The sequence below is a fragment of the Photinus pyralis genome, unplaced genomic scaffold, assembly GCF_008802855.1.
Source record: "Photinus pyralis isolate 1611_PpyrPB1 unplaced genomic scaffold, Ppyr1.3 Ppyr1.4_LG6, whole genome shotgun sequence".
In the NCBI taxonomy this organism is placed as follows: domain Eukaryota; kingdom Metazoa; phylum Arthropoda; class Insecta; order Coleoptera; family Lampyridae; genus Photinus; species Photinus pyralis.
This window is the reverse complement of record NW_022170663.1, coordinates 42,604-316,992: the sequence shown is the minus strand read 5'-3', so window position 1 is coordinate 316,992 and position 274,389 is coordinate 42,604. Positions and strand designations below refer to the sequence as shown.

The 274,389-nt window shown below is 35.9% G+C and overlaps 28 protein-coding genes, 2 long non-coding RNA genes and 4 other non-coding genes across 61 annotated transcripts; 17 read left to right on the top strand and 17 right to left on the bottom strand.

Annotated features, from left to right (window-relative positions):
- Positions 1-10,997: 10,997 nt before the first annotated feature.
- On the top strand, positions 10,998-16,830 carry LOC116175085 (farnesyl pyrophosphate synthase-like). Its single transcript, XM_031493159.1, has 3 exons — positions 10,998-11,015; positions 15,352-15,801; positions 15,852-16,830. Exons 2-3 carry the CDS (start codon positions 15,445-15,447, stop codon positions 16,191-16,193), a joined length of 699 nt encoding a protein of 232 aa, XP_031349019.1. The 5' UTR covers positions 10,998-11,015; positions 15,352-15,444; the 3' UTR covers positions 16,194-16,830.
- Positions 16,831-19,869: 3,039 nt separating this feature from the next.
- LOC116174369 lies at positions 19,870-20,496 on the top strand. The gene is made up of 3 exons (XM_031492282.1): positions 19,870-20,042; positions 20,143-20,277; positions 20,333-20,496. Exons 1-3 carry the CDS (start codon positions 19,895-19,897, stop codon positions 20,443-20,445), a joined length of 396 nt encoding a protein of 131 aa, XP_031348142.1. The 5' UTR covers positions 19,870-19,894; the 3' UTR covers positions 20,446-20,496.
- A 1,055-nt stretch (positions 20,497-21,551) lies between these two features.
- Positions 21,552-29,418, bottom strand: LOC116175203 (farnesyl diphosphate synthase 2-like). Of its 2 annotated transcripts, none has more exons than XM_031493337.1 (5): positions 29,345-29,418; positions 29,186-29,293; positions 26,034-26,325; positions 25,550-25,984; positions 21,552-22,157 (listed from the first exon to the last, which is right to left on the bottom strand). In XM_031493337.1, the coding sequence occupies exons 1-5, from the start codon at positions 29,401-29,403 to the stop codon at positions 21,822-21,824; spliced, it is 1,230 nt and encodes a 409-aa protein (XP_031349197.1). In that variant the 5' UTR covers positions 29,404-29,418; the 3' UTR covers positions 21,552-21,821. The 2 variants fall into 2 exon arrangements, with proteins under 2 accessions (XP_031349197.1, XP_031349199.1); XM_031493339.1 differs by lacking the exon at positions 21,552-22,157 and adding an exon at positions 24,114-24,251.
- A 4,629-nt stretch (positions 29,419-34,047) lies between these two features.
- Positions 34,048-37,922, top strand: LOC116173444. The gene is made up of 3 exons (XM_031490933.1): positions 34,048-34,676; positions 36,297-36,388; positions 37,467-37,922. Exons 1-3 carry the CDS (start codon positions 34,436-34,438, stop codon positions 37,920-37,922), a joined length of 789 nt encoding a protein of 262 aa, XP_031346793.1. The 5' UTR covers positions 34,048-34,435.
- Positions 37,923-49,556: 11,634 nt separating this feature from the next.
- Positions 49,557-57,019, top strand: LOC116174916 (farnesyl pyrophosphate synthase-like). 5 transcript variants are annotated; one of them, XM_031492944.1, is made up of 6 exons: positions 49,697-49,824; positions 53,593-53,715; positions 53,774-53,923; positions 54,664-54,943; positions 54,993-55,442; positions 55,495-57,019. In XM_031492944.1, exons 3-6 carry the CDS (start codon positions 53,784-53,786, stop codon positions 55,840-55,842), a joined length of 1,218 nt encoding a protein of 405 aa, XP_031348804.1. In that variant the 5' UTR covers positions 49,697-49,824; positions 53,593-53,715; positions 53,774-53,783; the 3' UTR covers positions 55,843-57,019. The 5 variants fall into 5 exon arrangements, with proteins under 5 accessions (XP_031348807.1, XP_031348804.1, XP_031348805.1 ...); XM_031492945.1 differs by lacking the exon at positions 49,697-49,824 and adding an exon at positions 52,383-52,838; XM_031492946.1 differs by lacking the exon at positions 49,697-49,824 and adding an exon at positions 53,107-53,154.
- Positions 57,020-59,735: 2,716 nt separating this feature from the next.
- Positions 59,736-61,412, bottom strand: LOC116173824 (arrestin homolog). Its single transcript, XM_031491534.1, has one exon. The coding sequence runs from the start codon at positions 61,316-61,318 to the stop codon at positions 60,134-60,136; it is 1,185 nt and encodes a 394-aa protein (XP_031347394.1). The 5' UTR covers positions 61,319-61,412; the 3' UTR covers positions 59,736-60,133.
- Positions 61,413-63,707: 2,295 nt separating this feature from the next.
- LOC116173825 (CCR4-NOT transcription complex subunit 2) lies at positions 63,708-68,311 on the top strand. Its single transcript, XM_031491535.1, has 4 exons — positions 63,708-64,120; positions 64,173-64,838; positions 67,781-67,888; positions 67,947-68,311. Exons 1-4 carry the CDS (start codon positions 63,972-63,974, stop codon positions 68,161-68,163), a joined length of 1,140 nt encoding a protein of 379 aa, XP_031347395.1. The 5' UTR covers positions 63,708-63,971; the 3' UTR covers positions 68,164-68,311.
- Positions 68,312-72,723: 4,412 nt separating this feature from the next.
- Positions 72,724-93,726, top strand: LOC116174458 (cAMP-dependent protein kinase type II regulatory subunit). Of its 2 annotated transcripts, none has more exons than XM_031492381.1 (4): positions 72,724-73,407; positions 85,099-85,378; positions 90,054-90,574; positions 91,329-93,726. In XM_031492381.1, the coding sequence occupies exons 1-4, from the start codon at positions 73,188-73,190 to the stop codon at positions 91,457-91,459; spliced, it is 1,152 nt and encodes a 383-aa protein (XP_031348241.1). In that variant the 5' UTR covers positions 72,724-73,187; the 3' UTR covers positions 91,460-93,726. The 2 variants fall into 2 exon arrangements, with proteins under 2 accessions (XP_031348241.1, XP_031348242.1); XM_031492382.1 differs by lacking the exon at positions 72,724-73,407 and adding an exon at positions 79,815-80,198.
- Positions 93,727-97,307: 3,581 nt separating this feature from the next.
- On the bottom strand, positions 97,308-98,665 carry LOC116174464 (cyclin-Q). 2 transcript variants are annotated; one of them, XM_031492394.1, is made up of 3 exons: positions 98,311-98,665; positions 98,029-98,260; positions 97,308-97,942 (listed from the first exon to the last, which is right to left on the bottom strand). In XM_031492394.1, exons 2-3 carry the CDS (start codon positions 98,248-98,250, stop codon positions 97,403-97,405), a joined length of 762 nt encoding a protein of 253 aa, XP_031348254.1. In that variant the 5' UTR covers positions 98,251-98,260; positions 98,311-98,665; the 3' UTR covers positions 97,308-97,402. The 2 variants fall into 2 exon arrangements, with proteins under 2 accessions (XP_031348254.1, XP_031348252.1); XM_031492392.1 differs by having other exon boundaries at positions 98,029-98,263; positions 98,311-98,664.
- A 1,499-nt stretch (positions 98,666-100,164) lies between these two features.
- Positions 100,165-100,530, top strand: LOC116173442 (dynein light chain Tctex-type-like). Its single transcript, XM_031490926.1, has one exon. It carries the CDS (start codon positions 100,165-100,167, stop codon positions 100,528-100,530), a length of 366 nt encoding a protein of 121 aa, XP_031346786.1.
- A 1,135-nt stretch (positions 100,531-101,665) lies between these two features.
- On the bottom strand, positions 101,666-103,193 carry LOC116174463 (F-actin-capping protein subunit alpha). The gene has a single exon (XM_031492391.1). It carries the CDS (start codon positions 103,092-103,094, stop codon positions 102,201-102,203), a length of 894 nt encoding a protein of 297 aa, XP_031348251.1. The 5' UTR covers positions 103,095-103,193; the 3' UTR covers positions 101,666-102,200.
- A 1,914-nt stretch (positions 103,194-105,107) lies between these two features.
- Positions 105,108-114,225, bottom strand: LOC116174455. Of its 6 annotated transcripts, none has more exons than XM_031492374.1 (11): positions 113,882-114,225; positions 113,488-113,811; positions 113,218-113,354; positions 111,700-111,843; positions 111,521-111,644; positions 111,419-111,442; positions 110,616-110,716; positions 106,857-107,039; positions 106,649-106,811; positions 106,526-106,599; positions 105,108-106,478 (listed from the first exon to the last, which is right to left on the bottom strand). In XM_031492374.1, the coding sequence occupies exons 1-11, from the start codon at positions 114,090-114,092 to the stop codon at positions 105,585-105,587; spliced, it is 2,379 nt and encodes a 792-aa protein (XP_031348234.1). In that variant the 5' UTR covers positions 114,093-114,225; the 3' UTR covers positions 105,108-105,584. The 6 variants fall into 6 exon arrangements, with proteins under 6 accessions (XP_031348234.1, XP_031348236.1, XP_031348235.1 ...); XM_031492376.1 differs by lacking the exon at positions 110,616-110,716 and adding an exon at positions 107,296-107,378; XM_031492375.1 differs by having other exon boundaries at positions 111,419-111,439.
- A 600-nt stretch (positions 114,226-114,825) lies between these two features.
- LOC116174466 (glutathione S-transferase 1-like) lies at positions 114,826-115,897 on the top strand. Its single transcript, XM_031492399.1, has 4 exons — positions 114,826-115,044; positions 115,221-115,421; positions 115,473-115,640; positions 115,689-115,897. Exons 1-4 carry the CDS (start codon positions 114,904-114,906, stop codon positions 115,833-115,835), a joined length of 657 nt encoding a protein of 218 aa, XP_031348259.1. The 5' UTR covers positions 114,826-114,903; the 3' UTR covers positions 115,836-115,897.
- Positions 115,898-116,158: 261 nt separating this feature from the next.
- LOC116174461 (cyclin-dependent kinase 20-like) lies at positions 116,159-119,328 on the top strand. 3 transcript variants are annotated; one of them, XM_031492387.1, is made up of 5 exons: positions 116,159-116,628; positions 116,676-116,864; positions 116,912-117,151; positions 117,204-117,431; positions 119,184-119,328. In XM_031492387.1, exons 1-5 carry the CDS (start codon positions 116,443-116,445, stop codon positions 119,295-119,297), a joined length of 957 nt encoding a protein of 318 aa, XP_031348247.1. In that variant the 5' UTR covers positions 116,159-116,442; the 3' UTR covers positions 119,298-119,328. The 3 variants fall into 3 exon arrangements, with proteins under 3 accessions (XP_031348247.1, XP_031348248.1, XP_031348249.1); XM_031492388.1 differs by lacking the exon at positions 119,184-119,328 and adding an exon at positions 117,730-119,090; XM_031492389.1 differs by lacking the exon at positions 119,184-119,328 and adding an exon at positions 117,589-119,090.
- LOC116174460 lies at positions 119,039-127,047 on the bottom strand. Of its 2 annotated transcripts, XM_031492385.1 has the most exons (5): positions 126,846-127,047; positions 126,663-126,792; positions 120,181-120,387; positions 119,894-120,130; positions 119,039-119,844 (listed from the first exon to the last, which is right to left on the bottom strand). In XM_031492385.1, the coding sequence occupies exons 1-5, from the start codon at positions 126,883-126,885 to the stop codon at positions 119,400-119,402; spliced, it is 1,059 nt and encodes a 352-aa protein (XP_031348245.1). In that variant the 5' UTR covers positions 126,886-127,047; the 3' UTR covers positions 119,039-119,399. The 2 variants fall into 2 exon arrangements, with proteins under 2 accessions (XP_031348245.1, XP_031348246.1); XM_031492386.1 differs by lacking the exons at positions 126,663-126,792; positions 126,846-127,047 and adding an exon at positions 121,535-121,569.
- Positions 127,048-131,264: 4,217 nt separating this feature from the next.
- On the top strand, positions 131,265-136,155 carry LOC116174456 (BTB/POZ domain-containing protein KCTD3). Its single transcript, XM_031492380.1, has 12 exons — positions 131,265-132,113; positions 132,164-132,477; positions 132,526-132,669; positions 132,718-132,864; positions 132,914-133,007; positions 133,056-133,246; positions 133,793-133,996; positions 134,044-134,160; positions 135,117-135,256; positions 135,302-135,585; positions 135,635-135,816; positions 135,865-136,155. The coding sequence occupies exons 1-12, from the start codon at positions 132,052-132,054 to the stop codon at positions 136,062-136,064; spliced, it is 2,079 nt and encodes a 692-aa protein (XP_031348240.1). The 5' UTR covers positions 131,265-132,051; the 3' UTR covers positions 136,065-136,155.
- On the bottom strand, positions 136,143-140,632 carry LOC116174462 (CAAX prenyl protease 2). The gene is made up of 7 exons (XM_031492390.1): positions 140,497-140,632; positions 140,169-140,274; positions 138,347-138,485; positions 138,131-138,298; positions 137,639-137,707; positions 137,438-137,584; positions 136,143-136,407 (listed from the first exon to the last, which is right to left on the bottom strand). The coding sequence occupies exons 1-7, from the start codon at positions 140,607-140,609 to the stop codon at positions 136,211-136,213; spliced, it is 939 nt and encodes a 312-aa protein (XP_031348250.1). The 5' UTR covers positions 140,610-140,632; the 3' UTR covers positions 136,143-136,210.
- Positions 140,633-140,725: 93 nt separating this feature from the next.
- Positions 140,726-154,960, top strand: LOC116174453 (F-box only protein 11). Its single transcript, XM_031492372.1, has 9 exons — positions 140,726-140,858; positions 144,541-144,858; positions 144,906-145,056; positions 145,357-145,567; positions 145,615-145,789; positions 145,840-146,064; positions 147,876-148,120; positions 148,247-149,502; positions 153,214-154,960. The coding sequence occupies exons 1-9, from the start codon at positions 140,762-140,764 to the stop codon at positions 153,341-153,343; spliced, it is 2,808 nt and encodes a 935-aa protein (XP_031348232.1). The 5' UTR covers positions 140,726-140,761; the 3' UTR covers positions 153,344-154,960.
- Positions 154,961-155,366: 406 nt separating this feature from the next.
- LOC116174454 (probable 2-oxoglutarate dehydrogenase E1 component DHKTD1 homolog, mitochondrial) lies at positions 155,367-164,486 on the bottom strand. The gene is made up of 17 exons (XM_031492373.1): positions 164,218-164,486; positions 164,037-164,160; positions 163,813-163,981; positions 159,567-159,786; positions 159,359-159,520; positions 159,130-159,311; positions 158,861-159,082; positions 158,607-158,764; positions 158,422-158,557; positions 158,242-158,373; positions 158,074-158,194; positions 156,867-157,163; positions 156,616-156,818; positions 156,450-156,570; positions 156,210-156,398; positions 155,543-155,628; positions 155,367-155,492 (listed from the first exon to the last, which is right to left on the bottom strand). Exons 1-17 carry the CDS (start codon positions 164,348-164,350, stop codon positions 155,388-155,390), a joined length of 2,760 nt encoding a protein of 919 aa, XP_031348233.1. The 5' UTR covers positions 164,351-164,486; the 3' UTR covers positions 155,367-155,387.
- Positions 164,487-164,585: 99 nt separating this feature from the next.
- LOC116174459 (poly(U)-specific endoribonuclease homolog) lies at positions 164,586-169,629 on the bottom strand. Its single transcript, XM_031492383.1, has 5 exons — positions 169,163-169,629; positions 167,477-167,891; positions 167,233-167,429; positions 166,948-167,180; positions 164,586-164,921 (listed from the first exon to the last, which is right to left on the bottom strand). The coding sequence occupies exons 1-5, from the start codon at positions 169,230-169,232 to the stop codon at positions 164,688-164,690; spliced, it is 1,149 nt and encodes a 382-aa protein (XP_031348243.1). The 5' UTR covers positions 169,233-169,629; the 3' UTR covers positions 164,586-164,687.
- LOC116174465 (chymotrypsin-2-like) lies at positions 169,610-178,492 on the top strand. 4 transcript variants are annotated; one of them, XM_031492397.1, is made up of 4 exons: positions 169,610-169,725; positions 177,506-177,658; positions 177,703-177,871; positions 177,917-178,492. In XM_031492397.1, the coding sequence occupies exons 2-4, from the start codon at positions 177,619-177,621 to the stop codon at positions 178,467-178,469; spliced, it is 762 nt and encodes a 253-aa protein (XP_031348257.1). In that variant the 5' UTR covers positions 169,610-169,725; positions 177,506-177,618; the 3' UTR covers positions 178,470-178,492. The 4 variants fall into 4 exon arrangements, with proteins under 4 accessions (XP_031348257.1, XP_031348258.1, XP_031348255.1 ...); XM_031492398.1 differs by lacking the exon at positions 169,610-169,725 and adding an exon at positions 173,260-173,341; XM_031492395.1 differs by lacking the exon at positions 169,610-169,725 and adding an exon at positions 173,281-173,341 and having other exon boundaries at positions 177,391-177,658.
- LOC116174467 lies at positions 172,550-173,908 on the bottom strand. 2 transcript variants are annotated; one of them, XR_004146136.1, is made up of 4 exons: positions 173,668-173,908; positions 173,387-173,605; positions 173,211-173,318; positions 172,550-173,155 (listed from the first exon to the last, which is right to left on the bottom strand). It is a non-coding gene; the product is annotated as an uncharacterized LOC116174467 (long non-coding RNA). The 2 variants fall into 2 exon arrangements; XR_004146135.1 differs by having other exon boundaries at positions 173,387-173,555; positions 173,668-173,901.
- Positions 175,880-176,041, bottom strand: LOC116175224. The gene has a single exon (XR_004146273.1). It is a non-coding gene; the product is annotated as a U1 spliceosomal RNA (small nuclear RNA).
- A 587-nt stretch (positions 178,493-179,079) lies between the features above and the next one.
- On the bottom strand, positions 179,080-179,201 carry LOC116175227. The gene has a single exon (XR_004146276.1). It is a non-coding gene; the product is annotated as a U5 spliceosomal RNA (small nuclear RNA).
- Positions 179,202-179,755: 554 nt separating this feature from the next.
- LOC116175223 lies at positions 179,756-179,917 on the top strand. The gene has a single exon (XR_004146272.1). It is a non-coding gene; the product is annotated as a U1 spliceosomal RNA (small nuclear RNA).
- Positions 179,918-181,033: 1,116 nt separating this feature from the next.
- Positions 181,034-181,152, top strand: LOC116175228. The gene has a single exon (XR_004146277.1). It is a non-coding gene; the product is annotated as a U5 spliceosomal RNA (small nuclear RNA).
- A 1,060-nt stretch (positions 181,153-182,212) lies between these two features.
- LOC116175202 (uncharacterized protein K02A2.6-like) lies at positions 182,213-186,525 on the bottom strand. Its single transcript, XM_031493336.1, has 2 exons — positions 183,055-186,525; positions 182,213-183,003 (listed from the first exon to the last, which is right to left on the bottom strand). Exons 1-2 carry the CDS (start codon positions 186,437-186,439, stop codon positions 182,213-182,215), a joined length of 4,176 nt encoding a protein of 1,391 aa, XP_031349196.1. The 5' UTR covers positions 186,440-186,525.
- Positions 186,526-188,094: 1,569 nt separating this feature from the next.
- On the bottom strand, positions 188,095-190,914 carry LOC116173997. Its single transcript, XR_004146006.1, has 2 exons — positions 190,449-190,914; positions 188,095-188,715 (listed from the first exon to the last, which is right to left on the bottom strand). It is a non-coding gene; the product is annotated as an uncharacterized LOC116173997 (long non-coding RNA).
- Positions 190,915-198,578: 7,664 nt separating this feature from the next.
- LOC116173787 (acylphosphatase-2-like) lies at positions 198,579-199,716 on the bottom strand. Of its 2 annotated transcripts, none has more exons than XM_031491476.1 (5): positions 199,231-199,716; positions 199,050-199,169; positions 198,985-199,001; positions 198,815-198,924; positions 198,579-198,768 (listed from the first exon to the last, which is right to left on the bottom strand). In XM_031491476.1, exons 1-5 carry the CDS (start codon positions 199,256-199,258, stop codon positions 198,654-198,656), a joined length of 390 nt encoding a protein of 129 aa, XP_031347336.1. In that variant the 5' UTR covers positions 199,259-199,716; the 3' UTR covers positions 198,579-198,653. The 2 variants fall into 2 exon arrangements, with proteins under 2 accessions (XP_031347336.1, XP_031347337.1); XM_031491477.1 differs by having other exon boundaries at positions 199,050-199,233; positions 199,340-199,705.
- A 482-nt stretch (positions 199,717-200,198) lies between these two features.
- On the top strand, positions 200,199-230,950 carry LOC116173786 (cell growth regulator with RING finger domain protein 1-like). 2 transcript variants are annotated; one of them, XM_031491474.1, is made up of 6 exons: positions 200,199-200,466; positions 200,550-200,710; positions 226,150-226,321; positions 229,357-229,501; positions 229,552-229,871; positions 230,508-230,950. In XM_031491474.1, the coding sequence occupies exons 1-6, from the start codon at positions 200,363-200,365 to the stop codon at positions 230,713-230,715; spliced, it is 1,110 nt and encodes a 369-aa protein (XP_031347334.1). In that variant the 5' UTR covers positions 200,199-200,362; the 3' UTR covers positions 230,716-230,950. The 2 variants fall into 2 exon arrangements, with proteins under 2 accessions (XP_031347334.1, XP_031347335.1); XM_031491475.1 differs by having other exon boundaries at positions 200,200-200,466; positions 200,559-200,710.
- Positions 230,951-231,890: 940 nt separating this feature from the next.
- LOC116173982 (conserved oligomeric Golgi complex subunit 1) lies at positions 231,891-236,460 on the top strand. Of its 4 annotated transcripts, XM_031491734.1 has the most exons (14): positions 231,891-232,113; positions 232,166-232,327; positions 232,483-232,622; positions 232,676-232,812; positions 232,864-233,065; positions 233,114-233,255; positions 234,123-234,295; positions 234,345-234,614; positions 234,665-234,893; positions 234,944-235,238; positions 235,409-235,837; positions 235,886-236,086; positions 236,140-236,162; positions 236,274-236,378. In XM_031491734.1, the coding sequence occupies exons 1-13, from the start codon at positions 231,971-231,973 to the stop codon at positions 236,140-236,142; spliced, it is 2,526 nt and encodes an 841-aa protein (XP_031347594.1). In that variant the 5' UTR covers positions 231,891-231,970; the 3' UTR covers positions 236,143-236,162; positions 236,274-236,378. The 4 variants fall into 4 exon arrangements, with proteins under 4 accessions (XP_031347594.1, XP_031347593.1, XP_031347595.1 ...); XM_031491733.1 differs by lacking the exon at positions 236,140-236,162 and having other exon boundaries at positions 236,274-236,458; XM_031491735.1 differs by lacking the exons at positions 231,891-232,113; positions 236,140-236,162 and having other exon boundaries at positions 232,179-232,319; positions 236,274-236,459.
- A 1,761-nt stretch (positions 236,461-238,221) lies between these two features.
- LOC116174281 (probable 39S ribosomal protein L45, mitochondrial) lies at positions 238,222-239,450 on the bottom strand. The gene is made up of 3 exons (XM_031492171.1): positions 239,318-239,450; positions 238,604-239,272; positions 238,222-238,552 (listed from the first exon to the last, which is right to left on the bottom strand). The coding sequence occupies exons 1-3, from the start codon at positions 239,360-239,362 to the stop codon at positions 238,280-238,282; spliced, it is 987 nt and encodes a 328-aa protein (XP_031348031.1). The 5' UTR covers positions 239,363-239,450; the 3' UTR covers positions 238,222-238,279.
- A 2,625-nt stretch (positions 239,451-242,075) lies between these two features.
- LOC116174278 (UTP--glucose-1-phosphate uridylyltransferase) lies at positions 242,076-251,830 on the top strand. Of its 4 annotated transcripts, none has more exons than XM_031492167.1 (5): positions 242,076-242,205; positions 249,580-250,434; positions 250,490-250,628; positions 251,101-251,510; positions 251,560-251,830. In XM_031492167.1, exons 1-5 carry the CDS (start codon positions 242,176-242,178, stop codon positions 251,665-251,667), a joined length of 1,542 nt encoding a protein of 513 aa, XP_031348027.1. In that variant the 5' UTR covers positions 242,076-242,175; the 3' UTR covers positions 251,668-251,830. The 4 variants fall into 4 exon arrangements, with proteins under 4 accessions (XP_031348027.1, XP_031348025.1, XP_031348028.1 ...); XM_031492165.1 differs by lacking the exon at positions 242,076-242,205 and adding an exon at positions 243,349-243,537; XM_031492168.1 differs by lacking the exon at positions 242,076-242,205 and adding an exon at positions 246,060-246,214.
- Positions 251,831-255,985: 4,155 nt separating this feature from the next.
- On the bottom strand, positions 255,986-258,220 carry LOC116174279 (aldo-keto reductase family 1 member B1-like). The gene is made up of 5 exons (XM_031492169.1): positions 258,061-258,220; positions 257,637-257,921; positions 256,739-256,930; positions 256,325-256,680; positions 255,986-256,269 (listed from the first exon to the last, which is right to left on the bottom strand). Exons 1-5 carry the CDS (start codon positions 258,130-258,132, stop codon positions 256,227-256,229), a joined length of 948 nt encoding a protein of 315 aa, XP_031348029.1. The 5' UTR covers positions 258,133-258,220; the 3' UTR covers positions 255,986-256,226.
- Positions 258,221-274,389: the final 16,169 nt, after the last annotated feature.

Sequence of the window (274,389 nt, the reverse complement as noted above, 5' to 3'; positions counted from 1 at the left end):
ATGGGTATTGATTTAGGTTTTTGCTTGCGTTGAAATTAAATAGCAAACAGTTTTGCATGTAACGCAGATTAAATGCTAGCATTTCCTATTATTTATAACGTTATTAAATTAGAAATGAGGATGTGCGTGGAAACATAAACTTTCGCCCGGGGGAGCGTTCATAATTCTTTTCAAAAGTATCGATTTTAATTTCAAAATCCGTTGTGCACGATATTCACGTTATTAATTGTTACATGTCCAAGTTGTCACCGAAACCACGAGTTCCTAGGTGTCATGGTGAAATGGTTACCCCTTTCCACCCCTTCGTCAAGATCAACAATTCAACAACCACTAACTAATTAGGTCAATACAATGGAACATAACGAGAATTCCCTCACCCCTAATACCAGTTGCAATGTACCATAAAAATTGAAGGAGGCATTTTAGGTGACCGGTGCCACCTAAAAATAGTTTTCTTCTGTACCTGGGGCATTTCTCTCCTTTTCAGTCGAATTATTTGCTTGATGTTGGCGTATTGGGGAAATGTTCCTTGTTACCCTTGCGACAAATTAGCGACACCTTGGTTTACCAACTGAAAATGATTCTGCGCCAAAACACCCGCGTCAAAACAAAATCACCCGCACTTGAGGGGCTGCGGGAAACCCTAATCATAACTATAGTAATCTATCAAAATAAACAATATTCCTTTGGCACTAAATACAATACGAAAAAGCCTCTTAAATTTGTTATTATCGCGCTTGTTATAAAACTTCATTACGGACAGGTCTGTAACTAATGAAGAGCGTTAAAAAACTTTAATCTCCTCAAGATTTCTCAATATCAAATGTAAAATCCCGCCATTAGGGAAACTTAAAAAACTCGAGGTTATCTTAAACTTTAATCGGTACTCAAGCATTTTATCAAGAAATATCGAAAATATTCCTTTGGCCACAACACGGAAGGATTTTTTACATTAAAAAACACTAAGTAAAATATTTTTTGTGAGGTGTTTCGACGAGGGTTATGGATAGCCCCTCAACAATTTTAAAAATTCCTGAATCAAGTATTGTGGTGAATCTAATTTTAAGTGCTAAAGGAGTATTTTAGACTCCTTCTGGTTGGAATTTTTGAGTTAGATTGGAATTTCAAATAGTACCTCAAGATTCAGAAAATTTCTCTAATAAGATTTTGGTTGGAAACCAACTATACATTGGAATTCTGCTTACAGTTCTCTTTCTCACTCTCTTCTCAATCTGGAGAATCTAATTTAACAATTTACAAAACAATGTCAACATTATTAATTTTATTATCTATTTATTTATTGTTCTTCTCATGTTCTGGGCACTCAACAGGCTGTGACCCGCATAATGCTTTTTCGAGGTGCCCCTGCAGAAGGTAGTTGTTCTATACTACTCCGGTATTTACCTTACGAATTAGGAAAACTGCAGAAAAACCTAATTTGGAGTAGCCGGCAGAATGCTCGAAACTGATCTAAAGAAATTCCTATCTCTGTCACAGATGAAGAATTCACCTCAACGCAGGTTCGAACACCCGACCTCCCGGCTATGTAGCCCAACGTTCTACCATTGAGCCACACAGGCGGTATTATCTGTCCGTTTGTGTCGTCACGTGTTGTATATGTACCGAGATGAAGAAAATCGAATGCCGGGCTGTTCCTTACAAAACACGGAAAACCTCCAAAAATTATTCTTGAAGATATGTTGGCTGTATACGGGGATGATTTCCCTTCTAATTCAACTATTTCCGAGTGATCAATATTGACCCGTTAGGGTGCCCTGTTAACGTTATCACTTCAGATGTAGTTGAAAAACAGTCTTTGATACTGGAGGATGCACAACTAAAGAAGCCACAATTAACAGATTCACTAAGAGTTTCAGAAACCACCGTTAGGTATGGATAAAAACATTTTTTGGCAGAGCACCTATTTATTACATTCCTTTCCGAACTTCTTTATTAAATAATAGAGCTTCGCTCTGCCAAGTTGACGTAGAAAAAATCGTATTACCTCGCGAAATCTGGAAGACAATATTTGGTATTAATTAAACCATGTAAATGTAAAACAAATCACAAGTTTCCAGACTTTGCATACTCTCGTTTAACTAAAATGCACGCAAAGGATAAATGTGATTTTTTTTGTTAAAAAGGACCTTCAAGACGCCTCTCGCAACGAAAACGCGACGCGAAACAAAGACGGCGGTAAGTATTAGAAAAATGTTGTCATAGTCCTTTCGTTTATAGTTTCAATATCGCGATATTACCTGCCATAAAAAGCAGAAGTTAGAAATGGCCAGAGCTTCCGAGACTTCTGGAACAGGTAAACCGTAAAATGTCAAAATGGTGATGGAAATCGGGTGGTATGACATTCCGTTAAAAGCATTTCCGGATCAGCGACCGATTTTAACGTTGTGAATGGAACAGCCCGTCGATATGACTGCTATTCAATTTCCTCAAATATAAATTTTGTTATGTCATGTAGAAATTGATAGGCTGTTGCTTGATATACAGGTGTGCACTATGTAATAAAAATTAATATTTATTGGTATATGGCGCCTTGGAAAATCTAATTGCGTTTTAGTTTTCCGAGGCGGCATCAATTTTCACGTTAGCTTTCTCGGTTCGCTTGAAGACAATAAACGATAATAGCGTTTAACAACTAAGGCAATTTTGGTGAAATGTAAACCAGGAAATAGCACTTTGCAAGTATTTAACTATAAAACGCGATAAGATCAGGCTAACATGGCAGAATGATCCTGTTATTATGCGGAATCTTAAACCTTGTAACACAAAGCGTGCACTTTAATGTATTTACTGGCGAATTTGCTGAAATAACTATTTAATTGTCTCAGGGCATAAATTCGGCAGATTTTACACGCACGTGTAAGCGAAATTTGAGCAAACGCGAGGGATTCTTAAAGCGTCTAACCGCATTACTTACATGGATTCTGAAAGTTAAAATCTGTTGTATTCCCCAACATGGCTTTACAATTCACGACACATTATGGAATTGCAGAGTTCGAAGTAGTCGGAAGGAAGTTATACCTCACAATAACATTTGTCAGGTTCTGGAATGGAATTATCCTGCTCCCAGAGAACGGCGACAAATTCGATTATGTGGGTCTAAAGTGCTTAACCCTTAGAACATCTTCCTAAAATACAATTGCTACATTCTCATTCTCCGCGTTTTCTTAATTTTTTCGTTAAATCATAATTTAAAAATCTTTAAAGGAAAAATGGAACGCCCCTCGCGATGATTAACTGTGCCAAGACATGATAACTGTACATCTGAAATTGATGGCGATGTAGTTTTCAGGTCATCACCGTGTTCGTAAATATTAAAGCAGCTTTGTCACGGACGTTTTTCTATATATTTATAAGATGACTTCCTTTTGGTTCCTTTCAGCCAGTGCACCATTCTTTTCTGAGCGCATTATTCTAAAGGGGAATTGTGGCTAACAAACGAAAAAGTGCAATTCATTTAAATCGGGACTCACGAAATTACCTCTTGCATTTTCTTTCATAATTGATTAACAGTGGCAGGGCAGATTACAAACTAATTTTGGGAAATAAACTTTCATAGCAAAAACGAACAGAAATTTACAATGGCTGGAATTCAATGAGATCAGTTTACGGAACTATAACTTCTGAACTTAGTTGGGAAACTATGAGCTTATATGAAATACTGGCGATTGCAGAAATTGTGATACAATGTGCAGTGGACGATAAAGGGTACACTTTAACCATACCATCTTGTGCATACAGTGGCATGTTTCAAATCTGACTGACGTTATGAAACGTCTTATTTTTCGGGTTACGACGTGCATTCACAAAGAATCAAGCCTTGTAGGTGTTCGAAAAGTAAAAGTTTACCTTACATAGATGCAAAAAAATATATAGTAATTATTTTCAATTAAAGAATTAATTCTCCTTTTCTCCGATTAGTCTGTTTTACATTACCATTTAAAAAAAATTAAAATTGTCCTGCAGGAAAACTTCACACTGCCCTGAGATTGAATTGAATTAATAGTTTAAATGCAATTAGACTTAAAGGGCGTTAGTCTTTGTGTTTTCCTATAATCGCTTCGCCAATTTAAAGAAAATAGTGTATTTGACGCTAAGCCTAATGATGGGGAGGTAACCCCCCGAAATCGATAGCTAAAGAAAAATATAAAAACACTTCAGCCTTGTTCTCTTTTTTATACTCAATACTGATAGACTGATATGGAGACATACATCTTTTGGAAACTCTGCTACAATTATCGGTGGTGTAAAAGTTGAGCTAGACTGCATTTTCGGGTCACCTCCAGGATGATATTCCAATGAAGTGAAAGCCCCTCCTCCGCGATGCTTACGATCTTCGATACTACCACCTGCATCCATGAAAATTGTAGACGATGATCGTCTCAAGCAATGACCTGTGAATGCAGCTGGATCTTCCCAAACCCAAATAAGGAGCAATTAGTTTTGGTATATCTCCAATTTTGTTACTACACACGGATTGTTTTGTGCATTAGGAGTTCCGATAGTTTAAACACAGTCGACCTTCCACCGTGGGTGACCAAACAGCGGCGTATTTTAGATAAATATTCAATAAATATGGACAAGAAACCAATTTCGAAAGAAAATTCAACTTTTGAACTAGTAGCCCAATCTTGGAACTGTTTGAAATTATGAATTCTACAGGCGACATTCTATAAGAAATGTGTTTTACGGGTCGATCTGAGACAATTTTTTTTCGGGGCTCAAAAAAAGGCAGTGTATAACCTTCCTTTTTTACCAAAAATCCACTACACCAAAATTTCTCGGGAAAACACTTTTTCTTATTAATTTGGGTGCGTAGAATCCAAATCAATTCGTACTTTTTCGATCAGACTTCTCAATCAAAAGTTATAGACAAGAAAAAAATTCAAAGGGCTGTAACTTTTGAACTAGTAGCCCAATCTTGGAACTGTTTGAAATTATGGATTCTACAGGCCACATTCTATAAGAAAAATTTTTCCTGGGTCGATCTGAGACAATTTTTGTTTTGGGGCTCAAAAAAAGGCAGTGTATAACCTTCCTTTTTTACCAAAAATCGATTACACCAAAATTTCTCGGGAAAACACTTTTTCTTATTCATTTTGGTGCGTAGAATCCAAATCAATTCGTACTTTTTCGATTAGACTTCTTAATCAAAGGTTATAGACTACAAACCAATGCCGAAAAAAAATTCAAAGGGCTCTAACTTTTGAAATAGTGGCCCAATCTTGGAACTGTTTGAAATTATGGATTCTACAGGCGACATTCTATAAGAAAATTTTTTTTTCGGGTTGCTCTGAGACAATTTTTGTTTCGGGGCTCGAAAAAAGGCCTGCTTATAACCTTCCTTTTTTACCAAAAATCGACTACACCAAAATTTCTCGGGAAAACACTTTTTCATATTAATTTGGGTGCGTAGAATCCAAATCAATTCGTACTTTTTCGATTAGACTTCTTAATCAAAGGTTATAGACTACAAACCAATGCCGAAAAAAAATTCAAAGGGCTCTAACTTTTGAAATAGTGGTCCAATCTTGGAACTGTTTGAAATTATGGATTCTACAGGCCAAAAAGCAGTACTTTTAAGTTATTCAAATATTTGAGAACAATTTAGCATGTGCACGACGCTTTGAAAACTGGTACACGTATTCTTAAGGATATAACTGGTATAAGAAAGGTCCTGGTAGGTACCTCCTATATAATAATATAATAATAATAATAATACGCTTTTACTCCCCTTAAATTTGTATATAACAATAGATATATAAAAAAAGCTAACCCCATACAAAGTACAACTTGATTTTTTAAGTAGTATTAAGACTTTTATCTAGTATACTATTTTAAATTTTTAATGTATTTGAGTGACAAGTATTCGAATACTTTTTATAGTATTCGAATACATTTGAAAGTATTCGAATACGATTGTTTTCTGGCAGGTGAAATTCCCCGCATGCTTTAAAATTAGCAAGGTAATCCCAATTTTTAAGAAGGGCAGTAAGGACCTGGTCAGCAACTACCGACCAATATCCATTGTTCCTATTTTTGGGAAGGTTATCGAAATTTTAATCAAAAATCGTTTAGTTACGTTCTTAAGTAAAAACCATGTGCTGAATGAAACTCAGTTTGGCTTCAGGACAGGTTTATCAACCACACAAGCTGTGAGTAGTCTTGTTGATGGCGTAGTCGAGGCTTTTGAAAATCGTCATTATTCGTGTGCCCTCTTATATGACTTAACGAAAGCCTTTGACTGCGTTACACCCTCAATACTCCTAGAAAAACTGCATCATTATGGTATACGGGGAATACCATTGAAATTATTGGATTCGTACTTAAGAGGCAGTTCTCAATGTGTTAGCTTTAATAACAAATCTTCAAGTCTAAAGGAAATAACACTTGGCGTTCCACAAGGATCGGTCTTGGGGCCCACCTTATTTTTGATATACGTGAATGATCTACCTAACGCAATCAGCATTGGTAAATGCATTCAATTCGCAGACGATACAACGATCTTGTGCAGTTCCCCTGTCATAAATACTCTAACCGATTATATTGCCAACGTGAACACCCAACTACAGCAATGGTTGGAATGTAATAAACTTAAACATAATTCAGATAAAACCCTAAATATACATTTTACCACAACCAAGTCCATTGCTAGGAGAACGTCTGCAAAATTACTGGGAATAACACTTGATAATGAATTATCTTGGGAGGCCCATGTAGATCAACTCTGTACAGTTCTAGCATCGAATACGTATTTGCTAATTAGACTGAGACAATCCTTAAATCATGATGTCCTACGATCAAGCTACTTCGCGTTTGTACATTCTAGAATTAGCTATGGTATAACTATCTGGGGCAGATCCCCTCATTCCTTGCGCGTCTTCAGAATGCAAAAGAAAGCTATTAGGATCATCGCTTTCCGTGGTTTTAGGGATCCTTGCAGGGATATATTTAAAAAACTTAAAATTATGCCACTACCATGCTGTACAGTGAATTTTTTTTAAATGCGAACATAGGAGTTTGCATGCAATGTAATTTCTCTATGTTCGATTTTTAAAAAAACACATCAATCTATTGAGTAGTTCAAATGAGTAGTAGATACAATTGACAGCTGTCACATTTTTAAAAATACCGCCGTCCAATTTAATTACGAAATCGGTTAGGTTATTGCTTAGAATGTCAAGGAGGACACTTCGAACATTTATTGTAATTGTTTTCGTTATTTATTTTCTTATTTTCTTCATTTATGTATTGAATAGATCAAATTAGTAGAATACCAGGTGCACATGACCTACAAATAATTGAAGGTTGGTTCACAATGAGTTGTGGTGTCAGTGCGTGGCCTGTGAGGTCAAGTTATCGTAAATTTAAGAAAAATGTGTCCTAAAGTTGCTATGGCCTCACATGGCTTCTTTAAAAAAATCTTACCGAGTGCTCTTCATCATAAAGACTGTAGAGTTGCTGTTCATAGTCACACAAGTTGCGCGTTTTACTGGTGGGAATGTGAACCGCGCACACCTCATAGATTGATGTGTTTTTTTAAAAATCGAACATAGAGAAATTACATTGCATGCAAACTCCTATGTTCGCATTTAAAAAAAACTCACTGTATATTTACCAAACGTTAATCCATATTCATAAATTAGTAAATTCAAACAAGAATGTGTCAGACACGAGCAATCACGGTTATGCCACTCGTCACTGTAAGTTACTTTTACCCGTAAAACGTAGACTATGCGTATCAACAAAAAACTCATTGAATGTTGCACTTTACAACAAAGTCGATAATAAATTAAAATCTCTGCCACTAAATTTGTTTAAAATACAAATCAAAACATTTTTATTAAAGAACTGTTTTTACAGTATTGATGAGTACATGGCTGCCCCTACATGCACAGACATGATTTTTTTGTGTTAGTACCTATTGTGAATGTGACGTAACCAAACAATTTTTAAATTGAATGCGTTAAAAAAAAGTTATTATTATGGTCGGTGTTTCTTGTGAGAGCTCAGGTCTAGCCTGGTTAACTAATCGCACGGATTAAAATCAAGTAACGATTAGTGTCTGTGTCTGGTGAAGTTATGTAGGGTCATTAAAAAAAAAAAAAAAAATCACACACGTACATTGGACATCTAGGGATAATGTAATTCGTACTTACCAACATACCTATTGATGGGCACAATAGCCAACGCTATCAGGAAAGAGGAAAACAAAACAAAACAAAATCATTATAATAATTCCTGTAATTTTATTAAATGGAGTTTATTGTGTAAGTGTTTCTTTGGCTTTGCGTTTGGGTTGAATACGAGTGGGTTGTGATAACGTGGTGTGCTTCGGTGAAGAAGGAGTTATGTGTTTTTTAATTGTGCTAGGGCGTGTAACTTTATTGGGTGGACATGTCTTTGTAGTACATGTTGCGTTACTTGTATTTATGATGTTTCTTTGTTCTTGAGGTTGTATTTGTGAAGTTGCTTGGGTTTTTGGTGGAGATATTTTAGTATGTTGTGAGCCTGTAGTTCTGTTAAGGTTTTTGCGTTGCGGTTGAATACGAGTGGGTTGTGAAAATGTGGTGTGTTTCTGTGAAGAAGGAGTGATGTGTTTTTTAACTGTGCTAGGGCGTGTAATTTTATTGGGTGGACCTGTCTTTGTAGTGCATGTTGCGTTAGTTGTATTTATGGTGTTTCTTTGTTTTTGAGGTTGTATTTGAGAGGTTGCTTGGGTTTTTGCTGGAGATATTTTAGTATGTTGTGAGCCTGTAGTTCTGTTAAGGTTTTTGCGTTTCGGTTGAATACGAGTGGGTTGTGAAAATGTGGTGTGTTTCTGTGAAGAAGGAGTTTTGTGTTTTTTTAAATGTGCTAGGGCGTGTAACTTTATTGGATGGACCTGTCTTTGTAGTGCATGTTGCGTTACTTGTATTTATGGTGTTTCTTTGTTCTTGAAGTTGTATTTCTGTTGTTGCATGGGTTATTGGTGGAGACATTACAGTATTTTGTGAGCCTGTGTTAACGTTGTTGCGTTTGGGTTGAGTACGAGTGGGTTGTGTTTGTGATAACGTGGTGTGTTTCTGAGAAGAAAGAGTATTGTGTTTTTCAGCTGTGCTAGGTCGTGTGGGTGAGGGCGTCTTTGTAGTGCGTGTTGCGTTACTTGTATTTATTGCGTTTGTTTGTTCAGGAAGTTGTGTTTGTGTGGTTGGTTGAGTTAAGTTTGGAAATATTACAGTATGTTGTGTGTCATGTTGTGAGTCTAAAGTGCTGTTTAGGCTTTTGCGTTTGGGTTGAATACTAATGGGTTGTGATAATGTGGTTTGCTTCAGAGGTGAATCTCTGATTGTAGTATATGTTGTATCATTTGTTGTACTTGTTTGTTCGGTAAGTTGTATTTGTGTGCTTGTTTGGGTTAGAGGTGGAGATATTACAGTATGTTGTGTACCGTGTTGTGAGCGAGTACTGTTGTTTACATGTATACGTTGTGGATCATTTCTGTATGTAGTATCTTGTGTTATGTTTAGAAATTTACGAACAATATGGCATGTGTTGATAATGATTGCTTTTTGTAAATGTTTGTATGTGTTTTTGTCTAAACCTAATAGTTGTAAATTGTGGTGTATTGTCTTTGGTATAACTCCAGTAGCACTAAGAATAATGGGAACTATAACAGTAGATTTCATTCTCCATTGCGTCTTAAGCTCGATAGCTATATCGGTGTATTTGCGGTGTTTTTCTGCATGTGTTTTAGTTAAGTTGTTAGTGTTGGGGATGGCAATGTCTATAATACAAATGGATTTTTGTGTTTTATCTATAAGTGTAATGTCTGGTCTATTATTGTGGATAGTTTTGTCTGTGAGTAGTGTCCTGTCCCAATATAATTTGTGTGTGTTGTTTTCGAGTATGATCTGTGGCGTGTATTTGTAGTATGGTGTCGTATCTGTTATGAGATTGTGTTTAAGTGCTAATTTTTGATGTATGATTTTAGCTACCTGATCGTGTCGATGTTTGTATTCAGTTTGTGCAAGTCGTGTGCATGCCGATATTATATGTTGGATTGTTTCTGATGTTTGTGAACAGAGTCGACAAGAATCATTTGTCACTGTTTTATCTTTATGTATGTGTTTTTTATAGTTGCGTGTGTTAATGACCTGGTCTTGTATTGCTAACATGAACCCCTCAGTCTCCGGGAAGACATCACATTCAGACAACCAACTGTGCGTTGCTATAGAGTCAACACAATCCTGGCCAACCTCTTGTGGAAATCGTCCATGTAAAGGCTTTTGGTTCCATGTCTGTATGTTATTTGTGATGTATGTAAGTTTGGATGTGGGTGGGAGTACATTAGTTTCGTGTAGGTTAAGTGGTGTGTAAGATTTGTCTGCATATGTTACTGTTTTGTGTAAGACTGAAGTATCTGATTTGTTATAAAAGTATTGTCGTAAATTGTGTATTTGTGTTTGGTGTAATAGTTTTATATCTGTAAGTCCTCTACCTCCTTCCGAACGAGGAAGGTAAAGTCGTATAGTGGAGGAGTGAGGGTGATGTATATGGTGTTTTGTTAATAGTGTACGTGTGTTTCTCTGTATTTGTTCTAAATCTGTATTTGTCCAACGTATAATCCCGAAAGAGTATGTAAGCACTGGTATGGCATAAGTGTTAATAGCTTTGATTGTATTTCTACCGTGTAATTTTGTTTTAAGTATACTGCGTACTCTTTGTAGGTATTGTGTGATAAGTGTTTGTTTTATACTCGTATGTTTAATATGTGTATTTTGCTGAAAACCAAGATACTTATAAGTTTCATTCTCGTCCATGGAATTTATTAAATTACCCTGTTCTAGCTCATAATCTAAAAGTTGTCTTTTACCAGCTGTGATGTGTTGTGTTTTACATTTATCAATTCCAAAGTCCATTTGTATGTCACGTGAGAATGTTTCGGTAATGTGTAGAAGGTGATTAAGTTTTATGCTTGTGGAAGAGTATAATTTAAGATCGTCCATGTAAAACAGGTGTGTAATGTTGTGATGTATTTCGTGGTTGTGTTTAATATTGTACCCAAAGTTAGTAGTGTTTAACAAATATGAAAGTGGATTAAGAGCAAGACAAAACCAAAGCGGACTTAAAGAATCGCCTTGAAAAATGCCTCTTTTAATTTGTATTGGGTCAGTAATAAGTTTTGTGTCGTTTAGTGTAAGTGTTAACGTAGTGTTCCAACATGACATTATGTAATTGAGGAATTGTGTAATATTGTTGCTGACTTTGTATATTGAGAGTACTTGTTGTAACCAAGAGTGTGGTACTGAATCGAATGCTTTTTTGTAATCAATGTATGCAGTGTGTATGTTTCGTTTGTTATGTCTGGATTGTTCAAGTATTACAGAGTCTATAATGAGTTGCTCTTTACAGCCTCTGGAACACTTGGTACACCCTTTTTGTTCTTCGTATAAAATGTTGTTATCAGTACAGTGTTGGTATATTTTGTTTGTAATGCATGATGTAAGGATTTTGTATATTGTAGGAAGGCATGTAATTGGTCTATATTTAGATGGGTCTTGTGTATTGTTGTCTTTTGGGAGCATGTAAGTGATACCTTGTGTAAAGAATGCAGGAGTGCGATCTGGTGAATTAAGAAGTTCAGTAAATTGTTGCGCAAGGTAAGAGTGAGTGTAGGTAAAATATTTCCACCAAAAGTTGTGAATGTTATCAATGCCTGGACTTTTCCAGTTATGTAAGTGATTAATAGTTTGAATGATGTCTGTTGTAGTGATGTTTGTGTTATTCATAGGAGTAATGTATTCAGTGCGTGTGGTTTCTGTGGTAATCCACGGGGCGTGTGGATTGTGTTTAATGTCTTTGGTCCATAAGTCAAACCAGTATTGCTGAAGTGAGTGTAGAGATGGTGGAATGAGTGCTGTTTTGTGTTAGTGATCTGTAAAATAGTTTTTCGTTATGTTTAAATTGTGTGTTATGGCGCTTTCTGTCTGCAGTTTCCCTATAGCGTTTTAAACGGTTTGTGTATATTGATAGTTTTTGTGTGAGTGTATCTCTATGTTTGTTATAGTTTGTATTTTGTTCTCGTATGGTGTGATTGTTTAGTTTTGTAGTTATGTGTTGTACTTGTCGTGTTAATTTTGAAGAACGAGTTCCTTGTATGTATTGTGTAATTCGACCCAAGTCACGTCTGATGTCATCGATGCGATTAATCAGGCGTTTTTCCCAAGCCGGGGGTGAGCGCTTTTTTGTTGTGTGGTGTTCTTTGTTTGTTGTTATTCTTGAACCGTTACATCTAGAAACTGCAACCGCACCGCAATACACAACAAAGTGTAGTTGATGTAAGCTTGTGTTATCGTTAATGTAATTTGGTAAAATGTGATCATTTAGTGTTTTTGAGAGTGTGCGTAATTTTGTAGTGTGACTTTGTTTAGGTATTCGTGCTCTTTGTGTTGGGTCAGTGTTTGAGAATTCTAACAATGCATTGTCAAATTCTTTTTGAAGGGATGTGAGTGTTTGGTTTATGTGATTATTTGTATCTATCGATTGCTGGGGTGTCGCAAATATCTGTATTTCAGAGTTGTTTAGAACGGGTGTATTATCTTGTACGATGAGTGTGTTGTTTGTGTTGAGTAGTGCTTCAATTTCGTGCCTGATTTGTTCCTGTGTGTCTAATGTAAGGAGTGTATTTTTAATGATAACTCTACGTTGGTCTGCAATGCGTTGTTCTGTTAAGTGTGCTAAATGTGGGTATTGTGTAATGAACGCGTGATATAGTTTACCTCTGTATGCTGTCCTGTCCGTTTCCATCTTCGTGATCTCCAGATACGTACCGAAAATGAAGCGATTCATCCCTTCGTCCCATTTCATACGTCTTTTGGAGGTATCCTTTGCGCTGGTCCCATCCACAAGCGGTTGAGAAGCAGGCACAAAGGTCTCTTCATGGCGGTTATTATTATTATTATTATTATTATTATTATTCCGTTTTTTACGCACTTATTGAGCTAGTGCATGCAGACTCATCGATTAGGCAAACCCAAAAAGTGGATGCAACCGTCCATAAGTCTCATAAGCGAGCCGAAGTCTTTTAGACCTTAGGAAAACAGGTTTTAATTATGAATGAGGAATTGACAGTATCTGTGTTGATAAAGGCTTGACCGAATGATGACACCGATATCTCAGTGTTGCATTGTACCCTTTGTGTTATTATGGGTAAACTTTTTGTTATTGTTGATAAACAGTGCATTGCATCATTGTTTTTGTACATTGACATTTACATTTATTCAAACCTTCTCTTTCTTATTTCTTTGGCCGAAAAGGTGTTTAAAAAAAAGGATATTTTATCTACGTATTGTACTCATGAAAAGAAGCAAAAAGGTCTTAATAAACATAGGCCCACAAATGAACTGTTTCAGAGATAAGCGTAGATTTTGTATTATTGCCTTCATTAAATTACATTATTTAAAAAAAAGCATTTTGACATTGTAGGTATCACCGAAACCTGGTTAATAATTCTTCAGGTTACCCTAAATTAGAATGGATCTCACGTGAAAATGAGGAGGTCACGTGGCGCTGTTTCATAAAAACAATTTTGAATTCGTTACAATAAGTGAGGATTTAATCATAAGTGATGTTTGTGAGAAGGTATGCTAACTGAATCCTGAGTATAATAACAGGCTACAGCAATACATTTCATCTAAAATATACGAGTACCTTATAATTCATCAAATTGAACTCATTCTTGTGGAGTTTTTTTTTAATTAAAATTAATTGATAACTATTTTTTCTAATCCCAATATCAGTGAGTTCATCAAATATAAAATACATGCAATACAAACGGCTTTTTCCCATAGATGGTTTCCTTTAGGAATATACAATCCAAATTTTCCTATAATTTTTTAACTCACACTCACAGATCGTGGTCCTGCCACAAGAGCGAGGACACGGTTACTACGCCAAGCGCTCACACTTCGCCCTGTCAACAGCTCCGGTGAGTCCGAACGAGACAACATCCCAAATTGAGACAGAGACAAAGGGGACAGCGATTGGAACAAACGCACCCCCAATCGCCCACATAGCCAGCCAATGGGTGAGATTTGCAAGAAATATCTTCCCTACCCAGCCTGGGTCACACCCACCCAGACTTCCGTAGACAGCAAATGAGATTTGATCGACTTATGAAACCTACTCAGAACACACGAGCCGAAATTGATGAAGAAAGTTCCAGCAAATGTGTTAATTTAAAAAAAGACGGAGATCTGGGATTCCCATATGTCCATTACGGCGCGCTGATAAGATTCTGGGAAATTGAAGAAATCCAAACCTAACACGCAGTCCTATCGCAGGAACAGGACCACAGCTTTACCGTAAAGCTGCGGCTGAAAGATGAAGAAAAAGCAACCGTTCGCCATACCATACATACCTTTAGTGGTGCCAAATAAAAGTTTTGAATAAAATGGGAGGGGGGTGCGTGAACACACATTCTAACCTTCATTGTACCTATTGTAACAAACGGTCTCATCGAAATAGGTTGATTTGCACAAACCGGGGGGAATTTTCTCTACCAACTACAAAATGAATGGTCTGGCCCAGACATATCTATTAACGTATCCTTATTATGACGTTATTTTGTCCTAGTTATAATTAAAATGTGTTTGTTATCTTAGCTAAGCGATTTTAACACAATTCCTTTGCACCTTTATGCCTTATTCAGATCGATCTTTCGCAGTTGTTTTCCAGGATGTCGTCACAGATCATGCAAGTATCAACTATTATTAGTGATATGTAAAAACTTTTTAAGCTTTTTAAATGGCCAGCGTTTTCATATAAAACAATACTCTTATAGAAACGTTCATACCAAATTTCATGGTAATCTCATCATTGGAAAGAGACTTTAGTACCACTAATAATGTTTAATATATGCCGCCATCTTGGAAAACGGCGTCCATATTACATTTTTAAGTGGCGAGCATTTATTTATAAAACAGTATCTTTAAGGGACCATTCAAACCACATTTCATGCTTGTATCATCTGAAAGATACTTGCCATTATCTGCCCACTAGTATGCATTCCTGTTAATTTAAATTTTTCTGTACATGAAAATTTCGTTACACCGTTCAATAAGCAGTGTCAAATAGAATGCACGCAACTCATATATTGGGGAACTAATTGAATATTTCTCAAAAAAAACAGGCCCCATTTCTTACGGATACGTTCATACACTAAAACACATAAAATTACATACTTTGGTGAACTACTAATAATACGGGCAATAACGAATACCAATATCTAAACCTCATAATTTCAAGTATAAGTATCCAATCGCAACTAAAAATGATTATGTTAATTTTTAGCTAAATGGATTTTATTTGATCATCGACGATATTCAGGACGGTTCACTACAAAGAAGAGGATCGCCTTGTTGGTACCTACTTGAAGGTATTGGAATGAATGCCATACTCGATGGATTCACGTTACAGAATTTCATCTTTCAAGTATTAAAAAAGTTTTTTTCACATCACAAGTGCTACGTTCAGGCAATGGAAGTATTTCACTTGGCATCTGTTATGAGTGTGTTAGGTCAAACGTTGGACACCGAACGCCCTACACAAAAAAATGGAATATGTGATCTAAACTTCTTTTCTTCGAGTAGATACAACGCAATTGCGAAGTATAAAACTAGCTATTACACAGTCCTGCTGCCAGTTATGTTAGCTATGCATTTAGCAGACAAAGTTGATTTAAACGTTATTAAATCCGATTTGGCCGTTTTGAATGAACTGGGTTTCTTCTTTCAAGTCCAAGTATGTGCGATCGTTCCCTTTTGTTTAAATATTTACCTTTTCTTTTGTAGAACGATTTCTTGGACTGTTTTGATGATTCTTCGATCACTGGTAAATTAGGAACGGACATAGAGGAAGCGAAGTGTACGTGGTTAATGGTTACAGCGTTAAAACGAGCTAATGCGTCACAAAGAAAGGTACTGGAAGAAAATTATGGAAAAAAGGATAAGGATAGTGTAGTAAAAGTTCGGAAAATGTACGAAGAGTTGAAGATCCCTGACGCTTATTACCAATTAGAAAATTACAGTTTAAATTTATTTAGACGACGTACACATGAAGCGATCCTGTCAGATATCTTATTTGAAAAACTTACTAAACTCTTCTGTAAGAAGCTAACTGATTATGGAGTATAACGTTAATACTCCCTAAAATGTGTTCGTTCATTTGTAACAATTGTTTATTTAAGAACTATTTATTTTTAAATAACTAGATTTTTAAACCATGTTTAAGAAAGTAATGTTTATAAATTATACATTTTTATTTCAAAAAATACTACAAACTATGGGAATAAGGAAATAACTTAAAATGTGGAATTTATTAGCTACTGTTCGAGAACGAAACGAATCCAATGCAAATCTTAGGACAGCGTCCTTTCTAAGCTAATCGCAGACCCGATTGTTCATTATCTAGACTTCGTCTAGACGACACCGATGAAGCTCGCCAGTTTCCTATCTTGGTAAAATCCCACACGCTCTAAATGCGGGCGTTTATGGCTAATAAACTGACTCAAGCCTACTATCTGTACGAGGATATTTTAAGAAACAATAGTTATTTATTATACAAGACGATAAATGGATATTTTCACCATTGAGTGAATTAACTTTCACGAGATGGTTAGTTTCCCTTTATCGCCGTGTATAATACAAAACTTTATTTTTACAGAATAGGACAAAATTAAGTAGATATACATGCAGTGCGAATAATAAAACTTTTAGCATGACATAAGTGAAAATAAAAAAATTGACAATTATTATTTTAGTTAATTTTATAGCAGAAGCCATATAAATCATTGTAAAGCTTCTGACAATTCTGAATTTAATTTAGGGACGTCAAAAATAGTAAGCTTAAGTTTTTCCGTCATGATCGTTTCTATGTTTGTTATATCAGTTATATGTTCTGGACGTCAGTTTATATCGTGTTTTTGAAATAAGAATGACAGATGTCATTAGAATGCACAATCATTTGTTTCACTTTATCTACCCTTACGGTTAAAGTGATCACTTTATCTATCCTGTCTATTAATATCCTATTTGGATTTGAATCTTTTTTTGACTGCATGCAGATATATGGCCATTCTTTAAGACTGTGAAATACTTATTGATGTATCCACATATTGTTTCAGAATTATGTAAGTATATCTAAGTACAGAAGATGACAGAAACATCCTCACAGAGCGAAATCCTTACAAACGAGTTGGTCGATGAATTATATTATTCTCGCTATAGGAGACAACGTCGCCACGTCATACTTGACTGAAAAAAGACAGTGAGCATTTGAAGGAAACAACATGAGTTATTGAAAGAGATAATATGGTAGAAACATAGACAGAACATAAACGAATCACCAATACGTTTTGTTTTTGTGTATGAATTGCAAGGCCGTGTGGCGTACTCGAGTGAAAGCTCAATTCCGATACTTAGGGTTCCCGATTCCAGGTTCGGGCATGGATGTTTGTAAATGTATAGTGGGTTGGGTTGGTAGATCAGCCTTGGGTGAAATCCCGCACACTTAAAAATAAAAGCGATAAATAAAATAAACAAAATAATGAGCGGTCTCCCCCCTCACCAGCACATACGCCGCCACCATTGCAGGCATTTAAGGTACCATCCCCTAACCGACCGGCACCGCCACCACCGAAAGAGACGAAAAGACGGAAGATGAATGTACACCGGTATGGAAACCACCACGACCATCCATACGTCATATTCGTACTTAAATATCGCCGCTTCTACATCTTCCACTGTCGCCGCCACGCCGCGACAGCAATAAGCTACCCAGAAGATAATCCAGTCATCGATGTCGATGAGATACGAAACTTCATTAAGTTACCTTGCAAACCCCGTGAAGGCACCGGCATCAAAACCAAATTGGGCGATTTTACCAGCAACCTCGTAGTGACCTACCGCAGTCCACGCAACAACCTCGTCCCGCAAGACCTCAACGACATTGTGGTACTTGTAGACCACACCGTCCTTGCAGGAGACTTAAACGCGAAACAGCCCAGGTGGGGCTCCGCGACGATCAATACCTCCGGACGATCATTGAAGGATCGGATACGATGTCATGGCTCCCGACCACCCACCGGTGGGACCTGAGGCTCTAACCAGACATCCTCGACGTTACATCATAATGACTCTCCACACAAATCCGTGCGTCACAGTACCCCCGAGTATCAGGAAGATCACGAATAGGAAAAAATTTAATGAAAATCTCCAGCGAAATATCTCATTCGGAAATCCGGACATCCGCATCCCGGCCGACCTAGAGGAAAGGGTACATCTACTGTCGACCAAGCTACAACAGACCTTAGCCGCGGTAACCAAGTCAGTCCCGGCCACGAAGGCGACCAGCTCGCTCAGTATCTCAAGAAAGAAATCAGAGAGAAAAGGAGACTTGTTCGGAGATGGCAACTCAGCCGAGATCCGGACATCAGGATTCGGCAGACAGGTCAACGCCAAGCAAGCCGCCCTCAAAATCGCCATCCAGGACTATAACAACGTGTCCTGAAACGAGCACGTTGAGGGAACCATGACCCGATGCGAAAACGTTTGCCAAATCGTCTCCATAAAACCGCCGGCTTATTTTCTGAGAGGGCCCAATGGCAACTGCTACGACTCAAGGGAGAAGGGAGAACTCTTCGCGAGAACTTCACCACTTCCGAGAAACACAATTGACAAGTCGAAGAAGAACTCCAGACACTCCTCGCTGCTCCGGCGGAAAATAATCTTACATTCGCCATTCTTTAACAAACACCTCGTAACCAGGAACTGACGGCATAACCTACCGAACGCTGTAGAACATTTCTCGCCCAAAACCCAACTATATCAGGAGAGTGTTTAACCTTGCAATAGTGGTAGGACACTTCCCAACTATATCGAAGAAGGCTCTCGCAGAACCCCATAGCTGCAGACCCATATCCCTCCTACCAGCTCTGGGGAAGATTTTCGAAAAGGCTAATGATATTTACGTCACATGTTATGCCAAGCATTATAAATTACCAATTACGCCTTGGTCCAATAAATTTCACCAACACTGGCTAATTTCTACTATAAATGACCTTGGTTTATTCTCTATTCTGTCGGGTTTACCTATATGTATTAACAATGCGGAAAACATCTCACTCATGTTTATCGACAAATAATTAAAAGCAATCACGATAAAAGAGATAAGCAAGCACATATTTTATCCATTTGAAGTACTGACATCCAGCAATTGTTTCCATACACAAGACTATCAAAAGATAAGTAATTGTATATTGTTTATAAGTAATTGATACAGGATATTTTCCAGTTAACTACAAAATCAAACACGACGGTCATATTGGAACATGTAATTGATATTCTCCTAACATTGCCACCCCATGAACATAATATATTAGTTACAAGTGCTAATCGTTGATACTTTACCATTTCCAATTAAAAAATACCGCAAACAACTTAGGTCGAGGATGTAGCTATTGGTCGACCATTTGTATATATCTGCTAGAAGCTGGAAAAACAATTTCGTTGTAAAAAAGGAAACATTCGCTGTTTTCTTTGCCGAAAACATGCCTAATATGTCCTTGACCAACAACACTTTTTAGTCTCTTTAGAGCCTGCATTGTATAATTGTGTAGCAATAATTTCGTGAATTTCTTTGGCATCACGTATTATTTCTACAAATTTGGTCCACAGTGCAGTTTTCACTCATGCAGAAGGAACCAGGATAACACAAATATTGGGAAATATAGGCTTATTTTTCACCTGAGTGCTTTGATTACAACAGTGATTTCACAACTTATTTTTTTTAACGATATCTTAGCCATGTAAGAGCTCCTTTCAATTATATCTAATCTATGCAACTCCTGAAAACATATAAAATTGATGTCGGTTCTATAATAAACAATCGAATTGCGCTTTTCCGTATCGCAATGTATTTCAAGGTTTTGTTTGTAGTGGCTACCGTCTGCGTTGCTGCTTACTCTCAAGAGATAGGAGAACAAGGTAAAAGTAGCTGTACTAGTGAACACATATTCATTTATTCAAAGATGGATGTATGAATCAGTCTAAATTGATAGGATCTTGTATGTAACTCTTATTTTAGAGCCCGTGAATGAGTGCCATAGCTGTATCAGTAAAATACCAGGAGACGAATGTCACGCGGGAGGGAGAGGAATTGAAATGAAATCATGTGGAGTAGGAACCATTCGTTGTGTGACAATTACCGGCGGTATAAATGGTAAGTACCTAATCACTTTTATTGATTTGAAGAAAACTATTGCTTTCCATTTAAGGTACAATGGGTATGGTAAGAGCATGTTCACCATATGAAGACTGTAGCACCTTCTCTGGATTTAGTGTTTGCATAGTTTGCAATTGGGATGGCTGTAATGAACATAGATTATAAGTTTGAAGATGTGCTCTGCTTTAAGGTTTAAATACATTTCGTTTTACATAATTGTTATTCGAAATTACCCAGTGATGGCTCATTTGCCTTGTGTTTCCACTGTTCTTTCACCTAATTTTTAGACACGTGTAGTCGTAAATTTTTATGGGACGACGATTCGTTTCACTATCTACCACAATATCTTATCTAATCTCAACAAAATTCAATAGGCCTAGCCTAGGGTATTAAACTAGCTTGACATTTAAAAAAAAATTATCAAAGTCCTCGTATGGGATCGAAGGGACTTCCGCACATTTTTGTGTGACAGATCAGTATTCTATTAGCCAGTTTTGACTCCACCATCAATAAGATTCCATATTCAAAGATTCAAGAAAATCCGAAAAAAATGGTACCTATCTATTCAATGAAATGCGAAGTCAAAATAACTTAAAAACCATAAATGGTAGATACGACATGTGGGTATCAAAAGACCTGAAATTTTACGTAGAATCCAAAAATGCAATAAAAAAATAGAGGTTGCCGAAGTTACTATCTACTTACGGTATTTCCGGAAGTGTGGCCATTAAAAAAATATTTTACATCTATTTGGCCTTCGGAGTAACTGCTAAGTACAAATCTTCAAAAACCTACCTATTTCACTATAAATATGTGTGGTATTATTAATACCACCGGTAGGCAGCTCAGTAAGAAAAGAATAAATTTTTAATGATTCTTACCTTGCGAACTTTTCTTCATTTCCCCTTATAATCTGAAAATTAAAACCTGAAACAAATACACATATACTTAAATCTCGTTGGAAGGATCACAGCAACTAAAAAAAGTGTTGAGGTGCACGACTGAAAATTTACATAGATATCCAGGACCCATGGCTACGTATAGATCAAAGTATGTGCAAAGTATCAGAAGTTAAAATAGAAGGAGTATATGACAAAATCGGGTGCGAAGTGCTTATGAAAAAATCAGAAGTTAACGGTTTTGGAGATAGTTGATTGTTAACGACACTCGGTCAAAAGTTGGTGTAATATCAGTGTAAAAGGGCACATTTAACAGAAAAACCATCATATCATTTTAAAGGAGCTTGGTTATATAGAAGAACACAAGGTGTATCATTAAAAAAAAGTTATTTATTCCAAATGATTATGAAAATTTAGCTATGGGCAAGCACTTTTATTTGAAATATTAGTTTACTGGTTAAATCTGCAGATCCAATATTCCATACCTTTAGGGACTGTATACTATATAATAGTACATATGTTTACCTGTCTACATCGATCCTATATGGTTTTTCAAACACATACACGTACACTATGTGAAAGCAATGAATGGTTTTATTACGTTGATGAAAAAAACAACTTCAATTGAATATGTGATGGAACTTATGAAGTCTTTTTGCCAATACTATTCAATATCTTGTAGAATACTTCACGCGTTGCGTTAATTGGCACTTCTTCAATATATGTACGTATACGTGTTTTAAATTCATCTTCGTACACTTTATATTGCTTACGCAGTTGAAGAGTTTCATACAGATTACGAACGGCTTTGACACTTTCAGGATTTTTTTTACCATAATGTTCTTCTAAAATATGTCTTTGTGATGAGGATGACCGTTCCATGGCATCTACAATTAGCCAAGTACATTTGCCCCCTTCAATATCTGACCCCTTCTTGCCCGTTATGGTTGGATCTTCAAAACAATCAAAATAGTCGTTCTAGAAATAAGAGATACTATTAACACGAATAAAAATAACAAAGATAAGTAACTGCAAGAGTATAAGAATTAAAAGTCATGTGCATTCGATTGTATTGTTAGCAATATTACGGTTTAGGGCAATTTTCCGAAAACTAAATTACTTTTTGCGAGTTGGATAGATCAATTTCGTGACCACGATCGTTTCAACTATCCTTAATTTAATATCAAATATACACGGCAAAAGTTTTTATAAAAATTAATCTTTTATCTAATCAGATTTTCTTCCTTAAAATCTTCATGGAAAAACTATATTTTCAGCAGTACGGTTAACGCTTCCGTAGCCCAAAAAATCGCGTTTAACTATCCCTAAGTCCCCATCTTGTGAATTCATTAAGGCCCCTTTCAAAATGACGTCTACTTTCTTTAAAAACCAATAGGACTCGCTTTACGTCTAATCTTTACCTCTAAAAATCTCTGAAACTTAAACTATTAATTGGTTTTGTAATGTGTAGTAGCTAGGGGTGTGAAAACAGTGGAGGAAGGAGGCGCAAGTGCATTTGCAAGGCAGACAACCGCTTATTTCTAGAAATCCAAGATAAAAAAAACCAGGATTTCTCAAACTGTGGTGTAGCGGGTGTCGTTAACTTGGTGAGAAGGCGCACTAATCTGTAATAAAAATAAGTAGATAAAAAACCCTGTGTTCTGTATTGTAAAGTTCATTGCTCTATTTAGCGTTTAAAGAATCAACAGCAGAAGATCCTATTTCATAAAGATAGAACGTAGCAGAAAGTCTGGATTGCAAGGCTCCTCTGAAGTGAATTCATTTCTCTAAACGGAGTATGTAAAACTGCGTAACCTTTTCCGAAATATAGCAATTTGAAGTAGAAAGAGAATAATGAAATTGTCTCATTCTACTATATTTAGGTATAAGTTTTTTTTATATCTCCTGGAGTTTTTGAGATATTTCGTTCAAACTTTTTTCTGCAATCTTCCAGTAATACGTCATGTAGGTATACAGGGTCATTCTTGACGAGGGTCAGTTAGAAAGATATGGAAAACCTTAGAAAATGAAGATAAACTGATAAGTTCTTTAAGGGTTTTGGTACATGATGAATTGAACTAAAATATTTTCAAGATGGCGCCACTTCCGGTATTTTTTCTACATTTTCGGATTCTACGTCAAATTTGGAGTACAACGACACGCATAGTTGACCCTTTGCTCCAAGGGCTTCGTCGATATTCAAGTTTTAATGTCAAAAATTGAATTTGCAGGGGTAATTTTAAAAATTTATTATTCGAAAACGGTGAGAGATATTGCAACACAGTTTTCACTGATTTATTAAAGAAAGATCAAATTTTCATGGTATGCGTACCAGCCTAAGAAAGTGAGACTACGTCACTTTTTCAAAGCTCTCAACTTTTAAACTTTTAAATATCCATAACTCCATTTTTTCAAATGACACCCCCCATTTTGTTCTTCGCCCTTGTTTTCCTTTTTCTCAGACCTTTAATTTGATACAAAATGTCAAAAGCTCCTTCAAACGGTTTCCGAGATATTCCATGTTTTAGTTACTTCTTGTGGCAAATTGATAAAAAAATTAAGTCGCTTGATGTTATTCTTTTGTTTTTATTATGATAATGTTTAAACGTCAAATTTTTGCTGCTTGAACTTATACTTCTCGTCAATAATGGCTCGTTTGGGTTACACTAATGAAGATTTTTTAAATTTAATATTAATACACGGTGAATATAATCGAATAGCGGCCAGGACTTGCCGTCTTTTTTCCGAAAGATACCCTGACAAGGCGCAACCCACAGAGGCTATAATTCGCAAATTAATACAAAATTTCAGGAATAACGGTACGTTTCAAACAAAAATACAAAAAAAGGAAGCCTGTGGTAGACCCTGAAGAACAAGAAATAACTGTAAGATACGCCAGTACAGAGAATTCTTTGTGCACTCGTGTCTGATATGTCAATTTCTCTTTGGATATCATTAAGCGATGCAGTTGGATTTGCAGCAAAATACGGCAGTACAGCTGTTATTTCTTGTCCTTTAGAGTCTACCGCAGGCTTCCTTTTTTGTATTTTTGTTTGTAACATACCGTTATTCCTGCAAATTTGACGTTTAAACATTATCATAATAAAAACAAAAGAATTACATCAAGCGAATTAATTTTTTATTAATTTGCTACAAGAAGTAACTAAAACATGGAATATCTCGGAAACCGTTTGAAGCAGCTTTTGACATTTTGTATCAAATTAAAGGTCTAGGAAAAAAAACAAGGGTGAAGAACAAAATGGGGGTGCCATTTGAAAAAATGGAGTTATGGATATTTAAATGTTTAAAAGTTGAGAGCTTTGAAAAAGTGGCGTAGTCTCACTTTCTTAGAGTGTTACGCAAACCATAAGAAAATTCGATCTTTCTTTAATAAATCAGTGAAAACTGTGTTGCAATATCTCTCACCGTTTTCGAATAATAAATTTTTAAAATTACCCCTGCAAATTCAATTTTTGACATAAAAACTTGAATATCGGCGAAACCCTTGGAGCAAAGGGTCAACTATGGGGTATCGTTGTACTCCAAATTTGACGTAGAATCCGAAAATGTAGAAAAAAATAGGGGGTCCCTATTTAAAATAACAAAGTTGATGGCTACTTCCGGTATTTCCGGAAGTGGCGCCATCTTGAAAATATTTTAGTTCAATTCATCATGTGCCAAAACCCTTAAAGGACTTATCAGCTTAGTTTCATTTTCAAAGGTTTTCCATATCTTTCTAACTGACGCTCGTCAAGAATGACCCTGTATACAGTGATATTCATGTAGAAGTAGACAGGGATTTCCTATAGGAATTTCCTACGTCTACTTTTAAATGATCAAAAGTCTTCTGAAGGACGCCAACTAACCAAAATAACTACCTACAACAAATGAAGATCTGTCTGTCATATTAATTAATTTGAATATTATCGCTTTGACTTCCGTATTCTAATTTACGTTCGTGTGCGATGTATTCAACTAAAGAATAAGTTGATACTTCCAATTGGTATAGTGCCGGTAAACGTCAAAGGAGCTTAAGAGATTTATTTTCTGTGAAGCCAAAGCAACAATATACAAATTAATAATTAATATGACAGCCAGATCTTTATTTGTTTGAAGAAGTTATTTTCGTTGCATAAAATTAGGCGTCCTTCAGAAAACTTTTTACTATTTGAATTTCCTATGTCTACTTCTACATGAATATCACTGTATAAAATCATTATGGTGCGACATTTTATTTCCCTACTCAACTGCATTTGAACAATGACTATTACTACTAAATTCAATGTCTGCGTTTAGTCCGCACGATCTGTATGCAAACGCTCTTGCGTCAACATTTCCAAAAACGTACCTAATAAACAACATGAACATACCTGCACTTGAATGTAATGTCCCATTTCTCCGAGAATTTTACTACCTTTATTGTATAGTAGTTCATCATTTCTTCCAGTTAGATGCAGAGCAAATGTTATGGGAGCTTGGCACGGGGTGGCGGTCTTGTATTTCATGATTGTGGTGTATGTCCTGTTATTCAGTAAATTAACTACCCTGTTTCCTGTATAAATTTCATCGATTATCTGCCCAAGTATGGTCTCTTTTTGTAACTTTTTAAATGATTCAAGTATTTGAACATAATGATTATGGTTGTGGAAGTACTTTTTCAGAATTGTACAAATTGCACTTGCAAGCCAGGTTGCATCGTTTATTGCTGTACTGCCTACGTCCTCTAATAAATACCAACAGGGCATCCCACGACGAGTTTTCGACGAATCTATCATATCATCCGTAAGGACAAAGGAGGTGTGCAACTATAACAAACGTTAAATTAATATGTGAGCTTCAGATTGATCTGCTCACCATCTGTAAGCACCAACTCATGATATTAGCCAAACGAACGTTGTGTTCGGTGAGGTTGTGCTCGTGTTCTATTGATTTATAGAGAAGTAAAGTAGATAGACCAACAAGTTTCTTTCCGTGCGTTAAGTTATGTGTAAGCAGCTGACGTATTCGATCCATGACTATTGTGTCGTCGCACAGTGGACTTTTCGTGAGGTCTTCAGCCAAATAGGGATATACAGAAACAAAATCGTTACGTTCACTTTCGGAGAACCAATGCGCAGTTGCATTGCTTGCATTTGTTGAAATTATTCTGCAAATTATGGTGCAAAATGTATCGTGCTATAGATCTAAAATCGAAAACGAGATAGCCAAGGACGTTAATTAGGTCATTTAAACATATCAAATATTATAAGATTATATGTTTGTGCTTCCTTTGAGCTGCTCTGAGTGTCACATGGACAGTATCCGAAGAGTGCATTCAAGAAAAACAATGAAAAGAAGGAAAAAGGTAAATTGAGGATGGGAACTTGGAACGTCAGAAAAGCTTGAAAATCTACAACAAGAAATGATTAAAAACAGACTGGATTTGATTCGAGTAAGTGAAACAAGATGGAAGGGACCGGGACAGGAAAATTGTGACGATGCAAAGTTCTTTTGTATCAGTGGTAAAAAAATAGAAAAACGGACTGGGACTTATTAATTGTCAGCAAAGAACTTTCTAGGTGTGCGTAACCAAAGTAATTAATGGTTGTGAAGGTTCTAAAGCTTAACGCTGTACGATAGAATATTGTTAGCGATTCACGTCTACATGTCAACACATACTTGAGTATGAGGGAGTAGAAGAGGTCTACGCAAGGATAAAAAATTTAATCGAGGGTGGAAGAGGTGGTTGTTGTAAAATCGTAATGGACGACTGGAATGCATCAGTCGTGGGAAATGGAAGAGATAAGAATGTGGTTGGCATGTATGGACTAGGAAAGAGAAATCGTATCGTAAGAAATATGGGAGACACGGCGCCTTCCGGCAAGACAATTCGTAATTTGGCCAAAAATTTCATTGAATACGGGTCTAAGCTACTCGCCAACGTTCCATTCGACAGCATCCGCGACGCTCCAATGAAATTTGTTGAAGCGGTTAAAGAGACTGTTGCCGAAAATCCAAGTTTGCCGTATCGCCGTCGTTCTCAGGAACTGAACTACCACCTTACGAAGAAGTATGAAGGAAGATCTCCATCTTTTTCCATACAAAATGCAACCTACCCAAAGATTGTTGCAAATGGATAAGCCACGTCGGTCGTCTTGAATATGGAATTCGATCGCAAGAATGATCGATGATTTTTGGGGCGGATTTTTGATGAAGGGCGAAGCTAATTATATACCTTTTGGTGGGGTTAATAAACAAAACTGTAGAAGTTGGGGAACAGAGAATCCAGACGTCAATCACGAAACACCATTGCACGACGAAAGAGTTCAATAAAGACGCGCATTGGAATGGCAAAAGAAGCATTTGTCAGGAAAAGTAGAAAATACTGTGGCACTTGCACATGAATATAAGGAAAATAATAGCGAAGTGTTTTGTATAGAGTGTTATGCTGTACGAATGTGAAACGTGGACCATTTAAAAGAAATGATTGAAGCTATGGAATGTGTATGTGACGAAGAATGCTAGGAATAAGGTGGTCTGACAGGATTAGGGACGAACATGTCCTAGAAAGAATAGAAAAAGAACGATCTTTGTATAAAACACTTTTTCGGACAAGAATTTGGCTTAGGCATGGGCTAAGAAGAGGGAGTAGTTTGCTGATCGGAGGAGGTGTGGAGGGTATAGAGAAAAGACGAAGAAGTAAGACAAATGACGGTGGTAGACGATATGAAAGAGGGGAGAGGATAGACGATTATGAAAAGAAAATGGATAGAAAAGAGGGGAGACGGCAAGTGGATAGCAGAAAACTCTACTATTACTCTATTAATCCCTATCCTTTACAACACTGCATAGTGAAAACAATTATTTATTTACAATAATATAAATATATTATTTTATTGCAATGTTTGGTACTGATTGGCTATAATTATTTTAAATTGTAAAAAAACATTTAAATAACTCCCCATGCAGAGATTTTAAACTAATTTTCAGTGGAAATAAGACGATATTGTTTTGAATCAGTTACTATGCATTCTTTTGAATTGCGATAGAAATTTTAAAACGCATGTAAACGCTGGGATCTTATACCTACCTGTCTGCGGCGTACCATCAATTTGTTTCCCGTGTGTCCTGTTAATTTTATAAACCCGTAGATATGACGGATAAATCGGGAATACACAAAATAAATTGAAAGATTGTCATCACCAAGTATATATTGGGCAAACAAAAAGTCATTTAAAATTCAAACTAGATTTATACTTACACTTTTAGTTTTCAGTTAATGATGACAGCTTGGTTGTCGAAACGTGTATCTACGTTTTATTGTGATTTCTTAGTGTTTTTTTTTTATTTAAGCTTTATTAGGTTTAATTTGACATAATTCAAGTATATCTATAATATTTTCCAAAAAGAGGATAGTCTCAATTTGGCGAGTACCTACAACTCTTTTTTTTTGGTTAATTTTACTATCATAAAATAAATTAGTTGATTAAACCGTATTTATCAGAGCTACTCGCTGTACAGGAAATAAGTTACGTCTCAGTTCAGATATGTTACTTGCTAATTGCTACACTATAGGTAGAAATTCGCGATGCCTTTCCACCAGGGCGCGTTTATTTTGAAGACGCTATCGAAGTGCTGAAGGTCTGAAAAATCGGTTTTTTTTTGCTAATATATCTCGTTTCCATTATAAAACAAGTTATTATTGTTGGTTTTGGAAGACTTTGAAATTCCAGTCAACGGAGTCTAAAGAAACAGACGTTGGAAGAAAACTCAATCGAAAATTAAATGAAATACAGGGCGTTCTATTTAAAATAAGAAAGGTGCTATCCACATCAGGTAAAATCGGAAGTGAAACAATCATGATAATATTTTATTTCGATAGATCATGAGAAAAAAATATTCATTTTCTCGCGCACAATAATTAACATTAAAATATGGATTACTCCTTATATAAGTATTAAACGTATAAAGGAAAAGGCTCGACAGCTAGACAATGTCGCAGGTGAAAATGCAAAGTACATACTCACCCATTTGTTACAGACGATGCGTTGCTAACTTGATTGCCACCTCTCAAAATGAAACCGAGGGTATTATTTATTGCAAATTTATTTTTCAGGACTGTGGCATGCAATTTTCTATAAAACATCGTTAAATGGAACATATCAATTATTATTACCACTACAGACAGTCGACGTAGGTACCTATGTAATGTACAGATGAGAAAGTGCATAAATACGAAGGTCATTTTTATTGCATTTTTGGACTTTTGCCTTGTTGCCACGTTCGCGCAAGTCATGCGTCAAAATTGGCATCGTTGAAAAGTAACTAGGAGCCAAATTCAGAGTCCTTCCTAATTTCAAACTCACACTTAGATCCTACTAATTTCAACCTAACCTCTGACATTGGTATTCGGAAACAAATTAGACTGAATGAGTGACTAAACTCTTACTAACTAGTGAGTAAGAGATGAGTGCGATGTAAGTCAGCTTTGGACTACCCTTAAGTGTCACTAATTTAAAATAACCTGGTTATGTCAAATGTGTTTCCTGTGTTTGTTAGAATATTTTATTGCAAAGTAGTTTTTAAGTGTGTTGTTATAGACATTATCTTAGTAAGTAATGAAGGACACGGACACACTTTTTTTCGTTGTGACACGGACACAGCATCGGTCTTCTTACATTCGACGATGTTAATATACCGGGTCACAATTTCTTTTAAGAAATTCACTGATTTCGCAATCCTTGCAACCATCGGAGGTATTGGAAATAATAACCGTACAATGCCATATGTAAAACACAAATAACCGTTATTCATACGGCATCACTTGCTCCACTCGCTTGCGAGCTTGCTCGTGTCGTAGCATGCGTGTAATACCATCACGGGCGATGTGCGATAAATTTAGATTCGAATTAACAACACCCTTGCGCACTGTTAAGTAAGTACCGTATCGACAGTATCCGCGACTTTTCCTGAATCTACCGATTGCAGTCAAGTACGGGACAATCATCACTTGATGCGACACCAATTGTCTTCTTTTCTGCTCGACTAACCAGTAACTTCAAACCCATACAAAACATAAGCATTTCCAAAGCTAAAAATCTTCTCATCTCCGGTCATAAATGGTTTTTTATTGGCGTTCATAGTTATGACGATAAGAACAAAATTAATAAACCCCAATAACAGAAACTAATAAGAATAATAACAACTTTAGGAACAAGAAAGACTAACAAAGACTATGAGATTTGCGAAAACGTCAGAAATAAGTTTAAATTAAATATCTGTTTATGCTGAAGTTAGCGTTTCCAGAGCGGTTTCTTAGTTACTTGGTAAAATTTTCACTACCAATCGTTCCCCTAACAATATTTTTGACAGATTCCATACTAAAACCCCACTCAAATTAGTAGCTCATTACAGATGTTCTCTGAATACCAAAAGTGAGAATGAGCAGGATTCGCACTAACTTGAGTTAGAAATTAGAAATGAGTGACTAACTAGTTGAGTGTGAGTTTGAAATTAGGAAGGACTCTGAATTCGGCTCTAGGAGAAGTGCAAACCGCATCACTCTCAAATCTCGTATAAGCGCATTATCTATCTAGCTAGTCTCAAAATGGTATGGCACTTATATGGAAAATATCTCAGAAGTAATAAGGTACGAGAATAGGGGAACAAATTGGGTGGATTGAGATATCAATGGGCTGGATACGGTCTACACAGTAGCATTCATACCTTCGACAAGACAACCTTCGAAGCGATAAGCACGGCGCCATTATGTAGGGGTGCCAAAGCATATATAGCTTATAACGGAAAAAGCTTATATAGACTCTTCTGGAAGTCTCCGAGCGATTGGCAGACTCTGGGGTCCATCTCCAAACACTTCTCTGTGGCTGTACGTTGCATTGACGTATTTATTTAAGCGTATGATTTGTGAAGGAGTAATTGTCTGGTGACCTAGAACCAGACTTGCAACCGCCAATGCACTTTTCCTAGGTGCCCCGAGGGCAGCCTTACAACTGCGAACAAAGAAATAGTTGGAATGGAATTATAAGCCTTAGCTACATTATATGAAAATGATCTATTGACGTTTGATGGTCAGGAAGTGTTAATAGGCCTCTGTGTCTAAGGTTTCAATAAATTATGAAGACTGCTTCGATAACGTAACCGTTCAGCTAAATATGGCGGTATTTGGGTAGTGATGACTTTATGGTCCAGCACTGCAACATGCAGGCCTCTTCGAAGGTTCATGTTGAGCCAGCGGAGCTTAGCTTAAGCGTAGCTTAAAATCCATGGCAACGATTATTGAGACAATGGTTGCCATGGATTTTAAGCTATACGCTTAAGCTAAGCGTCGCTTAAATTTGTCGGTGCAAACGGCCATCAGTATTAGAGTCTGTCACATAAGTTTTTGTCTGTATGGATAACAAGTTCCTGCTAGAATACAACTTCCTCAACGTGGAATACGCTTTACGTATATAGGAATTAATATGCCCTTTAAAGCTTAAATCGGAGTCTAGTAACAGCCCTAGATTCTTGGCTTCATTCACAAGAGGAAGAAGTGTACCATTCATACAAATTTTAATGTGGTATTTTGAACGAGTCTTTGCTAGCTGGCGACCAAATAACATTACACTGATTTGGATGGATTAATACTCAGATTATGTGCCGATGCAGTTTCAGATAAGGTATTCAAGTCTGCATTAATTTGATTTACGGCTGTATTAGTTTGATTTTTTGTAAAAGAGCAATAAATCTGAGTATCGTCAGCATATGGGTGGACTTTGCAATAACGTAATCCATTACAAATGCTGCTGGAATAGATAGGTACTATAAAGTAGGGAACCCAGAATACACCCTTGAGGAACGCCACGCAAAAATACGTTCCACATTAGAGGTTTTGTTGTTGACAACAACGCGTTGTTGTCTATCTGACAAATAAGAATTAATCAGCTGGCTTGCCGACGCTTCGCAGCATCCCAACTTGATATATCAATTTTCAAAGCAACGGAAGGCACAGGTACGGGCCTCTCCTTAAAAGAACTGAACTTCCAAATCACCCAACCACTAGGCAAATTCTCAACCGTATTTCAAACGGAATTGGTAGGAATAATCTTCAGTGCTTGTAAAATTCTCGGTGAAAATAATGACAACAACAAAATAAGGATATTCAGTGATAGACGAGCTGCCTTTCAAGCACTTGGCAACTGAAAAATCACCTGAATGGTGGTGTTTAATGTCACCATGTACTAGGGCAAGTATCATCCAGTAGGCCCCTTGAACTCGTGTTTGTCAAAGGGCATGATGGAGTGAAAGGTACTGAAAAAGCTGACAAACTAACCAGAATTGCCTCAAAGCAACCGTTTTGTGACCTAGATCCGACTCTCCCATTTACATACTGGAACCAGATCATCATAGGACCAATTTGCGGATTGGCGCGATTTTGTAGCGGGTTATCAACCTGCGTTTACTCTTAGACCACTGTAAATTAAACGAGCACATCATGCAACACATTGGCTTGAGCGTGACACTCTCCTGTGGAGGATGCTATACAGGCAAGTAGACGGCTCAACATATTCTTTGTAAGTGGCCCGCACTCGTCCAAATGTGGGAATCCATGTGGACGAGACATATCTATTGGTGAAGTCTCCCCATTAATCATCTAACGAGAAAGAAAACATCGATAAATATAGCATGCTACTGCTTTTAAAATTAAAACGCCCTGTATCTGCACAAGAGTTGTGCACAATTTATACTTGTTTAAACTTAGTACAAAGTTATTTTATAATAAGGTAAAGAAAAATGCATGGGTAGTTGGTTTCCAAATTTCCCGATTTTACTCTTATATCGCTGTCGATATGTCATTCGCCATGAAAAATTTCAGAACAAATCCTGTTGCTTTGTGGATCGGAGTACAAATCCACGTTCTAGATCGATCCATGGATATTGGATCTGAGTCTAGATCCTTTTTAGATGACGATCTTGTATCTGGATATAGATTAGGTATATTACAATCGATCTTTCACTCGTAGATCCAAAGATCAATTTTAATTTATATATAAATGTTTTTTTGCGATATTTAACATTGGCGGAGTAAATACTGGATTACATAGCTGAAGAAATGAGACCCCATCCCTGTTGAAAAGCCAGCCTTTGTTCGATTAGTAGAAGGACTATCCGGGAAAAAACCTTGCGACCCGAAAACTCTAAAGGTGCGTATACATCTGCCGAACCGAGCATGTAATGTAACGTGTAAGGCTACGGCTACATTAGCGACGTTTCAGAGCAGATCAGAGCAGATCCGACCAGATCAGACCAGATAAGTGGCTACAGTTGTCCCTTCAGACAGCGACAGACAAGTTTTCACCAGACACATACGTGTACGTTCCGACGGTCTGTATGAATCAAACGTGTTTGATATTTTCTCAGACTACGACCGTAAATTGACTTGTGAGACAATGGATAAATCACTTTTAATCGACCTCATCAGAGGAAATCCACCTCTTTGGGATCAACGGGATAAAAGATAGAGATATGAAAAGTCTTTTATCAAAAGACACTGGAGAAAAAATGGGCGTTTCAGGTACAGGCCCGTAGCCAGAATAAAGTAGCAGGGGTGGCGGGTATTTTTCTAGGTGGGACTAAGAAGTTTTTGATAAAGACATCCCCTGTAATTTTTGTAAAAGAACCGTAATTTCCAGTGGGGGCAAGACCCCTTGGAGCCTGTTCAGGTATGTTAAAGGGTAAATTATTTATTTAGTTACATTTCATTATTAAGCGCCAGAGCAAAGCGATGCAAGCTTTATAGGGGAGTTCTCTGTCTCTGGCCCTGCCAAACGCTTGAACCTATTCGGTTTCAATGGCCTTAGTTAGCAAACGCCATTTAGCACATAAAATACCAAAAATTCATTGTGAACTTCTTCGACCTTACCAAATAATAATAACCACGTGTTTACTCGTTGGGTGGGTATCTACATATCCGCTACAAATGGAGCCACTACATCGGACGTGCTGATCTGATCTGACCTTGTCTGGTCTGGTCTGGTCTGATCGGGTCTGATCTGATCTGAACCGCTGACAATGGAGCCTTAGACTAATGCAACAAATTCGGACAATTGGGACGGCGCCGCGAGCACGAAGCGAACAGGTTCGCAGTGTGCTCGCTCGCTCCGTCAAAAGTCGGTTTTTGTGACGAGCACAAAGGGATTCGCGTGCTCGATTGGGACGTGTTTTTAGTTTAACCTTCCTGTTCTTGACGTGCTCGCGAGCATTTAGTCTTGTTTAAAATGGCGCAGTGGTCAGATGAAAGTTCATTGTTATTGATAGAGATTTATAAAAATTATGAAGTGCTGTGGAATCCAAGGAATGAAAACTATTATAACAAAAATTTAAAAGTGGATGCCTGGAAAGAAATAGCGGCCGCAGTTGAACAGCCGGAAGAAGCATGTAAAGCAAAAATCATTAGTTTACTTGCTTCATACAGAAGGGAGAAGGCCAGAGAAAAAAAATCGAAAGGGACAGGATCAGGTAAGATACATTATGAAATAAACAAGATAAATGCAGAGATGCTGAAAAACCTAGGGGCGCGAGGGACAGAAATGCTAACAAAAATCTTCAACAAGGCATGGACTACGGGAAAAGTACCAGAAGACTGGAAGTTGGGAATAATAATACCGTTATTCAAGAAGGGCGACAGTAGAGACTGCAGTAATTATAGGGGCATTACAATACTAAGTGTGGTATCAAAGGTATATGAACACATAATGGAGGCAAGACTAAGAATCCAAATAGAAGAGCAGCTGGCAGACACTCAGAGTGGCTTCAGGAAAGGAAGGAGCGTACAGGATCATATCTTCAGCATCAAACAAATGATAGAGAAAAGCAAAATGCAAAATTCTGAAATTTACATGGCCTTTCTGGACCTTGAAAAAGCATTCGATAGAGTACCGCGAAGCGTAATATGGAAAAGTCTAACGCAAAGGAAGGTGAGTGCAAAGTTAATAGAAGGAATAAAGGGGTTATACGAAAATAACAAAAGTTATGTGAGGAAGAATAATAGACAATCGACAACATTTGAAATAAGCGAAGGTTTAAGGCAAGGAGGGGTCCTGAGCCCAATACTGTTTCTACTAATAATGGACCATATCATCAAAGCAACAGCAACCAGAACCAAAAAGGTGCATATCGGTACCAACAAGCTAATACCCGTGAACGTGTCAGAATGTGCCTTTGCGGACGACGTAATGATTTGTGCAGCAAAGGAGAAGGACCTGCAAGATAACCTACGGATATGGGAAGAAGAATTAACAAAGAGAAACATGATAATAAACACGAATAAAACAAAAGTAATGGTGATAAGTAAGGAGAACAAGAACATTAACATAGTAATAAATCAAAACAAGATAGAACAAGTCGAAGCATTCAAGTATTTAGGGGTATTGATAGACAGAGAGGGAAATATGGAAATGGAAATTAACGAGAGAATTGGTAAGGCAACAAGATTATACCACAGCCTAAACACGGCGTTTATAGGCAGAAAGGAAATTAGTACAAAAACAAAAATGACAGTATACAAAACGGTATTTAGACCAATCCTAACATACGGAAGTGAGAGCTGGGTGCTGACGAATACTATGAAAAGGCCACCGACATGAAATACTTAAGAAGAGTTAAAGGAATCACCAGAATGGACAGAATAAGAAATGAGGCGGTGCGAGAAGAACTGGAAATTGAGTCAATTATTGACATGACAGAGAAACAAAAACTGAAGTGGTTTGGGCATATATGCAGAATGGACAACGACAGACAAGTTAAAAGGATATGGGAATCAGGCGTGCAAAAGAAAAGAACAAGAGGACGACCCAAAAAAACGTGGAACGATGAAGTGGCCGCAATACTGAAAAGAAAAGGAAGAACGTGGGCAGAAGCGAGAAAACTGGCAAGAGATAAGAAACAATGGACAAAATTTGTACACGAAATTGAAATGTAAATTAAAATTATGTACCTTACACCTTAGGGTAAAAGGTTTCTTTGATTATATATATATATAAACAAATTCTAGTAGTCCAATATTCAGTTCGAAAAATGTACATTATTTTACTACAAAATAAAAACAAAACTAAACATAATTATAATATCTATTTGTAGGTGTGGATAACGTATACAATAGTCGATGGTTCGCTTACGAAGCTTTACGATTCTTGGAAGACAGAGATAAGCCAAGAAAAAGTATGGACACGGTGAGTACCTACAGTTATTAAACCATGATTTAAGCGTATGCATTTTGCCATGGAACAGCCCCCTCATTCACGCAATAATCGGCAATTTCATCTCTTATCTTCTGAACATAAGCATGAGATCGTCGGGGAATATTTTGAAAGGGTTGCATTGATGTCATAGCTTCATCATTCCTCCAGGACCCCATGGTAACTACCCCATCTTCTTCGTAATCAATAGAACAACGTGGTGTATACAGATTTGGCGAATTGTTTCTTAAGTAATTGTGCAAAAGGACAGTAGTCATCACGACCACTTCGGGTTCCACAAGCATAGGTTTTCGTAAAACCCTAAATACTGCGCTTAATATACCAAACGCATTCTCAACAATTCGCCGAGCTCTGCTTAAGCGATAGTTAAAGATACGTTTAGTACTTCCTTTGGCATGGTCCCCCGGATATGGTTTCATAATGTGTTCATTTAATGCAAATGCACTATCAGCAGCGAAATAATACGGTACTTTCGTTTCACGTCCAGGAAGCTGGTCAGGTGGAGGCAATCCTAAAGTACCGTTTGTCATCATATTATATAATTTTGTGTTTTTGAAAACACCTCCGTCTGAAATCCTTCCTTGACATCCGATGTCCGTAAAAATAAAGTTATAATTTCCATCAACCACTGCCAATAGTACTATACTAAATTGAGACTTATAATTAAAGTAATCGCTGCCAGAATTAATTGGAGCTTTGAGGAGAATATGCTTCCCATCAAGAGCACCTAAACAATGAGGCATGTTCCATACTTCTTCAAACACGTTACTTGCCTCTTTCCAAGCTTCAGGTGTAGTAGGTACCTGAAAGTAGAACGATTCATATGCCGTCATTTGATTTCGATTTTAGTATAGTAAAGTAAAACTAATTACTTCGCAGGTTATGTGCTAAATAATTTTATTTGGAGCTGGTAGAACCAGCTAATTTAGTTGCACGTCATGGAATAACATTCAGTACAATTATATTGCGTTATTTCTTTCAAAATGCATTAAAAGTGTAATCAGTGTAATTAATTGAAAACCCCTATACTTATTTGATACCATTCCTTTAGGAATCGCAACAAGAAGAACGTGGTAGTGGCAAAGAGGATGAATTACAAACCGAATCGGAGATCGAAGTCGAAAAAACTCCAACCAGTGCCCCAAAACGGAGAATAAAAACATCTCGCGAAGAACATTCTTCGCTGATGGTTGATGCAGTGGCTGTCTTAAAAACTGCAGCTTCTAAGCTAACTTCATCTTGTCCAGAAAATGACGAAGTCAAAGCTTTTTTAAGTTTTGTAATGGCAAAAATGAATTCCTATTCATTCGAAACGAGGAAAGGAGTTGAACATTCTATTCTTGATACAATTATGAAGGCTGATAGAGGATTTTACGAATTTCCTGCGCACATGAGGCAGTATGGGCAGCAACGCAGTCATATCATTCAACTGCATCAACAAGTGCCAACGAAAGCTTACAGTCGTCTTCTCACTCGCAGTATCAACCATCCACCTACACAGAGTTAGTAGTTGTTCCGCCACAAGTAACACCTCAATTCCCAAACATATCTTTAACAGAAAGGCTCGCTTCCCGACAAGCAATGTCCTCTCCTTCGTCACTCCTCTCCAATTATACACCATCCCCTCAACATTCAGATCGCGATGATTTTAATGATTATGTTTAAAAGTACGCACGCTATTTTTGTTTATACATTTTTCAGTTGTTCTTTTCAATAATATTACTAAATAAAGTTTGTTTTTACCTTAATATATTCCTTTAGTTCATGTACAAGTGCTCTACATACTTCTGAAACAATTCGCCCAATAGATTGTTTTGATATTCTAAATAGAAATTGGAGGCTTGTATACGAATCTCCGGTCGCTAGGTATCGTAAAGTTACTGCTAACCTAAAAATACAATTTGCTCGATCACATCTTCCAAAATATGTATACTAGTACTTATTAACTTTATTTATGTACTTAAATCGACCACTTACCTATCTTGAACAGAGATAGGGCTACGAAAATGTGTTTCCTGCTTGGCGATATTTGGACCTATTTTTTGTAAAAGGTTTTCAAAATCACTTGGTGTCATCCTAGTGAAGTTTTTGTATTGTCCGCTAATGTGCTGAATCTTCATATCAAGCAGTAATTCAGATCCTGTTCGTTTTTTGAATAATTCGGTTTTCCACCATCGTCTGTCTCGTCTTGTTTTTCTTTTACGCATCTCTTCCATAATAATAACTATGGATCCGCTTGCTAACAACAATGCTATCGCTTCTTCATTGGAGGACATGGCACAATAAATAAACAATTTCTGCACAACCACTGAAAAACAATTCGCCTGCAATGGTCAAGTTTGAATGGAGCGACCTACGAATATGTTCGCGCTCGTACTGTTTAAATCAAACGAGCATTACATTACACGTTACATTACATGCTCGGTTCGGCAGATGTATACGCACCTAAAACATAAATTGGAAGAACGAAATTCCGCAGTAGTTGATAATGTAAGGGAAGAATTAAATAAAGCCAAATACGTCTGTACAACAGCAGATGTTTGGAGTAGTGATAACAAAAGTTATCTTGGTATGACTGCCCATTATATTATATTGACCATAGTACTTTCGAACGTAAATCTTTTGTATTGAGATTCATAAAATTTCAGGGACCGTAACAGACAATGCAATTTTAGTAAAGCGTCGTATTTACCTCCTTTTTGAGTATTGACCAATACAAAAGCAATGAACTGACAGGGCTACATAATCAAAATGACGTAGATGTTGAACCATTACCAGACTTTGATATTGACGCCTCGTACGTGCTTTTGCCGCAACATTTTAAATGTTACTCATATATACCCTTAGTCTTATTACTGTGGATGCGCTAGCTGCCGTAGAAAATGCGAAACACTTGGTATAGATATTTTACAAAACGAAAAATCGTGTCATTTAGGAACTGTTTTACAAACACTTTTTAAAATTAAAGCATTACTGGAAACTATGACAAATTTAAAATTCTATTTAAGATTACAGGAATGTTTACTAAATGACCGTTTAAGACGTTTGTAATATAATGAACATAAAAAATGTTGCTAGTCGATCATACTTTTTGGCCACAATTTCAAACCCAAAATTTAAATTAAAATGGTTGGATATTACTCCTTTTAAAAATGAGGTAGATTTCTGCAAAAATGGATTAAATAGTGCAATAGAAGAGCTAAGAACGCCAGAAGATGAACGTGAAATCGAAAGACACGCAAATTCTGGGGATGAAATTTCTTCTGATGACGATTTGTTTGATTTTTTTAAAAATAAGTAGTACCCACACAGAAATCGCAACTGCTGTACAGTGCAATGAATATTTTAAAGATTCAGATAATACATATTATCAATTAAATAAGTACCTACCCCGCTGTAAAATAATGTTTTTTAAATATAATTGTGTGCTGTCCTCTTTCTGCACCCATAGAAAGCATATTTAGTGTAGGCGGACAAATTCTAACTTCTCATAGAAATAGATTAAGCGATGAAATGTTTGAAACGCTATTGATTTTAAAAGAGAACAAAACGAGAACACATGTTCAGACTTAAGAATGCATTAAAGTAAATTTGACTTTTAGGCATGTATATAGTTAATTGTAATTATAACTAGTGTTAAATAATAATAATAATAATAATAATAACTTTTATTATGTTTAAGTAACCGAAAAAAGTTACATACAATCGTCAAAATAAAAAATAATTACACAAAAATCTAAACCGAGATCTAAACTAATACATAAATTTAAATTTTTTCGGCGAATTTGAAATTAAAATATTCATTTTGGGAATAGAACGCCTTTGACAACAAAAATTGTTTAATGTTGTTGCTAAAAACCTTTTCATTAAGCAACTTAATAGTATCGGGTAGATGATTATAAAATTTTATTGCAATATATTCTGCACCTTTTTTCGATATACTTAATCTTAAAAGGGGTAAACGATAATCCTCCTTGCTACGTGTATCGTGAGCATGAATCTGATGTTGTTGCCTATACTTAGCGAGATTTGCCTTAGCATAACACAAGCAGGTAAAAATAAACAGACAAGGCAATGTAAGGATCTTTAAATCTATAAATGCCTGTCTGCAATCATCTCTATAGCCCAGACTTGAAATTACTCTTAGTGCCTTGCGCTGAAGTCTAAAAAGATCTCCACTGGAAGAAGAGCTTCCCCATACTATAATACCATAGGTCAATAAAGAATGGCACAAAGCGAAGTAAGCGCGTCTTAAGACATTTGCTGAGACATTATCTGCTAATCGACGTAGGACAAATAAGTTACAGCTAAATTTTGCTTGAACATGTTCAACATGCATACTAAAACTCAATTTGCTGTCAATACAGAGTCCCAGGAACTTGACATAGCGTGGTGTTAAAAGATTATGTGTTCTCAGGGAGAGAATTAAGTGTTGTGTTTTTGAAATATTGATTTTTAATTCATTTGCAATGCACCACTTATTTGCAAGATCCACTAAATACTCGGATTCACCGTTTAATTGCTGAACAGATTTACCCTGTTTAAAAAGAGTGATGTCGTCTGCATACAAAATGCAGTCATTATATAATGAAACATAAGCGGGGAAGTCATTCACATAAATTAGAAATAATAGGGGCCCAAGAATACTTCCTTGAGGAACCCCTCTTTGAATGGGTAATTTGTGTGACAGCGCATTATTAAAACGTACACACTGCGATCGACCAGACAAGTAAGAATTAATGAGCGACACACTTATTTTATCAAAATTATATACATGTTTTAATTTATTAAGAAGAATTTTGTGCGAGACGCAATCAAAAGCGGAAGATAAGTCCAGAAAGGTGGCTACGAGGTAATCGGAATTTTCAAAACATTCTAAGGTTTTATTCATAAAGGTCAAGATCGCATCAGTGGTGCTTCTTCCAGTTCTAAAACCGAATTGATTATAGTAGAAAATATTATTGTTTTCGAAATGAGTTACTATTTGTTTAAATATAGCCTTTTCAAATATTTTCGAAAATACAGGTAAGATAGATACTGGTCTATAGTTAACAACGTCATTAACATCTCCTTTTTTATGAATCGGCACTACAGCTGCTATTTTTAATAAATCCGGGAACACCCCTGCCTCAAAGGAGTAATTTATAAGTTTCACAAGTGGTAGGGTGTACAAACTCACGTTAGACTTGATAAGATCAGCACTTAACCCAAAGATATCTTTTGAATTACTGTTTTTTATAGAAGTTATGAGATTTCTTACTTCACTAGGAGATACTAAATTAAAACTAAACCTTAGATCTGCAGGAACCTTAGCCGAACAAATAGCAATAGGATCTACATTGTTACAAGGGATATCTTTTACAATATTTACAGAGTGGTTTTCAAAATGCACATTAAAATCATTAGCAGATAAACTAGAGCAGACACGTTTTTGTGAATACCTGTGGAAATTTACAATATTCCACATTGTTCCAATCGGATTAGATGATGTTTTAATTGCATCGTTATTGGCCGCGATTTTTGCATTCTTGATTGCTTTTTTATACGCAGAGTACAATCTACGTTTTACAACTAATAAGTTTATTGTACCATATTTACGATGTAACTCGTGAATCAATTGGTAGTTATTCCTCATGGTTCGAAGTTCGCCGGTAAACCATTTAACACAAGTGTTACTTTTAGTTTTTGTAAGATTTACTGTTTTTTCAGGAAATGCGATTTTAAAAGCATCATAAACATTGTTAAAAAATAAATCGAATTTCGTGTTTATGTCTAGTTTCGTATCATTCAAATAATTAAAAGTACAGTTGGTTAGCATATTAAACAGTGCGAGGCGCCCTTTACTGGTAATAGGCCGAAATTGTAGACATCGCGAACTAAGTGACACTGCTTCAGGTAAAACTGTGATGCTTTGGCCCAAATGATCAGATAAGTTAGTGTCTATGGTACTAGTAATGAAATTGTCAATAGAAAAATTGATAAATATATTATCAATGCAGTTGTGTTTTCTTGTGGCACCTTGAATAGTCTTCACGTAACCAAAAGAAGAGAGTAGATTGCATAGTTTAGTTGCCTGAGCATTGCAAGTGTTAAAATAAACATTAAAATCACCACAAAGAATTACATCCTTAAAATCACTTAACTGTACTAAAACACCTTCCAGATTTTCTAAAAACTTACTAAAGTCACCAGAAGGTGATCTGTAGACTACTGTGACCACGAGATTATAGTCTCTGCACAAAACAGCAGTTACTTCACAATGCACTTCTATTGCCATGTTATTAACTTCGACAACTGGATCGCACGTAAGTGATTTTGTTAAAATCAAAACACCACCATGGATTTTAAGTGATCTACTAAATGCAGACGACATTTTCCAGTCACCAAGACTTAACCCGTTTGTTAATTCACGTCCTGATAGCCAATGTTCACTGATGCCAACTATTTGAATGTCATTATCTTGCAGAAACGCTTCCAACAAATTAAACTTGTTGCGCAAACACTGAATATTTAAGTGAAGCAATTTTATTCTTTTAACTTGACTTTTTGTGCACTCCAAAAAAAACGATTCACACAAACGCCCATAGGCCAAGTAGTTGGTGACAAAAGTTTCTCCTGTAGCTCGGGTGGAATTGACACCTTAAAAGAAGAATATAGATCCGGATGTTTAGATTTTAATTGCTCAATTATAACATCAGGTATCTGCTTAGTGATTAAGTGATTTTTAAGGGTATCTATGTTGGTATCCGGGTGTAATCTTGCAACATGATAATTTAACCGTTTGACAACACCTTTTAGAGAATCTCCACTGGCAGAAGAACCAGTAGTTAAAGGAGTTGCACGACGCCGTCTCTGTTTTTGAGTTTGCCATTCTTGACCATCTTCACCGGGGGAAGGATTGTCTGACGCGATATCATTATTTATATGAATAATTTTATTCAATGACTCGATTTGAACTTTATCGTTAACCTTTGACAGATTTGACGGAATTTCCGTAGTATTTTTCAAACTATCATTTCGCACTTGTTCCTTATTCGAGATGGTGTCCTTCACTTTCGATTTACTTTTAGTGACATTAGAGTAACTTCTGACGTTATTACCGGTATCTTGACTGATGTTCTTGCTACATAGTGATTCAAGAGCTGATAGAATGAACTTATTTTGCTCTTTGATAGCATGTAATTCCGCTTTTAACGGCAGAACAACTTCTTTAGTTAAATGTTGCATGGCAGAATTAACTGCTTTGGATATTAAACAATTTAATTGAAGCTCAGTTATACATACTTTAGGAGTAACATCCATGTTGACTTCCGACTTACTAGGAGCACCGTCGCAGATTTTGCACAACCACGAGTGGATTAAACCATCGCGTTGTAGTACAGTGTAACTTTCAACAGTTAGATCCACACATTCGATATGAAAAAGACCACCACAATTACCATTGCATGCAATGGAATCATCATAACGACTTATATTTTTACCGCATACGCACACCGGCATGTTACTCACACACCGACTAGGTACAACATATACAATACAATATTTAATAACATTTTCTGTACATCTAATGCATATTTATTTGAGTTTATGTTTTGCCATTTAATGGTTCAGATTGCTAATATCTAAATCTAATTATTAATATTTTAAAACTAATGTTAACAATACAAAAAAACGATATCACTATAATAATATTAAAATACTAAAAAAAATTTATTGTAATACCGAAAAATACCTACAAAAATTGCCGCACTTTCCTGACAGTATTTAGAATAATGAACACCAAAACACAAATCCACCCATGTACCTAAATCAGATTTACCTATGAAGGATCTATAAAGGATCTAGATCATTTTGGGAGGATCTTGATCTAGATCCTTTTTTACGTATGAATCTTTGACCTGGATCTAGATTCTACATCATGATTTTTAAATGTATCTGGATCTGTATCTAGATCCAGAATTAAAGGATGTTACCCAACCCTAACTAAAAAAAACATTTTCTCTTAGACACCCTTGTTATCTTAGAGAACCATAAATAATTATACATTTTTCCATGTAGAATAATTAATAATAAAAAAATATGGATTACTCCTGGCATTAAGTACGAGTATTACACGTAAATAAAAAGGCTAAATAGCTAGAGCATGCGACAGGTGAAAATGAAAAGTACTCACCCATCTGTAACAGACGATACGTTGCTCACTTGATTGCCACCTCTCAAAATGAAACCGAGGGTATTATTTATTGCAAATTTATTTATCAGGAGTATGGAATACAATTTTCTATGAAACATCGTGAAATGGAGCATAGTAATACTACTACTAGAGATAGTCGTAGGTCGTAGGTAACTATACAGACGAGATGCTTTAGTACAAGCGGATAAATACGAGGGTCATTTGATTATGTCCCACAAAACGGGATTGATAAACACTGTCCATACGATATATCATTCTATTATTAGTTCCAGTCAAAAATTGTTCAGAAAGTTTCACATTAACAATTTTCGACCAATGAAATGCGTTATCTTGGTTATCGAGGCATTCTCAGAAATGTTTTCTTGCATATGGTTAACCTAGAACGGATTATAGCGGATTTTTTGGCATACGAAGAGAATAGTGTTTTTACACCAAGACTGTGTCGGTACCTACCAAATTTAGTGTAACAAAATAATTATACAGGGTGTATCATTAATATTGCGAAAAAATTCAGGGTGAGATTCCTTGCATAAAAATAAGAATAAAAGTTCATATAAACATGTAACAAAAATGCATATCGCACATTTCACTATTTGCGTAATTCATTTTGAAAAAGAAACCTAACAACTGTCAAATCGCTGTAAAGTAACGACTTTCATATAAAAAGTCAATGGCACTCTCGATAGAATGATCCGACAAGTGATGATGCAGAGGAAACAAAAAAGTTTTATTTTCAATTGCATAATATTCAACGCCCTGTATCTCAGAAACGAGGCATTTTTGGAAACATGTTTATATGAACTTTTATTCTTAGTTTTATGCAAGGAATCTTGAATCCTGAATTTTTTCGCAATATTAATGATACACCCTGTATATTAATTGAGTTTTAACATAACATGTATGTTTAACTACGGTTGCTAAGAAAAAGAATTTTCTTGGCGGACAATTTCAATCAAATTATCAAATCTGTAATGTCATCCAAAGGCTATCTTTTAAAGATAGAACAATATGGTGCGTATGAAGTTTTCTTACCGAATACGACATCCGGTTGATTTATTCTACAAATTTTTAGGGCTTTTTGAAAAAAAAGTATCGCTTATATATTCACTTTGGCTGTTCGGTCGGTCAGTCGATCTGTCGATTGGTCGGTGGCGAAGCTCTTCCTCTAACGGCATGTTTCCATTATTCTTCACTTGACTCAGAGGCTGCAGAGATTCGGCCCTGTGATATATCAGAAACGTCAAACGTTATTTTGCGTTATTTAGTATGGGCAAGTTTTTTACAGATAAAAATAACATACAGTGGTCTTACCTAACACACTGTGATGAGTGCTACCCACGGACTAACCAAAAAAACAAAATTACAAAGTATAAACAAGTTGTAAATCAGCATACTATGCATGATGAAAGCGCATTTTTGGTAATAATACAGATTAGTATTTTATTGGCAAAGTATAAAATTATCGATCTCATGAGTAATCTAACTCATAATAGACTAGAACCTGGATATCTACACTATAGCAGAAATCTTTTAGTGAAAATTGGAAGTCTCTAGCTATTGTAATTGCTGAGATCTCAGCCGGACAGCCAGCCAGTCAGCCAGACAGCCACGATAACGAATATAATAGCGTAGGTATTTTTTTCAAAAATGCACTAAATAACCAAAACCATTGTGTGCGATTCGAACATACTACATTAAAAAATATGAACACACTTATACATCCCATCCTTAAACACCACAATATTATCAACATGCCTCACCCCAGTTTATACGGCATGTTAAAGATGATAGAGATATACACCTTTTAAATTTCGTTTTAGAAACATAGACTCAATAATTTTATTTCCCAAGGATACCTGCCCAAACATTGATTTTCTGCAAACATTGGGTGTGATCTTCTCGAAACAAGTGTGGATTTTCGTTATCCCAGTACCTGGAATAGTATGCCGTCACTTCACTTGCTTAAGGTTTATAATTTCCTCGATATTTTTTCTTTAATCGGTAGTTACCTATTGTTTCTTATTTGACTTCTTCCATTTCTGGCTCCGCTTCTGTGTTAATCTTTGGCTCCGATCTTAATTTACCAAGGGACCTAATGACCTTTTTAGCGCATTTTTGCAAATTTATTTGTAAAAAGTAGCTTTTAATCTCATTTTGGCTGGCTGGCTGGCTGGCTGGCTGGCAGCAAATGTGGGCGCGTAGAAGAACTCTTGTAGAAAGGCAACGGGTGTACGTGTATCTACAGGGCCGTGAAATTTGTCAACCTTAGGGACATGGCTACATGATGTGGGGTTGGCGACATCTGGGCGTCATCCTCGAGCGTAGTATACTAACGTGAAGGTTTTTCAGTTTTTTCCTATCTTCTACTACAGTTTTGGTCCGATTCTTTTGAAATTGGTGTCGTCGGAAAGATGTTGTAAACGCGCACAACTCCTGCGTGGCGGAATTTTGTTTTTTGTCATAGGGGCGAAATTAACGACCTTTTGCGAGGCGTGCGCGCGCGTCTTCGAGATGTAGTCAACTTCGGGCGCCTTTTACTTTCCGTTGCGAACTCACGCGGTTTAACGTTTCGTAAATCTCGAATCGCTGTCTCTCTTTCTCGTGTCGCCAATAGAAGTGAATTGCGAGTGAACGGGACGTCGGAAGTGGGTACCGTAAAAGAGAATGTGGTAGCCCGCGACACGATCTCACTGATGGTGGAGTCAAATCTTCAAACACGAATTGCGGGTAAACGGGACGTCGGAAGGGGGTACCGTCAAAGGGAATGTGGTAGCCCCCGACACGATCTTCCTGATGGTGGAGTCAAATCTTCAAACGCGAATTGCGGGTGAACGGAACGTCGGAAGTGGGTACCGTCAAAGGGAATGTGGTAGCCCCCGACAGGATCTTACTGATGGTGGAGTCAAATCTTTAAAAGCGAATTGCGGGTGCACGCGGAAAGTGGGAAGCGGTTAGCTACTAGCCTTCGACAAGATCTGTTATTGATGGTTGAGTCGAAAGTGGCTAATAGAATACTGATCTGCCACACAAAAATGCGCTGAAGTCCCTTCGATCTCAAACGAGGACTTTGATAATTTTTTACTTTTTTCACACGCTGTTTTGTCTTTACCTACTTCTATTCTCTTTCATTTAATATAGTCTGCAATTGTTCCTGTACTGTGTGCTCTACTTCTGTGTATAGTTTTTCGGTATCTAGTGGTTCGATTAAGTTAGCGGACATTACTTTACAAATTTTATCATTGACATTAAATAAAAATATAAGCAAAAAATTGTGTATATTTGAGTAAATACCTACCTATTGTAATTCGTTTTAGCAACTGTGGTTGAATTTTAAAGTACGGCAGATTGGGTTTGTTTACAAATGTTGTTTGACCCTGAATTTATTTGCAATTATCTTATCAAACGCGCCGCTTAGAAAATTCCACTTAATTATTTCCGTTGGTTAGAATTTAGTAAACACGATATTATTGTTAATTGCTCTTTGCACGTACCCGATATAAGTTTTTCTTTATCATTTCTGCATTTCAAGATTTATATCGAAACTAAGAGCAGGACGTGTACGCGTTTAAATACAAGAAACCTAGATGCGATCGCATAAAACGGAAACAAATTCAGTCCCCATCGTACAAAAGAAACAAGTTGTAAATCAGCATATGCATGATTAAAGCGCCTTTTTGGTCATGCAGGTCAGTATTTTACTAGCGAAGTTTAAAATTATCGATCTCACGAGTAATTTTGGCTGCGTTAAATAATTAATTTTATTTAATTTCAATTGACGGTACGTCTTCATTTTGTAAAACAAATCACAAAGTAAATAATAAGTTTTTATACTGGTAGCGCTATCTAACGGTAAAATTATAGCACCTCCGAAACCCATATTGAAATTATTTTCTTCAATTATCGATCTCACAAGTAATCTAACTCAAAATAGACTAGTGCCTGCACATCTACACTATAGCAGAAAGCTTTTAGTGAAAATTTGAAGTCTCTAGCTATTGTAGTTGTGGAGATCTAACGCGGACAGCCGGCCTGCCAGCAATAACGAATATAATAGCGTATTTTTTTCAAAAATGCGCTAAAAATACTTACACTAGTGAGGTCACTTAGTGACAAGATATTTACCGACCTGATAAAAGCACCAAATTTGGCATGAAGCTTCCTGAAAGTACCCTTTTAAAGGTCTTTTCACGGCCCACAAAACTCGAGTGAGGAAAAAGTTGTGGAAACATTCAAGTTTCTGAGATAAATGGCAAAATCTCCATTTTCAGGAGTTCAAAAATCGTTCCCACTGATCCCTCGAAGGGGCAACCCTTCGGAAATTGTTTGTTAGGGTCTCGGGAAGCTTCATGCAAAATTTGGTGCTTGTATCCGGCTGGTAAATGTAATATGTAATATAAAATGTTACATTAAGCGACCTCACTACACGGGTTTTGGCGAAGAACAAATCACAGAATGATTGATCTTTGGGACGAAGATACAAAATTGCCTCCATTCTTAATGGTACTTACTCTAATGAACGTAAGCGAGAACGGTTATAATTTCCCACATATCTCGAGGGTGGAGTATAACAGGAGGGTCCCAAGATTGGAAACTTCTCGAAGAGTCACGTCAAACTATCATTTTTGACGTTATTGAAGTATCTCCTAAATATGTTTTTTTTGTTATTATTTTGCTAGGCATTTAAAAACAGATACGCAAAAAGTTATATCTTGCGGTAGGTAATAACTTTCCATGCAAATTGGTTTGGCGTGCATGCATTTGTATAGTGGTGTCGGTGGATTGATTGTGTATCGTACAGTGCTCCCGGATTATCTAATCAGGTTTGATTGTGGGTACCTTTCAGTCCATTTAGCGAGGTATCAGTGCAATTAAATGCAAAACCAAGCAGACTGTAGCAATATTATCTTTGTGTACCATAACCACGTAGCAGGAACCCGAAACAATAAATTTGCATAGTCTACCTCTAGTTGTTCAGTTATTTTCGTCTCTCGTACCAATTTTGTGGATATATATTCTCCAATATTACTACTACTACTTATTGATATCAAGTTTGATTAATACAACCACCGTGTAATGTTATTTTAGCAATTGCATATCTAAACATGCGTTTATGTATAACAAGACTGTCTCAATTATCTACACGAGTAAACTTGAATATTTTACAAACAACGCTACGAAGCCAACAGCGCACACACTATTGGTCTTCAACTCATGGGTAAGTTAATTTTTAGGTTTCTGGATCCTGAAGTAAGTTACATATTTAAAGATGCTTCAAAATGGCCGCCATTAGATTTGATTGTTCACCAGCTTTTAAAAAGTAATTCAATTACCCAAGTCATATACCATGATATACTACCTTGGTATACCCAATATGCTGTTGCCAAAAGACGTAAACATCGGTTTTTGTTGGGGAAAAGGCTAATCCGCATAGTATGGTCCATATATGAATCCTCACTATTTCTGTTTAGAGAATCCCACAAACGTGGTATACGTATAGTAGTTGTCCATCATAAAATAAGCTGGTATGTTTTTTATACGATTTATGATGTTCGTGTTGGCCATTATAGATAAAAATGCTTACAAAGGGTAAGCGGATTGTTTGGACGAAACAATCATCTTGAGAAAATCACCCTTTAGGGATCGAACATCATGGAGGTTTTAATCTAGCTTATTGGGCAGATTTTTAAGAACAAAGTTTAGCCAAGATTTTTGGCAGCAAAATCTAAGGAGTCTATTCTCAATGTCATCTTCCATACGAATTGAGAAGGTTTTATTTTGATATCTTTTGCAGATGTGCTTTATTAATTATGCATCCTTTATAGATTAACAGCGCACTTTGATACTTACCAAGAGGCATTTTTCGATAATCGTGCTCATAATAGCCGCCAAAGAGTATTTACAGCTGCGTAGTATCGTACAGATTGAAACAACACAATTCATAATTGTGAGAGATCGGAATTCCTTTCGTGCAATTGCATTCACAATGCATGAAAGTCGCTTCTCAACGTCACATATTTTTCCAACGACACCCATAATTTTGACACCCAAATATCAAAATTCATATGGTTGTTGAAAATCCATACAATTTCACAATACAGATGATCGGAGAATGCGCTAAAAATAATGTCTCTAATTAAGGGAAGCAAGACTTTTTGAACGCATGTACCACTTAGTATTTACACTATCATCCCCTTCAAATTTTTAGGGATTGTGGTCGCACTCTACACCATATGGACTTTTTTTGCTTCGACACCTGCAATAACGATGGAACACCCTGTATGTGCAAATTAGGCAATAAATTTTTGAAGTAAGATATTCTCTCTGGTTCCCCTCGAACTTGAGGGGTGCAAGTTTTTCCAAAATTCGCTTTTAACTGCTCGAAAATGGGACTCCAATCCGCCAAATTGACTTGACAACACGATTTTCCCTAAGGATCACTAATGATTGAGATATTTTCTAAATTTAGTTAGGTACTTCAGGCAAAGAGTATTATTATAGTTACTCTTTGCTTCAGGTTTTAAAACGCTATCTATAGGCCGCCGACACAAACAAAGCAATCATTGAAAAAATTTACCTGCTCACAGGATTTTGTTTCTCATGTTAGGCTATCAACCAATTGTGTGACACCATTTTGCAGCTCCGAAAGACATGGGCTAATTTTAGGGCCCACAAAAAAAAATTGGAAATTCTTGGAATGTTTACACTCTAAACGTGTTGCGTAATGCGCCATTAATATGAACGCATCATGTTCAGGGGTAAAAGCCATTCTCGATTCTAACAAAAAACTGGGGTTATATATAATCCTTATAAAGTGTGTTCTTTTATGTAGCTCTAAAAAGAACTATTTGGTGTAAAATGCAAGGTTTGTGGTATAGAGACAAGAAAATAAAAACACACGTAAAAAAACCGACGCCAATGGATTGTAATTTGTAGTTACTGTGATTAGAAGGTGATTAGATGTATATCACTGACCTCTCTTTAAAATAGATCAGTATTCAGTGGTGATTAATGTATTGGGGAAAACCGTGACCGGAAACATTAAATTTTAAACGCGAAATTCAAACTATATGCAGTTATTTTAAATCACCCGGTATTAAGGTACTTGATGTCATGCCTTCGCGAACCTTCCCGAGGTGAGTTTAGACCACTTTATTGACCCGTTTTAGCGCATTTTTTAAGAATTAAAAAAAATGTGCTATTGTTTGCGTTTTGTCCGCCCGTCCCTCCATCCGTCCGGACCCACTTCTGCCGTTTTGAACTACTTCTAGGGGAATGGTCCTAGAGTCCTGGAATTTTTGCAGTAGGTGAAGATGTGCCAGTCGGCCATCAAATTTCGCTGTCTAAAAGGCCCCCCCCCCCCACGAATTATTTCCTGAGATGCTGTTTTTGAAAGTAAAACGTGCATAACTTTTAGATACGACAACCAATTGGTCTCAGATTTTTATACGCATGCCTTTAGTGGTTGGAACTTTGGTTAAACTTTAGAAAAAGGGGGTACAAACTATAACTTTCCCGTGCGACTCTTTTTCAAGATCAGTGAGCGACGGGGCCTGAGGGGGCAGGGGGGGAGTGGAACTAGTTATATCCTTCATGGTACTCTAATGAAAGGTCTTAACGAAAGGAAATAATTTCTACCAACCATAGCCCTCCTCCTCGACCTCTTATCGTGATCGGGTATATTCCCTTATGCCTCAAGAACGGATTGTCGGAAGAGGGTACTCACAAAGGGCGATTGAGACGTCTGCTAGAAATATATCCATTGGTGATGTCAAAACAAAAGTTATTACGTTTAAAAAATGCGCTTTATTTGCACAAGAGTTGTGCACAATTTATACAAATATTTCTTTCCTGTGCCAATTCAGCTAACAGCATTACATCAAACCACTTTTCATTGCTTTTATGTTTATGACGCTCGGCCTGAGGATGACCACAATAGATCGAAATCGATAGCCTAAGAAGACAATTAAAAAAACGTGTCAAAACAACGTTTTATTACATACTTCATTAACCCACACGTTTCACATTTAACGAGAGATGGAACACTACATCCAATGGAAAATTATAGTCCTTGAAGGATAAGCGTGCAATTAAACATATTTCTTATTCAATTTACTAAAACAATACACAGTCGTGGTTAGATTGTTTTGTTCGTTTTTTTAATGTATGCTTTCAAGATAAGTTAACAATTCATACTTCGCAAAACCATTGGAAACAGCAATTTGTTTGATGGTGCGTAATTTTTTAATTTAATGTTAATGTGAGATAGAGAATTAATTAACATTTATGGTTAAGTAAAGCATGTTTTCTTGAATATACTACCAAAGATCATACTACAGATCTTAGAATATACTTAGCTATAGTGCGCTATACAGTGAGTTTTTTTTAAATGCGAACATAGGAGTTTACATGCAATGTAATTTCCCTATGTTCGATTTTTAAAAAAACACATCAATCTATGAGGTGTGCGCGGTTCACCTTCCCAAATCGCGCAACTTGTGTGACTATGAACAGCAACTCTAATAGTCTTTATGATGAAGAGCACTCGGTAAGATTTTTTTTAAATAAGCCGTGTGAGGCCACAGCAACTTTAGGATACATTTTTCTGAAACTTACGATAACTTGACCTCACACACTATCTATTCAATACATAAATGATGAAAATAAGAAAATAAATACCGAAAACAATTACAATAAATGTTCGAAGTGTCCTCCTTGACATTCTAAGCAATAACCTAACCGATTTCGTAATTAAATTGGACGACGGTATTTTTAAAAATGTGACAGCTGTCAATTGTATCTACTACTCATTTGAACTACTCAATAGATTGATGTGTTTTTTTTAAATCGAACATAGGGAAATTACATTGCATGCAAACTCCTATGTTCGCATTTAAAAAAAATTCACTGTATATAGGTACCTATTATACTACTACCAGCATAAATGTCAACGTTAATTGACCAAACTGTAATGCACTCATTTTAGCAATTACATATCCAAACATGTGTTTTGTATAACAAGACGGTGTAAATTACTTACAAGGGTAAACTTGAATCTTTTGCAATCAACGCTACGAAACCAACAGCCATACACACTATTTCTGTTCAAGTAAGTTAATTTTAGGTTCTTCCTATTACTAGAAGTGCGTAAGTTACATGTTTAATAGGTGATTCAAAATGGGCGCCGGATTCAAATTGCTCAACAACTGGTTAAAGACATGTATACAAGGCGGTTCATATTCGTGGCCTACCATTGGGAGCTCCGCAATGATGAGAGATGAAGTGTGGGTTAAACGGGGGCAAAGTTGCCTCCTTTTGTGAGTAAAAAAACACACTTAACATTTTTGAAAAATCTTTAAAAATAACTGAGATATCACCGATAAACTGAAAAAGACAAATTTCTTTTTCATTTTCCCTAGCTTAAACGGTCGGATATGGACGGTTCCAATCTATGGGCACTTTCGGAGAATCTGAATCTGCTATGAGATTTTCTATACCACGCTAGATGCAGAAGCTACAGGTGGACGCCATATTGGATTTTTACCGAATGCCACCAGGCGGTTTTAATCAGAGATTTAGGGTTAAATTTCGTCGGAAAAAGTATCAAACTCGAATACTGACAATAATCAATTGATGTTTCGCTATCATTAGCTGGAAAGCAAGTTCTAAACCTTTATTCGATTAAATATTGACGTAGGTCCTTATTTGACTTTCAAAGCCATTCTAATTATTTCGTCGAGATATCGATCAATTCTTGCAGGTCGCGATTGTAAAAATGATTTCCCATTTTGTTGTTTAGTTTACCTGCTACACGAAGCTTCATTTTTTTTCATCTCCACTCCTCTTTATCCATAGTCGTTCTTTTCATATCCGCATCTTCGCTCATCTTCTTCCTCTCTTCCTCGTAGCCCCCACGCCTCCTTCGATCATGCTCTTCAGCAAAATATTCCCTCTTAGCACATGACCAAGCCACATTCTTTTCCTTCTCAATTTTGATGTTTATTCGTATGCTAGTAGTAAATACAAATATTCTTCTAATAAAACTCCTCTTTTGCAGTAGTTTTTCAAGCCAATTTGACTCCAAATTACACGAAACATCCATAGACGAGTGTATGCCTTGTTTTGTCGACTTAACTAAAACATTGACGACAATGCGGACGAATGAAATATCTGATGCCATGGAACGATATGCCAAAACCTTGATCTACAACGTGCCGAGAGGAAAAAAGATTCGTGTCAGGGCAACTGTTACCGCTTACAAACTCTTGGAATCTGCAGAAAGACTCACGCCAGAAAATTTACGATTGGCACATATAATAGGATGGTGCATTGAAATGGTACTTAAATATCAAAACAAATTTATGTCAAGTTCATAGTTTGTTTTAGATGAATGCCGCAATATTAATAGAAGATGACATTATGGATGCATCTTTAATGCGAAGAGGAGCGCCTTGTTGGTATTTGGTTGAAGGTATTGGTATGCGCGCTTTGACTGATGCTAGTTTGATTGAAAATTCGGTGTACGATATTTTAAAAACACATTTTTCGAACCAAAAATGTTACATACATTTAGTTGAATTATTCCGCCTTGTAATGTATTTCACTGGTCTTGGGCAAGCTTTGGATACCTTACGGCCTGCAACTAAAAATGGAAGGTGCGATCTAGATTTTTACTCCGAAGATAAATACAAAAATATTGTCAAATATAAAACTCATTACTATACCTGCGAGTTTCCGGTTAGAGTAGCTTTGTATTTAACCGGTAAACTTAATCACGAGGAGTTTAAACCCCACTTCGACGTTTTGTTTGAGATGAGCTATTTTTTTCAACTACAAGTATGATCTGATCAAGTTGTAGGTAATTCGTTTAACAATTTCCAATTTTCAGAACGATTTTTTAGATTGTTTTGGAAATTCTGGCATTACGGGAAAGGAAGGGACAGATATACAGGAAGGGAAGTGTACCTGGCTGATAATGACAGCTGTGCGCAGAGCCAACGCATCTCAAAGACGTGCTTTATCCGAAAACTATGGAAAACGAAACACGGAAAGCGTTCGCATAGTTCGCAATTTATATGAAGAGTTGATGATTCCAAAAACATACTTTGCATTGGAAGATAATGTTTCCAATTTGATATACAAACGGACACGTGAGGTTTCGAACGCTTTGCCAGACTTCCTCATATATAAAATGAAGGACATGATGTGCAAAAAAGTTTCGAATTATACTGATTAAATTATCCAGTTCCTATATCATGGCAAAGAGGTGCCGGTTCGATATGCGGTCCCCCTTATTCGAGAAGGGGAGAGATCGACGCGACACGTGGCGGAGAAATATGTAACTAACCTAAACGGGATAAATAATAAGCATTATGGCTGAATGTACGTTAAATTCGTCCTCTTTAAAAAAAAATAAGAGCAAGAATTATTGTTGTGTGCCTCAGTGTTTCACTGGATATGATACGATACATACAAAACACAATTTAACCCCGTTTACACCGCCCATTTTGTTTTGTGGTAGCGCCATCTGTTATCACTTCCCTTCTCGAATAGTATCTGATTCGATACGCGGTATGGCGACCTGCTTCAGAGCAATTGGTTCGACATACAGTCTACCTCAGAGTTATCTAGTTCACGTAGTATCTATAGTTCAATAAGCGGTTAGCGGTGAAGTATAATAATTATTTATTTATTTATAGTCATATCTCGACCGATTCAAAAAATTCAGCGTCAAGTTGGCAATGGAGGTTTAATTATGAAAATACGGCTTAATTAGACATTTGAATTTTTAACTCAATTCACAACTCGAAATAAATTAGTTCACGATAAACACTATCACCGCCAACTATAATGACGCTGAATTTTTTTAGTAGCTCTTTATAATAATAGGTAAGTAAGAGTTTAAAACTACGATCAAATTACTAATATATTGAAAACAGTAACAAACTTGTCAGCTGCATGTCTTCGTAAAAGTTTCCATACCCATTTCATTACATGATTTCTTTTGATATTTCTAAACCGGTGTTTGTGTTAGGTAGTCTGGAAATGGAGTAGACCTCATATCGAACCGGTACCGGCAAAGAATATTTAACCATGGGTACATTTAGATAATTACTATAAGTACTGCCTATTATGAGTATCATCAAATGATGGAATGATTGACTTTATAGTACGGTCTGTCTGACTGGAAGTCGAAATTGAAACCCATGGCAACTAATATCGCAATGTATAATTATTGCCATAGGATTATATGACCGTGCTGTCATTAACTTAATAGGAATAATTGGTTTAATGTGATGTGTGAGACAATTTAATTGTAACGTATGTATGTTTGATATTATTTTATGTTCATTATTATGTGATATTGTTCATGTTATTATGATTGTTACAAAATAGACACAATCTTTTATGGACGAGATTATTGAGAATGACGACAACGCTTCAGCTATCTCGGTAGACAATTACAAATGACTTCGGTAAGTGAATATACATAGCGATCAAAAATGAGTAACCGTCGCGTCGAGTCACCTTTGGAATTTTTGTTTATATGCGAAATCGAAAAGCGACTCGACAGTCACTCATTTTTGATCGCCCGATACGGGTAGATATGGAAAATAATTATTTCGGGTCTGACTTATAGTAATAAGCTAGAAAGAAACTCAATAAACATTACATGAGTGTGAAGTGAGATAGAAAACTGAACAACATAAAAGCGCTGATGGCATACATGCGTCTTTTGAGTAGTATCAATGACACGTTTAATTGATACTGTCAATGTCAACATTGGTAACGTTATGTCTCTCTTACACTCATACAAGGCTTATTGGGTTTCTTTCTAGTTTATTATAAGTCGCACCCGCAATAATTTTTTTTCCATACCTGTATATGGTTTTTAGATGTGCAACCAACAGTATTTAACTCTTTGGACGGAGAGCACCTTTGGCCTTGTGTCTCTCCAAAGTTGATCCTTCGTGCCATGGAATTTCATTTCCCATCGTTACATGTGTAATTCCACATACCGGTTGGGGTCCTATAAAATGCATCTGTCGATCTGCTCTGGCTAGTTTCATTACCCTTAATGACTGTAGGCCCACGTTATTATTTTCCGCAAGCTGATGCAGATTTCCAATGTACTACGGCACTAAACCAGAACTTCATGTTTCCTTGAGGCTTTTAATGCCGCCTGGATTTGTTCCTGTTCTCAAGATTACTCCCTATCAACGTTTGAGCGCAGATTTCCATTATCTGTTACGGAATCATCCGTATAGTAAGACGGATCCCCAACCAGTTTTGGGGTTCCATTGCGCTCTCAACCCCTGTTGGTAAAATTATACTATAAGGACTTTTGTGGAATACATTTGCTTTATTCTGTAAGGAATCATTTCTATAACGTTTATTTTAGACAGCTCATTGAGAATGGCGCAATGTCCTTCTCTAGAGAGTCCCACTGAGTTTATCTTTTGTTGAAGTGAAAGGCAATATTCCCATTGAATAAGGGCGGGCTTCTTGACCTAGCCCCATGCGCTGCGAACGGTCCGACCCTTTTTAGTATTTTAAGAGTTCAATACTTTTGTAGTAAAATCAGTTCATCGACAGCATTGTCAAAGGATACTTGTATCTGCGTTTTTACATTTAAATTGTTAATTACTTATTTTGTACCTGTTTAATTTAATAACGAATAACATCTTTTATTCATTTTATTTATTTATTCGCGGCATGTACAACCACAATGTGTTCGTTGACATCAGCATGGATATTTCTGTTGTTTAAAATGCAGGAGGTCTACTTGCAGACTGTCATGTGGATTTCCTTGCGCCTGAGCGATTCCTCCACTGTGTATTTCAAGCATCTTTTCTATTCATGTAAAAGGCCTAGGTTTACTTCTCTCCACGCATACCTCAGGGCAATAGCCGCCCTGAAAACTGCCCATAGTTTAGCTTTAGAGGACAATTTGTTCAACTCCCCTTTGTAGAAGTACTGGAAAAATTCCGTCTAATCCCCGAAGATCTAAATAGGTGAACAGTTTTAACTTTAACCATCCACATTTGTTCGGCGGTCATTCCCGAAACTTTCGATATCCACAGGACTTTTGCCTTCAAAGGACAGTCCCTAAGAATTTTTCACCCGGAACACCTCATCCAATCGGTTTACTTCGTGTTTCTGTCCTCTTTTCGGCTATCTATTTCTGATTTAATCGAATCTTTTATACCCCGCCTGATCAGAGAGAGATATCTCATCCAACACACGCCGGTTTATAATCATGTCATAGGCATGGTGCCTAATGCTATACCATTGACTACACGTGGTGGGTATCTCTTCATTATCCGAATATTGCTCAAATAAATTTTGGTGAGGTGAATAGATTGTCTTGTCTTGTACTTATGTTATGATGCTACCTTTCATAAGATCTATTACATTCATATGTAGACGTATCCCATAATCCCACACACGTATGTCTATGACCAGGTAGAATCCAAAACAATTCGTACTTTTTCGATCAGACTTCTCAATCAAAAGTTATAGACTAGAAACCAATATCGAAAAAAATTCAAAGGGCTGTAACTTTTGAACTAGTAGCCCAACCTTGGAACTGTTTGAAATTATGGATTCTACAGGCCGCATTCTATAAGAAAATTTTTTTCCGGGTCGATCTGAGACAATTTTTTTTTGGGGCTCAAAAAAAGGCAGTGTTATAACCTTCCTTTTTTACCAAAAATAGACTGCACCAAAATTTCTCGGGAAAACAGTTTTTCTTATTAATTTTGGTGCGTAGAATCCAAAACAATTCGTACTTTTTCGATCAGACTTCTCAATCAAAAGTTATAGACTATATAGAAACCAATTTCGAAAAAAAATTCAAAGGGCTGTAACTTTTGAACTAGTAGCCCAATCTTGGAACTGTTTGCAATTATGGATTCTACAGGCCACATTCTATAAGAAAATTTTTTTTCCGGGTCGATCTGAGACAATTTTTTTTGGGGGGCTCAAAAAAAGGCAGTGTATAACCTTCCTTTTTTACCGAAAATCGACTGCACCAAAATTTCTCGGGAAAACACTTTTTGTTATTAATTTTGGTGGGTAGAATGACAGGTCCCTTAGTTGTGAATTATTACACACGCAAATGCAAAGTGCAATTCTGAAGGAAGAATTTTATTCTTTATTTAAACTTAGTACAATTTCAGTAGATACTATTAATGGTGATAATATAAGCACATGTAATCACACTTGGTAACTATGCAACAGTGAAGTTATAATGGTTACACATATTTTTAAATAGAACCAAAGCACTACATACTTAATGTAAATAAAAGGTGCGTCTGGTATGGAGCCTTACAGTTAAGCTACTTCCATATATTTTAATGCAGATAGGTACCTACATACAAGGAATTCACTTAGGGCTATTTCTAAAAACTATTCATATTTTGTATGTACTGTAGGTAAACAAAAAATAGAACTAAGCCACTAATAACTTTGTACCTACGTGCTTTTTGATTGATAACGTAATATACATAAATAATTCGATGATTTTAATCCGATTGATTATTGCCCATGCGGGGGTAGTTTTCAATATAGTCGTCGTCATCGGCGAAACTGTTCTTGTACTCGATTTCGATTGATTTTAGTTTCTTCAAAGATCTCGCCTTTTCTTCTTCAATTGTCCCAGGTGCAGGGTTAATGAGCTTTAAAGGTACATCGGTTACCAACTCCCCTCCAAGGGTACCGCAGTTTAATTTCACTCTCAAGGAATACGAAATTATAATGCCGATGGCATCTGCAGCACATTTTCCCTCGGGAACCAGAGTGGAACTGGCGAGGTTCATTTCCTCATCTTTAAGGTAACCATCTAAAGCGATACCTCGACAATCTTTATTGCTGGAAGCCAAAGGAGTTAGGTTGAAAGTTTTTTTAAATGAAGCGCCTGGAGTTATGGGACATCCTTCGCGTGTTTCCAATTCTGCGACGTACTTGGAAAATTGACCATTTACCATTGTTATTTCGCAGTGTTGTACTATGTAGACCTTAATATTTCGCACAGATTTTCTCGAGTTATTCGTTACCAAAACGTTAGCCGCAATTTTTTCTCCATGGAAATATATCTCTTTGCCTAACGTAACTTCCAAATTAATCTTTCCGCTTGAGAAAGTAAAGCCTTTTGATACAATGGAGCTTGGTTGGCGATTAGAATGAACATCAGAAGTCGATTGACTCTTCTTAATTGCTAATATAACGGTGCTCCGCTTATGTCCCACATCATCTTCGTTGTCGGCAACGTATATTTTAAGTGCATACTCTACACCTAACGGCTTTCCTTCTTCTTTAACGCCCTTCTGAAGTATTACGGATGAAGGTGCCATTTCGGGAAAGTGGAATGTGAAGGGGTAAGCGTTAGGTGCCAGTTTCTTGATAAGTTTTTCTTGAACAGCGGTGAGTTGGTGTTTTTCATTTTTCTTTGGCACAATCTGACCCGCTGCGATTACCATTTCCTTGCTGAACTTAACTCCCATAACCTCATCTTCCTCTCGGCCATAGCGGTACGTAGTGACCACTTGGCCGTAGATCTTCCTTCCTTTAAGATAATCATTTTCGACCACGATAACTCCATCAATCGGGTCGATGTAATCTAAATGGTCTACGAATTCTCTTTTTCCCAGGTAAATTGTAACCTTACCATTCGGTGTTGACTTTTTATATACTCTAACAGCAACAACCATGAGGTTTGATGAACGCACGCACTCGCACTTGTTTCGTCTAAGTTTACTGCTGCTTTGAGGTGTTTCCACCAGAATTGTGAAGGCCTGCGTTCGACAGACGAATTTAAAGGGTTTTTAAGGTTTCGAAAAGTACAATTGGATTTGGCAAATTAGATTAAATTATAAGTTTTCTTAATATAGAACGGATTATGAATCATTGCGACGGAAATTGTATCGATTTTCTCTGTCACAAAACAATGTTGCACAACTACGCATTAAATAACAAAATGTACCTACATATGTTCAATAACTGCGTTTAAAAAATCCAACTTTGGTTAAAATTGGGGCCTTATCCATTCTAAAACCTTCAAACGTAACGTTTAAACAGTCTGGTTGAAAAATAAAACCATAGAATGAAATTGGTAGCGATTTCAAACAACCAGTACTGATAAATGTGGATTACTTCGAATAAATTATTATCGCAAACATATTGCCTAATAAAAGGTACCATTTTTCATGCACAACAGTCGATTTTTCAAGAGTTACAGGTTACAATACGTAGGTATAGAAATAATTACCATTTTCACTAGTTTCTGAAAAATATCACAAAGTTTTATTTTATTTTACAGATTCATTTACAATTACAGTTTGTAGGTTCTAGAAAAATCCTAGAACACGTCAGTTAGTATTTTCACATGCACGTTTTTTTTTGTATTCACAATTTTGTAGACATGGTATCTCAAGTAGGAAGTATCTATAACGTATTTATTATTTTTTAGCGCATTTTTTTAAGAATCCGTCCGTCCGTCCGTCTGTAGAAATTAAATTTGTCTCAATAAAAGGTACTACCGCCCTACTATCTGACTCCTTATCAAAAGAAGAGGGAAGGGGAGTGGAACTAGTTTTATGATTTATCCTTCATTGTACTCTTATAAAAGGAATTAATTTCTACAAAGTCCTCCTCCTCGATCCCTCATATCGTAATCGGATACATTCCCTTATATCTCAAGAACGGATTGTGGGAAGAGAGTACTCACACAGGGCGAATGGGATGTCTTGAAGAAATATGTCCATTGCTGAGGTCAAACTTTAAGAAAGACCTCGAAAACGGTTTGTCGGAGGAAAGTACTCTTAAAGGCAAAAAGGCCTGCGTTCGACAGTCTTTAAGGACACGTCGTCCCTTTTCTGTGAAATCAAGAACTGACTACTATTCTCTGTGAATTATCAATAGGTAATAAAAGGACTAACCATCAGAGAAGAAGAAATGTAAAATTGCCTTGTTCCGATGTTAAATAAATTTTACTAAATTACTGGAAATCGGTACCTACTGAGTTGATTTACTTAATTCGTTGCCTTATTACCACCAACCACGTTACGGGCACAACAGTATAGGTAACACAATGTAGGAGTAGGTATACGATCCACTACCACACCGCCTGAACCTACTTTTACACAAATTCTAAAGTGGTGCAAAACGTCCGACATTCGGCATTGAAGTTAAATGGCTGTGCTTGTAGTTTTCCCCAGATTGCCAATTGTACGTAAGTATAGGGTAAGTTGAGATTGCAGTTCCGGATGGGGGCCCTAAAGATCACTACAATATGTGCTTGTAGCTTGTAGGCTCCCACAGATTTCCATTTTCAACAGAATGGTGTGTTTAAATGTACCTTGGTCTTCGCGGTAGGTAAATTGCATCATCGCGGGTGAAAATGTGTTCCTGTACTCCTTGCTACCACCCGGGCGACTTTCTGGAAGAGCATCGAAAGTTCATCCGTGGCCTTAACTACAGTTATCATCATCAATATATATTAGTTCGTTTGTATTTGGTAGCTTATAGCTGTGGCACCTGAGCAAAAATCTTTCTTATTTATTGAGATATATTTGTTTAATTTTAACCAATGATGCTTCTAGTAAAAGCATACATATCGCATACTGTAAAAATCATTTTTGGGAAGTACTGTGCGATCAAAAATGAGTTGCTGTCGAGTCACCTTTGAAACTTTTGTTTTACATGGGAAATCGTATTTAATTTGAACTTCCAAAGGCAACTCGACAGCAACTCATTTTTGATCGCCCGTTACCTACTTATCAATTCATAGAAAAGGCACTAAAGTTACTCGCCTTAGGGCGAAAACCTGTTTACTTGTTATTTTTTCTGATGTCAGGCCCAATCTTGGTTAGGCACCCGATCCGAAACCACAGATTTTGTGCGGAAACATTTATCACAGATTTTTAAATCTGTGCTTTTAATATCAGTCATGTGGCGCAATCTCTATACATAAATGGTAACAATTGACAGCGTCCTCTGTATTCCCCACTATCAACTGTGTATATGTAGAACGTTACCATTAATGGAAATCTGTAATAGTGATCAGTTTTTGACAGTTATATTGGTAATGGCTGAAAAGAGTTGTACAATAACATCCTATACAAATATTTTTTTATATAATTTTGTCTATCAACATTTTTTCAGGTTTCAAATATAATATTTCCTTCATAATTTTTATTGAATGCGATCAGTTTCTTATTTTACAAACGTGCATGTAACCAATAGTGTACTTAACGTAATTTGTGTCTTTTGTGCAAACAATTCAACATATAACATTTGGACATAAAATACAGTTAAAAATAGTTTCGTTATGCTAACCATTGATGGTTATAAGATTAGATAGTAATGGCCAATTTGAACTTTACTCGAAACATCGGGGGCAGTAGCCTCGCTCGCTCAAATGTCGGTTTTGGTGGTAGTTCGATGTCTGGTCATGTAACGCCAGTTTTTGGTCAAAGAGCACCTTCGGACCGAAGAGGGATGCCCGGGCTAGGGTTAGTTGGCTATCAGTCGACGGATTCATGTGTTTATACGTAATTATTTTAGTGGCAGCAACCAAATTGGTAGCATGAGTGCGTTGGGTGGTTACAACTCCCTGCAGTCAGTATTTGGATCCGGAGATACAAATACTCCTCCTTTATTGGACCTCAGTGAATTTCCCTCACTAACAAACAGAAACGCCACCGACAATGTTCCTCAACCAAACCCAATGCCGGGTGCAAAGCCGTACGTAGGGATGGTGAAGCAACCAACGACTGAATCAAATGAATTTACCATGTCATCAGAAGATTTCCCTGCTTTACCGGGCACGCACCATCGAGAGGGACCGTCGCCCGGTGGAGGTCACCAGTCTGACAAAAACAGTAGCAGCAGCGCAAGTGATAGCGGCACGGACACCAGGACGTCGGAAAAGAGTAGTACGAAGCAGGGCATCCAAACGTATCCGGATGGTAGAGTGACGAATATACCGGCTAGTATGGTTAACGATCAGTTCGGTATCGTTGGATTACTAACATTTATCAGGGCAGCCGAAACAGATCCGAACTTAGTTTCGTTGGCGTTAGGACAAGACTTAACCGCCTTAGGTCTGAATCTCAACTCCCCAGACAATCTTTATCCTACCTTTGGAGGACCGTGGGCGGAACAACCTTGTAGGCCACAGGATATCGATTTTCATGTTCCTCCTGAGTATCTTGTAAATAGTGCTATCAGGTAAGGAATCATTTTCGGCATGGTTTTAGATATTTGTCATTTGACACTCTTACTCCTATACAATGAGATCAAGTGTTTATTTTTCATAAATGTGATATACGGGGTGATCAAGAAAATTAAGATAGAATTTAAATCTGTGTAACAGCTTTAACTCGAGCTTTAAACAACCTTCCCTATCACCTTAAAAAACCTTTAAAAAATTATATATACAAGGTGTTGACCAGTACTATCTATTTTATTCTAATATTTCAGAGTAGGTCATATACTTACTATATTAATAGCAATTATTTATGATTGCCCTCGTGATTGCCTTATCAAAAATTTGAAAGTTATTTGCAAAAATGATCTTTTTTATTGGGGCACTAAGTGCATATGGGTAGTTCGTATTATCAGTAGTGAAATGTTTATAAATATTGGTAGAGGAACTGTGGAGTTTCCATGTATTTATAAATATATAGGATGTCCCATTTTAAAACATTACATTTCTATCTATATCTAAAAGCATACATATATAGAGATCTGGGGTAGATATAATAAATTTTACTCAAAATTTTATAAACAGAATGACAAATATGCATTACGCGCAAAGACAAAGCGTCGGATTGCAATTTTAATTTTATCATTTTGTAATTTAATGTTATTTATTTTGCAATACCTATTTTTTAAATGAATCCGGAAAACAATAATAACCATTTTTCAAAATTTTTTCTTTTTCACAAAATTATGTGTAAATTAAACGTAAGAAAAAGGCGAAAAATTAATCTATATACACATACAGGGTCCTGCAACAGTGTCGGTTTTACCTAGCTCATATCTGGTAAAAAATATTTAAAAAACCTTTAGTGCAAATGTCAACTATAGATCTCATCCACAGAAATTATTTTTGAATGTATAGGGTATCCCAATAAATAACTGATTTTTTAAATAGAACATCCTGTATATTTTTGCATGTTTCAATACCATTTGTTAACCTCTCCATGGAAACCTATTCACTTTTAGGTTTTTTGTCAACGTTACCATCAATATTAATTTTTTGTGAGTAGTTCCCTATAAACAAGTCTCACTTTAATGAATCGTAACCAGCTTGATTGTGAAGTTAAGAAATACATTAATCGGTAATGGTAATCTGAGTAAAGGGTAACACTTTGATAATGAGAAAGTTGGGTTTAGTGATACAGGGTGTTCACAAGGAAACAGTAAAATTTCCAAATTTCAAAGTGCCATAACTATTTTTGTTCAAATGGAACTCTCACTCGTTTATTTTTCAGGGTATTCATATTCAATGTTTTTCACAAAAGTACCTACCTATTAATTAATTACATGTTTATACACCAGAGGAGTAGGCTGTGATAATAAAAAAAACAACAGAATGCCAGAAAGTGTCAGTGGCGGTGTAAAAAAATCTGACATGCCTATATTTGCTTACTTTTTTTTACGGGACTGCAATCACACCATACGATAAATTTTGTGACGTATTTATTTGGAGATAACTAAAAGTCTCGAGTTGATAATATATTTGCTTATCTCAGGATTTGAGTAGCATTTTTGCATGCAAATATGATTATCTCAAAATACCATATGGCTTTGATGCTTATCATTTATCAGTAGTTATTGGATTACATTATTTATTGTATGAAGTTGCCTTAATAAAATTCACTTAAATATTTCAATGAATTTTTTGATTGTCTACTACATATCGGGCAAATAACGTTGACATCCACGTAATTTAATTTTTTTTTAGATTCTTTAACTCTCAAATTATTCTTGACTAGGAGACCCTGCGAACTTCGTATGGCCTATCAATCAATGTTCCGCCGCTGGATGCAGGACCGTAGCCAGAATGAAGTAGCAGGGGTGGCCGGTATTTTCCTAGGGGGGCTTAATAAGTTTTTGTTAAAGACTTTCCTTGTAATTTTTATAAAGGAACCATCAACCGTAATTTCCAGTGGGTAAGATTTTCAATTATTTGCCAATTTGTTCGATGAAATGGCAAAACTCATTGACTTGATGCACAGGAACTAGATTTTGTGCTCTTCTTGTCATACTTCTATTTTGGTTAAGGTTAAGTTGGTAGAGCAAAATTGAAAGTGCATTTCCTTATTGCACAATAAACAACTTATGTGCTCTTTTCGTTAATTTTAGCACAATTTCGTTGAGAGCGCAGCCGTTTGCACCGACAAATTTAAGCGCAGCTTAAAATCCATGGCAGCGATTATTGAGACAATGGTTGTCATGGATTTTTAGCTACACTTAAGCAAAGCTCCGCTTAAATTTGTCCGTGCAAACGGCCATAACTTGTTTATATAAATGTCATCATCTTTTACACCTTCTACACATACAAGCCACAGAAATATATACACAAACTAGAACGCCAATGGGTAAGGATGCGCGAGAACAAAATGACACAATTTACTCTGTGTGAATCAGATGTTGGTGCCCTTCTGAGCTTGCGCATTGTGTGAGCTTACAGATCCAGTCACTGAACTGTGTTTATTTTAGTGGATCCGGTCTTATTCTTAACGCAATTAACGGTTGTTTTGTCTGCAGCAATAATGTCATCAAATTATTCCATAATGTCCATGTAAAAGAATATCCAAAATTTACTTCGTTATCTGACTTTCCTCAATATGTAGATACTTCCAAATATTTTAGCGGCGGCTGCGCGGTGTCTTACTGCGCAAACTCGGTGGTGCACCTGCGCGAATTCAGTTTGTGTCAGTTTATTTTCATGGCATTAGCGTTCCATATTTTTAGTTCAGTGGTACAAGCTAGTGCGCAACCTTGGGATAGGGATCTCCATCAAATTTGAAATAAATTTTTACATGATCTCATTGTATGAAAAAAGATGTAGAAACCTTCCATTTTATTCAATCATTATTATCAACGTTATAAACTTCTTTACACTGTGCTATCAAGAATAATAATTTTTTTAATTGTTTCAGAGATAAACTTGCAGGAGTGAAGTTCACCCGATATAAAGACGATCTTTTATTTTTTATGTTTTATAACAATTGCGGTGATGTCTTTCAAGTTTTAGCTGCAGTAGAATTGTAAGTACGACCATCTTTTTCTGCTGAATTTTTTTGTACAACGCCAATCTTGTCGCAGGTACAATAGAGAGTGGCGGTATCATACAGAAGAGAAAGTGTGGATAACGCAGGTACCTGGCATGGTTCTTCTTGAAAAAACATCAACGTACGAAAGGGGGACGTATTATTTTTTCGATGTGCATAATTGGAGGAAAGTGGCGAAGGAATTTCACTTAGATTATAGTAAATTGGAAGGCCGGCCTGTCATACAGCAGTCCATGCACAATGCCACGTAAAATATGGCCCGAGATCGTACAATATCACAAACGGACGTTGTATGTACATGTACCATAATGTTCCATACTACAACTTTTTGGTTGTTCCTGTGAAGGAATACTGTTTATCACGTATGATTTTAAGTATTAATAAAGTGGAGATAATTTACATGTAGTTTTCCTTCTTCCCTAGAAAGGATGTGTGCATAGCTATCAGCTTTAAGCAAACTGGCTCAGGTTTCGAATGCACTCTAGCACAAAGCCGAAGTTCAGTTTTTGCGTCCCACAGCTATCTGTTTCTGTTAGCAATTGACCGATACAGCATTTTTGGCAGATGCTTCTATGTATGAAAGCCGATACCGATAAAATATCGGCCATTTTTTTAGTTAATTTTATTTTTTGAAGTGGGCGGGGTTTCAGGCAAGACTACTCTACCAACCCAAGGCACTATACATTTACAAATATCTATGCCAGAACCCGGATTCGAACCAGCTACCTTTGATACCACATTCGAGCTTCACTCAGGCAGGCTAAAATTTAATGAAAAAAAAACATTGAATGCGCACTTGATGTAGCCACATTGTAATATTTTGGAGTAGTATTTCGTTTAAGTTGCGTAAAATTGTGAGACATTGTCATATGTTGTCCATGTTCAGTATTTGTTTGGCGGCACATGTTTTCACTGCCATAAGTTTTTAATTTGTAGTCCTTCTTCTGTTATGTCTCAAAACGCTTGATCTCTTCGTCTACAATTTTGATTTGTTTGTTCGGCATCCTCTGAGTTTGTTTTTTTTTCCAATTCCTTCATAGCAATGTTTGATTGCGTGAGCACGACATTAGGGGCTTTTTAATCCTTTATGCAACCTCTCCATATATTCCAACCCCCATCCCTCTCATTTGTTAAGGAACCATCGTTGAATATGAGGTTTTTATTCAATCTTACAGCTAATTATAACAATAAATTTATAGCAGTTTTAAAATGAATTAATTTATAACAGTAATTATTATTTATCACTTACAATGTGCTTATATAGTAAACGACAATTGTTCTTTTCGTTCGTTCGTTCGTTTCATGGCGCATCGATGTCTATCGGGATTTCTGGAATGTTCGCTACACTGCCCCCCCCCCCTCTTAAAACACTTGTGTCAATCAACACGGACGACGGTAGTAGCTGAGACACAGTTCCAGACAGCTCTAGTACTACGCGAACTTGGCGGTACTTGCACGACGACCCCCTCGTGCATCTTCCATTCTTGAAGAAAAAACAATCCACTATCTTACGAATGGGTTGAGGGATTCCTCTGGAGATAAAGCAACTGACTAATATTTCCACGACGATGCCGGTGCCCTGGAATACCACCTCTCCAACATATTGCGCACGACGCGTCAGTCCAATCAAGACCATATCCAATTTTCGCGATTTCCAGCTTTATAACGCCATGAATTAGTGTAGCTGATGCCGTTTTAAGTGCTGTAGCAAGTAGCGCATTCCAAAAATCTTCGTAACTATAGACTTATCACAAGACCGGTCTTTTGTTACCAGATAATAAATCCTCCCTGCTCCCGTGGGAAATTACACACTTTACCCACCTCGGGACGTTGCACGTAGATTTCTCTTAAGCGCCCAAACCGTAATTTGAATTTTATCATTGAATAAGTAATCATAGTTACTTATTCAATGATTTTATACGGTAATACCCCCGATGGACATCTTGACGGCCTTGGCTTATGGCTTTGCAGTGAGTCAAAGCGTACCTACTCCACTGGTGCTTCAAACAAATCTTTAGATTCCTCATGGACAACATCAAAATCGTGCCCTTTGCGTTCCAGAGTAATGCGCTGATGTGCAGAGTGTCCGGGGGTACCTACTTCAAATCTGCTAAAAGAACAGTTGTAGCTTCTTGATTTGGTACAGCACATAATGCTTCTGTCCTTTGCTGAAATAGTGGCCATGACCACCACGATATATTTACTTCCAGCAACTGTCTCTGGCAAAGGGCCTGCGATATCAATGACTATTCCTTCAAATGGACTACCCACGTACAATGTATTGGTGCCTTCTTTTTTTCAAATTGCACTATTAAAAGCTGGCATTCTGCTACAGATAATTGCAATGGTGCACTAGGCTCAAAAAGTTCGACCAGTTATCGATGAATGTAGCTAAGAATTAAAACCTCCGCCCTATATCCACCACATAGTAAGTAAAAATCAAACCATTTCTTTTCCGAGTGAATGTAATAAAATTCCAACCGTTTTTTGGGATCTGGAGGAGCATCACAATGTTCATACTCCAAAGCGAAGTCGGCACACATTGGACATTGGTTTGTTATTACCTAATGCAGGCTAAACTAAATTTCAAAGTACCTAGGTGAACATTTTTTAGAGGGCACTTGCTTACAGGCTTATTTCATGAATCTAATAAAAACGTAACCATAAAATAGAAAAAAAGGTAGCCATAGTCGATTCCACGGTAACTTTGAGAGCTATACGCCCTCGTATTCTTTTTTCTGAGTTTCGGGTTGTTATGCAAACGAACCCCTCTAAGTTGCGTTGTACACAGTTACGACCACCTGTGATTGCCAACGATTCACCCGCTCTCACAAGCTGTGTGAGGCGTTTACGACAGACCCCCCGCGATTGGGGTGCTGCGATTCCCTCCCCCTGCGATTAGGTGGGAGTATTCGATAGCTCCTCTGCGATTAGATGAAGCTTCAACTTTGTGCATCCGCACGATTTTTTTCCCGGGAAACATCGGACTACCCGGTGAGTTAGTTGTCAAGTTGGTATATATGTAGCACGTTGCCACAAACCGAATGTGAGAAGTAAGAAAATATGTAAGTAAGAAATTGAAATTTTTCTTAATTAAATAATTACAACTTTTTTTGTATTTTGTGGCAACGGTACCATTTAAGATGCTGAGGAAAAATAATTATAGGGATGATTCAGTTCTGCTGTAAAAAAATTAATTATCCACCTTACAAAGTATTAGTATTGTAAAGCATCCCATACTAGCGGGATATGAATGTACATCGCGTAAACCGCTCTAGTCATATTTTAGTTGTCACTCCTGGGTATGATAAAAGTTGTACCTATGTATGAATCAGAATTCTATTCTTTAATTTTCGATAACAACAAACAAATATTAACAACTGCTTTTAATGTTCATGGTCTATGAGTTATAATTATGATCATAAAACTGTTTTCATTCGTACGAATGCATTATGGGTACACACGTGTTGTATTGGTGGCCTATATGCAAGGCAAAGAAAAATAAATTATTGTCAGGATATAGACACTCTTTTTATTTGCCTTATTGTACAACAGGGCTTTGATTTCAAAACAAATCACCGATTACAAAATTTTTTCAGATTTTTTGCAGTTTTTGAGTGCGATTCACATTTTCTATTGCCAGAGCGTTGGATTCCATCCTGCAAATTTAAGCAGTCATTCTTATTTTGCAAAATTGAGTAAGTAGATCATCTGCAATGTGTAACCTTTACATTTACATAATTAACTGGCGACTCGATGATGACTTTTTTTCGCATTAAAGTTAGGTTTATGCAACTTTATGACAAAGTGTTTCATTTGTTGAACTGTTCTCCTATTTCTCGGGAGCCAGCAAAAGATTAACTTTGAATCTAAGAAGACATCGAATTGCCTGTAGTTCTCTGAGTTTCATATGTTTATTTTGCAATTTCAGGATGCGTTTTAATACATTTATTTGCAATATATTCCGCTATATCTTTTTAGGTTGGTATCGGCAAAATTTCACGTGAAATTGAAATAGAATTGCAGCATATGTGTAAAGCACATCTGTCACTTCAAAAATTTCCGTAAAGTTATTTCACTTTCGACTCCCATCAAATAACTTTCAGCATGTGGGGTGGATCTACAGTTAGAATTTTGTTAACAGTCTTATTAAATATCAAAGTCGGGATGTGCTTGCGCATAAACGGAAACTTATTCGATACTATTTCTTCTTTTCGCCCACCCTCTACATGTTAGAATCAATTAAATAAAAAAACAGGTAAAATAGTTTATTTCGCCCCAAGCCGAGTAACTTGGCGCATTTTCCTGGCATTGATCAGTACGTCCCAAAAAGCCATACCTATGTGAGCTATGTTTTTCTTTACTAGAAGCATCTATGGTTAAAATTTCAAAGAAATGTCCCCATAAATAAGGAAGCTTTCTACGAGGGTCCGAGTGTTATAACATCTCAAACGCTCAGTTGGATGATATAGTATGAGCTGTATAAAAAATAAGCTAACAAAAAATAACTTGTGACGGCCCTTCTGCGCTTCCGCATAAATCAGTAGGAATCAAAGGCTTTTGTGTATTCCTGTGTATTTCTGCGTTGATAATTTTTGTGTTCGTATGTAAATCTACTACATAGTCTGATGTAGGTAATTATAAGACGTGTCACATAGATGTGTAATAAATAATTTGTGACAAGTAAACACGTAGTAATTACGTGTAATGATATTTTTTGCCGCAATTGAAAAAATGTGTAGTTTGAATTTTAAACTTTTGCACGTGAGTTGTGGCAACAGTGTAAAATGTCACGAAATTAGTTGAAAAAATTTCCGACAGGTACGGCATTGCAGCCAGCCAGCTTCGATTTCTGGTAACTGTATTGCCGGGCCGATCATTAATCATTGATTATCTCGCGGCAATTAACTAAATTATAACACAGTAGCAACCGAAAATGCAGTGAACAATAATTTTATACGCCTTAATAGTAATTCGTAGACATTAGTCGTTCTGTTTGATGTGTTTGTTCATATAAGAAGAATTAAATCTCCATTTTAATTTGCACCTGGACGTGTTTCGAGCATGAGAGTGTAGTGAGACAGTTGACAGTGTACTTTATATGACAACTAAAATTTGAGTGATGTTTCGTTTTATATACCTAAAGGCCAGTACTGATTTTTAACTAGAATTTTAAGAACTTGGCTGTGCATCCATCTCTCGCTGTTTGCAGCAGTCTGTTTTACTAAACCCACCTAGGAAGAGTTCTAAACTTTGCTTCTGCCGTATAATAAACATGAGCCGACCTGTGCAACGTATACAAGTACCCGAAGATCTAAGAGAAGTACTACTAGAGTTTACAATAAACTATCTGTTAGAGCAACCGGGCGACGTTATTAACTTTGCTGCCGATTACTTTTGTCGATTAAGAGACAATCGAACTGGAATTGTATTCGAAGGTGTAATCGGTGCAACGGATGCCTCGTCTCCTGATGAATCTATATCTAGGGAAGAAGGTAATTATGCAATTATTAACATGCGTACATCAAGATTTAGCCTAGTTACACTTTAAAGGCAAAACAGCTTTCAAAATCTTACGAGACCATTAATTCAATTTATTGTGTCATTGTAAAGATGGACTTTTATGGTCATTGCTAATGGTTATTGGTAGTTTATTTTACGCACACTGATAAGGGAATAAATGGGTCAAAATAATATAACTTCATTAAAGTCGGTTAAACTTTTTAATTAATATTCATGCGTAGGTTTTTTGTGTAACTACGATGATTCTGTTAAAAGTTTTGGCATAATTTCACTTACTGGCATTAATATCGTCGAGTTATGTAAGATATTTTTACTTATTCGTGGTTTTTGGCATCAAATTGTGGAAGGCTAATTTGTATTCTTACGTTTGTAATAATTACAAGGCAACATTATAATAACTCGTTATCTCGTACTCGTTATCAATAAACCATTTGGTACACTACGTAAACCTCGACGTAAACTTAATAGTGCAGACTTATGTAATCGTAAATAAAATGTGGAGAGTTATAAACCACAAGGTTAAAGTTCACTTGGGTCACTAATTATGGTCAATTACTGTGATGTGTGGTTAGAGGACTCGCATCTCTTATTTCAATTGAAAAGTGAGAGTCAATTCTTTTCCTTCGATTAAATTAATCTGCTACAAATATGATAAAATTGTTGTTATTATTGTTGTTATCGGGTAACAATAGATTTATGCATTTCCTCTGATTATGTAAGGTCTAGGATAAAAATATTCATATGGTAGTCCTCATTCGTAATACCTACATAACGCGAGATCTAATGTGAACCATAGGTAGTATCTTAAAATTAGAATATGAGGAAATTTTCCCATGCGTTTGATATGAACAGGTGATTGTCGACAGAGTATAAATATATGGGTAGGTAATTTCCATTGTATGAGGTATTTTATAAAACCCAACCTCCTCACGATTTTCATTATATATCACTTTGATATCGATGTTAACACTCCCCTTGAGCTCGCCTTGAGACTTCCCCTAAAGACAATTCAATTTGCTTGTATAGCAAACAAAAAGCTTCTAGAGGAATCTTTAATCAGCAAATAGAAAGAATGAGTCACACTATGGCTCCTTGATAATGATCTAGAATCATTTAGTGTATAGACTCCTGCCCCGTCTTTTTTCTTGTTTACAGTTAGCAACAAATTGTGTTATGTATAAACTGTGAGTCATATGTACTGTAAAGGTAGTTACACACCTACAGGTTCACCTCTCATTTCTACCAGGTGACTTGTCAAGTGGACCTGGGAGTATGGATGAGTAAAGTGTCAGTTTTCGTAACTGCCAAGTGACCTGACACTTGCTGTGAAAGTCGACAGGTCACAGGTGCACCTCACCCTTAGACTTGTAGGCGGCGTGTATGAATATCTGGGTTGATCTGCCAGTCGATCGTTTAAATGGGCCCCTCTGTACCACAGTACCACACCGCTGTGCATGTCTAACGAATTTTGTATAAGTTTTCTTTTAAAAGAAGATTTAGAAGAAAACCTTGAACCTACAAACAACCTAATATCCATCGCCTTTTTGGAAACAAAAATTTGTTTTACCAAAGAATTGAACCCTAGACTTCGCACTAGACCATTGGGCCACATATTACATCGTAACCGATCGTAACTAAACTGAGTTCGGATTCTAAAATAGTTGGGGGACGGGTCAATTATGACGTTACTTTTCACATGCACAGTGAAAGGTACGTAAGGGCCCATTTAGGTTAAAATATCTCTCAGTTGTTCATGCTAGATTGCTCCGGTCTCCACGTCCGTTTAACCAGCTTTCGTGTTTTTGAGCGTTTTTTTTTGTGTTTATTACTTCAGTTCGTATATTTTGTGTTTGTAGTAATTGTTATTAGTAATTATTACTATATAAACCATACAGTAATTTATAAATAATGGCATTAAAAAAACAAACAAGAGGTTAAACAAGTAAACTCCCACTAGTACGTGGGTATTGTCATTGCAACCCACTCACATAGGCAGACGAACAGACTACATTTAAAGTTGATACGTTCATAGTCTGAGCGTGCAATAAATAAGGTTATTAACTCGGTTTTTAACGTCTTTTGGGTAAAAATATTTTTGTTGCTAAAAATACACATGAATCACTTCTTGGGAATCAAGCAATCGAGTTTATTCTTTTTCCCAAGAAATTGGATGCATTTTTGAGTAAAAATATTTTTGTCTTTTTTCCAAGAAAATTGATGCATAAATAACGATTTTGACATCTTTTGGCTAAGAATATTTTGGGCACCAGAAATGCATTCATTTCTTGGGCATCAAAGAATAGATTTTGACCGATTTTGGGCAACAATGTGATGGATGCCAAAGTTAATTTTTGATAGGTTGCACATCTGGTACTGATAAGCTTTCATATAGGGAAAACCCGAAGTCAATACGAGGTCTACGGACTGAGCTATAGCCCAGAACGATGGACAGACGGAACAATGCGGACATAAGCGCTCCACTTTTGTGGGTTGCGCTAAAAAGAGTTGAAAATAATTGTCTCTTTTTGAATATGTGTTAAAACGACTTCCCATTATTCTTTTCGGTAGAAATTCAATGAACAGTTTTAGTCGTTACTTCAGACAATATGATTGGGGATGAAGTGGGGATCCAATTATGTGACTTTTTAAACTGGTTCCTTTTGAATTAACGTCAATCGAGCGTCACCAACGAGATCACCAAGTATATCTCCAGTATGTAATCCGTTTTTAAAAGAAAAAAAATCAAATAGACGGTTATTCTCCCCATCAGTGACCACAATAAGGGTCAAAATACAACCAAAATATTTTCTGGAATTTTCTGATCACCAATCTGCACCCATTTATTTACGATCTTTGTACTCGCATTCTGGTATTGTCATTCACGTACGTTTTTGATTCTGCAACGTCCTGACACTCCTGACTACTACAGATAAATAATTGTTATAAATTGTGTTTTTAAATTGCTCGAATTTATAAAAATAACTTGCGTAGCATTTCTTAATCATTGCCTTCATGTGTACCTGTGTGAAAAAGTACTGTAAGCGGACTAAAAATTTTGTTGTGTCATGTAATACCCGAGGTAATACCACACACTTTTTGGTAGACAAATCACTGATATATATTTTGTAGTCTGCTATCGATCTATACATTTTGTTATACAGAAGGTAATTGCTAAAGCGCCGACTTTTTGTAACTCATCGTTCACTCATCCCGATCTGTATCTTCAAGGCTTTTGCAGTTGCTTTCTTTGTACTCAGATTCCGTTGATGGGTCAATGATAATATCCATAAGTCAAAGAATTAAAGATTGTTTCTTTTTTAGCTGCAGCAAGAGGTTCTACAACGAGCAATGAAAGCAACTGTTACTGCCTGTAGGTATATGGAACGACTATAACAACATCAAGTTCAACATGTAATAAACAAATTAATAAAAAAATTGAAAAACAAAAACATTTAATTTTCACCGGACCTTGAAAATCGGCTTGACCTTGCTATTACAAAAGGTTATCCTCGATCGAGTCCTCGAATTATCTTGTTTCTACGATTGGATAGAACACTTTTCTGCAATAGAGACTACTCGGTTTATTATTCAATATTACAATATTACCTTCACTATAGTTTAATATCTTTTATAGAAAAATGCATGGTTATAAACAGGTAGGTATGTTAAGAGGACTGAACTAGGCAATTATTCAAAAACATCTGACTCGAAAACATTTTGTTTGGAAATTACTCTACTGAAATAGCCACTGTCCAAGAAATTGGTTGTGTTTGTTGCTAGTCCTAATTGCACTCGTATAAGGGGCAATTTCAGAAACTAGTTGATTTTTCGTTATATTATGGTAGAAATATGGTTTTTTGGACTCGCAGTTAGATTTTCGATTTGTTAAAATGTTGGTTTTTAAAGTATCTTTAGTATAATACTGTGCGCACACATGGGGAATTCGGCGAGAGCCTAATACATAGTAGTTTGCTGTGTGTATAGTTGATTTGGCGACATGCTCGATGTTTAGCGAATCGACAATATGCATGAAACGGATATCCGGTATTCGGCCTTATATTTGGCCGAATAGTAACACTATATCCGGCCGGACACTAAAACGAGGACTAGAATTTCCTCAATATGAAGGAAGAGTGGCCTCGATCAACTTCCGAAAATTGCAAATTTATTACACAAATCACCTGACATAATTCTTGGACACGAAAAGGAAAATTTGTCATGAAAATCCGGGGCGTACAATGGATTTCAATAAACACAATTGATTGACAATGACAAACATTTATTCCGAAACATATGAAACAAAATCCCTACAAAAAAGAAAAGGTTACAACGCTTGTTGGACATAATACCCCGCACTCAGACGGTGGATAATTTAAAAAAATGTGTTAAATTACTTAAGTTTTTTTAAATACAAATAATGCAGGTCGTACAAAATTTGCGATATGGCTGAACTGGCCCAAACGCCCACAGCTTCTGAATTTCACTTGTTCTTGATAACACTGAACTTGACAACATCTGCTTTGATGTTTCGTTTCGATACAAAAAAATACATAGAAGATAAATTGTGGACTAAATTTCTTACAAAAAAAGTTCGCGGAGCATATTTCGATCTTCCAGCGTTTTGTAATAAGAAACATTTAAATATGGTGTATGTTTTTACACAATGCATGATTTGCGTGGGTTCGCGGCGTCTGCAGTCAATATGTGCTTTTCATCCATTCATATTCGCGTTTAGCCATTGTTCGCACATTATTCTTAAACGCTGTAAAGATGACACGATATACAAAAGGTGCGTTCGATTTTCCGTTTCAGAAGTAAGTAGAGTAGAGAAAATTAATAATTGTACAATAAACGAACGACGTGAAACGGTTGGGGTTCAGAGCATTCTTACTCTGAGGGATGGAGCGTCAACAAAACCTCTAAATGTTGTACATTTTAGCTGGTCAACTCTTTTGTAATAATAAACCAGTTGCCAAATTCTTGACAGAGCAGCTTCCTAGTTCAAAGCAAATATTTAAAAAAAAAAACGTTTTTGACAGTTTTACATCTTTTATGTCTAATATACACTGCCAAATCATATTAATTTGTGTCCTGTTTTATTATTTATTAAATACTTTAATTGTTCAAATTCCAACAGGAAAATTTTTGTTGTTACAGAATTCAATGTAATTTGGATGTTATATCTTAAACGATTATTACGATAAATTTTTTATTGGTACATAATTGAAAATTGGTTTGTTTTGGATTCCTTCTATTTTGTGCATCTTTTTCCTCGTCTTTTTCTTAACACAGCACTCGACGGGCCGATGAGTACTTGGGTGACCGCTTGGCAACGCCTCTCTTTTATTTTTAATTTTTGCTGTTTGTCCATTGTTTTTATTTATTTTTTTGATTTTAATTTTAGAAGGCCACATATAAGTAATAATTGTAATTCCTAATTAAAATTGATTTAGTGTTGGCGAACAAAATTTTAGTTTTTTAACTAACATTTTTTTCTCTTTTTTTTTGCAATAAAACGTGGCCCAATTTTTGCAAGTTGTACATAGACAAATAAGGTCTTTCGAATACCTTGATAAAATTTTAGGTTGCTTTTTGAAAAAAAATGTTCGATGCTGTTGCGGCGCTCCAAAAAAAGTACATCCAATTTTCCAATCGTTTCCAAAGTCTTCCCAGCTTTCAGGACCATTAGAGAGAACATTGGTACAAGCCAAATCTGTTATACTCCACACAAACTGATATGCAATTCAATAAATATCAATTTTATTGCCATTTTTCAATATGCAGGATAGCGAAACGATGACAGACTTGGCTGCTTTTATAACACTTAGTTGTAATTCTTGAATCATTGGTCCACTCCATGATTAATGAACTGTTCAATCAACAACATGCAACAGGCGACCTCATCCAAGTATGTACGCGTAGTGTCGCGCGAAAATAAATTGACGAACCAAGTGACTCGCCTCCTTCGACTTTTGTTAATTTTCCGCTACAAAAGGGGAAGTGCTGGTAGCGTGGAGCGAAGGAGCAGTTCATGCACCCCGTATCTATTTTACACCATGGTGGTACCGTCTCATTGGCAAATAGGTACGCCGAAATGGTTTCGCGTCAAAACAGCAGGGCCAAAGTAGCACAGCCTAGCTTGATTTTAAGCATGATGCAAGTTAGAAAGCACTAATAATGAAACACACTAGTGAGTATCTCAAGATTGGAAGATACGTACCACTCGCGAAATATTTGAATTAAATAGAACAGTGTCGTCAATAAATCACGAGATATGCGATGCGCTTTAATGACTTCTCTTTATTACTTGCACTAGAATAGAAGTGTATCATTAAAGAGATATATGGATGTGTTTAACGGAGAAAGTTCAAATGTAATTTACCTCTATCTCGTGATACGATAAACAAGCAGCAGAAGTAGGCGGTGTAGTATCCAAATTTCGTCCCTAATACCTCGGAAAATACTGAAATGTGAATATGCGCTCGATTTTACAATTCAGTGCGCAGTAAAGACCAAAGGGATCCACACTCACTTGGACTAACGCCGCTCATTTTTTAATTAACGAACACAATATGCACAGCATATTAATAAAATCGGGTAGAGAGATTCGTAAAGGAGCCGTATTGACATTTACTTTTGACTTTTATGCAAAATTTGACGTGGTAAATGGTGATCCTGTGTTACGTATAGAAGAAATTTATGTGAAGAATTAGCAGCATTCTTAAATCATCTCGTTTAATATTTGAAATGAACGATTATCCAGGTAATTATGAATCGATCTTTATTTTTATCGGGCACATAATTGAGTTATTTTAGAAAACATGTTAACTACTTTATGTGTATATGTATCCAAAAATTACTTCGCCTTGCACGCAAGTCAAATATACCGTACTCCTGTAATGTATGACAGCTTTTAATCGAGCTTTTAATGTTCTTTATCTCTGATCCACATATCAAGGTCCGCAAAAAGCCACGGAACGGTGTATTATCTCAGTTGTCATTCATTCTTTCAAATTGGACCGAGTGGCCAATACCAGCGGCCAACATTTCCGAATATACCCGAAGCAAAAATAGACCTTGCCAGACAATTTTACTATCACGATTAAATTTTCGTGAATGTATTACAATGACTCCCAAACAAAATACTTTGGTCTCTTACTTGCAACATATTTGGAGAGCACGTTTGTTTCTATCTTCTACATCGTTCTTTAACATACTTACATGGTATGGTACCCTGTTAAAATCGATTAGGTCTTTCAGTAGACGTGTGATACAATAAAACTTGTATTTCAGTAAAAAAAAAAATGGGGGGTCATTGTTTACCCCAATGCAATACCTTCCTTACTAACGTGCGGTGCCGCATACTACCCTTCAAAAACTGCATGCCACACGGTAGTAAGGGATTGCATTGGGGTAAAAATCCACTTTTTTTACGGAAATACACGTTTTGAATCTGAATCAAACAAAATCTCGATTATGTCGGCGGGTCTGTCTGTACTCATATTTCCGGCTGAACCGAGGGCTGAACACTGTATATTGTGGACATTGTTTCTTTTAAAATATCAATAGGAACGTCATACCTCCTACTTAAAGCACCCTGTATATAAAGTTTTCAATGCAAAAACGTGGCCGAAAATTTTTCCGGAACATAAAAACATTCAAATACACCTGCAACTTTTATCATTTTACAACATCATCGATTGAAATAAAAGCAATAATTAGAGTTTTTATCTAATAATGGCCTAAATTCACTTTAAACACAAAAACGAATTGTCCCTAAAATAATTACGCAAACTAAAATTATGCGTGGTAGCAAGTAATTGCGTAGATAAGCTAACCATCTCGCTAACTATCATGGGGAAAATTGTTAGTTAAAGTATCATTTCCAAACCAATATAATTCGTTCCCGTCTCGTTGAATAGCATTTGCGTCAACTCAATTTTACATTACTGTCATTGTTGACAAAAAAAAGAATATCCAGAATTACCTCCGAAATGACCATTGATTGTACGACGAATCCCAAACAAAGCGGATTTGAGCTTTAATCAATCACTATTACTGGCGGGATTTTCGGAATTATTTTTTTCATGAGGGTGAAAAGGTTTGCGTAATTAGTTTTAATTTTTCATATTGTAGCGCAAAATCATTTGTCGTACATCTTGTAAAACCCTACGAGACAGTACCTAAATTCCGAATTGGAAGTGTATTATTGTTTTATCTTTTATGTACAATGCACATTTATAAAATTTAAGTTGGCCATATCCACTTAACTTTTCGAGTTATGCCTCCTCTTCACATTGGCCAATGTGTGTGCCAATGATATGGCACATATATTGGCCCAGAAATTTGTGAAGTTATCCACACGTTGGAGATTTTCAGTTCGCTTCGGTTCAAGGTCAATGAGTGGCCATCATTAACACGCTAAAATGGAAATCGAGGTGTTAACGGCCGCCGCGGTTTATTAACGAAAAGCGAGTTCGTGATTTTGAACTTTCTGTCCGTCCGTACATCTGTGTACATGGTAACTCACGGACAGTTTCGAATTTCCCAATTCTGTTTTCAATAGAGAATGGAAATTACAACATACAAGTGTGTACGATGATTTAAAAAAAATGTGGAAAAGGGCGTAGTCTTTTATAAAGTCTCAAACAATATTATCTTTGCTCGAACTCGAGTCTGCTCTACATACTTTAGACGTTATAGTATGGCAGCTACGATATTTTTAATAAGTCTATATTAAGAATCTTGTTAACACATTCTCCGGCCATAATAAGAAGGCGTGACGATTTATAACCGTCCGTCCGGATGTCTGAGGACTGGTAGATAATGCGATAATTACATTTTTCAAGATAGGAATTCGGATTCTTTGTATTCAGTTGCTTATAAACTAGGATTGGGAAAAGTAATTGATAAATTACGATTATTACAAATGTCATTAATATAAATGTGAATGTGTGTCTTTCTAGTACTTAGTACCAATTTCTTACTGGAATGGTAGACTGGCTGCAGGAATAACTATTTTTAATACACAAATTGCTTAGTTCCTCCTAAACCCAGAGAAATTACTTCTTAATTTTTCAATTAGCATATTTACGTCAAACACCTCTATTTGGGTGGTATCAAATGACGCATGTAGGAGTTACAGAAGTGAGCAGTATATCAATAGTATCATTAATTAAAAAAAAATCGATAATAAATTTCTAACGCGCAGCCCTTCAATCAAGGAAAATCAAAGTATTTGAGGTCTCATGTACCGGGTGGCCAAATAAGAATGGCCGTCGAAAAACGGCAACGAGTACATTTCTTTGTAATGATGCAATTAATTATGCAAATGTTGAAGCATTTAGTGCCACAAGCAATTTTTACTTTTCGTTAAGCACTGTACAAATTCATGTTCATCCATCTAATATTTTGGGTGGTTAAAGGTATATAACCGATTATCACTTATAATTGCACAAGAGGTTTGTATTTTACCGAGTAAATTTGGGTTGTTTAGGTAATGAAAATCTGTTGCCTAGCAATTAGACGAGAAAAACTGTCAACTAATAAAAATGCGACACCGAAGGTGGAGCATTTTTAGGTTGACAGTTTTTCGAGTACAATTGCTAAAAGGAAACAGATTTGAATTGCCACAACCCAAATTTACTCGGTTTAAATACAAACCTCGAGTGTAATTCGGCAGGACAATTTAACGAACAAGAAATTCACCAACTAATCAATTATTGACAGACGTCAAACTAGTCATATGGGAAAGGATAATGCGATAATTGGTTCGAAAATGAATAAGTGAAAAAACCACTAGTGCATTTGTCGCTGGAAAAGTTGCAGGTAACTTTTGCCGCTGTCAAAGTGACAATTTCACTGCGGCTTATGCGATTTTTTATACATGAGTTGAATTGTCTCTGTAATTGGAAGATAATTTTGCAAGATGAGCAGATGTAGCCTGCGGAGTCGCGCTAGTTTATGTATAAAAGCATTTTATTTCCCTCAGCACTTTACTTCACAAGATAGGAAAAAAAGTAAAACAAAAAAGAATGGGTTATATTCAGGATTATCAGGATTAAAACTCATCTATCTTTGATACCTCTTTAGTAGATAAAATCCGGAGAAAATTTTATATTTAATCATGACAGTTGTCCCCCTACTGGTCATTTTACACACTCGAAAATTATTTCCAGCAATTTCTCCTGGCCACTTTTATTACATAATTTCTTACCCGAAAACTCTATGTCTACTAGTTTGTGAGGTGGTAGAAGGACATTCTTATTTGGCCACCCGGTACAGTGGGTCCTATTTTGGTTGAGACTGCAGTGTATCTCGGCTGTTTTTAAAAATAGAGGCTTGCGGTGTTTGGCGACTCTGTGCCACTTTTTTGTGAAACTTTTAATATCACAAACAGAATCAGTCTAGCTACGTTTCTTTCCGAGAAAAGTTGGACTTTTTGAGATGCTATCATGCCTTACAACCCATTTAAGATGGACAAAAGGTGAATGTCTATTTTAGATATTTTTACGTAAATCCAGTGGCGTAGTAAAAAAAATTTTGGACCACCGTTTGTGATATTTGACCTAAAGATGGTATTTGTTAAATGAAACACCCTGTATATTTTAACGTCATTTTTTGCATTCTTTTTCCTAATTATATTGATGTAAGTATCACAACCTATGTTTTTTTTCTAGTTTGACCATGATAGACATTTCTTGGACACACTGTATAAGTAAATACTGTACTAGCAGTCTCGGCGAAATTCGCTTTTGGGAAATTCCGTTTTTTCCCGTACCCCGTTCCCATGGGAACTTCGGGCAGTTCTGTCTGAGTCCAGTGTAACGCTTTCAAAGAAACCTACATTTTAAATGTCAAGTCTCTTTCCAACTGCAAAACAAAATCCTGTTTTCTCCCATTCCCGTGGCAATTTTTGAAAATGTTTTACTAACTCAGAAACTTTCGCGGTCCAACAATTCCCCAAAGTTTATCGCAATCGGATGAACGGTTTAGACAGACATAAGTTACCGACAAACATTCTTTTTTCTTTATCAAACTGTACTTTGTATACAGGTGCAATTCATAGAATATGCGTTTATTGGTAATTATTATTATTATCACAATACGTGATTGACAGTTAGAAATCGCGAATACCTATTGAAGGTGTAATCGAGGTGTAATACCTGTCACTTCTTAATTTGACGGTTGGTGAGATTGAAAACATTTGATTTAACGCTTGTTGTCTCTTACTTTCGGGTCGGAGACCGACAAAAAAGGCAGTTTTTACCTTCCCTAAAAGTCAATCTTTTCGTTTACAGCCTGTATCCCAGAAGCATACGTAACTAGATTGAGTGTGTTTGTGGTATTAAGTTTCACAAAAAAGTGGCAGAGGATCGCGAAAAGCGCAAGTCTCTATCTTTAAAAACAGCTGAGATACACGTCTCAACCAAAATAGGGGACACTGTACAGTCAGGGTCAAAAGTAATTCCCCTCAAATATCACAATTATACCGCTGGTGATAGAAATCAATTTCTCAGCAATTGAGTTCAACTTGAAATGAAGCTGATGATAATTTACCGGTTTTGGTCTTCTGGCCTTCGGAGAAAATACGTTTTAGTAAAGAATAGCTAAGCACAACACTTAAAATTGCATTAGATTATTCATGAAAGTATTTATTTCAGAACCACCCGTCGGACGCTTCACAGGCCGTCGTAAATCGGTGTTTGCGGAGACGTACGATCCCGAAGAAGACGAAGACGACTGTGCCAAGGTGGTGTTTCCTAAATCGGATGAACAGCGGCAGCGACTGGCGGACGCCGTGCGCAACATTTTATTATTTCGCTCGTTAGACAAAGAACAAATGCAGGATGTTTTGGATGCAATGTTCGAAAGAAGAGTTACTGCTGATGAGCTAGTCATAAAGCAAGGAGACGACGGTGATAACTTTTACGTCATTGAAAGGTACGCCCATAGCTGTAGAGTGTCCGATCGGTATGGAAAATCCTGTACTGTCTACTAACATTGATTTTACCAGGCAGTGATTTAAACGAGGGTTTAAATAAGAGCTCTTCAGAACTGTCATTTGTTGTTTTTATGAAAAATCAAAGCACACTGTCCTTGAGACCAAATCCAAAGTATAACACAGAAACGTCCCATCGTGATATTGGATTTTATATACTTTTCAGACACTACTTACATAGTGCAACACTATTGCCAATTACATAATTGCATGAAAGCAGCGTGTAGGGATAAAGAAGCGCAGCATCCATATAAATAAATTTAAATTTCCAATATCAGCTTCCTCAAAATTTTATTGAGAATCTGATAGGTAATAAATAACACCGAATTGTGGTTAAGTTTGATAGACTATAGTGAGGTATGGACGAGGGTATGGAGTATCTAAAAAAATCTAATCCAACCATTTACTACCTAAGCTATTTTGGTTTAGAAATGCGTTTTTTTGGACAATTTATACTTGTTTTTTCAAATAGCAACGCATTAGTTTTATTAAATTATTCGAAAGACTTTCTTTTTCTGTAATAGTATCATTTATTGCCATAAATGGTAAAAAAACATATAGGCATGGTCAAGTATAAACAACAATTTAACAAACAAAAAAATAGATACGTACTTTACAGGAAAAAACAACATTCGAAATAAGTTAGCTATGCGGTACAGTAGAGTACAACAGTACAAAAGGTTGTCAGTTTGTTAAAAATTGTATGTTGGATAACATGGTTACGAAAGACAATGATAGCGTTATAGGTAAATGGGTAAAGATAGTAAAGGAGGAGGTTACTTCATAAGAGCCCATACTGCACTTGCGCTTTATAGCAGAGTCAATTATTGTATGGAAACTTAATGCAGATTGATAGAAAACTACAAATAGGCCTTCTTTAATGTAGTGTACCTTAATTCTGACTACCTCACTACATAGTGGAAAGGTTGTTGATCACGTTCCGTTTAAATAGATTATTCAACATTAATTAATAGTGACGTATTTTATTAACAAGGTAGATTGGGGTTAAGGATACAAACTTCATTGATGATTAAATATTGTGTAGATTAAAGTGATCATTATTCATTATTTTTTAATTTAGCAAAAAAATTGAACCTTGATTGTTGCCCACTTACCCATAGAAAACTATATAAAACAGTGATTACTATCTTTATGTGTAAACACGCGGTATTGAATACTAATAGGCTCGCTTTGTAAGTGGTGGCAATAAGTGTGTTTCTTTTAATGACTTGTAACAAGTTTTTTCACCCCAATACTTAACATACTTTCTAATTTTTATGGTACGATATTGTTAACATTAGGTTCTCTGGGTTTATTACCAATAAAATTCTCATGTAGTACTTGATTTATGGTTTTAGTATAAATAATCTTGTGTGGTAAGAATCTTGTGTGTTTCTGTGTCGGTATCGTCATCTATGGTATCGTGCACTGTGGTAATTTGAATATAAAAGTAACAACACATTAGAAATTAGGGAAGCAATTTTCTAGTAAAGATTATGATTGCGGAATTTGCCAATTTAGTCATGGAAACAGGTAATCATGTTTGAAATTGGATAATCACCTGCGCGAAATTAGCCCCCCAATTTTAGGAAACAAAATATTTCGTTCTTCAAATGGTTGCGCATTGACGATTGCATTTCATTTGCGCGTGATCAGTTCCAAAATTACAAAAAAAGTTAAAATGGGGGGGGGGGACAAATTCTTAATTTCTCCCAAAATTTTGCATTAGTATTTGCACAATCTAGTGCACTGTATAAAACGAGAGATGATCTCATTGTCAAGGTACAAACCGTTGGTGGGGTGGGAGTGTTAGGGGAACGGGTGGTTTTTCACTCATGGCGACTGCTTCAACTCATTTCACTTCAGAAGATTTAACATGGAAAAGTATAAAAGTATGAAAAATGTAGGGAGTATCGGACTTTACTTTGTTGTGGGAGTTACATTCGGTCGCTGTCGCAAACACCAACCGTAAAGGATCACTAGAAAAAGTCAAATTTAAAAACTGGGGGAAGGAAACAATATGGAATTTTATATTCGGAATAACTGGAAAACGGCGGGGGCGCATACAAAGGTATTCGAAGCTTGATCTAAACAGACAGTATATTAAATTCTGTTTTCAAAAATATAGCACACCAGGGATGATATTAAAAAAAAATTCAAAAAACATTAGAAAAAAATTGTAAAAAAAGGTTCAAATGATTCAAAAAAAGTTTTTTGCAGATCGTTGCTCCCCATATTAACTGAGAGGGTTTGTAATGACACCAATCAAAAGATTTTTCTCATCTAATGATATACAAATTAGTTCATTTTCAGTTGTATTTCTCACTATTTTATCAAAAATTCGCCAATAAATCCATTTAATGGAAATCAAATATCGCGTACTATACTGCATTCATTATAAGAAGGTAGTAGATGGCGCTGTGCCTGAAGACAAGCACACACAGGAAAAATATAAAACTGCACCAAATTATTGTAAAGTAGAAATATCCAATACTGCAAATAGAAATAAATCTTTGACATTAACAACTAATGACACTTCATGAGTTTAGTTGACAATAAAAACTAACAGCTTGCAAAATTCGCCATTCATTTTATGTTTCAGCGTAATACTGACTTGTGTTTTAACTAGGCATGGGAATTTTTTTTGATATATCGATAGTTATCGATAAGTATCGATATATTGATAACCATCGATATTTCGATAATTATCGGCATATCGATAAGTAAAATATATCGATAGGTAAGTACCCGATACTTATCGATAGGTGAAAATGGTTATCGCTCATCCCTAGTTTTAACCAATCACACTGAAGGTCAAAGCTTCCCTATGCTTTTTACCGCTACCTTCTTAAAATGAATACAGTATAGACTAACTATTTCCACTGTAAATACTTTTTCCTCAATGAACTGCATTTTACAAAGAAACTTTTGTAAGAAACACGTTTCCGATAACTTAATAAATAAAGTACAGGCTTTTATATGAAAATCAAAAAATGCAACTTTTGCCCATAACTGAAAAAACAAACGACCTTCGGCCAGTTTGGTTTTTAACATCGAGTTTATCTTTAAAAAAATGCATCAAGACTGTAACATCAATTTATTTTTTTCTATCACCTATAGTTTAAGAGTTACGGCATACTAAGGACCAAATTTGACCACTCCTCTAGGCAGATTGACAGACAACTACATTTCATGTCTTATTCGTCATAAATTTATGATTCGTAATTTTTATGTATATGAGAGGTTCCTTTATATCGATTACAGCTTTTTAGCGCATTTCCACAAAAATAAAAAAAAATGCGCTATTGTGGCCACTTTGTCCGTCCGTCCGTCCGCTCGTTTTGCGACGCTACTAGTTCTTTATCTTAAGAGCTATTGTTCTACTTTTTTCGCTATTTGGTTCCTTATGGTGTCGAGTCTTGTACCAAGGAAGGAATTTTTTCTGTACCGCTTACAAAAAAAGTTATTGTAAAAAAAAACAAAAAACCGTTTTTTTACATGTTCCATAATTTTACACTTTTGCCGTTTATTAACGATCCTAGAGATCGTTTATAATGTTGCATTGCTATCTGTCGTCTGCCTGTTGGTCTGTCCGTCTGTTCCTTTGTCTGTCTGTCCATCTATCTGTCCGTGTGAACGATAACTTTGTTTAGAAATGTTCGATCCCTTTTACATCTCCGTTAGTTATGAACTGAATTGCATGAAATTCAATATGGGCATAACTTTAGCCATATAATACGCAATGCCAAAAGTTGAATCGAATCGATTCAAAATTCACAGTGCCCTTTTCGCATCTCGACCATTTATAAGCCGAATTGCAAACTTGTTTACTTATAAAAGTATTTGAATGAAATTTGATACATAGGCACTTGGAATAAAGGAAAATCAAACGCCAATTTCAAATTTTGGTTTTGCGCATGCGCAGTGCCAACTTTTTTATTTATGGAAGAATTTAAACGAAATTTGATACATAGGCACTTGGAATAAAGGAAAATCTAACGCCAGTTTCAAAATTTGGTTTTGCGCATGCGCAGTGTCAACTTTTTTATTTATGGAAGCATTTAAGTGCAATTTGATTCTTTGGCGCTTGGAACAAAGGAAAATCTAACATTAGTTTCAAAATTTAGGTTTGCGCATGCGCAGTTCCAACTTTCTTATTTAGAAAAGCATTGAAATGAAATTCTTCTCAAACTGAAATTGAAGTAGCACGTCAACAATGGATTGCCCATGTGCAACGCTATCTTTCATATTTGTGGCCGGATTTTTACGATTTTATAGAAGTTGCATCTTACAAATGGGAAATGAATGCAAGTGGAAATGCGCTTTATGTAAATCGTTTACGATTACTTTTTGACTTGTTAATTTTAGATGGTAGTCAATGTTCGAATTTGTTTAAGCTTTTTGCTCAGAGTGATTTTTTCTGGGTGTATCTAATTAAGTGCTTGCCAGCATATATGTTTGCTCGGGCTATAGTAAGAAATTGGTTTTGTAAATAGATGATTCATTTGTAGAACCATAAAACTATTAATAGATACTACCGATATAGGGACATTAAAATTCATATGCCATGTTAAGTAGATACAATTGCATTGTTTCAATGTTATAATTTGTTTGCAGCGGAATTTATCACGCATTGGTGGGCGATTCCGGACAGGAACCTAAACACATTCACACGTACGAAAATAGTGGAAGTTTTGGAGAACTAGCTTTACTCTACAATATGCCGAGGGCGGCGACAATAAAGGCCGCCTCCGAAGGTTCATTATGGGCTATGGACCGTCAAACATTTAGACGCATTTTACTTAAGTCGGCTTTTAAGAAAAGGAAGATGTACGAAGCGTTGATAGACGGAGTGCCGATGCTGAAGACGTTGCAATCGTACGAGAGAATGAACCTTGCCGATGCTTTAGTTCCTAGGACTTACAGCGCCAACGAACGAATTATAAAACAGGGCGACGCCGCTGATGGAATGTATTTCATCGAAACTGGAACGGTGATTATTAAGGCGTATAATGATCAAGGTGAAGAGGTAGAAATTAACAGAATTGGTAAAGGGGGATACTTTGGAGAGCTCGCTTTAGTGACGCACAGACCAAGAGCTGCTTCGGCTTATGCTTCTGACGATCTGAAACTCGCATGTAAGTTTCTTTTTTAATGTATTTTTTTGATTTAGTAATCATCTCAGTTAAAGGTTTCACAGTGGTAATCTTTCTCAGTATAATTTACACATTTCATTTGCATAGTCGCACACTGTTACAATATAAAATTAAGTTTGTCATGGTTCCATTCAAAAATAGGTAAGAATTGTTATGGTCATGATTTTATTTATTTAAATGAGTAAATAGTGTATTTCCTCTTGATGTATTTCATGTTTATGTTTATAAGGCGCAATAAAACAACATGATGCAACCCGAAAATAAAAGCGACCCCCTACCAAGGTTAAACCTCAAAAGTTTAAGCTTTTGGTTTAGCATTATAGGCGTTGAAACCATGAATTTCATCAGATGAAACAATAAATGCAGTCCTCTTCAACATCGCGAGAATTCATTTTTTTTTAATGTACTAATCGGGTAATAAATGGACAAGGTTTCTGTTATGGGAAACGAGAAACTGTGAGAATGTTTTTGTAACGAATGTAAGAGACTCATAAACCACAGAATTGTATTTGACAATTTACTGTATTTAGAATTTTCAAATTAATATGATCCTTTGTATGGTTGTCCATCCTTTTGTCCGCCACCCGTTCATCTGTATCTTGTTAAGTATTTTTCATTGTGTATTTCGAATACAGTTTTTGATGTGTGTATTTAAATTACATACTAATTTTATGACTGTAGTTCTAATTTAAGTTTGGAATAAATTTTTGAGATCTAACGTGTTGGTTTGTTGCAGTTCTTGATGTGGAAGCCTTTGAGCGTCTTCTCGGACCATGCATGCAACTTATGAAAAGAAACATTAACGATTACGAAGAACAAATGCTCAAGATATTCGGCTCAAAGCAAAACATGAAGGATATTCGATGAATACAACTGTGCCATTGAAGAAACAAATCCCCATTGCATTAATTTTGAAATACCGCATGTGTCCACCAGCAACATCCTACTGCGGGGGTAAAGAATTTACTAGTCATTGTATATAATATATTATGAACCTGCGTGAATATCCTTGTGTCCTTATATCTGTAGAAGTATCGCTAAGCATAATAAGTGGATGCCGCAGGACAGCATCTTGTACTTACTATCTTAATTTTTACTTCTACCATTTATATGTTGAATGGGATTGTTAAACTTTTCCCTCTGCCTTTCATGTCTTAATCAATTAAATAAAAATAAAGTGATAGCTTTACTCTCTCAATATAAATAAAGGCATAAAAAGTTGTACTCTATTTTTGCGCCTTAATATTTATCTAATGGTATGAATTAAGTTAACCAAACACTCGGAGCTAGTGCAATCTCTTTATTTACATATATTTATATATTATATCGAGTGTTTCAATAAGAATTCTTTTGAAATGAGAATAAATATATAAGAGTACCTACTTAAGGCTGAAAATTCAATATTTATTACTTAATAATATTCAAAGTACAATTAGTTCCAAGCTTTTGCACAGTATTACGTTAAGATCGTACAAACTATACCTTATGTACAAATAAGTTATTGTAATCGGGAAATGGGAATAGAAACATGGACGTTATATAATTTGCACACTCGCACAGAATCAGGTTAGGTAACCAAAGCAATTCATATCATTTTAATATAGCCGGTCACAGGTTAAGGTGGAACATTTTAGAAATTAGTGTATGTAAACTATTCCTAATAAACTATTTTGTTGTAGTTAAGTGAAACCTGAAAAATTTAAGCATCTGAACTACGCTCAAGAACAACTTATAAATGATCTGTAATGATTGAAGTGGCTATTATTTCTCAGTAATATGGATCTGTTGCTTCTATACGGGTTTACCAAAGCTTATCTTAGTTACATGCATTTAATTCAATTTCTTCATAAAAAGTAAGAACCTAGTTATGAAAGTAACAACTAAATACTATACCAAAGAGTGCTAACTATAAAGAGATTTATGTTCGCTTCTTATGAAACCAATCACTAGAGTATGTGTAACCAACGAGCTAAAAGATTACAGATTTATACAGTGGATTTTGTTTTTTAACAATGTTTTAAAAAAACAAAATGTGCTGCATAAATCTGGAATTTCGGTACTAACACAAGGAAACAGTGGACTGACACTAAAACCCTACTGGTTGGCTTTATAAAAAGCGTTATACTTGGTAGTATTTGCCATTATGTTTTTGACACATTGTACCCAAAGATTTGGACTGCACCACGATGTAAATCACAATTTATTTGTTACTTTCGTAAATTGCTACTTCCAGCATGTTAGTACATACCTAATGTTGATTTGTTTGACAAGTACAATTACTTTGGTGCTATTGAACTATCAAGTCTCAATGCTTGCAGGTCAAGTGTTCCGTCTTGGAGTCGTTAAACTGCACAACTAATGTAATAAAAACGATTAATATTTGTTGTTTTAAATCACTATTGAATTGATGCTTAAATTCTTCGAAATTTGAATAATGTTTAACTGTTAGCTCTAGTTGAATGTATTATGTAGTATTTATGGGAAATTACTGTCTGCGAGGAGATATAGTGTCTGTCAGGTTGTATTATATGTTGTCTGTCATGTTGAGTGTTAGTTCATAATTGATTTCGGTAGTCGATCATTTCTTAAAAATTCTTGTTTAAAATAGCTAATATAAAGTAGTGCGTGATAGTAGTATCGGACTTTGTTTTGTTCGAGGCAGCACCTATGAAAAATTATTTTATTACTGCATAAACATTTAGCGAGGACATAAAAAATTACACTGCCAGAAGATAGTGATATATTTTAGAATGAATATTAATAGAACGAAGTTGATAAATGAACTGAAATTAATTTGGCATAGATGCCTGCTTAGAGAAAACAAAAATTAATTGGTGCAACCTTAACCTAAACCAAATCGGAAGAAGGCGAGTAAGTTGTATTGCTGTTTTAAACATATATGATATATTTATGAATCCCTTTGCACAAGTTTGCTTTTATGTGTATTTATTATACCAAAAATTAGAATCTCGTTTTTTTTTGTTAATTTTAAATGTATTGTTGCCATTTCACATGCCATATTGTTATAATATGAACACATGGGTCCCATCTCAAAAATTTCTGAGATTCCTTAGTTGTATGTAAACGCTTCCACGATGATGACTAAATGAGCTTATTAAAATACTTCACTCGTTTTTATTATTAACCTGTATTCCCGCATGCATTCGCAAAATGCTATACAATATACAGTGATAAAACAGGGATGTACTGTATTGTTTTTCCCAATGTCTACCTGTAAATGACAAAAGTCGTTCCGAAGGGCGCCTAATTTTATGCAACCAAAATACCTTCTTAAAACAAAGTTGTGGCTGTAATTTATTTTTATTTTCGTTTGTGTGCGATGTATTCAACTGAAGAAAAAAGTTGATATTGTCAAGTGGTATAATGTCGGTAACAGTTTAAGGAGCGTAAGAGATTTATTTTCTGTGAAGTCAAAGTAACAGTTAACAAGCGATTTGACAGCAACTCATTTTTCATCACAAACTATTCAAATTAATTGATATGACAGCCAGATCTTTATTTATTTTAAGAAGTTATTTTGGATGCGTAAAATTAGGCGCTCTTCAGGAGGATTTTCTTTTAAAAGTAGACATAGGCAAACAATACATGTACCTATGTATAAAGATTAATGTTAGTTTTTCTAATTTGGAAATATGCCCTAGATTAACACTAGAAACACATCAATAGATGGGCAAACTCTTTTTCACTGCACACATTTATATGCTGATATCATTTGGCCGGCGCCATTACTCACCATGCACGCGGCCTGTAAATGATTTTGATTAGGTAGTAAAACTTGTGCTCCACTCATCAGTTTGTACAATGCGCAATGTTTAAATATGACTACGGGAAGGAAAACCAACTCAACCAAAACTTGAAATCAGAAAGTGGTAGGTATGTGGTATTTAGATTTTTGTATTATTATACCAACTTCAAAAACAGTAAAGAATAGAACATAAATCGAAGTGACAAAGTACTCTCACACTTTCAATTCGTATTAGTTTATAATAATGTAAGACCCCTTTACTTCTCCTTTAAATACTTTGATAGTTTGATTATTTATTTTTTTCACTACTAGCGTCTGATGACATGATTATTAACCTTTTTTCCACTTGTAAAGTAGGCTTTCTCGGCATTTGTTCCAAGTGGTTAATAATTTTTTATTATTAACTAGTAGTCAATAATGAGAACTGTCACGCTGTCACTTTTAGAAAACACAACCCGAAATTTCGCTCAATGAACGTTTAGACAAGTTCTCTAAAACGAATAATTGCCACCATTCGCAATTTCCAGAGAAATTACATACCTAAAATTATCACATTTTGAAAAAATTCGAACGAAATTACTCTTTGAAAAATCTCAATGACAGAACAAAATACGGCCTGTTTGACTTGTACTTCCACGTACTTGATTGACATGTTAAATTAAGAAACAAACAATTCTGTCCAACCGTTAACTCTCTTATCAATATAATATGTTAATTTAGAGGATTTCAAGTGCTAGTAGTGAAAAAAATAGTATATATACCACGGTAGAGAAGTCTATTATTGCCTTCGCACCTTACACCCCTCGGCGCAAGCGCCTCGAGATGTAATCTTGGTGCTCAGGCAATAATAGTGGACTTCTCTACCTTGATATATAATGTACTATTATTTTGTCTTTATATCTCGGTGGCCACTCTCCACTACTCCAAATCTACTGAACGTTTTAACATTCACATTGTCTCGTTTAAATTCCCGGTACATCAAAATACAAGTGTTAGTATACAGGGTCTCTCAAATTTAAAGGTTCGCCCTATAATAGCAGCATTGAATTTATAACTATTATAAATTCAATGATAGCAGATGCATTACCTGAAAATAATTCTTAGTCAGTTTTTCACGAACTTTCTAGAGATAATTAGGTTACGGTTGGATGAATGAAGCTGATTTTTTTACATACTAATGATAGGTACTGCCAATAACCACAAGTTTTTTTTAAATTTTTTCTCTAAATATAAGACATCTTATAATAGTAGGATAATAAGATAATCTTTTTTTAGACTAGATGCCTAAAATTAGGCGAGATTTTGTCATTTAAAAGTAGACATAGGGAAAAACAATACATTTAATGTCTACTTCTCAATAATTCTTAAAGAATATCACATTACATTATACGCTTCTAGGCTGTGTTGATTTGAAGCTCCTGTGATAGATGTCATTGTTAATAGATGTTCCACCGCTTGCTCTTAAATGTGTAGTTTTATCTAACATAGTTTTTTAAATGTGGTATGGGATTGTATGCGATATTGTTACAACCTTCAGATATGTATACCTAGAACTATATACTTATTTTTATTTTAAGGGAGTAAGTGACATCCAACATGCTCTCATGTTCTGTCTATCACACGTCTTAAAATAATCATTTGTATACCCTATGTGAAATATATGATTGAAATAAAAAATCTAGAAACCCTTCATCCATGAAATCGTGTAAACTGCTCAAATTAGGTAGAACTCAGCCAGTCATAACTCATAAACATAGTGTTTATTTTACAAGTACAGATTAGATTAAAAGAGATGACCTTATCAGTGCTGTTGAACTTGCACATGTTAAAATCGAGAGTTTAAAATTTAACCTTGACATTAAATAATAATTGGTTTAGTTTTTAATAGGAAGGGGCGCCAAACTTATCTATTGCAATTGACCTGTAAGAATCTTTCGGCTGACCGGGTGCGAATTACACGTTTAGAACTTTTAAAAGAAAATAGAATTCTAGACTTTTTATTTTTTTACGAAGAAAAAGTAACTAGTGTATGCTGAGCGCTCGTATCCTTCAAATTTAACTGATTTGACTAAACTCTACTAGTTCTAGACTGAAAACAGAATTACAAAATTAGCTTTTGTGGTCGCGCGAGTTACTGTACAGAAAGGCAAATACACAAAACCACGTTAGTATGCTCAGCCTACTCAGTATACTATTAAATCAATAGCTAAGTATAACAGAAAAGGCTCAAAAGAGACATGACAATCCAAACGAGTTACTCTTCGTTATATTCATTTTATGTTTATCATTTGATTTTGTAATATTTGTGATACAATGTATAACAAGAGGCATTATTTGAAATAAAGGTATGTTGATATGTATATGCAAAATTCTACTGTACATGTTTGTGACTGAACTCTGATTTTGATGAAACTTTTTTTGTGTGTCTGTGTGTACTCGGATGGTTTAAAAACACAATCGGGCCTGATCAGATTATTTGATTTTGCCTTTAATTTTGAGTGGACGGGGTTTCAGCCAGGGCTGCTCTACCAACCCAACCCACTATACATTTACAAATATCCATGCCCGAACCCGGATTCGAATCAGAGACCCTTAGCACCATAGTTCAGCTTTAACTTATTTTCTATGAAAATACCCTTTTATGCACTCTGAAAAATGAAGAAAATGGAAACGTTTTGGCTATGGTGCACTAATATACAAGGTGTCCCATAAGTCACATTTTTGTTATCTAAAAAATGCGATGTTGTTTTGTTTACAGATTTGGATTCGATAGATAATACACAATTTTGGTAATTTAATCGTGTACGTTACAACTAAGAAAGTCATCAGCAATAGTTAGTTTGAAACAGATTGTATGTATATCATATGTGACCTTACTGTATCCGGAGTAAAGGGGTTGCACTGTACTTGTTCCGGCGATGGAACCCTCAAGGAAAGTGATAAATGAAATCAAAGTTTGAAAAAATTGTTTATTATCAATTAAAAATTATCAAAATCATTTAAAATACTGAGAACTTCTATTTAGTACAGTCAAAGAACAATACTCATGCATTTTCGGGTTCTTTATTGTACACCTCCATTATTTTTTCCATAATTTCCCAATGTTTATCCTTCTGCAGATCCTTTGCAAACATTGTGTACCACGCTTCATCCTCATTATCTTCAATGAGTGGCAGACGTACTCCATAACATTGTAACGCTAATGAAATACACGCTATCGCGATATGCTGTGGCGCGTAGTCTAAAATTGTGGAGTCATGGTGGTAGTCTTGTAAGAATGAAGCAGCAGTCCGCGCTATTGGGATGCAATTCCACTTATCTTTTCCGATCCAGCCTTCCATTGAACGCAAATAGTGCAGCATGTATTTATGAGGATGTACAATAGAAACTTCAAATTTCAAGATTCTCATTATTAATAGTTCAGCTTGAACAATAGCATCCCTCATATTCCAGTACTCATCACCAATCTCCAAAGGGCTGCTTCCCCGATGGAGAGTGTTATGTGCTACGTTTATGATATCGCGAATTTTGAGGGCGTCATCTTTTACTTTTCCGGCCAAATACAATGTTGAGGCGGCAATTAGCTAAAAAAATGTACGTAACTTTACATTAACAAAATTTACCTAAAATGCTCATCAAAATACAATAGAAAAAGGAAAATGATACATACATAGCAATCATAATTAGTGGGATCAACTTCTTTGAAGAACCTATGCATGAGAATTGTCGCACTGGCAATAGTTAAAGGTTGAGCGTGCAATTTTATTCCACATTCAAAGATAAAGCGAGCGGGAGTAAATCCTGCAGCAAAATCTAGTTGACGATAATCAAGGCTTTGTACTCTGCGAGTTTTCTCTCTTTGCAATTCCATGACATCAATAACATCTTTCATTTTGTAGAATCTACTGAGAGAAAATTAAGGAGGTTAGATTAAACAATTGATGAAACTTACTTGATTGAAGTCTACAAAGCAAAAACGTACAAATTAAAATTAATGAAAGGGAAGTGGTGTGTTCTACTTTTCAATGTGCAGATCTTATGGTGCAGATGAATCTGGTTTGAGATTATTTAAACACACGCGCTACAGTGACGCAATCAATCCCTTATCTATGCACACACAAATTTAAACTCGCTTATCGAATGGGGTACAAGTTTCAAATAAACAAAAGGCAGCCGCAACAAGCACAACCAGACACCATTTAACGTATTAAACTTGTAAGGCCGTTTCGAGAGGCCTTCGCCTTGGTTGGAGTGGTTTAGTGACGTCACTGTACCAGTAGGGCGCGTGTCACATTCACGAGCACGACTTCCTCGAATGTTTAATCAACATCCAATTTAATTTACCGGTAGCCGATTCGGGTACTAGTTTAACTATTTAAAGGTTACTCCATTACTTTCTCTAAATACTCAAAAAAAGTAGGTTCCGCACAAATAACACCTCACCTTTACTTTTAAGACGCTAAAAAACCAATTAAACACTGAAAAAGTTTATGAGGGTGTGAGTTGTGTATTTTAGAATCTACCTATATTACACGAATAATGCATGTGTTTATATTGACAAGTATAATATATGTAATTTATAATAATTCATAACATTACATACTTAGTCTCGTTATTAGGTACAGGCATAACAATTGCTTTCGCACTATTTAGGTCTTGTACCTTCGTCTCTCAAGGGTTTGACCAGTAGGAAATTTAAGTGAGAAATGTTTAATATTCTCTTTACATCACAAAGTTAAGATTTTGTTTTACTTATACCTTTTTATTTTTATTTTTCTCGTGTGATTTTACGTCTCCCTATTTAATATTTGTTAATTATAATAATTATTTATTTTTATGTTACTATGATGTCTTGGTTTTGTTTTTAGCTGAAAAAGTGTTACTTTTATTTTATACGTCACTCCACTTATTTATGTGCATGGTGCATATGGAAGAGCAGCTTTTGCTGAATTTGTACCATGGGATTCCATGTTATTATTGAAATAAATTTATATATATATAATTATTATTATTATTAAAGAAGGCATGCCGAAATTTATCTTACGAAATATACATGACAGTAATCAACTATAAATTAAAATATTGTAATAATTAGAATTAACTTGATAATATTTAATAAAGACATTATTATTATTATTATTTTGATATGAACACGACCCATATAATAGGCAGGTGTTCGACATTTTCTTTATTTAAACTGAAATCGAGAGATTTTGTTATTAAAAAACGATCAGAAATATTGATATTTATTACGTCCGCTGTAAGCACTTTAAAATCAAGGGTCAGCGCGAAGCAAGAAAACGTGCCTGTGCGCTAAATTACTCCGCGTGACGTCAGTAGCCAGAAACATTTGCCGCCGTGCTGGCAAAGTATACGAATTAGGAATTCACGTAAATATTGGGACCGATTTATTTATTGTCTGCACAATGCTGCAAAGTTATCAAAAAACTGATTCGCGTAATTTACCCCATGTGAATGTGGAAATGGAGTGTTTGCCTAATAACGCAAATTTAAATGAACGTCAGAGCAGGGGTGTTAAAGTAGACATATATAAACACCCTGTATAATTTAATTCCATTAGGGGTTATCAATTCTATAGGTTGGCAGTTACTAATTATCATTTATAGTTTGACAATCGACAACTACTAACCTTTGATTATACTTAACATAATTATTATTTTTAAAAACCAGAAGTCTTTACGGCGTGTAGCTGTGAGTAAAAATTTACTTGTGGAACCATATCACATCTTCGGCTCAAGTACTTGACGTGGAGTTACTTAAGAACAATAAGTTGTGCATCATCATCATGGCCGAGAAGGAACAGAAAATAAACATCGAACAAGATCTCCAAGAAGAAGGTCAATTTGTGGTGGACGATGTTAGTAAAATTATTAAAGAGGCAATCGAAACTGTAATTGGAGGTAACGGCTATAATCAAGCTAAAGTAAACAATTGGACCACCGCCGTTGTAGAAGCGTGCACGTCGGAGTTAACGAAATTATTAAAACCGTATAAGTACATTGTTACATGTACAATTATGCAAAAGAATGGAGCAGGTTTGCATACTGCTAGTTCGTGTTATTGGGATAATAATACTGACGGCAGTTGCACAGTTCGTTGGGAAAATAAAACTATGTTTTGCATTGTATCTGTTTATGGTTTAGCTATATAAGTAGGAGCGTAATTAATAATATATACTACTTTAGGTATAGGAACAATTCCATAAGTATAAATTATTAACTTCTGTGGTATATTTAGATGTACAGCTTTATTGCACTGTTGCTGGTTAAACGTTCAATAAATCAAGTAAGCATCAAAATTGTACATTTTTTCAGAAATGGTTAATTCGTTTTGATCATCATAAACAAGGGTAGGTACTTAAATTTCTGTCACTGACAGTTGTTTAGTCAGGTACCCTTGGTCACCAGACACCCTTCTCCAGTCACTAAGTTAGTCCTTCAGAGTTTTAAGGTCCATCATGTCTCGACCCACTCTGACCAAACAAATCTATCTAGTCATGGCTATGACCACAGCTGTTACCTATTGCAGGGAATGGCGAAAATGTCGTTACCTGTAATACGCTGTGTAGTTCTATGAGGAATTAATTTTTGAATAATGTATTTACGGTTTAAATATATTTCCTCAAAGTTCAAGAACTAAGTCTTAAGGATTTATCAAAATTCCTGCTCCCCATTTCATCCTACAAAAAAAATAAAAACATCCTCGGATAGACAATTACAATATTCATCAGATGCTAGCTACCTACTACAAAAATCCTTCCTTTGACTATCATCTCACTTCAACCACGAAAGGGTGAAAAAATATTACTCTATAAAACATTGGCAATAAATCACGAACTTCGCCGTGTATTATTCCTATTAAAAAAGGGCTTAGGCGCACTTTTTTGATGTCATCTAATGCCAATTTTAATTATCCATCCGAGGGTGTTTTTATTTTTCCTGTAGGATGAAATGGGGAGCAGGAATTGGCGAAAATGTATTTTCCCATGTTATTTCCCTATGAATACATACGGACAAAGCATAATAGAATAAATTTTTTTAGTCATCTCAGCTCAAATCAAACCATGGTGAACGATCAAGGTTTATGCGCTCACGGCTCTTTTGTTCCAGATCTAAAAGTAACCGTGTTAACGCATTCACCTTCCTTTTATGCTAATAAAAAATTGTTTGCCGTTTAATTTGTTCTATTATTTAGATTTTAGAGAGTTGCTTTGCTACCTTTATTTGTATAGTCAGATCTCTGCACTAGAGCTACTGCACTCAAAATCAAAAGTATTTAATTTGCTTTTTATTTAAAAAATAACCCATACAACGGTCCAATTTAACAAGATATAAATTATTTCATTTTCTGGGCAGCAATTCATATAATTTTCTAATCCATTTAAAAATATCGAAACTATTAGCATAAGTAATAACAAATGCAGTGATAATGGTAAATAAAAATTACAAAATAATTAGGAATAATTCTTACTGTATATAACATAAGCCAAATAACTAGAAAAGCAACGGGAAATTGTGCCTTTGTATTGCACACTCCGTTCTCAGGGATAGACTGTTCAAACATCGAAATAGACTTAAACACAGTGAAATCATGGGCAAAAAGCGCTTTTGTAGAAAAACTAAAGGAAATAACATGTCATAGTCCAAGTAACTGATCGGCACAATTGAGAAACTACGTTCTTTCGTGAAATAATTATGCTAAATGGCTATCCCTGCACTGTCTAAAACTCAACAAAACCGGGCCATATGTACAAAACCTTTCAAGCGATAACAAGGCGCACAGTGTTTGATAGACAGCCAGTAAGTTTATACATTTCACTTATCATTGAGTTTTCAACTCCTTTCCAATACTATATGAAACAATTTTATTCCAATCGATTTTCGTACGCGTAACCGGTAACAATCGACGTAACGCTTTAAAAGTCGTGTCCGACATTGTTTGGTAGTTCTCCGATATTGCAGTTTGATATAAATTTTCGGATTCTTCGATTAACTGCACAATTTCTCTGGCAGTTTGAACTTCATTTGTTACTGGGATGGATTCTTTTACTTCCTTCGAACTGACAAGTTGTACGTTGCCCTCTTCGTAATAGTGCACCTGGACTTTTAATACTCCACGTACTTCCGCTGTTGAACTGCCATTTAAAGTGACGAACCATTGAGAGCGCCATCGGCCATTCCAAAAGTTTTTTGGTTGAAACTGATGATCTTCTATACATGCAGTGACGGTAATAACTCCACCTGGTTGACTGCGCCCGTACACGCTGCTAACGCCGTCCTTATAATGGTTTCTAGCATACTGCATAAATTCTGCATCTATTGCTGCTCTCCAGGGTTCGGCCGAAGCATCAGGTGTGTACGATTGGTAATCCGAAGCATCCTTTCTTAAGTGGTCGTACTTAAAGGATTGCTTACTTCTAGGATCATAAAATCTATTACTTCCTAGATCGTTGTATTCGGTAATAAGCACCAAAGTATCGGCATTTTCTATTTTTACAGGTGTTAATTGGTCCTTATTATATTGAGCGAATGCCCCACTTGCGCCCTCCTTAAGAAGGTCATCGTTGTTTAGTAATTTACGGACATCGTTAAAAACCTCATTAAACTCTCCCGGCGGTGAATGAAGAATAAAATCTGATACTATTCTTACTTTTTCTTGATCAGTTATTATTTCTTCCCCATCAGACGCCATTATTAGGTTGGGTTGGTTTGTCATTTTTTGATGATGTTACATCCCTGTGTGAGTCACAAACGTAAAAGTTACTAGATTTAAATTTTTAGCTCTGCCTCTTCCCACAATTTATACAGTATAATAAACAAATCCAATTTAACAAAGCAATTAACAAAAAATTGTATTTTGAAATGTCAACTACACAACAAATTTGTTAATATTTTTAAAACGAGTAACATGAATATTCACCTCGGAATAGTTCTTGGTCTAAGATTTTCACATTCGAACAGGGGCGTACCGAGGGATTTTGAAAACGAGAGTAAAACGATAACTTCATGTTGCATTCAGGATGAAATAACGGGTTGAAACCTTTGATTATGTATAATATATATAGTCGGTGTCGGAGTACACAAGCAAAAATAAATACTAGAAATGGATTTAAAACATTACGGCATTCCGCCCAACACAACTTATTTGATATATGATTTCAGTATCAAAAAATATATCAATTTCCCTGTATGTATGAATGTTTGTACCTTTCGTTCTTACCATCCTTGTACATACAAAGAATTGGAGACGATTTTTAGTTCTTTTTCTGTTCCATAATGTTGGTAATCCAACTTACATAACCAATTAACCAAAATAAAATAATAAATTAAAATGCCTCTTCCCTTCACTGGAGAAAGCTATTTCGATTATCCAGATGGTACAGAAATAGGTAAAAAATTATGGATTACCATTAAAAATGCAGGACTAGTTTCTGCCTGTGTTGCCACAATAGACGTTCTGCTCTATTCCCATCCGAAAGGGTATGCAGCAACTTTAGGCAGAATCGCTTCCGTTTGCGCGCCTATAATAGGCATCAGTACAACCTTCGTGGTATTTACGAACAGTGCAGCAAATTTCCGTAAAAAAGATGATCATATAAATTGGATGATTGGAGGATGTGCAGCCGGTATTGTATGCGGAGCATGGAAAAGAAGCGGGATGGTAGGGTTCTGCACATCACTTTTGTTTGCAACAGCAGGGTATGTGAAAAAGGATGCACTTATGAACAACTTTGCACTTTTTGAGAGAGAAAGTAAAATACAGAATGGTGGAATCTGGTCGCCTCATAGAGATTGGACGTTAACTGCTCATCGACCAGGTAACTGGACAACTGGTAAATAATGCAAGATTGTAAGATAGTTTGTATAGCTGTACGATCGCCAAATATAAAATTCACATGTTTGTTGTACTTCTCTGGAAGGTTAATAAAAATATTCTAGTTGATCGTGTAATAAATTTTGTTTGTTACATATAGGTACTACTGGTTACTCGTGCATTGCAAGGGAAGTGAACCCATTTCAAGGTGGAATAAAGCTTTATAAGGTATTGGTTTCGGGTTTTGAATACTTTTAAAACACAGAACTTTATGCAACCAAAAAAACTTCTTGAAGCAAATAAAGATCTGGCTGTCATATTAATTATTATTAATTATATTGTTGCTTTAGCTTCACAGAAAATAAATCTCTTAAGCTCCTTTAACCGTTATCGGCACTTTGGAAATATCAACTTTATCTTTAGTTGAATATATCGCACACGAACCGAAGTTAGAATAGGGAAGTTAAAGCGATAATATGCAAATTAATGAATATGACAGGCAGATCCTCATTTGTTGTAGGTAGTAACTTTGGTTGCATAAAATTAGACGTCTTCCAGGAGCCTTTTTATCATGTAAAAGTAAGTAGACATGAAATTCCTATATATCAGTATAACCATTGATTAAACACTTTATTTAAACAATGGTTACGCTTATATTGTTCTGTTACAAATGTACAAATCATCAACGCATATGGATTGTACAGGGCGAGTCACCGATTAGGCAGAGTAACTTAATACCTTCAAGGTAAGATTTTTTCGAAAGAGCGCTTTTGTATTATATGGATATGAATATTTTCCACATTAAACAATGGCATAACCAACTGAACAAGCTGCAAAGCATGACAAGATTGCACTGCTATTTTCATTTTACCTGTCCTATTTGTTAAACTTGCTTAAGGGGATAAAGAATTTACAATGATTTACAGTATTTATTAGAAGTACACCTAAAAGGAAATAAAATCAACGCAACAAGTGACATGATCTTATAGGCATATTTACTCATTTTGTGCTGTTTATTAAAACACTGAATTTATCAAGGCTTTTAAGTAGGTAGTTGCATATTATATTTACTGAAAACACAAAACAACTCCGAAACATGCAACAACTATTGGCAAGTACAATAAAAAGTATCAGTTATTTAATAAATTCTTATCATTAGGAGGTGCAACAATAAAATTAGTAGGAGTGTGGTCTATCCATGCTTTTATCAATAAATTTCCAAATATTATGTTTTCTAGATAGGAACATTTGAACAAAAAGCGCACTGTTAAATTTATGCTTCTACTTAGGTCCTTAATTGTTGTTTAAAATGAATGTTGCATTATAGTACAAATACCCTGATAAAGGAACAGTAGTTATGGATAAATATCATCACTATAAATGTTTAATCATTCAGTTGGCACAATCTTTTTCTTGTTCTCCTTTAGTATCATTTCGAACTTCATCATGTTGACCTAAGGAGTTTGATACGTCAGAGGCAAGATTATTATTTCTGGACATATTTACGTCCGAATTGTCATCACCTTGATCATTAAAAGGATCAACGGAATGTTCTAAGTTATCATTGTTGTCAATATCGTTAACAATTTCCAGTCTTCGAGCTCCATCTGTAATAATTTCGTCAATAATATCTCCAATATTCTGAACTGATTCATGTGATATGAACACTCTGTCTTCATCATCGTTCATGTCTATCTCATCCTCAAATATAATAATCTCCTCTATTTCATCATCAAAAGAGTTGGCATCGGTGCCATCCTCAACTTCCTCAATGTCACTATTTTCTTCTTCAGATCCTTCATCATTCAAATCCATTTTCTGAACATCATCCTCATCTACTTTATTCTCTACATCACTTTGATCTTTTTCCACTTTCGAAACATACTGTATATCATCATCTACCACTTTTCTAACTTCATCTTCGAGTTGGCTCATATCGATTTGTTCGTTGATATCTATCGTACCGTCTTCATCTTGCTTCGTATCATTGCCTACACTTTCAATTAAACTATCGTAAATGTCTTCAGTAGTTTTGCTAAGTTGATCTTTGAGTGCTGTTACAATTGGGCTTTCATCATCTTGTATTGTATTTACTATGTCTACACTCTCCACATTTTTAATTAGGCCATCATTTAGCACGCTTTCGACTGCATTGTTTATATCACTGCTAATTATATCATTAAGTTGTGTTAATAAAGGAGCTTCTGTGATTTCATCTCCCTTCTTTGCACCATCATCCTGATTGGTACTTTTTTCAATTTCGTCAACAATATCACTTGCTTCTTCCTAAAAATTGTACCATCAATTTTGAAATACTGTTAACATTTAATTACATCTGATATGTCTCCTGCAGCAGCAGTGGTATACTTTGATTCATCAACAACATCCTCTACTACATGCGCTTCCTCTGTAATTGGGAAAGTGCCAGTTACTTTCGTGACAAAACTATTACGTACCATTCTCTGGAGCATCTAGACTAATCACGGACAGTGTCATTTTGCTGGCCAAAATTACAGGCGGATCTGCAGACGAACTTAACGAATTTGTTTCTTCTTCAACTGTGGAATCGGCTACCAACAGTTGCGATTGTGCTGGTAAAATGCCCCCTAGGAAAATTTCCTAAAAAAATGTCATGAGCGCGATTTAAAAATCTTGTAGCTCTACTTGTGGCGGTTCTGTTGGTTCTGGAGGCGCTTGCGACTTTGGAATCACGGGAGATTCACATCTGTCCCACTTTTGCCCTCCCTCACAACTCGCCGTCATTTCCATGCCCAATATTTTTACGGAGGGCTGTTCGTGATCAGGCGGTTGCTTGGCGCAGCCATTCGCCAACTCTCCATCTTCCTTCTACAAAATCATTCGCGCAATTAATCCTCGCATTTTAGTAATCATTAAAAAACAGCAACTACAAAAACGAACACTTAAGTACATAATGTACATTATTAATAAACAAAAAAACGTGTGCGTAATGCGCATAAGTAAATGAAGGCAAATTTGATAAGCGACTAAGCAAAAGCAACGCAAATTGTGCCGGAAGCTGGGGGATTTGAGGTCGTTACTATTAAGATTTTGCTATTTGCAAAATTGTCAACACTATCGATACCTGACTAGCAACTTCGTGAGCTTTTCTTCTGGCTTCCAACTCTTGGTCTACCTCATCCAACAAGGCCGTCATTGCATTTACGACTAAGAATAAAGAATACAAGTGGAGATATTGACATTATATCATCAGAATGTTTTAAACAAATATATTAATAAAATTATGACCTCTAAAGTTTCTTAGCGATGATATACTCTTTTATAGTATACTGAATTCCAAATTAAAATAAAATAGATGACATACTTCAATCTACAATTTCGTTAGTGTATAACTTTTCTGAATTTATTAATGTCCTTAATTTCAATAATAGTATATTATACATCAAGGTAAGCACCAAAATTACAAGCAAAATGTGAAGACAATAATAGCCTCTTCTGTGAAATATATTGTGTTTTTTAACGCAATGGCACAAAAATAAACCATTTGGAGTTGTTTATCTAAGCGTTGTATTAATTTTATATATGGATCACTATCTACACAACACTCTGTAATGTAATGGAACCGTGATAAGGGTTTCTTTTACCATAGTTTAAATAGAAATTTGAACTTTGTGGAAAGCGTTAATATACTACAAAATGAAAAGACCTCCATAGTCCATATATCAATGGGTAACTCACATCTTTGTAACATCTTTATACGCAAAACCAACTCAAGAAAGGAATCAAATATCACTTTCACACCATCCCCTCTATATGTTACGTTCAAAGTAATTAATGCGGCGATTATTTATAATAACCGGTTGATTATGTAATTATTATTATGTGAATGTAGGAAACTACGGTCCATAGGTAGGATATTTTTTTCTGCATGTTCAATGACTACTTTGATTTTAGTATGATTTTGGTGGTATGAGTTTTTGTTTTTGTAAAAAATGTTTTTTTCTACAACTGTCAAAAAAACCTGTCATTTTCTGACGAATTTCGAAGCGCGAAGTACTAGATTTTTAAACGGTTAATTAATAAGTAAGGTTGCCCTTGACAACGTGCGCGAAATCGTCAACAGTGAAAATAGTATATTAAGATACAAGTGTATAATCAAGTCTTTAAAGCACGCGCAAGGAGTTTAAGGGCACGACGCAAAGCGGAGTGCCTTTAACGTTGCAAGTGCTTTAAAGACCAATTATACACGTGTATCTTATAGTATTTTTTATTATACCTGCGGTATAATTTAAAAATAGGAAATTCAATGAAATCATATTGACGTTATACTCGAATACATGTCTAATTAAGTGGGCTGGGTGTTCGTAATTTCACGATTGCCATGGAAATGTTACTTGACGTTTGCTTATAAAAATCATCGTCTTTGTACGATTTCCGTTGAAAAAGATAATACACCGTCCATTAAATCGCTGGTTGTAAAATCTAAACAAAGTTGGTAGGTGTAAAATCTCAATCCAGTAAACCTTATTATCAAGCATGTGAAAAGTTGTTTCATGGATGAATAGGAAGTTACTTACGAATAAAGTCTTAAATGCATCGATAATGCTGGCATATATGAAGGAAATGTCAAAGGTATTTAAATCTTCTAACTTTTGGTGCATTCATTCAAAACTTCACTTATTGCTGGGACTAAAAAGTGGAACAGATTTGGAAGCATAGGTACCCTAAATTACGCGCGTTTGTAAAAGCTTCAACCAAAGGATAGGTACAAGCCAAAGAAATGTTCTGCATTTACAGAAAGCGACTTAGGAAGATTTTTTATTTCACCCAGATGGCAGTTTCAAAAGTCACACTTGAAGTATCGTTACTTAGCAACTTTAAAGCACGTGTGTTTTAAAGGCCTTTTTTCGCACGCATTTGAGTGTTTAAAACGGAGATTGTGATTCAGGTATAATAAAAAAGTATTTCGCGCACGTGACAAAGTTGAACTTAAACAGCAAATTTAATTAACAATCGGTTCAGTTGTAGAAAAAATATGGTATATAACGCTAGCGCGAAGTTACTTCGCGCATTTGACTGATATTTTAACTCGGCTTCGCCTCGTCAAAATACCTTCAGTCTCAATGCGCAAAATTGAACTTCACGCTCTTGTTATATAAATAACTATTTTCTACAACTGTCAAAAATCCCTGTCATTTTCTGACGGATTTCGAAACGCGAAGTACTAGATTTTTAATCGGTTAATTAATAAGCAAGGTTGCTCTTGACAACGTGCGCGAAATCGTCAACAGTGAAAAAAAGTATTTCGCGCACGGGACAAAGTTGAACTTAAACAGCAATTTAATTAATAATCGGTTCAGTTGTAGAAAAAATATTGTCTATAACGCTAGCGCGAAGTTATTTCGCGCATTTGACTGATATTTTAACTCGGCTTCGCCTCGTCAAAATACCTTCAGTCTCAATGCGCGAAATTGAACTTCGCGCTCTTGTTATATAAATAACTATTTTATAATATGTACCGCAAATTGAAAAAACCGACCACAGTTACAGTTACCCGTTCCATAAATCGATTTTCAATTATGTAACGGATAGACGGATTGGGTGTTAAGGCGTTTGTGTTAAACTCCTCAAATCTGTTAGTGAAACTTTTATTATTTATTTATTTATTATATTTATATTATTATTATTATTATATATGATGCTAAAGACAGCTTACTGCAATGTTGCTATGAAGTGTGGGACATTTTCACATTTTTTAAAATAACTGCCAACTGTTTAAAGACCATGAAAGATGGCCACATTAATTTACGACTCACATGCCAACAAAATCAATACCTTGGTTCGAGATCGACATCTGACCACCACAGAGAGTCTCAAATTTGTTGTCTTTGAAACACAAGTGAAGGTAAGACAAATTCATAAGTAGGATCAGCGCATTCTATAAATGCTTTCCAAATTTAACCTATGGTAGTTATAATTGTTCCAGTTTTTAATAACAAGAAATTTTCTGGCGTCTTCAAATTGACCACACAACATATTATCCCAAGTGTAGTAAAACAACAAACAATTAATTCTCTATTCCAACTTGGAATTCAGTCACATATGCTCTGTGACTTAATGCTTGAACCCAATTTGAAAAGCTAGCAAAAATCCTCAATTTGAAGCAGTTAACTTACATCAGACAATTATGGCATAAATTTACGGGGACCATTTGTATATCTATACAGTGTACCAAAAGTATTGCATTAAACGATAAAGCAAACAAAGACGATAATTTACAGCTGCAATACTGTCCGTACACTCTGTAGGTGTTATTATGTAAGTTAATATGACTACGAATTTTAAACTAACAGAAAGGAAAGCGTATAGTGCAGCCAAGACAGACAAATAAAGCAAAAGCTATGCTGAGCTGCTAGTGCGGGCAGGAGGGTGCGAATGGCACACCTGTGACCTAAGTGGTACTTGCGCCATCTGGACTACGATGCGCTCCATCGCTAATTCAGTTTCACGAAGGCGTCGCCGTAAGTGATCCAATTCTTCATCTCCTACAGACATACAGACTCAAATGTTTTTGATTTTAAATTCTTTAACGCTGAGTATGTTGTTGTATGTCCCTCCTGCACCACTCTAGGCAGTGACTAGTGTTATTTGTTGTGTGTTATATAAGAGAATTACATAACAGATAGGATTAGTTATGTTGCAATATCGAAATAATGCTGATATCTCAAGAAGGGAAAGTATTTGGTTGCTATCAACCTTTCCATTTCCTTTTTCAGCATGAAACTCAAAGTTCAGGCATGGATTAGGTGGGGTGGATTGGAAGATCAACCCTCTATTGAAACCCCATCCTCTTTAACACTTACTGTTTTTGTACCATGATAAAAGATATCAACATTTTTCATTATGCTATTGTTATTATCATTTCGCACGTTAATTATTTCCTAAATTTTGATAGTGACAATAAGGATCCTTAAAAATATCTGTCTATAGTAAGACCAAGTAATAAAAACAACGAGAGATCTAAGTTCCAACTTACAATTAACTACTTAACGCCAAGTGCTGCAAGAATAAACGGTTTAGCTCTGGGTGGTTTTATACTTCTAGTTTCTTCAATACTTAATTAAAACCAATATGTTAGTGCATAATATGTAAGGCATCGATTAAGAAGGGTATATGTTATTACAGAAGAAATCAAACTATTGTGGGGAGGGTTAATATAACATTCTCATTAATTAATGTTAACTTACTTGCATCTCTTTCTCTCCAGCCTACTTTGAAGCAGCAGAAACAACAAATGATATAGCAACAACTGCATTATTGTAAATAATATGGCAAAAATGTGTACTTACTTAAAGGTCCTTGCGGAGGTTTGCTTTTTTGTAATTCGAACACCTCCTTTTTGAATGTCAGCGATGGCTCTACAGGGGGATATAGAGGCGCACCAGGACCTTCGGGTTTCTTTTTAAACAGTAACTAGAATATATGTAGAATGTTAAGTGACGATTTATATAAGTACATTTAGACAAACCTTCATTAAAGTGTAGGAGAAAAATATGACTATACCGACTGTATAGATAGGCATTATGACTCCCATTGAATTGGATCCCTTTGGAGAATGGACCATGTGACCAGCTCCGCCCATTGGAGGACGAATTCCAGGAACTGGACCAGGCTGAAGCGTAATAAAAACATGTCTACCAAATTATTAATTTCAGTCAATATTAGTTTTATTCTTTGTAGGAGATGGCGGAAGTGCTCGAGGAGAAATTATAAAGATTCTAAATTTCAATTTTGAGTTAGCAGGTGTTTTGAGGGTGACCGCATACACCAGACAGCATTATTTATTTGGCGCCCAACGTGGAACCACAGCATTATTATTTGGCGCCCAACGTGGGGCCACGGGAATATCTAAAAAAATTAATTTTTGAAAAAATTAACAGAACAGAAAGTGCTTTGAGAGATTTTTTATTATGCTATTTAAAGTGAATGTTTAATTCGGATTAGCAAGTGCAATTTTCGAAGGAGTTAGTCGGAGAGTTGTTTTTATCGCTTATGTGAAGCATTTCTCATTACCAGATAAAGGAAATTTTTTCATCATCAAAGTGCCAATATTACATCTGAAATTACAATGAACCCAGTGTCTTCTAATTCGAGATGCATGTGCAATAATTAAAGTAAAGAAGTGGAATTTCAAAGCAATATGGTGTTTTGTGTGCTTGTGCATCAGTGCAATCGATCAGATATTTTGGATTATTAAAACGGTAAGTTAATTAAGATTTCTTTAATTAATTGTTTCAATCGATTGCTTATTGCATGGTATTTGTTTCATATGTAGATGTCTATGTTGTATTTAATCAAGCCTAAATTACGACCTACATCAGAGTTCTCCTGCTACTTTTCTGTTGGTACCCAGGGTTATGTTAGATGTTTACATAAAAATTTGTTGGAATTGTGGAGTTGATGAGTTTCATCAAATTTAATTATTGAGATTTTTCGTAGTAGCAGATGCTGGATGTGTCAATAAGGTTTTTACTTGAACCCGAGCTTGAACCATTGTACACAGCAAGTAAGTAGCCATCCTGAAGAACTACTAAAAATTGAAGCTAAAGTGTCCTACAATTACGATTCTTGACAACCTTCCGTGTAAATAAAATACAATTTTATTTTATCGAAGATAAATATACATTCACATGCAGTTAATATTGGCCACTTTCCAGAATTTGTATATCCTATCATCTTTAAACTTGAAAATCGTATATGCAAAAATAATTATTTGGCCAAATACCTTCACTTAATCCTAATCAGATGACCTAGTGTAAATATTTTTCATACTGAATCTACAAATAATTCACTATGATTTATAAATATTACAAGGAGATATTAAAAGAAATTACTGACTTTGCCAAAAATGTGCTAAACACAATAAACCTGCAGCCATAAGAGACAAAGTTCACCCACCGAAAGTTTAAAATCTTGGTTTTATTTACATTTCATACCACAACATAAACCTGGCTTTACAAGCGTTTACCCTTCTGGTGATACTTACCCTTCCATCAACAAACTTGGGTTGTCCAGGTTTCACTACTGGTGGTTGATAAGGTTGCACAATGGCACTGCCACGTTCACGGAGAGCAGGATGTAACATTTCGGGTCTTAAATGTGACGGGCGTTCTTGTTTCACATCTGCCAGAAAAATTGAACATTATTATCAAAATTTCAGTACAATTAATTTAGAGCAAAATAAACAATGTTAATTGCTCAAACAGACACACCCTAAAATGGTTATCGCAAACCAAATAATAAACAAGTTTCTTACAGACTGGAGATAAATTAATAGCGATTCTGTGCGGTATTCCTAATTTTGAAGGAGAGAGTCCAAATTGATATTTTAAACAAAAGGAACTGTTAAATGATCGTATTTCGTCGACGATTTGTTTAAACGAGCGGCCGAGTCGTACTTGTTCCTGTAGCACAGCCGAAATATCTATTCCGCACTTATTGTAGATTTCAGTGCGACACTGTTTTATTACATCTTGAGCTTTGACAGGCTTCTCTTCTAAATGTTCAATGATAGTGTTACACAGCTCCGTCATAATCTTAATAGTGTTTACGTCAATATCGGAAATAACATCACAGCAGCCTATACAGTGAAATAAAGGTGTTAAACGAAATCCAAAGGGCTATAATAACAATGTTGTACTGTAACTTACCTTTATCCAAGTGATTTGGTTTCATGCGTTGATTTGTAGGCCCCACCAACATTGGGTAGAACACTTTGGGCCAAAGAACTGCGAAACACCCGACAACAATCACTAGCACGAATAGTGTCTTTCGGGGGCCCAAATCTTGTTCCGGCATTTTCGTTGGATTCGTTTGATAACGTATCTGCTGATGTTTTGCGTTATCACTTCGGTCGCTCATCGATACCCGATAGAACGTCGTTTATTGCATGAAGACTAAAATTGTGCAAGGCAAGGAGCATACCTCCAAAAGTCAAAAATATACTTTTGATGACGGATCACGACCAAAATATTCGTAAACATCATCCTAAAGGAGATTTCAAGGTCGTTCGACAGAAATCCGCCAGTGGCGTATCAACCATCAAAATCAGAGTGTCGGGGATGTTGGTTGGTTTTTGGGTTCAATTAAATTTTACTTTGCAAAATAAATGATATAGTACAGGCGTTTCGATTATAAGGTTTTTATTAAATTTCTGTCGATGAAAAAGTAAGTGCGTTAAAATAGAAATTCTTCTGATTAACACACCATATATATCAAAACAATAGTTACCATTCTCTAGATAAATTAATTTTTTTTTATTTGATGTGGAAACCTACCTATGTCCTCAAAATCCCTAGTTGAAGAAATCACACCGCCTTTTTTTCGACAATATTCACACTGGACTTGGCGCCACGATAATGATGGCCCTCATACATATTATGTTCTGTATCACTAAACAATTAACTTAGCTGGAGGGTAAAGTATCAACGTTTGTCACACTCACACATCTGCTATGTCGAATTCGAAATAAGTACACACCAAAATAAAGGACGACAGAACTTACGGGCCTTACTGTATGGCACATAACACACACTTTCACGGCAGCTACAATGTAAGTATAACCACAGACTAATTCCATCAACGGTGCAGGTATCGTATCTACTGTGACCAGTGACAGGTTGTGTAAATAACCTACAAAACTTTTGATTGTTGTGTGTTGACGTATTGAAATATGGTCTTAACTTTGTATCATTTTCCACCGTCTGCTCCGTCAAGAGGTGCGTTACTTGCTGCTCACGCTGTCGGTGTCAACGTTGACGTACAAGTTCTCAATCTCTTTAAAAAGGAGCAGCTTAAAAGTGACTTTGTTAAGGTAGGCCTTCTGGTTTGTTTCTTGATCTAGCTAGAGTCTGCTTCAAGCACGCAGAGTGGCTATCCCCTGTTGCTTACTCTGTTATAAAGTCATTTTCTGTCATAATTGATATCATTTAGTGAATCGCTTTCACTTACCTTTCGGAACGCATTATATATTTGTGAACCTGTTAGTAGATAAACCCACAACATACAGTCCCGACATTAGTGGATGGGGAGTTTGTGGTATGGGAAAGCAGTGCTATAGCGGCCTACTTAGTGAATCAGTATGGAAAGGATGACACCTTATACCCAAAAGACTTGATGAAGAAGGCCCTTGTAGATCAAAGACTACAATTCAATTGTACAATGCTGTATCCTCGCGTGAGAGCCATTTGTGTACGTTTACAACAACCGTTCTAGGTAGCTTGAACATGCTTTATCTTGTAGTTTCCTATCTTATATCAAGACGAGATTGAAATGCATGATGAACAGAAAGCACCTGTTGATGAAGCATTAGGTTTCTTAGACGTATATTTAGATGGAAACGACTTTGTATGTGGAGATAAGTTGACAATAGCCGATTGTTTATTAGTGGCTTCAGTTGCCACTATCGCTGTAAGTTTCCTCCATCTGTTTAAGGAAAATTGTATTTTGAATTTTTAGGCAATCGGATGGGATCTTACATCGTATGCTAATGTTTATTCGTGGGTTTCGCGATGTGCATTAGAAATCCCAAATTATGTGGAAGTTAATCAAAAAGGTGCAGATGAATTTGGAAAAGCAGTGAAAACTAAAATGGAATCAGGATAATATTTGTATACATTTGCATTGTACTTATTGCTGCTTTCAAGTAAATTTGTATTTTTGTAATAGGTAGCATTTTCTTTTGTTATATATAGAGTTCATTCGTAGAAACACACGCATAGTTAATTACATTTTAAAAATGATTTCATCATATTAGTTCTGCTATAAACAGAACTGAAACGAACACACTTATTAAATATCAAAAATACAATTTTTTTGGTTCTGTAAAATAAAAATAAGATTTAACCTATAGTATCATATGGTACTCAAATTGAAAGCCTTCTGCTTCTAGTGAACTTGGCTTTAATATTTGCAATTTTAGAATTGAATGTCGAACACAGACCGGCAAAGATTGTAGGCCGCCAGTCGCCAAGCCGCTACTAGAGTGGGCAGTGCCCTCTGTGGAAGTGAATGCTGCACACTACAAAAATGTAGCCTATGGTTAATGGAAAAATATGAAATTATACAAATTACCACAGTATCTAGAGCTAGATTGTGACATGAGACCCCTTACAGATTTAATTTTGGATCCGCCACTGAACTTTAGGTTGTAACTTGTAACCATGGTAACCTAACCTAACAAACACGAAATATTTTCAAATTTTATTCACAAATGAACAAATATCGAGTTTTGGGAAGAATAGGAGAGGGTGCTCACGGATACGTGATGAAAGGAATTAATAAGGTGACAGGCGTAGAAGTGGCACTCAAAAAATTGATTATACGAAATTTGGACGAGGGAATCCCGACAAACATAATGCGCGAGATAGCCAGCTTACGGGTCCTCAATTCTGTTTATGTTAGGCATTCTCGTTACCGCTATAATTTGCTTATGACCAATTTTAGATTGTTAAACTACTAGAAATTATTCCTCACGGAATGGGGTTTGTGTTAGTTATGGAATACTTACCGACGAGCCTTTACGAAGTGTTGCATAATTGTAACAAACCGCTCAACGAATCGCAAATTAAGCTCTACTTAAAAATGCTTTTATTGGGCATCTGTTATATGCATCAAAATCATATTATGCACAGAGTATGTAATTTTTTTGTTATTTAAATGATGCAGTGTACGCTTTTCAGGATTTGAAACCGGCAAACTTACTGATCGCTCATAGCGGAATGCTGAAAATTGCAGATTTCGGTTTAGCAAGGATATACTTGGAAAATGAACCAATTCGTCAGTATTCCCATCAGGTCGCTACACGTTGGTATAGAGCGCCTGAATTATTGTATGGTTCTCACAATTACACTAATTCAATAGATATGTGGTCGTATGGATGCATTATGGTTGAATTATACAATAAAACACCTTTATTTCCGGTGATTATAGTGAGACTGCGACATCCATGTAAATACACTATTGTTGTTTTAGGGGGAGACTGATATTGAACAGTTGGCAATAGTGTTACATACTTTGGGAACGCCCACCTTGGAGAATTGGCCAGATTTACATTCTCTACCGGATTATAATAAAATAACATTTTCTCGTAGTCCTGGACTTGATTGGAAAGATATTGTACCTGGCGTTCTGGATTCGACATTAGCTTTGATCAAAAGATGTTTACAGTATAATCATGTGACTCGTATTAGCGCGAGTGAGGTTTGTAGTCACCGCTTTTTATAGTGATTGGGTATCTCCTCAATATTAATCCCCATTAACTGTCACATACCAATGCAGCACTTGCTGTATAAAAAATTACTACAAATTTTAATAGTATAAGTATGTAACAAGGGATCTGCATTTATTCTTTCTTCAGTTAAGGATGAAATCTCTGCTCTGATTTCAAAATGATTCCAAAAGTTAACTGGATCCCATTTAAATTTGAAATTGACAAAGCGACGCGTGATCAAACATCTTAGTAACAGCCCTTCAAAAATTTAACAGGCTTCCGTTACAGTCTAAAAGCAGGACCCCCGTACGTTAGTTGTAAAGAATAAGAATGCTATGACCTGAAGTACGGTAGGGAAGGAACGCAAAATAAAATACTGAAATGGCCAAAAGTTTGTTTAGTAATTACTGCTATTATAAAGATTGCGAAAGCTTGGAAATGTATAGTCAAAATATAATTGAATATAATTTGATATGGTACTTCACCAAGTAAAAATAGACTGGTAAAAAAAGAACTTCCCAAGTAAAAACCAGCCAACAAATTAATATTTAAATTGTATAGCAAAATGAATTGTTTGTAAATTGTAATGTTATATCAATGCATCACAATAAAATTATAACAACATTAACGTTCGACATACTCATACATGATATAGCATCTGTACGGTAGGCTTCGACAGATGACATATTTACACCGACTTAGCAAAAGGTTGACTTATTCAGTCATTTCATGTCAAGGGTCAACTAAACAAATCGATTAGCAATATCAGCAAGGTGGCTCTTTTCTAAGCCACATAAAAACAAATACACAAATATATCTCTGGCATATGTTAGGTGTCTTATTTGCATTTGTACCTTCAGCGCACAGGTCGAGATTAGGTTACAGTGTTTAATTAATGAAACATGCGAGACAAAATATTAGTATAGATTAATTACTTCAATGCCAAGTGCAATTATTCGACAATATTGACTTTTGATTAATAAATCCAGAAAAAGGTAGTGAGCACAGTCATTTTTAAAATTATCGAGTTTAAGCAATGGAGAAACAGTAAAGGCACATACACAAAGTTGGTTCAGTTTAGGTTAGTGGGAGCAGTCAGCAAATGATTAAAACCCTCTTTGGGCCAATTCAGCATTAACAACAATATATGTAAAAATTAGTGAATCGCAACTCATCGCACAAACATTGTAAGTTGAAGAGTTTTTGCTAACAGAATTCCAACCCTTGAATACATATAACTTGCCTTTCACCCGGGGTATCGGAGCCTACAGTTGAGATTCGAGATCAGTCCCAGCATTAGATGTCATAACTAAAGTGGTTACAGTTATTTACCATCCCTGTGACTGTCTCTTCACGGAGAAACGTGTTAGTTTATTTGCAATATCTTTAACGTTGCAGGAATTGCGTGATAGTCGAACTGTTATCTTCCTCTTCTAAAATCGCAAGTAGAACAGGTTTTTGCATACACTATTTTCCAATGATATAGGTAACGTATACCTGTAATGAATCCCGTTTTGGCTTAAATTGATCTCCACTTTGCACAACTCGAAAAATATTCGGTATATTAAAAGATGTGACATTGAAGAAGAAACAATAATCTTTTTGGAGTTTTTATTTAACAATAATAATGATTGGTTATTTTCTTTTTTTTGTAAATAGTGATTACTAAAGTTCAAAAAAATATGAAAATAACCCATTTTATTTTAACATTGTGTATCTGTATAACAAAATACCTATTCTAGGCATTGACCAATGAGTATTTCTATACAAATCCCTTGGAGTGTTCCATCGATGAGATGCCTAAGCCCGAAAGTATAAACCAGGGTTGCTTGTCCGCGTTTCAAGATTGCATCTAGTTGTATAAGTGTGGCAAGAGCAAATCTAATACTGTGTTAGTTAGGTTCATATTGTAATATACCTAAATTGTATATTGCACAATTAACAGTGCGCCTCTTTAACTACCCTCGTTTCCCTAGTCTCTCCTTAAAAATCGCAACAAACGAATTTTTGTATCCGTAACTGTAAAATGCGAGGAAAGGGAAATGGTGCATTAGCCAAAACGATAGGTATTGTAGGAAATTTGCGAATATCCTCATGTAATGAAATTGTAAACTAAATATGTACGCCTGCAGGCCATAGAAAATGAAGTATTGAAACAAGTTTAATGGTACCGTAGGAATTTCTAGATTATTGTTACTGACTGAGCTAAGAAGATTGGCAAGATACGTTTTAAATGCAGTCGGTTCAAGAAATGGTTGCATGGCCCACATTCCATTGACCAAGGCATCGGCTAACCGTTGATAGTTGGCATTTTTAGTTTTTACATTATCTATGAAAATGTTGTTAACCAATCCTTCACATATTTCTCTCGTTTCCTCTAGTGTACCCTTACAGATGTTATATCTAAAAGTGTAATAACACTAATTAGGCACGTAGTCATATCGAAACGTACTTATCGTCTGCGCCCATGATGTAACCGATAACTCTCCATAGATGAATGAAGCTCTCCAATTCTTCTCTGGTCGCATTGTGAATTCCAACCTTTTCCGGCGTTAAGATTGCGAATCCCATGAAACCAAACTGCGTTATACCCATGTCTCTTTGTAAAATTCGCTGCCCACCTGCCACACAGTGTCGTCTACTGGCAGAGCAGTGCATCATCTTAACTTTATTAATTGAGTCCCACAACCTAAATTCAAAATATGCATAGTATTTGGGAAGTGGGATTATCATACTTACTTTGATCCCGGTTTAAAGTCATTATCGTACCATACACACATGTGGTAAACCGTTGCCAAATATCGTTTGTAAGCTGTTAAAGGGGTACTGGACATATTTGTGAATGTTAGAATTTTTAAAATTGTAGGCGTTGATATAACGGTGAGCAGTCCAAAAAGTTTTGCGACAAACATTGCGAGTACATGCTTGTGGTAGAATTCCTGTCCTCTGTAAATAAATAAACTAATTAGTGTTGTTTATGTAATATACTATAATACGCGGTGGAATTGGTAGTGCAATATTTGTTTTGTGTAACACGTTGTGCCATTTTGTGATGTAATAGGTAATAGAAAATAAATGATTAAGTACCTACTAAATAGAAGTTGAATTCTTTTCATACAATAGTGGCGGTGGCGGCTTGCCTTTTCTTAGTGACACCATCTAGTTGGCTTTAAAAAGTTTACGGTTTTAAATAAAAAGTATAGACAAGAGTTAGGGAAAAATAAATTCAATATAATAAACATAAGCATTTCCAATGCTAAAAGCAAGCCGTCACCTGCATTTTTTGATTCGGCATTAGTGTTGTTTTTACTCGAGGTGCCAAAATTTCATTTAAATATTTTAACAAATAAAAAAATTGGATTGTGCAATCACAAAAGTTTGGTTGCGCATGCGCAAATTCTCATCTGCATAGTTTCTTGAGGTTTAAGGAATATTTACTATCACAGAAAATCGGACATTCATATGTTCTTTGTAACAGGATTTATAAAAGAAACCCTTTTTTTGGAGGTTTCTAGAAAAAATAACGGAACGTTCTCGAGGGCCTATCGTATTTCAAGGAAAGAGTGGCTTCATTCCTTAGCCGTTGACTAATCGTTTTAGTTTTCATGGCCCCTGCTGGCGCCCCGATGTCAGGGATACGCGCTACGATACCTAGTAAGAGGCGAAATTAACTGATTCGTTACGTTTGTATTCTCATTGTAATGTTATAAGTAAAATTGAAGTTGTTTTGTTAAACGTATTCCATAAAGGAACCACATAATTCCCTATACTGTACGGTAATCTGTGATATTAGTAGGCAATGAAACGTGTACTTACTACTTGGGCATCATTTTCGAAAGGGGTCATCGGAAAACAAAAGTTCCTCGAAGTAACTAACACCTGTTGATTAGAAATTTAACAAAACTACTTGTATAATTCAATGACTTTTGTTAAAGATGTACAACAGTCGACGCATATCGGATAGGTAATTCGAATGGTGAGTTTTTTAAAATCAAGATTAAGAATTCATTAAAATTTGCGCAATTATTAAAAGATACGATATTCAGTTACAAAACTACTATACAAATTGGTTGATTGTGGCATGAATAGGTACCTTAATATTGTTTCAAGCATTGTGTGTTAATTTCCAAGCAATTTAGAATCTTGAATCTTGCGTATGAGAAAATCGAAAATGTGACGAAATTACCTATTGGGGAACCTACTTTTATTTCCATTTAATCGTACTACACACGAAATCAAACTGGTTTTAAAGGAATGCTGGTTCCTTGGCTTTATGCATTTATGTGAATAAAGTGGCTACATTCGGCATTATTGACTAGTTTAGTTACGTAACGTTACGCAAGACATACACGCTTATAATGCAACTTCTTCCTTCCTTGGAATCATTCACCGCAGAAGGTCGCCATTTCTTCACATCTTATCTGCGGCATCTTTCTCATTGTATAGTGTTTGTATTTTCAACGAGTTTTGAAAACTTCTAATTAATAATAATTTTCTTATTTATTTATTTATTATCCCTCTCTTGTTCTGGGCCCTCAATAGGCTTGCGCCCAATTACAGGGTGACCCGCATAATGCTTTTTAGAGGTGCCTCTGCAGAAGGTCTTAAGTTGTTCTATGCTACTCCGGTATTTACCTCACTAACTAGGAAAACTGCAGGAAAACCTAATTCGGAGTAGCCGGCAGAATGCTCGAAACTGGTCTAAGGTAATTTCCATCTCTGGCACAGATGACAAATTCACCTCAACCCAGGTTCGAACACTCGACCTCCGGATTTATAACTCAACGCTCTACCATTGAGCCATAATGCCGGGCTTATTGTACGACACCCAGTCCGTTTGCAGGTAGAGACAGTGCTTACCCAAAAGTGACAACATCAATAAATTCTTTAATATACAGGGTGATTCCTATAGTACCTGCCACCGTTTGGGAGCGTGTAGGTGGTGCGTAGGGGAGTATTTTGATACATATAGGACACTTGGGGTCGGAAATCTAAAATAAGGGTGCCAGAGCCAAATTTACCTTCTGGAATTTCGCGCCTGTAGGTAGGCAACCCAACCGGCCGGCGGTGCACACGGAGCGATCTCGGGCGGCGATGTGTGGCTGACACTTGATCAGAATTTTGTTTAAACGGCGCGTATCAAGTGAATAAACACTATGGCACGTTTTACTAACACGGAATACGCGGACATGCACTTCATGTACGGATTGGCAAATGGTAACGCACGAGCTGCACGACGAGCGTACGCTGAGCGGTATCCAAACCGTCAGTTACCCTGCAGACAGGTCTTTCAAGAAGTTCACTTCCGACTGTGCGAGACAGGGCAATTGCAGGTAAGCTGACGGAGGCTTAACTTTACACACAGATTCGTGATGCACATCGATACTTGGGTCATTTAAGCACCCATTTCGAAAAGTTTGTTTGTTTACACCGACCTCCTCCTATTTCGCAGCCCACTAGCGCCCGTGATCGCGATCGCCCGTTGGTAAATGCCTTAGAGGAGGATGTGTTGGAACGTTTCGAGGCAAACCCGCGTACTAGCACTCGACTTGTAGCAGATCAGGTGGGTTGTAGTCAACACACAGTGTGGAACATCGCCAACAACAACAACTTACACCCCTATAAGTTTAAGAAAGTGCAAGAGTTACGGCCGGGTGACCATGAAAGGAGGCTGGAATTCTGCAACTTAGTCGTCCAGGAGGAAGAAGCTAATCCGAACTTTCTGAGGAGCGTGCTAGTTACTGACGAGAAAGGATTCTCAAGAGAGGGGACCTTCAATCCTCGTAACAGCCACTACTGGGCGGAGCACAATCCTCATGAAACGTTTACGCGAGGATACCAGGACAAGTTTTCTTTAAACGTTTGGGCTGGCATCCTGGGGGACAACCTACTGGGGCCTTACATCCTCCCTCCGCGTCTAAATGCCCATAATTACCTGATTTTCCTGCGCGAGGTGCTACCAGAACTTTTAATGGATGTTCCAGTGAACTTGTACTGGGACCACTGGTTCCAGCACGATGGGTGCCCTGCTCACTACGGGCGGCAGGTGAGGGAACACTTGGACCAAACCTATCCGGACAGATGGATCGGCCGTGGAGGTGCGGTGGAGTGGCCTGCCCGCTCGCCCGACATCACCCCATTAGATTTTTACTTGTGGGGTGTGATGGAAGCGCACGTCTACGAGACTCCCGTCGAATCCGAAGAGGACTTAATTGCGCGCGTCGTCATGGCCGGAGAGGCTGTTCGCCAGGACATAGGAGTCTTCACGCGAGTTCGAGGGGAGTGGTTGGCTAGATGTAGGAAGTGCATTGAGAACAACGGTGGCCACGTTGAACACTTGTAAACGTTATTGCTTTTGACTGTCGTTTTCCCTCCTTCCCTCCCATGTCGCTTCCTCGCGCTAACTCGCTCTGCATCGCTCCGCGCGAAACGTCGGTCGGTTGGGTTGCCTACATACAGGCGTGAAATTCCAGAAGATAAATTTGGTTCTGGCGCCCTTATTTTGGATTTCCGACCCCAAGTGTCCTATATGAAAAGACTTCCCCTAGGCACCCCCTATACGCTCCCAAACGGTGGCAGGTACTATAGGAATCACCCTGTATACGGGACACAGTGACCCTCATGATAAACGAGGGTATGCATCAAGAGCCTTGAAACGTCGGTAGCCTTTCGACCCTGGAAACTTACGGCCAATACCGTAATTCCAATTTGATAGAGAAGGTCTTCCAACGACGAAACAGCCAACAGGTATCCTTCTATGAGATAAGAAGCCTTGAAACGCGAACCTACTCAACCTCGAGTAATATACTGCCACTCAATAAATTAGATAATCCAACACGGTAAGCGTCAATGTCATGTCAACACCGGCTTTAGAAATGCGACGGAAGTATTATACTACTTAAGTGAAATTCTGTCCATTCTTCTAGTTTTCAGGGACACAGAATTTAATTTCGCGTGTTTAAAAACTTCCACTATTGTTACTATTTAACGTAGTTTCTAAACAGTAAAGAATCCCTTCAACACGTATTTGGCATTAGCATGAAGTTTTTCTGCAAAAAAATGCACTCTCTCGATCAATAGTGTCGTACCATCAATCCCTGTGCTAATTTTACAGGTAGTTTACTTAACTGCGCTGGTGGCCCATGACGAATTTATCTTCTCAAACTGTAATAACGATGTGTTAGTCGCTTTTGAGTGATTCATCTACTCATTCTTAGAGGGGGCGCGGCCCCCCTTGTGTAAAAAATGAGGGGGCGAGTCGCCCCTCTGACCTATACTTTCGACGTCGCTGCGTGCCATTGTCTCTTTTTTTAAAGTTTTGCTCATGTTTATAGATCTTAGATTTTATTTTAATGGTACAAGGCAACATATAATCAATAATCGCAATTCCCAGTTAAAATTAATTCAGTTTTGCAGAAAACCAGGTGTCAAATTCTTGACAGAATAGCTTCCTAGCTGAAACCAGAAATTGCCAACATATGTACGTACATACAGACGGAAAAAATAAGAAAGGTGCATTTTTTACGCATGCATTTTGTTTGCTTTTATTAGAGGGACCTACCATCCAATTTTCGTTAAAATTGCTCCATAAATAAGAAAGTTGGATGTTGCACATGCGCAACTCGATTTTTTGCGCATGCATTTTGTTTTCTTTTATTAGGAGGACCTACCATCCAAATTTCGTTTTAATTGTTCCATAAATAAGAAAATTGCATTTCTGCGCATGCGCAACACGATTTTTGCGCATGAATTTTGTTTGCTTTTATTAAAGGGACTTACCATAGAAATTTCGTTTAAATTGCTTCAGAAACAAGATCGTTGCGTTTTGCACATATGCAACACAATTTTTTGACTTTGACAATTTTTTTCTCCGTTTTTTGATAATATAACCCGGCCCAATTTTTTGTAGGTTGTACACAGGAAAATAAGGTCTTCCAAATAACAGAATAAAAATTTTAGGTTGCTATTTGGAAAAAAAAGTTCGATGCCGTTACGGCGCTCCAAAATTTTTTTTCAAAAATCCGCCCCGTTATTTTTCTGTTCGGTATGCCTAAAACATATATACAAAATTTCAACAAAATCCGTCGAGCCGTTTTCTCAGAAAATTGCCAACAAACGTACGTACGTACGTACGTACATACAGACGGAAAAAATTTTATTCTTTAAAAGTTGCTTAAAATGGTCTAAAACGTCGACATTTGATGAAATTTTGAAATGTTCAAAAAACGGCTATCGCAATAGCTACCTAGCACATGCTAGGAAGCTAAAAATTGTAACTTTAAACTTTGACATATTTTTACGCTGATTTTTTTAATAAAAGCTAGCGTAATGTGTAGGATGTAGTTATACATACAAAAAGAAAGTCTTACGAATAATTTAGTAAAAATTGCTATTTAAAAAAAAAGTTCAATGCCCTTGCGTACGTACCATACAGACTGAAAACAATTTTATTTTTTAAAAATTGCTTAAAATGAAATAAAACATCGACATTTGAAGACAACATAAACATGTGCAAAAAACGGTGATCGCAAATTCGCAATAGCAAAATTTATACCACTCGGGAGTGGTGTCTACTATAATATCAGCTACTAGGGTACAACCTAGGTCCTAGACCCTGTCAAGTTAAAGAACTCGGAACTTTTTTAAATTTACAGAATCTTGTCGATGACGTTGTGACACACAATAGGTGCTTTAAATTGTGTTGGGGACAATGTTGAATGGCTACTTACCACTACGGATAAACTAATTTTTATCTTCCGGAGATGTGGGGATGACGATGTTTACTAATATCTCAAAGGAGATCAAACTCGGCACAATCCTGTGGGTCGTATACCATATTTTTTTGTTATAGCGATTAAATATTCATGCATTTTTAGTTTAGTTTAGAGGAATAGGTACTTTTTTCAAATAAGATAAACATGCCCAAATGTAGGTATCCATCGATACGTATATTAGAAAAATCATTTCATTTTCATTTCCCATTATTATAAAGTTCTAAATATTCACTTGTACCGATCGCGTGTTTAAAATACTTATTACAGTATTCAAATAGAAACTGTTCCAAATTAAAATTGGCTACCTACGCGAGTATGATAATATGTACCTATTTTTCTAGGTGCACACCCATAGTTATCTGACAAAAATTGGCAAACACTTAGCGCTTATTTATTTATATAATACTCTCATTCATTCATAAATACTTAGTACCTACATGTACTCACTTTTTAAATTTTTCCTCATCATAAAACGGAGGCAAAGTTTGGCGATCTTCAAATTCTTGATAAGAATCATCACAAATTGAAGTACAGTCTTCCTGTATCAATTTAATTGTTTCTTGCGTAGATAAATCATCTAAAAATTAAAATTTAACCTTTAGCTAAATTTCAGGTATAGCTGTTAGGTACCTCTCAATTTTTTACAGTGATCTTGATGCACCGTTTGCATTATTCAAAATAAGTAAGAATAAGTACGATTGAATACCTATCACACAAGCATGTTACTTTATTCGCGTTTGTTTGTCTACTACATATAAACTGAATGATTTCTTTCTCGATGTAATTTCTTGTGAAAGTGTAAGTGTGCCACTTTCGGCTCTCTTGGGTAGGAAAGGTCTGATACATTCTAAGTTTAATTGTATTTATACTAAACAAAACAAAATACAAAAACGTGAAACATCTAACTATTTTGCTCTATTTACGCCAACGTGCGCGATCGCAGTTGAGCTTTGCCAAGAAATTTATTTATTGCAAATAGGTAGGTAGGTACCGAGCGTAATTATAGCAATTTCTAATCTTTATTTAATTTGAATTGCCTATTCTTTAATATGAATATTTGTATGCCAAGGCGTCTCTGTTGTTCTCTTCGTAATTTCTTCAGGGTCATTTCTACTTACAAATTGCCGATGTTTTTGGCATCTCCTATCAATTAAAGCGGATCTATGGGGCGATGTTAAGGTTAAGTTATTCAAATTTACTTTCGGGTTACTCAAATGCTGCCGATTTGTAATATATTACAAGGATGATGATTACGTAGACTACTCCGAGAGAAATATTGAATAATATCTAAACCGTTCAATGCGTGCATCCTAACGGAAATTCTTGTTATTTTTAATTAACGAAATATTAAGGGCAATCGATTGTAATGCAACTATGCTTGCAAACGGCCTAGGTATTTTCTTAAAAACTGAAGTAGGTATTACGGCAGCAGAGCAAAGCGATGGAAGCTTTGTAGGCGAGTCGATGGTGTTCGTCTGTCTGTACGTCCGTGAACACGATAACTGTCAAACGCTTGAGTCGATTCGGTTCAATCTTTGTACCAAGCCTATTGAAATTTGAAAGTGGGCCAAATCTAATGACCCCGTAGGGTGACACTGAGGTCATGCTCTGCCGGATTTTTAGATCAGCTTTAGGAGTTTATTTATTGCGTAGTAGGTATAACTTTAGAAAATGAGCATATGCGACAATTATATTATTCCTAGTCCATTATCAGTCTAGTGAAAGTTTTTCATTTGTATCTTTTGAGTAGGTACAAAACAGCAGTGATCCAAAACGCCCAATACGCGGCATCAACTGCCCGCAACTACACCTTTTAACTAAATCACTTTCATTTCATACAAAACAAAGTAATCAGTTGGTTCCGGATAGTATCAAATAAAACGATTGATCTGCTTCTGTGATTATGATGGAAATATGCATGCACTACTTCACGCCACATAAATCATTTGTTTACTTGCGTATTTGTTAACGACAGAAAGTAGTTATTTTTAAACTATGCTAGTTTGTTAAATTAAAGATTGCATCAATTTTTGCCACCCCATCACTGATCCTATTGGAAATACGGAATTTTGCAAAGCATTTCACCGAGTCGACTGATGGACTTCCCCTAAGGCTCAAACCTTGGGCATTATTATTATTATAGTGTTTATCAATGATATCCTAGATGCAGGATGCTACTACATACTGATGTATGCAGATGAAATATTACGATCTATCCACCTATTGATTCCATCAAGGATTGCAACGGTCGCAACAAAATATTCACCAATCCAATGGCCTACTCTAGTCTCTAGTGTGACAGCATCAATGTCACATATCACTGTGGCCAAACTTTGTGTTCATCCTTCACCGTGGCAAATAATGGCCAATCTGGCTGGCTGTATATAAGAATTTTCAATACCAAACGTTACAGTGAATAAGTATATTTTTCATTTTGTAATTTGAATTTAAACAAATTATAGCACGCTTTTCGGTTTTTCGGGGTAAGGGACGTGAGGAGACGCGCGAGGCAGGCAAGATGAACGTGACGTGCGCATTACAGTCTATGCCTATGCTATGTTAATGTTACCCTGTGTCCTTTTTCATTTAAAATTGGCGCTTTGCCTAAGCATAACGTTCCCAATTTTTCTTGTCATAAATCGATCCAAATTAAGTTTTGGATATACGAATACATTACTCGTAGCCAATACACGACATTACACTGTTTACCACATAATACATAACACTAACAGGTCTTAATATACGTATAGACCAAGCAGAAACGGTAAGTTTTATACAACGAGTAATAACCTAAAAAATCATCATTGGCAACCAATGTGGAGGTAACATGTTCAAACCTATACATTTGTGAAAGATCACATGTTCTATGTATACGGAACGGCTTTCGAACGGAAACATGATATCTAGACGGAAGTGCAGGAGTTCGGAAAAAAGAACAACTACTGGAAGCGTTTGCATATGAACATTTTCAGATCAAATTACTGCAAACGCGGAAAACAGCGTGCGGACAAAAACAATGAAACGGAACAAAATTATAATTTTTTGTTATGATTACTAATTTTTAATTTGACCAAAATATGGGTACCTCCAAGTATTTCAAGAAAACAAAACGATGCGAAAGAAAATTGGTGAAAGTATAAACTATTATCTACAAGTAGGTTCAACAACATACCATTTAAGTTTGTATTCCAAATAATAAATAAGAATTGGTGTTAACTCACCGTTTAGTTTCGATTTCATATCAAATGAATCGAAAATGTGTGTCCTACCTATGGTCTATATACTAATTGGAGTAAATTTGAAGTGCGTTGACTTTTGAAGTCACTTATTAGCCAACTATTTGTTTCGTGCTGTTTGAATAATACCGAAATATGAACATGGACTTTTATGAATTAATTACAAAAAAAGTACCCAAATGTAATCATGTTTATACTTATGTGAAAGAATATAGGTACGTTTAAGTGTACGGCGAGATATTTTGATCTATCTGTAGTACAATAATAATAATAATAAAGTTTATTTGAGCTTTATGAATAAAACAAAACAAAAATACAACAACAAAAAAGGAAAAGTAGCTCAAAAAAGGAATGAATTCGGCAATGCCGTTTTTCAATTCACCCTTTAAAAACCAAAAAGAGAAAAAAAAATCGCCTCACAAAACTAAATAGGTATTATTGCTTAGATAAAGTTCTTTGGTCGATTTTGCAAATTGTATATAGGTAATTCATGTTAAGTTTCTCCAACATACGTATAAGCACGTATGCGGTATGAGAGAAAACAAAAAACTGGAAGGTTGAATCTGTGCTAACAAAATTGGCAATAAATAACATAATTTATTGTGGCCGCTGTCGGAAATTAAAAAATCTAAGCTTCTTTTTACCATCTTGCAGGCACAACTGGCAAAAGGAAAAACGACGGTGGTCCTAAAGAGTGGTACAAAATGAGAAACCGCGCTTCACTCATTCAGGGCCGCCGTTAGCCTCGACGGGCCCCGGGAATATTTTTGGATCGGGCCCTTATAATTGAAATTTTTGTTGTCCATATCACCCTCTTATCTTAAACTAGACATTTTCAATCTTGACTACTTAGATTTGAAAGGAGAACATTTGAATAATTTTCATACAGACACAGTAATTTTCATAATTTATTACGAATTCTTAGAATTCAAATAACAAAATTACAATTTAACTCTGCGGATTTTCTTATTAGCAAAAGTGAATATCAGTCGCTCTAAATTAATTTCTCTAGCAACCGAGATTGATCTAATGATATTGACCCATAGTCGATCTCAAACGGTTTTTTACCTAGCGAGCCTTCTGCTACTGTGCCGTAATTAGGAACTCTCTCATATAGATTTCTGTTAAAAAATACAATTAAAAATCAGGTTTCAAAATCTCTTTTGGCCGGGCCCCCAGAATATGACCGGGCCCCGGGGCATTTGCCCCGGATAACCCCCCTTATCGGCGGCCCTGCACTCATTCACAATTTCTTGCATTATTCGGAACGAGAGGACTACAGGAACTTTTTGTTCGAACATACATTGTCGCTTTCAATTGTTTCATAGTGAAATCAGGTTTCATCACTTTCAATGCCACCACCACGATTTTCTGTAGCGCTCCTACCACGAGCTAGGTGACTATATTGCGATCACCGTTTTTTGGACATGTTAAAATTTTATCAAATGTCGAGGTTCTAGATCATTTTATGCAACTGTTAAAGAATAACATTTTTTCCGTCTGTATGTATGTACGTACCTCCGTAACTACGTGCGTACATACGTTCAAACGCTAACTTGAATTTGAGAGTTTCAAAGTAATATTTGCACCTTTTTACACAACCGTAAACTGGTAGATGAATAGTTATTTATTATACAAGATGATATTTTAACCATTAAGTGAAATATATTCATTCGCGAGTGGCGCAGGCACGAGTGAATTAATTTTCAAGAGATGGTTAGTTTCTTTTTATCGTCGTGTATAATACAAAACTTTATTTTATAGCAGAAGCCATTGGAAAGCTTCTGACAATTCTGAATTTAATTTAGAGACGTCAAAAATAGCAAGCTTAGGTTGTCTCGTCGCGATCGTTGCTATAGAAACAGAATAGTCATATGTTCTGGACGTCATTTTACATCGTGCATTTGAAGTAAGAATGACATATGTCATTAGAATGCACACTCATCTGTTTCACTTTATCTACCCTTACGGTTAAAGTGATCACTTACTTTATCACTCATTCAAACCATTAAAATGTCATTTTAACATATGTTTTAATTTTTTTTTTTTTAAAACTCAATTCTAGGGCCTTCTAGACTTCTTTTTTTCCACTATGTATAATGCTATCTAAATACAAAATATAAGTATCTGTATATCTAGATACACTGAAACAAAGGTATCTATTATAGTTACAATTTTTTAATCTATTTATTTCTAAGTAAATACTCAAATAAAAGTATCTGTAGCAACAATGTAATTATTGCGGCGATCGGAACACCTTTACATTCACCACTCACGAGACCCTGGGATCGTCCCAAAAACTGAAAATACGCCCCTGCCTACACCCTGTATAATTTAAGAATTTCACCGCCTCCGCCTCTGAAATGTACGGTTAAGTGACCTAATTTTTTAATGCAGTGATTTAAAAATAGAAAATAACAAAAACAAAATAATAATCAATGCAATAGAAATCAAATAAATGTACATTAAAATGCTGCAGTAATCAAAAGGTCAGTTCCAACAGGAGACAATTAGTTCGGAGCTATTTGGATTAATTAAGAAAAATGGAATTTAAAAGTTATTGAATTGAAAAGAAAAGTGGCTGTTGTTAACATTAAATAATGGCCACATTTAATCAGAGTCATTCTGGAGACATCCTTCACCTGAACGTTGGAGGCAAAAGGCACATTACCACTCTTCTGATTTTTATTCTTTCTAAGTTGTTTATTTTAGGTTCTCCACCTCCATTCAAACACTCACCTGGATTCCCGATACCTTTTTTACCGCATTACTGAATGGTAGAATTCCAACGTTACGTGACGAAAAAGGTGCTGTATTTATTGATCGAGATCCGAAACTATTTTCTGTGATTTTAAATTATTTACGCACAAGAGAAATAGAATTAAAAGACATCGAAATTAAGACTCTAAGACATGAAGCGGAGTATTATGGCATCGCACCTCTAGTAAAAAGATTGGTACTATGTGAGGAAATGTCAGAATCTACTTGCGGCGATGTGTTATTTTACGGTTATCTTCCACCACCTTGTATGTTCGACTTCTTCTTCTAGACCTCCAACTCTATTGTTTTTTTAGGTATTCCGTTGCAGGATTTGGGAACTTCGGGTAGTGGGGTTACCGGTTCTAGTAGTAGTGTCTCCAACGAGGGTCAGTATCCTCTACTCCAAAGTGCTAGTGGTCAAGTTATTAATGGTAACTTTGTGCAGAATAGATCTATAGGTATTTATCTATTTTCTCAAATGCCATTGAGTAGTTGTGTTCTTTAAGGTCATTCCAGAAACTCTTCACTGGAACTGCGCATGGGATTATCAGGAATATGTAACCGAAGCACTCAAGATTTGAGATGTCTTACTGCCAGAGGCCCACCCGTATCTGGGCATTCAAGAACTGCTTCGTTAGATCGCAGGCATCCTAGTATGAGTATAGGGATGGTTGTGCCATAATTACTTGATAATTGTTAAAGGTTTGGCTTATATGGATCCGCTACCCGTGCAAATCATTAAAGCTCATCACAATTGGATTGCTGTTGCCTACGCACACTTTGTTGTTTGTTATAGGTAGTTTTGCTTACTTACTATTCATTTGTAACTTGTAGAATTTTTTAGACTGAAAGATTCGAGTGGATGGCAACAAGTTTTTACAAGTCCTTATATCGACGACTGTATTGAACGAATTGCTATTAATGCCAAAATAGGTTCTACAGGTACAGGCGAGGCATCTAAGATGGTTGCTATATCGTACGGTACATTGGTGAGACTGTGGGGAATCTCAGAAGAGGGAACTAAAACAAATATAGGTATTACATTTTTAAAATATGTATAATTATACAGGGTGGTGGACAGTAAGTAGGAACATGGGGATTTAACATGAGAAATTAGTTTTATGCAAAATCCTGCTCTCCTGTACATTTTACAGGAAAAACTGTAGAGTTCAAAGTTGTTCAGAATTAAAAGATGTATGCATAACTGTTTTTACATGTTAAGCTTTTTGTATACCCGCAAACTTAAAAATAAGTTTCAACATTTCTGTTATTAGTAGCAATAGCCGTTGTTTTATGAATTGCCATTAATAACAGAAATGTTGAACTTTATTTTTAAATTTGCGGGTATACCAAAATCTCAATAAAACATGTAAAAACAGTTTTGTATGCATCTTTTAATTCTGAACAACTTTGAACTCTACAGTTTTTTCTGTAAAATGTACAGGAGGGCAGGATTTTGCATAAAACTAATTTCCCATGTTAAATCCCTATGTTCCTGTCTCGGTTTCTACTTACCATGCACCACCCTGTATACAGAATCATGCCCCGTGTTTAAAAAATTTTTGATTTACGAATTTTTAGGAATATTTAATTTACATGTAAAGGTGGAGTATCTGTTCTTCATCGGAAGTCAGTTAGTGGCTATATCACCTTCTGGTAAACTCGGAGTGTGGCACGCAATGACACAGCATTGGCAAACGCAAGATGTTGTACCGATAAGTTCGTTTGATACTGCCGGCTCATTTCTGTTGCTCGGCTGTAATAATGGATGCATTTGTTACATAGGTATGCATTCTGGTTACTGATTCAAATATGCAAGTTGTCTTCTTCAGACATGCAAAAGTTTCCCCTGCGCATGAAGGATAATGATTTATTAGTCACTGAACTATATCGAGATATCAATAATGAAGCAATAACAGCAATTTCTGTGTATTTAACTCCAAAAACAAGTAAGTATCGTAACATTTGAGCAAAGGAGTAAGTATATTAACCAATGAGGGAACTAGAAGTGGTCATGGGGAGAAAGTGGAGTGCTGGAGTGGAGATACAGTACCTCGCATGTTTACCTCAATGTTAACTAAATCTATTTATTTTAAATAAGACTCAAAATTGATTTGCTAATGTTTAATGTCCATTGTCCACCTGGTTCAAAAAAAGGACCAAAAGCGTTCACAGATTTGTCCATTAAACATGTACCAGAGACTGTAATTTCTTTATTTTGTAGCAGACGTTAAATTGACATTTTTGAATGAGTAGGGTAAATTACTCTTTAACAGTGATCACTTTAATGGCAATGGTAAATAGAAAAAATGATTGCTCATTGTCATTCTTATTAAAAATGAGACACAGAGCATGAAGTAAAATGAAGTTCAAAAAATCAGAACAGAGAACAATATTGTTTCAATGGAGACGACAGGAGGGGACCTAAGCATGCCATTTCCACATTTAAATTAAATTCATAATTTTCAGAAGCTTTATAATATGTATTTATATGGCTTCTGCTATAAAATAAAGTTTTGTATTATACACGACGATAAAGCGATGTTTTAACCATCTCATGAAAGTTAATTAACTTGTTGTTATGCCACTCCTGAATTAACATCTTTCACTAGGTGGTTAAAACATTTCTTTATTGTCTTGTATAAAAATAACTGTTAGACCCGCTTTTGAGCCACTAAAGTTGAAAGCAGTTCTTTTAGTAATCAGAAAACGTTGGTGCCAGGAGTGCAAAAAATTAATTATTCTTTGAAAATGAAAAAAAAAGCCTAATAATGAAGGCTGTTAATACAAAACAGAACTGGTTGATAATTATTTAAACGCAATAATTTTATTTTAATTCCTCCATTACCTTGTGAACTATGAACTTTTTCAAAACACAAAATTATTCCTACTATTTTTTAAATAGATTTATGCGGTAATTGGCTGGAAATTGCTTATGGAACAAGATCTGGATCCGTTCACGTAATTGTACAACACCCTGAAACTGTAGGCCACGGTCCACAATTGCTTCAAACGTTCAATGTACATCAAAGTCCAGTCACAAAAGTAAGTACATTTTATTGTATACACTACACTTCCAACATTTCGCAGGTAACACTATCTGAAAAGTATCTGGTCTCAGTTTGTTGTGATTACAATCACGTGCGTAGTTGGCGAGTAACTCGTTTTCGTGGTATGATCTCGACGCAGCCCGGATCTACACCGGAAGCATCGTTTAAGATAATTGCATTGGAAGCTGTAGAACCTCGAATAAGTCACGCGGCTGCTAATGTGTGTGGACCGTTCGGTGAACAAAATGACGAGCAGGTTTTCATACAGAAAGTTGTTCCCGAGACTGATCAGTTATATGTAAGGCTTGCGAGTAACGGAAAGAGGTCAAGTATTCTTAAACAAATATGCGATTAAATATAAAGTCTACTATAGGGTCTGTATTATAAAATCAGTTGACAGTACGACAGTAAGCGCTTTTTGTGTACACGAATGTGAAGGCTCCAATCGAATGGGCTCGAGACCACGTCGATTCATATTTACTGGACATTCGTATGGCGCTATACAGATGTGGGATCTTACCACAGCTCTTGATCTCATTAATAAGACTGATACAGGTGCGTTTGTGAAAGTATTCCTCCCAATATTGTAGGGAATTATTTCAGTTGACAAAGAGAATGGCGGTCCGTCTCCAGAAGAGTTGCTTCATTTGTTAGATCAATGCGATTTAAGCAATAGTCTATGTTCAACGCCTTGTATGTCTCCATCGCCGTCACTTGCAGCAGCTGTCAGATTGAAATCTAGCAATTTGGCATTTTTAAATCAATGGCAAGATTCGGCAGATCATTCTTCCAATACAAATTAGTATTCATTTTATATAACTGATTTTAGATTGTACGGCTTACTACAAGGTTTATTTTGTTATTTATTGTTGTAATAAAAAGTATTTCCTCTAAGCGATTATCATTTTACAAATAAGCACAATATTGGTTTATTTCATAGATGCTAGGCCTAAACCTCTACACTTATCATTTTCCGTGACCACAATTGATCAATTGTTTGGTGTTTGCTTCCTTTGTAGAAGATTGAAAGGTATTGTTCTGTTAATGCTGCACATGACGCTGCAGTAATACTGATACTCCCGTCCGAACAAATGATTTGAATAAAGCTGAAAGGCCTCTTCTTTGGTGTCAAACTGAGGGCCAATTCTACCATGCAAAATTTGAGATTAGAGCAACTGGTCATTGTTACTGTATCTTAATCTATATAAATGCAAAATATATTTAAAAACTAATACTATAATCAACAATAATAATCAAATGTCCATGTGGACCCCTCTTGTATTATTGGGTCATGGGCCCATGCCTGTAGGGTGAGGTGCAGAGGCACTTATACCTTCTCACTTTCCAGTAACATTTATAAAAGGCAAATTACGCATAGTGCGAGGCACATACTTGAGCACCCCCTATAAATATGCTATCTACTGTTTCTAGTGGTGGGGAATGAATGTTTTCCAGAATTGTACTTAGTTGTAAAATTGAGGTAAAGATTTATGATGAGACTTGTTCAATTTCGAGTAACCATTGATAACATAATTTTGTTCTCCTCAAGTGATATAAGAATCATACTGAAAGTTTTATTAATTTCAGAGTTATAACGAGTAAGGGGACTGCCCATAGATGGCATAACGTACAACGAGATGGCATGATTAAGCATGAAAACCAGGCTGGCATCATGATTTTATTAATCTTGGACACATCACGAAATCAATGTAGTGGTGTTCCAATTACATAGAGAACCATGCCCAGACATTCTATTAAAGTATGCAGATAATCGTGCAAACTATAGATACTCGCTGTTATAGATCTTTTATTAATAATTTGGCAACTATGTTATGAGGTATCTACATAACACGATATTACAATGATAACATGTTCACAACCACAAAATATGTACATGATATGATTGCCAGAGATATAGTCAGTAATAATTTGTTAACAATTAGTAAAATAGAAATTGGCTTCTCAACAGAGTAACAACAATAGATTTTTTACATTGAGCATGTGAAGTCAATGTACTATTGACTAACCTAATGTTTTTGTATACCTACCCTATTTCAGAGTAGGTATATATCTTTGTAGTTATAATACCAAGAGGGCTCTGTTAATGTATATAATAAACAAATCCACAACACTAATCCTGTAATAAAGACTGAAAACATTAACAATCTAAAATAACCTTTGTATGTGAGTAACTCCTGAATATCGGGAACTCCCATGTGATTACAAAACGCATGTGCAATGAATGTCGATGCGAAGTGTCCAGTGCGCCATAGTAAAAATGCAGAGTACATTCCAAAAATTGTTGTGTATGTAAAATGAAAACCTGAGAACATTTAACTATTAAACATAAATGCAGTATTATGTCATTGACACTTACACGATGCTAAGAATGCTGTTTTAAAATCTAGTCCTTTACGTATTCGTTCGATCATGTGATGAAAATGAGCTAAAATTTGATAAGTAAATTTAGACACAGAATTACAGCAAGTAACTTTCATTTACCTGAGACCGAAATGTAAGAATTTTCTTTTCAGTTGTCGTTTTTGTTAAAAACAATCGACGTTGCTACTTTACCTACTGCGCATCTGTCAGGAATGTTATAGTCACATAACATCAGCTGCTGCCAATAGTGAGTCAAACGACTTGATTTCAAAACTAAACGGCAATGAGTCAAAATAATTGATACTTCTAAGGTTTTTGAATTTAAACATATTTCCTAGGTATTCAGTCTCAGATAAAACGTTGTACGTATGGCGCAACCTTAGGGTGCCATTTACAGACCTTGGAAATTCCAAAAAATCCTTCTCGTGATCAGTTTGTAAATGCCACCATAACATTACTTGGTTCTAACCTTACATTGCGTACTTACCTACACCGAAAAACAACGGACAAATAAATATTGCAGTGGAGGGTGAAAAACTTTGAAGCAATAAAGGTAACATACACGATCTAAATGTAAATTCCTCTGACAAAGGTGCTACCACATGATTTCTAAGCCAAATTAGATTTTGCATACTGTCAACCCAATACATTGGTTCTAAAAATACGGTTTGTAGGATCAAATGTGATGTTATGTTATACTCACTTAAGTAACTTTTTAAACTACCGTTGACGAGTTGCATAAATAAAGGCCCCAGAAACAGAACCATAGTTAAAAACCATGGGATTAAAAAGGCTTCCGAAAGACCGTGAATCTTTAATCCCATTATTTCCCATATGCTCGACTAAAAAAAGTATAGAAAAATTAGTAACTTTGAATGTGTTAGTTTTTATCGTTAAAATCATACAGATCATTTATCAACATGATAATTAAACATGTTAAAATCTTTCTTTTATAGCAGATGTTAAATTGACATTTTAATAGGCTTTTTAACCGTAAGGGTAAATAAAGTGATCACTTTAACGGTAAAGGGTAGATCAAGTGAAACAAATCACATTGTACATAGCAATGACATCTGTCATTCTTGTTAAAAATGGGACGCGGAGCGCGATATAAAATTAACAGAATGTCCATGGAAATGACGGGAGAACCTAAGTTTGCTATTTTGGACGACAATAAAGGGGTAAACACCCTCTCACCTGTCTCGTGAATGTTAATTCATATGTTCAAAACTTGATAACCAGGAAATGATTGAATTTGAGTACAAAAGTATAAAATTAAAAGAATATATATCGAATAATATACACGGTGTTCCATTAAAAAATGCAATATTGATGTGCCACACCTTTATGACCAACCCTGCATAATTAAAATTATTGAAGAACCCCAAAACTATTGTAAAAACTTTTTTCATAACTTGCATATTATCCCCTATAATCGACTGTTTCCAGACTTATCAGCGACCTTGTATAAATTATCGTCCATCAGAAAATCTACATACTTGCCAAAACAATCAAAACAAACTCAGCAATAATAAGTGGTCAATTACAAGCCCTTACAACCAGATTGCAATGTTTAATTGCTCTACATAACAATAACCAAAAAGGCCACTGCATGTCTATGGGCATGTAGAAGGGATTTTGATTGTACATGGTGCTTGAACCCTCGACTGGTATAGGGGATTTACACTACAGTGGATAAGGCTAATAATACTGTGCATACAGGTGCACCACTTGTGTGGTGGCCTGCGCAGGGCAACCTACAGGAAGCTGCTAGGAAAGGCACAGAGACTCGCCTGTCTGAGAGTCACTGGAGCCATGAAAACCACGCCAACTTTGACCACGGAGGAACGTGCTCAAGTCATCCACAAAGGAATGCCCAAGGGATTAAATTTCTTTGGGATGCGGAAGTGAGTCAGTAACTTACACACAAATACACCTGCTTTCTACGACAGGCCTGCAGAGGGTGGAAATGAACCAACAATATCTTACCTAATTGCTTCTTAAAATAATTTTACGGTTTTATTCAGTTTCATCAATAAAATTTATTTGTCATTTAAAATGTCATCTTTTTAAATTTTTATGACATTTTTGCGAGATTTTTAAGTCATAATTGCATTCTTTATTTTGCATTTTCGCTAATTTTTAACGTCATTAAAATCCTAGCCCTAGCTTATAATTATATACAAGACATAAAGATAATAAAGCCATGTATAGCGAATTTCCACGCTGATCTGGCTCATGAAATAATTGAAAAAAAATTGCATGCAAGTCTCTTACACACGAACTTATAAAATAAGTTCGTGCTCTTACAGCAATTAATCAGCTAAATTTGAACTGCGCATGCCTAGCGCAATTTCTCTTGCTAGTTTGCTACTTGAGCAATTTTTATTGCTGCATGTCAAGGGGATTTACTCATTTTTCACCACGTATTTATAATTTCAACTATTGAAAATCATCACATTTCTTGCATATAAATATAATCCACACTTCTGATAGTTATAAATTCAATTGCTACTTATACATACCCTTTCCAAAATCCTTTTATTAATCGAGGCGTATAAGAAGACCGGGGATACAAACATCATAATAAAAACGCTAACAAATCTCTTCTTTATAGTAGAGGGATGATTTCTGAAAAAGAAAATGCATAAGTAACGTACATTGATTAAAAGTACACTATTAATATAAAATGAAATGCGACCGCAACTTTCTGCTTTAACAGTGTATGATAGCAGACAATCGGTATTTACGGGGTGCGGAGAAAGGGGGCGGTGTTGCCGCAAGAATCCCGTAGTTCTGTTGCCCCCTGTAAGTGTGAAATATTGAATTAATTTTATGTTTAAAAGTCGTTACCTGTCGTATTTCGCATCCCAAACGTATAAACTCGAAATATAGACGACGGATAATAAGAAACATGTTGTTACTGATAGAAAACAGCCAAAGATCGCCTTGAATTCAAGCTCCATGCTGACATTTTCGTGGTCACGTGACTATGTCTAGGTCATCCTCATTGGTCACCGAACTCCTCTATCAAGAACCGTGAAAATGGCTGCCTGTGCCAGTGGTAGTGTTTCCTTTGTTTAGCAGTCGATTTTTTATAATTTGTGTGGTGGAAAAGATGCCGAGCGCCTCATTTACGGCCTCCAGGTCGTATGTAAGGAGATCTCGAAGAAAAGGCGCAAACAGAATCCCCACACCTTCTAGAACAACGTCTGGTAAGTCGAACTGATCATGCTAAAAAGTTATACCGTGCCTCGGCCCGAATAAATAATCACCTCTTTAATGTATTCTCACCCACAATTTCCCTTTCGTTTCAAGAAATTTTACGGGGAAACGACAATTTTATTTTACTAGTTGAAAAAATCCTCGAATTTGCTATATTCAATTGGTTAAAAGTCGCACAAAAATAATAAAAATAAGACAGCCCACATAAGAGATAAATATACACAAATAACCTAAATTACTTGCTGACAGATTTAAATTGTTAGAAAAGTATATTGGATGTACCTAAAGTCTAATGTTAATGAAAATTTTTAGAAAATGAAAGTGTAAAATTGCAATTGCCATTCGAAAGTTTCACTTTTAATTAAGTCCGGAATTACTAAAACTGGAGTACTTGATTGTTCAAATATGCCATTTAACATCACAGTGAGAATTTTGTTTTGCAAATGTGTTCATACTGGGGTAACGAAACATCACTTACGCACCTATTCGCCTAATTACCAGGGAATACAATACTTTTAACCTACGTTCAAAGTGTGTCGAATTTATGATGTGCACTGTACTATTCGATATTCAATTCGCGTCACCACTTACACTCATAACAGCCCAAACTGTAAATCCTGTGTCATTAGGGAAAGATGGTTGTACTCGTGATACTTGACCATCAATAATGGTTGTTGGTGTGTTATCTTCCTATATTAGGTATTAAGTTTAGCGATCTATCTAATCTTATTTTGAACTGTTGTTCAATTAATTTGTTTTAATAATAGAATGTTGGTCCCTTAAGCAGATATGCAGATCTGTTTACGAAATTAGATAACATTGTAAACAACTAATTGATGTGCTTGTGAAAGTAGACTCAGAGTTTGAGCTGCAAAATTCACGATACCATCCATCCATTGCCATTTGTATTGGGATTCAGTTTTGTGAGTGTTTAGATGATCACTATTTGCCTTACTTGAACAGCTGTGTTGCCAGTACAAATGTTTAGAGAACAGCTGTTCTCTTTTGACATCTGTGGTGAATGAAGGACCACTCACGTGCGCATGCGTAGAATACAAGGTGAAGTGCGCGTAAAGATGCGCATGCAGAAATACGTAACGATAAACCATATAACAAATGCAGTAATGAAGAAGGAAAACATGGTAGGTAGGTCCAGGTAAGAAAATTACAGTGATACTCAGTTCTGCCAATTATTTAATGCATTTGAATGTGATATCTACACATAGCGTCTGGTATATTGCTTGTTAGGATTCCACTCGTCAAAGTTCCATTTGACATGATCTTTACTATTTCGATAGTTTAGTCTGGATCTGTAGAAATATCTTCATCAAGGTACATTTGGCAGGTACTACATGTGACTGTAGGAACAATCCCCGTCTATTATGACTACATATTTACCATCTTTACTATGTATCATATTATATTCATTTGTTCGTCTATGTGTATGAGTTTGATTCAGGATTTAAGCGAGGGTTTAAGACAAAAAAGATCTATCTAAATCACATTGCATTGGTGATGTCAAAACATTATTTCGTTTTCGCTTTATCTGCACAAGAGTTGTGCACAATTTAAACTTGTTTTGTTATGGTTGCCATTATCTTTATTCGATTATTTGAGAGTTTATACCTGAAGACGAGGTCATGTTGTCCTTGACAATAATACACTCGGCGTAACAGAGATAATCACAACCATAAAAAAATAGGTTAGCACTATATTGAAGGGAAAAAATAAATGCAGAGTGTAGCTAAATATCAAAACCATCACATAAGTGGAACCATGGAACCACGATAATCGTCTGCCATTATTATTTCAATGCGTACTACAAGTAATGTCCAGTTTCATGAGTAGGTATCGTATGAAATGATGCAATTCCCCAGTTCTAGGAGGAAGACAATGATTTTGATTACAAACCGCCTTCAACTAAATTGAAGACTGTTACATTGACATCAACATAGTACTGCAAACAGTAGGACAAGGTAGGTACCTACAGCCATAAAGAAATAACAACACATTATGGTTTACAAATCTACTTTTGTTTATGTATTGGTTATTTTTAAACAAAAGCGGTCGTTACCCCACACCATCAGAGGAAGAAAATGATGCATCTAAAATAAACCCCTAAAGAGCATCTAAAAAAGCGGCAGAGCACCTTGGTGTGACCCTACGGGGTCGTTGGATTTGACCCATTTTCAATTAATAGGCTTATTACTTGTATATAGAGCAACTGTGCAAAGTTTGAACCAAATCGGTCCAAGCGTTAGACAGTTATCGTGTTCACGGACAGAGCTGGGTAAAGCACTCTGAGAAAGTGCTTCAAGCACCAAGCACTCGCAAACAGTACTTGCAAGTTCCAAGCACTAAGCCCTTTGGATTTAAAAAGTGCTTGCAATTACCAATTACTCTTAAAAAGTAATTTACAATGACAAAGCACCAAGCCTTTTACAACAAGCCTTCCAAGCACTGTGCTTGTACACAAAAGGCTTGCAAGCACTTTAGTGCTTGCAAGCACTTTATTGCTCGAAAGCACTTTAGGACTTGAAAACAATGTCTGGCTTATTGAAAGTGCTTTCAAAGCACTCTGGGGTTTAAAAGCACTTTGGGGATCGATACAGCAGATTAGGCTGAAGGTTGTCCGCTCAAAATAAAAGCGATATAAACATTTCCCCTCTTAGAATGAAGGTAATACAAATACAAACATATTTACCTATTTGAGAAAAAAAACTGGTCAAAGTCCTCGTTTAAATTGAAGGGCCTTCAGCGCATTTTTGGGTGGCAGATCAGTATTCTATTAAAACACCGAGCACAAGAACAAGCAGTGACCGAATGACAATGAACTGCAGTCTAACAAAATGAGAACTGATATGACTTAAAATGATAAATCAGCGATCTAATAAACGCAATAGCAGGTACGCGCCGCAGGCGATTAGAGTTGCACCTACCCCACTCCGTACTGGGCGAGAAGAAAAATATGACGGATTTGAGTGCTTGCAAGCCCTAAAACCCGCAAAGTGCTTGCAAGCACTTCGAAAGTGCTTGCAAGCACTTCGAAAGTGCTTTCAAGCACTCTGGTAGTGCTTTCAAGCACTTCAAAATGTCAACCAATCACTTCGATTACCAAAGCACTTTTAAAAAGTAATTGCAAGCACCAAGCCCTAAGCCCTTGTTTTAAAAGTAGTTCAAGCACTGTGCTTGCAAGCACTCAAAGTAATTGTAGTAATTCGCAAGCACTTTTCATGCAAGCACTACCCAGGTCTGTTCACGGACACCATCGACTCCCCTATAAAGCTTGCATCGTTTTGCTCTGCCACTTAATAATTGGAACATCATGGACTTACTGCTCCTTATCCTTACCTATGATCTCTTTCTGGCAGGTGATGCATGTTTCAATGGTTTCTCAAAACTCCAGCATCTTTCTTCTCCACTGCAGAAAATGATAGGGCTTTCCTTTTATGGTTGTATCAGACAGACATTGGCTGCTTACTTTTCACCAGAACAGACAACGCCTGAGTTCTCTTTGTACAACAATCATTCATTAAACAATGGTACAACCAGTATGCAATTACACATGGGCTAGTCTAATAAAAACCACAAAGTTTATTTGAATATATATATATAGTGGATATATCCTGTAAGTTGTGCAAAATTAATGACGAATCTGTGTTAACGTTTCAGCTGAACCATGTGAACCTTCCTGTCCAGTTCCCAATCAAAACATTCCAGCTCTATCAACAGCCGCCCCTGGTTCCGGGGGCACTTCGGCAGCTGCTCCTGGAACCAGTGGAGGTGCTGTACCAACACATCATTCCCCGTACGATTTAAGAAGGAAATCGCCTTCCCATCACGAGTGTGGTGCAGGTCCGAGCACTAGTGCGGCTACCGCTGGTTCGCCAACTTCACCCGCTGCACCCACGACATCGGCACAAGGTTACACATCAGCTATGTTACCAGCTCGTAAACGTCCCCGAAGAACTTGCTCGGTTTCTTACGAAAGTAATATTAAAAATATACAATTATCGTTTATTACATAGTGTTTGTAGCTTGCACTAATACAGCAGCTCATTACTTACAATATGAATTACCTGATGAGGTTTTACTCACTATCTTTAATTATCTGCTGGAACAAGACCTTTGTCGTGTTAGCCAAGTGTGTAAACGATTCCAGTCGATCGCCAATGACACCGAAATTTGGTATGTAGAAAATCACTGCTTTTGTATTGCTTTTTGAATTTTTTGTTTCCATTTTACAATTTCTTTATAATAGGTTACATTTTCTGTGTTTAATATTTAAATTAACCAAATAAACTTATTTCAACCTCACATCCCTGCAATTATTACTTTTATTTGCGATTATGTCTTTTAGTGTTTGCTTAATTGTTGTTTTCTTCTATCCACAATTTTAAAATACTAAAACGATTTTTAATGATTTGAGAAAACAACAAAACCAATTCATCGAAGATCAAGTCATGATTATTTTAATACTGCTTTTAGGAAACGTTTATATCAAAGCGTCTACGAGTATGACTTGCCCCTATTTAATCCAGCACCGCGGACTTTCGAATTTGTCAGCCCGGAAGAATCGGATTTGCCAAATCCGTGGAAGGAATCGTTTCGGCAACTTTATCGTGGTATTCATGTCCGGCCCGGGTATCAAGATATGCAATTTCGTGGTCGCAATTTGTGTTATTTCAACACTGTTCAGGTAAAGCTCCCTCGTCGTTTCTTTTTACTATAAGTTTACCACCATAGAGTGCTTTGGATTACGCAGACGAGCGTAGTGGTAGCAATAATATAACTGGTACTACTTCCAACACTTGTAGTGGTGATACATCTGATAGTAGCAGTCAGGGGGCTTTAATTTTTCTTCACGCCGGCACTTATAGAGGGGAATTTCTTGTTATCGACTCTGATGTTGCCATTATGGGTAAAATTGTTAATTGTAATTAATTAAAAATGTTTACCTATTCTCCTTAGGAGCTGCTCCTGGCAACGTAGCAGAATCGGTAATCTTAGAACGAGAGTCCGAATCTACTGTGATGTTTGTTGAGGGTGCAAAGCAGGCGTATGCCGGTCACTTAACTCTTAAGTTTTCTCCCGATGTTACGTCGACAGTACCGCATCACAAACATTACTGCCTTGAGGTTGGAGAAAATTGTAGTCCTACGATTGACCATTGTATTATACGTAGTACCTCTGTAGGTAAGTGGGCGAATTTATTCATTTTCTGTCAGATTTTCGTCGTAACACTTTACTTACTTAAATATCTTCGTAATGTATGTAAAACACCCTCATTGATTAATACATATACAGAGGAAATAAAAAAATTTAGATTCTCAGGATGTTCACGAGCGGCTTACACTTATCATGTCGATGGGATGCTTTTGGTTAAATTGCAAGGAGTTACTTTAGTAGTAGCTGTTTTGCCAATGTGTGTAATTTTGTTATTTTCTAGTTCTGCAAGATTATCAGACGCTGGTCTAACCGTGAGGACGGAAAACTTGTAGAAAATAATTCCCCCCTTTCTTCTCAAGTTGTGTTTCACCACTGTTAGATTCTTCCTTTTGCTCATCACACATCAAGGATGATATTAAAAAAGTTCACATTTTTGAATTTCTTTAATTTCTTTAAAAACTTCTAATGTTTTTGAATTGAATCCATTAAAAAAGTGAGATTAGGTCCGATACATTTTTATCTGACCTCGTATACTTCTTTTGAAAACGGCAGATTAGGCATCAATCATTACAAAAAACATTTTTGATAATTTATTTAAAATAGAAGTTATAGGCTTTCATAAAAAAATCGAGAACTGCAACTTTTGCCCATATAACAAAAAAAAACAATTTCGAGGGTAAATACACAAGAGCTTGATTTTTAATCGGATAATTTTATTTTTACACGAAAGTTTTGTTGCAATGGAAAAAAACTATGCTTTTGATCGAGACTTTTTTCTAGGAGGCAACAAAATTTGCGTGAATTAAAAATAAAATTATCCTGATTTAAAACCAAGATGGAGTGTATTTTAGGGAGATTAATACAAGACAGTAAATCGCACAGCCACTATATTTTACGAATTCCTGCAAGAATTTTTATCGCTGATAAAAAGCTACCTAGCTTTTAATCACTTAAAAAATCGTCTGATTGGTTAGAATTTGAACAACCACCGAGCTGATTGGTCGAATATTAATGGGGTGTATTAATCAACAGTAATAACCTAAGTGCATAAAAATAGCGGATTAAATTTTGGGTGGAAAATTGACGAGAAGTATTTCTTCTTAGCAAAACAATTTGACGAAAAACGACAAAATTTAATCAGGCTATTTTTAAGCATTCGGGATATTCGGCATGATTGTTTCCTGAATAAATATTCACAGCAGTTTCAAGATTTACAAAAGAATTTGCACAAAAAGTCAAAACTGGACTGTGAGCGAGAGATAATTCGAAACTACCACATTAGGTAGACTTGTTTGAAGTGACCGTTTCATATCTTTGATATTTGAAACTAATAAAATCAGAAGCGATAAAATTTTGACAATAAATAATGGATTTCCAATATACCTACAAACGTAATGATTATTGTTTGACCATACAAATCAAGTACATTTTTTTTAGTTGTTCATTAGAGGTATAGTTGTCTTATTTTGGCCTCTTCAGTTCCATATTTGGTTATCATGAACTTGAACTCATGGAGAATGTTATTATGTCTTTGATGGAACCAGTTCAGTGGGTCTTGTAGGACCATTGCAATTTTCTTCTTTTGTTCAATGTGTTTATGCGATGGCTTATTTGAGAGCTTGATCTATTATGCAGCTTGCAAAAGGGGAGACTATCTAAAACGCCAGTGTTTTTAGACCGCGAAAACGACTGACACTGCAGTACTGTGCTCATTTCGCAGTCACATAGACTCAATGCAGTCTCACAGCATAACGCCGACATAGTAAACCCCCCCCCCCCCTTTGTTTATGAAGTTATAACATAATGAAAAATCTAATCTGTACAAAATATACTTACAGTTGGAGCCGCCGTTTGCGTAAGTGGTGTCGGAGCAAATCCCCTAATTCGCCATTGCGATATTAGTGACTGTGAAAATGTCGGCTTATATGTAACGGATTACGCTCAAGGGACTTACGAGGATAACGAAATAAGTCGCAACGCACTCGCCGGTATTTGGGTAAAAAATTATGCCAATCCCATCATGAGAAGAAATCACATTCATCATGGACGAGATGTAGGCATATTTACCTTTGACAATGGTTTGGTAAGTTTCTGTTGCGATATTATTTTCTGTGACGTGTATTCTGACAAGTTACAAGGTGGGCCATTTTTGTCACATCTAACGGAGTAATTTTTACATTGTGTTTAACTTATAATAATTAATTTGTAGGGCTATTTTGAAGCAAACGATATTCACAACAACAGAATTGCTGGGTTTGAAGTGAAAGCGGGAGCAAATCCGACAGTAGTGCACTGTGAAATTCATCATGGACAAACTGGTGGTATTTATGTTCACGAAAATGGTCTCGGGCAATTTATCGACAATAAAATACATTCGAATAATTTCGCGGGTGTCTGGATCACGTCTAATAGTAATCCGACGATTAGACGGAATGAGATATATAACGGTCATCAAGGTGGTGTGTATATATTTGGTGAAGGGAGGGGTTTAATAGAACATAATAATATATACGGTAATGCTCTTGCGGGTATTCAAATTCGGACCAATAGTGATCCTATTGTTCGACATAATAAAATACATCACGGACAGCACGGCGGAATATATGTGCACGAAAAGGGGCAAGGACTCATTGAGGAGAATGAAGTGTACGCGAACACCTTGGCAGGAGTGTGGATAACTACGGGGAGTACCCCTGTGTTGCGGCGGAATCGCATTCATTCAGGCAAGCAAGTGGGAGTGTATTTTTACGATAACGGTCATGGTAAATTGGAAGACAATGATATTTTCAATCACTTGTATTCGGGTGTCCAAATTCGAACAGGTAGCAATCCTGTGATACGGGGAAACAAGATATGGGGCGGGCAAAACGGTGGTGTATTAGTGTATAATGGGGGTTTGGGATTATTGGAACAAAATGAAATATTTGATAATGCAATGGCAGGTGTTTGGATTAAAACGGATTCGAATCCAACTTTAAAGCGTAACAAAATTTTTGACGGTCGTGATGGTGGCATCTGCATTTTTAACGGAGGTAAAGGTATTTTGGAGGAAAACGATATATTCCGAAACGCTCAAGCTGGTGTTCTAATTTCTACACAAAGTCATCCGATCTTACGGAGAAACCGAATTTTTGACGGAATGGCTGCGGGTGTGGAAATTACCAACAATGCTACGGCGACATTAGAATTTAATCAAATCTTTAATAATCGGTTTGGTGGTCTGTGTCTCGCTAGTGGTGTACAACCGATCGTGCGGGGGAATAAGATTTTCAATAACCAGGATGCCGTGGAGAAAGCAGTTGCTAATGGACAGTGTTTATATAAAATATCTAGCTACACATCATTTCCCATGCACGATTTCTATAGATGTCAAACATGCAATACAACAGATCGTAATGCAATATGTGTGAACTGCATCAAGACCTGTCACGCAGGACACGATGTGGAATTTATTAGGCACGACAGGTAAGAAATGCTATTTCACCCAACTAAGTGAGTATGATTTAGAAACTGGGCCAGTTGTACCACGGTAGTTCAACCTCAGTTCAGTTGCTTGAGCCAATGAACAAATTTGATTGAGTTAAAATTTTAAAATTCTCCAATCTTGTGTCTTAATTAAAATTATGTCAGTCAACTGACTTGATGTTGCACTACATTTTGCAATTAACTCTTAATTATCACTATTGTTATTTATGTGACATTTGTTCACATATGTTATTTGGTCATACATGAACATGAAAGTTGGATAACTAAGAATACTTTAGTTGCCAATTCAAGAGTGTTTTCTCAATGTCCTACATTTACATGATTTAAGAGGTCTTGGTCATGTAACCCTGGTCTGTCAGGGCTTTGAGCATTTATTGCTATAAAACGTGTTATCCGCTACACATACACAGGGTGTGATCAAAATATGAACGAAATTAAAGGCACTAAACATGATATTTTTATTTCGTCATCTGCAAATTTAAATTTTTTTAGAGCATTGAGCCCTGAATGTAATATAAAATGATATTGATACTCATATCACAGCAGGGGGTTTGAGTGGAAATGTATACAGAGTAGGTACCCCAAAGGTATGGAATAATGGGTCTAGTCTGTAGGTTTAACCAGAAATCGTTAAAGCACATGGTACTCCTTGTTGTGGTATGGTCTATAGTATAGGCTAATTCAATTCAGTTTAGAGAGAGACAGGCTATTAGGTGGATGAGATACTTGACGAATAGATAAATTTAATTGCCAATCTGTGTAGCTCAGATGAGTATGTTTTTAGCTCTAACTTTGGCTACAAGGGTTGTGGGTTCGAATCCCAGATAAAGCATGACTGTGATTGTAGTGGGGTGAGTGGGACAGTAAATATGAATTAGCCAGCACTCCGTCCACTATAAAATAAGGTCAATGATAGCGGCCAGAGGTGTAATGTGTTGAATTCCATTCCAGATAAAGTATATATTTTATACACTGTGTCCAAGATAAGGCCCAGCTAGCAATTTAGGTGTCTGCAACCTGAGGCAAAAGAAATTCGACCAAAGTAGGTGGAAATTATGTAATGTTTATGTTGAATAGGTGAAAGTAAGTATGTTACCTATTAGGCACTGGTGACATATTGGTGAAATAAACTCTTATTAGGATGCAACAAACTATCGTAGTGGTAAATGGTCATCTAATAGGTGAGGTACGTTAAAATTACCAATTAAGGAGTGGCATATACCTAACTTTGTATCACCTAATAGGAGCAGTAGGTAGAAGGACCTTATTTGTGCCAATTTGTAACGTAACTAAAGGGACGCTTGTTACCTAATTGGTAATATATTCGTTCCATGACTTATTAGGTAACTTTGTTCACGTCATAAATATAATCTAATAGGACATATAGGCCAAAGTCAACAAAATGACTAAATAGGAATAGAAGAAAATTTCATAGACACCTAATAAGAGAATACAGTTACTTACATTTCGACCAATAGGTTGAAATGACTTGAATATTTCACCATTAAGTTTTTTCGACCTATTGGTCGAAACGACAGATCACCTATTTAGTAGCATTTCACCAAAATAAATATATTTCACTCGAGTAAAATAATGGCGCGAAAGTGCCGGTCTGTTTCAACTATAATCTGTTCACCCAACAGATGCAGTTAAGCAACTCCCAATAAATTTGGGCCAATGTAATAACAGACCCGTTTCACAGTCACAAAATTATAAAAACCGGGAAATTTAAAATCGCATGTCACATTGTACGACGAAGTTATTAAGTGTTTTGTTTTGAATATTGATCTTTGAACACACAGCAGTACATAGTTTCAAATTGTTTATTAAGTTTAGAAAGATTATTTTGTTCGTATAAATGAAATTAACGGCAAATTGAGGCAAGACAAATACAAAACGCAGTGACAGGTTTGAGGTTAAGGATGTCAATTCAGATGCGACAATTGTAATTGGAAGCAAATAGTTGCGTGTGTTAAAGGTTTTGAAAATTCGGCCAATTAAAAATGTTCATTTAAATTTGCCGGGATTTTTTCGGAGGAGCTTTACTGCATCTGTTGGGTGAAGAGATAATAGTAGGTATCAATGTCGACCTAAACAATAGGTAATAGGTTGTGAATCCCTGGTAGTAGGTTACAATCATAAGTTGTGTTGCTAACAGGTGTATTAATCTACCAAAAGAAGTTACATGTGCTCCTAATAGGTGTCGATTTAGTGAACGTAGGTGCAGTTTGGTGTTCGACTTACACTTAATAGGTTGGTTTAGTTAGTTAGGTCGAATTCCCAACATACTGAGTTACGATTACACGTATTAAGTATACGGTATACTTAAACAGACCACCAATAAGTATATAATACGGTATTTACATGAATTTGTTACAATTAGGTGTATAAAAATTGGTAATATTGTACACCAATTAGGTAATAGGTATCAAAAGTAGCTTGTTCTTCACCAACTTGAGGTCGAAAATATAGGTGCAAATTAGGGTATTCTACTTATTAGATTAATATAACGAGAAGGCAGACATATTTATTGGCTAGCGTAGATGGCCGAAATATCATCATACATGTTTTTTAGCATTAATGAATAAATATGTGTTATACAATTAAAATATAATTATATTTAGGTATTATTAATGATTGTATGTTTGAATAAAATACTTAAACTGCCAAAAATGTACAACTATTAAATGAAAAACGAATAATTATTTTTTTATTATTTTTATAATAGTTATTTTAGAGGGGCTTTGTGTTTTTTGAAGGCAGAAGATATATGTTTGTCATAGAAAATGCATTCGCACGAAATATTTCTACACAGAAATCATGAAATTAAACATATTCAATATTTTACATATAATAGGTAATTTGTCTGACATGACGCCAGCCATAAAGTTCATAACAGTATTCTTATTTACTGTAGGTACTATTCTTTAAAAAGAGAGGACAATAATGAAGTATGGTTATAAGTTCAAAACGACATGTAGAAAATAAGTAATCCGCCAAGTCGATTCGACGTAGACAATTACCTAATAAGGTGTCTAGACACCTAACACCTATTAGTTAAATCACACCCTATCACACTTATTTCTCACATCGAATCGACGTGTCAAAAAACACCACTTAAGTCGATTCGACGTCGAATTTATGTTATACTGCACTTATTGAAATTGGTGTCGTTACTTATTTGAAGTCGAATCGACGTCGAATGATACCTCAATTGCTCGCTGGGGGATTCTTATCATAGGGATCAAATTAGACAATGTAAACGATGAAGAGAACCCCTACCTTTTTTATTTCTGGACATATAAATAAATGAAATGTACAGTTACATTAAACAACCCAGTTTTATGCGGTAACTATAAATGAGTCTGTAGACCTGATTAATTGAGTCACAGGGGAGTGAATATTATCTGTTCTAGTTAAAATAAATTCATTATTAAGCCTAATATAAATAAATTTGCTGGGTCTATGTAGGCAAATTTCTCCCAAAGGAGTATTAATTTCAAATCTGATCTTTTTTCTTTAGAAATTTTAATGTAATTCTTTTGAAAATTCATTATCCAACTTTCTGCAGCATGCGAATGTGTTTAAGAAAACAGCCTATTTTAATTGTGAATCACTATCATATTGCTCCACATTATAAATACATTATTAAGGATAACATATTATCTAACTGACCACTTTGTATTATAGGTTCTTTTGTGATTGTGGCGCGGGAACTTTAACAAATCAGTGCCAGTTGCAAGGTGAACCGACTCAGGATACAGACACTTTATACGATTCTGCAGCTCCTATGGAATCTCATACTTTAATGGTTAATTAAGTGGTATTCGTCACACTTTTCGTTAAATAGGACATTATTAATTGTAAAGTGATACAAATGTGCGCAGTGTTTTTAAATTTCAAACTTAATTAGTATCTAGTGTAGCGCTTATGCACACGTTTAAAAAAATCGCGACTGATATTGAACATTTTTTTTTTGTAGTTGTTAGAGACAATCATTGCAGGCTTCCACATTTGTCTTGGTTTAGTGTAAAAATGATTCAAATAACGTACTTTGCATTTTGAATACCATCCCTGGTAATTTTGCGCTTGTGAACTTATTTTTACGATTTTATGTAAGTAAATGTAACATGTACCGACAAGAACTAATGAAAAAACCTGAACCCAGTAGTCTTCTCATTTAATAATTATTTTTGAGTGTTGCTTTGAAACTTCATTAAAAGAACAAAAATTTGTTCTTTAGATATCTCAAAATTATTGAACGCTGAACACTGGGGGATGTTTATCTTTTCAATGTAGTCCATTTTTTATGATCGTTTTCAATTGTTTTCTGAGAAGCTTTATTGTCAGTGATACACTCATAATCGTAACATGCGATTCAAATAGTGAATTTTAGGAATAAGTAAACGGTTTTATTATAGCTAAAGCGTTTTTGTATAATAAATCGCCAACCCAGCCAAGTACGACACATAAAATGTATAGTAAATACTAGATAAGTATTTTTAATTGTTTTTAATTAATACACGGTTAAAAACCCCTATTGATTGTAATCCATTTAAGCTTATTTTTATTAAATGTAGATTAGTTATTTATTATTTTTTAAAAGACTCGTTCATTAATGTAACTTTCCAAATATTTATAATTTGTTGAAATTTATTGTTAGATTTTACCCACTTTTCTTTTGCTCAATTTGTTTCCCTTCGTTATAAAATTATTGTTGGAAAGTTACACAGGTTGACGGAAAAGGGTTACATATGTTTCAAAAATAGTTCCTAATAATGTCTGTTCTCTGTGTGTTATGTTCAAATGAACACTTTGTTTGCATATGTTTTTTTGGGTGGGTTTAAAAGGTGAAGTTGTGCATGGTGGGTATCGGACGGCCATGCAGATGAGCAATTTTAATTTGTAAGAAACCTGTAAAAAATATCATTGTTCGCTTTGAATATGGCCACTGATACACACTTGCATACCTACTTGTTAGAAATTTTATCATGCTCCTACCAATGTGATCGACTAAATTTGTTGGTTACTCACCACTGCCGAATAATACATATATGGCATATGTAAACATCATACAAATTTTAATTCGCAATTACACCTCACAAGATGAATGATGTCTGTCGTTTAATTTTTACGTTACGACATTTTAGAGCTTTAAAAATAGTAATTGTAAATAAGTAGGATATTGAGAGTTAATTGTGTGATACTGTCACTAATGTTAAGAATTTTATGGGTGTGTAGAATGCAATATTTTAATCGGTCAGTATTTTATTTCACGAGCTACTTTTGTTTTCGTATCGTATAGCATTTGCATTGCGTACTAAGGTATTATATATACATATATGAAACACTAATTTTAATGTCACGTCTTTATAATTTATTCCGACACACTTAAGGTGCCATGTACCCGTAAGAACTACTTGTATGGCTATAAAAACATAATTCTTGCCTCACTGTAAACGTTAATGTTAATGTTCAAATTAGTTTGGAAGGATCGTTTAATTTTGTGATTAAAATTTTAATGTAACTGGTCACTGAACGGCTAGGCATCTAGAATAAGGTTACTATTTATTTGTAATTGATTCATTGGTGAGAATTTGAGAGCCTAATCAGTTTTAAGTGCTTCTTTGATTCGAATATGACTGTAATCCATGTATATCATATTGTAACATATGTCTTTCTACGATTATACTAATTCTAAATCTAGGTACCATAGGTTAAGTTACATATAACAATTGGTCAGGCTTGTAGATCAATCTGACTTCATTAGTAGCATTAGCACATTGTATTGTACTGTGTACATTATTATACAAAAATATATGGATAAAATGAAAGGCGACAAGTTTATGCTAGAGATTTATTTGTTACATTTCAAATGGTCGGGTAATAACATGTTGTACTTGCTCTTGGTGCCACTTTCCAACACCAACTGCGGGTGTAGGTAAAGTGTCACGACCACAATACTTCAACTGAAATAACATTATTAGTTTATGCCTTTTTTTTGTGATTATAACTTTACCTTTTTGCCGATTAAGTAGTCGAACCTTGGTTTCAAAAAACTCCATGCGCCCATGTTTCTGGGTTCTTCTTGACTCCATATGTAATCTGTAACAAGCATTTATAAATTCATACTCCAGTTGAACATTGAAATTCATTTGAGTCTACATTTCAATCGACCACGGTAGGATTTATATCTCTTAAACAAATGGGTCAATTAAAACATAATACGGTTATACAATGCGTAAAATTTAACTCCGAATGTAATTAAAAATGTTGTTTAGAAATAAAAGTTATAGAAGACATTCAATTTTCATACTTTGATTTTTCATCAGCATCCAATGCTTGTAACAAAAATCAAAGCAAGCTGATCGTATAAAAGTTGAAAGTCTACCATATCTGTCAAGCTGATATGTCTAAGATGTGATTGAGTTTTACACGATTTACTGATTTTAAAATTGTCTCGTGCTGATGAAAAAATTAAAGTAGGCTGATTTGTATGAAAATTCATTTTTGTTATATTTGCAAAAATAAACATGCTTTACTCTTGACGAATTTTTAGAATTCGGAATTTTGGTCATATACACCTTATGTGTATTCAATCCGTGGACACACTGTACATGAAAAAAAAGAGAAAACATTGAAAAAGGTTTGTCTCAAATGGGATAGCAATGAATGTATAGACAAACCTGTTGCATTTGGAAATTTCTTGATCTCTTCTTGCAGTTGATAAGTGGGAAACGGGCAAAAGCTTTCAATTCGTATTAAAACCACATTCTTTTTTCCCATTTTGTTTTGTTGCTCCTTTAGAGAATAGTAATGTTTACCGGAACAGAAAATAATTTTGTCCACCGCCAAATGCTCTGATATTGTTTCTCCTAGGGCCAGAAAAGTATATATCACAAGTCAGTATTCACTAATGCCTATACCTATTACTGGTCGGAAAGTTGTGCCATAAGTCATATCATCGATACTGGAGGTGGCAGCTGGAAGTCTTAACAGAGTTTTTGGCGCAATTATAATAAGGGGTTTTCGATAGTTGCGGACCATCTAAAATGACTATTTGTAAGGTTGTTATGCTACCAAGCATTGTACCTGTCTGCGTAACAAATGAAAATACTGTGCCGGTGTGCTAGGTTGACAAATTTCTATGTTGACATTATCGCCATCAATTTCATTTTCTTTCGAATCCGATAACTGTAGAAACCTCTCTATCCTGGATGAACTGTGCTCTGGACCGGCTCCATCATATCCATGAGGTAAAAGTATAACAATTCCTGTGCTCCATAACCATTTTGCTGGAATTTTCCGATTAATATTTAAACATAGACAAACCGCATAAGTACCTTCTCCGCTTGCGATTAGAGTATCGAAAATTATCTGTGCCCCATTGAAGAAGTCGCCAAACTGCGCCTCCCAGATAATTAAATTTTTTGGATTTTCCACACTCATACCGTATTCAAAACCTAAAACGGCCTCTTCAGATAAAATACTGTTGGCCACCTCCAAAAATCCAGTTTGTTGCGAATGTATTTTGTTTAATGGGATGTGAATGTTGTTCGTCTCTTGGTCGACGAGCATAATGTGGCGATGAGAAAATGTTCCTCTTCCTACATCTTGGCCACTTATTCTGACATTGTATCCTATGAACAAAAAAATTGTGTGAATTGCTTATTAGCATTATTAATTAATAAGTAATAGATAATCAGATTGTTTTTTAAAAAATATGTGATCATAGTGCTCAGCGATCAGGAAATTAGATAGCGAATAGTATTCAAAGGTGTTTTGAAAATAGTTATTTAATTTTCATTGCGCCATGATCTATTGCTGTGGCATGCAGGATGTCCCGACTGCTATTTCCGATACTTAAACCGAAATTACGTTTTAACAACAGGTATTTTTCTTCACTACGGGGTGGCTTGCTCTCATCTTCGTCATTTTTTCAGCTAGAGAAATAGCGCCCCCAATACTTTACACGACACTACACTAGACTACAACCTAAGAAGAATAGGCCGGAACCAGTACACAAAATATTGCAAGAAAATATTAAAATATCTATAAAGACTACTGCCCTAAATCCAAGCTCAGCCAGGCCGGATCGACAACCACCGGGTGGAACAAAAAACAAGAAAAGGTAAAATGGGAAGTCTGATTGTCTGTGTATTGATGTGTTTGACACCGTTAACCTTTTGTTTGAAATCGTTGACTTTTTTTGTTGTGAATTTGTGCTAAATGTTTGTGTATGCTCTGATTACATGGTCTTGGCCCAAAGTTGCATTTATAAATTTTGATCATTCTTTTCAACATGTGGAAATTATCGAATTGTTTGATGTATGTATGGACTTATATTGTTTGTAAGCTAATACGTTTCGCCTTGAAGAGATGGTCTCGGGGTGGAAAATAACTGTAACCACATTAATTATGACAACTAATGCCCGGATTGTTATTGGCAAGATTCTGCCTGACAAAAACTCTTTGGTTTAGAATCTCTATGCGAGATATGAATTGCGATTTACTGACAAAAAATAGTTTGAGTAACATAATACTCCTTACCTTCGTACAATAAAGAACCAAAAGCTAGCGCTTCTGCAGTGGCCCAATCAATATTCGATCGTTGCGTTATCTTCGAGAGTCTTGATTTGATGTAGGTTTTTTGAAGATGTGGATGTATTTTCTTAAATACCGAGTCAAATACTATACAACAATGTAATTCATACTTACAAAATCAGCAGGATACTCCACCGACTTTTGTCCGATCATGCTTAACAAATCACTGTGAACACCTGTATCCCATGTCGTTATGATATCTTGTGCTTGATTGTAGTCATTCCATTGATCTTTGAAGCAGGGATCCTACAATAATAACTTAGTGATCATTAATCAAATTGGTTTCACCATTACATCGGCTTCGTAAGTTTCCGCGCTTGAGAGTTCATTTGACAACCACGAGTAATGCTGATTGGTTATCTCGTCGACCATGTCCTTTGTCAAAACTCCTTCGTTTATTAAATACTCCGAATATTGATCAGGAACAGTTCTATTAAACAATTACGATAATGTTCCTCAAATTTGAACGCAAAAATTACCTCCTAGAGCGAATAATTTTATATAGCTGAGGGTTGGTAAATGTGGGATCGTCCATTTCGTTATGTCCCCATTGTCGATAACAATTCATATCCACAAAAACATCTTTTCTAAACTTTCTTTGATATTCCATTGCAATTCTTGTCGCTTTAAGGACAGCCTAAAGAAAATAGCGTGTTCACCATTCTACTATAGGTCGAAGAGCTTATAGAGTAAACTTTTGATTTAGGTTTGCACCATGTGTATATGAAATTACCTCAGGATAGTCTCCATTCACATGTAAAATTGGTGCTGATAACATCTTGGCTAAGTCAGTGCAATACCTCGTGGAACGTCCTGTATCTGAAGGAGTAGTAAACCCTACTTGATTATTAACTATAAGGTGAATGGAGCCACCTACTTCGAAATGCGGGACATTACTTAATTGAAGACACTCTTGATTTATACCCTGCCCTGCAAAAGCGGCATCTCCATGAACCTAAATGAATAATGGTAAAATATGATTTAACAGCGAAAAGTCTGTACTTGTATGTTCAGGATTTTGTCACTCCATCTTCTGGAAGGTGAGTAATGGCCATCTTGAACGCTCATTTGTTTCGCTCTAGTTTTACCCATCGATACTGGATTGACAACCTCCAAATGTGAAGGATTGTATAACATAGTAACATGCAACGCTGTATTCTTAATGTTCAAGTTGGTGGATGATACTAAAGTAGAGCTACAGTACTTGATCATTGATATGAGCCTCACTTACTGCAGTGGCTAAGCACATCTCCAGTAGCCTTAAACTTAGCCGGAAAATCAGGCAAACCTTTCAATTTGGCAAACATCTTTACGGGTTTAAAATCGAGCATCCCAGTCAACAGATTTAAACGACCTCGATGGGGCATTCCTATCACAACTTGTTCCAAGGAATCTACAAACCTCACTTTCAAACCAAACCCGGCCCGATTAAAACTTACCTTGTGCGGAAATTTGAAAGACCTCGTTGAAAAATGCCATCATACTTTCGGCACCTTCACCTCCATACCTTTTTAGTCCGGGAAATTTATTTGCCAAAAATTTATCGAACGTTTGAGATTTGATGAGATGGCACGCTAATTCCAGTCTTTCATTATTATTCAAAACCTCATGATTAAGTTCTTCGATCCTGGTAGAAAACCATTCGATTTCCTCTTCAGTCTGTGCAGTTCAAGATATAAGACTACTTGCATTTATCACCAGGTATAAGCAGTCAAAAAAGTGCCAGAAACGTACTCAATTAGCATGGTCTATAATCTGTCTTCATTTTTCATGTTGCAAAAATGCTTTCAGCGACGTTTTTTACATTGGGCTATTATGAACAGCACGCGGAAAAGTGATGTAAGATATACCTACAGAATTGTATCATAATACCATTTCCTATTCCTTGACCTTCGAATGCGTTACAATAATTAATTTTGATTTGAAATTTACGGGTTTGAGAAGCTAATTGTTTTGTTTCTGTCTGTCAAAAGTAACACATCTAAATAATAGGAATATTTTTTGGTAACGTTGATCGATAAGCGATACTTGAACTATGGAAGAGTTGAATGGCAATTATGTAGACGTGGTGTTAGCAATCGAAATGGCGCGAGGAATGCCCATCCTGGAGCATCCACTAAAAATTGTGGTCAACTTTAATGGTCGACCATTAGAAACAGATTTGTTTATTTCGAAACAAAATTTAGCTTTCAATACCGAGCTTGCATGGGAAGTCGAGAAAAAGGTACTGAGAAAGATGCGAACGAACAATATACCGCTCAAAGTGGAGCTTCAAATGGTTGACGATCATGGTTGCAAAGATCGGGTAGGACTGATCTTACTAAGTGCACGCAGTGCAAATATCATTACGCGAGGTTTCCGGTCCGAAATTCCGTTTAAGTGGTGGAAACTTGTAGGAGTACCAGCCAAGCTCCAACGTTGTCAGCCTGAATTGCACATGTCATTAACAATCCGCGATTTGGATTTTAAGGAAGATTCTTCCTATTCATGTGTGTGGCAGGAATCCGACAAGCGCCCTTTCGATTCGAATCTACATGGGTGCACAGAACATATGTTTGATAACTCCCATAAAAATGAAGATAATCAACGAGTTGCTGATACTGTGGTGTATTTAAGAGGAGATTCAGAACTTCCCTATTTGTCCATACCGCGCGAATCCAATGAGCACCCCTGTTTAGATCCGCATAACTCCACAGAAGATATTTTCACCTACTTACATGTTGGCGATGCTAACCAAGGAGAACAAATAAATGCGGACACTGTGTTGACCTGCGTTAAAGAACCTTCAGAACTTTTCAGTTTAGATTCACATGAGTGCACAGAAGATACCTTTGATGATAACCAAAGAAAACTTATTGCCATTGATGGCGATGATAAATCCAAACCCTTACTTCTCAGGTTAACGGATCTGGCCGAACAAACAATTCCAAAATCGCAACCATCTGACCGCCATTCTCCACAATCAGATGTAACCATGGAATCCTCCAGAGCAACACAAAGTTTGCGGTCTATTCGACCAAAAGTCAAAAAAGCAGCCGTGGCTTTTCAACAATACTGCTTCGATCTTAGAGTTCATAATATTTCATTCAAAAACTGCTTTAAATCGAAGATCATCGGGATTACATTCAGGCATCCGAAAGAGACGAGTGAAATAATTGCCAACTGTCACACTATCAAAGGAAATATTACATTAAAAGACGCGAGATGTAAACTCATTTTTATTTCAACTGAAGCTAGTGTTCAAAAATTGGTTTACGCATGGCCTCCCAAACTGTTTTTGACCGATGAGACTGGACAGCCCTTGACAGAAGAACTAAATATTTCCACTTTCAAGACAAATGAGTATCTAACCGAGTTCAAGGCAATAGGAACACACGATACGTTCGCCAACATAAGTATAACAATGTGCTTAGACGAGTGCGAATTTTCAGATCATTCGAAGCACAATGAGTTTTTATTGCCTCCACCACTTTTGGACGAATACATTGTGATTCGGGAATTATGCGAGCTTCAAGCTTGGAAGGATGCGCAGACACAAAGAGCTCGGCGTACTAACGATTTAGAATTTTTGAACGAGTTGGTAATATTTCACGAAGACTGGTATAACGGCGAAGAAAATCAAATTGAAGAAAAGCTGGCCATAAATGCACGCAGGTGTGAAACTCTGACTTTGGAATTGGAGAATGCCATGGATGCTCTGCATATCAAAAGCGCACTAGAGTCAACTGACGGAAACATGGAGAAAGATACATTTTTTGATTCTGAGAAAATTGCCCTTATTTCCACCATGAGCCAATTAGAATATGAAAATAGCAATTTGAAAAACACGATTGAAAATCAAACCGTTGCCTTAAAGGAGACACATCAAACTACTCTTACAATAGAACAAATTGCCATAATATTGGAACAGATACGTGATTTTCAAGAAAAAATTAAAGGCGAACAAAAGGCAACAATATACTTAAAGGAAAAATGGAAGAAAATTGTGCGAGAAATTCACGATTTGAAATCTCAGAAGGAAAAACGAAAAGAAGAAATGCAAATCTGTGTAAGGTGAAGGTCAAAATTGAAAATGATGTGTAGGAAAGTTCGTCTAACTTTATTTCCTCTCAAACTAACGAACTCTTCTCGCGAATGGATATAATTCATAGCCGAGTGAGTGCCATAAAACATCCGAGTACCTACCCACATCCAAGTATAGCATCCAAAATCTTCCATGGAACTACAGGTATAAAAGGCGCACTGTGATATGTGGTGTAATAATTAGACTTTATGGGCATGAAATGAATGCCTTCGTTTAGCACGCGTTGGAGAATCTTAACATAGTGTCAGTGATTTAATAACAATTAAAGTTATAAGTAAGTACTATATTGTCGTTTTCTGGTACTTACTACAACCATTGAATAAAAATTTGTTATTCAATGCTACGACACTATATTATACTTTATTTCTAGAGGGTGTTAAAACATATGTCTATGTTTTAACAAATTGGGTTGTAGCGGGAACTAAAACAATCATTTTTTCCAAATAAACAAAGGATTCAAAATTATTCGGACAAGTAAAGCCAATCTCTTAGTAAAATTTAAAAATATATATTATTAAATATATTATATATTGACATATATTTTTTATAAATCAAATATATATTAAATATTCAACTGTTAAAGACGTCATATACAAAAACAGCCTTCTTTAATTTCAAATAGACAGAACTGGAAAAATTTGTTGATTTATCATTTTAATGTTACTTTCTTGTTTTAAATTTAATCGGTATTTGTTTAATTCGTTTATGTAATTGTATTTGTTGTATATTTAGTTTGTATGTAAATTTAAAACAGATTGTTCCTTTCCTAAGAAGCGCGAATGGTTTACACCGAACTTACGAGAGCCACATGCAGTAATTTTTTTAAATAAGAAATATTTATAAAGGACACTCATTGTTACTCTTGAAGGCTTTGGGAGTGTATTAGACTACCTCACCAATCGCACCGGTCAATGTATTAACACTGATGCTATTATTTTGTTCACAACTCTATTTAATCACATAATCAACTCACTGCGGATAATAACTTTTCCACGCGAGCTGTCAAACTAATTCATTTTAGATAAAAAAATTACCCCGTTGGATTAAAATGTACAAATCACATCATGTGAGTGTTCTCAGTTAAGCCCAAACGGAGTTTTTCGATAAACAAATTTACTGTACACAGACAGACAGGCAGGTGTACAAAGGAAAATCGAGACATATCTTAATACTAATTTTTGTGGCGGTTGTAATTTGCGTATTACAGGTTGGTGGAATTGCCGCTTCGCTTCTACTCACCTGTAATATGCACTATTACAACCTTATGATGTAATACATTCACATTCATAGCGTGTTGCTACTCATTTGTTGTTCGATTCATAGCTGCTAGGGGGCTCAGACCCTTCATCTGCCACTGGCTTTAGCCACGGCTCAAAAGAAATTTATGCCTGTCGTGTCACCACACACCACAAAATATTCAATTGCGTATATAAACGTCTGTTGCACAACAAAAGTTAATCGCTGCTTTCCAAAATCGCTGAAGGTACCTAGCATATTGAAGTAACTCGTTATGAAACAAGACGTGATCAATTCGAGTAAAAGTTCACAAACTTCACTACGTTTGTGGCACGTTTAAGATAGTTTAATAAACAATGAATTACTTGCAAATGTAAAAATTCCGTACTAATGTGACTTCCATACACAAGCTTTAAGAATTCCATAGCCTCTGCAACGGTCCCTTCCTTTTGTCCATTATGAATGATCCCCCTAAATGAAATCTTGTCAGACGCACTGAGTCCATATCTTTGAGGAGTCAGCTCTTGTATTTCACTAAAACACAGATTTAGTAGGTGTGTTTATTAACAAGCCACAAGTAGGTACTCACCTTAAAGGTGGAGTAAACGACACAGGATTGGTATCTGCAATTAAATGGCCAAATTGTCTATAGGCAGTTACAAATCTGTAAAAATTACTCTCCTGAAATCTTTGCTGCACGACATCTTCTGGTACTACAATTATTTATCATTGATTAAAGCAAAACAAGTGTGTTGTAGGTGTATACTTACAACAATACTTTGTCTCGGTACTTTGCCGGTAGCCAAACGCACCATCGCTATGGTAATTTCTCAATGCGTTTTGTTTTAAATGTTTAACGAGCGCAGATTGCCGTACGTATAAGCGGTATAAATTTAGATACATTTTTATTTTTAACCTACTTTACATTATATGTTACGCCTCGACAAATGGCAATGAAGTGAGTTGACCTCCAATATCAACATGGATATACAATTATCGTTTAATTGGTGACATACTGCTTTATTTTAATCGTTTTATCGGTTACTGTAACCAGATAAGGAAATTCACTTATCTAAGTAGATTGCTCCTTGCATACAAGGGGCCAATACCTACTGATGGCCATAATTTATTCCATTCATTGCGTTATAAAAGTCATTTATTAATAAACAGGTCACATTACAATTTGGCCTAGTTACATTGTGTAAAGCTTAATGTATCACAACGCTAACACGTAGCGTACCTATATTTCCGGAAAAGCGCTGCCTATCAACTTCTTCCCTTGGGAATTGAAAGTGAACACTCTTATTGTAAATTTCTTTCCTTCTAATTGCAACGGACATACTTTGTCAGGTCGTATAAGAAAACAAGTGGAGTACAATGCCATTTCAAATTCGGGACTTGTCCCAATAAAGAGTGAGTCGACAGGTTTATCGTATCCGTTAAATGTGAAATGGTGCTTCAAAATTGCGCCTTTCTGTAATAAGAAAAAAATTAATTTATTGGTTTAAAGCACAAAATAACATAGTAACAAGATAAACGTGGTCAGATCGTTCAATGCTTAAATAATCTAATAATGATAAAATGAGATATTTTAAGTGAGTGAGAATATTTATTGATTGGTTAAACGTGTCGCTAAGAATCAATTAATACTTGGTTCCAATTTCAAATTTTTTAATGAACTTTATCACTAAGCTATTTTGGTTTAAAAATGCGCTTTAGGTATCTGGACAGTTTTTATCGGGGGCTACCACATTCCCTTTGTCGGTACTCAGTTCTGACGTTCCGTCCACCCGCAATTTACACTTGAAGTTTGGACTCCACCATTAGTAAGATCTTGTCGGGGGCTACCACACATTCCCTTTGTCGGTACCCGCTTCCAATGTTCCGTTAACCCGCAATTCACATTTTGGTGGATTTTGCTAAAAAACCTTCCACAAAACAGTAGTAGGTACTCAATTTTTGCGACACATCTCATAGCTCAAGCTTCCATTGACAACACGAGAAAGAGGGACCGCGAATAATTCAATTATTTTTGTAGCGTTCGATCATATAGAAGACAAGGGGGAATTAAAAACCTGGATTGAAAGCAACTAAGAACGATGTAGTGTGTGGTATACATAGATAATCCAAGATCTTATTCTAGGTAACAATGAGCGTTACTGGTCCACCGAGTTTGGAAATTTGATCCGGCCATTTAGTTAACTATAATTAACCGTTGCTGATTAAATGAGTTGCAGAACAGCATCCGATTAGGATATGTCTCAAAAGAAGCGCTCGATTAATTTGAATTTCAAGACCAATAACATATTTTTAGAACCGTCAGCAGGCCGCGCAATTTATTAAAGAAGTTTTAATTTTTTGACGTTCTTATTCGAATAGACCTGACTGAGAAACCTGCGTTGTCTCCATGAAAGGTAAAGCCGTTGTTTAGTGGGTGTTTAACCGAATCGTCAGATCACTTTTTGGCAATTTTCACTGTTGGTTTTGCGATTTTATCACCGTTCCATTAACATTAAAGGTAAGCGTTCCCGTTAATGCAATTGTTACCGTCTCCGTGTGTCGCATTTGTTATAAGTACCTAGTTGCTTCCCTGGACGTAGCCGCCCGCCAAATTCTGGACTAAGCCGTTTCTTCAACTGACTGCCTGTGACTACCAAATGTGACAAACGCAAAGTGGTTTTTATATTTTGTGTTAGAATTCACGTCGAACCAGGAACCACGAGAGAAAAAAGTAGCATAAAAATGTCAGCGCGGCCACCTGTAAATTAGCGTAGTGTGTGTTTGATATGTTAGAAAATTCACGTCGAGCCGCCAGCGAAACTAAGTGAATCACCTGTAAATTATCGTAGGGTGGATTTAGTGTTATTCGAACTCGCACCGATCTGTTAGCGCAGTTAATGCGATCACCTGTAATTTGTCACGGGGTGTGGTTTGACAATTCTAATAATTGAGAGTGTATTAATTGCGAAGAAATTTCGTACGCTTATGGTAGCGTTTACGTACACGAAAAACAAACGAGTAAACGCATGACTTGAAGTTTAGTAAACTTCATTCAAAAATGATAATTTACGGCTTAGAAACTATTGCGTTAAATACGAACAATAATGGAAGTTTGAACCTACAAAGAGGAAAACGGCGTGACGCCGCGTGACCTTATTTATAAAATACGAATAATAGCGTAAGTATAATCTAACGCGTGAAATTAAATTCTATCATCGTAATATTTCGAGGTAAATAGACTAAAAAAATTCATGTTTATGTCTTCGCACATCTGAAGCGTCGGAAATAAAATTTTTATTATATTATTCGTGGTATCTACACTATAAGCGAACTAGAATTTAGAACATAGGACAAAATTACCCTACATATTTTTAATTCATTAAAGAAATGTTATTGTAGGGGGCTGTAAAACTTTCATTTATTAGTTGGCGTCTTCCAAAGGAAAGCCTTTGAAAGACCTAGAGATGTTTAACGTTACCAATCACATGAATTCTACTCACATTTCCAAACTCCACAACTTTCAAATATCCTAAATAATTAACGTTATTATTCAATTCCTGATGATGGAAATAAATCCAATTGTGAAAACCAGAAACTTCGCCGTTTTTTATTTCCGCCAAAAATACGTGTTCAAAACCACTGGAGCCATACCTTCCCTTCCTTCTTGGATATAAAGTGAACCACATTTCTTTCAGAACATTTTTAAACTCTAGTGGATCATTACCAATTACACCTAGAGAAAAAGAAATTAGAATTGCTATGATTCATAATCAGACTATAGGTACCTTTTGACACTAAGAAGTTTCTAGTATAATCCATAACGTTCGTACTGATAATCGCATCGAGCAATTCGTCTTCTTCCCGCATTTCTTCGCCAGTCACTTCTTCGTTATTCTCAACTAAAGGAATATAGTTATCGTATAAGCGTCTAATTTTACTAATTGTCGGAATCCTGTTGACGTTTTCATGCACACGCAACAATCTAAAAATGATTCTAGACAACGTCGTTGGGGACGTTGTAATACGTACGGTTCTGGAGCGAGATCTTTATCGGAACGGGAGGTGGTTTTCCCTTGATAATTCACTGTGAGATATCTATGGGCATTGTTATCGTCTCTTCGCAACACTTCTTCCGCAAAGTTTCTTAACTCGTCGTCAGCGACGTCGTATTTAGGGACAGACGCATTGCGATGAGGTTCTTCTTTTTTGTGCCCTAAATTGGAATACACAGGTATGCGACTGTTATTCGTGTAATGGTGCGGTCTGCGGATTGATCTCGAGTCAGACCAAGCGTCTATTCTTGGGTTGGTAGCATTGTGAGGATGTACCCACACTGGTATATTCGAGTTAAAAGAAGATTCGATACGTTGTTGCGGCGGCTTATTTGAAAGCACCTGAGCCATTGTGTAAGTCACGTTATGTCCATGGCCAGTCGAATTTCTGCCTTGGTATCAAATAAAAAGCAACAGAAAAATAAAAAACGTAGACAATGATTGTATGAATTGGGTATAAGATGAATGATGAAATGAATAAAAATTTGAAAAATGTTTGTGAAAATAAAGCAAGTATATTTTGTGTTGAAATCTAGTTGTTTGACAGTCTGAAGTCAGTTTTGGTGGCGAATAACGGGATGCCAGTTTCAGTTATTTTGAGAAATTCTGCGTTACATTTACACATTTGTATGCTTTTATGTGGCTCATATATGGGACATCCAAGCGAGTTACACAGCAATAGGTAGGTATAGGTATTAAAACAAGTTTAAATAAAAGGTGTATCAACATGTTTGAATAAGTGTAGGTAAATTCAGTTACATCTGTTTATAATGTAGATAATTACTCAGATAAGGACATGTTATATGCATATATGTATATGTACTCTAAACCAACATTTCTTTTCCAAGGGAAAAATCCATATAATGTAAAAGGATACATAGCAGAATTGTATGGAAGCATTCTCTTAAAAGAATATCTATATAAGTATATGTTTATAAGAATACATAAATAAAACAAATCTAATAAAGCATATATGTATTAAGTATAGGTACGTTGACGATTATTAATTAGTATTCAATGATCTTATAGTCTATAATTGAACGATTTACGTAAATGAATCATTCACTTAAGGAAAATGTGTAAGTGGTTTTTGTTCAAATGTTGTTACCTTACCACTTGTTCTCTAAATGGGATAAGATAACACGTGCGATAATGCTATAGAAATGAAGATGATACGCCACTGAACTTGTGTTTGTGTTCATTGTTGTACCGTCAAATTACGCTAAGCAGATCTTAATAACTATATACTATAGGGATGACGTTACAAGTGGCAAGAAAATACTTTAGGTAACTATATTCTTTTGAATCTGCGTGCGAGGTTAAAAAGTCCGAAAATTTACAGTTTTTGCAATAATACACCACCCGCACTTTAATAATAATAATATATAAATAATAATATGGAAAAATAGACGAAGACAATCGATAATCAAATATGTACGATTGCATTCAATCCAATTTTTAAAAAAATCCTCCCGCCGAAATAGATATAGGGTGACGCCACTGGTGCGATTCAAATTTACATTTTGTTTTGTTTATTGACGTTTTGCTGCAGTGCACGTTGGAAATGGATAATTATTCGATTAAAAAAATTAGTACACACAATATGCTTAGAATGGAAAAATGGTAGTACGATTCACAAAGCGAATAAAAAATATATACTTACAATATACTTCCGTAATAATCACTGCACCAACTAACAAAGTATAAGATACTATTCGGGTCAAGGGGTCCATTTTGGATAATTGTCTGCTCAAAGCAAACAGCCTTATGCTAAACTGTAGTGACACGTGGTTATTCTTGCTTAATTCGTTTTGAAAGTGATTTAGCCTCTGTACTGATGTTTAAGAGATACGCAGCAGGATAACGGAAAATGATTGCTTGACCACATTCCTGTTTAATGGATAATGACAGTGGCGTATCGAAAGTAGATTGCGATATGTCGATTAGATTGAATTTATATTGTTCCCGGAATTAATACACTTTGTTTACTTTGTCTATTTTATCTGTAATTGGGATAGATTCAAAGGGACTTTCTGTAATTAATCATTTATCTCTTTGTCTTACCTACTCTATGTCTTACTGAACTTCCGATGGTAGGATTGTGCATACGCAACCATTGAATTAAGTTTATAAATTCAACGTTATTAACTTTGACCGATAAAATTAAACAGATTTTTTCGAAGTTTTTGTGAAGGAGTTACTTTGTGCAGGTTTTGACTTTTTGAGGTAATTATATTTAGTTATTTTTGATCCTAGGCGCTGTATTTTTAATCAAATCGACTTGAAAAAATCATGGCCAGCAATACAGGTCATAATTATAACCTTCCAAATTCGTTTTACCGTTGTTGGAAAAAAAATAAAGTTGGTGCCAAAGTATCTCCGTGCTTGGAGTTACACTAACACCTAAACAGACAAGTGAAAAAATAATGTAGTCAATTGAGGGGTGTTACATTGGCGTCAAATTAACGTTTATTTAAAAAAAACATTATTTAATGAAAGATTCAATTCTCAATAATTCAATAAACACAAAAAACATATTTGTGGAGGTCCTGGCTTATTGTTGGTTCATTCAGGAATGTTTCTACGTTTTGATACATATTTCTGTACAATTTCTCTGGTGTCATTGACAGTAACGGGAAAACACCAACTTGCTACCGTGGATAATGGTCTACTATAATTGGGATAGGACCGTCGGATGACCTACACGACCCGCATGCCTCTCAAATAGCCTGTTGTGATGAGTTCCCCAAGTATAAAATTCCAGCATTTGGAGGCTTGTACCTCTCTACCTCTGTGACATTCTCTCCAGTCTATAATAGCACTAACTCTTGGATTGTATAATAGTTTTTATAGGGCCTTGAACTAGCCAAATTAAATAGTAGGGACTACATAAACCCATTCTCATTGATAAACAACTTTACCCTATAGCAAATAGGCAAATACCAACCTCTCATATTTTTAAATTTAAAAAATCTACTGTATAACCACCTTTCACTTACCTACCTGTTATAAAATAGAAGACCATTGTGTCATCAGTACCAAAACTACTAACTTTTCGTTCATAAACATATCAGGTTATAATTTAAGGGTATTCCAGATCGAAGGGGGATTTCATGGGTAACTTTAATATTTGTTGGAAACACGCCGAAATGTCTTATCTGTCCGTCCGTAATCGATTTTAAGTCGAACGGTTTGACGAAAAATATGGGCACTGTTTAAATATTCCTCGAAATCCTATATCACGTCTATATCGAAGTCAAAAGGCAAGGTCAAAATGTCCACGGAAATGACTATCCCTCCAAAAGCTAAACATATCCCGCTTAAATTGAAATAGAAAAATGGCACGTGATCGAACATCTAAAGCAGGGCCTCCTAAAGTTAGTTGTAAACTACGCGATGACCTAAAGGAAGGAACTGTAACTGAGACACTATGATGGCGTAATCGTATAATTCCTATTTTGAATAAGTCTTTGCATTTTGATCAGTTATTTTAATAGTCAATAGTCTCCAATGAGCAATAGTGAAAATGCTGTCAATGTGTAAGATAATTTGTTGTAATTCATTGATAATAAGCACGATGAATACTCGTATAAATTAAAAATAATTAAAAGCATAATAGGATAGGGGTACAAGCAGGTAGAAAACAAGGTATTAGCTGTACAGCAGGTGCCTCATCTTTAGTACCTACGTGCAATAAAACCCTTTTGTTAAAAGCAACATGGAAAGTTAAATTTAAGTGGCCTTGGAGGGTAAAGTCATATATGTGTGTTTAATTATATCTCCCATTGTATTCTAATTAAACGTCTCAACGAAAGGAACCGTTTTATACCAATTACTGCCCTTCTTTCTGTTCTTATCAAAGTACGGGGTGGAGGGGGCGAACTAGTTTTATCCTTCATGGTACTCTAATGAAAGGTCTCAACGAAAGGAATTAATTTCTACCAACCATAGCCCTCCTCCTCGACCTCTTATTGTGATCGGGAAGAGGGTACCCACAAAGGGCGATTGAGACGTCTGCAAGAAATATATCCATTAGTGATGTCAAAACAAAAGCTATTTCGGTTAAAAAAATGCGCTTTATCTGCACAAGAGTTTAAAAGTATTTTCATATACAGGGTGGTGACTTGCGTCACGCATCATAGGGATTTCAATGTAAAATTCATAACATGTGATTATTGGCTCCCCAAATTATTTTAGAGCAAAAATGTATTAAGGTTTTTTATAGACAACAATTTTTTACGTCAATCAACCGCGTTAGTTTCCAATTTTTTACATAATGAAGACAGAAAATTGGAAAAATAAAACCTGCATCTTTTTCAATAATCTGCGATGTCATGGAATTTTCTAAAACAAAAAGATGTCCAGTTATCAATTAGCAGCAGTTCGAAATGCATTTTATGATCGACTTGGTTACTGTCTTGCAGTTAATGAGGACTTATTCGAGCATTTATTGTAAATTGTTATATTAGGAAACCGTTTTTAGTAATTTGGTCTTTCTTTATGTTGAATTCGCTGTTCTAAATATAATACTTTTTGATAGAATTTGATTTGTTTTATAGCAGACATTCCATGGCATGACGGATATTGGCGTAGTTTTTGTATTATAAAATTCCATGGCATCACAGATTATTGAAAAAGATGCGGGTTTTATTTTTCCAATTTTCTGTCTTCATTATGTAAAAAATTGGAAACTAACGCGGTTGATTGACGTAAAAAATTGTTGTCTATAAAAAACCTTAATACATTTTTGCTCTAAAATAATTTGGGGAGCCAATAATGGCATGTTATGAATTTTACATTGAAATCCCTATGATGCGCGACGCAAGTCACCACCCTGTATAGAGATTAGAGAACCATATATCAACGTCATCTTGTTTAGACTTGTTGCTAAAGGTATAGACCAGACTTCGAACAACTGGAGTGTTTTAAACGCGTCCTCTAATCGCTTTGACTAATCGCTACCTATAGATAGTGTACCGTTAAACTATAGGTATAGCGTATAGCTTCGCTTCAATAATTAACAATAAGTAGGTATGGTCTACTCGTTAAATAAATGTAACATTCTGTTTATTTGACCACTGTAAAATCTAATGTAATTTTGGGTACAAACACTATTGAACTGCATCACACAATTTAACAAATTAGACTGGAAAAAATACACCGACGTGCGCTACTACACATAAAGGTTACAAAATTTAAATATCAAAATTGAAATAGGTATAATAATTCAAAGGTATAATGTATAAAACGTGTTGGTAAAAATCACAATTGTGTAGTGCAATTACTTATATAGAAATATGGTACAATAACAAAAACTGGCAACCATATGGTTTGGTAGTACAATTTGCATAGAATACCTATACATAATTATGTTAATAGATAGGAGGAAATCTGTTATTAAATATATGGTTAACCTTCAGGTTGCCTAAATAAAACATTTAGAAACTTAACATTTCACTACATATTTACACAAACATAGGTAGTTATCTGCCTATTCTTATAGGTATGTAGGTACGTCTTAAAGAATTAACGGGAAATATACCGACGCCCATATCACCGCACAAACCATAAGCGTCAGAAATGTATACGATTTTGATTTATCCCACGGTACCATTATCAGTTGTGGCGCCTTTTTCGGACCCATCGGTATTTGGATCTAAAATTATTTTTGCGCTGTCGATTATAATAAAGGAACAATTTTTGGTCCTTACCGCGCTCGATCTGTTCGAAGGCGTCAAAATTTCCGTACTGGTAGTTTTCATTGCCTCTTTTTTTGGCAAACGGGGCGCATAGACAGCAATAGATATTGTGAAAGTAACCTACAGTAACAGACAGATAACAGGTATGACTAACCTTTTTTTTTAATCAGAGTGCTGTTTGCACATACCTAAGTACTATTCCACTTCCTAAAAAGTCGATTGAAAACGGTTCACTCTAATTTAAACAAAAATGCTATGCATTCGGCAGAAGGAGTGCACTGGTACTGTTAAACTGACAAAATTCAAACAGCGTATAGTCGTCCGACATTTACGCGCAATTAATGTGTTGAAGATTACCTTGAAATTATAAATTACACGATAAGTTATAACCGATAATCATTGTGCACCTAGACAGTAAAATATTTTATCATTTTTGTGAAGGCATAAAAGTCATTAAAAGAGTGTTTACCTTAAACGGAGACTTTCCAATCTTTTTAGCACCTGGAGGTGGAGATTTTATGTAATTCAGTTCCTCACAATTTCACTTTTAAATTGCCGTTATAGGTAGGTATTCACTTTACATAATCATTCTAAGTTGTTTTGTTTGTAATCTTACCCTACTTTAAAGCACCGCTGGTGGCAATTAATCATTTTATCAACTATGTAGGTAAAGCAATTTGCAGTGGTTTAATAAAAACAATTACAATGGACTTTGATTATACATGTTGCACAATATATGCATGTAGGAATACTACCTAAACATATAACGTATCTTTAGTGCATTTCCACAAACATTTAAAAAAAATGCGCTATTTTGTGGCTACTTTGTCCGTTCGTCTGTCCGTCCCTACAACTGTCTCGCTACTATAGATTTTTATCTTAACAACTACGATCCCAACGGCATTTGTATTGGACCGAAACAAATAGACATTATTTACCGTTTTGCTCGCCTGTTTGTTTATTTTATAATTATTGCAGTTTATAAAAGTATTAGATATTGTTGATGAATGGGCAAAACCACATCATAGTTTCAAATAAGGTTAATCGTAAAAATTTATAATCTTTATAGATAAAATTTGTGTCTCTAGCTCTCTACGTGTCCCCGGATGGTTTAGATTCACAATTGGCCCCGATCGGATTATATGATCTTTTTAAAAATTCTTTTTTCGTTGATGTCGCACTGTGCTATTTCGCGTATACCGTGCCAATGTCATGTCCTGTGTTTAGCTATGAATATTAAATTCGAACTAGAATAAATACTAGGAACAAATTATTAAAAAAAACATAGTATTGTAATGCTTTTATAGGTAGAATTTACCTATTGTAAGGTACCAGTTTATTTATAGGTTTATATACTTCCACACACATCCAAGAAACACTCTAACTTTCGTAATTACGAACCGATTTCCACCAAACTTTAAGGGTTGGTGTAATTCATCAATATCTCGGTCAAGCTTGTGAATACTTACTCACATTCCGCCATATTGGAACAAAATGGCGGGATCTACCTACCTACACCCACTGACCTCTATTAGATCACTGCCTATACCTGATCGGCCGAGCCGGTAACGTTGTTAGTTATTTTGTAACGCCCCAACGGCATCGAACTTTTTTTTTCAAATAGCAACTTCAAATTTTTATGTTATTCAAAGGACCTTATTTGTCTGTGTAGGTACAACTTATAAGAATTGTGCCAGGTTTCATTACAAACAAATTGAGAAAAAAAATGTCAAAGTTAAAAAAAACTTTAAAAAATTTTCGCCAAAACGGTTATTATGATTTCGTTAAAATTTTGCGAATGTACGATATATTAGGCATTATCACAGATATACATGTCTGTGGCATTATAAAGGATGTAAAACTGTTAAAACATTTTTTTAATATCTAAGATTTTAGCGCCGTGACGTCATACAACTTTTTTCAAATAACAACAATATTTTTATTTAATTATTCGAAAGACTCTTATTTGTGTAGGTACAACAAAATTATGCTACGTTTTATTATAAATAAGCGTAAGTATAAAAAATGTCAAAGTTAAAAAATGATCTATAGCAACTTAGTGCGCGGTTAATATCTAGGATGGGCGGTTGCAGAAGTTCGGTCGTTGCATTCTTTTTGATTTTAATGCAAACAACTTAATGAAACATAAATACCTATGCTAAAATATCAGTGTAGTTGTTAGTAATAAACACAAACAAAAGTTAAAAAAAGCGTGCGAAGACGTTAAACGGTGAAGAGCGATTTTTGGTCTGAGCTAGGAAGCTTTTCTGTCAAGAATTTGGCACATTTTTTTTCTTACTATTGCTAGTTTTTTTGTTGCAATTGATACTTTTATGTCATGCACTAGTGATATCGAGAAACAACTAACAAATTGCAAGAAAAAACTATAGGGATCGCAGGAACAGTAAAATAAATTTTCTTCATGGCACCTACACGCTTTCGTACATGACCGACACGTTTATCTTTTTGACGGCCAACTGAATGAAATCTGAAAAAATGTTTGCTCACTCGTTGCAATTTACATGCAAAACTTTAGAGTGCGCCCCTAACAACAGTAACTGAGTGCACTGCGCGGTTTTTGCAATCATTATGGGGGGTGGGATGCCACCCAGATGACACGCGCGCCACCCCCCAATAATAATTAAGATAGAAGTAAACAGCTGGTATTGTATTAAATAAAACCGGGACAGCGCGTACGCAGTCCCGACTACCAAAAATTATGCGCCCGAATTATCCACATTAGGGATAATCGCAGGGGTCAGCCCGATCGTGGTGCAATAAAAGGGCCTCTTCCTGGGGGAACCGCCTTGTTGATCACGGTAGCCCCTACGCCAGGTAAGTATGCTTTCTTGCAGTTTCCGTTAGGTACATATCCAGCGGTCACTAACATATTTTGTGGAAAAAGTGTTAGTGGCGTCACCACTTATTTAACTTCTGTAACTATGATTAATCACTGTCGCCATCTACACAGAGGACGCTTTCATTACAAACTGCATACCATTATGTACCTAATAAATGTGCATACATTTGTATACGTATTATCACAGATTTAATTATCTTTGCTTGTATTTGTTAAATAAGTTGTCAGATTAAGTTTTCACGTTCATTGTACATTTAAAAATAATGCAGATTTTCGAATATACATAATTACGGGACCGGGCATTAGGCCGCCAGACATTAGGACGCGGACATTGGACCGCAAAGGGAATACACCGCAGACATTAGGCCGCCAACATTGGGACGCGGACATTTGGACGTAGACACTAGGACGCGGACATTAGGACGCGGAGATTGGGACGCGGACGGGGGCCCGGCGACGCGTCTGGGTCACGTCCACGCATTCCCCCCCCAGGACCCCCTTGTTTTTCGCGTATCAGGAGGGGTCCGCGTTAGTGTCGCGAAGGGAGAGGAAAAATAGGCAGTTACCTGTGCCTTTTTGAATGAAAAGCAGTAAGGTAATTAAAGAAAAACAGTTTTTACTTTTACACGGATTATTTGTAAGGAGGAATCAAAGGGTGTAATAAATTGACATTAAAACCTTTTTACACAGATAAAATAAGTAAAATAACATTGGTTTAATTTCATTCTACCTTTTATTGTCTTACCTGCAACCTAATGTCTGCTTTGTAAGGTAACCTGCATGATGTTTGCGTTCTATTGTCAACAACCCCATATCCGCATCCCAATGTCTGCGTCCTAATGCCCGCGTCCTAGTGTCTGCGTCCCCGTGTCCGCGTCCTAATGTCCGCGTCCCAATGTCTGCATCCTATAATGTCCGCGTCCTAATGTCTGCGTCCTAAAGTCTTGCGGCCCATTGCCATAGCACCAAATAATTAAATCAAGTTATGGGCTAGGTCGCTTATAGGACTGCGTGCAGGGTAAATGATTTTTAAACCGCGAGTGGTGTTATTTCTCATTGTTAATTTTTTTTTGCTTCACGTGGTCCTGTCGAAACTTTGTTTTATTGTTGTTTACAATTAATAATTGAAATAGGTATTGAAAATAATTGGATATTTTCGAAGGCGCGTTGCGAACTAATTACATTGGATTGGTAAACACTAATTATCAGTTACAAAGTACCTAAACGAATTTATACATTCAACATACTCAGGGAAATTTTTTACACCCCCTGCTGTCCATAATTGATACAAAACTAATTAAATCAAAGAGTCACTTATTTTGAAATTCGAAGTGACACCGAGGGTAAAGCGAAATTAGAGTAAGGTACTCACTAATCAAATATTATGATGGGCAAATACATACTCATATCAGATGCGTTGTGCAAACCTTGGACGAATTTACATTAGAAGTGGAGCATTGGAAAAAAATGTTTTGATAGTCCAGTTTAACATTGCCGTCTCCTTGGGAGTTTGTATAAAACACCGTAGGAAAATCGAGATGAACAAAACTGTTCTCCGAGATGAAAATAATATCTTTTGTAGTGCAAATCGTTCTATGTGGTGAGTTTTTAAATTTTCATTCGTATTTTGCCAATTTGTTGTAGTGCTCCCACTTGATGGAGCGCCATCCGAAAAAGTTCTCGGAGGTACCCTTGCGGATATTTCGTCTTGCCCGTACCAAGTTTCTTTAAGGAGCAAGAGCAACCAACATTTCTGTGGAGGTTCAATTATTGGCGAGCAATGGATTTTGACTGCCGCTCACTGTCTTACTGGGTAAGTTGTTTTTGCACGCGTCTCTGATACACAAAGGAATTGCAGGCAGAGTGCTCCATCCATCATGGTGATCGTTGGTACAGTCACCCTCAACGCGGGGGGCTCTCGATATGGGGTTTTGGAAATAATCTCACATCCTTCTTACAACACTAAAACTCATGCTAACGACATCGCACTACTACGCGTCTCCAGCAAAATTGTGTTTGGTCCGACTGTAAAATCCGTCACTCTATCGGCGGATCGCCCACCGGCCGGAATGGTTTTGACACTAACCGGATGGGGTCTGACAAGGTACCCCTCTGACACCATCCCAAATAGTCTACAAACCGTTCAATTAACGGCAATCAGCATCGCCCAATGCAAAGCTTCACTATCCGGACATTCAATTTCCGATAATCACGTTTGCACTAGCGGGGGTGTCGGCAAAGGCGCATGCCAGGGAGACTCCGGCGGTCCTTTAGTATACAACAATTTGCAAGTGGGAGTCGTCTCCTGGGGTATACCCTGCGCCAAAGGCTATCCGGATGTTTTTACTGCCATTGCGTCGTACGTCGCATGGATACAACAGTCGACCACGGGTCGATCTGAAGCGATGTAAATTGTTTACCATAGTAAAATTGTACTGCAATTCCAGTGTTTGAATTGGGTTTATAGGTTTTGCTAAAGGATGGAGTTGTAGAGTTGTTTTTGGCTTTTGGGAGGTCCGAGGTGATGGTGTTGAGAATATTGCGAATGCAATAGCGGTAGGTTGTTGTTTGGTTTATTGAGTGATGGGACATGGGAAAAATGAGGCAATCGAGGGATAGAATTTATATTGCCATGGCAGAAAGTAAACATGTCAGCCTGTTTGCAATAAATCCCACTCAAAATGCTTACAATTTTGTTGAATTGTAATGGGATTGGATCGGAAACATTGAATTTGTAACTACAAAACTAGTGCAATGAGATATTTTATTGTCTAAAACATAAGTTTACAACATAAAACGCATTAATAAGTCAGCCTATTAGGTCATTATAAGCATCTGAAAAGGCCACTGTAGTTTATGAATAAATTATTAGTTTTCTTCTGCGCTCACGCTCAGTACCATAAACGCCAAAATAAGCAAACAGCTAAGAACAAAACTAGTAAATCGCAAACAACGACATTTAGTAGAAACGTATGTGACTATATATAACATTCCTACTCAAATTTTAGTTTAGTTTAAGTATTGCCCAACTTTCGTCGGGCATTAAAAAAATTGTTTATAAACTCATTTGAGTTGCTCCTCTCCACGGAAATCTTTAGTAAAAGGCGAAAGATTTATTCGCATTTGAAGAGAAACCAGAGTAACGAATCCGGGTTACACGAAATATTATCTTACAAAAGTGCAACGTTAACACGTGTAAGTTTTTGTAATGTTGCCATCTGTTGGACTCACAAGGAATGAGTGTAACAAAAAATATTTTATGGTTGAATGAAAATTCATTCAGCGACTTTACTACTTTGCAATAATAACTGAAACCGACTCTGAAACGAAAATCAATATTTCTTAATATATATATGAGAACTGAATGTAGCTACCCCTACGTTGATAAAACCGAAATTCATATTTATTGTGAAAATAGACCGTTCACGACTTCACGTTAATTGCTACAAAAGTCGGATTAGAATTCTTTTTTGTTCTACGCGTCGGTATACAAGAATCAAAAACATGTTATAGTGTCGCGTGAACTGTAGTTACACATAAGTTACAGATATCGTAATTAAAGTGTCAATCTTCTGAACCAGTTGTAGATAATTATGTTAGTTGACTAAGTTGAATAAGTAGTGGCGCCACCAACAACTTAGACACTTGATCTTATGTTGAGTGTTGAATATGAGGTTGTCGAAAACGCGAAGAAAGCATACTTACCTGGCGTAGGGGTTACCGTGATCAATAAGGCGGTTCCCCCAGGAAGAGGCCTTCTCATTGCACTACGATTGGGCTGACTCCTGCGATTATCCCTAATGCGGATAACTCGGGCGCGTAATTTTTGGTAGTCGGGACTGCGTACGCGCTGTCCCGGTTTTAATTAAATACAAACATAGATAATTCATCACATAATACACATACATTTGTAATTGTAAAGTGTAAATCTATGTTTAGCTTATACAATATTATGTACCCAAGCTATTGTGCGTGTCGTATCGTTCTTTTGTATGAGTGTGTAAGATCAGCTATCTCTTTGTACAGCTAAAAATCTGTCCTGAATATTTTTAACGCGGATAATTTGCTACACACGATTTACATACGTACAGAGATAAAATCAGCTCTGTGATGTATCACTAACATGTGCAAGTTGTTTGTCAGAAACGTAATTTTGTCTATACAATTTATAACGCAAATTTTGGCAGATAACCTACAACACTATTGAATTTATATAAATTCAATTGACGTTTCTCATATATCATAGGGCTGATTATGTAGTACCAAAAAGTATATGGATGGGTACATAAAGGCTTAACTGGTATATGGTATGGTATACCATGGACATCGAGGTGCCTCCGATTTTGTTTCATGCCTCTTCAGTCTTCAACTACATTGAATTTGTTTAAATAAATTATTTAAAAGATGCCTAAATGTGGAATTGTTTTCTGAGTTTATTTAGGCTAATTGATGCATTGCCATCTTAAAAAGAAGTGTGACAAAGAGATCGTGATCCGATGCGATGTCTATTTCTAGTCAAATTAAGTACCTTTTATTATTATCAGAGTATTAGTACAGCTAGCTATAGAAGGTAGAGTAGAGGTCAAGAGAAGGGTAGGACGACAGAGGCATAAATACATACACCAAATAGTTAGGGACGTAGGCAAGGGTAGTTATGTAGAAGTGAAAAGCGCAGAATTGGAAAGGATGGAGGACTGCGTCCAGCCAACCCAAGGATTGTGGACTCCAAGAAGAAGAAGAAGAAGAGTTTTTACGTTATATACTCTTTGGTATTATGAATTTAAATTGATTAAGGTAGCTCTAAGTTCTAATATATTGATGTTTTTCATGAATTAAAGCTAAACAAATCCGTATTTATCAAATTTTGTTGTAAAGTACTCATTTCATGTAAGGCCTATAGATGGCAATACTAAAAAAATTTGTATGTAGTAACGTTTCACCTTCTCAAGATATTCTTTCGATGTACCCTGATTCAGTACTCTGGTTTCTCTTCAATTGCGAATAAATCTTTCGCCTTTTACTAAAGATTTCCGTGGAGAGGTACAACTCAAATGAGTTTATACTTTGTTTCAAGGGTGCTGAACCTTTCGTCACACTATCTGACGTCATAGCAAAATTAAGGCAGGGCGTAAATTAGTAGTTGGTTTACATATTGTCACATTGACGTTTCAACTTATTTATTAAGGTGTCACTATCGTTCATCATGATTAGACCGCCCAAGTTGACAATCACTTATAAGGCATCTGGTCCTGATAGGTTTTTTCCTGTTCTTAGGTTTTATAATGGGTAAATGGTCATGTATTTTATGTAGAGGAAGTGCGTTGGTATGAATTAAACCTTTTCCACCGTTTGTAATCACCTCACGTAACCGATTCTTTGCACCGACAATCGAAATGGATACTGCCAGAGCATCCGAAACTCTTTGAGATGAAGTGTATGATGGTTACAGAAAACGCATAGGAACATTTGTAACTTAAAGTTTGTTTAGGCAGTTCGTAAATTAATATTTTGTTTACATAATGTTGATGTGAAATTAAGTATGCTACCAATGTGAAGAATACGCGTTAAGTTGCGCGAATTTTAATGACCCTTAACTAGCCATTTGCAGAAGTAGAATAGGCCATGGTTTATCGGTAAGCCTTTCGCATTTATACATCTTACAAATTTGAGATAAAGCGTAGTCATTATACCACTGGCTCATTGAAATAACAACGCATACATACAGTTTCTGTTCTTTTGCCACACAGTCGAGATATTCGCATAAGGATCTTGAATATCTTCTGATCCGATTTATTTTAAAAAAACGCAATTGTGAGAGAAAACAGGTAGTGATGATATTTATTCCTGAAAAAACTCTCAAATGTTCATATTCAAATCGTATGTACATAAGAAAAAACGACACTACACCACAAATCCATCTTCTGATCCTGCATGGAGTAGTAGGTATATACCGGACCCCTTCACTCACTTCTTTTTCTAACTGTTTTGAGAGTACCATCTTGCCAGCTTCTTCTAAAAGACCCTTTACTGTATACTGTATATCCAGGTTTCGTCTAAATTGTGATACGTGCTATAATGATAATGGTTCAATACACTGACAAGTTTTATATCTGACGTTCCTATTTATCCTGTTGCTATTCAACACCCCCTTTTCTTAGAAAAGCACATAGTCGCTGAGATACCCTGGGGCTTCACGAATTCTAGTTGGTCTGGGTACAGTGGCTACTGGATGTGGCATGATAATAGAAGGGTTAACATTTTCAGAAACATCCCTAATTGGTGATACTGGTGTAAGAAATGTTTCTTGTTCTGGTTCGGATATATTATCGAATTCCTCGAGTAGAATATCCAATGGAAGTTTGGAGTGAACGTCATCTGGTGGGCTATCTTTTGTCGATGATCGATGAATTAGTTGATTTGTATGAACCCGGACTTGTGGTTGATTCCATTCACCATCAAGCGAGACGTTGTACAAAACGGAACCGATCTGTTCAACGATCGTACCTGGATACCATCTCCAATGATTACCAATATGACGTTTCACATATACAAATTCACCTTTAACGAATGAGCGCGATTTAGCTCCATGTCGCTTGTTAAATTGCCTTTCTTGTTCAATCTTATGTTGATCCTTTATACCACATGTGTTTGAGTATTTCATGAGGTCCAATATGTTCCTTGGTTTTCGTCCCAACATAAGTTCGGCGGGCGATTTTCCATCGAGTGTTTTATTTGGAATGTAGCGGTAAGTGGTTAAGAAGGTGTTTAAAGCATTTACGACCCCCTCTCCATCATTAATACGTTTGATCGCTCTTTTAAAAGTATCTACGAATCTCTCAGCCTGACCGTTGCATTGTGGATGATAAGCAGGTGTCTTTATGTGTTCAATGCCATGTAATTTGCAAAATTCTTGGAACTGATGGCTGCTGAACTGCGATCCGTTATCTGAAACGACCGTTTTTGGTATTCCAAATCTCGAAAATGCATCTTTCATACATGCAATAGTACTTGTAGTAGTGGAATTTGAAGGAATGAATATTTCAGGCCATTTACTTTTAGCGTCCACGATGAGAAAGAAAATTTTGTCATGCAGTGGTCCTGCATAATCTATATGTATACGTTCCCATACATTTTGTGGAACAGGCCATGATTTGAGATTAGTCTTATGAGGTAATGTACGGGTCTCCATGCACTTAGTACATTCTTTAACTAACCTCTCTATATCCTTATCAATTCCTGGATAATAAACGTAACTGCGGGCTAGTGCTTTGGATCGTTCTATTCCTGGATGACCCTTGTGAATGTGTTTCAAGACTCTGGTCCTGAGTGAAGTAGGAATCACCACTCTTTCTCCAAGCATTAAGGTGTTACGAACTACGGATAATTCGTCTCTCCTATTAAAAAATGGTAGAAGGTCAGTACTAATTTCCTTCTTGTTAGATGGCCAGCCCGAACTCATGTATTCAATGACTGTCGTGATATTAGAATCATTTTTGGATTCCTGTTCGATTTCATTGAATAACACTGGAAGGTAAGTGACAGTATTCGTCTGAATGCTGTTGATAACGATTTCTGTGTATACTGAAGCGATGACGGAATCTTCTTCAGATCTTGGTTGAGAATCGATGAGTCGTGATAAAAAATCTGCATAGCCAAATGAATCAGTATTAATGTATGTTATGTCGAAATCGTAAAGAAGTAACGTACACGCCCATCTCTGTAATCTATTTGCAGTGTAGATCGGTATACCCTTCTTATTTCCAAAGATATGTAGAAGCGGCTTGTGATCAGTCTCCAATGTGAAATGACGACCAAATATGTATTTGTGAAATTTGGTAACTGCATAAATGAGACCAAGTGCTTCTTTTTCAATTTGGCTGTATTTCTTCTCAGTTTCTGTCAGTGTACGAGAAGAATGAAATATTGCTTTTCGACTCTTGTTGGGGAGTTCGTGCATAATCACAGCACCAATCCCTTGATTGCTGGCATCTGCTGCAACTATTATTGGAAGTAACGGATCATAGTGAGTGAGTAGAAGATCACTCTGTAATACTTCCTTCAGTTTATCGAATGCCGATTGTTGATCCGGAGTCCAATACCATGTAGTGTTCTTCTTGAGTAGAACGTCAAGTGGGCCTCTGAGTTGGCTCATTTTATGAATAAATTTACCATAAAAATTTATAGCACCCAGAAATGAACGTAGCTCACTGATGTTGGTAGGTATAGGCATTCTTCTGATGCAGTCAATCTTATTGGGGTCTGGTTTCAAACCGTGTTCACTGATAATTTGACCTAGAAATTTTACTTCCGATGTGAACAGTTGACACTTCTGTGTTTGAAGAGTGAATCCATATTGTTGGATTCTGCTCATTATTTTTGTTAGATGATATTTATGGTCAGTAACATTTTTACTGAAGATAATTAAATCGTCTAAATATGATTGGACGAATGGTAAATCACCAATCATTGCGTCAATAATATTTTGAAAAACACCAGGCGCTGTTTTGACTCCAAAAGGTAACCTTTTAAATTTGTATAGGCCGCGATGTGTATTAATGGTAAGAAGTTCTTGCGATTCTTCATCTACAGCCAATTGAAAATACGCTTCCGACAAGTCAATAACGGAGAAATATTTGTTTCCGGTTAATGATGCGAATATGTCTTCTGGAAGTGGCAGTGGATGACTATTAGGTTGGAGTGCTGTATTTAAGCCCGTGGAATAATCTGCACATATTCGGATTTTTCCATTTGATTTGTGTACAACGACAATCGGTGTCGCCCAGAGTGAATATTCCACCTTTTCAATGATGTTCATTTCTTCTAAACGTTTTAATTCCTGATCTACTAATGGCAATGCTGAATAAGATACAGGTCGTTTAGATATGTAAGTTGGCTTTGTTCTTGGCAGGACATGTAATTTAACTTTGGTTTTTGTGCAGAGGCCAAGCTGCTTTGAAAATACGTCTGGGAACTGTTGAGCCAATATGTTGATATACTCATGAGGAACTTCCTCATCTGTTGTTACCGCACTGCATACAGTATTTAATGGCTGAGACCAGAGATCGAATAAATCCATCCAATCGATACCAAGCAAATTGAGTTCAGGAATAGAAGTGACATAGCATTTGCCTTTCTTTGTGATCTCGTTGAGAGTTATGTCACAATAGAAACTGCCAATTATCTCTAGAGGATCTCCTGATGCATTTTTCGCTTGAAATGACGTGTGTTCAGTTATTGGTACATCAATTTGTTTCCAAATATCTGATGATATAATGGTGATATCTGATGCGGTATCCAATTGAAGCTTCGTCATTTTACCATTAATATGTACGGTAGCATACTTTCTTTTATGTTGGAAATTCACTTTATGAACATTGGGAATGCTTACGTGTTTGGTTTGAGCGACAGATTTGCCTTTCCCTGCTTTGGGATTCGATTTATACCCCTGCTGAGAATTGTTCTGTTTACCGCTCTTGCAATAACCTTCCTTATGGCCTACACCCTTACAATCCGTGCATGTGTGTTTGATAAATTCACACGATTTCACAAAATGCATTCCACCACATTTCCAACATGGATATTTCGGTAAATCCGTCGCAGTTGGTTGCTTATTGTTATTACGTGGATGCGGATGTTTCTTGTATTCTACCTTAGAGACAACTGGATTTTTGTTTTCTACCAGTGCCGTATCTTGTTTCAATGCAATCATCTTCTGGCACTCCTGAACCAAATGATGTAGCTCAATAGGATTTTCGGTAGTGTGAGTATCTAATCTACGTAATAATCTAGCACGGATGTCACTGTCCTTGTGTGATTGAAGTCCTGATATAAAGATTAAACATTTAAATTGTTCGACACCCAGCTCGGAGAAAATGAAGTCTTCTATGTTTCGATTCACTTTCCCTGCATATGTTACAAAATCGTCTGAATCTTTCTTCTTCATTTGAAGACAATTGAAACGTCGGTTGAAAATTGATGTCTGTGGACATAATATCGCCTTGAGTTTCTTCACGGTCTCTTCGAAGTTGAAATCTTTCACTGTACGGGGCAGTATATAGTTGACATATTTTGTATGAGATGGATGATCGAGTTTCCGCAACAGAAGTCTGATTTGTGCATCCTCATTGATTTGAGTCTTGGCTGCGATAAAGGTGTCTTCATATCGATTGTACCACTTGTCAAACGTGTTGTGGTCTTCTGGATCGTATGAAAATTCCTTTATGCTGTTTGCCAAAGCCTCGATGATCAATTCACTACTGTTGGACACTGATGATGGATTGGTAGATACGGTTTCCTTCAATGTGTGCTCCAACAGTTGAAGTCTACGATCTTGTTGATGCAAGAGATCCACTAATGCTTCATAAACTTTTTCCGATGCCATGTTTTCTTTCGTGTAAATTTAATTCGAAAAAAATATCTGCAACTGTAATGCGAAGTGCTACACCAATAATCCTCGTCGCCAATTTGTTGTATACTTGCTATAATGATAATGGTTCAATACACTGACAAGTTTTATATCTGACGTTCCTATTTATCCTGTTGCTATCCAACATAAATCAAGTCGTTGAAGATTACTGTGTAAGGAACGGAGTGTAACATTCTCACCTATAAAATCAATTCAATACCTAAGTGTTCTAGCGAACCTCTTCATTCTGTGTATCGGTTCGTCATATTTACCTAATGGTAACGGGAATGACCTAAATTCATGATATGAGCGAATCGAACCATTATATAATATTTTTAATACCTGTCTATTAACGGCGTTGCTGCACTGTCGACTTGCCTAAGCGTTTTTAACTTTGATGATATTTACTTCACTTTTAACACAAACTACTTAATCAAAAGGCATTTAACACTGGAAATCTGTCTATAACGAAAATCATTTGACGGATTGATATTATGACAGATCAATTGGTTTATTTGTCACGACTTACGTTAATGACGTAATTTTTTTGTCTCAATCGATTTAAATGTAATGAAGTGAGAATCACATTTATGACGTCAGGTTCAGCACCAGTGAAACAAAGTATATGAATAATTTTTTGAATGCCCGGCGAAAGTTGGGCAATAATTGAAAAACAATAAAATGTTGACTAGGGATGTTACAGCTTTTATTAAAAAAAAATCACTATAAGTACTATGCGATGAAAAATAAGTTGCTGTCGAGTCGCCTTTGGAATTTGTTTACATGGGAAATCGTATTTAACTTGAACTTCCAAGCGACTCTATATCAACTCATTTTTGATCGCCTGGTATTCGTTATGGCTGGCTGGCTGTCCCTCTAAGATCTCAGAAATTTCAATAGCTTTAAATTTTCACTAAAAGCTTTCTGCTATAGTGTAGATGTGCAGCTTCTAGTTTTTGAGTTAGATTACTCGTGAAATCGATAGCTTGTTTTTTGTTAGGCGTTTCTGTTGCCAGGCAACGCTAATAATTTAACGTTCTGATATCATTCATAAAGTGGAAAAAGCAAAACCGCCTTTGTTGGGCTTTCCGGCCAGTAGGTATACATTTTTTTGAAACTTTGAAGGCACCTCTGGCAAAGTGTAAGACCCCACTAAATGATCTGGCTTATTGATTTTTTCGCTCTTTAAATATGAAATTGAAAGAAAAAATTTCGCAATGCCTCCGGAACATTTGGCAAGTTTTAATGATGTAAATACAATGCCAGAAATATGACGGGAGTGCACTGAACAACTCTCCTGATGATGAATCTTAAGAAAGTTATTAAATCCGAAAAACAAATAACTTTAGAATTGAAGAAGTGTACTTCAAAATCGCAATTTCAAATAGCGAATGGCAGGCATGGCCACATTCCGAATGCTTAAATATTGTACGAAAACTGGTATCAAGGATTGCAAATTACGGGTTTAATTCAGAATTGGGAATTCTAAAACAATATTTATGCGGCTCTTCTACTTCTACCCCTTCGTAAAGAATTCTTATTCAATGATTCTCATTGTGGTTGAAGATATGAAAACCAGTGTTTTGCAAATGTTCCAATTGAAATATATAGCTATAGTGAAAAAATCAGAAGAGACTTGGGAGTGGTATTTGATAAAAATAGTTGTTATACTTGTATCACATCCTTAGCTACAGTTTAAACCTATAACTAGGTATCACAGTCGTGAATTTGCTTATCAATATAAATATGGGTAACATTTAATTGCTTATCAATTCGTATATAATCTACAACGCAGTCTAAATGGAAGCCCTGCCATGATTTTGTTGTTAAAAATATCAACAATAAAAAGATAAATACCTAACTAAAACAAATTCATACGTAAGCTAGGTACTATAGATAAAACCTTTGTAATACAATACGTATAGACAACCTTAAAAATATACAATAAACTTAACAAAGTAACTTTACATAAGGTTCATTTGATTCAGAACTGCGTATATTATTATCCAGAGTACAAAAAGAGTTACCATTACGATTAAGGCTATAGTTTTGCACCTGTTCCAGGGGCTGCTTGATAAATTCGGCAGTGGGAATTTGTTTCTTGTCGACTGACAAACTTGGGTGTTACAGGAGGTTGAGGGTTCGTACAATGCGGAATTCCCGTTATTTGGAACGCTCATCGCTTCTGGATTTCTAACAAATCCTAACTCGGTTCCTTCCTCTGAATTTCTGTAGAAGCCGCCATTATCCATCTGGAACAAAATTAGCAAGTAAAGTTTTATTGATATTTGATTATTTCAAAATCCAAATTCGAAAGTGAAATTTCCCAGTTTCGGGATGGTAACATTGAATCCGTTTGGCCTTTTTAGTGCGCTTAATAAATAATTTATCTGTGTAAACTGACTGCATGGAACATATGTTAAGTAGTTTAGGCAAAATAACAACGTGATAACAGACTTCGCAACTTGACCTCACATTCCAAGGAACAAAAAGCGTGCTGGACTGCCGAAATTGTAGATTTCATTCCAACTTTTGGATAAGTACAATTAACCGTAGGTAATTAGTTGAATGTGTTGCATTAACAGCCTCCGATCAAGTCATGATAACATCCGTTAGGGTTAGATGCACACTTTACAAACTTGAATTTTGACACTGGTCCCGTCTAGGAAAGACGTAATTAAAGAAGTTTTAATATTTGGATGTAGATAACAGAGATCTTGTTTCTCACATGAACGGATGGACGGACAAACCGTCGTATTTGCGCACTTTATTAAGGATCCTCAGATCCTTTATAGTTTTGTATGGTTGTCTGTCCTTTTTTCCACCCGTTGACCTGCGTTTGCTATAACTGTAAGTAGTGTTAGTTAAGATCTCCAGATACTTTTGGTAACTTAATTTTTGTCCGTCCGTCCGCTCGTCCGTGGGCGCTATAACTTTTTTTAAAAATGGCCGATCGTGTTGAAATTTGGTGTACGTGTACTTTGGCTATTAAGTTAGGCCGCTATTGATTTTCCGGAAACTAGTTCAGTAGCATAAAATTCGCATTTCGCAGTTTACGCATATTAGTCGTCAAAATGATACTTGTAGTCCAGGGAATAGAGGGCTTGCAAAATGAGAAGTTCCGATTTATTTTGCATGTCATAGTCATTTGGTGGTTAAGAATCTATAAGTTTTCGACCTTCTCCCCTTGTGCTTCCCCCGTACCACCCCCAAAACCCCTGAAATTTGGTTGGTTTCATATGTTCATTAAATAAGATGTAGAGCTTGAGAGTTGGTTCTATTTTTAAGAATTCTGAAATTTCTGTGTAGATGTTTTAACCCAATTTTATACTTTATAATTTATGTTTTATGAGTTTTAGGAGAAAATGAATGTATTGTGGTATAAATCACCCTACCCTGCACTCTTACGAAAGGGGATACATAATAATTAAACTTGCAACCTTCGCTAGTGAAGATATTTCTTTCGTTTTAAGGGTAGTACGGGGTAGTACCAGATATTCTTCCACGACATGCAAAAAAAATTGGACTACTTCTCGTTTTGCAGGAAATGGTCCATTTTCAGTCTCTATTTCCTGGACTATTATTTAATTTACACATTTTATAAATATATATTATATTAACGCTAGCACCACCAATCATCGATCACTTCCAAGAGCAAGCACGTCTGTTTGTAAAGCATGTATGATAGGATGATTATGTGCGATTTTTTATGGGTTTTTGTGCATTCCCAAACAGATAAATGTTGGTACCTAGTGTATGTAGGTCGTTTCAATTACAAACGACAATAAAAGGCATTGCACAATGTGTTTGCAGTAGTCCCGCAACCCGCAACCGAGCAACGTTAAACACACCTATCGCGAGTTTTATTAACCGTAAACATGCATGAGTGACTACAAGATATTTATTGCACAAGCTTGACATGGTAACAACCCCACGAATATATTAGTTCGCACAAATAATAAAAATAGATAAATTACAATATTACTTTTTTGGTCATCATTTTCCGGTAGCGCTCCGCTCCAAACTAATCCACAAATTTTCGGGCATCAGTTCATGTTTCACATGGTATGCTACGTACTACCGAGTAACGATCACATTTTACTGAATAAAAATTAAATTTAAACTAAGTACACCATTCCCACCACATAATAATGTGGGATTAGAGGTTGAAATACCTTACAGATAAGATATCGTGGTTTCATTCAATCGAATAACAAAGTTAAGTAAACATGTTAACAATATTATTTCGATGCGTTATGTGAGAAAAATTCAAAATTCTCACTGGTGTCAATTGTATATAGAATTGCATCGACACCATTCTGTTATACTACGACCGAAGATCATATACTTAGTATGACTTTTACTACCACTACGCGTACCATATTATTTTACAGCTCTATTTTTATTAAACTAACACAATCGCATCAAGTAACTAGGCAAGTAGGTACTAAACGTTGATATCTTGATTCTTGGGTGATTGACAATGCAAAAGGTGTTGTGTAACAGTTCCCACTATCGTTCTACGTTGATGATTGCAGAAGTACAACAAATAGAATATTATGTTATACTAGCGCATAATGATATACACTGGATTATAATTAATAAATATATTAATACATATAACGATGAGCTGACGTGTTTAACCGAATACATGTAATTAACGCACCAAGAAGACTTTTAGTTACAGGTCAAACACGTCAGCTCATCGTCATAATGGGATTCTACCAAGACATTAAAAACAATTAATGAAATATAGTTTAAAAAAATATGACACTTGGCGAAAGTCAATCAAACATTTTCTTTTTTCGATAAAGTGTCTACGATTTTGATATCTTTTGGTTAAAATCAACGTTTCTAAAAAACATTCTTAAAACGACATATAATAAAAACTAAGTACCTACCTATAGTAACAACTTCTTGCAATATAGAACCGTTATATTATAGGTCATGTTTTAAAAATTGCAATCAACACTTGTATTGAACTTCGAATTTCAAGCTTCTTAATTAGTACAGAATTGGTTTATAATGTCATGGTTGATTGACGTGTCAATGTGTACAGATAACAAATGTATATTTTTAGTACTTTATATGTATGATAATTAAGCAGTGAATAAATATTTGATTGTCACGAATGCTTATAGTGAAACCGGAAGAGATAGTTTTTTAAAGTTTTTCCAAATTTTGAACCACACAACATAGAGACGACAGGATCACCACAAATAGAGGGTGGTTAAAGATGAACCAAGCAAATGCTGGATACGAAGTATATTATATAGGCGCACATAATCTTCTTTCCATATGTGTGTATACATCAGGTCTTTCTTTTAAAAAATGCTATTTGGTTGAATATTTCTATAACTCGACGACCAATTACTTTCTAATTTGAGCTCTGTCATCCTGAGAACAAATACCTATAAGTACGCATTTTCCGCGTTCTAAACGATTTCGTAGGTAGCTCCAATGATAACAAAGTTACCGCAATTTTGCCGGCTTACGAGATATTCATTTTGATTTCACCAATAGGTACATATGCTTTGGCCAGATGTTCCAATAGCCTTTTGTAAGTACCCTCCTCCGACATTCCATTCTTGAGATATTCGATATGACTCATTTAGACGTGTCTTTTTGCCTTTGGGTACACTCTCGTCCGACACTCTGTTCTCGAGATATGAGGAGCTATAACTTATCTCGGGAAGAAGGACAGTAGGAATTAATTCCTGCTGTTGAGACTTTACATTAGCACACCATGAAGGATAACAGGGCCGTTCCTACCTATAATTGATATAAACTTTTCTCCTTAAAGTCACCCGAGGATTCACACCCTGTATTATCGGCACTCAATTTAACACCCTGTATATGATTATACCCACGATACTTCGTACGTTAGCTTCCTTTATCATCATTCGGTGCCTACAGGCGAACGGTCCTTTCAAAAATTGAAAGTTATAACAAAATTATTTGGGATCGTCACAGTGACACATGAACAATATTAGTTTAAAGGAAGTGGTTCAAGGTATTGTTAAAGCAAGAAAAGCGAAATTTTAGTTTGTACTTTTTCTGTTTTTGCATAATATACTTTATGCCTACTTTTTTTGTGAATGAAATGTTTATTTATTGTTACTTGTTAAGAGTAGGAACGGCTCTGAAGGGTAATACCAGTGTTTAGCTCCCCTTCCCCAATTACAAAATGGTAAAGGAAAGGAATTATAACCGATCCATAAAATAGGTCGTGGAGGAAAGCGATAGTTGGTAGAAGTCAATTTCTTTCGTTGAGACCTTTCATTAGAGTACCATGAAGAATAATAAACTCGTGTCCCGCCACCTCCCCCCTCAATTTTGATAAGGGGAAGGGAGAAGAGCGGTGGCTGGTAGAAAACAGTTCCTTTCGTTGAGATCTTTAGAGTACCAGCAAAGATCTTTCATTACAACACCATGAAGGGAACATGTGTTTAGCCCCCTTCTCCTCAACCCCATTTTACACGGAACCACTAGAAGCATGCGTAATGCGTATAATACAAAATCTGAGACAAATTGGTTGTCCCATGATAGAGTTATGCACGTTTTACTTTCAGAAACAGCATGTCGGGAAATGATTAATGGTGGGCCCCTTAATTAAGACAACAAAATTTGAAGACCGTCTGGCACACCATCAAGGCATAGGCAACCTATTGCAAAAATTGCAGACTTCTAGAACAATATTCCCCTAAGTGAGTCGGGACAGACGAACGAACAAAACTCAAACAATAGCACATTTACCTCACCTGCCGCACGTTAGTAAAGGGACGTATTGCATGAGGGTAAAGAGGGTAACAACATTTCAGTGAATTAATGGTGTGTTTCCCAATGTAAGAAAACCATTCTCTTGTATACTTATGTATCTACCAATAGAAGAAAGTTAGGCGCTAAAAAAATTCCTTTCACAAATATTAAATATAAATCTCTTTTTGCCAACTACCTTTGATGGGCTACAAGATTTGAATTAGTTGCGTTGGCGTCTAATAGCATTCTTTAATAGCAACAGTACAAAGTGCATAATTATTTTTATCATTATCACCTACATATGTGACTGTATCAACTTAACATCTCATGGTGATCACTGATTACACTATAAGAAAACTAATTATATAATGAATAATAAAAATTACTCACTGTAATTTGCGCGCGGCTTTCAATTACCTACATCATGGATTATCGCACATTCACTGAAATTCCACTTTTATTATATATGTAGGTAGGTACCTATTATCAATTTCTTGCCACGAGAACAGCAATGTTTAGTGACTTTATAGATGATGGAATCGATGCAGATGGAGAACTGGAAGACTTTCACTTCTTCATTTTAGCCGGGTAGGTACAGTTCAATAACATGCTCGTAATTCTAACACAAAACTGATATTTGATACGGCTTCTATGACTACTTATCACAATTGTTCTTTAAATAGACGAAAATGTTTACAAAATCTTAACATTTCCAAGAATGCTATAAAATATTGTGCGCATGCTGTGAAAGGATAAACATGGTAGACTGGATACATAAATTGCAATAACATTCCGCGCAATTAGAATGTAATTTCGTGTCCACCACTTAACAACATCCTATTATTATGAATGTCGGTTGTTTATCAGTACCTACATACCTACCTACAAATTCATCCAGTCTATCTAATACAAGCAATAAAAGCGAGAGGCTGTCCATGGCATGGGGCAGGTTTTTTTTTGCAAATCAGGAACAGTGTCAGCACTCGGCAACAATTTGGAATTGAACTGAGTAGAATGTTTATCAATTTTGGAAAGGTAAGTTGTACTTACACTACTCCTTCTTCGCCAATGAACGATTACACCAGGTATGTCATTATCTCCCAACTTTTGAGGATTTAGCAACACTGTAAGTTTGCAGCGAATTTTTCTAGCAATTCGGAAGCAAATACTGGGACCAATTTGCCGCAACATTGGAAGATTTTTATTCAGAATTTCGTTTTCTTTCAAAATATATCAAATATACAGGGTGTGCTATTTAAAAAATGTTATTTTGTTAAATATCTCGATAAGTCGACAACCAATTGTTTTTATGAATTAACCATTGTAGTCCTGTCCTGTCCTTCTCGCCCGTGTGTCAAGCTACTCTGACTCTTCATGGATCGTACTAGCATCTGAACAATCATCAGGGCAGTTTAAAACCCAAACCAACATTTGTGCGAGCGTCGAACTGAAAACAACTCTTCACTCTTCAGGGTTCTTTGGTTGTTCCTCTATTCTCAAATCCTGAAGGTAGAGACAAACGCTGTTAGCATAGGAGAAACGGACCGCCGAGTCAAAAAAAGGGACTTCTCTGTTCTTAATCGAGGAATGATGTTCAATCATTTCTACTTTGTCGTCCTATACGAAGCAAGAAAGCGCTCTCAACTTTCATTGCTCTGGATTACGCATGCTCGTTAAGAATTTTATCGGCACTGTTATGTTCTCTGCAAATATAGATGAGATCTTTGAGGACACTCGCTCTACCATTAATGCAACAATGGTCCAGATAAATGACATTAGAACGTCCAACCACGGGTTCCTTTGCCCAAATAACCAGAGATGGTCTGGAGTTAAAGGTCTGGCGTGCTTCTTGCCAGTGGACGTCCGGTTGAGTAGTAATTGCGTATGTAGTGATAATGATTCTGCAGAAACATCTTAACCTTCGGATATTTTTGTTTGCGTAGAGTTTGCGTCGAGAAAAAACGATTTTCGATTAAAACTCATATTGAAAAACTCCTTCGAGCATCAAGGCAGTTTCAACAGTTAAACTGAAGTGCGAAACCGAAAAGGCCGAGTAGAGCGGAACTCGGTGGAAGAAAGGACATCTGCCGTTCCCGTTAGTTTTAATTTAAAACCAAATAGGTAGGTACTTGCACTATATCTTCATGTCATGATTTCCCCGTGGAATTACCTACTATTTGAGCCTATATTTTACCCAAAAGGCGACAAAAACTTAATTTGCAAGAAAATTGTCTATTATTGGGGCATTTTCTCGGGAACTATTGACCCCAAAAAATTAAAGTTGGGCCCAAATTGTGTAGGGAATTTAGTCAACCATTTTTCCTGAATAGGAACTGTTTAAGCAATGTCTCCGCGATTATATAGGTATTAACAAAAGTCAGGGTGTAATTTTAGATATGAACCGCCGCGAGTGACACCATCTTCAAGAACAAAATTATTTTATCTGAGCACAACCCTCGCTATATAGGTATAATAGGTAAGTACCTACTGTTGAACAGTTTCCACAAGTGACATTTGAAAAGAGTGGTATAACTTACAATTAGCGTGCAGAAAGGGTTTCACTTACCGTACTCGTTCCTGCTCCAGCAACCCCGTCGCACATTTAAGGCATGTCTGCACCGCTTTAACTACAAACGCACACATCATTATGCCATACCATTTATGTCACGTTACTGTCATGGATTAGACTTCACAAATCATTGTGAAGGCTGGTCACTTGCTAGATTTTAAATTTAAAAGCACCAAATCACAATCAGTGGCGATTTAACAGTGAAGGCGACTTGGTGAGTATGAAAATATTCCAGAATAGTAACCGAAAATTTTCTCGTGAAGTTGTGTAACAATTCTCTCTCTCTCTTTTCCCTGAAAACGCATTTTGAAGTACGTATATGTCCGAGACCAATACATAAATGTTAAACTCGAGTTTCCACTTGGAAAGAATGCTAACGATTCTACTATCATCACATCGCGAAATGGCATAGCTACTGTAGTAAGTAGGTAGTATTCTTTGGTAGTAAGTAATAGTTGCCACCACTCGTATTAGACTGTCTTATGCCCAACAGGAAAACATTAATCTGCTAGGTAGGTACCTACTCTTTAATTCAATAGTTCTCTACTAATACAGGTAATACCTATGCGTGGTGGCATGTTAAATCGGTGTAAGTCTATAGACGAGGATCAATAGGTAAGGACCTCCAATTTTTGCTGAAGAAACATTTCAGAAACGAAAACGGGGTGAAGAGCTGTAGATGGGCATTAACTCGTTAATTCGTTAATCGTTAATTAACCAAGTTAATGGATTAACGTTTAAGTTAACTTCTAAAAATGTTAACGCTATGATAACTCCCGTAAATTGAACTTCCGTTAATCTAGTCCGGTTGTTTATTGATATGTTATTATTTTATAGTTTCAATTATGGGCCACTTAACGCTGGCGCTTGCTCGTTCTGTGGTAACATATGAATGGCCCTACCTACGTATTTTTGAGCTAGAAATAAATGTGTTTGATTCTTTAATTCTACTGCTACATTTTATCTACATTATCAAAAACATACCTACAAGTAGGTACCTACCCATTTTATTTTTGCCTTTTTTACCTATTTATGCCAAACCAAAATAAATACCTATGGGATTTGAACAATAATTAATTTTAACTTGCGTTCAATTTTCAAGAATTGTAACGTTTTAACGAAGTTAATTTTTGGATCAACTGTGCTCACCATTGTAGAGCAGCCCTTCGGCTTCCACATCTTTCCTATAGATTCCAGCTGGTCCCATCGCCGGACTCCCGTTTGTTTAAAAGAAAATTAATTAGAGCACTGACAGGCAGAATCCATAAAGTACCTAGGTATTGTGATAAACACACGTTTTTTTTCGCCGCTAGATTTTATGTTCTCCATGAAGAAGTTTAAGTTCACTTCTTAGCCTAACTGTTATAGAAAATTTGCCGCATGTAGGTATAGGCTTTGAATATAAATATTCAAAGGTATAGGTACGTGTATTGTGTCTCCCTACTTAATTTATTGTGTAATTCTGTGCTTCTATGTAAAAAAAGAAAGATCATCCGTTACTATAGTATCTGAATTCCTCAAGTTAGGAGATGTGTCGAAGTTATGTATAATTAAGTACCTTCACAGCAGGTTGATATTAATAGTAGCTTAAATCATTGATTAATTAACGTACCTAATACGTTAATCAATACGAAGAGACCAAGCGACTTCCAATATGCATATGATGGGTTGCACAACCCAAGGTATCGTAGGGATAGTACCTATATACGGTGATATTTTATAGAAGCAGACATAGGGATTTTAATGTATTGTTTTTCCGTATGTCTACTTTTAAATGACAAAATACTTCTAAAGGGCGCCTAATTTTATGCATCCAAAATAACTTCTTAATACAAATATCATATTAATTCATTTGAATATTGTTGCTTTGGCTTCACAGAAAATAAACCTCTTACGTCTTACGCCCCTTAAGCTGTTATCGGTATTATATTGACAATATCAACTTGTTCCAGTTGAATAAATCGCACACTAACGAAAATTAAAATACGGAAGTGAAAGTAACAATATTCAAAATTAAATGACAGCCAGATCTTTATTTCTAAATGCATTTTAGGCCTTTTTCAAATGTTTCTTGAACATTTTCGACCGGTTTAAGAACTAGGCTCTTCGCAGCGTTCTCTACTAAAAGATCCCTTCGCTCAGCTCATAAAAGGGCCCAAAGAGGTGCGGGAAGGCGATAAAGTGCCTGTAAAATGCATTATGAAGCTTTACAAGGCGGCAAGCATTTCTTGGTTTGGATAACATCTCCTTCTTTGGAAACCACACCCTCTAGTCGTCTCTTTTACTAAAGTAGTCTATATAAATTAACAGCTTTAGAAGACTTAAAATACAGTACAAGCGGTGACAGGCTCTACAGAGCTCTGGAAAGGATATAAAAGATTGTTTAAAAGGTACTGGCAAGTTTATGGAGAGCATCCAAAAGGCGTTGAAGAAGGTTACAAACTCCTAAAAATTTACTAGAAAACCCTGTGAAGGCACCCTAGTTAAAACCAAAGATTCTGAAATCTTCCAGAGATTATTCTAACGTCTTTCTGAATTTTTGTTTGGGCCTCTTCTGCTGAGTCCTTGCTAGAGTCTTGTAAAGATTCTTCAGAGCCTTAAAGTTATTTCTAAAGCTTTGTAGATGTTATAAATCCAAGCGTTCTAAAGGTTCTTCCAAAGGTACCCTATCTTTGCATAAGGTTCAAAAAGTTCTGGAAGGTGTCTAATGAGCTTTTAAAGAGGCTATCCGCGGGTGCTAAAACATTCTGGCAGACAGGTACTATCTAGCTAGAGAAATATAACAAATAAACTACAAATACTGTAATGCATGATATAAATATAACGTCACAATGGCAATAAATAGAATGTTTATAGTTATAATTATCGTTTAACTGAAAAATTGCTGAAAGTAAGCTCAGTAATTTCCTTTTGGTTTCTGAAATCAGTTTTTTCAATTTTTGATAATGGACTACCAATAGTCTCCAACCATTTCTTCCTAGAAATAAAAATTCAATGACAAACAGACAGGTTTCAACCCGTACATCTCATTTATCTTATCGTCATTTCCTTCCATAACACCCTGAACAGTCCCGCTCTCGGTATTCATACACCATCCCTTTAATCCCAACTTTTTCGCTTCTTGCTGAGTGAACTAATAAAAATGTTCCTTTAATTTAAGAAGTGAAGAATCAAATCAAGGTACATATATTACCTTTCGAAAGAAAACACCTACAAACATACTAGTTAGATTAATGAGTTGGAGAGTAGCAAGCTTACCTTGTACTCGTCCGAATACTTCAAATTCAACCGAAAGTAGTTTCTTTGCGGACATATTTGAATTTGAAAAAATTGTGAAGTTGTCAAAAGTTTGCACCGCTAAGAACACGCCAAAAACAGCTGATTGAATAAACAAAAACAAACTAAGGTCGATTGTGCATTTTGTCTCTCTTTTACCAACCTGCTAAAAGTAACTTAGTCGAAATCATAGATGTCGTGAAACTTCAAGTATGTATATTTTGAATACCAAGTTATTCATAAGGCTTTTGTAAAGCAATAAGTTAAATTACCTTTCACTCGCGGGAACCAGTGAGGTTTAATGACTAATGCAACCAAACGTACTTATTTATATATATAAACAAGTTTGCTGCTCTTGTGCTACTTTTTTGGTTAATATAAAAGCAGTGCCGTAGCGAAACGTGGGCGAAAGATGCCTTAGTCTGTCCGTAACCACAAAATCGCAACAGTTATAAATTACACGACCATCTGTGTCCAACAGTGTAATAACGCATATCTTTATTTTGCACGTCCATCAACGTAGCCCACAGACGTACATTAAACGTCCACTGTATGTACATACAACCAACATAAGTAGTAATAACGTACGCGTATACACAGAATTTGTACAATGGACGTCTACTGTAGGTCCATTTGTCAACGATATGGACCGTTTATCTACGTACATACTTGTACATCCTCTGAACGTTCATTTAAAGTACAGTCTTTGTACGTACAGTACCAGTCCATTTATTGCATTAGATTAACAAATAAAACAGTTGCTTTGAAAACGATATCTATTTAAACTAGGATATAAAATAATATAACAACAAATTCTCTTCTCTTCCTCTCTCTTTTGAGTCATTTAGAAATTGCTTTTTCGAATCTGTCTTAGGAAATATTAATAGGAAACGAAAATAAGCAAAAGTTTTTAATAAAAGAGTTCGATTCCTTATATTGTTTCGTCTCTTATTACAACTGTGGTTTTATAATGAAATCATTTTTGTCGCGCTCGCGCATGTCAGAAAAATGCGGTAAACAAACAAACCAGAAATTTCCCTCTAATGTTAATTTTAAAATTGACTTGGCAACCATGCTTGTGGTTTTAAATGTTAAAGCGGCGACTGGCAGTTGGCAGCTGCTCAGCTGGCTGTCAGTGTCACACTCACGGGTCAGCTGATGTTGACGTAATTAACGAGAAGTAATGCAAAACATTTAGCGTTTTATAAACTGAAAACAGTTTATTGTTTACCGCCATGTGTGGCGCACACGTTTTTATTATCTACAATTTTGTTATTAAATAAAGTGTATTAATTATGACCTTAACAACAATGTTAGTGTCCGTGGCCGAACTCTCAAATATTTTTTCGGTGCTCGCGGTACTACTATGTTTCTGTGCCATGGTTCTCTTCATTACCAGGTTAGTTACAAATTTAAGAATCCCTTTATAATATTAACAGCATCCAATAATGTTGCAAGTCTAATATGGATTATTTTTTACATGCCCTCAAGAAACATGATGGTACTTCGAGTGCACGGTGACGATATTGTGTTTCCGAATAATTTACATCAAGTACCTCCACGTATTCCTCAAATGAATATGATGAAAGTGCACATACCTTTTACCTTCAAACTATTAGAAAAATCTAAGTCGTCCTACTCCGGTAAGTACAGATTTAGTAGCTCGTTAAAATATGGTCGGGACTTAGATTTAATAACCACAAAGCAATTGCAAGTATTGCGTCTATTATGTGTTTCTGTGTGTAGGGAAATTCGTACATTAAGTAATCACTCATTCACTTTCATTTACAGTGCAGTATAAAAACATTATTGGTATTTCTCAATATTTATTTACCTTCAAGGCTCTAATGGAATAATGAGAGACGATCAAAGAAGATTTACTGAACTGTGAACAGGAAATTTGGGGTAATTTGTGATTCCTTCTGAAATTTAATTCCTCACTGCTTAAATTTCAAGACTTAATCACGTAATAATTACCATAAAGCTTCAAAAATACATATGTAAATAGTTTTCAATGACAAGTGTGCCACAGTCACTGGAACAATTTGTAATAGTTTCTTAAGTATGTGGCCTTGATCTATAACCAAAGCTATCATTAAATATTTCGGTACCAGGTTGGAAGAGTTTAAACATGAGTAATCTGTAGTGTTCATACAAAATAATTGCAAATGCATATTTGATCAAATAATTCTCTAGTGCTTAAAAGACAGTGATTGTCTTCCTTCGAAATTAAATTAAACAGTAAATCACCCTCCAAATTTTTTTGAGGGCTTTTAGCTCGGATTTTAGTTATCCTGGGCTGGGGATTTTAGCTTTTTTTTTATTAATGATAAAGCAATTTATTAAAAATTATACCAAAAAAATAGTGATAAAGTTTCTAGTTGAGTCTTAAATGCAGGAAGGGATGGGATACTCTTGTCACCATGTGTTATAATCGTATTGGCTTTTAAATCATACTGAGACGTTTGTAGGGTTACCCACTGGGGGAGAGGAAAACATCCCGTGGTAAGGAGGGGTCCAGAGGGCCCATATATATACGGGGTGTCAATTTTAAAACTTGCAGTCGGCCATATTTTCCAAAGTAAAGAAGATATTGAAAATTGCGCAAAACCGTTTCGGGAGTATCGAGGGGGAACCAGAATGACGTTATGAGTGACAACCCCCCACCCCTCCTTAACCCCCCAGCCCCAACTCTTCAAAAATCCGAAATGGCAACCCCATACTTGTGACACATCGTTGGAAAACTACTGAAAAATGCTTTCCAGTGGTACCAATAAAGTCAATATTCAGTAAAGACAATTAATAAAAAAACTAAATGTTGACATTGAGGGATTTATGGCAAATTGGCCAAGAACTTCAACCTGAGCTGCTTCATTAAGCAATCTTGGTTGCTTTCTTTTTTTATTGATAATAGATCCCGTTTCTTCGAATTTAGCGACCAAATCTTGAACATAGGCATGGCTTAATTTTTATTTTTTTATTTAGAATTTTTGAAGAGGGGGGGGTTGGAGGGTTAAGGGGCGGTGGGGGGTTGTTACTCATAACGTCATTCTGGTTCCTCCTCGATACCCCCGAAACGGTTTTGCGCAATTTTCAAAATCTTCTTTAGTTTGGGAAATATGGCCGACTGCAAGTTTTAAAATTGACACCCTGTATATAAAATGCATATCTTCGGAATTGATTGGAATTTCCGAATTTGGAACTGCGCATGCAGAATCTATTTTTTGGACGTGTGTTTTTAATTCACTTAACAGTACAAAAATTCAACTAACAACTATGAAAAAAATGAACCACAAATAAGAAATTTATTTATTGCATGTGCGATACATTTTATGACATATAATTTTAATTTACTTTTATCTGAAGCACCTTCCCTTAAAATTTCATAAAAAAACCGTAAATAAATAATTTCTTTAACAGGTACCCATAATAATAAGAGCCCCAAGCATATAGAGCGCAATTTCCGTTATGTGATTTTACTTACGATTTCTCTTGCTAGTTGTCATGTTTTCGGGTCCAATCTTACTTATTCGTAATTGTTGGTAGCAAATCGTATAATGTAAACAGAAAACCACCAAAACATCGTTTAACCGATTCTTCAATTAAATTGGGGTTAAATCAAGTTTTTTTTTACCTTTCCCAAAATGATCGCCTCGATGATCGCTAAAACGGAGCAGGATTTATGTTTGAGTTTTGGGGAATACCTCGGGGAATACAAATTTAAAATTTAACAAGCGTATAGGATTTATAAGCTCAAATTCGATATAACATTTTCCATAAATAGCGCCTCGACATCAACAAACAAAACAGCGAGCAAAACAGTGAAAAAAAGTAGGGCAATGTCAAGAGCGAGGTCGAGGGCAATATATCTCTAAGGTTACTTGCCTTAAGGCGAATGCAAGGGTGAATGCCTTTTTTCTTTTTTTTCTAATGTCATCCTGTATTGATATTAGTCAATAGTTATTACTGCTAGAGCAGATGTTGAGACAGGGTGTTCGAAATGACGAAACATTTTACTATCATCCATCGATATACGAATATTGTTCTTGAGAATAGAGTTAAAAATATCGCAAGTTTTGGACGTTTAGGAACGTTCCTGCCGAGGTTCCTGCTAAATCTTTTAGGGCCATTGTTTATTTGGAAAAAATGCTCGATTTGGTCTCATCCACTCAATTTTTTGTAAATTTGTACAAGCCTACAAGTATTTTCAGTTGTATGCGATGTCTGATGATTTTACCATACTTATTAGATGGTTGTTTGAAGACATTTCTGATCAATCTCCATACAGAAGGTACTGGTCGCATCCTTCCGATCGAGCTTTCGATACTCTGTGTCTAGGTATTCACATTTAACTTTGACCGCGCTGCGTTTGCTGCTCCTCCACAAAATTGGTCAACAAATTATGTTTTTATTATCACTAATAGAGGAAGATTACAAAATATAACTCTCTTGAATCACAGTAGTTCGCTTGGTGAAATTGGATTTAATCCTCGATTTAATCATGTTTTGTGTATGGGTCATTTTGGTCGGGCAAATGTACACAGCATTATTATTTGCTCGCCCAACCCGGGGCATTGGATTTATTTTTTTAAGCGGCCCTGAATGTTACAGACACAGCAAAGGAATAGTAAACCGGATAGGCGCCACTTGGTCTGTGGTAAATTTAAAAAGAGAAAAGAGAATACTTACCTAAAGGGGAACAAGGCAGACTAAGAGATCCTTGTTATGGACTTGATAAGCTAAAGAAATAAAATAATTGACAGGGTAATATAAACAAGAATTGATGTTGCAATCGAGGGTAATTTAATAAATTATCTCAAAATATTACAAACAGTAGGTACACTGGAATATCTAGATCTCAAATATACATGTTTAAATTTAGATCATTTTTTTTATCAAAAAGGGGGATCAAATCGTCACCAAGGAAATTATTAAAATCAAAACAGGTTTCCTCAGAAAACAACGCAGCTATAATCAAACAAATGTACATAGTAATTACATTTCGATTGTATCGATAACCAGTAGGGAATCAAACGTTATATTAGGAAATAGATGATGAAATTTAAAAAAACCTTTGAACTACAGGTCGCAACCTTTTCAAGCTCAAAAAGGGCGTTTTTCTGTCTTCTCTGTAACAGATAACATCACAAATAAACAAGAGGGATACTAAATAGTGCGGCACAAAGAATAGCGGTATAGCAATGTCTAACGTCTGACACTAGATAAACCGGATACTAAAACCCTAACCAATACTCAATAAGAAAATTTTTACTCGACCACGGATTTTCCGTACAAATCGGTGTATAAAAGCCTGAACGTGATGTTAACTGCGAGAAAACTACTTTTTGTACTCATTGAATGGAAAGATAATGTTTCCAAGCATCCTCGATGCACGGGAAAACGACTTTCCCGCATCGCGGTGTTTTTTAGTTTCCGCTGGAGAGAAGGGGTTATGCGCGTTCTTCGGTTGGTAGTACTTATTGAAGTCAACGAACGTCATGTCATGGTTAACTGTCATCTGCTGTAAAATCAATTAAACCGTTGGTTGAGGGTCTTTAGTGCAATTAATCGGAAACAGACGTACACTAAGTTTTACGTAAATATATAAACAAGAACTTACAACGCAATCAAATTATTTTTCAGAATTGGAACTCAAGAAAAAGTAAAATTTATTGTTAAAACGTCTTAAAATGTGACCAGTGATATTCTGCAACTATTCGCATATGCAGTTTAAGAATAGTTATTTACCTAACAAGTTCGGTAAGTTAATTTTCCCGCATGAGCACTTTGTTTGCAGCACGACCGTAGGGAGTGCTGCATTTAGTGCGAATGCGGGAAAATTCTTTCCGAAAGAGTTAGGTACAATATTTTTTGTAACGAATTGCGTAAAAAAAGGTCAAAATTAATAAAGTTTTGTAAATTAGTTTTTTTTAATCATGAGTTGGTAACACAATCATATGTTTGGTTGGTAACATAATTTTGTAACTACCCACTTGCACTGGTCACATTTAAAACTTCCACATCTTTGGTTAATACATATTTTGCCTTTGCAATGAGTGCTACTACTGGTCACGGCATTGCATCGTTTGCACTGAATATCCTTGGAAGTCTTCAATGTTAAGAAATATGCTTTGAAAAGAGTGCTCTTATTGGTCGCGTAAGTGTACTGATCGTATTTAATATTCCCAGAAGACATGTGTGAAGAAATGTGTTCTGAAATTTGATTTATCTTGAGTTGCGTAAATACACTCGTTACATTTAAAATCCTTGGAAGCTTTGTGTGTGTTAATATGTGCTTTCTTAAACTGCATATGCGAATAGTTGCAGAATATCACTGGTCACATTTTAAGACGTTTTAACAATAAATTTTACTTTTTCTTGAGTTCCAATTCTGAAAAATAATTTGATTGCGTTATAAGTTCTTGTTTATATATTTACGTAAAACTTAGTGTACGTCTGTTTCCGATTAATCGCACTAAATACCCTCAACCAACGGTTTAATTGATTTTACAGCAGATGACAGTTAACCATGACATGACGTTCGTTGACTTCAATAAGTACTACCAACCGAAGAACGCGCATAACCCCTTCTCTCCAGCGGAAACTAAAAAACACCGCGATGCGGGAAAGTCGTTTTCCCGTGCATCGAGGATGCTTGGAAACATTATCTTTCCATTCAATGAGTACAAAAAGCACATATTAACACACACAAAGCTTCCAAGGATTTTAAATGTAATGAGTGTATTTACGCAACTCAAGATAAATCAAATTTGAGAACACATTTGTTCACACATGTCTTCTGGGAATATTAAATACGATCAGTACACTTACGCGACCAATAAGAGCACTCTTTTCAAAGCATATTTGTTAACATTGAAGACTTCCAAGGATATTCAGTGCAAACGATGCAATGCCGTGACCAGTAGTAGCACTCATTGCAAAGGCAAAATATGTATTAACCAAAGATGTGGAAGTTTTAAATGTGACCAGTGCAATTAAAAGTGGGTAGTTACAAAATTATGTTACCAACCAAACATATGATTGTGTTACCAACTCATGATTAAAAAAAAACTAATTTACAAAACTTTATTAATTTTGACCTTTTTTTACGCAATTCGTTACAAAAAATATTGTACCTAACTCTTTCGGAAAGAATTTTCCCGCATTCGCACTAAATGCAGCACTCCCTACGGTCGTGCTGCAAACAAAGTGCTCATGCGGGAAAATTAACTTACCGAACTTGTTAGGTAAATAACTATTACGATGCTCAAACTAAATTTCTATTCAACAGCAATGTAATCGAATTAATTCAAAATGTAAATAAGTAAGATAGTATGAACAAAGTGACACAAATATCGTAACTTAAAATCGTAGATATCTGTTTCGGACTAAGTCTCGGTACCTTCAAAAACTAATTTAAAAATAACGGTAACAAATATCTTCGTTTATCAAACTAATCTCAATGATACACTACAATCAAAGTAACAGACAATAAATTTCGGGTAACAAAATCGTAGAGAAAATCGTGTCTCGAAAGGTATAGGTAGTCTTTGTCAACGTAAAAATTATGTACCTACCTATAATCAGATACTTATATCGGAACGATTTGAATGAGTAATAATCTTCAAAAGGTTTCGTTATACTGGCAGTTGTAAGTAAGGAACAATACGTCTCCAGGTATAAATTTCGAAGCCAATGTCAATCTCGCTAAGATGGCGGATCCAGGTACAAATGCGATGTCATTTAGGTTCCGCGTAGATAATAAGTAATATTCAGGATATCTACGTAAAAGTAATCCAGAAGAGAAAACTTTGAGGGAAATTTGCTGGAAGATGAAGCCCTAAAAAATACGTATTAAGAATAATGTGAATCATAATCCGTACATAACTCACACTAATTACTTGCAAATACAAATTCGCAAAGCGTATTCAATGGAGCACAATCACAGCACACCAGAGATAGAGATAAAACGCTTTAAAAAAATATGGGTATAACCAAAACAATAAGCCCTTATTCAGGTAAGACAATAGGTCAAGTAACAAGTAATGGCGTATCGAAACCAATTTGCACTCAACCACTGGGAAGGCCAAATTAATGAAGGGATCGAATTAGAAGTACCAAGGAAAACATCTGCACGACCTCTGGCGGCGAAACAAAGAACTATTGTAAATGAAACCTACAACACTGGGATGGCCTTTAGCGAGAGAATTAAAGAACTAAAGGTAATAACAAAATCTACTACAGAACTTACATCTAAACGGGTTTACAAAGGAAATACCTACGTGGCGTAAGAATATCAAATTTAAATTACAGTAAAAACATCAACGTAACTTCTTCCGTAAACGGACAAATCACATTATCTTCTCTCAAAACTTCAACTGCTTCTGCACTGATTAATATCAGTGTATGCCTTTTAAAAAATTAGCGATGTTTTATTTTTTTAATATGATGATTTTCGCTCACTGGAACGTAACCCTATAGATAAGTCCGATAAGTCTCATTCACTACTTCTGCGCACCCTTTGTAAATATCCTTTTCAGACACCTCGAGTTGCTCAAATTTCGCCTTTGTGGTTTTGGCACTTGTTGGAAGGGCAGGTGAAAACAGGAAGACAATAAAATTTAGTTCCTGGTCATCGAGACAGTGAGTTTTGCCTCTTTCCTAACGAAAATGATGAACAAATTATAACATGATTTTGACTAAATTTGGACTTTCCTATTGTGGTCTTGCCCCAGTCTGACCTAACTACACTGAAATTATTCTGCTTTCGTTCAAATTACTAATTAAATCAGATTTAATCAGAAATTGTGTCTTTCTGCGTGGAATACATTTGTGAAACCAGGAATATCCGGAGTAATTAACTGCTTGTGGAACAAAAATTAATCAGTTTAAAAACGAGACGTGTCAACGCTTAGCATTGTTATTCCAAGTAAATTTCAATGTCAATAGTTCCGATCACGATTCGATAGGTAATTGCAAAATCTATTTAATCTCCAGAACACGTACGGTGGGAAGATAACCCATCGGCGCGTGATATTCTGCCAAATTTGGGGCAAGGATTATCGATGAGGTATGTATAGGAATTGGTCACGTAACGAATTAAGTCATATTTTTCTGTGTATTCGCAGAAATCCGAGAACGGAAAACATTTCGATTTTGAAAGAATTGTAACGTGCACCTTTTAACGTGTGGCATGAGAGTTCATTCGTATACGACGGCCTCTAAATTGACCTAGAACGGGGCGATTTGAATTTTGATTGATTAGGAGCGATGTCAAAGTAAAGGTTTTGCTATTGTTTTTTGTTTTATCTTTCAATGAGTTTATCCGTATTATTCAGAAGGTCAGTTATATTTAAAAAAAATTGTCCTATTACTTTCGCGGTTACACTCCTTAGCGAATAGCAGTAAAGAGTATGTTACCAGTATGGTTTGTCCCGCGAGGTTTGTGCCATTGCACCCATAAATAGGGAAATATATCGGGCTGGATTATAACGAGGGTGGGTATCCTTCAAACTCAGATGTTTAGTTTATTTTACGTTGTCGCGTACGAAACTATTTTGAAACGTCCTAAAATTTCTTGGTTGAATTTCAGATACAACAGTAATGGGGGACCTACATTTTTATACTTTCGTCGCGGTCAAAGAAAGATTACAAAAAAAAATTAAGGAACCTTGGCCAACTTTCATTTGTATCAAATTTATAGAACGAGTTCGTTCACCATAAAATTGTTAATTAGTATCACGAATTACTTAATTTAAGATTATAAAAGATTATAAAAATACAAAATTGAAGAGAGAAGAGAATTTTCCTGGCATTGAATCAACAATCATGCTAGACCAAAAGTAGTGGAGCAACTACATCCCTCTGATCAGTATCAAAATCAAACTTAACTGCCAGCGTCAGAAGAAAAAATGAAGTTATCAACTTGACCATTCAATTTAAAACACCCTGTAGGAGGGCGATCAAAATCTAAATCATTCGCCGAGTCATTCGCATGTCGCATCAGGTCAATATTGTTGATTGTAGAAGACTTTTGAAATTCAAGTCAACGGGGCCATAGGTACAGGACGCTAAATAGAACAGCCAAGCCATTCTGCTCAGGAGTCTAGTGCAGACTTGAATGCCCTTGCAATTTTTGATTTCAGCTACTTGGTTGTAACAAAACTCCAAACCATTTTCTGTTCGTAAATTTTTCATTTTGTAACCCGTTTATTTTTCTACCATATTCTTGAAGTGTTCAATTTTATTTGGAACCCAACTTTCGCATTTCAAGACACACCCAAACACTTTTTTGGAGAAGTCATCAGCAATCACAAGCAAATACCTTGAACCGTTCCATGAAATTTCCTCCATGGGACTACCAACATCAGCGTGAGCCACATGTTGATCTTGAACCAAAGTTATTAAATGATAAACGAGGAATCTTACCCAGTAAACATGCAGTGCACTCGGAAGCATTCAAAGTAGCATGATCAATTCCCATAACCAGATGTTCGGCCTTCTGTATATTGCTGTGACAAGGATCGCCCACACGCTTGTGCCAAGGATAAGCCAAACTTCTCGATTTCTCCATTGATACATATGATATTCCGTTCGGTTTATTCAACGTGAACAAATTCCCAGCATTACTTCCTGTTGCAATCACTTCATCGGGCTGCATCCTTGCGTGTTGAAGATAACCGAATGTCCAAAAGGGTTTTGTGAAACAATGCTCCCCTGTCTGTGTGTCTTTTAACTTAATACAATCTCATGATAAAAATAACGTCAAAAATATAATGTAGTCTTTTATATGTACAAATTTCCTTTAATTACAAAGTACTTAGAGAATAGCAAATAATTAAAGTAGTTAGAGCGCCTAGGTAAAAGTAACAAGAAGTTGGTGAAAATTTGGTCACTTATTCTCTGAGAGACGCACTTTCTAATGGTCAAAAGAAAAAAGTGTTCCTATGTGCCGTTTCTAAGATATTTGACAGTAAAAACAGGGTATTTTAACATGGGCTCTTATGGACAGACTCAGTTTTTCTGAGCTAGCGAAGGTTTTTGTATCAAGACTTAAATGAGATGGGTCTCATTAGAAGCGAAATTTTGTGACAAATCTAAATATGCACGGAAAAGTACATGTTCATGATGAAATAAGGAAGATATTTACCGCCGGAGCGGCGTCTGCTCTGACGCGGCGGCACGCTATGCAGCACGCGTTTAAATCTGATGACTTTTCCACTAGGTCTAGTATATAGCTGAGCTAGGACAATCTTTTCCTTCTTCTGCTGAGCACTTTTCTTCACAAAAGGCATGGTGTCTTTCAGAAAGAACATCAAAACCAGCGATATTATTTATAAAGGCCTGCACACGTCTTGTTGACACACTGATCGGATCGAGATCAAGATAGCGGCTGGGGATCTCTGGCGCCAACATCGAAAAACCAAATCCACTACACCGACTTCACGTAAAACGCCAAATTATTTAGTTTCCCGGCTTTTACATACGTCTCGCATACGTTTTGATTAAAAAGAAATATATTCGTTTAGGATTTACCGCTTACACTGTGAATATTTAGTCGCGGTGTGTCGTCAACATTTAGTGTGCAAAGGTTTGAAACAGGGTCAAAAAGTAGGGAGACTAGTCAAGTTGACTACTGTACCTACTATGCGATCAAAAATGAGTTGCTTTCGAGTCACCTTTGAAATTTTTGTTTACATGGGAAATCGTATTTAACTTGAACTTCCAAGGCGACTCGACAGCAACTCATTTTTGATCGCCCGTTATATACCTTTTTAGCGCATTTCCACAAAAATAAAAAAAATGCGCTATTGTGGCCACTTCGTCCGTCCGTCCGTCCGCTCGTTTTGCGACGCTACTAGTTCTTTATCTTAAGAGCTATTGTTCTACTTTTTTCGCTATTTGGTTCGTTATGGTGTCGAGTCTTGTACCAAGGAAGGATTTTTTTCTGTACCGCTTACAAAAAAAGTTATTGTAAAAAAAACAAAAAACCGTTTTTTACATGTTCCATAATTTTACACTTTTGCCGTTTATTAACGATCCTAGAGATCGTTTATAATTTTGCATTGCTATCTGTCGCCTGCCGGTTGGTCTGTCCGTCTGTTCCTTTGTCTGTCTGTCCATCTATCTGTCCGTGTGAGCGATAACTTTGTTTAGAAATGTTCGATCGCTTTTACATCTCCGTTAGTTATGAACTGAATTGCATGAAATTCAATATGGGCATAGCTTTAGACATATAAAACGCAATGCCAAAAGTTGAATCGAATCGATTCAAAATTCACAGTGCCCTTTTCGCATCTCGACCATTTATAAACCGAATTGCAAACTTTTTTATTAAGTATTTGAATGAAATTTGATACATAGGCACTTGGAATAAAGGAAAATCAAACGCCAATTTCAAAATTTGGTTTTGCGCATGCGCAGTGCCAACTTTTTTATTTATGGAAGAATTTAAACGAAATTTGATACATAGGCACTTGGGATAAAGGAAAATCAAACGCCAATTTCAAAATTTGGTGTTGCGCATGCGCAGTGGCAACTTTTTTATTTATGGAAGAATTTAAATGAAATGTGATACATAGGCACTTGGAATAAAGGAAAATCTAGCGCCAGTTTCAAAATTTTATTTTACGCATGCGCAGTGCCAACTTTCTTATTTATGAAATCATTGAAATGAAATTCTTCTTATAAACTGAAATTGAAGTAGCACGTCAAAAATGGATTGCCCATGTGCAACGCTATTTTTCATATTTGTGGCCGGATTTTTACGATTTTAACAGAAGTTGCATCTTACAAATGGGAAATGAATGCAAGTGGAAATGCGCTTTATGTAAATCGTTTACGATTACTTTTTAACTTGTTAAAATTCATGTAAGACGTTTGCATTGTGCTGAGGTACAAAATACCACTCATACCGTATTTCTAATTATGTTTCCTTCATAACATCATTTTTTTGGGTACGTTTACCGTAAGTAATAGGTAGGCCGAGTACATCACTTGACTTCAGCTGAACGCGCTCTAACTACTTTGATTTTAAATCGAATCACAATTAACGCCCGTTACAAATATTCTACTTTCGGACACTCCCACTTCCTTTGCAAGCACAAGCACTGTGATTGTCAATCGTCGATGAAACAACGGTCAATCTGCAACAAATTTAATGGCTTTGCCCCAACTGGTCTTTCTGATCTTTTACTTAAAAATAAAATGAGCCGTTAGTATCATACACCTGAGTCTTACTTTCATCGATAGCTTTGTAATACAATGTGTGGTTAAATAAATAAAGAAGTCTTGTACCAAATGAATCGTAAACAGTTGTAATTAATGATAAAAAGAAATAAAATTTAACATGGCAAAAGGCAACATGACAATTTTCAATATCTGCTATTTATTTACTATCACTCTCATAGTAACACATTAACACTCAAAATGCTAATTGCTGGTTATTTAATATTTCCATCAACTCTTCCCCTAAAAATCAAGTCTTTACAAAATAGAAGCACTCACCAACATGCTACGAAAGTTCTCGAAGGGCTGTCTAGTGAGAAGTTTGGTGAGGAGATCAACTTTTTGTTCATCTGAAGGCACTTCTCAATTTTAATTTGACTACAATCCAAATTCTACCCCTTCCTAACTTCTCAGACTTGGACACAAGATCAACTGAGCTTTGTCCGCTCTTAATTTATTATGCTAAGGCCGGATGTCCACCGCATCGGAACGACCAAGATCGGTGCGATATGAATCGTCCGATAAAGATCGCGCGCGTGCGCTTCTATTGAAGCCTGTCCACAGGCTCGATTTTTGTCGGGACCGATCGAAATCGCAACCGACTATTTTCTCCCGACGCGACGCTCTTGCACGATCATTTGTCGGCAGTAGTGTGTCATAATAATCAAATGTGCTAATAATCTTTCTTCTAACCGTGACACATCTTCTGTAATTGGTGTCCCTTTTGGCAATTCATGGTCGAGCAATGTCAGCCAAAAGGAAAAAACTACTCTTGGACATACGATACATACATTTAAATTTGTGTTCATGATTCGCAAGTTTACGGACACAAATGAAAGCACCTCTTTTTCTATTATTAGTTATGTACGGATGTACCGAATAACTGTGGCGGCGAATTTTCTTTCTCCTGTGGTGCAAAAGCATGACAACTGCTTCGTCTTCACGTGACATTTATATGTCAACTGTCAACCCGATAAAAATCGTTCGAAAGGCGATCGACATATGGACATGAATTGCCAATTTTAGTCGGCCGGATCAATCTGGATACGACTACAGTTGGACCGATCTTCGTCGCCCCGATTCGGTGGACATCCGGCCTAACAGTAACACAAACAAACAAACAGACAGACAGAAATATTTCAGGTTTCAGGTTTTGCAAAAAACGATTCGTAGTAGGGGAAAGCAAAAGTTATGGGTTTATTATTGTTCTCAGGAGCTATGTTAGGGTAGGTTAAGGAATTGTATTTGGTTTTGGCCAATTGCTTAATTCATTGTTTGTTGTGCCTCTCAAAGTGTCTTGCATTTTTATTACTGAGCAGTTATTGCTCAATCAATTTTCCAGCGCCAAACTACCCAAACGATAAATCTTAAAATTAGCGGTACACATATACAGGATGTATAATATTTTGATAGTTATCTATGCGTGTTCCCTTAGACCCTTACCTTACAAGTAATAGTAATAAATAATCGATGTTGTATTGTATTTCATCACTCGGAGGCTTTTATACTTTCTTGATTTGGGCGACGTCTCCGGTGAAGTGCATCTGGTGTGTCTGGCGTCGTAGACTGGAAAGAACTTTTCTTTCTACATATTTGGCAATGACACACTTTTGGTGGAACAATCCCGAAAATAAAATACTCTCTGAACACAAAAGCAAATCAAAAAAATTTGTGACAAACGGTAATTATAAACGGTCTGATAAGTTACATATATGTCATTATGTGTGGTAACAAAGTCAACCTTTACTTTTACTCAATTTTTGTTCACAAAAACAAGCTGTATAGATACATAATGGCATGTTCGGAAGTGACATTTTCCGTAGAGGCTCATAAAAATGGTTGTGTCATGGCAAAAAAGTGAGAGAGATGTCATTGAAATTGTTCGCTAATAAATGACTAATATGAAGGTCTATCCGCAAATCAATTAGGATGCGATTGGCAAGATATCATAGATAATCAAATATATGTCTTTGATTATGCAAGTAGGTTGTCCGCTAACAATGCAGTTTGAGAGCACAAGTTTGCATTGATATCACCAAGTAACACCATTAAAGCCGGCGTATCTAATCACAAAGTCAATGAGACAATACCGCAATAACCATCGACTTTCAAGGTAATTCCTTATGTGCATCGTGAAGTACGTATACATACCTACATCGTTCGTTGGCGGATTGTTGCAACAACCATTTGTTAATTAATGTAAATTACTTATGACCGGAATTTTTTTTGTACGAAATTTTGAATATCATTCGCAGACATCAGGTAAGTGGGTAAGTATGATTGCAAAATGCGGTCAGTTATGTAATGAAATGCTGTAATATCGCAACAACTAACTTAGTGAAAGTTAAAAACTTCATCCAACACGTTTCTATCTCCTTCAACCGGCAAAATTCAATTCTAAAAGGTTTGAATAACAGACGATTGACCTTAATCGCGTGCATATTAAAATTGGTATTTGTTTATATTATGAGTACCATTTCCATTTGTTGCAATGAAAAGGTTTTTCCCGTAAAAGTAGCATGTACGTGATTTTCTAGTAGAAAAAGTAGATACCATTGAAGAATAGTCAAAATGATGACATTGATTTAGATTCAGTTATTTGTTGTCATAAATTAATTAATGTTGCATGGTTTGATTCTTTGTAGAGGCAATACATGTTCGTCTTCACTACATCGCTGAGTGGATTGCAATATTGACATCTCCGCAGCAAAGTAAAAAAATATAAATTACGCGCATTTTAATAGTGTTACCAAATACGAACCAAGATCGTAAAGCATTCATGCTTGGCCATGTACGTTTGACCGTTTTCGCGAAGAACTTGATCTATAAATAAACAATTTGAAGATGACAGATAACATCATAAACCAAAATAGGGGAGTAGGTTACTATGCACCTAATACAATTAAAGGTATTAAAAAACTCATTGCCCTAAAAACCCAAAGGAAAAGCGAAGAAATGCGTGTCAACAGAACAAGAGGAAATGTTTCTATGAACGCAATGGTCGTTGCATTAAGCAGTTTAAGAAACATTGCAAGAAGGCACCTAAGAAGTCCTTTTGCAGGTTTGATGCCAAATTGGCGAAACTTTTTACACTTGAAATCAAAACAAGATAAACTTAAAAATTTGCGTGTTTTTTCTTCTAGGATCCTCCTCATTCACTTCTCTCCTTTTCACCCCCTGTTCCAGCATATCACTCCTACTTCTCCTTGCCTTTTCCGCCTTCTTGCATTCCCGTAGCTTCTCCACAGATTCTACATTTTCCTTCCCTCCCATAAGCGTTTCGGTAACCACTCCCTTATTAGTAGTTCCTTGTAACTGCTATTTTCTCGTGAGCTCACTACCGTCATCCTCTAGGTCCATTTTTGCCAGATTATCCTAGATAATATATCCCATTTCTTCCTTTCGACCTTAGCCCATCCGTATCCGTTTTTGTCAGAGTATTTTTCCCTTCTTCGTCCCACATTCATTTTGCATCCATCCTCGTTGTCAAGCATTGCTGTACTAGTTCACTTTCTCTTTCACCGCCGCCCTACGTCCTGACCTCGGTCCTGACGCTGTTCTTGACTTCTCCAGTCTATCAACCAAATTGTTTTTGAAATTGAATTGGGGCGTATTCCATTCCATGTTGTAGATATCAAAAAAATACTCAAAACCGTTTTGGTAGAATGGAGGGGGAATAATCTTTTCCCTTTCCTCACTTCTGTTCCTTCCTAGGTGCATCTTCGAAACATCTAACTACACCTGTGGTTTCTATACCGCGACAACTCGTTCTTATTTTGAACTTTAATTAGCGTACGCAGCGATATTCTTATCGCAGATCAGAGAAAAATATGAGATAAACTTTTACAAATACCACGCAAATAATTTTCAGATATTTAAATCTATTCTTTTAACAGGTAATTTCGAGGGTAATTTAAATTTACATTTATTATCTTATCTATTTATTATTAAATTGTCTGGGTTGACGCAAAAAAATTTGAATTTTTTGTCACCGATTACGTGGCTGTGCTAAAGCCTGTTGTAGAACAATCCAATTGCTTCCTGCTGCAAAATGTGCACCTGATTGCGGCAATTTCTCCACCAGGAATTGTTTCGATGGAACGGCGGCGACGGGAATTGTTTACTTCATAGGCTGCTAATGAATGGCTACGTATATTGTTTCAAGATTCCTAAGATATTGACAACCAGCTACGGGTTTTGGTAATAATTTGCGATAATGCTCCTTGCCGTTCAAGTTTGGATGAAGCCGTGAATACCAGAACCATTGAAATGAAATCAAACGATTGAGAAAAATCGTCTTCTAGCACTACATGTTGGATGTCGTCGAATGTGTACTTGGAAGGCACTATAGACGAAATTCCAGGAGGCATATACTCAAACGCAAAGAATTTGAATTTGAATATGCCTCTCTAATATTAAATACCACGGTCAGTCTGAATTTGAATTTAGATTTTTTTACTATTGCAATTGATATTTTCTAAAATTAAATAGATTAAACTGATAATTGATATCTTCTGAAAGTGAAGTGTTGTGATGATATAAGTGTGATACCACTAAAATCTGTCGATACCATGTGAATTGAAGTTGGAAAAGGCGTAGTTGTACGTTTGATTGAATGGAATCATAAACAAACTTGTAAATAAAATGTCTCATACAAAGAATCGAACCCGAGTCGCCTGGGTGCATGCCGAATGTGCTTGTCACTCGACTATTATGGCGTACATTACATCGTGACTGAACTGGGATCGCATGCTCAGTGTGTGCAACGACATGGACGATTTAGATAAAAATCTATATGGCGAAGTATGATGATACCAACCCTTTGGGGTTTTTGGAAAACTGAAAAAGAATTTCTCAATACCTTGAAGATAATAGCCTCTTCTGTCATAATCAATTTGATTTCGTGGTGGTAGATCTACATCCGATGCTATCGTTAAATTAATTTGTAAGACTTACGCTAATACTTTCAAAAAGGTGAACATGCTCCTGCAGTTTTCATTGATTTCTCTAGCATGTCCACATTTGCAACATTATCCGGTGGCGATTGTACCGCACTTTTTAATTTCGTCGAAGCGAAAAACGTCGCGTACACACTAGTACAAGTACCCTGCAATCTTCCCTTTGATGTATCGTCGAAAATTCAACAACTCATGTACCGCGGCGAACCTCGATCTGCAACCTTTATCGGGTTCAGGACGGAGTTTCTTGCACTCGCGCCGTCCATACTGGTGCGGCGCGGTTCACGACGGGACAATGTTGCAAATGTGGGCATGCCTTAATGCGTTTGACAGCGTCCAACGTGTAATCTTATTAGGCAGGTCTATGGGTTTGATGCTACTAGTAAACATCTTAGTGAATCGCATCTTACAAATAGGTTTCAATGTGTACGGATAAATAATAACCTATCCGGAAAACTTTGTATAACGAAAGGGGCACCCCAAGGTAGTATCCTTGATTCCCAAGAATACCTGCCCCAGCATTGATTTTTTTGCGGACGATTAAATTCGCCGATCGTTATCGTCTTCGCCCAGTTCTTGTTCTTTTTGAGAGTTTTATTCCGTAGCTCAAAATCCCTACCTATTCTTTTTTAATTACGCCGTTTTCAAACAGACGTCTAGTAATTAAGTGAACCAATTGGAATCGCCCCCCCCCCTCCTCCCCTATACACAACTTAAGCTGTTCCTTGAAAACCGCCCCACTTGATATTCTGCTAAAGTGCATTCTTGCAACACAGGAGATGACCTAATCCTGATTCTGCGATTTTGGAGAACGCAAAAGTAATTAAGATAGGAATGATTTACTATTATCGCCGACAGGTTGGTGACTACGATTTCCGGAACTCATTTTGAGGTCAGCACGCTATAGAATGTAAGTACGCAGAAAGAAAATAATCGCTAAAGGAAACGTAACTACGAGTTCCACACAAATTTAAATGTACCTTAATTAAACTTTTCAATTTATCACGCCTATACCATCCTCTGTACACTATCTGTTAACACCATCACAATGCGCACCCCTAAAAATCTCCAAAATTTGAACTTACTTAATAAAAATTCTTAAAAATGTACAACCAAATTAAAAGCTACCGTTACAGTTTGAAAATTGAATTCACGCATACGGTGACCAACTTCAATAATAATTTGTCAGACATCGTTAGTTAAAAAAATTCCACATTAATTGCGGTGGTATGTTACATACGTTGGCCAAAGATTAAACAGGAACATGTCAGCAGAATGGTGAATTACTGTTGCGATTTAATTAAAATTGTTTGCTATTGTAACACCAATTTTAATTATTTATTGTGTGTATTTTTGCTTGACGGCTACCTTTGTACATCATTTATTTTTCTGTTATTTTGAGGCGATTGCGTTAAATAGTGTTTCTCACATTATGGATTTTTGTTAAGTAGCAGCAATAATTTATAATGTCTTCAGTTTATGCAACATAAAAAAAATTATTTAATTTCTGCACAGCACATCTCATAAAGCTGTGTAATTTTATTTATAGCAATACATAGCTGCAATAACAATGAAGAAAATTCTTTCTTCCGGCAAGCGTTTCACAATAGATATGTTTGACGTACCTACGGGTAAGCTAAAAACCAGTTCTTCACATTTGATTAAATGGGTTGTATTTTTAAGTTACTTAGATTTACTGGTTTGAGAGTGAAATTAATTTTTACATTTAACTAATAAATAGAGTATTATTGTATTATTCCAATACCAAACACCACGTTATTATATTGATCGATGACTTAATTTATTGATCTTCCTATACATTCAAATAAAGTAAAAACAAAATACTGTTGGTCTTTGAGACCGTTTAAAAAAACGCTCGAAATCTCAGCATCGAAATATTGTAGACGTAGAGTCTTCGGGTTTCCCGCATTCGTATTATTGAGTTATTTCGGCATCGCTGTCTCTGTAAATTACCGACCAGGTGGGTTGTGACCAAATGATGTCAACACCGTTATTCCTTTCGTTGGTAAAACATCAAAACGTATTATCTGAATACTTTGCAAGTAAATTACATGCATTCTTGGCGGCCAAATTATCGATTCATTCCACACCAAAGAAATGCGAAAAAAAGCGGGTAGGTCTAATTGGGAACTGTTTACGACTGTCATCATTCCAAATGTTAAATGTCAAAACTTAATTCTGGGATTTTCTCCATTTCTTATGATAAAATTCGAATGACTAAAGATTTGTAAAATCATAACAATTGAGGGGCTCCAGAAGACCAGAATTCCAATCCGTTACAGGGCAATCATTCGTATTTGGAGAGCTATGGGAATTTTCAGAACTGTTGCTGGTTAGATTTTTTGAGCTCCTTAATTTTTTATGACATAAATACAAGTTTCGTCGGAAAACTGTATTAGGAAAGATTTTAAAACTTTAGGTGTTGCTCAGAACTCCCAACACTGAACAAGAAAATCTGCCAGAACTCTTGAGATCTCTTAATTTTTTGTGTTTCATTACGTAAAGTTTTAGAACTATTGAGGTTCTACCTCGGGTTCTACCCAGAGTCATGGATGGGACTTTCGACTTTTTACAAAAAAATGTTTGCTATTTCTCCCTGGCTAAGTGGGCTACATTCAGAAGCTAAAGTTGAGAAGTAATTTCGTTGTGGTTAAAAAGACAGAAGACAAAGAATGCAATTTTGGTTCCTTTCGAGACTAATATGATATCATTTTCTAAAACTGTCTGTAGTTCAGTTTTGGGGTAAACCTGATAATAAAAGGATTGAACGAAAAATTAACGTTTCAAATCAATGCCAGAAAAAAGAGGAACCAGCGTTTTGCTAGACTCGGAACGAAAATTTTATACGACAACCGAACGTGGTTCGTTTTTGGTAGTCTTGAACCGAATTCCTTCGGAAAGCAACCCTCTCCTATTTTGTTCATTAATTAATTGTCGCCTTTTTTTCCCATTTCACGTCTTATAATTAAATCAACCATTTTTTCTTTAAAAGCCAATCAGCATCGCTGTACTCCCATAGTGCAAAAAAAACTAGGCTGTCAAAGAACTCACAAATGTATTTTTACAATGCGTACTGGTAATCTCAATTTGTAAGCTATCTTTGCAACAAAACCCGACTGAAAAAAGATTACCCTTTATTATCTGCGACCTTCTGGAGGATAACGCTCTATAGAAATCAAATAACTTAGAAAAGCCGACAACCAATTCCACAGTGCCAAGTCGCCATGTTTTGAACAGTCCAAATAGTTGGTCGCCCATATCCTCAAAATTGATTTTTTTATGATTTAATTGTGGGAACTCCTAAGATTTATCAAGAACTCTAGAACGTTATAGGGGGCCTCCCCAACTCTAATTTTAAGTAATTGCAAAACTTAATACACGATGAGCTAACTTCAGATGCGACACAAATAATTAGCTAAAATATCTAAACCCGAAATCTTTCACAAGAAGTAGTAGTGTGGCCTTAGCCGAAATGCAAATCACGGTTAAAAGTATAACACCTTCGTTAGGCTTGGCGATTTGGCAATAACATTTTAGCTAGCACGCAAGGATCCAATTTGCTAGAGGTCACTGTCACAGTCTACTGTCAACAGGAAAGTTAGCATGAGGCAAATTCCTATGCAAAATATTGGATCTGTGCATGTTGTTAGCGACTACTATGTTGCTGCTAACGCTATGATTTACAACAGGCGTGTGTCATTAGAAACTTCTATTTGAAATTATAAACACTGCAATCACATGTACTTGTTTACCACGATATACCATTAACAAGCTATTGTCGCCATTTTCGAGTTTCACAAGATGCACGGCATAAGCATAAGCCCATTCGTCTTTATTTTTTGTTTTATTTTAACCTAATGCAATGCTTGATTTTTGTAATGTAACTGGACTCCAAAACTTGTTTGAACCTCATATGGAGGTCAAAAGTTTGAGCATATTTGGGACCGGGACCACCTTTAATTAAAACAGTGTGAAAAACTCGTTTTTTAATGTATGAATTTGAAATTGCATCACACAATATTTTTTATGGGGATTATAACTTTGTAAACAAAATTTTAATGAGTATTTGGTGGTCGTTGAAAATGGTGTGTTGGTACCTATTTAATTTGATGAATAGTAGTTTTTGGACAGTTTACATGTAAACAGGTGGATAATGATCTTCCTAGATATAAAACTTTCAAAAATGCACGTATTTCAGTCCAGTAATAACGTAGTAATGAACACATAATTATAGTAATCAAAGGACGTTAACATTTTGATTGTTGTTGGGATGATAATAACATCTAGTCGACGCCGTGCGGTTTTAATTGTGGATCTGAGATTAACCTTCAAAGTGGTCACGTAGACGTGTTGAAATTATTCATATTAATGTCCTATATTATATCTACCTGATATGGGATCTGTAATTAAATAATAAGCATGAAGATCATTTTTCGTCAAGAACTTTTTGTAACAACCTTGGCGAAAAATGTTGCAATCGGAAGTTTGTCTTTGATAATTTGCTGCATTTTTTCAATTGTTTACGCACAGTTGATTCTCTTCCTAACTAAGTATATAGGTATCACCGTTTGTTCTATACGTGAATGTTAAAAATCAAAAATTACAAAAACACACTAAGGGGAAGTTTAATGTAAGGTTCACCCATGGGTAGGGTTGCCATCTCAAACCTCTGCCAACTAGGACAGGAAGCGTGAAAAGCCCGGATTTAGGGATTATAAATCCGGACATATCAACTGAATTTGATAAAAAAATATTGTCTAAAAAAAGTCTTTGAAATTGTACTTTATTCTTATCACTGACTAGACTGTTTCAATATTCAATAAATTCCTTTCTTTGGTCCACTGTTATGCCACTAGTGAAAATATTCTTTCAACGTTGGCATTATGAGCAGGAATGCAAAAAAGAACTAAGCAATTTTCAATACGTCCAAGTATAAATGAGGATTCAGCGTTTTAAAAAATTGTAACCAAAGCTGATTGGCGCTTAAAAGTTTATCTTGTTGGCTTAAAATTTGACAGAAACTCATAGATGCCTCAGTAGCCTAAAACCCGGACTACCAATGAATCCCCGCCCGGACGCTCCCCGGACGCCCCCTAAACTAGGACAAATCCGGGGAAACCCGGACGGATGGCAACCCTACCCATGGGTTTACCTTGGTTTTAGCATTAACTCCTGCACCTCCTCTTTAAAACTCACACATCATTTGAAAGTTCAAATAACTGCAAAATCAAATTCGGTTGGTTGGTGAATTCATGTAAAAACAAGTTTAAAAACAGCCCGAACGAACTGTCAGACGACAGTTCAAACTATTATGCCCAGTTGCACCAACAAAATTAAGTCTTGCTTCAAGTTAACTCGAACTTAAAATCTATGGCAACGATTATTGAGACAATCGTTGGTGTGGTATTTATAAGTTATGCTTAAGTTTAAGGGATACTTAATTTTGATGGTACAATTGGCCATTCGCTTCCTTTTGAATATCAAAAAACCCTAAGGTTCTACAATGATCCGTTGCCGAGACTAAGGTCGATATAAAATGGACAGTGATGATAAAGTGGACACTGAATGACACAAAACCAGAGACTTGCCAAAACAGTCTGTGCACAAAACCATTAAAGATCTTGGTGCATGAATAACCATTTTAACCATAGTAAAGTAGTTGAAAGTATAGTGAAATGCATCCAGGGTAATATTTCGGCATCATTTCACACTTAGCAGGAGGTAGTAGAATTTATGCGAATAGAGAAAAATTGCACACAAAAAACTATGAGTATGTTGTATGGAAAACTATCGCTGAAACAAGTTTCTTCTGTCCATTAAAGTAATGTATTTTGCGGTTTCCTTGACGAAATTGGTGTATAAAGGATGATTTTTCAAATTTGGACATTTCTAGTTGCTGCAATAATGGAGGATCTATACAGAGAGATTCATTTAAGGGGCGACATGAAAGCATTAGAATTTTAGATCGGATTTTACGGAACTGAAAACTATTGACAATGCCACTCAAGATTTGCGAGGGGAGAGCTCTCAGTACTTGAAAGTCCGAGTCGAGAAAGTCGTAGAAAGCTCGTTGATGTCTCCTTTGATAGGTATAGATCTCCCAATAAATCAACAAGAACTATTTTTGCAGATGCTTTCGGTTGATCACATTAAAGCACGCGCAGATTTCGGTGGAAAACGGCAAAACACATCGTTTTGAAGTAAAATAATGAAATTTTGTGCTCCTGTATTGGTCTCTTTTTGGCATCGATTTTGATTGAGAATGATGCTCTAAAGTCAAAATCCTGAGAAAACCGCGAATGAAATCGAAAACAGAACACTCGGTATCACTACGTGACGTGACCTACACAAGATAGTATTTAGCAAGGGTCAGTAGTATTCAAATACAACATACCTATCCATATTAATCACAAGTTGGTTGGCTTTAGGGGTCACTTGTAGCACTTTTTCAATTTTGCAAGATCAGAAAACTTTTTGATATTAGATCTAAAGGAGCAAGTGCCATTTACAAAATTAATATATAATATCCAAATGAAGGTTGTTTAGATACCGATCAACATGAATTGACAACTATACCGTCCATACCAAATTCGACGTTATTGATGTCAACATTTTTCTTGATCTTAAAAATGCAAATTTGCTGAACAATATCTACCAATATTCCATTTCGGAAACCCGTGCGACCCCCAATTATTTTTCTCATTAAGGTTAAGGTGTGCTATAAGATGGTCGTCCGTGACAAGCGAAAGGAAGTACGTTTTTTTCTCTAATCGTAGAAAAAAATTACTTGCATAAGTAATGTAAATGAAAAGTTTGATATTGACTTTCCTAACTCGCCTACTGGTGTTTGCGGTAGCATTTTAAAATGTAGATTTATTGTAAAACTCTTATAAGTTACTTATTTGATTTTTAAATTACAAACAAAAATGTTAATTGTAATAATTTGAGTAATATGGTAGGTAGGTTAATTAGTTTTCGTATGGAATTTTATGATCTGTGCTATATTCAAATTCAAATGCGAATAATACTACCCTTATAACTCCTAAAATTTTATAAAATGTAAACTTTTTGAAATCCAACCCAATTATTTAGAAAACTTGCGACAAAAAATAGTGTGGGAGTGCCGATAAGTAATTGCCGAAATGTCATTCCTAATTTTTTTAAAGTCCCCCAAGCAAGAGGATCGAAAATAATATTTAAAAAAATTTGTCTTTCCAATACTAGACTTACGCGTATTTTGATTTATTCATTTGCTTGAAGATAAACTGTTGCATATTTTCATTTTTTTGTATGAGACTCTAAAATGGGATATTATTTTATTAATTCATAATTATTAACGATGTTTACTACAAATGCTGTTAGCTAATGTTGGTTTAGTGTAATGCAGTCTCCATAATTAAGTTAATCACTACAAAAACCACAAGTTAATGTCATGCCTTGTCCGCCAGGGGCGACATCACTTGTCCATTACGCTAATGAAATTAAAACATCCATTGACTACCGCTCCGCTGGAAAATTCCCCGTTTTCATATTGAATTACTTCTTGGCCGGTCGTAGCTAACTTTCCTTCCCCATTTTTATAATTACCTTTAATCTCTTTAGTGATTTTTCCGTTGCCAAATCATCGAAGGCCAATATGATATATATTTCCTACTCCAAAAAACTATAATGGTGGAGCAGAAAAATCCTACCCTGCGGCATCGCGAATCTCGATAATATGCAACAAGTGGTAGTGAAACAGAAAATGAACATATTTATATGAAAATCTAATTTAGTACGACTCGGTTAAAAATTAATATTAAAGTATTGTTGGTTCTTGGTCCTTAATGCGCGGTTCTCAAACTTGCTTTAATTAAAGAGAATTCCATTTTTGGAGATATAAGGCAGTTTGGAGCAGGTGATGTTTGCTTTTTTGCAACGCATGATTTTCTATGTACAGGGTGGTTCAAATTCCTGGCTGATAAATCGGGGCAAAGTTGACCATTTTTATGACTAAAAAACGAATTTCAAATTTTTGAAAAATCTGAAAATGTCAAACTTCGCGTTCATTAAATGGTCGGAAAAGAACGATTCCCGTTAGCACTTTTTTTTCGAAGAATGTTATTCTATTATCAGAGTTTTATAATTGATCTAAAATGATACTATAGGTACTTATTTTTACTTTCGTTTTCATTCCCATTTGGCAGATAAAGATTACGGCAATTGATTTTGCATAATTTCGTGTTAAGTCCGTCCATAGGGAGTGTTGCGCATATTTAACCAGTTTGCAAATAATTAGGTATGTGAAACTCGTTCTCCACTTTTAATGTCATATATAAATTTGTCTGCCACGAATGTCAACATTGTCTAGATAATGTTGGTAAACAGCGGACAAAATAGCAAAATATAAATAATAGAAATTTAAAGAAGATGACACAAAGGACCTTACATTGATCTCTGTGGTAATCCCTATACTTGATTGATTCGCCACTTGAACTGGCTTAGGTACTAACGAGCGATCAAAAATGAGTTGCTGTTTAGTCTCCTTTGGAAGTTCAAGTTAAATACGATTTGCCATGTAAACAATAATTCCAAAGGTCACTCGACAGCAACTCATTTTTGATCGCATAGATAGTACAATGATGTGTCAAATTTGTAACCAGCAGTCCACACCTTGTACATTAAAAAATAAAATATACATTGTTTTTGTATCTTTTGAATAAATTTTATCGTGCTTGAAATGCATATAGAGCAAAGTAATTATTGAAATTAAACATAATTTATCTCTCGGGGCGCTTATTCACAAAAGAATTTCAAGGGTAACACTGCAGAGTGGTTATTAAATTTTCTTCCCCAACTAGTCTTTGGTTCTATTTCAGCGTTTTTTTCTGTTTCAGAAGTACAATGCAGCATATCCAGTCAAGTCCAATATCGGATCCAAGTATATTGGGGAGTCAACATTAGAGAGCTGCATATCAAGTTATGGCGTCCCTGGTCCACTCTACGAGATGCCTGTTTAAGTGGCAATCTATTAACTGGTTATTTCCAACAGCCCGGGCCGTCGTTAAGGTAGGTATGGTACTGATCTTTTTATTGTTTCTTATTTATTTATTTCCTTGTAACTACTACTTATTACCTAATTAATTATACATTTTAAGTTTTCTCATTTCTTGTTCTTATTTTGATTGGTTCTTGATTACTACTCCACAAGTTTGATACAAGGTAGGTTGAAGTTTATGCATTCTAAGTGACTAAAGGCCGTATCACATATATGCTCAAATTAAGCACCTCTTAATCATAACGGCTGCGTTTGCGGCAATGGTTGCCATCACAATATTATTTTATACATAAGGGAAATAAATTCATCAACGTTCACTGTGTTTCAGTTATTACATAACTCGGACACGGATATCAGATTATTTATTGATTTTGAAACATATAGGGCCTTATTTGTTGATGGGAATCTAAATTTAGATTTTGAGTATTTCTTGTCCCGCACACTTTTTCGTTCTGTCATCGTTCTTTAGGTTTGTGAATTTCTCTCTATCGCTCGTCACCTGGTAAGTTGTTCCGCTATCTTAAATCCATTGATCTCGTTCGTTCTTGAAGTAATATACCGTTCGGCATACAGTTCACTTGGAATTATTTTGCAATTTCGTTCAATATGTCGGAGACGATTACATTTAAAGCACTTCACTTCCATTTGTTCTGGGAAGGCGTTCGTTTCTCCATAAATTGGTATTTTCATGGGATTTGTTCATTTTGCGTTTTAAACGTTTATCTTAGATTGTTCGTTTGTAGTACCTACATAGTTTTGTTTAATACTCGGTTTAATATTAATTTTTCTTCTTCACGTAGTTTCGTTTTTATTTCGTCGTTATTAAGTCTATCGTTTGTATCGTGACTTCGTATATTTCCAGTAAACGTATTACTCTTTTGCCGATTTTAATTTTTTCGCCAATTTTTAAACTAGGTTTTGTAGCTCAGTGGTAGAGCGTTGGGCTACAAAACTGGAGGTCGGCTACTCTGAATTAGGTTTTCCTGCAGTTTTCCTAATTCGTAAGGTAAATACCGGAGTGGTATAGAAAAACTTAAGACTCTAAATTTTCTCTCTACATCACATGACACTTTCCACGCACGCGCGATTCTCCCTTGTTTTCTTGGCACACTCCTCACATTTTAACGCGATATATCTTACACTTTGACAGTGTCATCAGGGACCAGATGAAGCGCTTCATGCTCTATAAAACATGTATCGCTTAATAAAAGTTCATTTGCCTTAACCAATTTTAATTAGAAGTAGGGTGCGAATATTCCCAGAAACATATTATTATGTAGCATAAGGACTTAAAAGTTTCTCATCGGAAATGGATAACAAAAAATAGACAAAGAAATAAGCATTACAGAAGTGGAAAACTACACAGAATAACACAACATGAAAATAGAAAATGCAATAAAAAAACCTGGAAAAAAAGGCCTCAGGATATGAAGGGATAGTAGCTGGGGTACTGAAAACCTTTGAAAAACGGGAAAAGAAGTCCAAAACAACGGGACAATTCCGGAGGACTCGAAAGTAGTAATAATCATTCCAGTACTCCAAAAAGGAGAAATCCAAAAATATGTGAAAACTACAGAGGGATTACGTTGTTGAATATTATTCAAAGGTATTATACAAAATATTAAGAGGGCAGGTTGAGGAATGCAGTACAAGAACTATTAGAGGTAGCCGAGGAGGAAGCACAGAGCGATTTCAAGAAAAGACGAAGTAGGCAAGATCATATATTTACCATAAAGCAACTGATTGGGAAAGTATGTGCCAGGGAACAGCAGTATATATGGTATTCTTGGATCTGGAATGGGCATTGAATATGGTACTGCAGAAAATATTGGGAATCCAGAGCGTGTGTGGCACAGTGGCGTAGAAACTCGACTAAGGGATCTCTGGTTCGAATCCGACTCTGGACAAAGATATTTGAACACCCTTGGCTGAAACCCCGCCCATTTAAGAATAAAGACCAAAAATAAAATAAATCAAATAAATAAAATAAAGGGGAAAATAGAAAGACACAAAGTCAATAACTTTCAACACATGAAAGATAAGGAGTAATGAGCCCAATAAGATTTATTATAGTAATAGCGAGAGTAATAGATGGGTGCTCGTTACTGCACCCTCGGGATTAACACACACCCCACTTTAGTGCCTTGATCAGTCATTCTGGTAGTTAAAGCTCAAACTCAAACTGAACTAAAACAGGAATTAAATTTTGACAATATTCGCTAAATCAAAAATTTAATTTAATTACCTTTATAGCCAGTAGGAAATTGACTAGAAGAGGGAGAGCAATCGAAATTAGCTTTTGTTCAGAAAATGTGAAAAGTTTTGTGTACCCGTCTTGCCTCCATCATTCCTAGAAACTTAAATTGTCTTAGATGGACCGAAAAATTAATACTTCTGAAAGTCTGGAGCCTGAACAGCTGGCAGAAGTAAGAAAAATTAGGCTAAATACAAAAATCAAGAAAAAAACATTTATCGGATATCTGCAATTTTTAATATTTCTGTATTAAACGCCATAACAAAGGAATAGATTAATTATTACATAAAAATATATTACAATAATTGCTCCAGGAACAGTTGTCATTATGAATTATGTTTATGACAGTGAAAATAATTAAATGATTCATTTAAATATGAATTAAATGTCAGACGGTATCCTTGGTTGTTAGATGAATCTTCTAACTGCCGCATATTAGTGTAAATTAGACGATTAATATTCATTTAAGTCATCTGAAATGCATTGGGTTGTTTTATAGATGTATGCGTCGCAGATTGTTTAATATGAACACGGATAATGTTAACTTTATTCTGCAAAATATTGTACTTATTAACGATAGTATAATCTATGACGATAGGTTGGCACACCAATACAATAGAAAAGTGATCAGTAAAAGTATCAGAAATTGGCACCTAACAAACTGCTTTTACGGTGACGTTTTTTTACATCTAAAATATTTATTATATAATAAATTCAAATACCATAAGTCCCCAACCCCCAAATGCAAGCTATAATTTCTACTCATGGTTGATTTTACTTTCTTTGTTCCAGGAGGGATCCTCACTCAGACGACATAGTAACATTAAGTCTACCAGCACCTCCATTAGAATTAGGAACGCCACCTAGACTTTGTTATCCATTAGTTATATTTCTCTTAAGACTTGACCCCGAGGATCACGTTCATCCAGATGAAACTGTAAGTTTACGATTGGGTAAACAATCCATTAACGAATTGTTTTCCGTAAGGTATCCCTTATAAATGTAGTTCACATTAAGGATGCCGTATGTACATTACCTACCAGTATTTTAGCCCAATATTTAAAGCAAGCAAACGGCCAATTATCCTGTTTAAAACAATTATATTTAGCGACGGGAAATCCCGGAGGCTACGAGGATGGCCAAATTCCTTTAGCCGTCGCTGAGCCAATCAATTCCGATTCAAATGGCATACGACACACTTTACTATGTCCTAGCAATGAAGACTCGGCTGTGTGGAATAGCGGCGGAGAGCAACTTTGTGTTGTTTGTCAATACTTTCCGTTATCAAGAGCACTTTTACCTTGCAGGTATGTAGGTATTTTTGGTATCCTTTAACTGGGGGCAGTATAGTGTTGGACAATAATACAAAGCACCATTCATTATATTTAATTTACATATGAATTTGTCATTCAATTTTAAAAAAATATTGGAAGGCACACCCACGATAAGAAAATAAAATTAAAATGGTACGCCATTTAATTAATAATTAATTAATATTTGTATTAAAGTGTAAGTGCCATATTTAGAATTTCAAGGTTATACCTATTTAATATTATAAATCCAGGTAGTAAATTTTTTACATAAAGCGAGCTTATAAATGTCACTCCCTCATTAATATATGTAAGAATTTATTTATATCAAAGGGCTTGGTACAATAAATAAACTAAGTAAAAGAATTGGAGACCTAATTAATTAATAATAATGAGCCAAATTTACACGTTAGTCCACTGTGCCCTTAATGCTTCTGCGTAATTTGAAGGAATTTATTTATTTATGTACAAATATAATTGTTATATTATATATGTATGTATATCAAGTCTCAATATTTTTTCCAAAATTACTCTGTAGAGTCGATATTCAATATACTGGCTTAAAAAGCTAATCCCATGAAGAAGCTCATTTGCAAGCGTATACGAAATATATTAATGTTCCGATTGTTTCAGACACACCTGTATCTGTGCAAGTTGCTTTGACAAATTAGAACGATGCCCTATGTGCCGTGGCTCAATAAAGAGCTACTTCTGCATCAGAGGAGAAGAGTATATGCCTCTACAAGCCGCTCCGAAATTAACTCAAACATATAGTCCATTATATACCTGGCTTGATAGTTGGAATGACCGTCTAATAGATTTCTTAGGTTTTCAACGATAATACAATAGAGATGTTTTATTACTATTACTTTGTAGTTATTTGTAAATATGATAATTAATTTAAAACAAATTTTTATGATATTGAATATTGATTAACGCGAGTTTTATGTGTTTTATGAATGAGGAATGTTGAAAAATTGTGTAAAGTTTAGTTTTAAATAAGCAGTTCTGTAACTGAATGATGTTTATAATTTATCGTAAAAAAACTGTGATAATATACATTGCATTGAATTGTATTTTCTTGTATCCTGTTTACTTTCTTGATGGTACCTATCAAAATGTTTGTAAGTGTATAATTGATTCTGGTGAAATGTGTTCTTACTTCAAATGCATTTAAGTTTCTCATACCTACAATTATATTAGGTCATTAAACAGTGCTATTTATTAAGAAGTACATGTGTATTGTTTTTCAATATGTCTACTTTTAAAGTTTTAAAAGACATAAATACTTCGGAGGGTGCAAAATCAGCGTTAATAAGAATGCTTATTAGTGGTGTCCATATATGTCTAGGCATGCATCATATTTTTTATATAGGAGTTGTGATAGGTGCAGTGCTTTAGACATGTATGAAAATGTGTAGTGTAGAAAATATATAATAAGGGTCCTAAACCTGATCCTTCAGAAACACCTGTAAGTACTGCGCGCTATCGATTTGGACGCACACTTTATTAAAAACTACACGTTGAGGTCTATTGGTAATGTAACCAAAGACCTGAAAATGCCAATACGCGTGGTGCCTACGCTGTTCTCGAAATAAAATCATTCGAATAAAATATTCTTTATTTTGCAATTGTTTCTCTTATGGTTGTTCTCTATTGTTATATGAAGTATTATAATTAAATAACATTAATTTGAAAGGTCAGTGGTCACATCTGGTTCATTCCATGGCCAAAACGAGTAGGACTTGGGAGGGTGACTAGAACTGGTTAAAACTGCAAAGTCGATTGATAACTCACAATCAAATACTTTGCATCAAAGTTGTGAAATGTCTTAAAAGTGGTTAGAACTGGAGCATTTACTAAGTCCGTTTCAATTTCGAAATTAAACGTAATAATTTTTGATTAGACGAAAGTTTGGGGTTCTTCGGAACTTATTAAAATTGTTTGGTGCTCCTGCTTAAAAGTAGTGCACTGCATTTGGCAACCTCGCTTTTTTTCTTCTCTCTAACCTAACCTATTTCTTTGAAATATAAGTTGACGTTGACGTTTACTTTCAAAATAGAAAAGCCAACCAATTCTATAATTTTTAATGAATTATGGCTACTTTATCGTCTAATTTGTTGGAATTAGACGTTGATAAATTATTCGAAGAACACAATATATCGGAAATAATTGAAGTTGAAAAATTACTCGATGTGGAAATTGAACGAAAACGCGTCGATCTGCGAGGAATGGTTGGGTATGTGGACTCTTCTCTCACGTGCCAACGCTTTAAACTATAGATATTTTAGGGAACGATACAAGGATGTGTTAACAGCATCGGACGCGATAAAATGCATGCGTAGCGTGTCTGAGGAAATTGTTAATAACATCGAAAAGATTACGGAAAGATGTGAATATTTGATCGCTGGTGCCTCATTAGTAGACGAGCCATCAATGAAACCAGTGAGTTCGTAAGTAGTATATTATAACTGCAATGTGTGGACTACTTACCTAAAGACTAAGAATTGTTGTTCCTACGTCCTTCCTTTTGGATAGTTGTACCATTTGGATATGAATGTCTATGATCCATGAGTTGTGTAAATATAAGTACCACATTTATTTCTAGAAAAAGCACTAATGATCGAACTATGGTGATGGAAATTCGTTTGGTAATGGTAATCATAAGCCAGATATGGGTGTCGCTAGAAAATGAAGATTTTTCAAAAGCTGCCCAGTTATATCTCCTGGCTCAACATACTCACACAGGTAATGATTGAGCACAAGTTGGTTAATAATTCATTACCTCGCAGCTTAATTAGGTTTAGAGCTGTTAAGTGGTGACATTTTAAACAAACTGCCCATACTCAAACGGATGAAATCTGACATAGACGCTTTACGAAATAGGATTTTAAAGCGTACAAAAGAGAAGTTGCAAACTTTAGTGCTAAGTGCTGAGGTAGCTACCATAGGTAATTCACTATTGTGTACATTTTTGTAATGGTTGCAGGAAACTAGCAATAATTTAAACGTTTTGATGCTGCTCGAGAATTACACAAGTGGCAATGAGTTAATAAATATTTTTATACAAATGCGTAAAAGTGCATTAGAGATTGTTTTGAGTGAAACTCACAACACAGTTCGCAATCAAGTTACATCAATGCTAAAATGTCTTGTAGCCACCATTCATTTATTACACGAATGTTTTATTAGTAAGTATGCCTGTCTTATTTTTTTCGATAATAGTTTCTCCGTCGTAGATTTTAACAATTCCGAGTGTGGTTTAGTATGGCAACAATTAAATGATATTATAAGCGAGACTGCACCATTTACTTTGTCTAAAGTAATTCTGCCTTATACACCATTGGTGAACTACATTCCTGATGTGATTACACAATTTAGGTTTGTATTTTACAGGTCTTTGATAGAATATGTGGTTGCTCAGAATATATAAATAAAAAATCCGAGGATCTTTTAATGTTTCTGTCTTATCTGTTTTAGTACAAAGTGTCCTAGGTCGAAGTAAATGAATAACTTTGTCATTATTTAATATGGACATAGGTTTTACGACTTGGTATGCTGAGTAAAATTCTATTTAGAAATTTGAAGTTCAATTATGTCTATATTATTTTTGAGTTTGATATGCTTATGTTTATACGTAGACGAGGGCTCAGTTAAGGTTGCTCTACTAACTGAAGATCCCATGCCTAACCTCCATTGGGAATCAGAGACGCTTTACTTTGTATCTGATCATCTACTCAATTTACTGTATAACAGGCTTATTATATTTTTTGGATTTAATTTCCCTCTTGCATAAAATAGAAATTGAATCTATACTATTTTGCACTATTTTTTTTAAATGTATAGAACCAAAATTGTAGCAAATTGTATGTGCTTTCCATTTCGATAAGAAAATTTTTTCTAACAAGTCACTGTGTTCGAGATATAGGTGAAACACCGCAAAACTGTAGCACAACCCCTTCTCCTCCCGCCAGCGGCATTGAAATTAATCATTAGGAACCTTCTTCCACACATTTCCGAAAAAATTGGAACTACACCAATATTTTTTCAATTTGACGTTTTTTGGCATAGAATGACTGGACTAAATTGGGTAACATTAACCTTTACCTCGTGAACCGTTGAATTTCACTTTTCGGTACCTGAGAAATGGGTACTGATGATAGATAGATAGATGATGTTCTCTTTGTCATACTGCTATATGAGCACCATCGCGTGAGTGCGACGTCTTTACCACCTGTTTATTTTCAGACCAAAAGGGAATAACGCAAATGAAACCTTTGATACCGCAGAACTGCCACAAATAATCGAGAATTGGACAAGAACAACTTTGGACAGTATTAAAAGTGGTTTACGTACATCATTAGAATTAGTAACCAATATTAAAGGTCTATACATTATTCGCGAAGAGGCATTTAAAATTGGTTTGTAAATTTTCTTAGTTTGGATCTTAAAATCAACCTCTTCTTGCAGAAATACCTACAAATTGGGAGACAGTATGTAAAAATCTTAATTTACCTCGCGATTTTAGCGTGTGGTTTTACTTTTTTCAATCCTTAATCACAGATCGCGCCAAGACGTTAATGTTAAAAAAAACATCAAAAAGTTGCTTAGATTTTTATACTACCATCACTAAAGCATTACAAGAGTCTAGTAAAACGGAACACTCAGAACGAGATTTAAGATGGTACATATGGAAAGATGAAGAGTCGGATGTTAGCAGAAATGAAGATAAACACATAGGTAATCTATCAGTGGAAAAATTCAATATGACACTGCTTGGCAATTTGCAGGACTTTCAATGAAAACTAGGGGCTACTCTCAAAAAATTGTGCAGCTTTGTTCAAATTTTGATAATATTTATTTGGATTTACTGGAGGATCTCTCACTGTATCTGTATGGGAAAGAGTATGCCAAGTTAGAGGAAGATGTTCGATTTGTCAAAACGGAAAATATGAAATATGTAGATAAAATTGAATTAGAAGAATGCTTGCGGTTTGAATGTCGTGACATTTCAACCAAGTATGCTATTGAAATTTGCCATAATTTATTCTTATTATTGCTCTATCTAGGGTAACCACGTTTTTGGAACAGTTATTTTTAGCGGACCAGGATAAAGCGGTTTATATAACAAAATCGTTAATATGCGCAAGGTTTTTACAGGCGCTATGTGAGTTATGTCCCCACTTTAAAAAGTCTTCATCCTGCAACGGTCACTCGAACGAGTGGGACCAAATTTGTAATAGTCTCAATGCTTGCAGTTTGAAGTTTTGGCACAATTGGGTTCGTCATTGCGTTTCCCAAACGGAAATTCTGACCAATGATTTACAGAAAATTGATGTCATAAATATGCTGCATATACTTCCCGTAAGTTATTAATTTAAATTTGTTTAATACTTTATCGTCTACTTAATACAACAAAAGTATGAACATCTGGCAAATGATTTTCATTGTGACAAGACAAGACAGTGTTGTCTCTTGTACCGCATCATCACTTTTGTAGCTAGTTGAAGTAATTTGGTACATTTTATCTTCAGAAATGGGAAAACTTAGAAATTCAAGAACAAACAGACGAAAAAATATTCAAATCCCAAATAAAGCTTCCATCGCAACCCAACTTAAATCTACAGAAGATATTTTCGACAATTAATGATAGCTTGAACGCAATTATCCCACACACCTTGCCCAAGCAGGTTCATCTAGAATACCTAGAAGCACATGTCAGCGTCATCTTGAAGCAGTACGAAGTTCTATCCCAGTTGGACTTAAATCAGATACAAGCCCTGCAGTTTTTATTTGACGTGAAATACTTAACCACGTTGTGTATATTGAGGGAGAATGCGCTTTTAGTGTCAAAATCGCAACAAATTTGTGATAATTTGCGCTCGAAAATAGATCCCTTCGATTTGGATGTATTTTACTCGTATCTTCAAAACAATGTGAAGATGTCCGTGTTGCAGTCGCAGGTAGCTCCTTGTTGTCAGTGAATCGATTTTGCTATGTTTTGGCTTTAGGTTATCTTGGGATGTTTGCTGCCCAATATGGGCCAGTTAGCCTCTCTGGGTCTGCCAGAAAGAAACAAGGAACACGAGAACGAACCTTCTATGTTAGCAATAAGTGTTCCTTCCACAACGTCATGGTTCCCACTGTTACCCGTTACTGCACCCATTCAAAAAATTCCACAAGCATCCTCATTGAAGCCAAGGGATTACAAGGTTAGTTTTTTCGGCTGCCATCAAGTTAATGTAAATATTTTATATTTTTTTAGTAGCAGAATTTGATAAAAATATGGTAAATTTTGTGTGTTTGATATATTTTTTGGCATGTATTAACAGTTTACTTGTTCTACTAAATCTAACTTATTTGCTGTGAACCATTTCCAATTATAATGCATCTTTACAGGATAACAACTTGCTGTCTTCGGATGTAAATAAGAAGTCTTCAAATTCAGCAAGTAGTGTGAGATCAGGAGCTGCAGCTTTTTTTGGTTCTATGACTACCGACTGGTTCTCCTAATAAAGTATTCTAGTCTTTATTTCATTTAAATAGTCATAATGTATAAATATATTGTAAATATGTTTTAATAATTGCATTAATTTTTTAATGTGAGAGTTAATTTTAAATATAATATATACACATATTTTATACGATTATGGTTTCCCTTTGTTTTCCATTCGTTTTTTAGACGCCAACCTGATCTTTTACCTGAGAAATACGTACGAGGGTCGTTTTTATATTTCCAGAGTGGGCTGTTATGAATTTTGATGCAATTTTTTTATGCTGTTTTTTAATCACATATGCCTTGTGTGACAATTTACAAAACAATTGCAACATTCATTTTGTTATGTTTCAGTATGTGTCGTCGCGCGTTGTGTATGTATCGAAATGAATAAAATGGAATTCCAGGCTGTTATAAATTCCTTACAAAACAAAGAAAATCTCCAAAAATTATTCTTAAAGACATGTTGGCTGTATATGGTGATGATTGCCCTTCTACGTCAACTATTTGAGGGTGGTTACACCATTTTTAGGGACTCTGGGGTAATTGGGGGTATTACGGCCTTCGAGATGCTAGAAGCAGAAAACTGATGCAAGGTGTCTTCCTGTTCCATGCGTCTATGCACCAGAGTCCAAACTATTAAGAGCTGCTCGTAGCTGATTGTGGCTTTGAAAAAATTGAACATTCGCCTTATAGTCAAGATCTAGCACCCAGTTACTATTTTTGTTCCCGAATCTTAATAACAGCTCTGGCAGCGGAACGTGATTCATTGGAGTCTTAGTATAAAAAGGTTACCTCCGGACGTGGCACCTTACAGGGATGGACTTTCCTTCCCTAGCTGCTCGTGGAGAGTAGGAACCAGACATCAGATAAACAAAACACTAGCTCAGCGGTGGAAATTGAGGGCTGCAAAGGAAACTCCTCACATGAAACCCTTAAGGGATACCGATAGGAGGAAAAAAGTGTTTATCAATCAAAACCCAGAGGCTATGCATACGAAAGGTGAGTCGGGGACTTGTTAAGATCACCATGAACTCGAAGGAGTGACTTCACCGAGTAGCAGTAGAATGGTTGGGCGGGCCGCTACAGTGAGAGAAGGGCGCGCAGCTTCCGTTCCTCGAAACCTTCTCAAACCTGTAAAGGCACTAGTTTGAATTCCTGGGCCTACAGAGGAACTGGAATAGATAGTTACGTGTCAGAGCAAGCAAAACACGTGGGAGAGGAGAGTAGGTGGATTAGGGGGATCCTAAAGCGTAACAGTCAGTTGTCATGATGAACCAGATTTCCTGGGATGAGTTGGGGGAGGTACGTCTTAGGGCGTGGCTCACGTGAACTTTTACAAACAATAACCGAGAAACCGAATTCCGATGAAAACGAGAAAGAGGTAGCCGAAGGTGAGAAGTATTTATAATACATCCACACACCAAAAAAGCATCACAATAACGCCATTATAAAACCTTTGTTGCAGAAGCAGTATGGGATGGAGGGAGCAGTAAGGGAGTAAGCAGTGCTTGGATTGCCACCTACCAAGGAATTTAAACAATTAATGAGCCATGGCATAATAATAAGTTGAAAAGTGGCAAATCATTATCGGATGCGAACATGCAATGCGACTGTATGGAACCGCGTACTGCAGCAACAAAAGAGGTGAGTCATTATTAGAGTACCCACTTTTAGTATCTAACGAGGTATCTAAGCATGAAGAACTAGCCAATGAGGGTAATGGTCTAACCTTCCCTAACGGCAGAAAGAAGGAGGCTGTGAGGCATATAACAGGTCAAGGTACAGGTTGCTGAGTGGAATGAAGGTGCACATTGAAATGCTATAACATGCTCCTCCCAGGATTCTAGATACAATGTGTACATTTCTATTTAATATTAAAAAACTACATTTCTAAATTACAAACAAACTATGTAGTCACAGTTTCACTTTCTGATGGTTGTGCTACAACTGTATCCGCCTTCTTTGTATTTACACCCGTTTCACTGGTAGAGGGTAACTTATGAGTGAGTAAAGTAGCATCTCGACGGGGTAACCAATCTGGAATTATTTTACCGTGAATACGCCAGACACCATATTCATTGGCTAAGTGCTTCTCAAAAACAACATACTCCAAAACATCTTTTGCAATAATTTCACTGCCATGTAGTAGCCTACCAAACCTGTCGTAAACTGCCAACACCTGCAATTTACTTCTAACTTTACCAAAGAAAATCTTAAATCATTTGATTACCTGCTGACTGTGAAATCTAACGGTTATCTGTGCAAAAATATTCTCCTTTGTAATAACATCAGTACAGCGTGCGTGAGCAACTCTGGGCAATTCTATATTCTTCAAAAATTTCCAACGAATTGTTTTATTAGCAATGTTATTTAATATTTCAGGATACGCTGTTTCCGTTACATACTTTATAACTTCTTCTTCATCTCTTGACATCATACACTCGTGCGCTTTAATATAAATATTTTCTGCTAACTTACAAAAGGTGGGAGTATCAAACTCCTCCTCAAATGACCGAATCTTGCGAATTGCCATCATTGTTTTGGTTTTCTTTTCGAGAAACTGTAACTTCTGCTTGGCACCTTGAGCGGACACGGGCGAAACTTTACCGTCGCCTTCTGGTGGTACATAAGGTTCGAAAATGCCGCCCGTCGACGATATGAAATACTGGTTTTCTATCCATGGTCTGGGAGGTAACATGCCTCGCTCTTTCATTTTTGAACGTATTTCTTCCTCAGTTAAATCGTCGGTATTTTCATTAAACTTTGGCAGTTTCACTTTTATTACTTTTAGTTTCCGAAGCTGCCTAAACTTTGGATTGAAATGTTTTGTTCTTCTATGTCGAACTATATCCAAATTCGTGTTTGTAAGAGCAGGAGCTAACAAACCAGGTCGAAAGTCCTAAGGTGCTACGATGAGCAGAATATCATAATACATTTTAGTTACCTTTAATAGACGCAATGCGAATTTATTGACCGAAGAAAGGGCCATCTGGACTTGCAATTTATCTTGTATTCTTATTGCAAAAGTGAGAGTTGCTTTTTGAGGTTATGTTTATGAAGTGTTTAAACGTTGATGGTCTGTGGTTTAAATCATGGCTGACGGCTACAATATACTATACAAGGCGAAACGGTAGATTAGTTCAAGGTTTTAACATCCTATATATACATTCTGTTTCAAAATAAGTAGAAACTATTGCTAACTTTCTTAGTTGTAGAGTTAGAAAGATCAAAATTATGTATTTTTCTACTGAATCCAATTTTGTAATTAAGAAAACAAAACAACATTGCATTTTTCAGATAACAAAAATGTGACCTTTCGATCTATCTATACAAATGATAAAATGACGTTGTTTGTTCACATTATGCCCAATTGCACCGTCAAAATTAAGCCTTGCTTAAAGTAAAGTCGAACTTAAAATCTATGGCAACGATTATTAAGACAATCGTTGCTATGGTATTTAAGTTATGCTTAACTAAAACATTATTGTCTCATCTGAGAAGTCGCGATTGGTTCTAGCTGGAATTGAAATTCCAAGTCGCTCGGTTTTCAGAAATGCTGGTACCTTCTTTAATCGTTGTATATCTTACCTGCATGTTTGCGCCATTGTAAGGAAAGCGTTAAGAATTTTTTTTCTATTTCTTTTATATCTTTTTAATTTAGAAAATATACAAATTCGTAAATGTTGGATTACATTCCGGTTTTGAAAAAAAAAGAAAATTGTTAGTGATTTCTTGGTGGGTGAACCATTTGCTAATTATAGTTTGTAAGATCCTAACCGATCAAGGCTCTGATCGCGATAACGAAGTTCAAAGTTACTATAACTACGAGGTAGACTGTCCGAAATACTAACGCTCAGTAGTGCCGGATTCAGCAGGGGGCAATTGTCCCCTCTCACAAGCCCAAAAACACCCTTTTAAATCTTATGGACAACTTAATTTACAGTATTTACATTACATTCCCCACTTTCTATATTTTAAAAAATGTGCACTATACGTACAATCTGTTCTACATAACAGTAATTGTGGGATGGACACGGACCTCCTATTTTTAAGAATCCCGTGGGGATGGAGTGTCTTTGCGATCGAAGTTAAAATTTTTATATTTACAATGTGCTCCCCTTGAAAAGTTTCTCTGGCTCCGCCACTGACGGGCAGTGTAACTAAAAATTCCCTACCCTACTTCAAATGTGATTTCACACACTTGCATTTATATTTCTGTTTTGCGTGTAGTTTTTGTAGTTGATTATGCCAGGTTTTTTTTCCTTTTTCGGCACAAAACTCGTACGTACTTTGATTCAATTTCCTTCACGATCACGTTCCGAGCTTTATGCGTGCGAGATAAGAAAAATGACATTTATTACGCACGATCAGGTTTGGTTCCGCGGAGCAAACTGAGATCGAAAACCCAGAAAAAAATCAACCAACAAAAAAAACTTGCCGTATACACGCACACCAGATACCACAAATAAATCAGTTATGGAAACAAAAAGCAAAACGAGAAAAACAAAAATCAAGTAACCCAAACAAATACAGTAAACAAATTAATAAAAACAAGATACCTACAAATGAAATAACAAATACAAAATGAAAAGCTAGGTGATCTACAAATTAGTACAAACATCCAGTGGCGGTTCCAGGCCCCCCCCCCCCCAATTGTTCATTTTTTTTCATCAGATTTCTTTTATTTTTTTCCGTGTTGGGACAAAGTTCGGGTTTGGGCCCCTCCCTTTACTAAATCCTGGGACCGCTACTGCAAACATCTAAAACAACCTTTAAAGTAGTGAAGTGATAAATCCTATGTATCTAAAAACAACTTCAAATGGGCGTGGCTCTACTTCAGCATCGGCTACAACTATGAAGTAAGCACGAAACGAGCGCAAGAGGAAATGCATCAATGTATTTTTGATTTGTATTGTTATATACATATTACCTATAGATACCTATACTTATCTTTTTTTCCGGTAATAAAGTAATACGATTATGACAACACACACACACAAAGAAATTAACAAAAGCGTATATGAAAACATATTGAGTCGTTTGATTGATACCTCATAGATCTATATGCATATAATATGTAGTGTAAATACTGAAACGATAACAGGAAAATGCGTACGCTTAAAATGAATACGTAAAAGTGCTAAGTACAAAAAAATTAAAGTAATATGTCAAGTATCCAAAGAATTATAAATCATCTATCACTTTTTAAAAAAAGAATGATTTCTGTATAAATCATATTCAGAACAGTTTAAATTTTTATCTGCATAATCGATGTCACTATTGATAGCTTTGACTAAATCTTCTACTGAATTAAAGTCTCGTTCTGGTCTTATGTAGTCCAGAATGCAAATCCGTAACTCTTCCCCATACAAATCCCTGTTAAATTTGTGCAATATATGCGTTTCCATAGATCTTTCTGTGTTATTATAGAAAGGATTCCATCCAATGCTCATAACCATTTTGTAGATGTCCCCTTTGTTTACAGAGGCAAATCCGTAATAGACGCCATTTTCTAAATCTGACGGTAACAAGTTGACGACTGAAGGTGGATAATTTGCCGTAGGTACACCCAGTTGTTTGGATCCTCTTCCGAACCCTTTCACAATTTCGCCGACGGCAAAATATGGTAAATTGGTCATCGTCGAATTTCGTCAAAGTCCGACCCTGGATATGGCGCGACTACGGACCTGTAATGAAAAATCATAGGATTTCAGGGAGTCTGCGCGTTGTTTTTTTTACTCCCTAATATTTTGTTTATATAAAGTTTAGTGCGGTTTATTAACAAAATATCGTCAATTCAATATGTTGAAAGTAGACGACGATGATAAGAAAGTAAGTAAACAAGTGTGGAATTTTTTTCGAGAGGTTATCTCTACTAACTTTTAATTATTAAGACGTGTTCATCACGACCTTTCAACGTCCGACATGTACTCGCCACTACTATTTGGATATTTGCTAAACGCTAAAGTCACATAATAACATTGTTATTACTTTGACTACCTACCAATTTTATTAGCAACGTAAATATTATGATACTGAAACATTATATTGTGATAGGTTGGTATTTCCTGTTAATTAATTATTTATATAAATGCTAATTGAAAAACAATTACTTACCACGTTGACCCGTAATTTTAAACTAATGTAATTTCATCAATTTTAGTACAAGTTATCATTAAGTACTACCATTTTATGCACTGGCACCTACAAAACTGCATGGTTTCCTGTTACAGAAAATGTACCCAATTTTATGTTATACAATACCATAAATCTCTCATGAGACCTTGAGGATATATGGTGTCAACATATTTTTGGTATATATGGTTGTCAAGGCCATTTCGATAAAGTGTCAAAAGTATATAGGGGAGGTACAAATGGGTCTACTTGCAATTTTTTATTAATGAAATAATTTAATTTTTTTAATATAGACGCAGTTACGGAAAGACTCCTACCCCCCTGAACCCCCCCCCTCCCCCAAAACATCGTCACATTAACTGTCATGCGCCAAGATTTTGTGTTTTATGCTCTTGTCAAAAACAAAAGAAATGGGCCTTAGGGGAGGGGAAGGGGGTCAGCTTGAGCATCTAGTTTCAAAAACATTGAAAAAAATTTCAGAATTTTTCAGAAAAAGTGCTTGCCTCAAGGGAATGATGATCAATAATTATAAAGGTAGGTGTACACAAAAACTTCAGAAAACCGTTCAGACCTGTCACAATTATATGCCTTTTTTGCCAAATTTTTGCTTTTTAAAAAAAATTTTTTTCTTTTCATTCTGCTCTCCCTGGAAACTGCGTAATTTGTTTAGCACATTACGTGGTTGCTAATTGGCAATTAAAAATCTCTAGGTAAATACATACTTCTATACTTAATCATATTCGAATACATTAAAGATCAGTATCAACTTTATAAACCTGAAGAACGCGTTGACAAAATTATTTAACTTGTAATTACAAATATAGAGGTTTAATTTAATTTTGTAAAATGGTCATAAATGGGATAATTTGGTTTAATATTCGCTGTACTTAAATCTAAAAATAGGCCTATTATTCACGGTCACTTTGTATTAATAAATGTAAATTTAATACCACTTTACTGTAAGTGCAGTTTGAAGAGTTATTTTCAATCATGGTGTACACAAAACCTACCAAAACGATGACAAACATGGTAAGAGATTCATAATTTGATAATTAGATTTTTGCACAACCACTCAGATTGATTATTATATTTATTATTCAATTATTTACGCCTTTATAAAAATCCTATCATGCAATAGAAATGAAAATGATACCTTTACTCACGTTTGAAATATGTACTTCGTTGTCGCACACTAAATTAATCAAAACTGTACCAGGAAGAGATTTATGGAAATGGGTCGATGTCGGATAAGCAATATCTCAAAATGAGGAAAACTCGAAACAAACTATAAATTTGAACATTTCGTATTATTAAATTTGCAAAACATTAGCAAATGGTTCAGTGTAGCTTTTACTTGTCTTAGGGACTACAAAAATGTGAATATGCGGTGGAATAATGTTTATCATAGTGATTATCACAGGATAGTCGATAGACGGAATAAATAATGCTGTAATTAATTAGGCAAGCAACTAATCAGTATTAGACCCTTATCCAGTCATATACCTTTATAATATAATAAAAACAAGACAAAATTTAAGTAAATATTTTTAAAATATAACTAATTACCACGCCCACCTTTAATTAACTTAACCACGTACGTAACCAAATCTTCTCAAGAAAGCAATTCTCCGATCGTCCGATTTTTCCTCGAATTTTTCCTTGTTCTTTTTCAAAACTGACCTGGTAGTTATTGTAACCTTGTATCTTGAAAATTATTTGTTTGATCGCAAAAGTGTAATAAGATTTTCTAAGCCCCCGTGTCCTTAGCAGCATTGAAATGGCTGCACAGTTTTCCCTTAGGATTTGGTAATTAATTTCAACTTTCGTAATAAAATAACACGTAGGATTATGCGGCTGACTATTCGTTCTTATCCTTCGATTATACGGCTTCGTCTCCAACCTTTAATTGAAAATGAACTTTTACGCAATCCAAAAAAAAATGCTGGGCTCAAGTATCATAGTTTCGCTGAAAGTTTGGCGAAGATCCCTTTCTCCCACCAAATTTTTACTTATGTACTCGCCGAGTTAAAAACCCGAAACGGACCTAACGAGAACTATGCTTGTTTTTTATACGTGTATAAATACTTAGAGGTATTATTATTATTATCCCTCTCTTGTTTTAGGCCCTCAACAGGCATGCGCCCAATTACAGAGCGACCCGCATAATGCTATTTAGAGGTATTGTAAAATGCGCGACCATCATGCTCCGTAAGGACTTATCTATTCCCACTGGCATCATAACTTAGTGCATTTCATTTTTTCGCATTTAGGTCCGTTCTTTTTCATTATGGAGCGTTACACGTAAAAAATTTCCTATAATGGCAATTTTGTAAAATTTGAAACCAAAATTTTCTAAGACTAAAGCGACCACCTGTTACACTGTGTAATTTTTTTTTTATTACATACTGACCCCGTAGCCTGAAACCGAGCCTGAAACTTACGCACCAACTCAGTGACAAAGTCGGAATTTTCTGGTTTTCTTCAAACAGTATGATACCTAATTACTGTTTAATTGCGCAACTTTTCTCTAATTTGACCATCTTCGTGTCTTCTACAGTTTTGGAAATTACCCTGATAGACATCTCTATCTTGAACACACTGTTGAATAGGTATACAAAAAATATGTCGCGTCACACTTAATTGATATATTATGATTGGTAAAAGGGGGAAATTGTAAGGCACTAAAAATGTCTAAGAATGTTAGAAGGGCGTCATGCTTGATTTCCATATATAAAATAAACCCTCTTTGTTTTCTAAAGAATACATATTATGTATACCCTTGGCCACATTAATAAAATCTCAATCACACGAAAGCTGTAGTCGAATAAAGATCGTCTTTACTTTACGTCTGTGTTTTATTGCAACTACCCCATTAACCCATTAATACACACTGTATATTAGTCCACTTATTAGCCAAAGTATCATTTTCTTCAAGAATGTATTACGACCATTACATAGAACAATTTTGAGAAACTCCCGGAAAATAGCAATGATCATTAACCATTTTCTTTCAATATGTAAAAAATACAAGTACGTTCAATTTAGAAAAATGTTAGTTTATTGAATATCTCACTATAACCCGGTGATCATTTTACATAATTACACTGGTAAGCCAAAATGATTCCTATTTGCCGACTTCGTAGCTATATAGTAATAAGAAAGTTAGCAATATTGTACCGATATCAGTTAGAACACACTGTATACAAGGTTTCAAACCTTTGAGACATTCTTTATGTAATGTATGCATTTACAGTCAGAATGTGCACATATACTTACACAAAGACGTTGATTTCCTAGAGTTAATTTAATTTAGCAACCTATATCACTATTACAGGGGGTAATAATTGACACTTAGGTACAATTTGCACTTTCTTTTTAATGCAGCACGCACACTATAAAAGATAGTGAAGTAGTTGTATTAATTACTGTATTATGCTTTATCACGAATTTAAATTACTGGTACAATTATCAATGTCACATGCACACATGACATGAATTGTAGTATAGTACCGTTGTTGCATAACAAGATCACATCCACTTTTCAGTAGCAATACTTTTACTCCTTGATAAGAAACGTTTCTGGGTGATAAGTTATCAATATTATAAATGTGGTAAATATCTCAGTCGCTTAATGATTTAAATAGTTTTGTGTGGAGACGTGAGAGTAGGTGTTTCATACATCATTATGACTTCCCTTTACGACAAGGTAATTTTTAATGTGTCCAAAGAGCGCTATAATATAGATTGCAAAGGGGGAGCTTTTTGAAAAAATGTGTGACGGTAGATAATAATCATAGTGATGACTGACTCGTGGGAATTTTGTTGACGATTTTTTGAATGGATGCGAAGAACTTTTGTTTTCTGCAGAAGCGTTCGAGAATGTTCGTGTCTGTATGTCTGTGCGTGCACGATCACGTAATCAAGTTTTTAATACATAATGACTTCCATAATATAGTTGTATGGTGGCCTTGGTTTTGCAAAATTAACTTATCTTGCCAGCGGGATTGTACTCCAAACACATACGCGCGTGGGTGTGTATTTTGTTAATTTTTTCAGGTTACATTTTATGAGGATTAATTTCGTTTTGATAACAGTGATGTCATCATCAGCAAACAACTTCTTTGCTGGCAATCGCTGGTATTGCTTTACGTTGCAAGTTGACTTTTACGCGAATTTTGCTTGTTATACCTACGCCCGTTCTTGTCAGTTTATAGCAAATAGCAATTTGTAGGTACATCCATAATTTGGTGGAGTAGTAGGTACTCGAGTAGGTAGTATTACACTCAATGTCGGATTACTGATTTTCGCCAAGGAAAGTTATGCTATTAGTTTACATTTATCCGTCTTCGTTAGTCCCAACTACTTCTTCAATTTTGTAGATAATTTGTGCATTCTATTTTGTATTTTGGGATGTTTGCAAGTATCAAACAATTCCTATCGGTGAGCAGCTGAGAGAGACGAGTATGATTTCATGATTCATAAATAAAGCTTTTAAGTGTAAACGCACACTTCCTAATAAAAACAAATGATACACTTCAAAATGGTCAACGAATTTTGTTTTGTTTGGAGGCCCCGGGTAAAGAGTCCACGGCGCTACTCTATTAATCTGGCGGCTATATGACGGACACGCCTTGTAGTGTATGAATTTGAAAATTGGAATCAAATCATGTAATTGACGCCAAATCGTTTTACTATAAATACAACACTATTATTGTGACACCTTGACCTTAATGACGCTGTTATTTAACTCTTCTATATTTACGTATATTGGGAATATTCCGTTTTAATTGAAACGTTTTCGTGATAATGCAATGTTAGCGGTGACTTTTAAAAACTAAATATAGATCTACTATTATTCCTATGCTTTTGCACTTTTTTTTCTGTCATTGAATACTGCATTTCTGTCTGAATGTTTATACCCGAAATCGAGAGCAATCCATCTAAACGGAATCCATTAAAAATCACATTATTGGTTCCCTTCGGAGCGCTAACACTGTAAAAGCTGTTTTAAGTTTTTTGCGCACCCATAGAACACCAGTGCCAAAGACCACTCTGTCTCATCCAATGACTATAGCAACTCCTCTTGACGGCTGAAACTAGTAAAAATGGGATAAAAAGGTTTGCATCGATAGCTTTTCATAATTTAAAGGGATTTTGTTGAAGAAATGGTAGAACCAATCGCCCGTTGGACAGTTGTTGTCTAGGTTGTTGTGGGTTGTTATAAGTTATTACTACGGTTTTGCATTTGGTGTAGGTAAATGAATAATAAATGTATTTATACCAACTCCAAAACCAATAATGACAAGGCCCTATCGAAGGTATGTGTGCAAGGGCTTAAGACCATAAAAATACGATTGTATGCATTATGTTTCTTGATTTTTGCAAACTACAAGTTTGTGTTAGCGAAACGCAGTTATGTAAAAGTAGAACACGGACACCTATCACCATCTTGGATTTTAACCGGTCGTGGTCTATGGCCTTTGGATTTTGGTCCAAGGTCCTTGTTCTAGGGTGCAAGGTCCTTGTCAGGAATTTCCCCGGCAGAAGTTACGTAAATAAGAATAAGTGACCTTATGGTGCAAGTGGCGTGACCGTATTTTGTTACAAGGTTGTGATCTGGGATTTTCTCAGTTGTGTAACTAAGGAATTACCTTGTTTGCGATGCAAGGTTGTTGAAACCGAAGGCTATTCCAATGAGATTAATTCAATTGGTTAGATATATGCAATTGTTTATTGTCTTTGTTGCAATAAACATTAGTATTGAATAGTTAATGGTGAAACAAATAGGTATTGAAATCCTAAGCTACTATTAAAAAATGACAAATTATGCATTTTACAGTACTGTATTTTTATACATCTACCTAACGTTTTCCTAATTCTTGTTATAAGCGCCTATACGTAGAGGCGTTTGTTCAAGCTCCCTTTATCGAGAAAACAATTTTTATTTAATTTTTCATATGCAAATTTCAAATGAGGTCCGTGGACCACCAAAATGAAATTTTTAAAAATCATCTTTATGTATGTGCGGGTGCGCGCGCCTGTGTGTAACGCTTTCTTGTCACCACGATACAGGTCGCAAGCTTTAAGTTTAGGAAGAACATGAATTAGGAAAACATGATATGTATGTAAACACAGAGCCTTTATTGTTTTACTTGAATGCTTTGCTTTTTCTTCTTTGTAAAATTTGAAAATGCATAATTTGCCATTTTTTAAGAGTAGCGAAGTTTTTCAATATGAATTATTTAACTTATATGGAAGTAACGGTTTTACCTTTTACTATTCAGTACTTCAATTTTGATTTGCCATAATAACAATAAGAAATTCCATATATCTAACAATTGAATTAACCTCATTGCAATAACCTTTTTCTCGTTTTGAACGATCTTACACCACAAACAAGGTCACTCTCTAGTTACATCACTGGGGAATTCCCAGGGTACGACCTTGAAACAAAACAAGGTCACGCCTTAGGTAGTTATAGCACTGGAAAATCCCAGGCCAGGACCTTGCACCATAAAACAAGGTCACTTCTTAGTTACGTTACCGGAAACCCCCAGACCTCGACCTGGGTCCAGAATCCAAGACAGCAACCACGGCCTTGAGCCAAATTTCAGGTCATGACCTGAAGGGTCACGAAATCCAATATGGCGGGAGGTTCCCGTGTTCTATTTATAGATGGTACGTAAGCGTGGTTTTGTTTCTTTTGTTTGCTTTCAACATTGTCGTTGCCACAAACAGAATTGAGATATTTAAAAACACTTGGCCACTGGGCGCCGTATGTTGAATTTCTTCTTTTGAAAAATTCCTCTCAAAATTTGTGCGTACCAATGAAGGAAAATTTCGAGGGCAGATTTTTATGTAAGTCTACTGACATTTGCTGGATACACCCTTGCTCTTTTGTTGTTGGCCCATGGAATAAAATGGACAAACTTGGTTTGGCGCAACAGAATTGTTTATACTGCTTCTTTCACAACTAGTCATGTTGAATAGTACTGATATTCGATGGCCAGGGGTTCGTCTTGTACTCTCGATCCACAACAAAGTGTATTAACAACTTATTTTCTTCTGCAGGTGAGAGGACACGCAAGGTCAGCTAGTGAAAACCGCGATTTTAGGGAAGCAACCAAACGAGATGCCCTCAATCAATTAAGGCAAGAACTAGATAACCTAATTGAAGACGCTCCTGCCGAAAACCAACCCAAACTAAAGTCAGAACTCAGCAATGGTTTCGCGAAACTCTTCATGCGATTTTTGGAAGAGGAAGGTCCCTCTGTCAATTGGGAAAGTATCGAGAGGCTTCCCGGCGATGCCGTTATTGATTACAACACCCTTAAAACACCGACCACCGATCTCATACATCAGATGCTTTCGAAATTGATCGTAGTTAAGCTCAATGGTGGTCTTGGCACGTCAATGGGTTGCCATGGGCCAAAATCGATCATATCAGTTAGGAATAATTTAACCTTTTTGGATCTTACTGTACAGCAAATAGAGCACCTAAATAAAACGTACAAAACAAATGTGCCGTTAGTCTTAATGAACTCCTTCAATACGGACGAGGATACTGAGAAGGTAATACGAAAATATAAGAATTTAAATGTAGAAATACATTCGTTTAATCAATCGTGTTACCCTCGAATCAATAAAGAGACGCTGTTACCTATAGCGAAGAGTCCGAATTTTGAAGATGATCTTGAAGCATGGTACCCACCGGGGCACGGTGATTTCTACCAGAGTTTTAAAAACTGTGGACTTTTGAGAAAGTTTCTTGACAAAGGTCGAGAGTACTGCTTTATTTCCAATATAGATAATTTGGGCGCTACAGTTGATTTTAATATTTTGGATTTATTGTTAAATCCCAATCATAAGGATATAAAACACGAATTTGTTATGGAAATGACTGATAAAACTAGAGCTGACGTTAAGGTAAGGACAACTGTTTTTACAAAATCCAAAATTAGTTATTTAATGCTGTTTTCAGGGTGGTACATTAATTCAATATGAACACAAGTTACGTCTTCTTGAAATTGCTCAGGTGCCAAAAGAGCATGTAGATGATTTTAAATCAGTAAAAACATTTAAGTTTTTCAATACAAATAATATTTGGGCCAAACTTGACGGTAAGATATTGCTGTTTTCTAATAATCTGTTTCACCTCATTTCAATTGTAAAATCGGTAAGTGGAAACTACAGCAACCCATTTATAATAGTTGAAGCAAAAGTCTAAAACATTAGGATGCAGTATCCAAATACTTTACAATGCTTATTATTCATATTTAAAAGTAGTTTTTTTTTATTAATGTAGTTCTATACAATTTATCTTCTATAAATTTTTTCATATCTATTTGGGCGTTTTGAAATAAATGCGCGTAACCGTGATTTTCGTAAGAAAATTTCATAATTACACTATTGGAAGTTTGATAGACTGAGCTGAAATTGTCTTCTCTTACATTCCATACACCATAAACTATAATCACTTTGTGTTAATTTGATATACTAAAGATAGGAAGCCATACACCCCTCTCAGTCGATGCTGTGTTTAAAACAGGCTCAACATTATATTACACTTTTTTAATCTTGCCTAATTTGTAGCTATTGACCGAGTCTTAGCTGAAAATAAACTCAATATGGAAATTATCATCAATAATAAATCGTTGGGTAATGGTTTGAATGTAATTCAATTGGAAACGGCCGTCGGCGCAGCCATGAAATGCTTCGATGGAGGTATCGGCGTAAATGTTCCTCGTAGTCGATTCTTGCCAGTAAAGAAGACGTCCGATTTGCTGCTGGTGATGAGCAATTTGTATAACCTGAAGAACGGCTCACTAGTTATGTCGCATCAACGCATGTTCCCTACTACACCTCTAGTTAAATTAGGAGACACTCATTTCGCGAAGGTTCACGAATTTTTAGGGAGGTTCGCTACTATTCCAGACATTATAGAATTGGATCATTTGACAGTTTCCGGTGATGTGACATTTGGAGCAAAAGTATCCCTGAAGGTAATTGTGTTAAATGCTGACTAATGTGATTATTTATTTATTTGCACAGGGCACAGTTATTATAATCGCAAATCACGGGGACAGAATTGATATTCCTTCTGGTGCTAGTTTAGAGAATAAGATTGTTTCTGGTAATATGCGGATTCTGGATCATTAAGTGGGAAAATTGCCATATTAGTACCATGTGAATTAGAAAATTAATACAAACTGTGTGATACTTTGACATTATTTTACTTTGGTAGGTACCTATATAGTGCAATATTTTGTTATGTTTGAATATTCTTGTATAAAGGTAAAAATATATGTTGTAATACTATTAATTAGCGTATTTTCCTTTTCCATGCTGAACTAAGTGAGGTGTTCCTTATATACATTTATTACTTCACAGTTATATCATATACGTAGCCATTAGCGAACATATAATAATAGAAATAGACTCGTATGTAATAATAGATCATGTATATTTACAATCTAATTTGTGATATCTATGATAATACATTGCGATCAAAAATGAGTGACCGTCGAGTCACCTTTGGAATTTTTGTTTACATGGGAAATCGTACTTAACTTCAACTTTCAAAGGCGACTCGACAGTCACTCATTTTTGATCGCCCGATAGAATTACATTTATTTACTTAAATAAAACACCTTACCCCCAGTATTTTACAATTCATAATAAATTTGTTTACATTGGCCGGATACCCAATTTTTCGTGAAGCTTCCTGTTTGCCAGTGTAAACACCTTTAAAATGGTACCATACATGTGTATACCATCCACCTCCAGTTAAAACGGTACATGTCATTTGTTCGCTTCCACAACTTCCGGTTTACATCGGCAACCAGAGGTAGAAGCTATACATGCATGGCACCATTTCCAAGGTCTTTACACAGCCCATAAATTAAGTTTCTGAGAAAAATGGCAAAATGTGAATTTTCAGGGGTTCAAACCATTATTAAAAGGAGCTTCCACTGATCCCTCCAAGTAGTAACCCTTCAGAAATTGTTTGTTAATGTTCCAGGACGGTTCATGCCAAATTTGGTGATTGTATCCGGTTGACAAATATAATCTAAACATTTTACATTACGTGACGTTTCTAATGCTATTAGCATATAGTCTAGTCATTTAAGGCAAAAAATAAGGCCAACCTCGGAATGAGAGATAATAAGCTGTAAACTTCTGTAAACCTTTATTTTGTCATTCTGAAAGTTGTCTCAAAAGTCACATAAAATCTTGTGTCCGCGTCTTAAGATATTCAAGGTCAAAGGTCTCAAAAATTGTTTTTTTGCAAATAGCTCATTTCCTATGGTTTTAATACCATTTGTACTTATTATAAAAAGTGTAGGGGATAAAATTATCTACAACTTTTACCCCAAACATTTTTCTGTATACTCAAAGGTTTTTGAGATAAAGGACGGTGAGCGCGCGGCGCTTAGTGGTTTACACTTTACAGTCTAATTCAAGGTCAACCGTAAGTCCAGATAAATTGCTTAATACAATATTTTGCAACTGCAAGAATGGTTGTGGTTCACGCTGTGGGTGCAGGAAATCGGGGTTGCAATGTTCTATAGCTTGCGGCCAGTGTAATGGACAAGTGTGCCTTAACACTTCACCCTATCAAAGTGATCTCGATGAAGACAGTGCATTTGACCCCGAAATTCTGGAAGATCTGGAAACAAATGTCCTTGACAACGATAATAATATTGAATTGCAAATTTTCGATCGGTGATGATGATGAAGAAGAAAATTAATACTCAAATATTGCTAATTATAAGATTTTGAAAAATTTGAACTTAAACTGCAAGTAAATTAATGCAATCCAATAGAACATCACTATATTATCATCGTTAATTAATAAACAATGAAAATTATTTATAATTATATATTTTTTAACGATTTATAATCTTTATACCTGGACTTACGGTTGACCTTGAATTACACTGTAAACCACTAAGCGCCGCGCGCTCACCGTCATTTATCTCAATAACCGTTGAGTATATAGACAAATTTTTGGGGTAAAAGTTGTAGATAATTTTATTCCCTACACTTTTTATAATAAGCACAAATGGCATTAAAACCATAAGAAACGAGATATTTGCAAAAAAACGATTTTTGAGACCTTTGACCTTGAATATCTTAAGACGCGGACACGAGATTTTATGTGACTTTTGAGACAACTTTCAGAATGACTAAATAAAGGTTTACACAAGTTTATAGCTTATTATCTTTCATTCCGAGGTGAAACACTAATATGACTGGACTAGTAACACAATATTAAGAATACAAGCAGATGAAACCACGGATAAGACGCAAATGATGATGATTTTGTCGAGCATAATATCCTTGAAAGGACCATTGCATTTATAACTACAGAACCATGAATGAGATTTCTACTACACTAATGTTAACAAGTTAAAAAGTAATCGTAAAAGATTTACATAAAGCGCATTTCCACTTGCATTCATTTCCTATTTGTAAGATGCAACTTTTGTTAAAATTGTAAAAATCCGGCCACAAATATGAAAGATAGCGTTGCACATGTGCAATCCATTTTTGACGTGCTACTTCAATTTCAGTTTATGAGAAGAATTTCATTTCAACGCTTTTCTATATAAGAAAGTTGGAACTGCGCATGCGCAAACCTAAATTTTGAAACTAACATTAGATTTTCCTTTGTTCCAAGTGGCTATGTATCGATTTTCATTTAAATCCCTTCATAAATGAGAAAGTTGGCACTGCGCATGCGCAAAACCAAATTTTGAAATTGGCGTTAAATTTGCTTTTATTCCAAGTGGCTATGTATCAAATTTCATTTAAATACTTTTATAATTAAAAAAGTTTGCAATTCGGTTTATAAATGGTCGAGATGCGAAAAGGGCACTGTGAATTTTGAATCGATTCGACTCAACTTTTGGCATTGCGTATTATATGGCTAAAGCTATGCCCATATTGAATTTCATGCAATTCAGTTCATAACTAACGGAGATGTAAAAGCGATCGGATATTTCTAAACAAAGTTATCGTTCACACACACGGACAGATAGAGGGACAGACAGACAAAGGAACAGACGGAAAATTATAAACGATCTCTAGGATCGTTAATAAACGGCAAAAGTGTAAAATTATGGAACATATAAAAAACGGTTTTTTGTTTTTTTTTACAATAACTTTTTTTGTAAGCGGTACAAAAAAAATTCCTTCCTTGGTGCAAGACTCGACACCATAACGAACCAAATAGCGAAAAAAGTAGAACAATAGCTCTTAAGATAAAAAACTAGTAGCGTCTCAAAACGAGCGGACGGACGGACGGACTGACAAAGTGGCGAATAGCGAATTTTTTTTATTTGTGGAAATCCGCTAAAGATATGGCACTGGGGTTTACCACACACCACCGCACTAACGCAGGGTTAAACGTGAACATATAATGCAATTATTCTTATGTTGTTCACTTAAAAAAACGGATACAAATTTTATCGAACTTCTTAAAAATTTAAATAGAATGGTATACAAAATGGACAGTTACACAAACGAGTTTTAAGTAAATGTGTGTGATATTAAGTTTTCGCACTACTAGAAGTTTCTTTCCTTTTGTTTTTGATATAATGGGTTTTGTACTAATACCACTGCTATATAGCTACACGAAGTTTGCTAAAGACATTACTGGGAGATACTGTGGAAGGTACCAATGCTAGGGGCAAGCCCTGGTTGTAAAATATGTCCTGTACATCCTACTTGGCGCTGAAATGGTTAGCTAAAGATCGAGAAGGATAGAGAACTGCAGCAGACCAATTCTACGGATTGTTGATTTAAGTGAGAGAATTTGATACCTCACAAATTTTTTGAAACTCCTGTCTGGTATGATACATTGAATGAATATCTCAAGAGCTTAATGAATTTTTGGAAGATACTGCGAATGTCTTTAACTTTGTTCCTTTTGATAAGACCTACACTGCAGGTTATCTCGCAAAGCTCATAGATTATCCTTGTTATTTTAAAAGGAATCCTTTTTTAAATTTCTGTTTTCTATAGATTAATGTTAGAATTGGTTGTTAACCAATTGTAAATAAATTTGTTTTAAGCGGGAAAATTGGAAACATCTATGGCGTAAATGACCCATAATTGAACTGTAGAAGAATGAATTAATGAACCACAAATCCTTCCCCATGCTTATGTATTAGTTAGCGCGACTTTCTGGCTTGTTGATAATGGATTACATCTTAAATGGTGAAGTTAAAATTTACATTTAGTTGAATTTACCAAAGCATGTGAAAAAAAATTATTTAACTTATAACATTGAAGCTTATACTTACATAATATTGTCGAAGGTGTAAAATTCTAGACTAACATCTCACATTTTTGTGTTTCTTTAATTAAATGTTCTGTTTTTAAGACTTTTCAGATGAAATCTGCGTTTTTCTCCAATTTGGAGGTCAGCATACCGTGACAATCGTCGAATTAGTACAATAAAAGCAAGTTATTTCATCGTTTTATTTTTTTTATTGTATAGCCAAAGAATCATCTTAAATTCGCAAATTACAAATGTACAACACTATTAAGCAATACATTTTAATCAATTAAAACTGTTCTAAATTAAGGGTTTGTCTATAACAGTCAAACTACATTACCAATACTTGTCAAATAAACTGTGGTTCATCATTAATTTCAGATAAATTAAAAACAACTACCTATTTACTAAAACTAGATCTTCTTCAATGATTTCAATATTCATCGTGGAACGGATAAAATTTGTGGCGTTTGGCACTGCAAGACAATTATTTAAAACCTCTAGTTATTCATAAAGACCCGATATACTTACAGACTGAATGGAGAACTTCGGCCATTGCAATCAATCGTACCAAGAAGAGCGACGTCCTTTTCCGCAAGCTCAAAATCAAAGATTGAGATATTTTCAATCATTCTCTTCTTCGAAACAGTTTTTGGGATGATAATATGATTCCTTTGAATTTGGTATCTCAATAAAATTTGAGCTGGTGTTTTATTGTATTTTACTGCCAGATCCTTAACAATCTTGTCGTCGATAGGCTTGGTATCTTCAGGTCGCAGACGAGCCTTGCCTGGAGCACCAATGGGACTGTATGCGGTTATGGTAATTCCTTTCGAGTGGCAGAAATCGGACAGTTTTCTTTGATCCAAATAGGGGTGGCATTCAATCTGAAACATTTGATTAGGTAAGTAGTACTCGTAATAACGTTCGGAAGCAGTTACTTACTTGATTTGTTACGGGTACAACGGTGCAAACTTCAAGAATCCTTTCAATTTGCTTCTTGTTAAAGTTACTGATTCCGATAGACTTAATCAGTCCTTTTTTGTAAACTTCCTCAATAGCTTTCCAGGTATCTACGTAATCGTAGTCTGTTGGGATAATGCCATTTGCATCCGCAGGATTAAGGTCGTCTCCTTCCTGTTAACATAAAATAAAAATTTATAGTAGGTATAGTATCTATATATAACTTCATACTATGTTGGTATTGAAATAAACCATCCCAAGTTAAGTAAAAAAGAGTATCAAAAAATTTAGGTTACGATCGTGAGTACATCCCAACTCAATGCAATAAACAATAAACGATTATGGCGGTTACTTAATCGATCAATGCGTTTCTTATGTAAGGATTTATGTGAATAAATTTCGACCTATTTTAACAAAAAAGGAAACGTATTACTCGTGTTTATTGCCCATGTGCCAACCTCACCGCGTAATCAAAATGCAGTTTATCATGTTTCTATATTCAAGAATTGAGCAAACGAAGAAGTATCTATCGAACCGTACTGAACTATGTATAGGCTATTGACACACTCACAAATTACCAAACGTTTTTATGACGCACGAAATGAAAAAAATACTCCATCCCAGGCTATCAATCCAATTATTATAGAAATAAATGTGAAAATCGGTTATCGATTAATTTCAATTTGACACTTTGGTTATTTGAAAAAAAAACGTTTTTACAGTGAGATAACCTCTACTATCACGATAAATGTAATTGAATTTCACTTCTAGGAAAACAAGAAGTGATTGCTTAAATACAGAATTGGCTAATATTTTTAACTACAAGAACAAAACTCGACTTTGATTGATTTACCCAAGTAATGATGCAAAATTCAATTACCTTAAATCCCATGGGCCAATGAAGAAGGTATAGATCCAAGTAGTCCACGCCAAGTTCCTTCAAACAACGTCTAAATGCAGGTTCCACAGCCTCTGGTCGGTGGAAAGTATTCCATAATTTACTCGTTATAAATAAGTCTTCGCGTTTTACAACTCCTTCGGCGATTTTTGCGGCAATTGCTGCACCCACCTCCTTTTCGTTTTCGTAGACATGGGCACAATCAATATGTCTGTAACCGACATCAATTGCGTCTTTTACAGCTTGAATAACTTCCGCCGGAGTGGACTGAAACGAGAAATGGTCATTTTAATGTGATGTGATTCAAGTAATCAGAAGAGTATTGCTACAATCATCTTTTTTTAACACAAACTCAAAATTGCATAAAAATGATAAATAAAAATTACATAAAATGATAAATACATACCTTCAGAGTTCCTAATCCTATAACTGGAATTTTCTTTCCGTCATTAAATGTGACTGTTGGAACTTGCACCATTTTCTTCGCTTCTATAGAACTGGAACACTAAGCACTGGATCAAGAGACTGAAGCCTAATGACTTTTGTATCGGCGTTAAGTATGACGTACACTCGTGTATAACACAAACAAGATTTCGGTATCGTTTTTGACTTTTGATCTCAATTACTTAGACGAAGCAATTTCAATCTAGTAATAAACACAATTTCGCATTTATCAAAAAACTGCTATTAATAAGTACACCACGTAGCCGGCAAAGCGACAATGTGTCTTCAGAGTTTCCGAAAGGAATTGCCACAATTCCCGTCTGTCTACTATTTATAATTGCAAATCACATCATTACCTGATACAAATATTTGTCATAATGGGAGAAAGTACAAGAAAATATTTATTTGGGCGGCTAATGCGTTTGTAAAATTGTACGTTCTGTAAATAAAGGGTAATTTGAGACAATTTATATCTAATGGCGATCATCAAGTAAGAATCCTCTCATTAATTACAAATTTATTTAATTATATGTAATCACCATTTAGAATACGTTCAATAAACGTGAAATACTTTCATTACCTTTATCTCTTCAAAAAACTTAAATAATTTTTCACTGTAAATTTCAGTAAAAAGCCAAGCTTCAGAATGTAAGATATAGGTGTTGCTGAATCTTATAGTAATATAAAAGATTAGCAGTTTAGATAACATGGAAAATTCAAAAGTCACTATCAATGCCAATCGAACATTTTTTGTGCATTTTGTGCATATCTTCTGCAATCCCAGACGGCCTAAACAACCTGGTGCATAACTACATTGATTCCAGAAAGTTCGTCTTCTTGACGTTACGTTTATCATGTGGCAAATAGGCTCTGCCAAGCTAAATCGTTTGCAGTCTAGAGCTTCGATATTTTTTTATATCCATATTCAAATATCATGTACATAAATTGAACAACAAATCAACTGAAATAGCAGTTAACCTAACCTGGGATATACAAATTAAATTAAACAGACAGTAGGTCTTTTATGAAAAATGGTAAGTTTGACTGCAACTCCCAGTTAAAATTAAAGGACGGGCATATGACTGGTCCATGCGATCTTTTCGCTTTATCATCTCACACACAGACCATTGTTGCAATGTGTCGCTCATAATTTTTTACAGGTATTTAAGTAAAAAGTAATTAATAAATCATTGACAGATAGACAAGTGTTTTTAGCATTGTGGGCTACCTTTTTAGCGTATTGCTGCATTCCAATATTTGTAATTATTTTTTGGTCAGATCGTCATATGTTAACAAATTTTGGATTGGCGGTAGCAGAAGGCCCCAACAAATTATTTTTATATTGGCGAAATAATACCAGTTTTTGAGATATTTTGCTCAAACTTGAAACATAAGTTACACCATTGGACCATTGGTCATGTTAATGGTAGTGAGGGTGTTCTTTTTCAGGGATTATGTTCCATTTTCTACCACTGAACCTTTTTCGGTGCACCATTCGTACATTGTAAACTAAGAATTTGATTTTCTGATTTGTTTGGAAACTTGTTGGTCTCTTGTAGTTTTTTCGTATTTGCGGCCGTTATTGAGAAAAAAATAAAAATCATTTTCAGTTGTTAGGTACCTAAATGAAAGTAAATTTTTTAAATGGGCCCTGGATAATTTCTTGTTTTTATTAGTCTACATTTGAAATTGTATCTTGTGCTTATGTTTATAAATTAAAGGTTTAATTTGTAAAGTGTACGGTGAAACTTTAACACCCTGTAGATCGATTACGAAGCGTTTGCGGACCTATGTTTATATGAACTTTTAGTCATCAAATAACGCAATTAATTAACTCCATCCGTGTTTCCATCACATTTAGAAAAACCCTGTATTAGTAATGCGGCATAAGAAAAAATTATCAAAGTCCTTGTATGAGATCGAAGGGACCTCAGCGCATTTGTCAGTATTCTATTAGCCTTTTTTGACTCCATCACCAATAAGATCTTGTCGAAGGCTACCACATTCCCTTTGTCAGTATAGGTACCGGCCCCCAACGTCCCGTGCACCCGCAATTCACGTTTGAATATTTGACTCCACCATCAGTAAGATCTCGTCGGGGGCTACCAGATTCTCTCCGTGGGTACCCACTTCGGACGTCCCGTTCACCTGCATTTCGCATTTTGGTGGATTTCTCCAAAAACCCGCCACAAAATAGTAGGCAATTCATTGCTCGAGCTTCTATTGGCGACACGAGCACCGTTTCTGACACCCAAAGTGACTATTTTTTAAATGCAACACATTGTATGTCACAACTTATACATTTTTATATGATTATTATAAAATATTTGAAATGACATGCTTCTACCGTCAACGATTGTTATTTATTCGTCGTTACCATAGATACAATAAACAAAACAAAATCTCCATGAATCCACGTAGTCCCGGCGTCAAAGGTTTTGATAAGGAACAAGTTTTTAATAAACCAATATTGTAGTTTTAATCTCTTCTCCAAACTGTAAATAATACGTGTTAAAAAAATAATCCTCCATTTCTGATCGGAACAATTGTTTAGACAAATGGAAAGGTGAATTTTTATGATTTTTTGGAATTATCTCGATAAATAAGAGTCGAGCGATAAGAATAGTTCATTTCTTTTTTGTTCCTTGTTAAGTAATCCCACATTTTTGATGATAGTTTCTGAGATATTGTTTCTGAAATATACCAACCCCCCTATCAAAAAAATCCCTCGATATGGCAACACTGATGACAGCTGGCCTACTGTCCCCTCTCCTATTTTCGGTTTTTGTTTCGAAACAGGTCTCTTTTCGCATCAAAACCGAGGGGAATATATTGAAAAGCGCAGGTATAGGAACTACTTTTCCGACGTTTTTCGTGTTTTTCAATTAATTATAACTGAATGAGAATAATGCCATTCTTTTTTGTTGATGTCCACATTATTCTAGATATTGACACGGACTAAATCCACTTCAAGAAGTACAAAAAACATTTTGTGATACATTGACACCGCATATTTTGTGAATGCGAACCAATTGTCATACAGATATGACGCTGTAGTAAGCGAGGAGAACTTCCATTTCAAATGCAATATCTAGAACACTAGTGCTCTCACGAAAAAACTAGATGTAGGAAATTTAATGAGGAGCAAAATCATACTGAGCCATTTGTATCCCCAAATCCGTGGTTACGGAAATAGTTGCAAAAAATCATAAAGAGTCACCTTTCTCTTTCCGGTCGTAGTTGGAGGATTATTTTTCTACCACATATTATTTACATCCAAATGAAGGGTTTAAAACAAAAATTTAAAAAAATATAGGTTTTTCACCCTGTATCTCAGAAACAAACGTAGCTAGATTGATTGTTTTCCGTGGAATTAAACGTTTCACAAAAAGGTGGCACAGTGTCGCGAAAACCGCAAATCTCTATCTTTAAAAACAGCTGAGATACACTGCAGTGCATATAGAACATACGGTACATGAAAAGATACAGTAATACAAACCAATATGATGTCTAGATCCTAGTGCAAAAGATAACGCTACCCGTGCCCACATTACACCTGTACAGAAGAGTATAGTGAGTGATCATCTATATTTCCATCTACTTTTGACCTTTAAAAGGGCATCTACCTAAACAGATCAGCGCTAAGGAATGTCTTCCCTTTCCTATCTGGAAATAATAAGCATATTTCCTAATCAACCATTTTATTTTGTCCGGACCAAATTTAGATTTTTAATTTTTGTTCCGGTTTAGCAGACCGTACTACTTAATCCCGATTTTCAACACGATTTTCTAATACCATGGGAAGTTTATCACTTTTCGATCACTGAGGTCGAGTTGACAACGTAATATGATAACGTAAATATTTCAAGACTTTTGGCGAGAGTCCCGATTTTCCTCTTGTAAGATGCAGTCCCAAAAAAGTGTTCCCTACATGATGTAAACAGACTTCTCATGTCTACACCGTTGCTCTAGTAATCGTGAATGCTCCATTATGAATTTATAATCTTGCTCATATCGCTGCATCTGGTAACGTCAGGTTTTGTCATCAGCAGGCAAAAAAAATCGGCAGGAGTCTTATTGCGTAATACTTTAACCAATTTATTTTTAATTGGTACTAATTACAGAACAAAGTGTTACAACTTTACTGATGTTTTATTCCAAAAACTTTCCTAATTGAGTAACCACTGGTCGCATGCTGATAGTGTAACGATAACAATATTGTACTCACTTGCACGATAAAGCAAAACCGTGCCTTTAGTGATTACGTAACAATGTACGTATTATCAAGTAATGGGGTTGCGAAAAATTTCTAATTTTGACTATCAAACAGGTAACGGAATCGCTAAAACTGAACATAATATTTTAATCAACTTGATTTCCTCCAATATATGCGCTGGACTCGTGGCTTCCAAATTTAAAAAATCAATAACATGCAATCCTTGTTTTTTATAAGGCCCGCCGCATACTTATACGTTTTCGGCATATGTACGACATGGTAAGTCATAACTTTTGCCAACAAAATGGGTGCCTAAGTAACAATTTTAAAAGATCGTGATAAAACCAACTGTAGGCACAGAAAATTCAAATTGTTGGTACCTACCATTATTTACAGCAGGCGTGGGCAACCTTTTTTCCAAGGGGCCAAAATAAAATTTTTCATATGCGCCACGGGCCACACTTGAAAATCCAAATAAAAAGTATGTTTAACGAAATCAATATTTATCTTTTTCTTTTTGGTCTTGATCTATTTTGTGCTTTCGTAAAAATCATTTAAAAAAAACAATAAGTACTCCTGAAAATTGACACGATTTTGCATACAAAATTTACTAGACGTGGATAATAAATCCCCATATTCAGCTTGTATCCAAATTTTCATTTATGCTCTTAAAATTTCTTGCAATATATGGCTTAAAAATGTTGCTTAATCCCAAAAACGTGTCGTTGTATTGTCCCACCCGGTATATATCGCGAGGAAAATTCTGGAAAATACCTGGCGATATCTCTGAAACAAGAAATGCAACTTTAACTAGGCTTTCAAACGTCTTGGAATACAAAACTTATCGGCGGGCCGGATCTGGCCCGCGGGCCGTGGGTTGCCCACGCCTGATTTACAGCTATGTACAAAATTCCGGTCCGACAAAAAGGAATCCTGTCATGACCGTGTTAAATTATACAGGGTGATTAATGAGTGCCATGTTAATTCGTTATATCCGATATTCCTTATCAGGCCCAATTTTTTTGTCACCGAAAGTCGGTACTCCCATAACCAAAATATTTCCAAGTTTGATCAATCCAAAAATTGCACCTTTGGTGCCAGATGCTTGTTACTTAACATTCAGGTACTCTCTTTTCGTATTCCTAGTTAGCATTCATTGTCCGTTTCTTCATAAATCGGTTACACATTTTAGATACAACTTTTACAGTTTTCCGGAGCTCGCGAAAAGAGATTTCTATATAGAACCTTTCAGTGCTTCTCCATTTGGTTAGCACCTTGGAAATGAACCAGACATATAATGAGCAAAAATAACTACTATTAATTATTCCAATTATAATTATTTATATAGCAGGTAGTTCTGCCTATCCAATCCCTTCAGCTAAACATTTCTAGTAAGTACCATGGCTTCGTCTAATCGTCGGAATTCCATATTCTTCAGCACCTCTTCATTCTTTGAAAGTGGGGGCATTCCGCACAAGATATTCAACTTCTTTATATAAATCACCATTTATGATAAACATTCTTTATCTAACATTTTTAACATACATTCCAAATTGTAGGAATGGGTTAAGATTACCTGGTCGCCTAGAAATTTCCAACTGTAGGCTATTTATAGTGTAGCGAATTGTTCTAGAAATCCCGATAGACATCGAGGAGCGCCCAAAAAAGATTAGTAATCGGCGATAAGAAACTAATGCGGATGTGATGCATTCTTTCCGGGAAATATGACGTGATTGTTCGAGAACGTGCAGCGTTCGGGAACACTCAATAACATTCTAGAAAGGTTGTTGTTTGCTGCGTAAGCAATTCGTGTTGTGTTTCAAGTCTTAATATCGAGGTGCAAGTAAGATATTATGCACCCGCTCGTGTTATGTTATAACTTGTGAGTGATAAATAATGATTACTGTTATAAATTAATCCATTTCAACACTATCATTAATGTAATGTTAATTAGATGTAAATAAATGAATCACGTAATTGAAGTTACAATAGTTGTGACCATCATTACTCATGTCCTTTTCTATTCCCTTTTTTCTCCATAACCTTTAACCTTTGGTGACAAACTGCATCTTTGGCGTAGCGCGTAGGCCGAGGGTCACATGTGAATCGTGTGAAAGTTGGTTTCTATTTTTAATGTGTGTTATTTTGTTTCTATTATCTTTTATAAAATGGAGAAATAATCCGTCTATGGTTGTCCGGGTTGAAAACCACTTTAGTCTTCATATAAGCATTGTTTAAATACTTTATAGTTGAACAGATCCAATGTAAAAATACTTGCCGTTATATTTCTTTTGATACAGCTGTACCTTCCGCATTTTGCATCCGGCAAGTGGTGTACTCTATTAATAACAAACAAAAGTACGTTAAAAAAGTTGAGGATCACAACTTGACTACGCATTCCTTTATAAACAAGGATAAAGTATAAAAACATTAGAGGAATGTCGGTGTTGATAAGCAGATATATAAGGTGTCATTGTTTAGAATGATGGTATATCAAGTTACAGCTATCTTACATTATATGCCACGAGACGATTATCCCTTTAATAAAAGACTGCATACGTTTGCCGTTTCAGTAATAAAGTTCCATTTTGCCAAGTTTACTTAGCTAATTCTTTTTTTTTCAAAATATCTTTGAATTTAAACCATCATTTTGGTAGAAATTTTAGTGATTATGTACCTCTACTTGCATTCTTTTGTATTAGTTGCCGTTGCATGCAAAAATGAAATTACAGTTACTTACTTATTAACCGTGCATGATGAGAGCATAACTATTTGTTTGTATGCAAGTTACAAAAAAGATTATCACTTAAGAAAAACAGCCCTCACCATTTTCCTACAGCTACTGCAAAGTGTTGCCAGGTGCGACGGGATTCATTGGTGCCGAAGCTATTTTACGCGGACAAAGTGCGGACTGCAGTGACGATGGACATTGGAAATGTCTCTAAATTACTATTTGTACAGAAGAAGGAACCTATGTGCAATTTTTCTGTATAAATGCAACAAATTTGTAAGACAAAACAAGCATTGTTTCTTTGATAATCTCGTATTCACAGAAAAACGATGCAATTTTTTTCATTTCTGATAAATGATTTCACTACCAGTATAGTATATTAAATACAAGTGTCATTTGACGAAGATTGTCGCACGAGGTAGTTTGCCGCATAAGCCGCGTAGCGGCGAATGCGGCAAAAGCCGAGTGCGACAAGTAGACAAATGACACGTGTGCTTTATACTATTTTTTCTATTTCGACTTTTATTTTAAATAACAAATTATACAAATTATAAATATTGCCTTTAGGCGTTGTTAGGTAATTTTAAACTATCATTCAGTGTATGTTGGTAATAGACACAATTCATTTATTTTCACGTTGGCTAACCCGATTCCTGTATTTTCAAACTTCAAACTTTTAATTAGGTATTTGGTCATAATTCCATTTTGCGGCAGTTACGATGAATACGGATGACAAACACGTCTCTTGTACCCCATCGGAGATCCAAGAGATTGCCAATGAAGCGACGTTAAATTTACTGCCTGTAAAATCGAAAGTAAAGTACGAGGAGTACAAAATTTTTGAAAACTGGCTCACCGAGAAGGGGAGTTCAAAAAGTAAGCAAGAATGTACTGCTGGCATATTTTACTACGCTAAGTAAAAATAAAAAAAAGTTCTACCCTTTGGAGTATATATTCAAAATTAATCGGAATTAATACAATCGGTCAAGTTCCTCGTACGTTATTTACACTTTACAGGTTATGTCACAGAATACGGCCTTCTCAGAATAGAAACAGCAATGTTACAAATTTGTATGGTATTTTGGCGGACCCTGGTGGGTGTACTGTGAACTAAAGCATCAAAATCAGAGTAGCGCCATCTGGTGACCAGCTTCTAAATCCATGAAGTAATTTCCCCAATTCGATCTAAATCACAAATATAGATAAAGAATACACAGTTGTTAAATTGCAAGTGTATTTAGATACAATCACATTACATTATTTAACACAGACATCTTAAATTACATGTTTACAAATTACATATAAAACTCAGAAGTAAGTGCAACTTACGCTTTGTAGAAGTTAACACTTTGCAAAAAGATCCTTACGTAACGAGTTGTCCTACGAAATATTTGGTTTTAATTGCTGTTTGGACTACATATTTTTGTTAAAAAATATCTTGAGAACTAAATTATTTGTTCCAAGAGGTAATAAAACCGTTTCAGCAAATTGTCACACAAGTTTTTGACAACAAATGTTAACTTGATCCTGGTGCTTACTGGTTACTTGAGAAGCGAGGGTGGAAGTTGTTGAATTATCTAAAACGAATTACAATATAAGTATCTACATCTATACATAAAACTCAAGTCTACACCCTTTTGCGCCTATAGGTACAGTTGGTAATAATTCTGCCTCAATTTGTACCTGTTACTTACCTTGCATAAATAGGAAAGAAATAATAGCACATTTCAATCCTCTTCGCGTTTCATGCACAAAACAATCTGTTTCAAAATGTGGGAAACGATGCCTTTTTGATATTTTATTGTTACAATCCGCCACACAACACTTTTTACGGTCACATAACTTGTTCATATTTTAAATCTTTCAAAAGTCAAAATTGACATGTGTAAAACCTGTGTACGTATAAAATCGACGGTAAAAATATTTCCTGTAACGAGCAAAATTACAGGTTTTGCAAAAAAATATTTGAGTCTGCGATAAATAGTTCTCCGTACAACCACGGGAAACGCTGTAATCAGTGACAATTTAGCGCCATTTATGTTTCTGTTCTGTGAAGGTCTTATTCTGTGGGTTATGTTTAGTTTTGATTTGATGGAAACCGTTGACAGCAAAAAAGCAAGGGGTACCAATCCAACAAAATAAAAAAAATAATGCGTTTCTATTTCTTTCGGCATCATTTCTGTCTAGAAACGCACGCAAACTGGGCCAATCAAGTACGGTTTCGGTATTGTTTCCACATCGAAATAGAAAAAATTGATTTTTTTCACTACTAGCGTCTGATGACATGTTATGAATCTTTTTTCCACTTGTAAAGTAGGCTTTCTCGACAGTTGTTCAAAGTGGTTAATAATGTGGACATTATTACCTAACTAGTAGTCAATAATGAGAACTGTCACTTTTAGAAAACACAACCCGAAATTTTGCTCAGTAAACGTTTAGACAAGTTCTCTAAAATGAATAATTGCCACCATCAGCCATTTCCAGAGAAATTACATATCTAAAATTGTCACATTTTGAAAAAATTCGAACGAAATTACTCTTTGAAAATATCTCAATGACAAAAAATAGGGCCTGGTTGACCTCTACTTCCACGTACTTGATGGTTTTTGCATGTTGTTTACTCCAATAGCCATGTCACAACTGTTTTTCTAACCACTGGTAATTATATTCCAGAAAATGATGGCAAAACGTACAAGTGGACCTAACGCATATATACGGTTTCCTTTTAAAGGAATTTTTCAAAAGAAATTGCCCTTATGTGATGGTTTTGTCCGCCCGTCTGTTCGTTCGTATATCCATCTGTTCCTCGTCTAAACTTGAAAACGAAAAGAAACAGCGACGTTAATCCTTCACCAATCGATTTCAAGGATTAGTGCTAAATATTGAAGGATCCTTAACTCGGTCCACCACGTTTTTAACGTCCATTTATTTCAACCTTGCAAAATACTAATAAATAAATTCGAATCTAGGGCATCATAATAATGCTCTTGGTCTATTTCCCAACGATCTTGGTGCATGAATAACGATTTTGACATGATTTGATCAGAATACATATGGTCAATAAAAATACATCAAATTCATGTTTCCGGCATTGAAAGCTTTTACAACTCTAAATTCATGTGTGAAGACTAATTTTGGGTACATTTTGCTCTAAAACTTTTGACCTAGACCACAGAGAAGAATATTGAACTCGATACATGACCTAGGCAATGAAAATATGTTGATTTCTATTATACTGAGCCCACAGTGTTTCCTGTTCCCGTTTCACTCGAAGTCCTATAACTTTTGTTCCTGTTGAGCCAGCTTCCTGAAAATCAATAGCGTCCGACCCTCGATACGACCTTAATGTCCAAAGTATCTACTCGTACGCCATTTCAACATGATCGGTCACTTTTAAAAAGAGTTATAGTGCACACGGACGGACGGACAATACAAAACTATAAAGGCTCTGAAGATCCTTAATAAATTAGTGTAATTTAGAGTTTTGAACAAATAATAATAGGTATAAAGGTAACGAAATACATTTCAATTGAATTCAGCTTTTTTTCGACTTCTAATAATAGCATTGTTTAAAGACTTTATAATAAAATCCATACATTCTGGGTAAACTCCCATACAAATGAATACCGAACGATCTTCGAAATTGTTTTTGGCTCAATAGTCTACCTCTACGTAGCTGAAAAACAATAACGACCTTTCTGATTTGTGTTAAAATTTTCAAAGGGATATGGGACGTTTTTAAACAAAGTTATCGTGCCCACTGAACTGACAGACAGACAGACAGCAATACAAAATTATAAACGATCTCGAGGATCGTTAAATGTGAATAATCCACATTACGTCAAAAAAATTGGGCAAATGTTACGATTTACCTTTTACAGGGATTGTATTGTAGGGACTTGAAATCAGAGTGTATTTGCTGCACCGTCGCATGCTTTTTTTTAAATACAAACTTAAAGCAAAATTTACTACCAGATTTTAATTATCGTAATTTATCTTGTTTGAACGCAACCTACTCACCCCGGAACAAAAATTATTATAAATGCGAATTCGCTTAAACACACAATAGGTAAAAACAAGTAATACGCATAGGTACCTACGTAATTTAATTATTATAAGCGCAGTGAAAAAAAACGGTCTTTACTTTAGAGCTTCAAATAAAGATTAAATAAAATATGTGACTCTTTCTCTTAACAGTAAAGTAAAAGGAATTTGCTGTCGAACTAAACATCAGCGTTTTGTTTATATAGTATAATCGTAGCCGTATAGAGTTACAACTTGCATTCTTACTCAAGGTCGCCTCAGTTACGCTGTGTAGCCGATCGGGTTACATTGAAGGAGAGCCATCTGTTGACGATTTTTGCAGGCCTTACTAAAAAGTCTGTAATGATAAAGCGCAACCTTTCGTCGTAAACTGTCACTACTTATTTAGACCACGATAGTAGCGCCAACTGGATTTTCTAGACCAGAACTACTTATTTCGTTCAAGTAATATTTCCATATGGTTGTTTAACTATAAAGTATTTAAACAACTGATATAAGGTTTTCCTATCAAATCTACAGAGACAATAATTGTTACTAATTCTCCCTATAACAGCTTGAATCTGTTTTTAGCGCATTTTTGCAAATTTATTTGTAAAAAGGTAGCTTTTAATCTCACTTTGGCTGGCTGGCTGGCAGTAAATGCGAGCCCGTAGAAGAACACTTGTAAAATGATGAGGAGCGTACATGTACCTATAGGGGCCGTGTAATTAACAACTTTAAGGACGGGGCTACAAGATATGGGGTCGGCAACATCTGGGCGCCATCCCCGAGCGTGTTATACTAACCTGGAGATTTTTTTGTTTTTTTCTATCTTCTTCTACAGTTTTTCTCCGATTGTTTTCAAATTGGTGTCGTCGGGAAGATCTTGTCAACGCGCACAACTCCTGCGTGGCGGAATTTTATTTTTTTTTCTTAGGGGCGAAATAAACCACCTTTTGCACTGTGCGATCTTACTGATATTGGAGTGAAAATTAAAACGCAAATTTCGGGTGAACGAGATGCCGAAAGTGGGTACCGACAAAGGGAATGAGGTATCCATCGACAAGATCCTGTTGATGGTGGAGTCAAAACTGGCTAATAGAAATAGAATACTGATCTGCCACACAAAAATGCGCTGAAATCCCTTCGGTTTCACACGAGGATTTTGATATTCAATGTTTAATAATTTATAAGTCACACCTACAATGAAAAAATTAAATTAAAACAAGGCGGGCGTCCATTACTAGATTTTTACATCGAAAAACAAAGCTCAAGTCGTACTAAACAGTATAAAAGACAATTTAATCCTGAAGTGTAGTTTCCCTGCATTGTTCCTAATTCGTAAGATAAATTCCGGAGTAGTAAATATAGAACATCTTAAGACCTTCTGCACGGGCACCTCTCAAAAATTATTATGGGGGCCACTCTATAATTGGACGCAAGCTTGAGGGCTCAGAACAAGAAAGGGATAACTAAATAAATAAATAAATTAAATAAATAATAGAAACGAATGGATAAGTGGGTGTGATAAGAAAAATGTTCTCTTCTGTCGCAGAAAATCCGGGAATTTTTCCTGGTTTAATAAATTTTAGTGCAGAGCTTGCAGAACCTTTGCATTTCTTATCCACGAGCCGCCACTGCAATGTATGTTTTGTGTTCTATGTAAATGTATTTTCGAGTGTATTTTATTTTGTCCTCAATTTCGTAAAGGTTATTTAATTACTGACATTTAAAAAATTTATGCTTTTGTTTGATATGGGTCGCAAAATTCTTTCGGGCTTATATGCCGCTATTGACCCTTAATACGCCACTCTATGAAATGACAGAAGAAAGACAGAAGGAGTTATCCTTGATTTAAGACAACAATTTGCACAACTAGAGAACGTAAGATATCATAACCCAAAATATCCGACATACACGCGAAGATTAATACAGAATACATAGTCCTCCATTTAATATGTTGCCACCCTTGGGTTTGTACAAATACAAGTAGTTTATACCAGTGCCGTTCCGTAGAACGCCCCGGCCTGGTCATGCAATCATAATACCCGGCCCAAAAAATTGAAAATACGCCGTCACGGCCACCGACCCGGGCCCGTAGATCGTAGAAAGAAAACTGAGGTTGAGTTAGCATTAATTAGCGTTTAGAAAGCAGGTAGAGTGGGTAAAGCTAAAGATAGGATGGCTTGCAGCCTTGCACTTGCGTTGTGCAGTGAGAACAATGGTAGATTTGTCGGTGACTCCAAAAAACATTTTACCTCAGTCAGACTGAATAAACAGACTATAAAGTGCCTCGTTTATTATTTTTTCGTATGTGTTTCCCGGCCCTGCATTGTCCCGGCCCGGTCAACCACTGTCCTTTCATGACCTCGACGGGACGGTACTGGTTATACCGTTGAGTGAAGGATTAGAATTACTCAATAGTTATAGTAAATATAGTAAGAGAAACATGAATATGAGATACAAGAAAAAAATAGAATTTCAACGATCTTGTCCTGATCCATTGATTCAATTCCCTAAAGACATACCTATTGCTCAATCCAATGTGAAAGCGCAACGCAACTAGCATGACTTTGAGTGGCCCTTCCTTTTGTGTCCCATCAATCGTATCCACACTCCGAAAGCTTCGTTAACAAAGTGTAAAATATTAGTCATCCTGTAAATAATTTGACCAAAATATGAAAAGCTGGAATTAAATTTTTGTTAATCAAAAAGTCAGTGTGTTAACAATTATCTGCGCCCAAAGTTCAACGACTTCAATATCAACGGAAGGCGTATTCACAACAATAACAATGTAATTGTGTTATGAAAATCGGAACACAATCCATTGCCCAAGAAGATAAATAATTGTCATAAATAACAAAGACGAACCCACAACATAAACGTTTGACGTACGTCGTTACGTCACGACAGGCATTAAACTTTAAAAGTGTATTTTTCAGATAATAAGTATCAAAGGAACAAATTAAAACGAGCTTGAGAAAAATCAATAAGGGCCAAAGTCTTGTGTGATAATATTCTGACATTTTTGTAATCCAACATTTTTTAGTATAGAAATAAATTGCTGCCAATGGAAAAATGTACTAATAACCTGTTCCTGAACCATGACATTGTTATTAGCTTTAAAATCACTTGACCTTAGTCAATGACACAAACATTTTCAACGGCATCACTTTATTATGAAATGGGGTTGAAGGCAATCGCACTTAACAAAAATTGAGTATACGTCCTTTGACTAATAACAGACACACACGCTGTAAATGAGTGATACTTATCCTTGGGCGGTATAATTTTTCCCTAGTAGATTTCCACAAATCGTTCAGCGAAAGTCGTCGAGGATTAAGAAAAAGTACAAAATAGTTGTTATTAAGTATTGTAATTATTTCATTTTCATTTATACAGACTTTCGTCAAATTTTGAGAGTTCTTGTTTCCCAGTGATGCATGTAGGACACAAACTACATGATAAACGCCATTCTGGAGTAGGTAAGTGTGTAAAAAAAGTTCTTATTGCTGTTTACAGAAATGGCAGCTGATCTATCTCCTCCACGAACAAGCAAAATTGCTTCTTTCTTCCCTTCACATCAACCTCCTGTTGTGCTAGCATATTGAACAGTTTGCCAGAGTAGGTACTTGTTTCTGTATCCTTTCCAGCACTTACTAAACTGTCAGTTTTACTCCAACACAGTATAATAACTGTAACTCCGTCAGCGTCATCTCTTGCTTGAATTACTCTTGCCACATATTCTGTGTAGGTAAAACGAGCTTTACTTTTGAAAGGTTTTTTTTTAATGAATTCTTCCTAATGTATAATCGCTATGATGTTGTCATGAAAAATCATAATTCATAAAGACAGAGTTTCTTCGTAAAGGAATCCTGTTCCGCTCGCCTTCAGTCCAGCCTAGGTATGCGTGGAAAATGATTACAACAAATACATATATTTTCAGTAACAATGTGAGAAATCGCTCAATTGCTATATCGTGAACTCAGGACGTAACTCAAAAAACATAGTGGTGCATCATAGCTAAGGGATACAAAAAATAATATATTTTAATATATTACCCTGTATTATATTTTATCTTCGTAATGCCCATATTTTTTGGATTTCAAAAATATCACATCATAACTTAACTTAAACCTATTGATGGGTTATTAAACAATTAAAATGGTGGTTATGCTATACTTGGAAAATTGTTACCATCAAAGTCATCAGCCATGAATATATTAATACCAAAGAGTAACCATAATTTACTCTTTGTTAATACTAATATAAAATACAATAATATGTACAGTCTACCGTACAATGTTTGATACTGGGGGTGAATCTTTTCAACAGAAACAAAACAAAATTCAAGCACCTGTGACGAACGTTCTGCAAGCGAATTATGGGGTTCTGTTTTAGATGAGGTAACGTTAATAGCGACGGTCCAAACTGCATGAATTCGCCACTGTTGCATTCTTTAGATATCTGCGACATGCGACAAAGGATATGTCCAACCAAAGAGTGGGTACTCTTTGTCCAACCAAACAAAATTTGAGTTTCTTCTTTTTTTCTCAGTACATAACATGAAAAATAAAACTGAAGATTTTACCCGCGCTATTGAGTATGCTTTCTTTTCAAATTGTGCCCACTAGTGTGTTTACACTAGCGTGCCGAAACAATTCTTATTTGGTACCTATGTGTCTGGGGGTTTCCAATTTCAGCAAATTCTAACTGTAATTCTTCACCGGGCAGAATTTCAAAAATTTGTAGATAGACTCTTTATGGATTTAAAAACAAGATTCTCGAACTATTTTCACGTACGACTCTTTAATAAAACCATAATGTAACACAAATAAAACTCAGTACATTTTGTTGTCAAAATCGCCCTAAATATTTTCGAACATGCCCTCGCCAATAAAGTAGATGCGCAGTGGTGCTCTTACGGCATTTTATTAGAACGTCTAAGCCCTATAGAACATTAATGTGACTGTGAAGTGTTTTTTTGTTATTACGGTATTCTGTGCTACGAGATAACTTGAAATGTAGCGATTGTTTCGTTAATGTGCTAAGAATTGTAGTTATTTTTTGACGTAACAAGTTTTTGTGATAGTTTATGCCACTGCCTTGCAGTTAATGATGAAAACCATTTTACTGCTCCTTTCGTTTTGTTTTCAAGGTTTAATAAGAAACATACATGTTCATTTGTTTTATTTTGATGTAAAATATATCTGGACTAATGTTATTAATCTAATTATAATAATTTTTTTTTTATTTTATTGAATAAGGGTTCTAACGTGTTATATCATCGGTAAGTAATCTTTATCAAATGAGCCTAATGA

Coding starts and splice junctions, on each gene's coding strand:
- LOC116173982 (XM_031491733.1), top strand. CDS start 231,971: ATGGCTACTTTATCGTCTAATTTGTTGGAATTAGACGTTGATAAATTA. Junction 234,296..234,344: donor CGAAGAGGCATTTAAAATTG/GTTTGTAAATTT, acceptor CTCTTCTTGCAG/AAATACCTACAAATTGGGAG. Junction 235,239..235,408: donor ATATGCTGCATATACTTCCC/GTAAGTTATTAA, acceptor TTTTATCTTCAG/AAATGGGAAAACTTAGAAAT.
- LOC116174460 (XM_031492385.1), bottom strand. CDS start 126,885: ATGCAAACGGTGCATCAAGATCACTGTAAAAAATTGAGAG. Junction 120,388..126,662: donor GATGAGGAAAAATTTAAAAA/GTGAGTACATGT, acceptor ATTTATTTACAG/AGGACAGGAATTCTACCACA. Junction 120,131..120,180: donor GACTTTAAACCGGGATCAAA/GTAAGTATGATA, acceptor TTTTGAATTTAG/GTTGTGGGACTCAATTAATA.
- LOC116174454 (XM_031492373.1), bottom strand. CDS start 164,350: ATGTATCTAAATTTATACCGCTTATACGTACGGCAATCTGCGCTCGTT. Junction 159,083..159,129: donor ACAAAATCCTGAACATACAA/GTACAGACTTTT, acceptor TTATTCATTTAG/GTTCATGGAGATGCCGCTTT. Junction 158,765..158,860: donor TGAATGGAGACTATCCTGAG/GTAATTTCATAT, acceptor TATTTTCTTTAG/GCTGTCCTTAAAGCGACAAG.
- LOC116174458 (XM_031492381.1), top strand. CDS start 73,188: ATGAGCCGACCTGTGCAACGTATACAAGTACCCGAAGATCTAAGAGAA. Junction 85,379..90,053: donor AACTTTTACGTCATTGAAAG/GTACGCCCATAG, acceptor ATTTGTTTGCAG/CGGAATTTATCACGCATTGG. Junction 90,575..91,328: donor TGACGATCTGAAACTCGCAT/GTAAGTTTCTTT, acceptor GGTTTGTTGCAG/TTCTTGATGTGGAAGCCTTT.
- LOC116173824 (XM_031491534.1), bottom strand. CDS start 61,318: ATGGTTGTTGCTGTTAGAGTATATAAAAAGTCAACACCGAATGGTAAG.
- LOC116174464 (XM_031492394.1), bottom strand. CDS start 98,250: ATGAAAGATGTTATTGATGTCATGGAATTGCAAAGAGAGAAAACTCGC. Junction 97,943..98,028: donor CCACTAATTATGATTGCTAT/GTATGTATCATT, acceptor ACATTTTTTTAG/CTAATTGCCGCCTCAACATT.
- LOC116174465 (XM_031492397.1), top strand. CDS start 177,619: ATGAAAATAATATCTTTTGTAGTGCAAATCGTTCTATGTG. Junction 177,659..177,702: donor AGTGCAAATCGTTCTATGTG/GTGAGTTTTTAA, acceptor AATTTGTTGTAG/TGCTCCCACTTGATGGAGCG. Junction 177,872..177,916: donor GCCGCTCACTGTCTTACTGG/GTAAGTTGTTTT, acceptor AAGGAATTGCAG/GCAGAGTGCTCCATCCATCA.
- LOC116174369 (XM_031492282.1), top strand. CDS start 19,895: ATGCAACTCCTGAAAACATATAAAATTGATGTCGGTTCTATAATAAAC. Junction 20,043..20,142: donor TCAAGAGATAGGAGAACAAG/GTAAAAGTAGCT, acceptor CTCTTATTTTAG/AGCCCGTGAATGAGTGCCAT. Junction 20,278..20,332: donor AATTACCGGCGGTATAAATG/GTAAGTACCTAA, acceptor TTTCCATTTAAG/GTACAATGGGTATGGTAAGA.
- LOC116173442 (XM_031490926.1), top strand. CDS start 100,165: ATGGCCGAGAAGGAACAGAAAATAAACATCGAACAAGATCTCCAAGAA.
- LOC116173787 (XM_031491476.1), bottom strand. CDS start 199,258: ATGATTTCGACTAAGTTACTTTTAGCAG. Junction 199,170..199,230: donor GACTAAGTTACTTTTAGCAG/GTTGGTAAAAGA, acceptor TTATTCAATCAG/CTGTTTTTGGCGTGTTCTTA. Junction 198,769..198,814: donor GACGATAAGATAAATGAGAT/GTACGGGTTGAA, acceptor TTTTATTTCTAG/GAAGAAATGGTTGGAGACTA.
- LOC116174463 (XM_031492391.1), bottom strand. CDS start 103,094: ATGACAAACCAACCCAACCTAATAATGGCGTCTGATGGGGAAGAAATA.
- LOC116174281 (XM_031492171.1), bottom strand. CDS start 239,362: ATGGCCCTTTCTTCGGTCAATAAATTCGCATTGCGTCTATTAAAG. Junction 239,273..239,317: donor TCGCATTGCGTCTATTAAAG/GTAACTAAAATG, acceptor GTAGCACCTTAG/GACTTTCGACCTGGTTTGTT. Junction 238,553..238,603: donor TTAGATTTCACAGTCAGCAG/GTAATCAAATGA, acceptor AGTAAATTGCAG/GTGTTGGCAGTTTACGACAG.
- LOC116174455 (XM_031492374.1), bottom strand. CDS start 114,092: ATGAGCGACCGAAGTGATAACGCAAAACATCAGCAGATACGTTATCAA. Junction 107,040..110,615: donor AAGTACCACTTAGGTCACAG/GTGTGCCATTCG, acceptor ATGATTTTGTAG/AAGGAAGATGGAGAGTTGGC. Junction 106,479..106,525: donor CTGCAGGAGACATATCAGAT/GTAATTAAATGT, acceptor TACAATTTTTAG/GAAGAAGCAAGTGATATTGT.
- LOC116174461 (XM_031492387.1), top strand. CDS start 116,443: ATGAACAAATATCGAGTTTTGGGAAGAATAGGAGAGGGTGCTCACGGA. Junction 116,865..116,911: donor AAAATCATATTATGCACAGA/GTATGTAATTTT, acceptor TACGCTTTTCAG/GATTTGAAACCGGCAAACTT. Junction 117,432..119,183: donor CTCGTATTAGCGCGAGTGAG/GTTTGTAGTCAC, acceptor TACCTATTCTAG/GCATTGACCAATGAGTATTT.
- LOC116174456 (XM_031492380.1), top strand. CDS start 132,052: ATGGCCACATTTAATCAGAGTCATTCTGGAGACATCCTTCACCTGAAC. Junction 132,670..132,717: donor TGTGCAGAATAGATCTATAG/GTATTTATCTAT, acceptor GTGTTCTTTAAG/GTCATTCCAGAAACTCTTCA. Junction 133,997..134,043: donor TGGATGCATTTGTTACATAG/GTATGCATTCTG, acceptor TGTCTTCTTCAG/ACATGCAAAAGTTTCCCCTG.
- LOC116173444 (XM_031490933.1), top strand. CDS start 34,436: ATGGCGCAGTGGTCAGATGAAAGTTCATTGTTATTGATAGAGATTTAT. Junction 34,677..36,296: donor ATCGAAAGGGACAGGATCAG/GTAAGATACATT, acceptor ATCTATTTGTAG/GTGTGGATAACGTATACAAT. Junction 36,389..37,466: donor CAAGAAAAAGTATGGACACG/GTGAGTACCTAC, acceptor CCATTCCTTTAG/GAATCGCAACAAGAAGAACG.
- LOC116174462 (XM_031492390.1), bottom strand. CDS start 140,609: ATGGAGCTTGAATTCAAGGCGATCTTTGGCTGTTTTCTATCAGTAACA. Junction 137,708..138,130: donor TCCGTTGTTTTTCGGTGTAG/GTAAGTACGCAA, acceptor ATCAAATTTTAG/CTCATTTTCATCACATGATC. Junction 136,408..137,437: donor GGAGTTACTCACATACAAAG/GTTATTTTAGAT, acceptor TTTGCATGGTAG/AATTGGCCCTCAGTTTGACA.
- LOC116174466 (XM_031492399.1), top strand. CDS start 114,904: ATGGTCTTAACTTTGTATCATTTTCCACCGTCTGCTCCGTCAAGAGGT. Junction 115,422..115,472: donor CTCGCGTGAGAGCCATTTGT/GTACGTTTACAA, acceptor TTTATCTTGTAG/TTTCCTATCTTATATCAAGA. Junction 115,641..115,688: donor CTTCAGTTGCCACTATCGCT/GTAAGTTTCCTC, acceptor TTGAATTTTTAG/GCAATCGGATGGGATCTTAC.
- LOC116175203 (XM_031493337.1), bottom strand. CDS start 29,403: ATGACCTTCGTATTTATGCACTTTCTCATCTGTACATTACATAGGTAC. Junction 29,294..29,344: donor CATAGGTACCTACGTCGACT/GTCTGTAGTGGT, acceptor GATGTTTTATAG/AAAATTGCATGCCACAGTCC. Junction 25,985..26,033: donor TGAGTTGGTGCTTACAGATG/GTGAGCAGATCA, acceptor CGTTTGTTATAG/TTGCACACCTCCTTTGTCCT.
- LOC116173825 (XM_031491535.1), top strand. CDS start 63,972: ATGGCCAATTTGAACTTTACTCGAAACATCGGGGGCAGTAGCCTCGCT. Junction 64,839..67,780: donor CTTGTAAATAGTGCTATCAG/GTAAGGAATCAT, acceptor TAATTGTTTCAG/AGATAAACTTGCAGGAGTGA. Junction 67,889..67,946: donor GTTTTAGCTGCAGTAGAATT/GTAAGTACGACC, acceptor ATCTTGTCGCAG/GTACAATAGAGAGTGGCGGT.
- LOC116175202 (XM_031493336.1), bottom strand. CDS start 186,439: ATGGCATCGGAAAAAGTTTATGAAGCATTAGTGGATCTCTTGCATCAA. Junction 183,004..183,054: donor TACTACAAGTACTATTGCAT/GTATGAAAGATG, acceptor CGGTCGTTTCAG/ATAACGGATCGCAGTTCAGC.
- LOC116174916 (XM_031492944.1), top strand. CDS start 53,784: ATGGGCGCCGGATTCAAATTGCTCAACAACTGGTTAAAGACATGTATA. Junction 53,924..54,663: donor GGGCAAAGTTGCCTCCTTTT/GTGAGTAAAAAA, acceptor CCTCTTTTGCAG/TAGTTTTTCAAGCCAATTTG. Junction 55,443..55,494: donor GCTATTTTTTTCAACTACAA/GTATGATCTGAT, acceptor TCCAATTTTCAG/AACGATTTTTTAGATTGTTT.
- LOC116174453 (XM_031492372.1), top strand. CDS start 140,762: ATGCCGAGCGCCTCATTTACGGCCTCCAGGTCGTATGTAAGGAGATCT. Junction 145,790..145,839: donor CTCTGATGTTGCCATTATGG/GTAAAATTGTTA, acceptor TATTCTCCTTAG/GAGCTGCTCCTGGCAACGTA. Junction 148,121..148,246: donor TTACCTTTGACAATGGTTTG/GTAAGTTTCTGT, acceptor ATTAATTTGTAG/GGCTATTTTGAAGCAAACGA.
- LOC116173786 (XM_031491474.1), top strand. CDS start 200,363: ATGACCTTAACAACAATGTTAGTGTCCGTGGCCGAACTCTCAAATATT. Junction 226,322..229,356: donor CAGCCCGGGCCGTCGTTAAG/GTAGGTATGGTA, acceptor TCTTTGTTCCAG/GAGGGATCCTCACTCAGACG. Junction 229,502..229,551: donor ACGTTCATCCAGATGAAACT/GTAAGTTTACGA, acceptor GTTTTCCGTAAG/GTATCCCTTATAAATGTAGT.
- LOC116174279 (XM_031492169.1), bottom strand. CDS start 258,132: ATGGTGCAAGTTCCAACAGTCACATTTAATGACGGAAAGAAAATTCCA. Junction 257,922..258,060: donor TAGGATTAGGAACTCTGAAG/GTATGTATTTAT, acceptor TTCTCGTTTCAG/TCCACTCCGGCGGAAGTTAT. Junction 256,681..256,738: donor TTGTACCCGTAACAAATCAA/GTAAGTAACTGC, acceptor CAAATGTTTCAG/ATTGAATGCCACCCCTATTT.
- LOC116175085 (XM_031493159.1), top strand. CDS start 15,445: ATGAATGCCATACTCGATGGATTCACGTTACAGAATTTCATCTTTCAA. Junction 15,802..15,851: donor GTTTCTTCTTTCAAGTCCAA/GTATGTGCGATC, acceptor TTTCTTTTGTAG/AACGATTTCTTGGACTGTTT.
- LOC116174278 (XM_031492165.1), top strand. CDS start 243,499: ATGGTGTACACAAAACCTACCAAAACGATGACAAACATG. Junction 250,435..250,489: donor AAACTAGAGCTGACGTTAAG/GTAAGGACAACT, acceptor TGCTGTTTTCAG/GGTGGTACATTAATTCAATA. Junction 251,511..251,559: donor GAGCAAAAGTATCCCTGAAG/GTAATTGTGTTA, acceptor TTATTTGCACAG/GGCACAGTTATTATAATCGC.
- LOC116174459 (XM_031492383.1), bottom strand. CDS start 169,232: ATGGACCCCTTGACCCGAATAGTATCTTATACTTTGTTAGTTGGTGCA. Junction 167,892..169,162: donor GATTATTACGGAAGTATATT/GTAAGTATATAT, acceptor TTTGATACCAAG/GCAGAAATTCGACTGGCCAT. Junction 167,430..167,476: donor AAAGATCTCGCTCCAGAACC/GTACGTATTACA, acceptor AATCATTTTTAG/ATTGTTGCGTGTGCATGAAA.